This window comes from Cherax quadricarinatus, chromosome 76, assembly GCF_038502225.1.
Source record: "Cherax quadricarinatus isolate ZL_2023a chromosome 76, ASM3850222v1, whole genome shotgun sequence".
Classification (NCBI taxonomy): Eukaryota; Metazoa; Arthropoda; class Malacostraca; order Decapoda; family Parastacidae; genus Cherax; species Cherax quadricarinatus.
In genome coordinates this window covers 18,858,303-19,060,947 of record NC_091367.1, presented here as the reverse complement: position 1 = coordinate 19,060,947, position 202,645 = coordinate 18,858,303, and the positions used below count along the sequence as shown (strand labels likewise).

General features: G+C 39.8%; 1 protein-coding gene across 4 annotated transcripts; it reads right to left on the bottom strand.

Annotated features, from left to right (window-relative positions):
- Positions 1–49,534: 49,534 nt before the first annotated feature.
- LOC128703684 (zinc finger protein 271-like) lies at positions 49,535–190,266 on the bottom strand. 4 transcript variants are annotated; one of them, XR_011394151.1, is made up of 4 exons: positions 190,135–190,266; positions 172,809–172,921; positions 137,155–137,337; positions 49,535–51,244 (listed from the first exon to the last, which is right to left on the bottom strand). XR_011394151.1 is itself a non-coding variant. In XM_070101341.1 (3 exons), the coding sequence occupies exon 3, from the start codon at positions 135,565–135,567 to the stop codon at positions 134,035–134,037; it is 1,533 nt and encodes a 510-aa protein (XP_069957442.1). In that variant the 5' UTR covers positions 135,568–137,337; positions 172,809–172,921; positions 190,135–190,266; the 3' UTR covers positions 130,991–134,034. The 4 variants fall into 4 exon arrangements, 1 of the variants encoding a protein (XP_069957442.1); XR_011394149.1 differs by having other exon boundaries at positions 49,536–51,244; positions 133,433–137,337; XR_011394150.1 differs by lacking the exon at positions 172,809–172,921 and having other exon boundaries at positions 49,536–51,244; positions 133,433–137,337; positions 190,135–190,255.
- Between the last annotated feature and the right edge of the window lie 12,379 nt (positions 190,267–202,645).

Here is a 202,645-nt window from a genome sequence, read left to right as displayed (position 1 = left end):
TAACCTCACTATAATTTTGGTAATGTTATATCTCTTAAAAGTGTTACAAGTCATTTAAGAAATATGCATGGATGTGCCAAGTCAACTTCAAGGCTAACAAGTTGGTCTCATCTGCCAGTCATCATGTCTCTCAGTAATAACTGGAGGTTGGATCTGCAGAACCTGCGATGTCTTAAGGGCATGGATGTGTACAAAATCTTTGCTAAAACAACTCGTCTCTTTGGTAAAGTATGTAAGGTTGTTGTTGGTCCTGATGCACTGATGGAAGCATCACCTTTACATCGTGGTGAAGGATTTTTGTACACACAAAGGCACAAAACTGGCTGGCACTCGGTATCCATATATCGATGCTTCGACGGACGGTATCTCTATTTTGATCCAACAACAGCTCCTGCACCTGACTCATTTAACGCCTTTAGGAAACAACACAAGATCTCCTCTAAGAAGGTTACTGAAGTTAAAGCTCGTTTCCAACTTCCAGGTCACAAGACATGTGCCTACCACGCTATAACCTTCCTCAACCATGTCACAATGTCACCTATAAGGGACTCATACCTTCTCACAAGGGATTATAAACTCATGATGGGTCATAACACTGACCAACACGCTGTGAGACAAGTGATCAACCTTTTAACTGAATTTCAAAATGACATTGATTTATCACTGGGTTCCGTTGAGAACTCCAGTCCTTGCTACACTCCCGTTAAGCAGTGATACTGCCCAACTCCTCAACACCGTGCCCTCACATACTGAGCACACAGTGGCAGAAAAGTGAGGCATGACTCCAGGATACAGTGGAAGAGTGAGGTTGAATGCCACAATCATCACAATGACATATTTTATTTTTTGAGGATATTTTTATTTTTTATAATTATTATTTGCAATAAGCAACAAATAAGGAATGAAATTTATAATAGTTATAGTTGAGTCTTGAGCCATCAAGACCATGGCCATGAAAAATGGAATGAAAAAAAAAAAGTAGTGATGATAGTAGATATAATGAGTGTTGGAACACTGTGTGTACTATGTACCACTGTACCATCTTTCATTACTACCATGCACCACTGTACCATCTTTTGCCATAGTACTATGTAATAGTAGTGATAGTAGTAATAGCAGAGATAGTACTAATAGTGATAGCAGTAATAGTAGCGATAGTGGTAATAGAAGTGATAGTGGTAACGATGCGTAAACATCGTCGGGACCGCTAACTTCGCGAGGGCATAATTCCGTAAGTTTTTCATCAAATTTCATACTTTTGGTGTCATTATGATCGGGAAAAGATTCTCTATTATTTCATAAGAAAAAAATCTTTTTTTTTTCTTCTTTTTTTTTTTTAATTTTTGACCCTGAGAACAAGTTTAGGAGAAGGCCTCTCGACCCTGAAAGGGTTAAAGGAATTCAGCCTATTATGTGAATGACTTTTTGTCCGGTTTGTAGTTTACTTTGAAATAAAAAAAAATCTTGCTGTACGATTTGGGTCACCTGACAGAAGCGAAATGAGAAGAGCTGCATAATCTAATTATAGATCAGAAATTTAATAATTCTTCATTCTGGGAACTCTGCTGTTCCTCCACCTTTGGTTTGGGTCTACACTCCTACATCATCATTACGAGAACTCTGCTGTTCTACTACCTTAGTGCTGGTCAACAATCTCATCAGTCCTTATTTTGAGAACTCTGCTTTTCTCATACCACCAGGACTGAGCTACTATTACTACAGCCTCCTTCATGTAGGGAACTCTGCATTTTTCCTTATACATCTGTTGCCGATCTCCAGTTATCTATACCATGCCGGCAGACAACCTCCATTAATTACACTGCTAGCTGTGGATCTTCACTGGCATTGGTACCTTCTGGAGCTGGACTTCACAAGAGTCACGACTACCTGTTACCAGAGTGCTACAACCAGCTTCTCGTTCCACTTCAGTGATTCTGGAGTGCCCTACCAATAACAATGGCAGAATCACAAGACCATTATTCTGATATTTGCACATATTACACTTGCTTCATTTGATCTACAGCGGTACCTCGAGTTACGAACTTAATTCGTTCCAGAAGGCTGGAGTGCTGATACTGAACGAATTTGTTCCCATAAGGAATAATGTAAATTAGGTTAGTCCATTTCAGACCCACAAAAGTACACTTACAAAAGTACTTACATAACTGTTCGAACTGGGAGCTGTTCGAAACTCGAGGTACCGCTGTATTTATTTATTTACTTTTTCTATTATTTGCTTCAGTTAGGACAAGTTCATATTTAACTGTTTTGTATTTTATGAGAGATTTGTTTATATAGTGGACCCTTGTTTTCATAAGCATCAGAATTCATAATTTTTGCAAATTGCAACGTTTTTTTCATCAAAATACTGACTCACGAATCATCTGACTTGCAAGTAGTCATTTGTCCCAGATACGTACGAGTAGCCCAAGCGGCACCACACACCATTCACAGTCAGTGTGCCATTGTTTATCAGTGAGTGAGCACGCTCCCACGCGTTTATTCAATACACATCGTAATATTCCATTCTTTTTAGTGCTTGCAACTTCTAAATAAGCCACCATGGGCCCAAAGAAAGCTAGTGCCAGCCCTTTGCTAAAGAAGGTGACAAACACAATAGAATTAAAGAAAAAGATTGTAGAAAAATACGAAAGGGGTGGTGGTAGTGGTAGAGGGTGGCAGTGGTTGTGATGGTGGTAGAGGGTAGTGGTGATGGCAGTAGAGGGTGGTAGTGGATGCTTTGAGCTCAATTTCAAGGTACTTTTCGTCATGAAACCAATCAAAATCATATCCATTTCTGTAATATACCTTCCATTCTATGAAATGAGACCAAAAAAACGAGAATACAACCATAGAAACCATATGAAAACATACCGCAAAGAGGCGGCTAATGATTGAGAAGTGAACTCCCTTATTTATTATCCGTTTTTTTTTTCATTTTTGGTGTACGTTAAGAAGCATCTTTCTGTCATAAGTAAGTAAGTAATAAATAAGTTTATTCAGGTATACACAAATACAGTTACATAGAATTATCATACATAGCAGCATATGTGTAGAGAACCTACGATAACCCCAAAATGTCAGACAGAGTGACTTATTTCCATTGGGGTCCTTTTACCTTATTATTATAATATAAAGGTTATAATATTTTCTTTTTATACTATAATGAAGATAACATCTTATTATCATACTAAAAAGACTATCTACTACACAAGGGTCATTAAGACTATCTACAATACGAAGGTCATTACTAGGAATAAGGTAAAATTTACACATATGTTAGATAAAAAATAGAAAATCATTCCCCTCCCTTTCTGTAGCTACATTCATCAGACACCTTTTGGCACTCTTCTTGAACTGGTTCATGCTATGACTGGCTTTGACATGTGCGGGCAGTCTGTTCCATTCCTTTATTGCTGTACAATAAAAGGTGTTTGAAGCCTGGCCAATGACTGTGGGTACTACAAGGTTGTGCTCTCTCCCCCCTTTGGTTCCCAACCTTGACAAAATTGACAGCAAGATATTCTGGACACTGTTTGTGAGCAATTTTATAAACATGATTTAGCTTCAGTTGTTTTACTCTGTCTTCAGCATTCAGCATATCCAACTGCTGTAATTCATCCTGGCCTACATGTTCTCTTGGTCCCAGCCCCAGGATGAATCTTACAATTTTGTTCTGGGTGATTTGCAGTCTATCTTTCATTTTTTTGTCAAGGCAGAGTTCCATGAAGAGCAAGCGTAATCCATATGGCATTGTATAAGGGCTAGACATAGGGTCTTGCGAGCCTCAGTAGGTAGACACTGTGCTTGTCTATACAGGAACTTCAGTCTGGCATTCGCTTTCTTTACTACACTGTTCCCTATCAATTCTCCTGACATGCATGGGTCAAAGGGGATTCTCAGATATTTTACTGATGAAACCAAAGTGATGGGCTCCCCATTACACTGGACATTAAAATTATTTACCCTTCTCAGTTTATGTTTCTTGCCAAAGAGAATGACTTCAGTTTTCCTGAGGTGTAATGATAGTTTGTTGTCTACTAACCATTTGCTGCAGGACTCCAGTTTCAGTGTTAAAACATTAGCTATATCTTGTGGGTCTTTACCTGACACTAACAGGGCACTGTCATCTGCATACAGTAGGAGTTTGCACTTGACACTGACAGGCATGTCATTGACATAACATAAGAATAAGGGACCCAGAATACTACCTTGGGGAACTCCACATGTTATTGGCAAGGGTTCTGATTCCATTTTCTTGATTTTGACTATTTGTCTCTTGTTGCTAAGGTAGGACTTAAACCAGTCTACAGAACCATACCCCCGGCCGGGATTGAACCTGCGGTCATAGAGTCTCAAAACTCCAGCCCGTCGCGTTAGCCACTAGACCAGTGAGTCAGTCTACAGAACCTATACCGATAGCTTGAAGTTTCTTACATAATATATTGTGGTTGACAGTATCAAAGGCCTTTTGCAGGTCTAAGGTTACCATACATATGAGGTTCCCCTTTGACATTTCAGTTCTCAGGTAATCCATCAGATTAATTAGGGAGGTGTCGGTTGAGTAGGATCTTCTAAAGCCCGATTGATAGCTATGGAGAATGTTGTTTTCATTAAGGTACTTAACTACTTGAGAGTACACAGCCCTCTCTAGAATTTTAAATATTATACTGAGTATACTAACAGGCCTATAGTTGCTGACATCAGACCTATTTTTCTTGAAGATAGAAGTAACTCTGGCCTCCTTGAACCCCACTGGTATGGTATTAGTGGTGATTGATAGATTTATTATGTGAGCAATAGGGATTGACAGTTCAGAAGCACCATCTTTTAGGAACTTAGATGGGATGTTATCAGGGCCTGTGCTCTTAGTTGGGTTTAACCTGCTTAGTTCTTTTTGAATAAAGTCACGAGATACACTTACTAGTTGACAACTGTTTGGGGTTACCCCTTTATTGGTATAGTATGTTTGAAACTTATCAGAGTCTGTGTTAAAGGTATTTGATGCAGCTGGTAGTTTACTTACTAGTGTTGATACAACAGATGTGTAGTAGGAATTAAAGCAATTTGCCACCTTAGATGTTTCATGGCATACCTCATTATCGATAGTGAGTACTATGTTAGACCTATCTACTGGCTTATGGCTATACCCCAACTGTTTTAGTTGTTGCCAGAGCTTTCTGGGGTTATGCTTATACTCTTCAATTTTTGAACAACAGTGCTTTGCCTTTGCTTCTTTTATAAGTCTCTGTACTCTGTTCCTCACCCTTTGGAATTCATTTAGTGCTGCAATATCCTGTCTGTTTGCTTTAAATCTTTTTAGCAGCTGGTCTCTGAATTTCATATTATCTAATATCTCAGTAGTCATCCAGGGTTCAGTTCTTCATTTAATCCTAACCTCTTTAACTGGTGCAATATTATCAAGGATGGTAGTGAACATAGTTTTGAATTTTTCCCAGGCATCGTTTACGTCTGTGCAACTTCTTATCTCTGTCCAGTCACAATTGTGTAGCCTATTTACCAGTGTTTCTTTACTGTAGTTTCTAGTTGACCTCATTTTTATTGCCCTGTGTAGGCCTATCCTATCCCTAGTGATTTTCCTGGTGTAGTAAATGATGAAATGATCACTAAGACCTGTGGTAATGAAGCCTGACTGACTAATGTTCTCAGCGCGGTTACAAAGTATGTGGTCAATTAGGATGGCTGAGAACTGTGTGATCAAGGTTGGTGTATTAATTAGTTGAGTGTAACTATTTAAACCTAGAATTTGCTTATACCTTTTGCGTAGCCCGTTATTTTGCTGCTGAAAACAGATATTGAAGTCGCCCAGTATTATTGTCTCGCAATTGTTTTCAATTCCGGACAATACTCTGGAAAAGTCTTCTAAGAACTGGTCCTGGGTAGGAGGGTGGTATCTAGTTCCTACTAAGATGGGTTTGGTCTTGGGAAGCAGCACTTCAAACCATAGAATCTCCAGTTTATTGTTATTTAAATCAGGTCTTGGGTTGTAAGCTAAGTCATTTATTTCTAATGAAGGCACATACTCCACCACCCTTTCTGTTCCAATCTAAGCGTTTTATATTGTAACCTTCTATTTTGACCTCGTCGTCAGTCACCGTATCACCCAACCAGGATTCAGAGATGGTTATAACTGCCGCCCTAATTTTGTTAGCTAGAATCCTAATCTCTGCCAATTTAGGAAGAAGTGATCTTGCATTGACATGAATAAAGTGAAGGCCTGTTTTCATAAAACAATTATAATCATCAATATATGGCAATGGGTCATTTGTATTAAAATTAGGTAAATCAATGTCATCATTGCTAAAGGGTAACTGTGCCAAAGTGCATTTGTTACACACAAAATGAATTCTGGCACCATTGCTATAATTGTACATACATCCATCATGCACCCACCCCTTACACATTTTACATAAGGTGCCTTTTCTGTTTTTCATGTGTACTTTAGTACAGTGTATGCACCTGTTTGGTAGTGTTTGAGATAATAATGGCTGTATTGTCTCACATTGACCTATGTATGCATTACATATGGAGTTAAGGTTATCATTCCTAGCTACTAGACCATCATTATCAACGTCATTTATCTGTCTGTTTTGCCTCTGCACAATAGTTTGAGGTCCTGGATTAATTTGGATATCGCCACTTAAGAGCACTACAATAAGAGCTGTGTGCCACTGTTTTTGTTTGGGTATGCGGTGTTGCCATACCTTGTGGCGATAGTGACATTTACTTTTCTGGTAGGATGGCAACTGTTGGGCTTTTACTGTCCAGGGTGCTGTTACTCCATTCTCCTTTTCCAGCCCCCATGACTGATTTCTTTCTTCATGGAATTGAAGAAGAACGATAAATATAATTATGGTAGCCTGTACCCCCCTAATGCCTGCCAATTTCACTCTTCGCTCTTTTACTCATATACAATAATATTTATTTCTCTTACCCAGTCACCTAGTACACCCTAGTATCAGCTTTAGCAATCACCACTGAATTACTAGTAAATTTTCTTCTTCAAAACCCTCTTCACTGCTCACTTTTCCCTTAACTTCACAAACCCTTTTCAGTTAACCCCTTATTGCACACTCCCCTTCCCACCTCACTTCACAGTCCGGCTTCACCAATTAACTTCTAACTCCTTTCCATTCTGGTAGACCAGAAAGGTTTAATCAATGGTTTTATCCTTCCAAAACCCCCTCAATTCCATTTATCGGGGGTTGTGTCATGTTGTTGACTCCTGACCTGGTCTGACTCAGTCATTTTTAAAACACTGAGGGAAGTAAACGCCACCTACAACCTGACTTTCCTTGAGTTTATAGATATATTTATCTCTCACTATACACTGGTCAGCTGAATATAGGTCAGCTACTAAAACATTAATCTTGACTGTATAACTATTCACTTCTTTCCCACGACTGGCACTGAGGGATAACCGTCCAATAACCTTGGAGTTTTGCACTGTTGATTTGACGATGTCTCCTGTGTTTCCCTCTCGTTAGCACTGGTACAGGTGATATGATGGTGGTACAGATATGATGCTACTGTCAACAGATGAATGTCAGTAAAGATGAGAATTTCACTTCGCTAGTTGTACGTCTGGCAGTAGCTGCTGTTTGGATGCCGGTCAGCCATGTTTAAATGCTCAATTCTTTCCCTCGTTTGGCACTGAGGAAAAAAGTCCTACAGACCTGCCATTTCCCTGGAGTTTTGTTGATCAGGTTTTCTGTCATGCTGTCTTCCCGATGAACACTGGTGCAGTTGATATGGAGGTCAGTTATTTCATTGTAGTGGAAAACGTCTCGTGTCTGGTTCACGTCTGGCAGCAGGTATGGTACTTGAATGCCGGTCCCTCTTTTGTCATATTTAGTCCATTTCATTGTCATCACCATCAGTTTTTACTTCACTATAGGTTCCTTGCATGTTGTTGCAGAAGTACTTGCAATTTGGCCATCACTAGAGTTCGGATAGGCCCAGGGGACGGCAAGATATAGGAGCAGCATTGTTGCTGCTTGCTATGGCTGCGGCTACCAGCAGCCAGTCATACATTGTCATACATTGCCCAAGTTTCAATAAGATAGCCCAACAAACAACTAAGAAAAAAATATTTACCAAAAATCATATATGGCAAGCCCAAGCCAGGTAATGGAAATAAGTCGTTTTGTCTGACTTTTTTGGGTTATCCTCGGTTCTCTACACATATACTGCTATGTATGATAATCTATGTAACTGTATTTGTGTACACCTGAATAAACTTACTTATTTACTTACTTATATTCTGTCGACTGAGTACAAGAAACTGCCCATTCACCTATTTCAGCTATCCAATCAAGTGGTAAGAAATTGGCAATTTGGCACATTTCACACAAATTTCAATAATGCCAATTTCAAAATAAGGTCCAGAATAAACAATGCAGACATTCATGGCACTAAAATAACATTTTCTGTGTTTATTAGTCACGGCTCCTGGCCCCTCTTATATTACTCTTGCTTACCATTTGGAATTTTTATTCACACAAAAAATAGAAGATTTATTGTTATGCAGACTACTGCATTATTGTAATAATTGTATAAATAATGTCAACCCATTCTTGACTCCATGTTGGAATTTAGACTGGAGGAGCACAGGTCATTTGTTTACTACTGAACATCGCGAAAGAATCGAACATTTCTGCTACTGTGAACGCAATTTCAAGGTACAGGTCCGCCATCACAAATCCGGCGATCAGGTATTCGGTTCCTTCAGTTATTCAGCACTAATTTTGGCTAGCATAATTTCAAATTTCCAGGGTCGCCACACCAACCTGCTGGTACTGTTTGGTGGCGCTACTTGCTGCATAAATCATTCCAATTTCTTTTTCTCCATTTATTCTTTTAACCTGCTTACTTTTAGCCTTAGCCATGGTTCCAATGAATAAAAGAAATGCTTCTCATTATGTAAAGCACCTACACAGTACATTATCCATTAAAGATAAGGTGGCTTTGAAGCCACTGTCGGTTGCCATGAGCTCAGTCTCATGGCACCCATTTGACCATAAACAGAAATATCAATCTCAATCTCAAAATAATGAATCTTAACTAGTCATAAGTTGGCCTGTGATACTCCAATACTGAAACTATGTATAGTGCCAAAACAAAAGCACTCACATTGCTAAACTCACAACTAGTATTTAGTCACTTAGCCATAATACCAACTTACCTCATAATTTTGTAACATTTTAAACCTAAGATTTAATATAAGTCTGCCCGAAATGCCTAGCCATGCTAGGCGTTCTAGTGGTACACTCTGTAATTATTATTTTACTACATGTAAACCACACAATAACCAAATTCTGTAAACCCAGCATTGTAATACTTATAGAGAATAAACTTCGAATTTGAAATTGAAGCATAACACCGAGCAGTTCGACAGAGTTATGAAGAGGATATGGTAAACAAATACAGTGGAACCCCGCATACCGCACGCATCGCATACCGTACAATCCGCATAACGCTCGCTTTTTTCGCAAAAATTTTGCCTCGCATACCGCCCAAAAACCCGTTCACCGCTCTTCGTCCGAGACGCGTCCAATGTGCGGCCTGAGCCACGCTCACATGTTCCGCTGGTGGCATTGTTTACCAGCCAGCCTCCGCGGTAACATCCAAGCATACAATCGGAACATTTTGTATTATTACAGTGTTTTTGGTGATTTTTTTCTGGAAAATAAGTGACCATGGGCCCCAAGAAAGCTTCTAGTGCCAACCCTACAGCAATAAGGGTGAGAATTACTATAGAGATGAAGAAAAAGATCATTGATAAGTATGAAAGTGGAGTGCGTGTCTCCGAGCTGGCCAGGTTGTATAATAAACCCCAATCAACCATCGCTAATATTGGTGGTACAACTGCTGCTGCTGCTGTACCACCGTCAGCTGCTGCTGCACTGTCAGCTGCTGCTGCACTGTCAGCTGCTGCTGCATTGCCAGCTGCTGCTGCACTGTCAGCTGCTGCTGCTGTTGTACCACCGTCAGTTGCTGCTGCTGCTGTAGTACCGTCTGCTGCTGCTGTAGCATCGTCTGCTGCTACTGTAGCATCGTCTGCTGCTGCTGTAGCATCGTCTGCTGCTGCTGTAGCATCGTCTGTTGCTGCTGTAGCATCGTCTGTTGCTGCTGTACCACCGTCAGCTGCTGCTGCTGCTGTAGCACCATTGTTGGTGTGGCTTATTGAGAATACCAAGAAACAATTAACCCCAGAGGATTTGCCACCCAGGATAACCCAAAAAAGTCAGTGTCATCGAAGACTGTCTAACTTATTTCCATTGGGGTCCTTAATCTTGTCTCCCAGGATGCAACCCACACCAGTCGACTAACACCCAGGTGAACAGGGAAAAATGCCTGGAACTAGTGCTCATATTGGTGAATTTAAAGCCAACAAAGGTTGGTTTGAGAGATTTAAGAATCGTAGTGGCATACACAGTGTGATAAGGCCTGTTCTGGAAGAAAATGCCAAACAGGACCTACAGTACTCAGGAGGAAAAGGCACTCCCAGGACACAGTGTCTCATCAGTCATTGCTGCATCTTCAATAAAGGTAAGTGTCATTTATTCTTCATTTAGTAGAGTAGTACATGCACAATATATATTGTGCATGTACTACTCTACTATTGTGCATGTATCCTTCTCTTTGTGTGTAGGAAAATGTATATTTCATGTGGTAAAAATTTTTTTTTCATACTTTTGGGTGTCTTGCACGGATTAATTTGATTTCCATTATTTCTTAAGGGGAAAATTCATTCGCATAACGAACATTTCGCATAACAATCAGCCCTCTTGCACGGATTAAAGTCGCTATGCGGGGGTCCACTGTACCATTCTCCTATCCCTGTCTTGGTGGCTTATATTAGAGAAAACGGAGTATAGCACAGGGCTAACTATGATATACACTCGTACTGCACCATAAACATGAAACAAAAAAGTTATTTTATCTCTATAGATTATCACACATAGCAGCATATGTGTAGAGAACCTAGGATAACCCCAAAAAAGTCAACGTGGCTTATTTTTAGTACCTGGCTTGGGTTAGCCATATATGATTTTTGGTAAATATTCAATTCCCAGCCAGGGTAGAAACATAAGGCATGTTTCTTTACACCTGTTGTCTATGTTTACCCATCAGTAAATGGGTACCTGGGTGTTAGTCGACTAGTGTGGGTGTTATCCTGGGACACTGACCTATTTTCTTGAAATACTCAGCATAACAAGTGCCTTTCTATACAGTAGTATGTCACTGATGTCAGCTAGGCCTGTATACCTTGTACATGTACGTATAGTAAATTAAGATATTATTATTATTATTATTATTATTATTATATTATTATTATTTTCTCAGTTGTTTGTTGGGTTATCTTATTCAAACTTGGGCAATGTATAATGGAAAGATAATTCTTCATGTACACCAAAAATGAAAGAAATCAGACCATAAATAGCGGAGTTCACTTCTCAGCCATTAGCGGCCGCTTAGCAGTACATTTTTGTATGGTTGTTATGGTTATATTCTCATTTTCTCGGTCTCATTTGATAGAATGAAAGATATATTACAGAAATAGATATGATTTTGATTGCTTTCATGACGAAAAGTACCTTGAAATTGCGCTCAGAGTAGCGAAAATGTGCTATTCTTTAGCGAAGCTCAAGAGTAAACAAATGACGTCACTGTCCAATACCTGTCCGCCTGCCAGTCTAAATTCCAGTACGGAGTCAAGATTGGATTGACATTATTTATACAATTATTACAATAATGCAGTAGTCTGCATAACAGTAAATCTTTTATTTTTCTTTTGTGAATAAAAATTCCAAATGGTAAGCAAGAGTAATATAAGAGGAGCCTGTAGCTGTGACTAATGAACAGAGAAAATGTTATTTTAGTGCCAGGAATGTCTGCATTGTTTATTCTGGATCCTATTTTGAAATTGGCATCTGTTGAAATTTGTGTGAAATCGGCCAAATTGCCAATTTCTGACCACTTTATTGGGTAGTTTAAGTAAGTGAATGGGCAGTTTCTTGTACTCAGTTGACAGACTAGAAGGAAACAAGTTTATTGAGGTATACACAAATACAGTTACATAGATTATCATACATAGCAGTGTATGTAAAGAGAACCTAGGATAACCCCAAAAAGTCAGACAAAGTGACTTATTTCCAGTACCTGGCTTGGGCTTGCCATATATGATTTTTGGTAAACATTTTTTTTTCTCGGTTGTTTGTTGGGCTATCTCATTGAAACTTGGGCAATGTATGATAGTGGTTGTGATGGTGGTAGAGGGTGGTAATGGTTGTGATGGTGGTAGAGGGTGGTAGTGATGGTGGTAGAGGGTGATAGTGATGGTGGTAGAGGGTGGTAGTGGTTGTGATGATGGTAGAGATTCGTAGTGATGGTAGTAGAGGATGGTATGGGGTGGTAATGATAGTGGTGGTAGAGGGTGGTAGTGGTTGTGATGATGGTAGAGGCTGGTAGTGGTGGTAATGATGGCAGTCAAGGGTGGTAGTGATGGTGATAGAGGGTGGCAGTAATGGAGATTTGTGCAATGTGGAGTAGGATGGAAAGATTTGTGGAGGAAAATCACCCTAACAAAGCTGTTGCAAGCCGTGTCGACAACATGTACAATGATAATGTCTAGTCCCATTTTAGGGAAATTTTAAAGAGAAGCAAGAAACACAGCTCTCTGGACAGATATTTAGTGCCACAGATATGCAGTGACACTCAAGCTGGTCCTAGTGGCATTACAAAACGAAGAAGGGAGTAACCCCAGAAAAGAACTTGATACCTGAAGTCTTCATGGAAGGGGATTCCCCTTCCAAACAGAAATTTCTCCATCCTCTCCCCTCCTCCTGTCTTCCATACACTAAAAAGAATCTTCAATAAAGGTGAGTGTCATGTTATTGTTGTTTCTTTATGTCTCATTGTTTTCTGTGTATGTACATCTATATTTCATGTAACAAAAAATATTTTAATACTTTTGGGTGTCTGGAACGGATTAATTGGATTTACATTATTTCTTATGGGGAAAATGGTTTCGCAAATCGTCAGTTTCGCCCTCATTCACACTTTCTGGAATGGATTAATTACGAAAAACAAGAGTCCACTGTATTTAATAAAAATTGTTTATCTTATTTTGTTATAATTTATTTTGCTATGTTTTCTTTTCATAAGGAAGAGGAGGTTCCTTCAGATGCTCTTTGAGGGCCTGAAAGAGCCCTTACACATTCATATCGTAATAGTGATAGTGAAAATAATGGTGATAGTGATAACAGTGGTGTTAGCAGTTTGGTGTGTCAGGTGAATTCTCCTCCACATGGCACAGAAAGCTTTTCTTCCAACTGATGGCCTGGTCCAAAATGTCATGTTATTAGATGATATCATAAGCAAAGGTAGAAATTGAGACGAGGTAGGCCTTTATATATTATGTTTTTAGATGTGAAAAAAGCACATGACTCAGTAAACCATTCGTCTGTTTGGAGGGCTTTGGAGATACATAATGTACCATCGCTTATAAATGAGTATATAATGTCAACTTATATTGATGCATCCACAAATGTGTTAGGAGTGGATGGAAATGTTAACCGAGGAGTAAAACGGGATCCTCTGTCGTGTATTTTGTTTAATATAGTTATTAATGAAACCCTAATAGCTATGGATGAACAGGTTGGATAGCCCTTGTCTGGATGCAATCAGAGGATATCCGCTCTTGCCTTTGCTGATGATGCTTTGCTTGTTGCAGAGTCTGAACACAGCCTTAAAGCCCAACTTCATACTTTTTTTGGGCAAACTTGCAGTGTCCAGGGCTTAGAAATTAATCCACAGAAGTGTACCACTCTGAAGATCAAGACGGTGTCAAAAGCTAAGAAGTGGTATTTGGATACAAGTATCAAAACTGAAGTAAATGGAGTACAAGTGCAAGAATTGCAACCAATGGCTATTTTTAAGTATTTGGGGATGCACTTCTCCTCAACCAGGAGGGGTAAGCCCAATATTCAAAAGCTATGGGAAAAATTGACATCACTGGATGAGGCTCCCCTAAAGCAACAACAACATATGTTTTTGTTGCTTTACGGGCCTTGTTCATACGATGGTGCTAGATGGCATTTGTCAGAATACCTTACGAACATTGGACAAAGTCATCAGACAAATGGTTAACCCCTTAACTGTCCAAATGTAGACCTATGTTCTCTTGCCCAGCACTTTGAATATTTTGAAAAAAAAAAAATCATTTTTTTAAATAGAGAGCATTTTTCTACATGTAATAGGATATAAAAAAATAACCGGGGATCAGTACTTACCGAGATATGAGACTGCGAAGTTGGTGCTGGATGCTCACCTGACGGCAACACGGAGTCCTGCCGATTGCAGAAATGTTGCCGATATACCTTTTTTTCTCGTTTATTTTAATTTGTATATATTTTATGTTCTCATAATTACAATTTGTAGTAGTTCTTGTGATTTCATAGCCAATCTTTGTTCTGACACTAATACAGGTACCATCCGACTTACGACCAAGCTTGGTTCCGACCAACTGGTCGTAAGTCAAAATGGACGTAAGTAGAACCTTTGAAAATTGCCGATATACTGGGTAGGGCATAACGTCAAACCTTTGCTATATAAACTACCTGCATAGTACTGTAAAGTAATGTACAATCATTATTTCATTCTTTTTACCATAATTTACTTCTACTGACATATTTTAATCATTTATGTACTGTATATTATGTATACATTGTAGTTAACTGTATTGTAAATTTTACATCTCATACAGTAACGTATGTTACTGTTATCTTTAAGTATTGTTAACACAGTGGAATGGGAGAATACCACTGGTACTGTCATCCTGGCAGAATGTTCTATAATCTATGACCTAAGTAAAGAGAAACAACTCTGGAACATGTTTAACACATATTCGGCTGGCTGGCTAGCAGGCCGGCCAGCTGGGTGGGTGGTTCGCTATCTGACTGACTGAATTTGGATCTCTCTCTCCGTATCTCTCTTTCTCTCTCTGTATCTCTCCCTCTCTCTGTATCTCTCTCTCTCTCAGGTACACATAATTAAAGTTATCATACATAGTGTAAATTACCTAGGATAACCCCAAAAATCCAGACAAAGTTCTGTACAGTGCTATCCAGTGGATCTGTGCTCTAGTGCCCTAAATTAACTCTTTCAGGGTCGCCAGGCCCTCTCCCAAATTTGTTCTCAGGGTCGCCCAAATTTCAAAAAAAAAATTATTTTTTCTTATGAAAAGATAGAGAATCTTTTCCCGATCATAATGACACCAAAAGTATGAAATTTGATGGAAAACTTATGAAATTATGTTCTCACGAAGTTAGCGGTCTCAATGATGTTTACGCATCGGCGATTTTGCCCACTTTGAGCCCTATTTTCGGCCACTTCCAGTGTACTAGTCGACAAAAATCATAACTATTTCGCTAGAACTCCATTTTTTCTATCGAATGAGTACAAGAAACCACCCATTTACCGATTTCAACTATCCAATGCAGTGGTCAGAATTTAGTAATTTTGCCAATTTCACACAAATTTCAAAAGATGCCAATTTCCAAATAGGGTCCAGAATAAACAAGAAAGACATTCCTGGCACTAAAATAACATTTCCTCTGTTCATTATCATGTCCCCATGCCCCTCTTACATTCTTTTGCTTTCCACTTTGAACTTTTATTCTCACAAAAAATAGAAGATTTACTGTTATGCAGACTACTGCATTAGTGTAGAAATGGTATAAATATTATCAGCGCACTTGTGAAAGAATATTAGACTCACCAGTTCACGCGTATTGGACACGTAGCATGATTTGTTTACTTTTGAACTTCGGCAAAAATCCAAGATTTCTGCTACTTTGAGCTCAATTTCAAGGTATTTTTCATTGTAAAACCAATCAAAATCATCTCAATTTCTGTAATATGTCTTCCATTCTATAAAAAGAGACGAGGAAAACTAGAATAATACAGTGGACCCCCGGTTTACGATATTTTTTCATTCCAGAAGTATGTTCAGGTGCCAGTACTGACCGAATTTGTTCCCATAAGGAATATTGTGAATTAGATTAGTCCATTTCAGACCCCCAAACATACATGTAGAAGAGCACTTGCATAAATACACTTATATAATTGGTCGCATTGGGAGGTGATCGTAAAGCGGGGGTCCACTGTATTATAAATACCATATGAAAATACAGTGCAAAGTCGCTGTTTTAAACCAAAAACACTGTCAAAGTTTTTTTTTTCTCATTACGCACTGTGTGCTGCAGGATTTTTTTATACTGTGCACAGAGACCACACACACCCATTCTTTCATATGTAGGCCTACCAGCTCTCTCACTAGATTTGAGGGCGCTAGAATTTAGGCGTACTAGTACATCAAAAACCCTGGTGCATAAACCGTACTAGTACGTCGGAAACCCTGAAAGAGTTAATAATATTAACCCTTTCAGGGTCCGTCCCGTAGATCTACGGCTTTACGGTGAGTGTCCAAACTGTAGATCTACGCCATGAGCTCAGCTCACTCTGATAAACTGTGAGTGGTACATTTGGGCCTAGATATGAGAGAATACATCTATGTGGTATGTGTGCACCACATAAAACAGATCCTGCAGCACACTGTGTATAATGAGAGAAAAAAACTGAAATCATGATTTTTCGATTAAAACAGCAACTTTGCAGTGTTTTTTCGTATGTTTTTTAAAGTTGTATTTGCGATTTCTTGGTCTCATTTGATAGAATGGAAGACATATTACAGAAATAGAGATGATTTTGATTGGTTTTAGCACTGGAAATGGCTTGAAACTGAGCTCAAAGTAGCAGAAATGTTAAATTTTTGCCGATATTCAAGAGTAAACAAACGACCTCACACGTCTAATACACGCCAGCTGGTGGGTCTAATATACATTCACAAATATGGTGATGATATTTATACAATTATTACAGTATTGCATAACAGTAAATCTTCTATTTTTTGGTGTGAATAAAAATTCATTATGTGAATAAAAAATCAAAATGGAATTTATTTGTAAACCCTCAAAACATAACTAATGAACAGAGGAAATGTTAGTTTAGTGCCAGGAATGCCTACATTGTTTATTCTGGACCCTATTTTGAAATTGGAATATTTTGAACTTTGTGTTAAATTGGCCAAATTAACAATTTCCGATCACTTTATTTTGTAGTTGAAACAGTTGACTTGGCGATTTCTTGTGCTCAATCGATAGAATGGAAGTAATACTAGTGAAATAGCTAAGAATTTGGTTGATTGGAATAATGTAATTGGCCTAAAATGGGAGTCAAAGTCGGCAAAATCGCCGATTCGTAAATATCACTGACACATCAAAATTCGCGAGAGCATAATTTCGTCAATTTTCCACCAAATTTCGTACTTTTTGTTTTATTACCTTCACAAAAAGATTCTCTACGATTTCATAAGAAAAAATAACAATTTTTTTTTTTTGAAAATTCTTGGACACTGGTGCGTGACTCCAGATTTGGGCCTTGGACCCTGAAAGGGTTAATAATTATTATTACGTATTATTACTACAATAATACGTACAGGAAGGCCCCGCTTTACGGCGTTTCACTTTACAGCGTTCCGCTAATATGGACATTTCAAATTATGACCAAAACTCGCTATACGGCTCCCCCCACCTGACTTTCTAATACGGTCACCGTGCCCCACCCTGTTTATTTACATTCTCCAAGAGCTCAGTAAGCACTAAGTCTCTCCATTTTGTCTGGAAACTCCAAAATTTCAAATGTTTTTAAAAGTTATTTCATATTTTATATATACTCTGATAATTATACTTATGTATACCTGTACCTAAATAAACTTACATACTGTGCTGGCATGCAGGTACACATTAAAATTGGTAAGTGTCTTATGTCTCCAGACGTCATATTAGTAATGATAATAATAATCATCGAGTCATTTAAATGTCGTATATTACGTTAATATACACATTTTCATTAATCCATCCATGATATTTTTTTCAAAATTATATAATAAACACGATGCATAACATATAAATAAGATAAATACACCCCACAGTAGAATAAATAAACATAAATGTGAGATGTGGTAGCAGACGACTTGCACAAGTGACGCCATATTAGAAATGATAATAATAATAACAATACTCACCGAGTCTCATTAAATGTCGTATATTACGGTAATATACACAATTTCATTAATCCATCCATGATATTTTTTTCAAAATTATATAATAAACACGATGCATAACATATAAATAAGATAAATACACCCCACAGTAGAATAAATAAACATAAATGTGAGATGTGGTAGCAGACGACTTGCACAAGTGACGCCATATTAGAAATGATAATAATAACAATACTCACCGAGTCTCATTAACCCTTTGAGGGTTTTGGTCGTACTAGTACGTCTTACGCGTAGGGGTTTTTGACGTACTAGTACGCATAAATTCTAGCGGCCTCAAATCTCGCAGGAAAAGGCTGATAAGCCTAGATGTGAGAGAATGGGTCTGTGTGGTGGGTGTGCGCAGTAGGAAAAAAATCTGGGACCCAGTGGTGCATTGTGGGAATGCCATCATAGTACACAATTTCCACCGTGCCCTGCCGTAAGAAGTTCCTCACTCCTCGGCGAATTGGGACACTTTTGTTCCCCAGTGACAGTTCTAATACAGATGGAAGTGACAGTGAAGATGAGTTTCAAGGTTCTGGTGAGGTTTTGACCGAAACTAATGACCATAATATGGGTAATAGTGAGGAAAACCCAGACAACCCACAGCCTTCCACCTCTGGTGCTGGGCCGTCGTTCAGTTGTACCAGAATCAAAGAGGAAACTCCTATTTTCCAAAATCCCAGACTCAGATGTGAGCATTGGTGATGATAATGATAGTGATTATGAACTACAAGCTCTTCAAACTTGTTCCAAGAATGGAGGAGGAGGAGGAGGCAGAGGAGGAGGAGGCAGAGGAGGAGGAGGCAAGAGGAGGAGGAGGCAAGAGGAGGAGGAGGCAGAGGAGGAGGAGGAGGAGGAGGAGGAGGAGGAGGAGGAGGAGGAGGAGGAGGAGGAGGAGGAAGAAGAAGAAGAGGAGGAGGAGGAGGAAGAAGAGGAGGAGGAGGAGGAAGAGGAGGAGGAGGAGGAGGAGGAGGAAGAAGAAGAATACGTAATGATAATAATAATACATAATAATAATACATAATAATAATAATACATAATAATAATAATACATAATAATAATAATACATAATAATAATAATAGGTAATAATAATAATATGTAATAATAAATGTTCACCCATGACAGTAACAAGATAAGGGGAGATAACATCTGATAAGTGCTGACGTTTGATAAGGGTAAATGAGGGTAGAGCTGATGCCAAAAGATGAGATGAACATCGCCCTCCCTTTGTTTTTGCTGGTATACTAACATTTCTGTCTGTCTATTTGCCTGTCTGTCAAGCTCCCTGTATATCCATCTAGCTCTCTGTCTCAGAGAGCCACAAGACTGCGTCATCACTTTTACTCACATCTTCAAGCAGAGTATAGCACTTTGTCTGGGTTTCTTGGGTTATCCTAGGTAATTTATACTATGTATACTTGTATTTATGTGTACCTGTGAGACAGAGATAGACAGACAGATAGAATGAGGGAGAAAGATAATTAGATAGAATGGAGGAGGGAAAGCAGCATCCGACCCCATTGTTTTGACAGGCCGGAGGGGGAAAGAGTAATGAGCCAATATGTCACTTTGACAGCTGCCGACTCCTTGTAATTTACACTATGGACGAGGAGGAGAAGGAGAAGGAGGAAGAGTAGGGGGAAGAGGAAGAAGAGGAGGAGGAGGAAGAGTAGGAGGAAGAGGAATAAGAGGAAGAGGAGGAGGAAGAGGAATAGTAGGAGGAAGATTAGGGGGAAGAGGAGGAAGAGTAGGGGGAAGAGGAGGAAGAGTAGGGGGAAGAGGAGGAAGAGTAGGGGGAAGAGGAGGAAGAGGAAGAAGAGGAGGAGGAGGGTGGAACACTAGTACACTGGTACTGGTACACTAACATTTCTGTCTGTCTATTTGTCTGTCTGTCAAGCTCCCTGTCTATCTGTCTATCCGTCTAGCTCTCTGTCTCAGAGAGCCACAAGACTGTGTCATCACTTTTACTCACATCTTCAAGCAGAGTATAGCACTTTGTCTGGATTTCTTGGGTTATCCTAGGTAATTTATACTATGTATACTTGTATTTATGTGTACCTGTGAGACAGAGATAGACAGACAGATAGAAAGAGAGAGACAGATTGAAAGAGATAGAATGAGGGAGAAAGATAAAACACCATTGTGTATGACACCATGTTTCAGAGTTCCACAAGCTGCAGAACTAATAGGAATATGTTCAGTGACTGTATATTGGTATATATATTATAGAACAATAATAATAAACAATGTTTTGTATTGTTTGTTTTTGTAAACAAGTTTTGTAAACAATATATTGATAATTATGTTTGTGTGCTTATTGTGTTGTATACAACGAGTGTATATATGTACATTGCACCTTACTTTGGTCTCATAGGCCACATAAGTTATGTGAAAAAATAAAATAGTGAAAAAAACAACAAACCTTCAAATACAAGTAAATCAAAGTTTACCGGGTGAGCGGCAGTCGCCGCTGTTGCCATACGCGGCTCATTTTCTGCAAACTTCATGCATCCATATCTCCGTAAGTATTGATGGTAAAATTTTTTTGTTTATCCTATAATGTTTAGAAAAAAAAACTCTATTTTTTCATAAGAAAAAATAATTTTTTTTTTTTTTGAAATTTGGCCGACCCTGAGAACGAGTTTCGGAGAGGGCCTGTCGACCCTCAAAGGGTTAAATGTCGTATATTACGTTAATATACACATTTTCATTAATCCATCCATGATATTTTTTTCAAAATTATATAAACACGATACATAACATAAAAAGATGATAAATACACCCCACAATAGAATAAATAACATAAATATAAGATGTGGGAGCCACATAACTTGTACAAGTGACGGCAAGAATAACATTTTCTCTAATCTAACATAAGAGAAAATGTGTTACTGGGGGAAACTGTAGAAAATTATTCCTCTCGTATGTATGTAAGTAAGTTTATTCAGGTATACACAAACAGTTACATAGATTATCATACATAACAACATACGTGTAGAGAACCTAGGATAACCCAAAAAAGTCAGTGTGACTTATTTCCATTGCCTTCACTCAGAGCTTCATTTCTTCTCAAAATGATGTTACACGAGAATGGGAGTGTTCTTCTTTATTAATTCTACCGTATCAATGTAGAGACAACCTGTACACAATGTAACTTGTACACAAACCAGACGTGTACACTTCGTTTGTTTACAAAACTTACGTTCGCCTGGTTTGTTTACATGACTCTGCGCCTGTCCCCTCTCATGTACTCATTCTTTCTCTCATTTATTTGTTTTATCTCATTTACTTACTCCTGACCCTACATTAAGACTACAAATATTTTAAGGTAAGTAATGAGTGAACTGTATATACATTTTATCGCTCTGGGATGCTTAAATATCATAGAATAGTATGTGTGGGTGGGGTGGCCTGGTATGGTAGCCTGGCTGACTACCATACATACCACACTTGATTTCTTACAATAAATACTACTTGTCTCACCCTAGATTAAGACTATAAATATTTTAAGGTAAGTAATGAGTGCACTATGTGTGTATTGTACTTTTTTATTGTTTTTTGATGCCTGGTTCTATTGCTAACTTAATACATGTTAGTGTAAACTTGTTATCTAGTGTTTGTATGCATTTATAAGTGGAAAAAAAGGGTGTTCCACTTTACGGTGGTTTCCGCTTTACGGCGGTAGCCTGGAACCTAACCTGCCGTATAAGTGGGGCCCTCCTGTATATACTAATATTAATAATAATAATATTATTAAACTAGTAGGTAGTAGGTTGGTAGACAGCAACCACCCAGGGAAGTACTACCGTCCTGCCAGATGACTGTGAAACAAAAACCTGTAAATGTTTTGCATGATGGTAGGATTGCTGGTTTCTTTTTCTGTCTCATAAACACGCTAGATAACAGGGATATCTTGCTACTCCTACTTACACTTTGGTCACACTTCACAGACACGCACATGCATATATATATATACATACATCTAGGTTTTTCTCCTTTTTCTAAATAGCTCTTGTTCTTTTTTATTTCTTCTATTGTCCATGGGGAAGTGGAAAAGAATCTTTCCTCCGTAAGCCATGCGTGTCGTATGAGGCGACTAAAATGCCGGGAGCAATGGGCTAGTAACCCCTTCTCCTGTATACATTTACTAAAAAAGAGAAGAAGAAAAACTTTATAAAACTGGGATGCTTAAATGTGCGTGGATGTAGTGCGGATGACAAGAAACAGATGATTGCTGATGTTATGAATGAAAAGAAGTTGGATGTCCTGGCTCTAAGCGAAACAAAGCTGAAGGGGGTAGGAGAGTTTCAGTGGGGGGAAATAAATGGGATTAAATCTGGAGTATCTGAGAGAGTTAGAGCAAAGGAAGGGGTAGCAGTAATGTTAAATGATCAGTTATGGAAGGAGAAAAGAGAATATGAATGTGTAAATTCAAGAATTATGTGGATTAAAGTAAAGGTTGGATGCGAGAAGTGGGTCATAATAAGCGTGTATGCACCTGGAGAAGAGAGGAATGCAGAGGAGAGAAAGAGATTTTGGGAGATGTTAAGTGAATGTATAGGAGCCTTTGAACCAAGTGAGAGAGTAATTGTGGTAGGGGACCTGAATGCTAAAGTAGGAGAAACTTTTAGAGAGTGTGTGGTAGGTAAGTTTGGGGTGCCAGGTGTAAATGATAATGGGAGCCCTTTGATTGAACTTTGTATAGAAAGGGGTTTAGTTATAGGTAATACATATTTTAAGAAAAAGAGGATAAATAAGTATACAAGATATGATGTAGGGCGAAATGACAGTAGTTTGTTGGATTATGTATTGGTAGATAAAAGACTGCTGAGTAGACTTCAGGATGTACATGTTTATAGAGGGGCCACAGATATATCAGATCACTTTCTAGTTGTAGCTACACTGAGAGTAAAAGGTAGATGGGATACAAGGAGAATAGAAGCATCAGGGAAGAGAGAGGTGAAGGTTTATAAACTAAAAGAGGAGGCAGTTAGGGTAAGATATAAACAGCTATTGGAGGATAGATGGGCAAATGAGAGCATAGGCAATGGGGTTGAAGAGGTATGGGGTAGGATTAAAAATGTAGTGTTAGAGTGTTCAGCAGAAGTTTGTGGTTACAGGAAAGTGGGTGCAGGAGGGAAGAGGAGCGATTGGTGGAATGATGATGTAAAGAGAGTAGTAAGGGAGAAAAAGTTAGCATATGAGAAGTTTTTACAAAGTAGAAGTGATGCAAGGAGGGAAGAGTATATGGAGAAAAAGAGAGAAGTTAAGAGAGTGGTGAAGCAATGTAAAAAGAGAGCAAATGAGAGAGTGGGTGAGATGTTATCAACAAATTTTGTTGAAAATAAGAAAAAGTTTTGGAGTGAGATTAACAAGTTAAGAAAGCCTAGAGAACAAATGGATTTGTCAGTTAAAAATAGGAGAGGAGAGTTATTAAATGGAGAGTTAGAGGTATTGGGAAGATGGAGGGAATATTTTGAGGAATTGTTAAATGTTGATGAAGATAGGGAAGCTGTGATTTCGTGTATAGGGCAAGGAGGAATAACATCTTGTAGGAGTGAGGAAGAGCCAGTTGTGAGTGTGGGGGAAGTTCGTGAGGCAGTAGGTAAAATGAAAGGGGGTAAGGCAGCCGGGATTGATGGGATAAAGATAGAAATGTTAAAAGCAGGTGGGGATATAGTTTTGGAGTGGTTGGTGCAATTATTTAATAAATGTATGGAAGAGGGTAAGGTACCTAGGGATTGGCAGAGAGCATGCATAGTTCCTTTGTATAAAGGCAAGGGGGATAAAAGAGAGTGCAAAAATTATAGGGGGATAAGTCTGTTGAGTGTACCTGGTAAAGTGTATGGTAGAGTTATAATTGAAAGAATTAAGAGTAAGACGGAGAATAGGATAGCAGATGAACAAGGAGGATTTAGGAAAGGTAGGGGGTGTGTGGACCAGGTGTTTACAGTGAAACATATAAGTGAACAGTATTTAGATAAGGCTAAAGAGGTCTTTGTGGCATTTATGGATTTGGAAAAGGCATATGACAGGGTGGATAGGGGGGCAATGTGGCAGATGTTGCAAGTGTATGGTGTAGGAGGTAGGTTACTGAAAGCAGTGAAGAGTTTTTACGAGGATAGTGAGGCTCAAGTTAGAGTATGTAGGAAGGAGGGAAATTTTTTTCCCGGTAAAAGTAGGCCTTAGACAAGGATGTGTGATGTCACCGTGGTTGTTTAATATATTTATAGATGGGGTTGTAAGAGAAGTAAATGCGAGGGTCTTGGCAAGAGGCGTGGAGTTAAAAGATAAAGAATCACACACAAAGTGGGAGTTGTCACAGCTGCTCTTTGCTGATGACACTGTGCTCTTGGGAGATTCTGAAGAGAAGTTGCAGAGATTGGTGGATGAATTTGGTAGGGTGTGCAAAAGAAGAAAATTAAAGGTGAATACAGGAAAGAGTAAGGTTATGAGGATAACAAAAAGATTAGGTGATGAAAGATTGAATATCAGATTGGAGGGAGAGAGTATGGAGGAGGTGAACGTATTCAGATATTTGGGAGTGGACGTGTCAGCGGATGGGTCTATGAAAGATGAGGTGAATCATAGAATTGATGAGGGAAAAAGAGTGAGTGGTGCACTTAGGAGTCTGTGGAGACAAAGAACTTTGTCCTTGGAGGCAAAGAGGGGAATGTATGAGAGTATAGTTTTACCAACGCTCTTATATGGGTGTGAAGCGTGGGTAATGAATGTTGCAGCGAGGAGAAGGCTGGAGGCAGTGGAGATGTCATGTCTGAGGGCAATGTGTGGTGTGAATATAATGCAGAGAATTCGTAGTTTGGAAGTTAGGAGGAGGTGCGGGATTACCAAAACTGTTGTCCAGAGGGCTGAGGAAGGGTTGTTGAGGTGGTTCGGACATGTAGAGAGAATGGAGCGAAACAGAATGACTTCAAGAGTGTATCAGTCTGTAGTGAAAGGAAGGCGGGGTAGGGGGGTAGGGGTCGGCCTAGGAAAGGTTGGAGGGAGGGGGTAAAGGAGGTTTTGTGTGCGAGGGGCTTGGACTTCCAGCAGGCATGCATGAGCGTGTTTGATAGGAGTGAATGGAGACAAATGGTTTTTAATACTTGACGTGCTGTTGGAGTGTGAGCAAAGTAACATTTATGAAGGGATTCAGGGAAACCGGCAGGCCGGACTTGAGTCCTGGAGATGGGAAGTACAGTGCCTGCACTCTGAAGGAGGGGTGTTAATGTTGCAGTTTAAAAACTGTAGTGTAAAGCACCCTTCTGGCAAGACAGTGATGGAGTGAATGATGGTGAAAGTTTTTCTTTTTCGGGCCACCCTGCCTTGGTGGGAATCGGCCAGTGTGATAATAAAAAAATTATTAAACTATAATATAATATAGTGTTTGCTCATTACTTACCTTAAAATATCAGTAGTCTTAATGTAGAGTGAGAGGTGAGTAAACAAGATTAAATGAATAAATGAGAGAGAGAATGAGTGTAGAAGGTTCACGAGTTTTGTAAACAAACTAGTTGTTGTTGTTACCAGCCTGGACACAAATGGTTTTTGTTCACTCTGTCAAGCCAACTGGAAAAATATCTCATATTTGTTAACTGATATGTTACATAGCGTGTTTATTATATAATTTTGAAAAAAAAATCATAGATGGATTAAGCAAAATGTCTATATTAACGTTTTATACACAATGCGCCTCAGAGTGATTATTATTGCGTAATTATTATCATTATTAATATGGCTTCTTCAAGACTAATAACACACTCATAATGATTTTAATGTGTACTTGCATGTCAGCATAGGTGCAAGATGTGGAGTTTAACCCTTTCAGGGTCCAGAGGCCAAATTTCAAAGTGTGCACCAGTGTCCAAGAATTTCCAAAAAATAATTTTGTTATTTTTTCTTGTGAAATGGTAGAGAATCTTTTTTCTGAAGGTGATTGGAAATTGGTAATTTGGCCAATTTAATGAAAAGCTCAAAATATTCCATTTTCAAGATAGGGTCCAAAATAAACAATGCAGGCATTCCTGGCACTAAGCTAACATTTCCTCTGTTCATTAGTTATGTTTTCAGGTTTTACTAAAGAATTCCATTTTGATTTTTTATTCACATAATGAATTTTTATTCAAACCAAAAAATAGAAGATTTACTGTTATGTAATATTGTTATGTAATATGCTAGTGGGTCTAATATACGTTCACCACATTTGTGAACGTATATTAGACCCACCAGCAGGCATGTATTAGACATGTGAGGTCATTTGTTTTCTCTTGAACATCGGCAAAAATTTAACATTTCCGCTACTTTGAGCTCAGTTTCAAGCCATTTCCAGTAATAAAACCAATCAAAATCATCTCTATTTCTGTAATATATCTTCCATTCTATCAAATGAGACCAAGAAATTGCAAATACAGCTATAAAAACATACGAAAAAACACTGCAAAATCAGTTTTAATCGAAAATTACGGTCTCAGTTTTTTTTTCTCTTGTTATGCACTATGTGCTGCAGGATTTGTTTTATATGGTGCACACATACCACATAGATGTATTCTCTCATATCTAGGCCAAAATTTATCGCTCACAGCTTATCAGAGTGAGCTGAGTTCATGGCGTAGATCTACGGTTTGGACCCTCAGCGTAAAGCCGTAGATCTACAGCACGGACCTTCAAAGGGTTAACGTAGTTATGTTCATATTTTATTCATTCTAAAGTGTATATCAGGATTTTATGTTATTTATATTGTTTATTATGTCATATTAGATGAATTGTGATAGATAAATAAGCCGCATAGTGATATTGGCATCATATTAAAAATGTGACAACTCTGCTTCGTGTGTAATACCTGTTGGTTCATGAGCAGCTCTGAGACAGAGAGACAAGCAGAGAGAAAGAGAGAGACACAGGTAGACACAGACACACAGGTAGACAGACAGATGCACACAGGAAGACAGATAGACAGACACACATACTGTGAGGGAAAAGTTCAACAGATAGGAGTAGCGAGCGAGTATATGGTAACGATAGTTTGATTGCCGGCTGCTTGTTAAGGTAGGGTCAGTCTTGCTCCCGCTATCCCCTCCCTCCCCCTTTCTCCCAACCCCGAAAGGTGACGTGTGGGGCTGCGGCCAAACAGTAATCACTCGACTCACAGTTCCCAGCACAACTGTAAGTAAAAGCCTCTGCTCCTATTCTAGTGGATACTGGTTGAAAGCTTCACTTCTGACCAATAAACTTAGTCCTTTCAGTTTTAAGCTCCACATAAGACTTTTCGATAATCACCACCTTTTTTAAGTATCTTGCACTTATCATGGAGAGTGATTTCTTAAGCAGTGGGTAACTTGTCTCTCTTTCCAGCTTGGAATGACAGATCGGGTCACCTGCCAACCAACGAGAAGTGTTGAAGGAGACGGACTGAAACAGCTCATGAGATGTCATTCATAATCTACCTACCTGATTAATTGCACAGGACACTACCCCTCATCTTTGCAGTGGTAAAGAACTTGAGTTCCAGTCATCTGGACTGACTATTCAAGGCTCTAGACTCTGTGAAGAACTAGTCGTTGGGTTGTCACCACCACCTGTGACCCCCCCCCCCCCCACATCATCAGCAACGGCTACAATTTCTACAAGACGGTGTCAACCTCAACCAGACACCCCAGTATAACTGTACATATTAGCATTGAATTCAAATGACATTTTTCCATTTCATTTTTCATTTTTCTGTCAAATAGGATACACATTCATTTTTTCAATGTTTTATCTTTGCATTAATAAATAATAAAGTGTTTATCTTTGTGAATTATTATTTCTTTTTCTATTCATTAATTTTCCTGAGGAGGAGCAAGCCTTGGTAATACTGTCTGAAGTTGTTACAGGGCTGAGTAAGCCTTCACACATACAGACAGACAGATATACAGGCAGACAGATATACAGGCAGACAGATACAGACAGATTTATGTGCAACAGTGAAAACAAATAGAGAGAGTGCAAGAGTAAGATCCTTTCATGCCTTTTTGCCACAATCTCCAGTGCAAAATTGAGACTTCCTCTTAGGAACCATGGTGAAATTTACTGTCAAGTTAGTACAGTTAATACAGTACGTATGATGCTGCTGGTAGGGCAGAGTAACTCAAATTGATGCTGCTTGCATGGCGCATTGCCACTGCGAGTATCGTCAAATATTGTACAGTGGCATGTATCAGTCGGCCCAGCCCAGCTGCCAGATGTACGGTCGTAAGTCGAGTGGATGTATGTCGAGCAGTTCGTAAGTCAGATGGTAGGTGTATTAGGTACTGAAATAGTACTCAAATAGTCACAAACACACTCACAGATGAACATTTTCACCTGTCTTAGTCACATACAACTGTCTAGAAATATGTACAGTGGTCCCTCGATAATCGTCGGGCTCGATAGTCATCCTTTTCGGAAATCTTTACGTTATTTTTGTCCAAACATTGGCTAGCAAATGGTCGGTTGACTCGCTAATCATCGTTCGTCCTGGACGAGTACTCATGGCTCTGAGCCGCCTTGGCCTCCCTTCCCAGTCAGTGTGCCATTGTTTACCAGTGAGCCACGGTCCTTTCACTTGTTCATATGAAATATTTCATAATATTCCATTCATTTTAGTGCTGGCAAGTGCTTAAGCTACCATGGCTCCTGTGGCATGCAAAGAGTATGTAACCTTCATTCGGCACATGTACACACCCTCATTTACAGGCTATCCCCCCCAACCAGGGGACTGAGGGTTGACGATGGGGCCCCGTCGTTCCACCAGTACCCAGGTTCCAGCCAATGAGATGGTTTTGGCAACTGCAGAGGTTATGTGGGTACCACTCTCCTGTCTGCCCTTGTCATTACCATTCTAGATCTGGTTGAAGCACGGTCTGCTCTCTAGTGGCTTCTATTCTGCCTTGCTTACCGTGGAGTGCACTAATACCTACTGCTGTACATAGTGTACATACTTCTGTTCTAAATTGGTGAAGGATAATATAAGTCAAAAGTTTTCTGCTGTGTTCATTTTGCTCCCTTTACACCCAGGATAACAGGCCATTTGGACTCCTGGGTTATAATAGCTCCAAAGAAAGCTCCTAGTGCCAAGCCTTTGGTAAAGAAGGTGAGAAATACAATTGAATTTAAGAAAAACATCATTGAACAATATGAAAGTGGCGTACATGTGGCCGAACTGGCCAGGGTGTATTACCTGGACCTGGAGTTTACCTGGAGAGAGTTTCGGGGGTCAACGCCCCCGCGGCCCGGTCTGTGACCAGGCCTCCTGGTGGATCAGCGCCTGATCAACCAGGCTGTTGCTGCTGGCTGCACGCAAACCAACGTACGAGCCACAGCCCGGCTGATCAGGAACTGACTTTAGGTGCTTGTCCAGTGCCAGCTTGAAGACTGCCAGGGGTCTGTTGGTAATCCCCCTTATGTGTGCTGGGAGGCAGTTGAACAGTCTCGGGCCCCTGACACTTATTGTATGGTCTCTTAACGTGCTAGTGACACCCCTGCTTTTCATTGGGGGGATGGTGCATCGTCTGCCAAGTCTTTTGCTTTCGTAGTGAGTGATTTTCGTGTGCAAGTTCGGTACTAGTCCCTCTAGGATTTTCCAGGTGTATATAATCATGTATCTCTCCCTCCTGCGTTCCAGGGAATACAGGTTTAGAAACCTCAAGCGCTCCCAGTAATTGAGGTGTTTTATCTCCGTTATGCGCGCCGTGAAAGTTCTCTGTACATTTTCTAGGTCGGCAATTTCACCTGCCTTGAAAGGTGCTGTTAGAGTGCAGCAATATTCCAGCCTAGATAGAACAAGTGACCTGAAGAGTGTCATCATGGGCTTGGCCTCCCTAGTTTTGAAGGTTCTCATTATCCATCCTGTCATTTTTCTAGCAGATGCGATTGATACAATGTTATGGTCCTTGAAGGTGAGATCCTCCGACATAATCACTCCCAGGTCTTTGACGTATAACAAACCCCATACAACCATATCTTCCATCGTGGCAAAAAAAAGGAAATCAAGGAAGCTGTTGTTGCTTGGAGAAAATTGTGGCCAGATTGTATCCACAAGAGGGATTTTGAAGGGCTTGTGGCTGACCCTGATGAGCCTATGTCAGTTGTGAAATCTATTGTGGCATTGGGGAGTTCCATGGGGTTGGATGTGAGTTTGGAGGACGTGGAAGAGTTGGTGGAGGACTACAACGAAGAACTAACCACTGAGGAGCTGCAAGAGCTTCAGCAGGAACAGCAACAGATCCCAGCTCAGAATCTTGGTGATTTTTGAAATGTGGGGTAGGATGCAAAGATTTATGGAGAAACATAACCCTGAGAAAGATGTTGCAAGCCATATTGGCAACTTGTACAGTGACAGAGTCTTGGCCCATTTTAGGGAAGTTTTAAAGGGACACCAGAAACAGAGCTCTCTGGACACTTTTTTGCGAGACAGGACTCTCAGTGACTCTCAAGCTGGTCCTAGTGGCATTAAGAAACAGAGAGGAGAAGTGTTGATGGAAGGGGGTTCCCCTTCCAAACAGTAACTAATCCAATCTCTCTCCTCCTCCAGTCTTCCATACACTAAGAAGAATCGCCAATAAAGGTAAGTGTTATGCTGTTAATGTTTCATTCATCATGTCCCATTGTATTGTTTATGTACTACATCTATATTTCATGTAAATTTTGTTTTTGTTTTAATACTTCTGAGTGTCAGAAACGGATTAATTGTATTTACATTATTTCTTATGGGGAAAATTTATTCGAAAATCGTCTATTTCGATGATCGTCACACATCCAGGAACGGATTAACGACGATAAACGAGGGACCACTGTATATACAAAGTATTTATAGGTCCCAGCAATGTTTTAGACAAGTTGGAGTATATATGAAACTCCTTGAAGAATGGTATAAGACAAGTGTCACTCCACTGCTGACAGTGCAGCAGTGGAGTGACACTTCATGATCGTGCACTGCGTTGGCTTTATTTTTTTCACTGTTACACATAAACATATCTGTCTCTGTCTATCTGTCTGTCTAGCTCTGTTTATCTCTGTCTCTGCATATCTGTCTTTCTGTCTGCCTGTGTGTCATGAACCAACAGGTATTACACAATGCAGAATTGTCACGTCTGATTCCTGAACAAGTGAAAATGCATATTATAGTAGACCATTATATTACATGGTTTTATTTGGCATGTTTTGGTTATTGCACTACTGAAAAATTGTGGCACAATTTTACATAACACTTCGTAAAATTAATTTAACACAGTTTGGGTTTGCGGGAGGGGAAAAAATCTGAAGCATCACCCACGGGATACTTTCCCAACTCAGGCCTCTGCCTGGCTGTGGGTTAGACCATTGAGTCAATGGGGGATTGAGTTTAGATCTTTTAATTGCTGTATCTTGTATCTGCCAAGCAATCATGACTGGGGAAAGTTATGGCCTTCTGTAGTTAATTCTTTCACTGGTTTTCCCTTGCTTGAGAGTCAGGTTCAGGAAATTGTTCAGCTGGCAAGGAGAGTACCAGGTGATGGTTTTGAAGATATGAACGAAGATGTGAATGAGCTCTTAGATGATGATGAAGACAGGAGTCCAGAGGAAATGCTGGCAGAGCTTGATGCACAGATACAAGGGAGCCACATAACAGAAGATGAAGAAGAACCTGAAGAAAAACAGTTAACACTGCAGCAGTTATGTGAGCAGTTCCATGTTGCTGCTAAACTAGCAGACTTTTTCACTGAAGAGGACCCTGAGAAATCTAGAAGCAGTGCTTTGAAATGGGGTCTAGACCAGTTGATGATGCCTTACCATCAGCTGTATAATAAACTGCAGGGTAAAAGAGCCCAGAGATCCATTACAGAATTTATGCACACTCCAATACAACCATCGACCTTAGTACCAGAACCTCTACCATCCACTTCTACCAACAACCATCCACTTTACCCCAGTAGGGCCACACCATGCATATCCACTCAATTCACAATCATCCACAAACACCAGCCATGCTTATTACATAAGGCTTATTATGCCTTATATCTACAAGCACAGTATAGCACTTTGTCTGAATGTTTTTAGGATATCCTAGGTAATTTACACTATGTATAATTGTATTTATGTGTACCTGTGAGATAGACACAGAGAAAGAGACAGACGGAGACAGAGACAGGACCCCAATGAAAGTAAGTCATTTTGTCTGACTTTTTTGGGTTATCCTAAGCTCTGTACACATATGCTGCTATATATGATCTATGTAACTGTATTTGTGTATACCTGAATAAACTTACTTACAGAGATAGAGATACAGACAGACAGGGATAGAGAAAACCAAAGTTAATCAGGCACCCAGCCAGTCAGCTGCCAGCCAGCCAGTCAGCTGCTGGCCAGCTAGCCGGCCTGCAAAACATGTATCCCACATTCGAGAATTCTCTTTACTTAAGGCATAGGTTATAGGACATTCTGGCAGGATGACAATACCAGTGGTATCAAAATTGAAAGGATGTTGCACATTCAGTAAGTCAGTCAAGTCATTCAGTAAGTTACTCAGTAAGTCATTCAGTAAGTCAGTCAAGTCACTCATTAAGTCATTCAGTAAGTCAGTCGGTTAGTTCAGTAAGTCAGTCATTCAATAAGTCAGTCAATCAGTCACACATACTCATGTTTACCTCTTTTTCTGTGTACAAACTAACACTTCATTACGGCTACAGGTTATCTCTTGTTTCTTTGTTAATTCTAAGACTTAAGTGCTTATACCTCTTCGTGCCACTTTCAGCAACTGGTATGGCTATTGGATGTCATGATTGCTTGGCAGATACAAGATATAGTAATTAAAATATCATAACACAATTCACAAACACAGCTGCCATGTAGCAGAGAAAGACTGGACACACATGAATTACGAACACTAGGATGGTGGGGTGGTGTCATGGAGTGGCAGGGGATGGCAGGAGGGCTCCCCGGCTGCTCCACAACAAGACTGCTGCTTGACCAAAAGAGAATTTTTTTTTCCTTCCCACAAACTGAACAGTGTTAAATTAACTATACGATGTGTTACATTAAACTGAGCCGCAATTTTTCAATCGTGCAATACCCAAATCGTACCAAATAAACTCATTTATTTATTTATTTATTAATTTGAACATGATACATAGAAGTGCAAGGAAATACAGTGGTTAAGTGTAGCATGCCAAAGCCCCTTGTATGCAGAGCATTATGGGCAGGCTTAAAATTGTGTAAAGTAAAAGGACACAAGTGCAACTAATGTGACATTTTATTGTGGCAACGTTTCGCTCTCCAGGAGCTTTGTCAAGCCGATACAAACAGTATATGGACACAGAGGGTATATAAAGGCTCAGAGTGAGGTGCAATACTAGTGAGGCACCATTTCGATGTTCACTAGTAGTAGTAGTACGTAGTAGTAGTAGTAGAGACAAAAGTTGTAGTTGTAGTAGTAATACAATATGGTAGAGCAATTAATTCGTACATGAGTAAAAGGATATAAAAGCTATTACTTGGGTAACATAAAAATAGGTCCTTAAGGACCTCGCCAACGACCCCAACATTATCGTCACCACCGCCGACGAAGGAGGTGGAGTCGTCATACTCAACACCAGTGACTACAACACTAAAATGATGGACCTTTTGAGTGATCAGTCTACATATGAACCCATCAGCACTCAACAGTGGGAGACACTCACCAAAGATTTTCTATACAAAACCAGACAAATACTCAAACGCACTAGAGAAGGGAAGAAACTTCTGTACTTGTTACCAAGCAACCCTAAACCAGCACACATGTATGGTTTACCCAAGACCCATAAACACAATATTCCTCTCAGACCAATCACGTCAGGTATAGGCAGTGCTCCACGCAAAATAGCCGGAGTTCTTGCCAAACATCTTTCCTGCCTTCTGGGGACCATCAGCCCCGCTCATCTTAAACACTCAGGCGACCTTCTCAACCGCATCTGCAACCTCTCCATCCGTAACAAGAAACTAAGCAGTTTGGACGTGACTTCCTTCTTCACAAAAGTACCTACCACAAAAGCCATCGAGGTTCTACGACGTAAAGTCAATCAGGACTTAATCTTCCTCTACCTCCCAGTGGTTTTGTTGACTTGATTGAACTCTGTGTTAATTTCAACTGTTTTTCTTTCAATAACAAGCTCTACAAACAAACCTACGGCATGGGAATGGGGTCCCCCATCAGTGCCGTCCTAGCCAACTTATACATGGAACACCTAGAGTCCGAACACTTCGCAAACATCATCCCTTTAAGCGTCACTTGGTTACATTACGTGGACGATGTCCTCGTAATAACTCCCAAACATTTTGATGTACGGAATCTTCAGGCAAGGCTCAACGCAGTTGAACAGGCGATCCAGTTTACACTAGAAGAAGAGTCCAATGACAAGCTACCTTTCCTCGACGTCCTCATTCACAAAGTAGACAACAACCTAAGATTTCAAGTTTATTGGAAACCTACCAATAAAAAGGATCTCACACACTTCTATTCCAGTCAAGATACCAAGACCAAAAGAGGCATCATCATCGGGTTTTTCCTAAGAGCGTACCGAATTTGTAGTCCTGAGTTTCTTGACTAGGAATGTACATACATTCACCAAACCTTCACTGAGTTACATTTTCCTTCATTTTTCATCAAAGACTGCAAGAAAAGAGCTCTTCAGATCATTAATTCTCCATGCACCAACACCACTCCCAACAAAGTTATAATTCTTCCCGACAGCCAGGTTGCACTAAATGTTTCTAAAGTACTTTCACAAGCTAACACCAGAGTTGCCATCGCTTCTAGCACTTCAATAAAGGATCTAACCAGGACAAAATCAAAGCACCACGAACCAGTCAATGCAGGGGTTTACACTATACCCTGTGGAGGCTGTGACAAGATTTATGTAGGTGAAACAGCAAGAAACCTCGACACCCGCCTCAATGAACACATTTACGCATGTAGAAACATTAACTTGAACAACGCCTGTGTACAACACCGAAATTCCACCAATCATCTCATGAAATTCAGGGACGCCCAATTAGTTATCAAAGAAACTAATTTCCGCAGACGCAAGTGCCTCGAATCAGCGCTGATCGCTGTTTCGAATACAATTAAACAAAACAACGGCAGCTTCACCATCTCTGAAGTCTTAGCGAGAATCCTCCTGAAAACAGTAAACTCTGCCCTCATATAGTCTCTCCTGTATTACTACACAAAGCACATTACAGAGAGTGAGCAATGAAACAGGCCTTCTCTATCCAGTCTATATTTGTCCAACCTATTTTTATGTTACCCAAGTAATAGCTTTTATATCCTTTTACTCATGTACGAATTAATTGCTCTACCCTATTGTATTACTACTACTACTACAACTTTTGTCTCTACTACTACTACTACCACCACTAGTGAACATCGAAATGGTACCTCACTAGTATTGCACCTCACTCTGAGCCTTTATATACCCACTGTGTCCATATACTGTTTGTATCGGCTTGACAAATCTCCTGGAGAGCGAAACGTTGCCACAATAAAATGTCACATTAGTTGCACTTGTGTCCTTTTACTTTACATATTGTCGGTAATTCTACCAACATTATTACAGATTTAAAATTAACTTAAGATTAACTAAGCAATGATATATTCAGTGGTAAACATTATTGTAAACAAATAACAATTAAGCACAAATGAGTACATATTTCAAAGACAGGTCATATTGTAATTTACTATGTTGCTGTGCATTCAGTAGAATGGAGTATTCTGTTAGGTAATGTAATTAAAAATAACAAAGTTTGGTTGGGTCACAGGTTAAACATTTATGAGATACAATTATTCAGTATTTATTTGGTTGTGGGTGAGCAAGTGATTTTTAAGAAGAGACTTATGAAATCGTAGAGAATCTTTTTGTGAAGGTAATAAAACAAAAAGTACGAAATTTGGTGGAAAATTGACGAAATTATGCTCTCGCGAATTTTGATGTGTCAGCGATATTTACGAATCGGCGATTTTGCCGACTTTGACTCCCCTTTTAGGCCAATTACATTATTCCAATCAACCAAATTCTTAGCTATTTCACTAGTATTACTTCTATTCTATCGATTGAGCACAAGAAATCGCCAAGTCAACTGTTTCAACTACAAAATAAAGTGATCGGAAATTGTTAATTTGGCCAATTTAACACAAAGTTCAAAATATTCCAATTTCAAAATAGGGTCCAGAATAAACAATGTAGGCATTCCTGGCACTAAACTAACATTTCCTCTGTTCATTAGTTATGTTTTGAGGCTTTACAAATAAATTCCATTTTGATTTTTTATTCACATAATGAATTTTTATTCACACCAAAAAATAGAAGATTTACTGTTATGCAATACTGTAATAATTGTATAAATATCATCACCATATTTGTGAATGTATATTAGACCCACCAGCTGACGTGTATTAGATGTGTGAGGTCGTTTGTTTAATCTTGAATATCGGCAAAAATTTAACATTTCCGCTACTTTGAGCTCAGTTTCAAGCCATTTCCAGTGCTAAAACCAATCAAAATCATCTCTATTTCTGTAATATGTCTTCCATTCTATCAAATGAGACCAAGAAATCGCAAATACAACTATAAAAAACATACGAAAAAACACTGCAAAGTTGCTGTTTTAATCGAAAAATCATGATTTCAGTTTTTTTTCTCTCATTATACACAGTGTGCTGCAGGATCTGTTTTATGTGGTGCACACATACCACATAGATGTATTCTCTCATATCTAGGCCCAAATGTACCACTCACAGTTAATCAGAGTGAGCTGAGCTCATGGCGTAGATCTACGGTTTGGACACTCACCGTAAAGCCGTAGATCTACGGGACGGACCCTGAAAGGGTTAAATACTTTCAGATGTTGAAAAAAACGTTTGGACCGTTTAAGGGTTAATATTGACAGGTAGTGAATTCCAGATTTTTGGGCCTTTTATGTGCATTGAGTTTTTGCATAGTGTGAGATGGACACGAGGAACATCAAAGAGTGATCTGTGCCTTGTGTTGTGGTCATGTGTTCTGTTGAGGTTGGTAAGGAGATGTTTGAGAGGAGGGTTTATATCCGAGTTAAGTGTTCTATGTATGAAGTAGGTACAATAATAAGTATGGATGTTTTGTATGGTGAGTAGGTTTAGAGTTTTGAATATTGGTGGGTGGAGTGTGCTGCCTATAGTGGGAATTTGTTATCATTCTGACCGCAGCCTTTTGTTGGGTAATTAATGGTCTGAGATGGTTTATTGTTGTTGAGCCCCATGCACAAATTCCATAGGTGAGATAGGGGTAAATAAGTGAGTGATATAGGGCCAGGAGGGCTGACTGTGGAACATAGTACTGTATCTTCGATAGTATGCCTACGGTCTTGGAAATTTTCTTGGAAATTTGTTGTATATGTGTTTGAAATTTGAGTCTATTATCAAGGTGGATTCCTAAGAATTTTCCCTCTGTGAGCTTCGTGATAGGTGATCCGTTTATCATTATGTTAAGAGGGACATCTGTAGCTCTGTTACCAAACTGAATGAAGTAGGTTTTGTCAATGTTGAGAGTAAGTTTGTTAGTCCTCATACAGGTAGACATTCTCTGTAATTCGGTATTCACAGTATTGGCTAGCATGACTGGGCTCGGGTGAGAGAAGACATATGTAGTGTCATCTGCAAATAGTGTGGGTTTGAGTAGTTGCGATGCATTTGGTAGGTCATTTATGTAAACGAGAAAGAGAAGAGGGCCAAGGACACTTCCCTGAGGGACTCCAACCGTAATTGGCTGTGCGGAAGAGTTTGCTCCATTTGTGTACACATATTGGCTTCTGTTGATGAGTATGACTTTAGGTAGTTGAGGGAGTGCCCTCTTATACCATAGTGCGACAATTTTATGTGGAGCAAGTCGTGGTCAACTGTATCGAAAGCTTTACGTAAATCAGTGAAGATTCCCAGTGGGACTTCTTTTTTCTCTATTGCAGTGTATATTTGTTCTAGCATGTGTATAATAGTATCATTCATATTTTTATTAGGCCTGAACCCAAACTGACAGGGGTTGAGAATGTTGTGGGAGATGAGATAAAAATAGATTCGCTTATGAATTAATTTTTCAAAGATTTTAAAGACAGGGTGTAAGTTGGATATTGGCCTATAGTTATTCAAGTCTGTTTGGTCTCCTCCTTTATGGATCAGGGTGACCCTCGCTATTTTGAGAACTGTAGGGAAGGTAGAGGATTCAATGGATTTGTTAAAGAGTGTTGTAATGATTGGTGATAGCACTTGCGACACTTTTTTGTATATAAAGTGTGGTAAGGTATTTAAATCTGCTGTCTTGTTTTTTAGTGTGTTGATAATAAGGGAGACTTCTGTTGGGTTAGTCGGAGCTAGGAACAGTGTGTTCGGGTAGTTGCCAGTGAGGTAGTCATTGGGTGGGGTATTTGTGCTTGGGATTTTATTGGCAAGGTTTTTTCCTATGGTGGAGAAGAAATCATTGAGTCTGTTTGCTGTTTCAGTTGGTGAGAGTTGGGGTTCATCTGGCTTTGTTAGTTCAAATGACGGTCTATTGTACCTCATTGGGACATTTTTTTTTCAATTGACTTTATATCTGGTATTTTATGAAGGGGTATACCTTGTATAATGCAACATTTGTTATATCAAACCCTAGATAGTATTTTTATTAATTTTTCTGAGATTTTGAGCCCAGCTTAACTTTCAGCCTACATTGTTTTAATGTTGATTACCAGAGAATCGAATTTAATGAATAAATTTTAATTATAAATGGTGAAAGGACATAAGTTGAAATATTTTTATCACCACCAACACCACAGGCAGTTACCAAGCCAGATGGGAAACTACAGTGGACCCCTGGTTCGCGATATTAATCCATTCCTGAGAGCTCATCGTAAACCAAAATTATCGGAAAGCGAATCAATTTTCCCCATAAGAAATAATGGAAACCAAATTAATCCATGCAAGACACCCAAAAGTATGAAAAAAAACTTTTACCACATGAAATATTAAGTTTAATGCAATAGAATAATTACAATAACAACAATAACAATAGAATAATAACAACAGAATAATTGACACTTACCTTTAATGAAGATCTGGTGATGATTGATGGGATGGGAGGAGGGGAGTGTGTTGAACCTATTGTTTAGAGGGGGAATCCCCCTCCATTAGGACTTGAGGTAGCTTTTCCTCCTGAGTAATGTAGGTTCTGCTTGGCAATTTCTTCCAAAACAGGCCTGTTTTGTCACAATTAACCCCACGACTGTCGCAACCCCCAATCCCCAAATATCGCAAAGTTAGCGACCTCGGCGATATTTGCAAATCAGCGATTTCACCCACTTTGAGCCCTATTTTCGGCTAATTCCATTGTTCCAGTCGACCAAACTCATACCTATTTCTTTAGAACTCCATTTTTTTCTATCGACTGAGTACAAGAAACCGCCCATTTACCAATTTCAACTACCCAATAACGTGGTCAGAAATTTGCAATTTGGCCAACTTCACGAAAACTAAAAAATATGACAATTTCAAAATAAGGTCCAGAATGAACAATGCAGACATTCCTGGCTCTAAAATAACATTTCCTTTGTTCATCAGTCATGTCTCCAGGCCCCTCTGATATTACTCTTGCTTTCTATTTTGAATTTTTATTCAAACAAAAAATAGAAGATTTAGTATTATGCAGACTACTGCAATACTGTAATAATTGTATAAATAACATCAACCCATTCATGACTGCATATTAGAATGGCTAGTTGGACATTTATTGGACAATGACATCATTTGTTTACTTTTGAACATCGGCAAAAATCAAACATTTCCCCTACTTTGAGCTCTATTTCCAGGTTCTTTTTATAGTAAAATCAATCAAAATCACCTCTATTTCTATAATATGTTTTCCATTCTATCATATGAGACCAAGAAAACGAGAATACAACCATAAATACTACACGAAAATAGACCACAAAGTCGGCATTTTAATTAAAAAAAGCAGTCGGAGTTTTTTTTTTCTCATTATGCACTGCGTGCTCCAGGATTTTTTTATATGGTGCACACTGACCACACAGACCCATTCTCTCACATGTGGGCCTACCAGCTTTCTCCTTCTTGATTTGAAGCTGCTAGAATTTATGAGAATATACACGTCAAACACGGTACCTCGTAAGACGTATATATACGACCGCGACAGTCAAAGGGTTAAACATTTGTTCAGGTTTCAATCCTTCAGCCTCTATGTACTCCTTGAATTCATGCACATATTTTTCAGCCGCTTTGTGGTCTGAACTGGCAGCCTCACCATGCCTAATCATACAATGTATGCCACTACGATTCTTAAATCTTTCAAACCAACCTTTGCTGGCCTTAAATTCACTCACATCACCACTAGTTGCAGGCAATTTCTTTACCAAATCGTCATGCAACTGCCTAGCCTTTTCACAAATGATCACTTGAAAGATGCTATCTCCTGCTATCTGTTTTTCATTTATCCACACCAACAACAGTCTCTCAATTTTTTCTAACACTTGCGGTCGCTGTTTCGTAATCACAGTTGCACCTTTTGCAAGAACAGCTTCCTTGATTGCCGTTTTCCTGCTCACTTTAGTAGAGATGGTTGATTGGGGTTTACTATACAACCTGACCAGCTCCAATACACGCACTCCACTTTCATACTTTTCAATTATCTCTTTCTTCATTTCAATAGTCATTAGGACCCTTGGTCTCGAAGGGTTGGCACTAGAAGCTTTCTTGGGGCCCATGGTGACTTATTTTGCAGAAAAAAACACCAAAGACAGTGATAATATGGATAATATGGAATGTACCGAATGTATCCTTAGATGCGCACACACTGGCTGGCTTGTAAACACTGGACACGTCTCGTACGAATCGTATCACATACCGGGTTTTGTAACGGAAACCGAGGCAAATTTTTGGCAATATAATGAATCGGTTACCGGATTTATCGGATACCGATAGCATCGCGAACCGGAGGTCCACTGTATCTTTTCTCATAATGTGTCAAGTGATAGTTAACCCTTTCAGGGTCCATCCTGTAGATCTACACCTTTGAAGCCAGGGTTCATGCCATAGATCTATACCAAAATTCTAGCGGCTTCAAATTTAGCGAGAGAAGGCTGGTGGGCCTACATCTAAGAAAATGGGTCTGCATGGTCAGTGTGTGCAGTAAACAAAAAATCGGGGCACCTGCATTGCCTGTGGGAACGCCATCTCAGTACGCTATCATGCCTTGCGGCAAGGAAGCTCTCACTCCCTGGTGAATTGGGACTCTCCTCTTCCCAAATTGTAGTTTTAACAGTGAGAGAAGCGGATCTGAAGAGGAATTCTATGGTTCTGAGCCATATGGTATACTGTACCATATGAAACAATGGTACCTGGAGTTTACCTGGAGAGAGTTCCGGGGGTCAACGCCCCCGCGGCCCGGTCTGTGACCAGGCCTCCTGGTGGATCAGAGCCTGATCAACCAGGCTGTGTCTGCCGGCTGCACGCAAACCAACGTACGAGCCACACCCCGGCTGGTCAGGAACCGACTTTAGGTGCTTGTCCAGTGCCAGCTTGAAGACTGCCAGGGGTCTGTTGGTAATCCCCCTTATGTATGCTGGGAGGCAGTTGAACAGTCTCGGGCCCCTGACACTTATTATATGGTCTCTTAACGTGCTAGTGACACCCCTGTTTTTCATTGGGGGGATGTTGCATTGTCTGCCAAGTCTTTTGCTTTCATAGTGAGTGATTTTCGTGTGCAAGTTCGGTACTAGTCCCTCTAGGATTTTCCAGGTGTATATAATCATGTATCTCTCCCGCCTGCATTCCAGGGAATACAGGTTTAGGAACCTCAAGCGCTCCCAGTAATTGAGGTGTTTTATCTCCGTTATGCGTGCCGTGAAGGTTTTCTGTACATTTTCTAGGTCAGCAATTTCACCTGCCTTGAAAGGTGCTGTTAGTGTGCAGCAATATTCCAGCCTAGATAGAACAAGTGACCTAAAGAGTGTCATCATGGGCTTGGCATCCCTAGTTTTGAAGGTTCTCATTATCCATCCTGTCATTTTTCTAGCAGATGCGATTGATACAATGTTATGGTCTTTGAAGGTGAGATCTTGCGACATGATCACTCCCAGGACTTTGACGTTGGTGTTTCGCTCTATTTTGTGGCCAGAATTTGTTTTGTACTCTGATGAAGATTTAATTTCCTCGTGTTTACCATATCTGAGTACGTAATTTAAATTTCTCATCGTTGAACTTCATATTGTTTTCTGCAGCCCACTGAAAGATTTGGTTGATGTCCGCCTGGAGCCTTGCAGTGTCTGCAATGGAAGACACTGTCATGCAGATTCGGGTGTCACCTGCAAAGGAAGACACGGTGCTGTGGCTGACATCCTTGTCTATGTCGGATATGAGGATGAGGAACAAGATGGGAGCGAGTACTGTGCCTTGTGGAACAGAGCTTTTCACCGTAGCTGCCTTGGACTTTACTCTGTTGACGACTACTCTCTGTGTTCTGTTAGTGAGGAAATTATAGATCCATCGACCGACTTTTCCTGTTATTCCTTTAGCACGCATTTTGTGAGCTATTATGCCATGGTCACACTTGTCGAAGACTTTTGCAAAGTCTGTATATATTACATCTGCATTCTTTTTGTCTTCTAGTGCATTTAGGACCTTGTCGTAGTGATCCAATAGTTGAGACAGACAGGAGCGACCTGTTCTAAACCCATGTTGCCCTGGGTTGTGTAACTGATGGGTTTCTAGATGGGTGGTGATCTTGCTTCTTAGAACCCTTTCAAAGATTTTTATGATATGGGATGTTAGTGCTATCAGTCTGTAGTTCTTTGCTGTTGCTTTACTGCCCCCTTTGTGGAGTGGGGCTATGTCTGTTGTTTTTAGTAACTGTGGGACGACCCCCATGTCCATGCTCCCTCTCCATAGGATGGAAAAGGCTCATGATATGGGCTTCTTGCAGTTCTTGATGAACACGGAGTTCCATGAGTCTGGCCCTGGGGCAGAGTGCATGGGCATGTCATTTATCGCCTGTTCGAAGTCATTTGGCATCAGGATAACATTGGATAGGCTTGTGTTAACCAAATTTTGTGGCTCTCTCATAAAAAATTCATTTTGATCTTCGACTCTCAGTCTGGTTAGCGGCTTGCTAAAAACTGAGTCATATTGGGACTTGAGTAGCTCACTCATTTCCTTGCTGTCGTCTGTGAAGGACCCATCTTGTTTAAATAGGGGCCCAATACTGGACGTTGTTCTCGACTTTGATTTGGCATAGGAGAAGAAATACTTTGGGTTTCTTTCGATTTCATTTATGGATTTTAGTTCTTCCCGCGATTCCTGACTCCTATAAGATTCCTTTAGCTTAAGTTCGATGCTTGCTATTTCTCTGACAAGTGTCTCCCTACGCATTTCAGATATATTGACCTCTTTTAGCTGCTCTGTTATTCTTTTCCGTCGCCTGTAAAGGGAGCGCCTGTCTCTTTCTATTTTACATCTACTCCTCCTTTTTCTTAGAGGAATAAGCCTTGTGCATACATCGAGTGCCACCAAGTTAATCTGTTCTAGGCATAAGTTGGGGTCTGTGTTGCTTAGTATATCTTCCCAGCTTATATCGGTTAGGACTTGGTTTACTTGGTCCCACTTTATGTTTTTGTTATTGAAGTTGAATTTAGTGAATGCTCCCTCATGACTTGTCTCATTATGTCGGTCTGGGGCTCCACGCATACAGGTCTGAACCTCAATTATGTTGTGATCTGAGTATATTGTTTTTGATATGGAGACATTTCTTATCAGATCATCATTGTTAGTGAAGATGAGGTCTAGTGTATTCTCCAGTCTAGTAGGCTCTATTATTTGCTGGTTTAAATTGAATTTCGTGCAGAGATTTAAAAGCTCGTGTGAGTGTGAGTTTTCATCAGAGCTGCCTCCTGGTGTTATTACTGCAACAATATTATTTGCTATATTCCTCCATTTTAGGTGCCTTAAGTTGAAATCCCCCCAGGAGCAAGATGTTGGGTGCAGGAGCTGGAAGATTTTCCAGACAGTGGTCAATTTTTAACAGCTGTTCCTGGAATTGCTGGGATGTTGCATCCGGAGGCTTGTAGACTACCACAATGACTAGGTTTTGGTTCTCGACCTTTACTGCTAAAACTTCCACTACATCATTTGAGGCATTAAGCAGTTCTGTGCAAACAAGTGACTCTGCAATGTACAGGCCAACCCCCCCCCCCTCCCCCCTTTTGCCTGTTCACTCTGTCACATCTGTATAGGTTGTAACCTGGGATCCATATTTCGTTGTCCAAGTGATCCTTTATGTGGGTCTCAGTGAAAGCCACGAACATTGCCTTTGCCTCTGCAAGCAGTCCACAGATGAAAGGTATTTTGTTGTTTGTTGCTGGCTTTAGACCCTGTATATTTGCAAAGAAGAATGTCATCGGACTGGTGGTATTGTTGGTACTGGGGGGGGGGGATTTTTTTTCCGGCATTAGTATCTGTATCTGTTGGTTTGGAGTGGAGGCCATCGATTGTGGTTCCACTCCAGGAATGACTGGATTTGGTGTACGATTTCTGCCATTTCCTGCCAGTTTTTTTTCCTTTCTGGCACTAAAAAACCTCTCCCTCTTGAGTGGCTGTGGCTAGCCAGGTTTTCCCATGGCCTGGATGGTACAATGGTACCATATGGTACAGGGACCCTAATGGAAATAAGTCACTGTCTGACTTGCCAATGTTACCACCATCCGGTCACTGAGGGTCTACTTCATGCCTCTACATCTTGGAAAGTACTGATCGGAATTTTTTGTTGTTGTTTTATTACCTATAGAAAAATACAGTAGAGCCCCGTTTTACGGTGTTTTGCCTTGTGGTGTTCCGCTAATATGGCGATGTCAAATTATGACCAAAATTTGCTATACAGCAAGTGGTCTTTTAAACAGAGTGCACCCCACCCGGTTTGTATACATTCTTCGTGACAACATCTATTATGTCTGGAAACTTTTCAAAATTTCAAGTGTTATAAGCTATTGCATATTTTATATGTACTCTGATAATTATAATTATGTGTACCTGTACCTAAATATATTTACACACTGTGCTGGTGTGCAGGTACACATTAAAATCGCTAAGTCTCTCTATTCATGACGCCAATACTACGTAATAATAATCACTCTTGGGCATATTAAATGTCTTATTTTACATTAATATAGACATTTTCATTAATCCATCTATGATATTTTCCTCAAAATTATACAAGAAACACGTTACATAGCATATAAACATGATACATACACTCACAGAATAAAAATTGACCTAAATATGAGATTTGTTTACAAAGCAGCTGTGTAGGTAGTGTCGGAAGAATTACGTTTTCTCTAGTCAAATACTGGAGGATAACTCTAGAAAAATATTCCTTTTGTATGCCTTCAATCTATATATAGCAATTCACCACCCTTGTGGGTTTAGCACTTTTTTATTATGATTATAATAATAATATTTTCATTCACTCTAAAAATGGTGTGTTGCATGAGAATGGGAGTGTTGCTGTTTGTTTGTTCTGTACTAACTTGTACACAATGTAAGAGTATTTGCATTGTGAGGCAATTATTATTATAATAAAAAATATTTTGAGGTAAAAGTTTTACAAACTCTTACAAACATACGTGAATGAACTAAAAGTAAACACATATTAATACGCATTTATTTCGCCTGACCAAGTGATCGCCCACTACCTGTTCAGTTCGTGTTTTTACATTGTCTGAACTCTGTATCTCGTTCTCTCTCGGTTATTCTTTCGTTAACTAGTTGGCTCTCATTGACGATGGCGTCTAAGCTTAGCTGTGATAAAAAGAGGAGTCGTAAGCCTCTTGCTTTAAGTGCCAAGTTAGAGGATGATGGTGTGCCATTCTGATTTTATTCAATAAACACCCTGCCACTTACCTCTCATACATTAATATTAATATTTTAAGGCAAGTAATAAGTGTACTCTGTGTGTACCTTACCTTTTATTGTGTTTTTAATGCCTATTTCTGTTGCTAACTTAATACAGTGGACCCCCGCATACCGTTGGCATCACATAACATTAAATCCGCATACCGATACATTTTATCGCTAAGATTTTGCCTCGCATACCGCTAAAAAACCCGCTATTCGTCCGAGACGCGTCTAATGTGCGGCCTGAGCCAGCCTCACATGTTCCGCCGGTGGCATTGTTTACCAGCCAGCCTCCGCGGTAACATCCAAGCATACAATCGGAACATTTCGTATTATTACAGTGTTTTTGGTGATTTTATCTGCAAAATAAGTGACCATGGGCTCCAAGAAAGCTTCTACTGCCAACCCTACAGGAATAAGGGTGAGAATTACTATAGAGACGAAGAAAGAGATCATTGCTAAGTATGAAAGTGGAGTGCGTGTCTCCGAGCTGGCCAGGTTGTATAGTAAACCCCAATCAACCATCGCTACTATTGTATCCAACAAAACGGCAATCAAGGAAGCTGTTCTTGCCAAAGGTTCAACTGTGTTTTCGAAACAGAGATCGCAAGTGATGGAAGATGTTGAGAGACTTTTATTGGAATGGATAAATGAAAAACAGATAGCAGGAGACAGCATCTCTCAAGTGATCATAAGTGAAAAGGCTAGGAAGTTGCATGAGGATTTAATTAAAAAAATGCCTGCAACTAGTGATGATGTGAGTGAATTTAAGGCCAGCAAAGATTGGTTTGAGAGATTTAAGAAGCGTAGTGGCATACATAGTGTGATAAGGCATGGTGAGGCTGCCAGTTCGGACTACAAAGCAGCAGAAAAATATGTGCAGGAATTCAAGGAGTACATAGACAGTGAAGGACTGAAACCTGAACAAGTGTTTAATTGTGATGAAACAGGCCTGTTTTGGAAGAAAATGCCAAGCAGGACCTACATTACTCAGGAGGAAAAGGCACTCCCAGGACATAAGGCTATGAAAGACAGGCTTACTCTGTTGATGTGTTCCATAAAGGCAAAGTGAAGCCTTTATTAGTGTATCACTCAGAAACTCCCAGAGCGTTCAGGCAACAGAATATCCTCAAGGCTAATTTGTGTGTGCTGTGGAGGGCAAACAGTAAGGCAAGAGTCACTAGGGACTTTTTCTATGACTGGTTACACCAAGCATTTACCTCCAATGTGAAAGATTACCTAACTGAAAAGAAATTAGACCTTAAGTGCCTCCTGGTGTTAGACAATGCCCCTGGCCATCCTACAGACGTGGCAGAGCGACTTTATGGGCACATGAGCTTCATTAAGGTGAAGTTTTTGCCTCCTAATACCACTCCTCTCCTGCAGCCCATGGACCAGCAGGTTATTGCAAACTTCAAAAAACTGTACACAAAAGCTCTGTTTGAAAGGTGCTTTGTAGTGACCTCAGAAACTCAATTGACTCTAAGAGAGTTTTGGAGAGATCACTTTAATATCCTCAATTGTGTAAACCTTATAGGTAAGGCTAGGGAGGGAGTGACTAAGAGGACCTTGAACTCTGCTTGGAAGAAACTGTGGCCAGAATGTGTAGACCAAAGGGATTTTGAAGGGTTTGAGGCTAACCATGGGAATCCTATGCCAGTTGAGGAATCCATTGTGGCATTGGGAAAGTCCTTGGGGGTTGGAGGTTAGTGGGGATGATGTGAAAGAGTTGGTGGAGGAGGACAATGAAGAACTAACCACTGATGAGCTGCTAGATCAACTTCAACAGCAAGAGGCCAAACCTGAGGAAACTGGTTCGGAGGAGGGGAGAGAGAAATTGAAGAAGTTGCCTACTTCAAAGATTAAGGAAATGTGTAGAATGTGGCTTAAAGTGCAAACCTTTTTTGATGACAATCACCCTAACACAGCTATTGCAAGCCGTGCTGGTGACTATTACACTGACACTGTTGTGAAACACTTTAGGAAAGTCATAAAGGAACGAGAGGTACAGGCCACTATGGAGAGATATGTTGTGCGACAGAAGTCCAGTGACTCTGAAGCTGGTCCTAGTGGCATTAAAAGAAGAAGGGAAGTAACCCCAGAAAAGGACTTGACACCTCAAGTCTTAATGGAAGGGGATTCCCCTTCTAAACACTAAGACTCTCTCCTCCTCCCATCCCATCAATCATCACCAGATCTTCAATAAAGGTAAGTGTCATGTAACTGTGCATGCCTTTTTCAGTTTGTGTGTATTAAAATTAATATTTCATGTGGTAAAAAACGTTTTTTTCATACTTTGGGGTGTCTTGCACAGATTAATTTGATTTCCATTATTTCTTATGGGGAAAATTCATTCGCATAACGATAATTTCGCATAACAATGAGCTCTCAGGAACGGATTAATATCATTATGGGGGGGTCCACTGTATAAGTTAGTGTAAACTTGTTGTCTGGCATTTATTGCATATTTTGTATGTGCTCTGATAATAATATTTGTGGACTTGTGTGGTAGCCGGGCGGAAGGACATTACGTTTTCTCTGCTCAGCCACCAGAGAGAACGTGTATGAATCTGCATTTGGCCCAGCCACTCCCCCACTCCGCTTTTGTTGACAATTTTCGGCATGAATTATTCATTACTTCTCCCTTCATTTATGATGGTATCTAAAGGTAGTTGTTAGAAATGATTAAATTTAGTGAACAAGGTATGGTGATGCTAATAATATGGCTCTGAGCCACAGTGTATGTAGCCGGTAGGTGTAGCCCAGGCGGGCTACACCTACTGGCTACCTACACTGACTTCCTACAAATAAATACAGTGGAACCTCAAAAATCAAACTTAATCCGTTCCAGGAGCTAGTTCTAAATTCGAAAAGTCTGAAATTTGAAGCAATATTTCCCATAAGAAATAATGGAAATACAATTAATCCGTTCCAGAAACCCAAAAATATTCACACAAAAAATACATTTTATAGAGATTAATTACAGTTTTACATACAACAAATACTATAGTTTTTAATTATGTATTTTAATGCATATAAAATAACATTTTTACTTACCTTTATTGAAGATTGGTGATGGCATCTGGAAGATAGGGAGGAGGAGAGAGGGAATTGGGGTTAGTGTTTGGAAGGAGAATCCTTGTCCATGAGGACTTCAGGTAAAGCCCTCTCTGGGGTTACTTTCCTTCTCTGTCTTTTAATGCCACTAGGACCAGCTTGAGAGTCACTGGACCCCTGTCTCACAAAATAACTGTACACAGTCCTCTGTTTCAGGAGCCTCTTTAACATTTCCCTAAAAATGGGACATGGTTCTGTCACTGAACTTGTTGCAAAGATGGCTTGTTTCAGCTTGCTCAGGGTGGTACTTCTGCACAAACATTTAGACATCATTCCACTTGGCACAAATCTCTTTGAAGAAGGCACGTCATCCACTCCCTATATTAACACCTTTCACAACATCAGCTTCCTTGATTTGTTCTTTCTTTGACAGGATAGAACCAATGGTCGACTTGTTTTTCCCATACATCCTGGCAAGCTCAACAAGTCTCACACCACTCTCATACTTCTGTATTATTTCCTTCTTCACATCTATGGTGTTTCTCACTTTCTTTACCACAGGGGTACCACTAGCAAGTTTCTTTGGGCCCATGGCCGCTTATTTCACAGTCCCACAAGCACTAAACACAACAAAATAATCGTAAAATGCGTGAATGAGAGTGCAGGTTAGAGTTCACTCAAGCATAAACAAAGCTAGATTGCTCACGGCGCCTGCGCGGGGACGCGGACAGAGCGGGCGGCAGACAGGTCCCGTACCCGGCGGTCCGAAAATAGGGGCGCGTTCGATAATAGGACACAGTTTGTCCAAAAAAATGGTCCTATTTTCGAAACGTTCGATATGTGATACGTTCAATTTTTGAGGTTCCACTGTACTATTCACCTCTCTTCCTACATTAAGATTACACATATTTTAAGGTAAATAGTGAGTGTACTGTATGTGTATTTTAACTCTCTGGGCTGTTTTAAATATCACATGTTAAGTATGAGACAGGGAGCCAAGGCTACCTACACCTGACTTCCTACAAAAAAGTACTACTCACCTCTCTCCCTACATTAAGATTACAAATACTCTAAGATAAGTAATGAATGTACTGTGTATGCACTTTACTTTTTGTGTTTTTAATGCCTAGTTCTATTAATAACTTAATACAGTGGACCCCCGCTTAACGATCACCTCCCAATGCGACCAATTATGTAAGTGTATTTATGTAAGTGCGTTTGTACGTGTATGTTTGGGGGTCTGAAATGGACTAATCTACTTCACAATATCTCTTATGGGAACAAATTCAGTCAGTACTGGCACCTGAACATACTTCTGGAATGAAAAAATATCATTAACCGGGGGTCCACTGTATAAGTTAGTGTAAACTTGTTGTCTGGCATTTATATGCATTTATAAATGGAAAAAATGGCATTTTGCTTTCCGGCGATAGCCTGAAACCTAACCCGCCATATAAGTGGGACCCTACTGTATTATTTTTAATTCTATAAGAACTTTTTTTTTTTTCAAAATTTTCGGACCCTGGCTGTCACTCTTGTGATTTGGCCTCTGGACCCTGAAAGGGTTAATATGTATTTGTACTGAGTGTGTTGTATAGTTATATACTTTAGTAAGTACAGATGTGTGGATGATTTGTAAGAGTAAATTAAAACTTCAATGTTGGGTATGTCTGTGTGTTGTCTGGAACCTAAATGAATAATCTTTCTATTGGTAGATTTTTTTTTGCTGACAACTTAAATTCCTTTGATGAAAATCCATCACCAGCATCAAGGCACCTCCCTTGAAAGGAGTGAAAGAACAATATGACAAAAATTCTTAAATCCAAGAAAACTACATTTTGTGAGTAGCAAAGATACTCAAATTTCTATGGCCCATATGCATCTTTCTTCATCTGAGAGTTTGGCTACATTTGGCAAGGCTTACTTTGGGTTTTCCAGGTGACAATGGTGGAATTCTTCTGCAGTTTTCTTGTTTGTTGCCACAAGGCAAAAGAAATTTAACTCTTTTTGCTTTCAGCATGGTTGGCATGCGTTATATTACACTTGTTCGGTTAACACCTGTAAAGAAGAAACAAAGACACTTTATTAATTAAATTGTGTGTTTTATAATTTATCTCAGAGGCTTGTACATTGTACATTATCTGTTCTTTCTAAGACATAAGAATGTTGAGGTTTGTTGAGTTGTCACTGGACCACATCAGATAATATCAGAGCTAGGAGACAAGCACTAGCAAATAAGTTTTTATTTTTGGGTCACTCATCCTGGGAAGGTAATAGTCAATGTATCAAAATACCAATAATATTATAATTTTATTACATAATCACAATCGTACGGAAAAATACATGAACAGAAGAATATCAAATGCAAAATGTTACAGACTAATAATACAATATCAAATTTGTGAGGCCATGATTACAATTCTCACCTAAGCTTCACCTTGTCACCTATTATATACAAATACAAGTGCTAAACCTTGTATAGAACCTTGTCAGCAGCTCTCACTTGAGCTTCAACTAGTACAAGAAGTCTGACAACTGCTGTCACTTAAGTTGCTGCTGGTATCAGTAACTGTGACAATGGTTGCTTCTAGTATCTGCAACCATAAAATCATTTTACTGGTGTCAGCAAATGTAGCAGAAGCAACAGTAGCTGCTCCTGTTGTCAACAACTGTGAAAATGATTGACCATGGTACAGGTGGGGATTGAACTCATGGCAAGTGGTTTATGTGATGGAATGGAGTTTTACAACTCACTGTGAGTTCAATCCCCACTTATACCATGGTTTGTTTGCAATCATGTCATTACAATTTTGTGCATCATGACAATGACTGTTCCTGCTTTTAGTGACCATGACAGTGGCTGCTCCTAGTATCAGTAACAATAACACTGGTTTCTTCTGGTATCAGCAACCTTGGCAGCAACTTTACCTGGTATCAGCAACCATGACAACAGCTGTACACGGTGTCAGCAAACATGACAACAGCTGTACACAGTGTCAGCAACCATGAAAACAGCTGTACCTAGTGTCAGTAACCATGAAAACAGCTGTACCTAGTGTCAGCAACCATGACAACAGCTGTACCTAGTGTCAATAACCATGAAAACAGCTGTACCTAGTGTTAGCAACCATGAAAACAGCTGTACCTAGTGTCAGCAACCATGACAACAGCTGTACCTAGTGTCAGCAACCATGAAAACAGCTGTACCTAGTGTCAGCAACCATGACAACAGCTGTACCTAGTGTCAGCAACCATGAAAACAGCTGTACCTAGTGTCAGCAACCATGACAACAGCTGTACCTAGTGTCAGCAACCATGAAAACAGCTGTACCCAAACTCCATTTACTGCAAAAATTCTTGACAACTGCCATTTTGGTTACACAAATAATTTCTTCTTGATATAAAGAGCATGATCATCTACATCAAATCAATCTACAAATGTTTTTTTCCAAAGAGAACATTAAACACCATCTACAGCAACACTTATTGTAGAAATATTTACTACTGTAAACACTCAAATATGTCCCAGTGACCAGCCCTAACACACAGTACTGGTCGGCCATCACTAATCCGGCATCATCGGGACCTGTAGTGTGCTGGATTAGTAAGTTTGTCGGATTACAGAGTAGTTAGGTTAGAATATGCTTAATTAACCTATCAATAGAGACTCTTTCTGCTACATCTTTCTCATTTTCATCGCTGCTTTCTCCTTTACTGGCTTGCTGCTCTGGATTAACAACCATCTGCACAATTTCCGAGTCAGTATAATGATGAAATTTGAAATTATGCTAGCCAAAATTAGTGCTGGATTACTGATGGAACCGGATAACTGATTGCTGGATTAGTGATGGCCAACCTGTATTATTTTATTTATTTTGAAGCGCTAAAATCATAGTCAAAAAAATTTGAAAATGGGAGATAATCAGATTTTTCTGAGGAAGGAGAGGAAGCTGAGATTCCTTGAGTTCGTTCCCCTTCAAGGAACACAAACCTTAAGTCTGCTTAAGGGTTATACAGTAAATTTACCGTACTGTATTACAGTAATAAATATTGTCCCAATAAAAGCTTGTTTTAAATATTTTTCATAAATGAGTTTTTAGTTTCCCAAGAGTTACTGAATGAATTACCAACCAATTTTTTTTATATTTCCTTAGTGTAATAAATCACTTTGACTACATTTCTACAAATATATACATGTACAGTGGTACCTCGAGTTTCGAACAGCTCCCAACTTGAACAATTACGTAAGTGTATTTTTGTAAGTGCTTTTGTAAGTGTATTTTTGGGGGTCTGAAATGGACTAATCTAATTTACATAATTCCTTATGGGAACAAATTTGTTCGGTATCGGCACTCAAACAGCCTTCTGGAATAAATTATGTTTGTAACTCGAGGTACCACTGTACTTCATGTGTACTTCCTCTCACTTCAGGAAAATACTGGATTTAAAGAATAATTCACATTTAATGATGGTCCATCATGTATGCATCAGTGTCTGATGGAAGAAATTCAATCATAAGTACAAATAAGGATAAGAATTTGTATGTTAGCTGCTTAATAAGTTAACGATCAACTAGATATTTGTACTAAACTCACTTAACGTTAAGACGACGATGAGGACAATGACGACAACACACACACATACACATATGTTCAGGTTACAACACTACACATGAAAGTAGTACATAATCTAGTCTATTTCAGCTTATTACACTATGTAAACTAGTACTGCATTTTCTGCTTATAACACCACTCTAGTATATTTAGCATATATCACAATATAATCTGGTTCAATCACCTTATAACACTAAACCATTATATTTAGTGCCTCAATGCTGGTGAGGAGTTCTTGATCCAAGTAGGTGAACCTCTCCCCACTTTCCATGGATTGAACCTGATTGTCTTCCATTCCCTAAGTACTGTATGATGATAATGATAACTATAAAGTATAGTCTAGAATATTCAATTTATGACTCTTTGTTGGTTTAGAAAGACACATAAGCAAACACTATGACATATTTATTAGAAAACGTTTCGGTCCTGGGACCCTGATCAAGGTCCCAGGACCGAAACGTTTTCTAATAAATATGTCATAGTGCTTGCTTACGTGTCTTTCTAAACCAACTTGTCGGTATTTATTACCAAGGTTTATACCATGACCCTTTGTAATCCATTTCACTCAGCCAAACAATGAAAACACTGCATAAACACAAGAAAACATAGTAAAAGAAGTCTAGAGTAGTTATTATTGACAAGTACTTAGCCCATAGAGACCAGTTTCAAGGAGAATGGGAAGCAATCAGGTAGGATCCAAGGAAAGGGGAGAACATATCCAGTTGCTTAGATCAATAAATAGCCCCTCACCTGCATCAAGGGATATCTCCCTTGAGGGGTCCTGTACACCTCAGCTGCATCAAGGGATATCACCCTTGAGGGGTCCTGTACACCTCAGCTGCATCAAGGGATATCTCCCTTGAGGGGTCCTGTACACCTCAGCTTGAGGGGTCCTGTACACCTCAGCTTGAGGGGTCCTGTACACCTCAGCTTGAGGGGTCCTGTACACCTCAGCTTGAGGGGTCCTGTACACCTCAGCTTGAGGGGTCCTGTACACCTCAGCTTGAGGGGTCCTGTACACCTCAGCTTGAGGGGTCCTGTACACTAGGCTCAGTCAATACTAACACATTTCATTGACAAACACAAACTACAGTACACACAACATATTAAAATATGTATCATGGGGAAATGCTAAACCCAGAGGTCTTACAGAGGAGGGAAATAAGAGGCAATCAACCTAGATCCAAGGAAGAAGTTAGTTCTTGCTCCTTGGATCAAGAGCCCTTCACTAGCATCAAGGCAGATCTTTCCCTTGAGGGACAAAATAGTCTACAAGTCACTAAGTCCAGTCAAAACCCTCAATATATTTACATTTGTGTACATTATATTCATATGATTATAAATGTCATTTATATAACAGACCATATAATAAATACTGAACATTCTGCTAAGTTTTACAATTTTTGACTAAATATTTGGCTTATGGCAGTGGCTTGCTCTGTAGTGGTAAGGTTATCACAAGTGGCTTGTAAGATCCCTCCAAAGTTTTCATGGTCGTGATCATGTCATTTAAAAATTTGTCATATTCAATGAACTTGGAATGTTCTCTCTAGAGCACAGAAGAGAGATATTCGATAATATAAACACAGAGGATATTTGAGATCTTAGTCTTAAATCTACACACTATCATTACAATGTATTTGAAAGAAGATATGGAAAGATACACAAATAACCCGTTCCAGTCACGGTATTGTGCCTTTTTTTGTTATTTAAGATATGGAAAGAAGTGTAAAATAGAGCCAATGAAAAGCAGGGGTACCACGGGCACAATAACAACAGTCTCAACATCTGCGATCCAAGACTATTCAACTTGCTACCAGCAGATACTGGAAACACTATTAGAACACAAGTTTAAGATTTCAAGAAAAGAGTGAGTCACCCATCCCCTCTGCTATGTGCCAGATCAACTAGGCTATGATTAGACAGGTGAGTCAGCAGACTGCCAACAGCAACAGCCTGTTAAATTGGCAATCAACAAAGAAGCGTGGCCCAAGTCTGGACTGCGAGAGTATAAAATTTCTCAAAACCAATCACAGGCAGTGTAGCCATGGGGGAGGCTAAAGGGATCAAAGCCTCCAGATATATATGCTATTTTCTTGTTTTTCAATTAATGTATAATTTTCACTATTATAATGACCAGTGACCACAAAAGTATAATAGATTAAGAAATTTTTCATACATACTGAAAATCATGTATTTTTAAAAACAAATTCTTTGATTTTTTCAGCATCTTGTGATTTGCAAGCCTAGTGTGTGGCCATGTAGGAATTATAGGGTCAAGTGATATGGGCGGGAGTTGTGGGTGGTATGGGTGAAATTGCTTGGGTGTGCAGAGAGGGCATGTGGCCATGGGGGGGGGGGGGAAGTTAAATGAGCAGTTGATGGGGGCAGTTGTGTGTGGCCATGGTATGGTATTAATGTGCATGAATGTAGCATGAGGTATGGTATTAATGCGTATGAAAATAGCATGAGGTATGGTGTGATATGTTGCATAAGTGTCTCAATTCTTCAACATGAGGTATGGTATTAATGTGTTTGAACATAGTATGAGGTATGGTATTAATGTGTATTAGACATGTATAAACATAGTATGATGTATGATATTAGACGTGCATGAACATAGTATGAGGTATGGTATAAGATGTGTATGAATGTAGCACGAGGAATGGTACTGGATGTGTATGAACGTAGCACTGAGCTTCACTGCCAGACTAACCTTCACCCACCATGACCAATGCCAACACATATTTTTCACAAACCTCTGTCCATTTTTGATAGCCCCTTTGCCCATACATTTCAGCCCTCACCCACCTTCACCCATCCTCTCACCCTGAGGTTCACTGAGGTGGAGAGGCAAGACTGCACTACCTGCCAAATTTTCCCCTGTAGGCATTCCACCATGTAAGATAATTTTTACCATGCATACTCTGAAAATATACCACAATTTTGCAAAACATGTTAACAGAAAAATGTGTTAACAGATCATGTGTTAACTGGAGGTCTACTGTATTACAATCGTGGTAAGTGCTAATCCCACCTGGAATGGATTTTTTTAGTTAGTTACTTAATTCTAAATTAGTTTTTCAAGTCATTTTTTAGTTCATGAGTAGCTTCGTCAGGTTTGTTTATGAAGTATGGTACAAAAATTATATATTTCATTTTAATTATTTTGGAATGCAAGTAAAAAATTAGTAAACATAATAGTAAAAAATTTTTCATTTACCCGTATGGGAAAAGAAGCATCGTCAGGAATGTAATACAAACATTATAAAATAGAATGAGCCCTTTAAGTGTAAATCCTACTTGTAAACAACTAGCATCTGAAAGACAGACATGTATGACAATGAATTATCCTCTTATACCATCCTGTGTTAACTCAACCCTCTGAGGGTCCGTCCCGTACTTCTACACATTCAGCTCAGCTCACTCCGATAAGCTGTGAGTGGTAAATTTGGGCCTAGATATGAGAGAATGCATCTGTGGTAAGTGTGCACCACATGAAACAAATCCTGCAGCATACAATGCATAATGAGAAAAAAAAAAACGAGACCGTGTTTTTGAATTAACCCTTAACCCTTAAATGGTCCAAACGTATATATAAGTTTTTTCAACATCTGAAAGTATGTAAAAAAAATGTAGATTTTTTTTTGTTTTACATGTGAAAACGTGTAAAAAAAACTTATATCTACATTTTTTTTTGTTATATTTGAAAATATGTAAAAAAAAGTAGATCTACTTTTGTAGCACTATGAATTTGAACGTCTATCTGTTTCGACCGTTTAAGGGTTAAATGGTCCAAACAAATCGACGTTCAAATTCGTATTGCTACAAAAGTAGATCTATTTTTTTTAACATATTTTCATATGTAACAAAAAAAAATGTAGATAAAAGTTTTTTTACACGTTTTCAAATGTAAAACAAAAAAGAAGATCTACATTTTTTTACATACTTTCAGATGTTGAAAAAACGTATATATACGTTTGGACCATTTAAGGGTTAAACGGTCCAAACGTATATATACGATCACTCGCATAGCGCCCCAAATATTTTGAGGAGAAAAAGAAATTTTTTCTTTTAACCCCTTGACTGTTGCAACCCCCAATCCTGAGGTGTCTCCTGGTGTTGCAAAATTTAAAAAAAAAAAAAATTTTTTTCTCATGAAATGATAGAGAATCTTTTCCCGATTGTAATGACACCAAAAAAACAAAATTTGATGGGAAACTGACAGAATTACGCTCTCGCGAAGTTAGCGACCTTGGCGATATTTACAAATCGGCGATTTCACCCACTTTGAGCCCTATTTTTGCCTAATTCCATTGTTCCAGTCGACTAAACTCATAGCTGTTTCTTTAGAACTCCGTTTTATCTATCGATTGAGTACAAGAAACTGCCCATTTACCAATTTCAACTACCCAATAATGTGGTCAGAAATTTGCAATTTGGCCAATTTCATGAAAATTAAAAAATATGACAATTTCAAAATAAGGTCCAGAATGAACAATGCAGACATTCCTGGCTCTAAAATAACATTTTCTTTGTTTATCAGTCATGTCTCCAGGACCCTCTGATATTACTCTTGCTTTTTATTTTTAATTTTTATTCAAACAAAAAATAGAAGATTTACTATTATGCAGACTACTCCAATACTGTAATAATTGTATAAATAACATCAACCCATTCATGACTGCATATTAGAATGGCTAGTTGGACATTTATTGGACAATGATGTCATTTGTTTATTTTTGAACATCGGCAAAAATCAAACATTTCCCCTACTTTGAGCTCCATTTCCAGGTTCTTTTTATAGTAAAATCAATCAAAATCATCTCTTTTTCCATTCTATCAAATGAGACCAAGAAAACGAGAATACAACCATAAATACAGTGGACCCCCGCATAGCGGACGCCTTGCATAGCGGACAATCCGCATAGCGGACGCTTTGTTCGCTAAAATTTTGCCCCGCATAGTGGACAAAAACCCGCTCAGCGGCCTTCGTCCGAGACGCGTCCAATGTGCGCCCTCAGCCAGCCTCACATGTGCCGCCCGTGCCATTGTTTACCAGCCAGCCTCCGCGGTAACATTCAAGCATACACTCGGAATATTTCGTATTATTACAGTGTTTTCGGTGCTGTTTCTGGAAAATAAGTGACCATGGGCCCCAAGAAAGCTTCTAGTGCCAACCGTACACCTCAAAGGGTAAGAATACCCATTGAAATGAAGAAAGAGATCATTGATAAGTATGAAAGTGGAGTACGTATCACCGACCTGGTCAGGTTGTACAAGAAACCAAAATCAACCATCTCTTCTATTGTGGGCAAGAAAACGGCATTTATACCATTTATTTCCTTCCTTATTGTGACAATGTTGAATGAATGACAAAGAAAACGTATATATACGTTTGGGGCGCTACGCTCGTGAATGTATATATACGTAGGGACCGTTTAAGGGTTAAAACCCCAACTTTGCAGAGTATTTTCATATGTTTTTTAGTTGTATTCACGGTTTCTTGGTCTTATTTGATAGAATGGAAAATATCTTACAGGAACAGAGATGATTTTGCTTGGTTTTAGTACGGAAAATAGCTTGAAACTGAGCTCAACATAGCAGAAATGTTCGAATTTTTGCCGATGTTCCAGAATAAACAAATGATGACAATACACCTCAGCTGGTGGGTCTAATATACATTCACAAGTGCACTGATATTATTTATGCAATTATTACAATTTTGCATAACAGTAAATCTTCTATTCTTTGGTGTGACTAAAAATTCATTATGTGAATAAAAAATCAAAGTGGAATTCACCTATAAAGCCTGGAAATGTAACTAACGAACAGAGGAAATTTTATTTTAGTGTCAGGAATGTCTGCATTGTTTATTCTAGACCCTATTTTGAAATTGGAATATTTTGAACTTTGTTTGAAATTTGTCAAATTACCAATTTCCAATCACTTTATTGGGTAGTTGAAAAAGTTGACTGGGTGATATCTTGTGCTCAATCGATAATAGTACATTAGTAATACAGTGGACCCCCCACTTTACGATCAGCTCCCAATGCAACCAATTATGTAAGTGTATTTATGTAAGTGCGTTTGTACGTGTATGTTTGGGGGTCTGAAATGGACTAATCTAATTCACAATATTCCTTATGGGAACAAATTAGTTCAGTAATGGCAACTGAACATACTTCTGGAATGAAATAATATCGTAAGGCAGGGGTCCACTGTACTAGTGAAATAGCTAAGAATTTGGTCGACTGGAATAATGCAATTGGCCTTTAATGGGAGTCAAAGTGTGTAAATATAAATCAATGACACAGCAAAATTCGCGAGAGCATAATTTCGTCAATTTTCCATCAAATTTTGTACTTTTTGTTTTGTTACCTTCAGAAAAAGATTCTCTACCATTTCATTAGAAAAAATAACAATTTTTTTTTTTAAATTCTTGGACCCTGTGGACATATATATGGGGTAAATGGATGGACATATAGATGGGATAAGTGAAAGGAAGCCAAGAGAGTGAATATGAAAAGAAGAGGGACATAATAGAGGGGTGGTGATCAAAAAACTTCTACTGACATTTGTTACCATCATGTATGTAGAAGAATAATGGTGATCAGAGTAGACAAAATAACAGAGATAAGAGTCATCACGTCAATCTTGCAAAGATGGGACATTTACCACTAGATATAGGCTCTCAACTGGGGAAAAACAGTGTGCCAAGGCATAAATGTAATCCATAATTATGAACTGAATCAAATTTAGAAAGAGAGCCTGCAGAATATAGCTGGTCACCATAATCCAATTTCAATAAGATTAGAGTAGAATGAAGATAAAGAAGAGTATGTCTGTCAGTCCCCCAAGAAAGATGGGCAAGAGGTTTATGGAGGTTCAGGACATCCATCAATCAAACAAAAGGCTGAGAAACTTGACTTAAGCTTGCTCAAGAATCCAGGAACCATACAGGTATAATGCAGTATTAGGGACAACAGGACAGCTTGTAAAAGTAATCTGATGAATTTTAATAAAAATTTAAACCCATGAGTAGTGCCCCTGTGGAAAACATAGTTGAAAGCATTCTGGAGAGAGACTGCTACAAGGTAATAGTCAGCACCTCCATAAGCTATAGGAAAATCATCAACAAAGTGACAACCACAAATTAGATGGGAAGACAGAGGCAAGGTCACTGATAGCAAAAAATGGAGCGGTGCTAAGAACACAACCCTGAGGGACAACTTCAGCCTGAACAAAGTCAGGGTAAAATGTATGTGTATAATTAAACTGGACACAGAAATATCACCCAGAGAAGAAATTCTTAAGAAAAAGTGGCAGATTGCCTTGAACATCTAAGGAATGAGCTTGGACCAAGATGTTATAATGCCAGGTAGTGTCATACTCTTTTTCAAGATAAAAAAAAAAAAAACTGCAATAACCCAATATTTACTACGAAAGGCATTACAAACATAGTGGATAGGCCCTTATGAATGCCAAATTGCAGCACCAGATACCACACAAAATGTTTATTTACCAGATATTCTAACAACCTGTAAACTGTACTAATAAGAGTAATGGGTCGACAGTAAGAGCCATCATGGCCCGAAGCACCTGGTTTATGAAAGGGCAGTACAATGGCAGTTTTCCATGGACGAGAAAGAAACCCTTGTGACCAAACAAAATTATAAATACAGTAGGGCCCCACTTATATGGCAGGTTAAGTTCCAGGCTATTGCCAGAAAGAGATCATCGCCGGAAAGCAGAATGCCATTTGTTTCCACTTATAAATGTCAGATAATAAGTTTACACTAACATATATTAACCCTTTCAGGGTCCGTCCCGTAGATCTACGGCTTTACGGTGAGTGTCCAAACCGTAGATCTACGCCATGAGCTCAGCTCACTCTGATAAACTGTGAGTGGTGCATTTGGGCCTAGATATGAGAGAATACATCTATGTGGTATGTGTGCACCACATAAAACAGATCCTGCAGCACACTGTGTATAATGAGAGAAAAAAAATGAAATCATGATTTTTCAATTAAAACAGCAACTTTGCAGTGTTTTTTCGTATGTTTTTTATAGTTGTATTTGCGATTTCTTGGTCTCATTTGATAGAATGGAAGACATATTACAGAAATAGAGATGATTTTGATTGGTTTTAGCACTGGAAATGGCTTGAAACTGAGCTCAAAGTAGCGGAAATGTTAAATTTTTGCCGATATTCAAGAGTAAACAAACGACCTCACACGTCTAATACACATCAGCTGGTGGGTCTAATATACATTCACAAATATGGTGATGATATTTATACAATTATTACAGTATTGAATAACAGTAAATCTTCTATTTTTTGGTGTGAATAAAAATTCATTATGTGAATAAAAAATCAAAATGGAATTTATTTGTAAAGCCTCAAAACATAACTAATGAACAGAGGAAATGTTAGTTTAGTGCCAGGAATGCCTACATTGTTTATTCTGGACCCTATTTTGAAATTGGAATATTTTGAACTTTGTGTTAAATTGGCCAAATTAACAATTTCCGATCACTTTATTTTGTAGTTGAAACAGTTGACTTGGCGATTTCTTGTGCTCAATCGATAGAATAGAAGTAATACTAGTGAAATAGCTAAGAATTTGGTTGATTGGAATAATGTAATTGGCCTAAAATGGGAGTCAAAGTCGGCAAAATCGCCGATTCGTAAATATCGCTGACACATCAAAATTCGCGAGAGCATAATTTCGTCAATTTTCCACCAAATTTCGTACTTTTTGTTTTATTACCTTCACAAAAAGATTCTCTACGATTTCATAAGAAAAAATAACAAATTTTTTTTTTTAAAATTCTTGGACACTGGTGCGTGACTCCAGATTTGGGCCTTGGACCCTGAAAGGGTTAAGTTAGCAACAGAACAAGGGATTAAAAGACAAAAAAAAGTAAAACACACACACATTACACTCATTACTTACCTCAAAATATTTGTAGTTTTAATGTAGGGCGAGAAGTCAGTAGGGTTTATTGTAAGAAGTTAGGTGTGGTAGGTATGGTAGCCAGCCAGGCTACCCCACCCCACCCACACATAATATACTTCAACATTTAAAGAGCCCTAGAGTGATAAAATGCATATAGTGCACACTCATTACTTACCTTAAAATATTTGTAGTCTTAATGGTTTTAATATAGGGTGCAAGGTGAATACAAGTCTCCCTCAACATTCTCATTTTCCACTTTCGCGGGCTTCGAACATCTGTGAATTCCCAGCCGCCAAATCATATTTAAAATATGTCATTACATATGTTAGGAATTGTGGTGGTGGCAGAGTTTGTTTGGAAATAGGACAAGATAGTCCTTCAATATGACACTAATATCAACTCTACGGCTTATTTATCTATCACAGTTCATTTAATATGACATAATAAACAATATTAATAACATAGAAACATGACATATACACTCTAGAATGAATAAAGTATGTAATTAAGTATGTTAGGAATTGTGGCAGTGGCAGTTTGTTTGGAGATAGGACAAGATAGTCCTTAAATAATAATATGGCCCACTTCTCTTTCTCATTTACATCAATGACCTACCAAATGCATCTAATCTCCTTAAACCCATTTTATTTGCAGATGACACAACTAATGTCTTTTCTCACCCAAACCCAACCATACTAACAGACACAGTAATTGTTGAACTGCTAACAATATCTACTTGGATGATTACCAACAAACTTACTCAATATAGACAAAATCTACTTCATGCTTTTTGGAAACCGAGCTTCAAATGTACAGCTAAACATATTGACAAATGGTTCACCTATATCGAGACAAACAGAGGACAAATTTCTAGGTTTCCACCCTGACTGAAGTCTCAAATTTCAGACACACATACAGCAAATTTCCAAGTCTCCAAAGCAGTAGGTATCCTTTCAAAAATACTGTACTATTAACCCTAATCAGCTCTTCTAGCTTTGTACCACTCTCTCATTTACCCTTACCTCACCTATGGTATTTGTGCATGGGGCTCAACCACAGCAAATCACCTTAAGCCTTTAACCCTTTCAGGGTCCGTCCCATAGATCTACGGCTTCATGTTGAGTGTCCAAACCGTAGATCTATGCCAAAATTCTAGCGCCGTCAAATTTAGCACAAAAATGCTCATAGGCCTACATGTGAGAGAACGGGTGTGCGTGGTGGGTGTGCGCCATAAACAAAAAATCTAGGCGCCCGCATAGCATTGTGGGAACGCCAGCTCAGTTACCCTTGTTCACCATGCCTCGTCGCAAGGCAGCTCTCACTCCAAGGAAAATTGGGACTCTCCTGTCCCTATCTGATAGTTCTGACAGTGATGGAAGTGGAAATGAAGATGAATTCTTTGGCTTTGATCAGTTAGTGACTGAAAGGAATGACCAGGATATCGATAATAGTGCAGAAAACCCTGACGATCCTCAACCTTCTACCTCTGGTGTGGGCACTCGTCAGTCACGGTCGGTTGTACCTCAGTGCAAGAGAAAACTATTATTTTCGCGTAGCCAGGCCTCTGACTTCAGTAATGATGATGATAGTGACGTGGATTGTGATTTTATTGCTCTTGACGATCATTCGAGTAGTGATAGTGAGGAATCATATTCACCAGTGAAGCGTCGGTATGTACGCCGCTGCGGGTAGTGTACCCAATGCCGTGCCCAGGGGATGGAGTACATCCCGGCGTACATCCCGTGGCCCTACACCAGGTATAGATAGTGATAGTGCGGATGATGTGGCTACACTTGGCATGCATAGACCACAGGCATCAGTAGATGGTGGTAGTGGTGATGGTAGTGCCACGGCCATGCGTGACTCACCAGCCCAGGCTGGGACCCACGCTGCTGACTCCGCAGTTCAAGGACAAAGCGGAGCATCAGCCACCAGCCCACCACAACCACAACTACCTGCACAACCAGCCTATGATGTCCAGTATCCACCAGCAAACAGTATCTGGGATTGGCAGCAAAATCCCAACTTAGATGACTCTCAAAGTGGAATTCTACCAACTTGTCCCCCCGGAAACACTGCAAATGAACTGGAAATCTTTGTACTATTCTTTGACCAGCCACTGATGGAAACTATTGTCAGGGAAAGTAATAAGTATTTTGAGTACACCATGGCAAATACGATCATATCACCACAGTCAAGACTACACCGGTGGAAAGAGACGACTGTTGCAGAAATGTATTTGCTTTTTGCAGCAATAATGCTTATGCCTCATGTCTATAAGCATAATATAAAAGCATACTGGTATACAGATCAGCTAATTTCTACCCCGGTCTTCAGTGAAATCATCCCAGTGAACAGGTTTATCTTACTGTTACGTATGTTGCACTTCTCTGACAAAACCAGGCCTGACAGAAGTGACAGGTTATATAAGATTAGAAATGTTTTTATGTTTCTCAAACAAAAGTTCAGCATGTACTTTTACCCATTGAAGAATCTTGCAATTGACGAGTCTTTGATTTTGTTCAAAGGTAGGCTGTCATTCAAGCAGTATATACCGAGCAAGAGGAAACGCTTTGGTATAAAACTGTTTGTACTCTGTGACTGTGACAGTGGCCTGGTATTGGATATTGTTGTATACACGGGAAGTAAAACATTGAAAGATACAAAGATGTTATTGGGTATCTCAGGTGACGTAGTGAGAAGCATGATGGCACCTTATCTTGGTAAGGGGCATACATTATATACCGATAACTGGTACACAAGCCCATTACTTGGTGATTTCTTGCGAGTGCACAAGACAGATGTGTGTGGCACAGTGCATTCTAATCGTAAACATATGCCCAGGCTCAACGCACGTGCTCGTGGTGATGACGTGCAGGTGTTTACTGCCAATGACATCATGGCATTACAGTGGCATGACAAACGAGACGTCACATTGTTGACAACCATTCACCGTAATGAAATGCAAGACAGTGGCAAAGTTGATCGAGTGACTAATGAACGCATTCAAAAACCAGTGACAGTGATTGATCATACACAAAACATGAGCTTGGTTGACAAATGTGACATGCAGATTGGCTTTGTTGATTGTGTTCGTAAAAGTTACAAGTGGTACATGAAACTTATCTTCCATCTCATGGACATTTCAATGCTCAATGCATATAATATATACCAAATGAAGACTGGCAACAGACCACCGTATGGTGAATTTTGTTTGTCTGTTGTCAGACAACTCATAATGAAGTACCAGGTAACAACACCTGCTATACAACAAGGTCCTCCAACTCCTCAGGATATACCCAAGCATTTGAGGAGGGAAGGTGATCATTTCATAATACAGCTTCCTTCAACACAGAAGAAATTTGCTCAGAAGAGATGCATCATCTGTGCACAAACAAAACGACAGCAACAAAGACGGTTTATGTGTGAGGAATGTAAGGTGCCTCTGTGCATGGTGCCTTGTTTCAAGGAGTTCCACAAGCTCCAGCAGTTCTAAAACCATGTCCAGTGATTGTAAATATGTAAATATATGATAGAACATTAGTATTATACAAGATTTGTGCATGTTTATTGTAATAAACAACAGTGGTAAACAATAATATGATAACTTTAATGCGGTTATTGTGTTCAATACAGTGAGTTTATATATATACATTATATACAGTATTGGTCTCTCAGGCCCCAAATGTTAGTAGGAAAAGAAAAAAATTAGAAAAGAAAAGAAAAAACTACAAAAAACGGTAAACAAAGTAATGTGCGTATGTGGAAATCGACGCTGTTGCCACCACCACGTCATTTGGGATCAACTTCTCAGCACTGTATCTCGGTAAGTACTGATCAGAATTTTTTTTTTTCTTATTACCTTCATAAAAATATACTCTTTAATTCTGTAAGAAAAAATAATTTTTCTGTTTTTTTTTTCAAAATTTCTTGGACACTGGAGCACCACTTCAGATTTTGGCCTTGGACCCTGAAGGGGTTAACCCCTTGACTGTCGCAACCCCCAATCCTGAGGTGTCTCCTGGTGTCGCAAAATTTCAAAAAAAAAAAAAAAAAAAAAATTATTTTTTCTCATGAAATGATAGAGAATCTTTTCCCTATTGTAATGACACCAAAAAAACGAAATTTGATGGAAAACTGACGAAATTATGCTCTCACGAAGTTAGCAACCTCGGCGATATTTACAAATCAGCGATTTCGCCCACTTTGAGCCCTATTTTCGGCTAATTCCACTGTTCCAGTCGACCAAACTCATAGCTATTTCTTTAGAACTTCATTTTTTTCTATCGACTGAGTACAAGAAACCGCCCATTTACTGATTTCAACTACTCAATAATGTGGTCAGAAATTTGCAATTTGGCCAATTTCACGAAAATTAAAAAATATGACAATTTCCAAATAAGGTCCAGAATGAACAATGCAGACATTCCTGGCTCTAAAATAACATTTTATTTGTTCATCAGTCATGTCTCCAGGCCCCTCTGATATTACTCTTGCTTTCTATTTTGAATTTTTATTCAAACAAACAATAGAAGACTTACTATTATGCAGACTACTGCAATACTGTAATAATTGTATAAATAACATCAACCCATTCATGACTGCATATTAGAATGGCTAGTTGGACATTTATTGGACAATGACATCATTTGTTTACTTTTGAACATTGGCAAAAATCAAACATTTCTCCTACTTTGAGCTCTATTTCCAGGTTCTTTTTATAGTAAAATCAATCAAAATCACCTCTATTTCTATAATATGTTTTCCATTCTCTATGAAATGAGACCAAGAAAACGAGAATACAACCATAAATACTATACGAAAATAGACCACAAAGTCGGCATTTTAATTAAAAAAAGTGGTCGGATTTTTTTTTTTCTCATTATGCACTGCGTGCTCCAGGATTTTTTTTATATGGTGCACACTGACCACACAGACCCATTCTCTCACATGTGGGCCTACCAGCTTTCTCCTGCTTGATTAGAAGCCGCTAGAATTTATGAGTACATATACGTCAAACACGGTACCTCGTAAGATGTATATATACGGCCGCGACAGTCAAAGGGTTAATAAGCTGCAGTGCAACTGATTACTAACTCCTGCATTAGACAACACACTCCACCTCTTTTTAAGAGTCTTAACTTGCTAAATATACAAAGCATCCACACTTATTACTGTGCCTACTCATACACAGAACACTAAACTCTTATGTAAACCCTCCTCTCAAACTCCTACTTGATAACTATAACAGAACACACAACCATAATACGAGACACAGATCATTCTTTGATATCCCCAGTGTTCATCTCTGCCTATGCAGAAATGCTATGCACGTAAAAGGCCCGAAGATCTGGAATTCACCGCCAGAACAAACTAAAGGACCCCTGTCTGCAAATCAGTTTAAGGTCCCAATAACAAAACACCTCGTCACCCAAAATTAACCAGACAAACCGCACCTAACCACTACCAGTTTCTCAAAAGCTACTCATATTGTGCTGATGAATGCTCAACTACTTACTACTTCCAAATTACGATGTCTGTTCTTTCATTGTTTTAAATAGTAGTAGATTGTAATACAGTACATCATAATATAAATTGTTCCATTGTAATACCAAATTTCATTGTTTAAAATAGTACTAAATTGTAATACATCATATTGTAAATTGTTTTAAACTGTTACATTGTAATACTGTAATCTTTATTAACTAAATCAATAGTGTAATAAGTCTCTACTAGACTTATCAAAACCATGTAGCATCACTTGATATAATATTTAATTCTCCTGTACTCACTCTAACTTATCTAATGATGAGTTAGTTAATCTTTAAGATTGCCCAAAATGCTCAGCATACAGAGGAGCCTTTGGCATGTACACCCAACTATTATATTTCCTCTGTACAACCATGTAATTTGTCAAAAAATCTAAATCTAAATATGACACTAATATCAATTCTACGACCTATTTATCTATCACAATTCATCTAATATGACCTAATAAACAATATCAATAACATAGAAACATGACATATACTCTAGAATGAATAAAGTACGTCATTAAGTATGTCACGAGTGTTGTGTTGGTGTTGTTGGGTATAAGAGCCACTGAGACATAAGGCGTACATTGTGGTGGTGGAGGCGGTAGAGACTAGAGATGGCGGTACTGTCAGTCGCTCTATACAGCTCCAACAACGATGGAGGAATTAGGTTCGTCCTGTCCTTTTTCTATCGATTAATTGCCTAACTTACTTGCTACACTGTTAATACTACACTTTACTGCTGGCTGGCACTATAGCTTTTATCAACTCATGCTGCTTTAGTATCATACATATCGTGAAATCACTGAAGAAGGCACATTCTCTCCTCTCTTCCTCCTCCACTTTGGTACTCTGCTATGAGTTCTTTCTTGAATTCTATAGCCTTTCTCACCTTCTTTACCAAAGGGCTGGCACTAGTACAACATTTTACAATGTTTTCATGTGCTTTATGATTGTTCATGGTTCAATAGGTTAAGGAAGCAGTGTTGTTAGGCTAAGTAAATGCTATTATTATATTTCCCTACAATATACAGTGGACCCCCGCTTAACGATCACCTCCAAATGCGACCAATTATGTAAGTGTATTTATGTAAGTGCGTTTGTACGTGTATGTTTGGGGGTCTGAAATGGACTAATCTACTTCACAATATTCCTTATGGGAAAAAATTTGGTCAGTACTGGCACCTGAACATACTACTGGAATGAAAAAAGTTCGTTAACCGGGGGTCCACTGTATTTGGGCACCAAACACTCGCGATTTTTCAACATATGCGAGGTTTTTGATTCCCTAACCCTCGCAAATGTGGTGGGAGACCTGTAGTAGGGTAGGTAGGTATCGAATAGTTTGGTAGTATTATAACCCCATCTGGCCACCCCACCTACACATTATATACTAAGCATTTAACCCTTTCAGGGTTTCCGACGTACTAGTACGGCTTATGCGCGAATGTCCATGACGTACTAGTACGCATAAATTCTAGCGCCTTCAAATCTCGCGGGAAAAGGCTGGTAGGCCTAGGTGTGAGAGAATGCGTGTGTGTGGTTGGTGTGCGTGGTAGAAAAAAAATCTGGGACCCAGTGGCGCATTGTGGGAATGCCATGTTAGTAGACCTTTTCACCATGCCTCGCGGTAAGAAGCTCCTCACTCCTTGGGACACTTTTGTTCCCCAGTGACAGTTTTAATACAGATGGAAGTCCCAGTGAAGATGAGTTTCAAGGTTTTGGTGAGGTTTTGACTGAAACTAATGACCATAATATCGGTAATGGTGAGGAAAACCCAGACGACCCTCAGCCTTCCACCTCTGCTGCTGGGCCGTCTTGTTCACGTTCAGTTGTACCAGAATCAAAGAGGAAACCCCTATTTTCCCAAATCCCGGACTCAGATGTGAGCATTGGAGATGATAGTGATAGTGATTATGAACTACAAGCTCTTGAAACCAGTTCCAATAGTGAAAGTGAAGTGGAATATTCTCCAGTGAAGCGTCAGTATATACAACGATATATGCGCTCTGGTAGGGTGCCATATGCTATTCCAAGGGGAAGGAGTACATCTAGGAGTACATCCCGTGGCTGTACAACAGGAACAGACAGTGAAAATGACGATGATAGTGTTGCAATTGGGATGGAAAATGTGCATAGTGGTGGTAGTGGTGGTGCCGGCTGTGAGGCACCAGCAGTGGGCCATGCTGCCACCCACGCCGCTGCCTCAGCTGATCTACAACAAAGCCCACCCACCCACCACACCACCCTCCACAACCACCTGTCATTGTCCAGTACCCACCAGCAGACTGCACCTGGGATTGGCAGGAAGCTGTCAATTTTGTTCCAAATCCCCACCAGTTTGATGAAAGCCAAAGTGGAATATGGCCATGTTGTACACTAGGGAACAATGCCACTGAACTGGAATGTTTCGAGTTATTCTTTGACGAACCCCTGATGGAAATTATTGTCAGGGAAAGCAACAGATACTACAAGTACACCATCGCAAACACAATACTTTCACCAAGCTTATGGCTACACAGGTGGCTGAGATGTATCTTTTCTTTGCCACAATAATGCTTATGCCACATGTGTATAAGCACAAAGTGAAATCATACTGATCAACAGACCACCTGATTGCAACCCCAGGTTTCAGTGATATAATGGGAGTGAATCGATTTGTGCTACTATTACGTATGCTTCACTTCTCAGACAAAACCAGGCCTGACAGAAACGACAGGTTATATAAGATTAGGAATGTGTTTGTGCATCTGAAAGAGAAATTCAATATGTATTTTTATCCCTTCAAGAAGCTTGTAATTGATGAGTCTTCAATTCTATTCAAAGGAAGACTCTCTTTCAAGCAGTACATACCAAGGAAGAGGAAACGCTTTGGTATAAAGTTGTTTGTGCTTTGTGATTGTTACAGTGGTCTTGTATTGGATATTACTGTGTACACTGGAACCATACCTTGATAAGGGGCATATATTATATACAGATAACTGGTACACAAGCCCCCTCACTCAATGATTTTTTGCGAGTGAACATGACAGATGTGTGTGGCACGGTGCGTGCAAATCGTAAACATATGCCCAGGTTTGACACTGGCACTCATAGAGGTGAGGTGCAGGCGTTTGCTGCCAATGACATCATGGCATTTTGGTGGCATGACAAACGAGATGTCACACTGATGTCATCAGTTCACCCTAATGAAATGGCAGACACTGGCAGGCAGCATAGAGAGAGCAATGAACCCATTCTAAAACCTGAAGCTGTGATCGATTACACCCTTAATATGCGCTCAGTGGACAAATGTGACATGTAGATTGGGTTTGCTGATTGTGTTCGCAAGAGTTATAAGTGGTACATAAAACTCTTTTTTCATCTTCTGGACATTTCCATGCTCAATGCTTATAATATGTATAAGATGAGGACCAGAAACAGACCATAATATGCCGAATTTTGTTTGTCTATCATCAGACAAATAGTATTCAAGTACCAAGGAACAACACCTGCAATAGACCGCCCACTAAATTATCAACAACTACCTTCTCGTCTGAAGCATGGTGATCACTTCCTGGTAAAACTGCCTGCTACTGCTTTCAAGAAAAAGGCTCAGAAGAGGTGTTACGTCTGTGCACATACAAAAAAAAATGCCCACAACAACGCAGAGACACTCGTTTTATGTGTGAGGAGTGTAAAACACCACTGTGCATGACACCATGTTTCAAAGAGTTCCACAGGCTGCAGAACTTCTAGAAACATTCCCTGTGACTGTATATGTGTATATAAAATATAGAAAAATAGTAATAAACAACATTTTATATCGTTTGTGTGTGTAAACGACAATTATAAACAATATAAGGACAACAGTGTTTGTGGAGTTATTGTGTAGTAAATAAAGAGAAAAAACTATAAAATAGTGCTAATATTGGTCTCACAGGCCATAAAAGTTACTTGGAAAAAAAAAAATAAAAAATAATAGAAAATAGTACATAAAAAAACAAAAACAAATAATACCGGGTGACGGCAGTCGGCAATGATACCATATATCGGGCATTTTGTGTAAATTTCACGCCTCCATATCTCAGTAAGTATTGATGGTAAAAATTTTTTGTTTAGCCTATAATGTTTAGAAAAAAAAAAACTATCTTTTCATAAGAAAAAATTTTTTTTTTTTTTTTTAAATTTGGCAGACCCTGAGAACAAGTCTCTGAGAGGGCCTGTGGACCCTGAAAGGGTTAAAGTGCCCTTGAGTGATAAAATGTATATACAGTACACTCATTACTTACTTTAAAATACAGTGGACCCTCGTCTAACGAACGCATCGCATAACGTTAAATTCGCCTAACGATACATTTTAACGCTAACATTTTGCCTCGGCTAACGCTAAAAAACTCGCCTAACGATATTCGTTCTCAGGTACCAATTAATATCGTTAGGTGAGGGTCCACTGTATTTGCAGTCTTAATGTAGGGCAAGAGGTGAGTAAACGAGATTAAATGAATAAACGAACGAGAGAGAGAGAGAAAGAGAGAGAGAGAGAGAGTACATGAGAGAGAGAGAGAGAGAGAGAGAGAGAGAGAGAGTACATGAGAGAGAGAGAGAGAGAGAGAGAGAGAGTACATGAGAGAGAGAGAGAGTGTACATGAGAGAGAGTACATGAGAGAGAGTACATGAGAGAGAGTACATGAGAGAGAGTACATGAGAGAGAGTACATGAGAGAGAGTACATGAGAGAGAGTACATGAGAGAGAGTACATGAGAGAGAGTACATGAGAGAGAGTACATGAGAGAGAGTACATGAGAGAGAGTACATGAGAGAGAGTACATGAGAGAGAGTACATGAGAGAGAGTACATGAGAGTACATGAGAGAGAGTACATGAGAGAGAGTACATGAGAGAGAGTACATGAGAGAGAGTACATGAGAGAGAGTACATGAGAGAGAGTACATGAGAGAGAGTACATGAGAGAGAGTACATGAGAGAGAGTACATGAGAGAGAGTACATGAGAGAGAGTACATGAGAGAGAGTACATGAGAGAGAGTACATGAGAGAGAGTACATGAGAGAGAGTACATGAGAGAGGAAAGCGCGAGTTATGTAAACAATCCAGCCAGACGCATATGGTTTTAGTTCACTCCCACAAGCCGTCTAGATAAACATCTCAATGTTAATTTATTCTACTGTGGGTATATTTAACATGTCTACGTATATGTTATGTAGCATGTTTATTATATAATTCTAATAAAAATCATAGATTGATTAAGCAAAATGTCTATACAATGGAACCCCAGCTTACGAAAGCCCCACCCTGCAAACTTTTCAGAATACGAACCGTCGTTTAGTCAACTTTTTGCTTCTGGATATAAACGAAATTTCAGGATGCGTACTTCCCCCTCAAGGGGGGTTCCTTAAATAAAAATAATAAATAAAATATTTATTTCCTTGCAAAGGTTACAGTGTGTGTTTACATATCATAATATGATTGGTTCAAAGAAATTCACCATCATGCCAAGGTATTTTGTGCAGACTTAACCGAATACTTATAGACTACTTAATTAAGTCTAGACAGATGAAAAGTGGTAGTGGTTATAAATGTTTTGCTGATGGTGGTGCCAACTACTGGCAGCCTTTTGAAGTTTCTCCTTACTGTTATTATTATTATTATTATTATTATTATTATTATTATTATTATTATTTCTATTACATTGTATTTTAATAATAAAAATAATAATAATATTGTTATAATAATTTAGTTCCCTAAATTAAGCCTGAATACCTTCCATCCCCTCCCCCCCACAAGCACTTCTCCATTATAATAATAATAATAATGATAATACGTATAATAATATAATACAATAATAATAATAATATTATAATAATATAATAATACATACAATAATACAATGGACCCTCGGCTAACGCCAAATTCGGCTAATACCTCACTCTGGTGTAAAAAAATTGGCTCGGCTAACACCAAAAAACTCAGTTAAGAGCTTTTGTCCCGAACGTGTCAGCACGTCGCCCTGAGTGGGCCCAGCCACTCATTCCATGTACCAGCCAGTGTGCCATTGTTTACAAAGTCAGTGAGGACGATTCTGTGCGTACATGCAATATATTTTGTATTCCATTGTTTTTGGTTCTTGTAACTGCTAAATAAGCCACCATGGGCCCCAAGAATGCTTCTAGTGCCAGCCCTACAGTAAAGAATATGAGAAACACGCATAATTTAAGAAAAAGTTTGTAGAAAAAATGAAAGTGGTGGTGGTAGAGGGTGGCAGTGGTTGTGATGGTGGTAGAGGGTTGTAGTGGTGGTGATAGAGGGATGTACTGGTGGTGGTGGTAGAGGGTGGTAGTGGTTGTGATGGTGGTATGGTATGATAAGGCATGGTGAGGCTGCCTGTTCTGACAAAAAAGGGGCTGAAAAATATGTGAAAACTTTAAGGGGTACATAGAGGCTGAAAAATTAAAACCCCAACAAGTGTTCAATTGTGACAAAACAGGCCTGTTTAGGAAGAAAATGCCAAACAGGACCTACATTACTCAGGAGGAAAAGGCACTCCCAGGACACAAGCCAGAAAAGGACTTGTTACCTGAAGTCTTTACGGAAGGGGATTCCCCTTCCAAACAATAGAACACCTTCATCCTCTGTCCTCCTCCTGTCTCATCACTCATCAAGTCCACAGTAAAGGTAAGTGTGATGTTATTATTTTTTTATTCTTCATGTATCATTGTTTTCTGTGTAGGGAAATGTATATTTCATGTAAAAAATTATTTTGTTAAATATTTTTGGGTGTCTGGAACGGACTAATTGGCTTTCCATTATTTCTTATGGGGAAAATTAATTCGGTTAAAGGCTAAATCGTTTAAAGGCTAGCTCTCTGGAACGGATTAAAGGCATTAGCCAAGAGTCCACCGTATAATAATATATTATAATAATAATAATAATAATAATAATAAATAGCTTCGAAAGGCCATCACTATTTGGCAGTGAATACCACAACAATGCGGGAGCAATTATGGCTGCCTTCACTTGTCACATAATGACATACTATTTTATTCATTCTAGAGTATATATCAGGTTTCTATATTATTTTTATTGTTTATTATGTCATATTAGATGAATTGTGATAGATATGTAAGCCACAGAGTTGATATTAGGGTTATTCTGTCATGCCTCCTGAGAGCAGGAATTCAGCTGGAATGAATTAATTGCATTTCAGTTAATTTAACCCCTTGACTGTCGCAACCCCAAATTCTGAGGTGTCTCCTGGTGTTGCAAAAATTTAAAAAAAAAATAATTTTTCCTTATGAAATAATCTTTTCCAATGGTAATGACACCAAAAGTATGAAATTTGATGGAAAACTTACGGAATTACGTTCTCGCGAAGTTAGCGACCTCAGCGATATTAATGAATCGGCGATTCCCCCCACTTTGAGCCCTATTTTCGGCTAATTCCGTTGTTCCAGTCGACCAACCTCATAACTATTTCTTTAGAACTTCATTTGTTCTATCGATTGAGTACAAGAAACCGCCCATTTACTGATTTCAACTACCCAATAAAGTGGTCAGAAATTTGCAATGTGGCCAATTTCACACAAATTAAAAAATATGCCAATTTCAAAATAGGGTACAGAATGAACAATGCAGACATTCCTGGCTCTAAAATAACATTTTCTTTGTTCATCAGTCACGTTTCAGGCTCCTCTGATATTACTCTTGCTTTCTATTTTGAAATTTTATTCACACAAAAAATAGAAGATTTACTGTTATGCAGATCACTGCAATATTGTAATAATTGTATAAATAATGTCAACCCATTCATGACTGCATATTAGAATGTCTAGTTGGACATTTATTGGACAATGACATCATTTGTTTACTTTTGAACATTGGCAAAAATCAAACATTTCCCCTACTTTGAGCTCCATTTCAAGGTTCTTTTCATAGTAAAACCAATCAAAATCACCTCTATTTCTATAATATGTTTCCCATTCTATCAAATGAGACCAAGAAAACGAGAATACAACCATAAATACTATACGAAAATAGACCACAAAGTCGGCATTTTAATTAAAAAAAATGGTCAGTTTTTTTTCTCTCATTATGCACTGCTTGCTGCAGGATTTTTTTTATATGGTGCACACTGACCACACAGACCCATTCTCTCACATGTGGGCCTACCAGCTTTCTCCTGCTTGATTTGAAGCCGCTAAAATTTATGAGTATATATACGTCAAACACGGTGGCTCGTAAGACGTATATATACGACCGAAACAGTCAAAGGGTTAATCCTTTCAGGGTCTGTGCCGTAGATCTATGGCTATACACTGAGGGTCCAAACCGTAGATCTACGCCATGAGCTCAGCTCACTCTGATAAGCTGTGAGCAGTAAATTTGGGCCTAGGTATGAGAGAATACATCTATGTGGTATGTATGTGTCACATAAAACAAATCCTGCAACATACAGTGCATAATGAGAGAAAAAAATGAGACCATAATTTTCAATTAAAACAGCGACTTTGCAATGTTTTTTCGTATGTTTTTTATAGTTGTATTTGCGATTTCTTTATCTCATTTGATAGAATGAAAGATATATTACAGAAATAGAGATGATTTTGATTGGTTTTAGTAATGGAAATCACTTGAAACTGAGCTCAAAGAAGCAGAAATGTTCAATTTTTGCCATTGTTCAAGAGTAAACATCTAATACACATCTAATACATGCGCTTGCATATTTCGAATCTTACCTTACTAATAGGTATCAGTATGTCACCATTAACCCTTTCAGGGTCCAAGGCCCAAATCTGGAGTCACGCGCACCAGTGTCCAAGAATTTTCAAAAAAAAAACTTGTTATTTTTTCTTATGAAATCGTAGAGAATATTTTTGTGAAGGTAATAAAACAAAAAGTACGAAATTTGGTGGAAAATTGACGAAATTATGCTCTCGCGAATTTTGATGTGTCAGCGATATTTACGAATCGGCGATTTTGCCGACTTTGACTCCCATTTTAGGCCAATTACATTATTCCAATCAACCAAATTCTTAGCTATTTCACTAGTATTACTTCTATTCTATCGATTGAGCACAAGAAATCGCCAAGTCAACTGTTTCAACTACAAAATAAAGTGATCGGAAATTGTTAATTTGGCCAATTTAACACAAAGTTCAAAATATTCCAATTTCAAAATAGGGTCCAGAATAAACAATGTAGGTATTCCTGGCACTAAACTAACATTTCCTCTGTTCATTAGTTATGTTTTGAGGCTTTACAAATAAATTCCATTTTTATTTTTTATTCACATAATGAATTTTTATTCACACCAAAAAATAGAAGATTTACTGTTATGCAATACTGTAATAACTGTATAAATATCATCACCATATTTGTGAATGTATATTAGACCCACCAGCTGACGTGTATTAGACGTGTGAGGTCGTTTGTTTACTCTTGAATATCGGCAAAAATTTAACATTTCCGCTACTTTGAGCTCAGTTTCAAGCCATTTCCAGTGCTAAAACCAATCAAAATCATCTCTATTTCTGTAATATGTCTTCCATTCTATCAAATGAGACCAAGAAATCGCAAATACAACTATAAAAAACATACGAAAAAACACTGCAAAGTTGCTGTTTTAATCGAAAAATCATGATTTCATTTTTTTTCTCTCATTATACAGTGTGCTGCAGGATCTGTTTTATGTGGTGCACACATACCACATAGATGTATTCTCTCATATCTAGGCCCAAATGTACCACTCACAGTTTATCAGAGTGAGCTGAGCTCATGGCGTAGATCTACGGTTTGGACCCTGAACATAAAGCCGTAGATCTACGGGACGGACCCTGAAAGGGTTAAAGACACAGCATCAACAACACAGCCACTTGATACTGGAGTTCTGCAGGGAAGTGTCCTTGGTCCCCTGCTCTTCCTCATATACATCAATGATCTTCCAAACATACCTCAACGCCTGAACCCCATTCTCTTTGCTGACGACACGACTTATGTCATCTCTCACCCTAATCTTGCCACCCTCAACACCATTGTTAACGAGGAGCTGATCAAAATATCGACTTGGATGACAGCCAATAAACTTACGCTTAACACTGACAAAACCTACTACATTATGTTTGGTAGCAGAGCAGGAGATGCGCAAATTAACATTAAGATCGACAACACTCTAATTGCCAGGCATAATGAGGGCAAATTCCTAGGCCTATACCTCGACAACAACCTGAACTTCAGCACCCATATCCAACACATAACCAAAAAAGTATCCAAAACGGTTGGGATCCTCTCCAAGACACGATACTACGTGCCGCAAACTGCCCTTCTCACACTATACCATTCACTTATATATCCATACCTCACCTATGCTATCTGTGCTTGGGGTTCAACTGCAGCAACACACCTAAAGCCAATAATAACCCAACAAAAAGCCGCAGTAAGAATAATCACTAAATCCCATCCCTGGCAACACACCCCCCCACTCTTCATAGATCTAAACTTACTCCCTGTTCAGTACATCCACACTTACTACTGTGCAATCTACATCTACAGGACCTTAAATTCCAATATTAACCTTGACCTAAAACGCTTTCTTGATAGTTGCGACAGAACCCACAGGCACAACACCAGACACAAACATCTCTATGACATTCCCCGTGTCCGACTAAACCTTTACAAAAATTCAATGTATGTCAAAGGCCCTAAAATCTGGAACACCCTACCTGAAAATTCTAAAACTGCAGACACATTCATCACCTTCAAAACTACCATCAGAAAACATCTTATCTCCCTGATACACCCTGTCAACTAATTACACAAATACCACCTGGTGGTTAACACTTACACTCACTCACCCATTTGACCATAAACAGAAATATCAATCTCAATCTCAAAATAATGAATCTTAACTTGTCATAAGTTGGCCTGTGATACTCCAATACTGAAACTATGTATAGTGCCAAAACAAAAGCATTCACATAAGAACATAAGAACGAAGGAACACTGCAGAAGGCCTACTGGCCCATGCGAGGCAGGTCCAAGTCTCCTACCGGCTTAAGCCAATGCACCCAACCTAGTCAGGTCAGGTCACATTGACTTAAGGGAGGAACACGGCAACCGACCTGTTAGCACAAGCTATCAGGTCTAACTCACACCCACCCACATCTACTCATGTATTTATCCAACCTATTTTTAAAGCTACACAACGTTCTGGCCTCTATAACGGTACTTGGGAGTTTGTTCCACTCATCCACAACTCTATTACCAAACCAGTACTTTCCTATATCCTTCCTGAATCTGAATTTTTCCAACTTAAAACCATTGCTGCGAGTCCTGTCTAGGCTAGATATTTTCAGCACACTATTTACATCCCCTTCATTTATTCCTGTCTTCCATTTATACACCTCAATCATATCCCCCCTAATTCTACGTCTTTCTAGAGAGTGCAGTTTCAGGGCCCTTAGTCTATCCTCATAGGGAAGGTTTCTGATACATGGGATCATCTTTGTCATCCTCCTTTGTACATTTTCCAGAGAATTTATATCCATTCTGTAATACGGTGACCAAAACTGTGCAGCATAATCTAAATGAGGCCTAACCAAGGATGTATAGAGTTGAAGAACAACCTGAGGACTCCTATTATTTATGCTTCTTGATATGAAGCCAAGGATTCTATTAGCTTTATTGCGAACACTTATGCACTGTTGTCTTGGTTTCAGATTACTGCTAACCAGAACTCCTAAATCTTTTTCGCAATCCGTAATATTAAGATCTACATTATTTAGTTTATATGTGGCATGGTTATTGTCCTGTCCAACATTTAGAACTTTGCATTTGTCTATATTAAACTGCATCTGCCACTTCTCCGACCACTGCATCAGTCTATTCAAATCTTCCTGGAGTGCTCGAATGTCCTCGTCAGAATGAATTCGACGGCCTATTTTGGTGTCATCTGCAAACTTGCCGATGTCGCTCTTTATGCCCTCATCTATGTCGTTTATGTAGATTGTGAACAGCAGGGGGCCCAACACTGACCCCTGTGGAACACCGCTCGTGACGCTTCCCCACTCTGATTTCTCCCCATTTATGCAAACTCTCTGCTGCCTATTTGTCAACCATGCCTCTATCCAGGAAAAAATTTCTCCTCCTATTCCATGTGCTTTAATTTTCCTCAATAGTCTCTGATGTGGGACCCTGTCAAAAGCCTTACTGAAGTCCATATACACAATATCATATTCATTACCATGATCTACCTCCTCAAATACCTTAGTGAAAAAAGTTAATAAATTCGTAAGGCAGGAACGCCCCTTTGTAAAACCATGCTGAGATTCGTTGATTAATTTATGCTTTTCAAGATGGCTACGAACTGCCTCTGCAATTATTGATTCCATAAATTTTCCCACTATGGAGGTTAGGCTTATTGGTCTATAGTTTGAAGCTAAGGACCTCTCACCTGTTTTGAAAATAGGTATCACATTTGCCATTTTCCACTTATCTGGCACCATGCCAGTTTGTAGTGATATGTTGAAAAGATTAGCCAAAGGTGTGCTAAGCTCCTCTTTACATTCCTTTAGTATTTAGTCACTTAGCCATAATACCAACTTACGTCATAATTTTGTAATATTTTAAACTTAAGATTTAATTTAAGTCTGCCCGAAATGCCTAGCTATGCTAGGTGTTCTAGTGGTACACTCTGTAATTATTATTTCACTACATGTAAACCACACAATAACCAAATTCTGTAAACTCAGCATTGTAATCCTTATAGAGAATAAACTTTGAATTTGAATTTGAATTTGAGCTGGTGGGTCTAATATACGTTCACAAATGTGGTGATATTATTTATACAATTATTACAGTATTACATGACAGTAAATCTTCTATTTTTTGGTTTGAATAAAAATTCATTATGTGAATAAAAAATATAAATGGAATTCATTGAAAAATTTGAAAATGTAACTAATGAACAGAGGAAATGTAAGTTTAGTGCCAAGAATGTCTGCATTGTTTATTTTGGACCTTAGTTTGAAATTAGAATATTTTGAACTTTGCATTAAATTGGACAAATTACTAATTTCCGATCACTTTATTTTGTAGTTGAAACAGTTGACTTGGCGATTTCTTGTGCTCAAATGATAGAATAGAATTAATACTAGTGAAATAGCTAAGAATTTGGTCGACTGGAATAATGTAATTGGCCTAAAATGGAAGTCAAAGTCGGCAAAATCGCCGATGCATAAATATCGCTGACACATCAAAATTTGCGAGAGCATAATTTCGTCAATTTTCCATCAAATTTCGTACTTTTTGTTTTATTACCTTCAGAAAAAGATTCTCTAGCATTTCATAAGAAAAAATAACAAAATTATTTTTTGAAAATTCTTGGACCCTGGTGCGCACTTTGAAATTTGGCCTATGGACCCTGAAAGGGTTAAATGAGGAAAATTGACCCTACATACGAACAAATCAGAATATGAACAAATCCAGAGAATGGATTAGATTCTAAAGCCGAGGTTCCACTGTATGAACATTTTATACAACATTTAATGCTCTTTATTATTGTGTGTTATTATTATCATTATTAATATGGCATCTTCAAGACTAATAACACACTCAAGTGATTTTAATGTGTACATGCACACCAGCACAGTGTGTAAGTTTACTTGGGTACAGGTACACATAAGTATAATTATCAGAGTATATATAAAATATGAAATAACTTTAATCCTTAAACTGTCCAAACATAGATCTACATTCACTTGCCCAGCGCTCCAAATACACCTACTATCCGACTTACGACCGAGTTTGGTTCCGAGAAACCTGTCGTAAGTCGAAATGGATGTAAGTCGAACTTTACTACTGAATATCAATATCAAACTCTTGTAATAACTTTATTTTATTGTTTTATTTTGGTATTTCATGTTTTACTTTACTTTTTATGTTGTTAGTACTGTATTTTATACTGTAAGGTTTAGAATAAACACTGTGTACAATACAAATAGTTGTTTATTTCCCAGAAATTTGGCAAAAAAAAAAAGGTCGTACGTCGAGTGGTCGTAAGTCGAGCAGGTCGTAAGTTGGATGGTAGGTGTACAGTGGAACCCCGGTTCGCGAAGTCACCAGTGTTATGGGGCTATAGGACCCAACATGTATTTATAAGTAACAGTTACTATAATAATACCTAATTATATTGAATTGATGGGGACTTTGCTCTAAATGTCAGAAGGACTGATCAACCTTATGACTGAGAGGCAGCTGGGTCAAACCTATTTTTCTCAATATAATAGGTTATACTATAGACACATAAACACACAATTTAAATAAGTAGTTTATAAAGTTGTATTTCTTTTTGTAAAAGTAAAATTAAGAGGTGGTAGAATTGTGGTAACTGGAGAATTGTGCTTGGCAACAGTCTTTTGTTTTGGTGGGAGGAGCTTAGGTAGGCTTCTCTCTCTCCCCCTCTCACTGACTCTCTCTCTCTGTGGCTGACCTTCAACCTGGCAGGATCTCTGGGTCCTTCTCCTATCTTTTGGGGCATCATGTGTGCTCCAGGGGTGAGTTTTTATAATTTAAGTTTTGGCCACCATACCCAGGGTGACTAAAGTGTGTCAAAACACTGGTTAGCCCAGAGTTATGTCAGGAAGAGTGAAGGACAAGAGTTGTTGCAACACACCATGTGGAGCACAGGCATGGAGTGTGTAGATTTTGTTTTGAAAATGGAGGCTGTGATTGTATATTCTGTACATATCTATTGAGGATACAGTTATATTTTTATAGTAGTAGTTTACATAACCTGTGAAGAGGGCTGGTGAAAGGGTATCAGAGACACTCAAGATGATCAGCCATGATGTAAGTATTACCCCTAGACAAATAAGGCCATTAAGTAAAAGCTACCCCACACTAGAACATGTAGTGAGAACCTTACTATCAAAGTAATAAGGGACAAACCAACGTAACATGGGAGCTTGACCGGGAGAGTTATTTGACTGCTAAAATAACTCAAAACATTCTTTGAACTATATGTGCTGGTATGGGGTAATAACAGTTGCATGTTTCTGGTAGAAGATTTACCAAGGTGGTGTCAGTGGAAGTGTTGTTTTCATATATTAGTTTACAGGTTGTTTTTCTCCTAAGGTAGGAGAAAGGTTGAGTAACACATTTTTTGTTGTGGTTATGGTAAGTGCTATGTGCATAGCTTACATTCAATTTGTGTTATTTTATGTGCCTGTGGGAAAACTTTGTCCACTGATACTGTAAGAGGGAAGCAAGTGTTTAAAGATAAAACTATGTCAGAAGATGAGTCTTCAGATTTTTTAGGCTTCAGGGAAGAAGGTAATAATTCATCAGTAAACATGCCTGGTAACAGTGAACATGAGGGATCACCTACTCCAGGTGATATGGAAATGGAGAGAATGAGACTTAAATTAGCAGTACTAGAGGCTGAAATGAAATTAATGAAAGCTAAGGAGGAAGAACGTCAAAGATTAGGAGGTTCTGAACAAGAGCCTGAGCAGTACTTTAACATAACTAAAGCTGCAAATTTTGTCCCTAAGTTTACAGAGAGTGACCCAGATAGATATTTTTCTTTTTTTGAGAAGACTGCTTTGGAGCAAGGATGGCCCAAACAGAAGTGGGCTACCCTAGTTCGCACACAACTTGTGGGTAAAGGATTCCAGAGAGTAGAGACTCTGGAGGGGCAAGATTTTTCTGATTATGATAAGATTAAAGAGGAAGTATTGCTTGCATACCAAATGATACCTGAGAAATATAGACAAAAGTTCAGGAATCAAAAATTTCAGGATGGGCAGACCTTAACTGAGTTTGGGAATGAGAAACTGTTCCTTTTTAAGAAATGGGTTTGTTCTAAAGGAGTTAATAAAGACTATAACAAATTAGTAGATCTAATGGTTCATGAGGAATTGTACAATACAATCCCTGTTGACCTCAGAGAATATTTGGAGGACAAAAACCCAGATAATCTTTCAGAAGCACTGGATCTAGGTGACCGATTCCTGGCTCGCAGGGAATTGGTAAGTAAAAACAGTCATGCTGCTTCTGAAAATTTCCCCACTCATTCTAAACCTTATTCCAAGTCTTATGGTCATAAAGGTAAGTGGGACAAGAATTTTCAGGGACAAATGAAGGCTGAGGTGCCCTCTAAAATAGAAGGAAAAGGTAAGTCAGCTGGAGTTCAAAGTTTACCTAGACAATCATATAATTTTTCAGGTCCTCGAGTAAACAGTACCAGTCCTACACCAAATGGTAAAAATACCTTTAAGAGTTATGCCTGTTACTACTGTAACAAAACTGGACACACACAAAAGTTTTGTTGGTCAAGGCGGCGAGATCAGGAAAGGGAGGAACCACCCCAGAGGACTCTAACTGCAGAGATACATCCAGTTGCCTGCATTAGGTCTTCAAGGCAAGGTGAGGAGGAACCTTTGGATCTAGACCCCAGGATGTGTATATTTTCTAGTAGGTCCACAGTTGGTTTGCAAAAGAATGTAGGCAGAGTTGAGAACATATTGTCCTTGAGAGATGGATGTAGCACCTACTCTTTGCTACGTGCTGGAGTGCTACCAGTGTCTAAGGATACCTATACTGGGGTAGATATATTGTTGAAGGGTATTACGGGTTCAACCATAAGGACACCTGTACACAAATTATGGGTAGAATCTGCATACCAAGTTGGCTATCTCCCTGTAGGTACCTCAGATGAAATTCCCTTCAAAGGGGTCGACCTCTTATTAGGGAATAATGTTATGGGTCTGTTAGACAGTGAGGAACAACTAGGTTGGGGGAAACCAAATCCCAAATGTTGGGAGGAAATGGCTAGGAAAACCCTGCCAGACCTTCTCCCTGATGCTACCAACAGTCTTCATGATATTTCTCATGAGGATGGTGAGGGCTTAAGTTTGGTAACTCTGCTTTCTGATGTTGAACTGCAGTCAACTGAAGAAAAGGATGTTCCAGCCAGAGCTGAGCATGATTGGAGAATGGATCAGTTAAATAGTGTGAGAGAGGCTGCACCTGCTAGGGTGCAATTAATTTCTGTGCAGGAAAATGTCGCTGTTGCTGAGGAAGAGATTTTACAGTTAAATAAGTGTTTTCATTTCAGGGAGGAAACTCTTATAAAGAATTCACCTCTGTTTGCAGTATCGATGGAAGGAGAACAAGGGCTTTGTCCCCAGGTGGTGATGTCCAAGGTTTCCAGGCATTTCTTCTGGTCTCAGCTGTGGGAGACTGTCAGAGAGCATATTGAGACCTATCATGCCTTTCAAATTATAGGGAAACCTAGTCGAAGTATTAAACCTGTTCCCCTTCAGCCGATTTCAGCACCAGGTGAACCCTTCAGCAAGCTGGTAGTGGATGTCGTTGGCCCACTCCCAAGGACCAGAATGGGAAATAATTATTTACTAACAATAATTTGCTCCACTACCAGGTACCTGGAAGCAGTCCCTCTGCATAAGATAACTGCTCATGTAGTCTTAAGGGTTTTGATGAAGTTCTTTTTTCATGTTAGTTTTCTTCAAGCAGCACAAACAGATCAAGGATCTAACTTTACCTCAAAGTCTTTTAGAAATGTTTTGAAGGGACTAAAAGTAGAGCCTCAGTGTTCAACTGTGTATCACTCTCCATCTCAAGGGGAAATAGAGAAATTACATCAAACCTTCAAGACAATGATGCAAGCCTATGGTATAGACAATACTAACAACTGGGATGAGAGGATCCCTTTCTTTGTATTTGCTGAGTGGGGAAGCACTCTGGAATCTCTGAGCTATTGGCTTGGGGAGGATGGTGATGCTCCCCCCTCGGAGCTTTTTCTCAGTTTCAGATACTGTTTGGCTCGTATGAGGTGGATGGTACCAGTGAACGTGCTCATCAACCAGACCAGGATGATGATGTGGGACCATAATGTGGACCATGATACTCTGGAGGCTGGAGAGGAAGTGCTGATACTGGAGCCAATTCATGTGAAAATCTGTATGGCAAGTTGCTGTGAGCTGAACATGTTGTGGGGGAAGTTCCCAGGGGTTAGATATAAAACCCACACCCCTGAGCAGAAAAAGAATGAGTATAGTGTACACAGCAACTGGTTAAAGGGTTTGAAGTTCTGTCAAAAATTCAGAGAGACCAATGTTTTAATGGAATGTAAAGGGCTGCAAAACAATAATCTGTATGAAATACCAAAAGCGTATTTAAGAAATAACATGTGTGTAAAAGATTTTGGGAAATGCATGCTTGGGTTTAATGAGAAAAATGTTGGAGAGTTGGCTCAGCCACCTTGGAACTTTATAAAAGTTTGGGATGTCAGTAATGGGGAAAAATTGAAACTCCATGAGGAAATTGTTAAGGAAACTGAGCCAATTCAACAATTTTTGTGTGGGAAAAATCTGTATGAAAAATTGGAGATGGAGGAAGAAGTGAAATTCTTCCAACGCCAGTTTGTAGTGCTTAGTGAGAGTCAGTGGGCATTCCCATGCTTCATGGTTCCCAAATTAGATGGCACCCTGGGCATAAACACTGACTACCACAAAGTACATTTAACAACTAAGGTTTACAGGGTTAGAAAGATTGATACTTATGCACTAAAAGATGCAAACATTTTAAAGAAGCTAAAACATGGAAGATGTGATTTCCATGGTCTGTGTTCCAGTACCATTTTAATGTGTGTAATGCAAATTGTGTTCATTGTGTGCTTAAAATTTGTGTGTGAGATGGAACGTGATGGTATCTGTGTAAACTTAATGTATCCAACCTGGGTGCAAAGAGATGTCTTTGGTGTTGTTGTTGCACTGCGAGAGGTTGCAGAACTGTTACTATCAATGAGCAACCTTCTAAATTTAAATGTCAACATTTTACCACAGGAAAGAATTTTCATTTTGGGGCTGGCTATTCAGCATTTGTACATGTCTCAGGATCTCTTCATCCTGTTCCTGTGTATAGTGACTAAAATCAGACTCTTAGAATGGGCTTTGTTCCTACAGCCTTTTAATTTGAAAGTTAAATATATAAAAGGCTCAGAGAATGTGGTTGCTGATGCTCTCTCTAGATGTTTCATGTAGATGCATGGTGCGTACCTTGTACATAGTGTTTGTCTTGTGCTGACCTTGTTGTTTTTGCAGTGGTGAACTCTTAGCGAGCCTGAGTACTCTCTACCAGCCATCTGACTGTGAAGGGGTCGAGTCAGAGCCAAAAGTGTGACGAGGGTCAGGGTGTAAGTAAATGTGAGTTGAGGCAGTGGTTGACAACCTTCGGTAACATGAGACGTTCAGGAAGGTATGTGATGTTGTGTCTTGGTGTGCTCTATATACAAAACGGCCCGACAGTTTGCCTTTGTGGTCCCCTGGACCCCTCCATATTCTATGTCAGCCTCCTCTTCATAAGTTTGGAGGATCTGTGTGGAGTGGGACCTCGGAAGATGGGCTTGAGTGCCTGACCATGTTAAGGATCGTGAGTGTTGACTGGAAGTCTCACTGTTTGGTTCGGCCACCAAGTGAGAGACACCTTGACATGTTTTGTGAAGTTTCCTGCCTGGTGTACACCTGACTGCTCTGGGTTTGGCTCTACTCTCGTCTCCTGATCAGGAAGATGCCACCCTGGAGTACCAGTTGCTTGCTGGATTACCGTAGCAGAGGCACAGGCCTGTTGGTGCAGGCTTTCACAGTGGGCATTGTGTGCAATTTTTGCATTGTAATGTGTATTGTTTAAAAGCCACTAAAATTGTAAATAGTTACACCCTTGAGTATATGGGTATGGTTAAAATGCTTTTATAAAAAATTCTGCAATCTGTTGTAAATAACAGTAAAGTGAGGAGTAGTTATGGTGCTAGGAAATATGTAGCATTTCTAGTAGTCTTGTTTACCGCCTTCAGACTTAAGCAATATACTTTTTACTAGCCGTATCCTGAGGGACACGGCTAGCTTTTGTGAGACTTCGTCTGGAGGTGGGGGTGTTATGGGGCTATAGGACCCAACATGTATTTATAAGTAACAGTTACTATAATAATACCTAATTATATTGAATTGATGGGGACTTTGCTCTAAATGTCAGAAGGACTGATCAACCTTATGACTGAGAGGCAGCTGGGTCAAACCTATTTTTCTCAATATAATAGGTTATACTATAGACACATAAACACACAATTTAAATAAGTAGTTTATAAAGTTGTATTTCTTTTTGTAAAAGTAAAATTAAGAGGTGGTAGAATTGTGGTAACTGGAGAATTGTGCTTGGCAACAGTCTTTTGTTTTGGTGGGAGGAGCTTAGGTAGGCTTCTCTCTCTCCCCCTCTCACTGACTCTCTCTCTCTGTGGCTGACTTTCAACCTGGCAGGATCTCTGGGTCCTTCTCCTATCTTTTGGGGCATCATGTGTGCTCCAGGGGTGAGTTTTTATAATTTAAGTTTTGGCCACCATACCCAGGGTGACTAAAGTGTGTCAAAACACTGGTTAGCCCAGAGTTATGTCAGGAAGAGTGAAGGACAAGAGTTGTTGCAACACACCATGTGGAGCACAGGCATGGAGTGTGTAGATTTTGTTTTGAAAATGGAGGCTGTGATTGTATATTCTGTACATATCTATTGAGGATACAGTTATATTTTTATAGTAGTAGTTTACATAACCTGTGAAGAGGGCTGGTGAAAGGGTATCAGAGACACTCAAGATGATCAGCCATGATGTAAGTATTACCCCTAGACAAATAAGGCCATTAAGTAAAAGCTACCCCACACTAGAACATGTAGTGAGAACCTTACTATCAAAGTAATAAGGGACAAACCAACGTAACAACCAGTAACCGATAAATCTGGTATCCAAAGTGTTATATCGCCAAAAAATTGCCCCGGTTCCCGTAACAAAACCTGGTACGCGATACAATTCGTACGAGACATGTCCACATGTGGCCTGAACTGCCCCGTGTGTGCCAGTGTTTACAAACCAGCCAGTGTGCCCGCATCTGTTAGTGGTGTGGATAAATGAAAAACAGATAGATGGAGACAGCATCTCTCAAGCGATCATTTGTGAAAAGGCTAGGCAGTTGCATGAGGATTTAATTAGAAAAATGCCTGCAACTAGTGGTGATGTGAGTGAATTTAAGGCCAGCAAAGGTTGGTTTGAAAGATTTAAGAATTGTAGTGGCATACATAGTGTGATTAGGCGACAGAAGTCCAGTGACTCTCAAGCTGGTTCTAGTGGCATGGAGGGGGATTCCCCTTCTAAACATTAAAAACTCTCCCCTCCTATCATCCCATCAATCATCACCAGATCTTCATTAAAGGTAAGTGTCAATTATTCTATTGTGTTTATTCTATTTTTATTATTGCTATTGTAATTATTCTATTGCATTAAACTTAATATTTCATGTGGTAAAATTTTTTTTTTCATACTTTTGGGTGTCTTGCACAGATTAATTTGATTTCCATTATTTCTTATGGGGAAAATTGATTCGCTTTCCAATAATTTTGCTTTACGATGAGCTCTCAGGAACAGATTAATGACGTGAACCGGGGGTCTACTGTATTTTGAAAAAAAAAAAAAAAGTTTTTTTTTTTAAATCAAGAGGGCATTATTCTACATGTTATAAGATAAAAAAAAATTAGGATCAGTACTTTCCGAGATATTAGCCCGCGAAGATGGTGCTGGATGCTCACCTGACAGCAACATCGAGTCCTGCCACTTGCAGAAGTTTTGCCGATATACATTTTTTCTTGTTTTAATTTTAATTTATATAATTTTTATGTTCTGATAATTACAATTTATAGTAGTTCTTGTGATTTCATAGCCAATCTTTGTTTTGACACTAATAATAGGTACTGAAATAGTCCTCAAATAGTCACAAACACACATAATGGCGAACATTTTCACCTGCCTTGGTCATTTACTATTGTCTAGAAATATATACAAAGTATTTATAGGTCTCAGCAATGTTTTAGACATCCTGGAGTATACAGTGGACCCCCGGTTAACAATTTTAATCCGTGCAAGAGGGTTAATCGTTATGCGAAATAATCGTTATGCGAATGAATTTTCCCCATAAGAAATAATGGAAATAAAATTAATCCGTGCAAGACGCCCAAAAGTATGAAAAAAAATTTTTTTTACCACATGAAATGTTAATTTTAATACACACAAACTGAAAAAGGCATGCACAATTAAATGACACTTACTTTTATTGAAGATCTGGTGATGATTGATGGGATGGGAGGAGGGGAGAGCATTATCTTCTTACTGTTTAGAAGGGGAATCCCCTTCCATTAGGACTTGAGGTAGTAAGTCCTTTTCTGGGGTTACTTCCCTTCTTTTTTTAATGCCACTAGGGCCAGCTTCAGAGCCACTGGACTTCTTTCGCACAAGATATCTGTCCATAGTGGCCTGTACCTCTCGTTCCTTTATGACTTGCCTAAAGTGTTTCACAACATTGTCAGTGTAATAATCACCAGCACGGCTTGCAATAGCTGTGTGAGGGTGATTTTCATCCATGAAGGTTTGCACTTCAAGCCACTTAGCACAGATTTCCTTTATCTTTGTAGTAGGCAACTTCTTCAATTTCTCTCTCCCCTCCTCTGAACCAGTTTCCTCAGGTCTGGCCTCTTGCTCTTGAAGTTGATCTATCAGCTCATCAGTGGTTAGTTCTTCATTGTCCTCCTCCACCAACTCTTCCACATCCTCCCCACTAACCTCCAACCCCAAGGACTTTCCCAATGCCACAATGGATTCCTCAACTGGCACAGGATTCTCAGGGTTAGCCTCAAACCCTTCAAAATCCCTTTTGTCTACACATTCTGGCCACAGTTTCTTCCAAGCAGAGTTCAAGGTCCTCTTAGTCACTTCCTCCCAAGCCTTACCTATAAGGTTTACACAATTGAGGATATTAAAGTGATCTCTCCAAAACTCTCTTAGAGTCAGTTGAGTTTCTGAGGTCATTACAAAGCACCTTTCAAACAGAGCTTTTGTGTACAGTTTCTTGAAGTTGGAAATAACCTGCTGGTCCATGGGCTGCAGGAGAGGAGTGGTATTAGGAGGCAAAAACTTCACCTTAATGAAGCTCATGTCCCCATAAAGTCGCTCTGCCACGTCTGTAGGATGACCAGGGGCATTGTCTAACACCAGGAGGCACTTAAGGTCTAATTTCTTTTCAGTTAGGTAATTTTTCACATTGGGGGCAAATGCATGGTGTAACCAGTTATAGAAAAATTCCCTAGTGACCCATGCCTTACTGTTTGCCCTCCACAGCACACACAAATTATCCTTGAGGACATTCTTTTGCCTGAACTCTCTGGGAGTTTCAGAGTGATACACTAATAAAGGCTTCACTTTGCAATCACCAGTAGCATTGGCACACATCAACAAAGTAAGCCTGTCTTTCATAGGCTTATGTCCTGGGAGTGCCTTTTCCTCCTGAGTAATGTAGGTCCTGCTTGGCATTTTCTTCCAGAACAGGCCTGTTTCATCACAATTAAACACTTGTTCAGGTTTCAGTCCTTCAGTTTCTATGTACTCCTTGAATTCCTGCACATATTTTTCAGCCGCTTTGTGGTCCGAACTGGCAGCCTCACCATGCCTTATCACACTATGGATGCCACTACGCTTCTTAAATCTCTCAAACCAACCTTTGCTGGCCTTAAATTCACTCACATCATCACTAGTTGCAGGCATTTTTTTAATTAAATCCTCATGCAACTTCCTAGCCTTTTCACATATGATCGCTTGAGAGATGCTATCTCCTGCTAGCTGTTTTTCATTTATCCACACCAATAAGAGTCTCTCAACATCTTCCATCACTTGCGATCTTTGTTTCGAAAACACAGTTGAACCTTTGGCAAGAACAGCTTCCTTGATTGTCTTTCTGGTGCCCACAATAGTAGCGATGGTTGATTGGGGTTTCTTGTACAGCTTGACTAGGTCGGCTATACGCACTCCACTTTCATACTTATCAATTATCTCTTTCTTCATTTCTATAGTAATTCTTACCCTTTGAGGTGTAGGGTTGGCACTAGAAGCTTTCTTGGGGCCCATGGTCACTTATTTTCCAGAAACAGCACCGAAAATACTGTAATAATACGAAATATTCCGAGTGTATGCTTGGATGTTACCGCGGAGGCTGGCTGGTAAACAATGGGACGGCCGGCACATGTGAGGCTGGCTGAGGGCACATTGGACGCGTCTCGGACGAAAATCGGTAAGCGGGTTTTTAATCGGTATGCGCGGCAAAAATTTTGCGATAAAAGTAATCGGTATGCGGAAAAATCGCTATGTGATGCCATCGTTATGCGGGGGTCCACTGTATATGAAACTCCTTGAAGCATGGTGTTAAGACGAGTGTCATTAAACTGCTGACAGTGCAGCAGTGGAGTGACACTTGAACATGCACAGCTCCAGCAAACCCTGGCTTTATTTGTTTTCACTGTTACACACAAACATGTCTGTCTGTCTATCTATCTGTCTGTCTATCTGTGTAGCTCTGCTTATCTGTCTTTCTGTCTGTGTGTGTCTTTCTCTCCATCTGCTTGTCTCTCTGTCTCAGAGAGAGGTTCGTAAGCGATTACACATGATACAGTCGTCACATCTGATTCCTGATCCAGTGAAAATGTGTATTACTTGCCAGTCATGCTTATTATGCCTTATATCTACAAGCACTGTATAGCACTACCTGGAATTTTTGGGTTATCCTAGGTAATTTACACTATAATAACTGTACTTATGTGTACCTGTGAGAGAGAGAGATGGACAGAGATATAGACAGATAGACATACAGATACAGACAGAGAGACAGCCAAAGTCAGTCAGTAAGTCAGTCAGCAAGCAAGCCAGCCAGCCAGCCAGCCAGCTGGCCGAATATGTATTGCACATGTTCCAGAATCATTTCTCTTTACTTAGGGCATAGGTTATAGGACATTCTGGTAGGATGACACTACCAGTGGTAACAAAAATGAAAGGATATGGCACAAATGTTGTACATGGGTTATTATTGAGGTTTTTGATATTTCCTCAACCACTTGTGGCCACATCCATCTCAAAGCCACTACACTCGGTGTCAACATCACTTTCCTTGTAAAAGTGGAGTGTTAATATGACATGACATCAGTGAACCCTGGTGTTTGCCATGCTGTTTGCTCAGCTGGCGCTCAGTTGAACTGGTGCTCCCACAAGATACTAAGTGGTCCCAGATTTTTTTTAATACTGCACACACCGAGTGTTAAGACCCATTCTATACTGACAAGGCATCTCAGGCCATTTGTGCCAAATTTGGAGGCAGGAAAAATAAAATGTTGATCTACGTTAGGAGCGCTAGCGGTACTAACGAACATCTACATTTGGACACTTTAAGAGTTAAAACACTTGAAATTCTGGAAAGTTTCCAAATACAAAGGAGAGACGCGGTGCTCACGGAGAATGTAAACAAACCAGGTGGCGTGCACCGACAAGGAGCTGTATAGAGAGTTTTGGTCATAATTTGAAATTACCATATTAGCAGAATGCCGTAAAGCAGGGCCCTACTGTACTAAGAACACAATGAGGGCCACTGGATGCAAATGATGAAGCAGACAGATGAGAACACCACCAGGCCCAGCTGCATAAAAAGGGACATTATGCTAAAAGTAAAATCTAAAGGTGTTAACTCTAATAGTTTTGGAGGAAAGAAACAAGGGACACGGATGGAGTCCCTGACATATATAAAGTTATGTCAAATTTCCTTGGCAAATTCAGTACTGTCTGCCATGCTGATGCCAGCAATGGTAAGAATAGGAGCCAGGTCTGGACAGTACCTGCCACTCAATTTCTGCACTTTTTTCCAAAATGCTCTAGAAACTCAATCCTGCCAACATGTGTGTTGTACTTTGTAAATTACACACTGAGTAACCATCCTCACTCATTTAAAAGCAAGGAACTACTTTGTGGTTCTATTGTAATGACAGTAATGCCACACAGCCCGTTTCAAGCGACTGAACGAGCACAAGCAGGAGTCCACAAGGGGAAACATTTCTACAGATATTTACCCAAGGATTAGAGGACTGTATTTGAGGCTGCAGTTAAAACAGAGGATGTAAATAATTGTAACAGCTCATAAGGGGAAGACAAAGAAGGAAGACCTTCATTAAAAAGGTCTGATATGAGTAAAAGGCCCAGGGTCAGGATAATAAAAGAAAATAAATACAGCCTCTCCTCACTTAGCGACGTACTTGTTTACCGATGCCTCGGACGTACGACAGGCTCTCTGACCAGTATTTATACCTATATAATGAATTTTAAAGCTGATTTCCTCTATTCCGTTATTTCAATATACAGTACACTACTGTATGAATATTTAAAAATATAACAGAAATGTTATAAATGGTGCAAAGGTGACATTAAAACAATATAAAAAATGGTTGACACAAACCCACTACCATTATAGTATGCTCCTCACTTAACGACGAATTCGTTTACTGACGTGGTCTCAGGAAAGGAACTCCATCATTAAGTGAGGAAAGGCTGTACAGAAACCAACTCAAGACTCAGAACAACCCAGGTGAGGGAAGTACAGTGGACCCCCGCATAGCGACCTTAATCCGTGCAAGAAGGCTGATTGTTATGCGAAATGTTCGGTATGCGAATGAATTTTCCCCATAAGAAATAATGGAAATCAAATTAATCCGTGCAAGACACCCAAAAGTATGAAAAAAAAAATTTTACCACATGAAATATACATTTTCCTACACACAAAGAGAAGGATACATGCACAATAGTAGAGTAGTACATGCACAATATATATTGTGCATGTACTACTCTACTAAATGAAGAATAAATGACACTTACCTTTATTGAAGATGCAGCAATGACTGATGAGACACTGTGTCCTGGGAGTGCCTTTTCCTCCTGAGTACTGTAGGTCCTGTTTGGCATTTTCTTCCAGAACAGGCCTTATCACACTGTGTATGCCACTACGATTCTTAAATCTCTCAAACCAACCTTTGCTGGCTTTAAATTCACTAATATGAGCACTAGTTCCAGGCATTTTTCCCTGTTCACCTGGGTGTTAGTCGACTTGTGTGGGTTGCATCCTGGGAGACAAGATTAAGGACCCCAATGGAAATAAGTTAGACAGTCTTCGATGACACTGACTTTTTTGGGTTATCCTGGGTGGCAAATCCTCTGGGGTTAATTGTTTCTTGGTATTCTCAATAAGCCACACCAACAACGGTGCTACAGCAGCAGCAGCAGCTGACGGTGGTACAGCAGCAACAGACGATGCTACAGCAGCAACAGACGATGCTACAGCAGCAGCAGACGATGCTACAGCAGCAACAGACGATGCTACAGCAGCAGCAGACGATGCTACAGCAGCAGCAGACGATGCTACAGCAGCAGCAGACGATGCTACAGCAGCAGCAGACGATGCTACAGCAGCAGCAGACGATGCTACAGCAGCAGCAGATGATGCTACAGCAGCAGCAGCAGCTGACAGTGCAGCAGCAGCTGACAGTGCAGCAGCAGCTGACAGTGCAGCAGCAGCTGACAGTGCAGCAGCAGCTGACGGTGGTACAGCAGCAGCTGTACCACCAATAGTAGCGATGGTTGATTGGGGTTTATTATACAACCTGGCCAGCTCGGAGACACGCACTCCACTTTCATACTTATCAATGATCTTTTTCTTCATCTCTATAGTAATTCTCACCCTTATTGCTGTAGGGTTGGCACTAGAAGCTTTCTTGGGGCCCATGGTCACTTATTTTCCAGAAAAAATCACCAAAAACACTGTAATAATACGAAATGTTCCGATTGTATGCTTGGATGTTACCGCGGAGGCTGGCTGGTAAACAATGCCACCGGCGGAACATGTGAGCGTGGCTCAGGCCGTACATTGGACGCATCTCGGACGAAGGGCGGTGAGCGGGTTTTTGGGCGGTATGCGAGGCAAAATTTTTGCGAAAAAAGCGAGCGGTATGCGGATTGTACGGTATGCGATGCGTACGGTATGCGATGCGTGCGGTATGCGGGGGTCCACTGTACTGCTACAGCATCGCTTACTTCCAGTCAAGAGGACAAATCCCTCACCTCTCACTGCCCCCACAACTCTCAAATTTGGCACAATTGGCCTGAGATGCCTGTCAGTACAGAATGGGTCTTAACACTCAGTGTCCGCAGTATTAAAAAAAATCTGGGACCACTTAGTGGGAGCATCAGTTCAATTGAGTGCCAGCTAGAACAAACATCAGGGATTCAATGATGTCATGTCATATTAACACTCCCCTTTTAAGAGGAAAGTGGTGTTGAGTGGCACTGAAATGGATGTGGCCACAAGTGGTTAAGGAAATATAAAAAACCTTGATAATAACCCATGTACAATATTTGTGCAACATCTTTTCAGTTTTGATACCATTGGTATTGTCATACTGCCAGAATGTCCTATATTATTATTATTATAATCAAAAAGAAGCGCTAAGCCACAAGGGCTATACAGCGCTGCAGGGTAGGGAAGGAAGCAAGGGTACTGGGCGGCAGAAGGGAAGAGGGATGATCAGTAGGTTACAGAAAACAGCGGGGCAGGGGATAGTACGGGGGTAGAGGGTAGCAAGAGATTGAGGTAGAAAGGGCTGAAGGTATCAGAATTTGTGAAGTAAGTCAGTTGTTGTCAAAAAGTCAATGAGAGAGTCCGAATGAAAGGTGGGTCCATCAGCGAGAAGGGAAGGTAAAGAGAGAGCAGCGGAGCAAAGACGACGATGGAGGTAAATTCTGCATGCTCGTTGATAAAGTGGGCAGTCCAACAGAATGTGGCTGACTGATAATGGAGCTTGGCAATTCTCACAGAGAGGAGCAAGGCCCCTCTCCATGAGATATCCATGAGTAAGACAAGTACTATTGCCAATGCGAAGACGGGAGAGAGTAGTCTCCCAACCTCGACACTGGTGATAAGAAGACGGCCAGTAACCTATACTGTACTCGGTTTAATAGATTGAAGTTTGTTACCGAGCATAGTAGACCAACGTTGTTGCCAACGGGTGTGAAGGTGGGAAGATATTGCAGCAAAATACAGTAGTCCATAAATGGAATACCTCTACATGTATATGAAACTAGTAGGTCATGTACTGCTGACCGTGCAGCAGTGTCTGCCTGTTCATTGCCCTGTACGTCAACATGACCAGGGACCCAACAAAAAAAATATCTTTATGCTTGGTAAAGATGCGGCGTAGCCAAAGTTGGATACGGAGGACTAAGGGGTGAGGTGTATCAAATTTCTGTATAGCCTGTAAAGCGCTAAGGGAGTCTGAGACAACTACAAATGATGACACAGGCATAGATGCAATACAGATAAGTGCTGCAAGGATGGCATACAATTCAGCAGAAAAATACTAGCCGAAGATAGTAAATGCCCTCGTACGACGCTGTCCGGAAACACTGCTGCAAATCCTACAGCGTCAGAAGACTTAGAGCCATCTGTGTACACAGCAATGGCATGAGAATGAGAGTGCAAGTGGTCAAGAAAAAGAAAGCGGGAAGCGACCATAGACAGTTGGGCTTTCGAGCAAGGCAGAGAGAAAGAACAGACTCGAACAGCTGGAACTTCCCAGGGGGGTAGGGAAAAGTGAGATGCTACATGAACATAAAAAGGTGGTAATTGAAGAGAAGACAAGAGCGAATGAAGGCGAAGAGAGAAGGGACGGAGTAAACAGGGGCGGCGAACAAATAAAGAATGTCTACTAATATCAGTGACCATTCTATAAATGGAAGGATTGCGGAGATCATGAGAGAGTACATAGTAGCGAAGGCAATGGGCATCACGGCGATCGGATAAGGATGGAACGTTCACTTCTGCATAGAGGCTCTCAACAGGGGAAGAGCGAAAAGCACCAAGGCATAAACGTAATCCTTGGTGATGAATGGGGTTAAGGCTAGAGAGAGTAGCAGGAGATGCCGCTGAATAGATCTGGTCACCATAATCAACTTTTGATATAATGAGGGTGGAATGTAGGCAAAGGAGGGTTCGACGATCAGCTCCCCATGAAACATGAGCAAGGGTTTTAAGAAGGTTCAGCCGGCTGTGACAAGTTGCCTTCAGAGAGGTAATGTGAGGTTTCCAGGATAACCTACGGTCAAAGAGGAGGCCCAGAAACTTGACTATCACGTTCAGGGATACGGGAGCCATAGAGGTACAAAGGATGATCGGAGATGACAGAGCGTCTAGTGAAAGTAATTTGGTGGGTTTTAGTGCTGGAAAATTTAAACCCATGTGTGGTGGCCCAATCGGAAACACGGTCGACTGCATGATGGAGAGAAACTGTAATAAGGTGACAGTCAGCGCCTGCACAGGCAATAGCGAAGTCATCAACATAAAGTGATGACCAAATATTTGATGGAAGACTAGAGGCCAAATCATTAATAGCAAGGAGAAAAAGTGTTGTGCTCAGAACACATCCCTGGGAGACACCTTCAGCTTGGATAAAGTCCGGGGAGAGCACATTATTAACCCGAACACGGAAATGTCCATCAGTTAAAAAGTTCTTAAGGAAGGATGGTAGATTGCCTCGGAGGCTTAAGGAGTGGGCTTGGGCCAAAATATTATACCTCCAAGTTGTGTCATATGCCTTCTCAAGGTCAAAAAACATGGCAGTAACTGAGTGGTTATTCGCAAAGGCATTACGAACATACATATCCAAGCGCAGTAAGGGGTCTATGGTAGAACGTCCCTTACAAAAGCCATATTGACTAGTGGAGAGACTGTTATGTGTCTCTAAATACCACACTAAACGTCTATTTACCAGGCATTCCATCACTTTGCAAACTGCACTGGTAAGAGCAATGGGACGATAGTGGGAGGCTTCATGTCCCGTAGTGCCTGGTTTGCGGAAAGGGAGAACAATGGCAGATTTCCACAGCTGTGGAAGAACTCCTTGTGACCAAATAAGATTGAAAAGGCGTAATAGGACTGCAAGGGCTGACTGATGTAAATGTTGTAGCATACGAACATGAATGTCGTCGGGCCCAGCTGCCAATGATCGGCAAGCTGAGAGAGTTGCCTCCAGTTCTTGAAGTGTAAAAGGCACATTATACTGTTCTTCTCTGAGAGAAGAAAAGTCCAAGGGTGCTAACTCTCTGGCAGACTTTGAGGAAAGAAACGAGGGGCATAGATGGAGCCCCTGAGAAATACGGACCAGATGATTGCCAATTTCAATGGCAACATCTAGTGGGTTTGCTATATCAACACCGGTAACCCGCAGAACAGGAGCCAGGTCAGGAGAATATTTACCACTCACTTTTCGTACTTTTTTCCAGACTGCACTCATAGAGGAAGCAGAGGTGATGGTGGAGACATAATCTCGCCAGCAAGTGAGTTTAGCGTCACGGATGACACGGCGAGCAATCGCACGCTTCTGCTTAAAATCAAGAAGTCTCTCCGTGGTTCTATTGTACCGGTACGTGCCCCATGCAGCATGTTTCAAACGTACTGCACGAGAACAAACAGGAGACCACCAAGGCACGCATTTCTTAGAATGCCTGCCCGAAGTTTGGGGTATAGAATGAGAAGCTGCGGTTAAAACGGAGGACGAGAAGAGGTGTAAAAGCTCATCAATGGAGGACGAAGAAGGAACCTCACTAAAAACAGTTAGTTGTGAGCAAAGGTTCCAATTTGCCTGATCAAATTGTCAGCGTGGAATACGAAGAGGTGGTGAATATGAAGGGGAAGTAAGAATGATTGGGAAATGATCGCTGTCATGTAAATCCGGGAGAACAGACCAGGTGAAGTCTAATGCGGCGGAGGAAGAGCAGACTGAGAGATCGATGCAAGAGAGAGTGTGAGTCCGAGGATCAAAATGGGTGTGAGTACCTGTATTTAAAACAAGGAGGGGGTGGGTGGCAAGAAAAGCCTCTAACTGAATGCCACGGGACTCACAGTGAGACCCCCCCCCCCCCCCCCCGAGGAAATGATGGGCATTAAAATCGCCAAGAAACAGAATCGGTGGTGGTAATAACGAAACAAGAAAGGCAATATCCGGAATAGATAATGCCCGAGAAGGAGAGAGATATAAAGAACAGAGCGTATACCACCTATGCAAGTGGATACGGGCTGCTGTGTAATGCAGCGAAGTACGAACAAATAGCTGATGGTACGGAATATCAGTGCGTAGAAGAAGGGCACTTTCATTAAAGGTCCCATCAGGAAAAGGATCTGAAGAATACAATAAATTATAGCCTGAGATGGGAGAGATAACAGCAGAGTGTAATTTTGGTTCCTGTAAGCAAACACCAACAGGGGAAAACTGGGAGAGTAACATCTGAAGCTCACCCCAATTACCCCTGAGGCTGCGTATATTCCACTGTAAATAGGCCCTGATTGGCAATGACAAAGATACTTGAAATCCACAGGTAAGGGCTCCTACGGACTAGAGGGGTTAGAAAAGTCCACATGCGGAGGCAGCGGAAAACGTTCAAGCAGCGAAGGAACGGTTCGCTGTGAAGAAAGGAGTTGCGCAGATGGAGGAGAGGAGAGAGAAGGAACAGAGGGTGGATCAGTGTCCATTGATGGTTTGGTCTCTGCAATACATTCAGAGATTGCTTCAAGTGTTTCGGAATTCAGAGACGTCGTATGGGAGACAATATTGGAGATGGTAGTGGGAGGATGAGTAAAGATTGGAACTGCAATGGACTGTACCAAGGAAGGGGGCGGCGAAAGGGTGGAGGGAACTGGAGAAGCGTGGAAGGGGACAGAAGAGGCAGAAACCTGGGAGGTGGCAGAAGAGGAAGAAACTTGGGAGGGAACCGGGAGGTAGGTATAGTACGAGGAGGAGGGTGAACCTCTACACTTGTAACAGAGCCAGTGAGAGGGGAAGAACCCGGTACAGAGACAGGGAAGGTAAAATGAGGAGGTGGAAGAAGGGAAGGAGGAGTTAAAGGACCTTTTTTCGACTTCTGAGAAGTAGAGGGACGACTGGGAGGAGGTGTCGTACGAGGTCTCGTCGATACTGAGGCTTGTGAGGGAGAACACGAAGAAGCGAGAACAGACTAAGGCGTTGAAGTAGGGACGTCTGAGCCTAGGACAGCAAAAGAATTAGATACAGGAGTGACTATGGGAGAGGTAACCACAGAGGAGGTTGCAGAAGATGGGACCCCAGAAGTGGGGGGACGTTTTGAAACACGGGAATAAGAAACACGAGGTAGTCTCCCTTGGAGGCGGAGATGAGAAACTGCCATGGCATAAGGGAGACCTTCTGCCTCTTTGAGGTAACGGATTTCCCGCTCATTTAAGTAGACTTGGCAATGGCGAGAGTACAAAGGGTGAGCCTCATGACAATTAAGGCAAGAGGGAGGTCGATTGCAAGACGTATTAGAATGGTCATCGGCACCACAGACTGGGCATTCGGCTATGGATCTGCAATATTTCGCTGGATGGCCAAATCGCCAGCAATTTCTACACTGTTGTGGTGTAGGGATCACCTTTCGAACTTGTAACCAATGTCCTGCTACATAAACTGAGGATGGGAGTTCATGGCTGTCAAAAATTAAACGAGCCACGTTGCTAGGGTATTGTCTCTGCCCGCGGGCAGGAAGAACATAAGTGTCTACCTTGAGGATTGGGAGATCTTGGAGTTCCAGCTGTTCAACAATGTCATTGCCACATATCTGGAAGTTTTGTTGAACTATGGTATGGGGCAGAATGACGGTACCACTACAAGAATTGAGGGAATGATGTTTTTCAATAGTGACAGGAACAGTATCTATATGGGAAAGAAGAGAAAGGTCATGAGCTTGGGTAGCATTCTGTACCGTGATGATGCACGTACCGCTCTTAAGAGCATGAAAAGAAATATCTTTACCAACATGGCGTAGGAGTGCCTTGCCAATACTGTGGTCGGAAAGATAGGCGGTAGAGGAAGTTGGTCGTAAAGTGAAGAATTTAGTCCATTGTGCAGTCTGAAACTGAGCGTGGAAAGGGAGTGCAGGATGTGTCGATCTTTTCTGAGAAGAACGAGAAGGTGGTAACAGCAGGTAACTGTCGTTGGCGTTTAGGCGTGGGACCAGAGTTGGTCCGACGTGGAATGGGCCGGCGATTCAAAAATTGCCGCACCATAGAGGGAGAGGCCGGAAGCATAGTCAAAGAAGAGCGGAAGTCAGATAAATCAAAGGAGTCAGTCGAGACCTCAGTACCTGAAGCAGGTGAGGAAACAGCACCGGCAAGAGGTACAGAGGCATGAAGAATGTCCGAAGAGTGGTCCAAAGACGAGGCGGGGTCAGAACAGGGTGCGGTATCAAGAAGGGGCCCGGGGGTACCAGGTTCATGGATTGGGTTCTCCATGGTTAGGTTACTTCTTTCTTTTTGTTTTTAAGAAAAAAGAAAGAAAAAAAATAAAAATAAAAAAAGAATAAAAAAAGGGGGGACCGGGGAGGGATAGTTCCTAGGAGGAATGAAAGGGCCAGAAATCTCCCTCCGCGCCAAAGTGGACCTCAGCACCGCAAGTAGCATAGATGCAGCATGGAACCCGTGCCATACCCTACCCATCATGCCAGTAAACCAGCAATCCAGGATAGCAACCTCACATCTGCTGAGCTACCTCGGTGGACAAAAGAGAGGGCGGCCGGATATCCGCCACAAAGCATACCTCCTTTAGCCACCACCCCCGGAATCCGAAAGGTGGCTTCCAGAGATACACCCGTCGCCCGAAAGACACCCAAAGCCACTCTCCGGGATACCGGAGAGGGATCGGGACATCCCCAGGCGATCCAGATTCCACGGCAAACTACGCCACCGCCAAGAACCTCAACGGAATGGGATGGACCCCAGTACCCTTTCCCCTACCTAGGAACTAGCGCGCCTGTGGGAAAAATCCCAAAGGCCAAAAAGAGGAAGGGCAAAAGGGAGGGGTGGGGAGGGGGAGGAGGAAAGGGAAAAGGGGAGGATGGGGAGGATGGGATAGGGAAAGGGGGGACTGGGGGGTAATTAGGTTCGGTCTGAGGAAGGAGACCGACAGGTCTAATTCCTCAGACCAAGAGCCTCTTCACCACGCCAAGGAGCCCCCCTTGAAGAGGAGAATGTCCTATAACCTATGCCCTAAGTAAGGAGAAACAATTCTGGAACATGTGTATTGCATGTCTGGAAGGCTGGCTGGCTGATCGGCTGTCTCTATCTGTCTGTATCTATCTCTGTTTATCTCTGTCCCTATCTCACAGGTACAAATAATACAGCTATTGTACATAGTGTAAATTACCTAGGATAACCCCAAAAAATCCAGATAAAGTGCTATACTGTGCTTGTAGATATAAGGCATAATAGAATGATTGGAAAGTAATACGCATTTTCATTTGATCTGGAATCAGACGTGATGACTATGCATTGTGTGTAGTACCTGTTGGTTCATGAGCGGCTCTCTCTTTGAGACAGAGAGAGAGACAAGCAGACAGAAAGACATGTAAGTAGAGACAGAGCTAGACAGATAAACGACAGAAAGCCAAACAGATAGACAGACATGTTTATGTGTAACAATGAAAACAAACAAACAAACAGGCAAGGCAGTGCAAGATCATCAAGTGTCACTCTACCGCTGCACTGTCAGGAGTGGAGCTGCACTGTCAGGAGTGGAGTGACTCTCGTCTTACACCATGCTTCAAGGAGTTTCATGTATACTCCACCATATCTAAAACATTGCTGGGACCTATAAATATTTTTTTATATACAGTGGACCCCCGGTTAACGATATTTTTTCACTCCAGAAGTATGTTCAGGTGCCAGTACTGACCGAATTTTTTCCCTTAAGAAATATTGTGAAGTAGATTAGTCCATTTCAGACCCCCAAACATACACGTGCAAACGCACTTACATAAATACACTTACATAATTGGTCGCATTCGGAGGTAATCGTTATGCGGGGGTCCACTGTATTTCTAGACAATACTGTGTGACCAAGGCAGGTGAAAATGCTCACCTGTCAGTGTGTTGGTGATTATCTGAGTCTATCTGAAGCCTGGTCTCAGCTAGAGCCGCAGAGGTGTTGACCCACGAAACTCTCTCCAGGTAAACTATTTCGGTACTATTAGTGTCAGCATGACTCACGAAATCGTAATGACTAACGCGACGGTCTGGAGTTTTATGACTCTGTGATCACGGGTTCTAACCCCACCCATGGTGTGATTAGTGTCAGAACAAAGGTTGGCTATAAAATCACAAGAGCTACTACAAATTGTAATTTTTTTTTTTCAACAAGTCGGCCATCTCCCACCTAGGCAGGGTGACCCAAAAAGAAAGAAAAATCCCCCCCCCCAAAAAAATACTTTCATTATCATTCAACACTTTCATCTCACTCATACATAATCACTGTTATTGCAGAGGTGCCCAGATACAACAGTTGCGAAGCATATATAAAGATACAACATAAAAAGTAACCTGAATATAATAAACTGTACCCTATTGAATATAATATCAGAGGTCCAACTATATATATACTGGGCTATTACACATCCCTCCAAACTGTCAATATCCCAAACCCGTCCTTTAACCCTTAAATGGTCCAAAGAGATCGACGTTCAAATTCGTAGTGCCACAAAAGTAGATCTACTTTTTTTTACATATTTTCAAATATAACAAAAAAAATGTAGATATAAGTTTTTTTACACGTTTTCAAATGTAAAACAAAAAAGATCATCTATATTTTTTTACATACTTTCAGATGTTGAAAAAACATATACATACGTTTGGACCGTTTAAGGGTTAAAGTGCAGGCATTGTACTTCCCATTTCCAGAATTCAAGTCTGGCTATATAAAAATAACCGGTTTCCCTGAACCCCTTCACTAAATATTACCCTGCTCACATTTCAACAGCTCGTCAGGCCTCAAAAACCATTCGTCTCCATTCACTCCTATCTAACACGCTCATGCACGCTTGCTGGAAGTCTAAGCCCCTCGCCCACAAAATCTCCTTTATCCCCTCCCACCAACCTTTTCAAGGATGATCCTTACCCTGCCTTCCTTCCCCTACAGATTTATGCACTCTCCATGTCATTCTACTTTGATCCATTCTCTCTAAATGACCAAACCACCTCAACAACTCCTCTTCAACCCTCTGATTAATACTTTTATTAACTCCACACCTCCTAATTTCCACACTCTGAATTTTCTGCATAATATTTACACCACACATTGCCCTTAGACAGGACATCTCCACTGCCTCCAACTGCCTCCTTGCTGCTGCATTCACAGCCCAAGCTTCACACCCATATAAGAGTGTTGGTACTACTATACTTTCATACATTCCCTTCTTTGCCTTCATAGATAATGTTTGTCTCCACATATACCTCAACGCACCACTCACCTTTTTTCCCTCATCAATTCAATGATTAACCTCATCCTTCATAAATCCATCCGCTGATACGTCAACTCCCAAGAATCTGAAAACATTCACTTCTTCCATACTACTCCTCCTCAATTTGATATCCAATTTTTCTTTATCTAAATCATTTGATACCCTTTTCACCTTACTCTTTTCTATGTTCACTTTCAACTTTCTACCTTTACACACACTCCCAAACTCGTTCACTAACCTTTGCAATTTTTCTTTAGAATCTCCAATAAGCACAGTATCATCAGCAAAAAGAAACTGTGTCAATTCCCATTTTGTATCTGATTCCCCATAATTTAATCCCACCCCTCTCCCGAACACCCTAGTATTTACTTCTTTTACAATCCCATCTATAAATATATTAAACAACCATGGTGACATTACACATCCCTGTCTAAGACCTACTTTTACCGGGAAGTAGTCTCCCTCTCTTCTACACACCCTAACCTGAGCCTCACTATCCTCATAAAAACTCTTTACAGCATTTAGTAACTTACCACCTATTCCATATACAGTGGACCCCCGCATAACGGACGCCTTGCATAGCGGACAATCCGCATAGCGGACGCTTTGATCGCTAAAATTTTGCCCCGCATAGTGGACAAAAACCCGCTCAGCGGCCTTCGTCCGAGACGCGTCCAATGTGCGGCCTGAGCCACGCTCACATGTTCCGCGGGTGGCATTGTTTACCAGCCAGCCTCCGCGGTAACATCCAAGCATACAATCGGAACATTTTGTATTATTACAGTGTTTTTGGTGATTTTTTTCTGGAAAATAAGTGACCATGGGCCCCAAGAAAGCTTCTAGTGCCAACCCAAGGACCCCAATGGAAATAAGTCACTCTGTCTGACTTTTTTGGGTTATCCTAGGTTCCCTACACATATGCTGCTATGTATGATAATTCTATGTAACTGTATTTGTGTATACCTGAATAAACTTACTTACTTACTTACTTACTTACCCTACAGCAATAAGGGTGAGAATTACTATGGAGATGAAGAAAAAGATCATTGATAAGTATGAAAGTGGAGTGCGTGTCTCCGAGCTGGCCAGGTTGTATAATAAACCCCAATCAACCATCGCTACTATTGGTGGTACAGCTGCTGCTGCTGCTGTATCACCGTCAGCTGCTGCTGCACTGTCAGCTGCTGCTGCTGTACCACCGTCAGCTGCTCCTGCTGCTGTAGTACCGTCTGCTGCTGCTGTAGCATCATCTGCTGCTGCTGTAGCATCGTCTGCTGCTGCTGTAGCATCGTCTGTTGCTGCTGTAGCATCGTCTGTTGCTGCTGTACCACCGTCAGCTGCTGCTGCTGCTGTAGCATCGTCTGCTGCTGCTGCTGCTGTAGCATCGTCTGCTGCTGCTGCTGCTGTAGCATCGTCTGCTGCTGCTGTAACATCGTCAGTTGCTGCTGTAGCATCGTCTGCTGCTGCTGTAGCATCGTCTGTTGCTGCTGTAGCATCGTCTGCTGCTGCTGTAACATCGTCAGTTGCTGCTGTAGCATCGTCTGCTGCTGCTGTAGCATCGTCTGTTGCTGCTGTAGCATCGTCTGCTGCTGCTGCTGCTGTAGCATCGTCTGCTGCTGCTGTAACATCGTCAGTTGCTGCTGTAGCATCGTCTGCTGCTGCTGTAACATCGTCTGTTGCTGCTGTAGCATCGTCTGCTGCTGCTGCTGCTGTAGCATCGTCTGCTGCTGCTGTAACATCGTCAGCTGCTGCTGCTGCTGCTGTAGCACCGTTGTTGGTGTGGCTTATTGAGAATACCAAGAAACAATTAACCCCAGAGGATTTGCCACCCAGGATAGCCCAAAAAAGTCAGTGTCATCGAAGACTGTCTAACTTATTTCCATTGGGGTCCTTAATCTTGTCTCCCAGGATGCAACCCACACCAGTCGACTAACACCCAGGTGAACAGGGAAAATGCCTGGAACTAGTGCTCATATTGGTGAATTTAGAGCCAGCAAAGGTTGGTTTGAGAGATTTAAGAATCGTAGTGACATACACAGTGTGATAAGGCCTGTTCTGGAAGAAAATACCAAACAGGACCTACAGTACTCAGGAGTAAAAGGCACTCCCAGGACACAGTGTCTCATCAGTCATTGCTGCATCTTCAATAAAGGTAAGTGTCATTTATTCTTCATTTAGTAGAGTAGTACATGCACAATATATATTGTGCATGTACTACTCTACTATTGTGCCTGTATCCTTCTCTTTGTGTGTAGGAAAATGTATATTTCATGTGGTAAAATTTTTTTTTTCAAACTTTTGGGTGTCTTGCACGGATTAATTTGATTTCCATTATTTCTTATGGGGAAAATTCATTCACATAGCGAACATTTCGCATAACAGCCAGCCCTCTTGCACGGATTAAGGTCGCTAGGCGGGGGTCCACTGTACTTGCAACATCTACCACATTGCTCCTCTATCCACTCAATCATATGGCTTTTCTAAACCCATAAATTCAATAAAAACTTCCCTACCTTCATCTAAATACTGTTCACATATATGCTTCAATGTAAACACTTGATCTACACATCCCCTACCCACTCTAAAACCTCCTTGCTCATCCGCAATTCTACATTCTGTCTTACCTCTAATTCTTTCAATAATAACCCTACCGTACACTTTCCTGGTATATTCAGTAAACTTTTTTTATTATTATTATTATTAACACACTGGCTGATTCCCACCAAGGCAGGGTGGCCTGAAAAAGAAAAACTTTCACCATCATTCACTCCATCAATGTCTTGCCAGAAGGGTGCTTTACACTACAGTTTTTAAACTGCAACATTAACACCCCTCCTTCAGAGTGCAGGCACTGTACTTCCCATCTTCAGGACTCAAGTCCGGCCTGCCGGTTTTCCTGAATCCCTTCATAAATGTTACTTTGCTCACACTCCAACAGCACGTCAAGTATTAAAAACCATTTGTCTCCATTCACTCCTATCAAACACACTCACGCATGCCTGCTGGAAGTCAAAGCCCCTCGCACACAAAACCTCCTTTACCCCCCCCCTCCAACCTTTCCTAGGCCAACCCCTACCCCGCCTTCCTTCCACTACAGACTGATACACTCTTGAAGTCATTCTGTTTTGCTCCATTCTCTCTATATGTCCGAACCACCTCAACAACCCTTCCTCAGCCCTCTAGACAACAGTTTTGGCAATCCCGCACCTCCTCCTAACTTCCAAACTACGAATTCTCTACATTATATTCACACCATACATTGCCCTCAGACATGACATCTCCACTGCCTCCAGTCTTCTCCTCATTCAACATTCATCACCCATGCTTCACACCCATACAGGAGCATTGGTAAAACTATACTCTCATACATTCCCCTTTTTGCTTACAAGGACAAAGTTCTTTGTCTCCACAGACTTCTAAGTGCACCGCTCACCCTTTTCCCCTCATCAATTCTATGATTCGCCTCATCTTTCATAGACCCATCCGCTGACACATCCACTCCCAAATATCTGAATACATTCACCTCCTCCATACTCTCTCCCTCCACTTCACTTTCAATTTCCTTCTTTTACATACCCTACCAAATTCATCCACCAACCTCTGCAACTTCTCTTCAGAAGCAACTGTGACAACTCCCACTTTATGTGTGATTCTTTATCTTTTAACTCCACACCTCTTGCCAAGACCCTCGAATTTACTTCTCTTACAACCCCATCTATAAATATATTAAACAACCACGGTGACATCACACATCCTTGTCTTAGGCCTACTTTTACTGGGAAATAATCTCCCTCTTTCCTACATACTCTAACTTGAGCCTCACTATCCTCGTAAAAACTCTTCACTGCTTTCAGTAACCTACCTCCTACACCATACATCTGCAACATCTGCCACATTGCCCCCCTATCCACCCTGTCATTTGCCTTTTACAAATCCATAAATGCCACAAAAACCTCTTTAGCCTTATCTAAATACTGTTCACTTATATGTTTCACTGTAAACACCTGGTCCACACACCCCCTACCTTTCCTAAAGCCTCCTTGTCCATCTGCTATCCTATTCTCTGTCTTACTCTTAATTCTTTCAATAATAATTCTACCATACACTTTACCAGGTATACTCAACAGACTTATCCCCCTATAATTTTTCCACTCTCTTTTGTCCCCTTTGCCTTTATACAAAGGAACTAAGCATGCTCTCTGCCAATCCCAAGGTACCTTACCCTCTTCCATATATTTATTAAATAATAGCACCAACCACTCCAAAACTATATCCTCACCTGCTTTTAACATTTCTATCTTTATCCCATCAATCCCAGCTGCCTTACCCCCTTTCATTTTACCTACTGCCTCATGAACCTCCCCCACACTCACAACTGGCTCTTCCTCACTCCTACAAGATGTTATTCCTCCTTGCCCTATACACGAAATCACAGCTTCCCTATCTTCATCAACATTTAACAATTCTTCAAAATATCCATTTGTTCTCTAGGCTTCCTTAACTTGTTAATCTCACTCCAAAACTTTTTCTTATTTTCAACAAAATTTGTTGATAACATCTCACCCACTCTCTTAACCTCTCTCTTTTTCTCCAAATATTCTTCCCTCCTTGCATCACTTCTACTTTGTAAAAAATTCTCATATGCTAACTTTTTCTCCCTTACTACTCTCTTTACATCATCATTCCGCCAATCGCTCCTCTTCCCTCCCGCACCCACTTTCCTGTAACCACAAACTTCTGCTGAACACTCTAACACTACATTTTTAAACCTACCCCATACCTCTTCGACCCCATTGCCTATGCTCTCATTAGCCCATCTATCCTCCAATAGTTGTTTATATCTTACCCTAACTGCCTCCTCTTTAATTTTTAAAATCTCTTTTGTCCCCCTTCCCTTTATATAAAGGGACTATACATGCTCTCTGCCAATCTCTAGGTACCTTCCCCTCTTTCATACATTTATTAAACAAAAATACCAACTACTCCAACACTATATCCCCCCCCCCCCTGCTTTTAACATTTCTGTCATGATCCCATCAGTTCCAGCTGCTTTACCCCCGTTCATTCTACGTAATGCCTCACGCACCTCCCCCACACCCACATCCTGTTCTTCTTCACTTCTAAAAGATGGTATACCTCCCTGTCCAGTGTATGAAATTACCACCTCCCTTTCTTCGTTGACATTTAAAAGTTCCTCAAAATATTCTTGCCATCTACCCAAAACCTCCATCTCCCCATCTACTAACTCCCCTACTCTGTTTTTAACTGACAAATCCATTTGTTCCCTAGGCTTTCTTAACTTGTTAAACTCACTCCAAATTTTTTTCTTATTTTCATTAAAATTTCTTGACAGTGCCTCTCCCACTCTATCATCTACTTTCCTTTTGCACTCTCTCACCACTCTCTTCACCTTTCTTTTACTCTCCATATACTCTACTCTTCTTATAACACTTCTGCTTTGTAAATACCTCTCATAAGCTAGCTTTTTCTCTTTTATCACAACCTTTACTTCATCATTCCACCAATCACTCCTCTTTCCTCCTGCCCCCACCCTCCTATAACCACAAACTTTTGCCCCACATTTTAATACTGCATTTTTAAAACTATTCCAACCCTCTGCACCCCCCCCCCCACTGCTCATATTTGCACCAGTCCACCTTTCTGCCAATAGCTGCTTATATCTCACCCGAACTTCCTCCTCCTTTAGTTCATACACTTTCACCTTCCTCTTACTTGTTGCTATTTTCCTCTTTTCCCATCTACTTCTTACTCTAACTGTAGCTACAACTAAATAATGATCCGATATGTCAGTTGCCCCTCTATAAACGTGTACATCCTGGAGCCTACCCATCAACCTTTTATCCACTAATACATAATCTAACAAACTACTTTCATTACATGCTATATCATACCTTGTATATTTATTTATCCTCTTCTTCATAAAATATATATTACTTATTACTAAACCTCTTTCTACACATACGTACACATATGTGCATTATATATAAGTTCCATTCATTTTTTAACTTTGATAATACAAATGAAAAGAAGCATAGGGTATATAAATAGTGATGGTGATATCTACCAGACAGCTGCAGAATATGCAAGTCATTTATCACAAAATAAAAGTTCTTTCAACCAAAATGATGCACAGTATACAGTGGACCCCCGCTTAACGATCACCTCCAAATGCGACCAATTATGTAAGTGTATTTATGTAAGTGCGTTTGTACGTGTATGTTTGGGGGTCTGAAATGGACTAATCTACTTCACAATATTCCTTATGGGAAAAAATTCGGTCAGTACTGGCACCTGAACATACTACTGGAATGAAAAAAGTTCGTTAACCGGGGGTCCACTGTATATACAAGGTACTGTATTCACATTATATTTAGTTTCTTATCATTATACAGTGGACTCCCGAGTTTCGTGATTAATCCGTTCCAGAAAGCCTTCCGAAAGTCAAAATTCACGAAACTCAAAACCATTTTCCCCGTAAGAAATAATGGAAATAAAATTAATCCGTTCCAGACACCCAAAAATATTAAAATAAATTTTTTTTTTTTTCAAATTAACCCTTAAACGGTCCAAACGTATATATACGTTCACTCGTGTAGCGCCCCAAATTTTTTGAGGAAAAAAAAAATCTTTTCTTTTAAAAGGAAAAAAGAGCATATGGTACCCAGGTATCCCCAATTATTTTAATATGGCACACAGTGAGTGCACACACCCATTCTCTCATGTCTAGGCGACTCAGGTTTATTGTGGCAATGTTGAATGAATGACAAAGAAAACATATATATACGTTTGGGGCGCTACGCGCGTGAACATATATATACGTTTGGACCGTTTAAGGATTAAATAAAGATTTATATACGGAAATCAATGAGAAATCAAGTACATGCATATAAAAAATAATAATAACATACACTTACCTTTACTGAAGACTTGGGTGGATGGAAGACGGGAGGAGGGGATAGGAGGAAGGTGTACACTATTGTTTGGAAGGAGAATCTCCTTCCATTAGGACTTTAGGTAGCAAGTCCTTATCTGGGGTTACTTCCCTTCTTCTTTTAATGCCACAGGGAACAACTTGAGAGTCACTGGACCCCTGTCGCACAAAATATCTGTCCAGAGGTGTCTTTTTCTGGCGTTTCTTTAAGATTTTCCTGAAGTGGGACACAACACTGTCATTGTACATGTTGCAGATATGGCTTGTTTCAGCTTGGTCAGGGTGATACTTTTCAACAAAACTTTGCAACTCATTCCACTTGGCACAAATCTCCTTAATCTTTGAAGAGGGCACCTCATTCACTCCCTCTTCCTAATCCTCTGAAGCAAGTTCCTCGGCTGTGGTCTGATGCTTTTCCAGTTGAAGCTCTTGCAGTTCGTCAGTGGTTAGCTCTTCCCTGTGGTCCTCCACCAACTCTTCCACATCCCCGTCACTCACCTCCAACCCCCATGGACTTGCCCAATGCCACAACAACTTCCACAACAGGCAGAGGGTCGGCAGGGACAGGGTCTGCCTCAAACCCTTCAAAATCCCTCTGGATCGTGTTCCTCACTTTATTTACCAAAGGGCTTGCACTAGCTTTCCTTGGGTCCATGATGACTTATTTAGCAGTTGCAAGCACAAAAAACAATGGATTATTATGAAATATATTGTATGAACCCGGGGGGTGATGGTCACGTGTTGGCAAACAATGGCACATTGAGCATGAATGGTGTGGGAGACTGGCTTGGTGTGTGCGGTGACGGGCGGACGGGTACCGGACGGTCGCCGAAACACGAGTCTAATCACGAAACTCGAGGACAAATTTTGCCAAAAAAACTCGCCAAAGGTCGAATTTCACGAAAGTCGAGGGTCCACTGTACCTTGATTAAGCAAACAGAAGGAAACAAAGGATATATAAAAAATGGAGTCCCTCTAAATTTGTAAATAAACACTATCTCCAGTGGCCTCATATTTTAACCCATAAACGGTCCAAACGTATATATACGTTTTTACCGCTAGTGCCCCAAACGTATATATTCGTTTTAGTTTTCCTGTCTTCAAATTTGGTACAATTGGCCTGAAATGCCTTGTAAGCATAGAATGGGTTCTAACACTCAGTGTGCGTGGTATTAAAAAATCTGGGACCACTTAGTACCTTGTGGGAGCACCAGTTCAAATGAGCACCAGATAGAGCAAACAGCACAGCAAACACCTGGGATTCACTGATGTCATGTAGTATATTAACACTCCCATTTTAAGAGGAAAGTGATTTTGACCCTGAGTTTAGTGGCTTTGAGGTGGATGTGGCCACAAGTGGTCGAGGAAATATAAAAAAAAAAAAATAAAAAATAACCCATGTGCAATATCTGTGCAACACCCTTTCAGAATGTCTTATAACCTATGCCCTAAGTAAAGAGAAACAATTCTGGCTGGCTGGCTGCCTGGCTGGCTGATTGACTGGCTGATTGGCTGGTCAGCTGCGTGGCAGCCAGCTGTGTGGCTGGCCGGCTGCTGGCAGCCTGGCTCTATCTCCGTTTGTCTGTCTGTATCTATGCCTATCTCTGTCTGTCTCTCTGTCTATCTGTCTCTGTCTATCCCTGTCTCTATCTCTTTATATCTGTCTGTCTATCTGTCTCACAGGTACACATAAATACAAGTACACATAGTGTAAATTACCTAGGATAACCCAAAAAATCCAGACCAAGTGCTATACTCTGCTTGAAGATATGAGTAAACGTGATGACGACGCAGTCTTGTGGCTCTCTCTGAGACAGAGAGCTAGACGGATAGACAGAAAGACAGGGAGCTTGACAGACAGACAAATAGACAGACATGTTTGTGTACCAGCGAAAACAAAGCAGGCCCTAATCTTTTCTTATCAAGTCTTATCACTGCATCCTCGTGAATGCTCATCAAAAGTCAGCTCTTATCAAGTGTTATCTCATCTTATCACGTCACTGTCAGGGGTGGACTTTGTTTTTCATGCTTCAAGGGAACTTATTATTTTATTATTATTACGTATTCTTCATCTCCTCCTCCTCACTATTATTATATACTTCCACATATCCAAAACATTGCTGGGACCTATAAATACTTTTTATATATTCCAAGACAATAGTAAATGACCAAGGCAGGTGAAAATGTCCACCTGTCAGTGTGTTTGTGACAATGTGAGTACAATTTCAGTACCTAATACTAGTGTCAGATCAAAGATTGGTTATGAAATGACAAGAACTACTATAAATTGTAAGTATCAGAACATAAAAATTATATAAAATAATATGAAAAATGGAAAAAAAGATATATCGGCAACACTTCTGCAAGCGGCAGCGCTCCATGTTGCCGCCAGGTGATTGCCAAGTGCCAACTTTGCAGCCTCATATGTTGATAAGTACTGACCCTAAAAACAATTTTTTTCTTATAACCCTTAGAAAAATGTGCTCTTTTTTTTCAATAAAAACAAAAAAAAAAATTTTATTTTTCAAAATATTCGGGGCACTGGGGTAGTGAACGTATATATACATTTGGTACGTTTATGGGTTAACACTGATGATGCAAAGGATATGAAAATACTGCATGTATTGACTGGTAGGCAGCAATTCAATTCAATTCAATTCCAAGTTTATTCTCTATAAAGATTACAATGTTGAATTTACAGAATTTGGTTGTTGTGTGGTTTACATATGGTTAAATAATGATTACAGAGTGTACCACTAGAACGCCTAGCATGGCTAGGCATTTCGGGCAGACAGTTTAATTCTTTATTTTAAAATATTACAAATTATGAGGTAAGTTGGTATTATGGCTAAGTGACTAAATACTAGTTTGTGAGTTTAGCAATGTGAATGCTTTTGTTTTGGCACAGTACATAGTTTCAGTATTGGAGTATCATAGGATTCATTATTTTAAGATTGAGATTAATATTTCTGTTTATGGTCAAGTGACTAATTAGCTCACATTTGATAGTTTTCTTGTGACTCCCATGGTGATAAACAATTTATGTAGTGGCATACACTGTGAATGCTCTATGAACTTCACACACAAGAATTTATCATGATAGTGCCTTCACTTTACAGCATCAAAATAGAAAGAATGGGAGCAGAGATGGGTGTATACTTGCCTGCCAACTTTTGTACTTTTTTGCAAGACTGTGTACATGGAGTTAGTAGCACTTCCAGTGAACACATAAGCATGCTAGCACATCTGTTTAGCTTCCCATATAGTGTGACACAAATGCACTTTTTATTTTTCTAGTTAGAAAATGGTCTATGGCGTGGTTGTAATGGCATCAGCCCCATGTACCTCCAAATAAAATGCACAAGCACATTTGGAAGATCAGGAGACAAATTTCTTAAAAAATTTACCCGAGGTGTGGGAGATGGCAAATGTAACTACAGAGAGTATCAAAATGATGAAGAGATGCAATAGTTTGTCTGCAGAGGCATTGAGAGGAAAAATCAGTAAAAAAAGGATGGTGTGCACTGAGTGCCTAATTCACACTTGAATTGCTAACAAGATTGATGAGGAGGGCTGTGTAAGAATGAGATATGATAAAAAGAGGGAAATGATCATCATCATATAGATACATTATTTCTGTTAGGTAAAATTCTATGCCTACCCTATGCCCATATAGGAAGAGCAAATAAGAGATATATATACATAAGAGGTACAGGTTCAAAATCTAGATGTGCAAGAGCACATTTAGAAAACCAGAAAATTAAAATTGCTTTCAGTGTTCAAATTTACATGTTTCCAGCCTCCTAAGCATCGCTTTAGTCATCATATATTCGAAACCAAAGAACTCATCATCAGTTCTATAATACTCTTTGTTGCAGTTGTCACTTGTGAATAAAACTCATTTAATTCACATCAGAGTGAGGCCTTTGCATCTGAGCAACACAATAAACAAGGTGTACTATATACAGTGTTCCCACAATACACTGCAGGAGCCCTGATTTCTCGTATACAGTGGGCCCCCACCTTATGAACGCATCGCTTTACGTTAAATCCACCATATGAAGCATTTCAACGCAAAAATTTTGCCTCGCCTCACGATAAAAAACTCGCCTTACATGATTCATCCAGGACGTGTCCCACGTGTGGCCTCAGTGCCAGTGTTTACAAGCCAGCCAGTGCAGTTGCATCTATGCATACGTTCGGTACATTTCACATTATCCCAGTGTTTTTAGTGCTTGTAACTGCAAAATAAGTCACCATGGACCCAAAGAAAGCTTCTAGTGCCATCCGTGTGGTAAAAAGAGCGAGAATTAGTATGGAATTGAAAAAAGAGATTAAGGAAATGTGTGCAAAGTGGATTGAGCTGCAAACCTTTACGGATGAAAATCACCCTGACACAGCTACTGCAAGCCATGTTGGTAACCTGTACAATGTCAATGTTATGGCCCATTTTAGGAAAGTCTTAAAGGAATGGGAGGTACAGAGCTCTATGGACAGATTTGTTGTGCGACAGAGGTCCAGTGACTCTAAAGCTGGTCCTAATGGCATTAAAAGAAGGGAAGTAACCACGGAAAAGGACTTGCTACATCAAGTCCTAATGGAAGGGAATTCCCCTTCTAAACAATAACAACTTCCATACTCTCCCCTCCTTCCATCCCATCAATCATCATCAGATCTTCAATAAAGGTAAGTATCATGTATTCTATTCTTAGTAGAGTAGTAATTGTGCATGTCTTATTCAGCTAGAATTTAGGTATAGATATTTGTAAGGGTAGTAGGTTGGTAGACAGCAACCACCCAGGGAAGTACTACCGTCCTGCCAGATGACTGTGAAACAGAAACCTGTAACTGTTTTGCATGATGGTAGGATTGCTGGTTTCTTTTTCTGTCTCATAAACATGCTAGATAACAGGGATATCTTGCTACTCCTACTTACACTTTGGTCACACTTCACAGACACGCACATGCATATATATATACATACATCTAGGTTTTTCTCCTTTTTCTAAATAGCTCTTGTTCTTCTTTATTTCTTCTATTGTCCATGGGGAAGTGGAAAAGAATCTTTCCTCCGTAAGCCATGCGTGTCGTATGAGGCGACTAAAATGCCAGGAGCAATGGGCAAGTAACCCCTTCTCCTGTAGACATTTACTAAAAAAGAGAAGAAGAAAAACTTTGTAAAACTGGGATGCTTGAATGTGCGTGGATGTAGTGAAGATGACAAGAAACAGATGATTGCTGATGTTATGAATGAAAAGAAGTTGGATGTCCTAGCCCTAAGCGAAACAAAGCTGAAGGTTTTGTGTGCGAGGGGCTTGGACTTCCAGCAGGCATGCGTGAGCGTGTTCGATAGGAGTGAATGGAGACAAATGGTTTTTAATACTTGACGTGCTGTTGGAGTGTGAGCAAAGTAACATTTATGAAGGGGTTCAGGGAAACCGGCAGGCCGGACTCGAGTCCTGGAGATGGGAAGTACAGTGCCTGCACTCTGAAGGAGGGGTGTTGATGTTGCAGTTTAAAAACTGTAGTGTAAAGCACCCTTCTGGCAAGACAGCGATGGAGTGAATGATGGTGAAAGTTTTTCTTTTTCGGGCCACCCTGCCTTGGTGGGAATCGGCCAGTGTGATAATAAAAAAAAAAAAAAATTTGTAAGGGACCCTGACATCAGTAACATAGCTGTATGTGATGGCCACTGGAAAGGGAGAAGGGTGAGAAAAGGCTACCCAGTCTCCACAAGTCACACAATATGACCCTCTCCAGAGAATATGATGCAACTTAACCCTTTCAGGGTTTCGGCCGTACTGGTACGGCTTATGCACCAGGGTTTTTGACCTACTAGTACGCCTAAATTCTAGCACCCTCAAATCTAGTGAGAGAAAGCTGGTAGGCCTACATATGAAAGAATGGGTCTATGTGGTCAGTGTGCGTGGCATAAAAAAAATCCTGCAGCACACAGTATGTAATAAGAAAAAAAAAACTTTGACCTTGTTTTTGGATTAAAACAGCGACTTTGCACTGTATTTTCGTATGGTATTTATTGTTCTATTCTAGTTTTCCTGGTCTCATTTTATAGAATGGAAGACATATTATTGAAACTGAGATGATTTTGACTGGTTTTACAAAGAAAACTACCTTGAAATTGCGCTCAAAGTAGCAGAATTGTTCGATTTTTACCAAAGTTCAAAAGCAAACAAATTATGCTATGCGTCCAATACACGTCAACTGGCGAGTTTAATACTCTTTCACAAGTGCGCTGATAATATTTATACCATTTCTACACCAATGCGGTAGTCTGCATAACAGTAAATCTTCTATTTTTTGTGAGAATAAAAATTCAAAGTGGAAAGCAAAAGAATGTAAGAGGGGCGTGGGGACGTGACTAATGAACAGAGGAAATGTTATTTTACTGCCAGGAATGTCTTTCTTGTTTATTCTGGACCATATTCGGAAATTGGCATCTTTTGAAATTTGTGTGAAATTGGCAAAATTGCTAAATTCTGACCACTGTATTGGATAGTTGAAATCAGTAAATGGGTGGTTTCTTGTACTCTTCGATAGAAAAAATGGAGTTCTAGCGAAATAGTTATGATTTTTGTCGACTAATAGAATGGAATTGGCCAAAATCTCCGATGTGTAAACATCGTCGAGACCGCTAACTTCACGAGAGCATAATTCCGTAAGTTTTCAATCAAATTTCATACTTTTGGTGTCATTATGATCAGGAAAAGATTCTCTATCTTTTCATAAGAAAATTTTTTTTTTTTTGAAATTTGGCCGACCCTGAAAGGGTTAAAATTGCCTAATAAAAGGAGTGGCAGAAGTAAAACTGAAATCAAAGATTGCATATCTGCTTAAAACAAGAAGTGCTAAGGAAGAGATACAAAGATCAGGCCATGTACCATTCTTACAAACAGAAATGGGCTGCAATATGGAGTACAAATGAAAATTTGTAATAATGTTGGTAGAATTATCGACAATATATAAAGTAAAAGGGCACAAGTGCAACTAATGTGACATTTTATTGTGGCAACGTATCGCTCTCCAGGAGCTTTGTCAAGCCATTACAAACAGTACATGGACACAGAGGGTATATATAGGCTCAGAGTGAGGTGCAATACTAGTGGTGTAGCAGCAGCAGCAGCAGCAGCAGCAGCAGCAGCAGCAGCAGCAGCAGCAGCAGCAGCAGCAGCAGCAGCAGCAGCAGCAGCAGCAGCAGCAGCAGCAGCAGCAGCAGCAGCAGCAGCAGCAGCAGCAGCAGCAGCAGCAGCAGCAGCAGCAGCAGCAGCAGCAGCAGCAGCAGCAGCAGCAGCAGCAGCAGCAGCAGCAGCAGCAGCAGCAGCAGCAGCAGCAGCAGCAGCAGCAGCAGCAGCAGCAGCAGCAGCAGCAGCAGCAGCAGCAGCAGCAGCAGCAGCAGCAGCAGCAGCAGCAGCAGCAGCAGCAGCAGCAGCAGCAGCAGCAGCAGCAGCAGCAGCAGCAGCAGCAGCAGCAGCAGCAGCAGCAGCAGCAGCAGCAGCAGCAGCAGCAGCAGCAGCAGCAGCAGCAGCAGCAGCAGCAGCAGCAGCAGCAGCAGCAGCAGCAGCAGCAGCAGCAGCAGCAGCAGCAGCAGCAGCAGCAGCAGCAGCAGCAGCAGCAGCAGCAGCAGCAGCAGCAGCAGCAGCAGCAGCAGCAGCAGCAGCAGCAGCAGCAGCAGCAGCAGCAGCAGCAGCAGCAGCAGCAGCAGCAGCAGCAGCAGCAGCAGCAGCAGCAGCAGCAGCAGCAGCAGCAGCAGCAGCAGCAGCAGCAGCAGTACAATATGTACAAGTAAATTGCTTTACCATATTGTATTACTACTACTACTACAACTTATGTTACTACTACTACTACCACTAGTATTGCACCTCACTCTGAGCCTATATACATACCTTCTGTGTCCATGTACTGTCTGTAACGGCTTGATAAAGCTCCTGGAGAGCGAAACAATGCCACAATAAAATGTCACATTAGTTGCACTTGTGTCCTTTTACTTTACAAATGGAAATCTGGGAATGCAAGACATCACTATGCACAAAGAGTGCATAGTGATATCTTGTAAGATTCATTAGAAAGAGGGCATAAATAATTTTAACCCCTTGACTGTCGCAACCCCAAATTCTGAAGTGTCTCTTGGTGTTGCAAAATATTTGAAAAAAAATAAAAAAAAAATTTCTTAGGAAATGATGAGAGAATCATTTCCCAATGATAATGACACCAAAAGTACAAAATTTGATGGAAAACTTATGGAATTACGCTCTCACGAAGTTAGCAACCTCGGCGACATTTACACATCGGTGATTTCACCCACTTTGAGCCCTATTTTAGGCCCATTTCATTGTTCCAGTCCACCAAACTCATAGCTATTTCTTTAGAAATCCATTTGTTCTATCGACTGAGTACAAGAAACTGCCCATTTACCAATTTCAACTACCCAATAAAGTGGTCAGAAATTGGCAATTTGGCCAATTTCATGCAAATTAAAAAATATGTCAGTTTCAAAATTGGGTCTAGAATGAACAATGTAGACATTCCTGGCACTAAAATAACATTTCCTCTGTTGATCAGTCACGTCTCCAGGCCCCTGTTATAAAACTCTTGCCTTCTATTTTGAATTTTTATTCACACAAAAAATTGAAGATTTAATGTTATGCCGACTACTGCATTATTGTAATAATTGTATAAATAACATCAACCCATTCATGACTGCATATTAGAATGGCTAGTTGGACGTTTATTGGACAATAACATTATTTATTTACTCTTGAACATCGGCAATAATCGAACATTTCTGCCACTTTGAGCTCCATTGTACAAGAAAACAAGAACACAACCATAAATACCATACAAAAATACACCTCAAAGTCGGTGTTTTAATCCAAAAATGCGGTCAATTTCTTTTTTTTCATTATGCACTGTGTACTGCAGGATTTTTTTTATACTGCGCACACTGACCACACAGACCCATTCTCTCACATGTGGGCCTACCAGCTTTCTCCTGCCTGATTTAAAGCCGCTAGAATTTTTGAGTATACAGTGGACCCCCGCATAGCGACTTTAATCTGTGCAAGAGGGCTCATTGTTATGCGAAATGATCGGTATGCGAATGAATTTTCCCCATAAGAAATAATGGAAATCAAATTAATCCGTGCAAGACACCCAAAAGTATGAACAAAAAATTTTTACCACATGAAATATACATTTTCCTACACACAAAGAGAAGGATACATGCACAATAGTAGAGTAGTACATGCACAATATATATTGTGCATGTACTACTCTACTAAATGAAGAATAAATGACACTTACCTTTATTGAAGATGCAGCAATGACTGATGAGACACTGTGTCCTGGGAGTGCCTTTTCCTCCTGAGTACTGTAGGTCCTGTTTGGCATTTTCTTCCAGAACAGGCCTTATCACACTGTGTATGCCACTACGATTCTTAAATCTCTCAAACCAACCTTTGCTGGCTTTAAATTCATCAATATGAGCACTAGTTCCAGGCATTTGTCCCTGTTCACCTGGGTGTTAGTCGACTGGTGTGGGTTGCATCCTGGGAGACAAGATTAAGGACCCCAATGGAAATAAGTTAGACAGTCTTCAATGACACTGACTGTTTTGGGTTATCCTGGGTGGCAAATCCTCTGGGGTTAATTGTTTCTTGGTATTCTCAATAAGCCACACCAACAACGGTGCTACAGCAGCAGCAGCAGCAGCTGACAGTGCTACAGCAGCAGCAGACGATGCTACAGCAGCAGCAGACGATGCTACAGCAGCAGCAGCAGCAGCTGACAGTGCTACAGCAGCAGCAGACGATGCTACAGCAGCAGCAGACGATGCTACAGCAGCAGCAGAAGATGCTACAGCAGCAGCAGCAGCTGTACCACCAATAGTAGCGATGGTTGATTGGGGTTTATTATACAACCTGGCCAGCTCGGAGACACGCACTCCACTTTCATACTTATCAATGATCTTTTTCTTCATCTCTATAGTAATTCTCACCCTTATTGCTGTAGGGTTGGCACTAGAAGCTTTCTTGGGGCCCATGGTCACTTATTTTGCAGATAAAATCACCAAAAACACTGTAATAATACGAAATGTTCCGATTGTATGCTTGGATGTTACCGCGGAGGCTGGCTGGTAAACAATGCCACCGGCAGCACATGTGAGGCTGGCTAAGGGCGCACATTGGACGCGTCTCGGATGAAGAGCAGTGAGCGGGTTTTTAAGCGGTATGCGAGGCAAAATTTTTGCGATAAAAGTGAGCGGTATGCGGATTGAACGTTATGTGATGTGTACGGTATGCGGGGGTCCACTGTATATACGTCACACACATTGGCTCGTAAGACATACATATACGACCAAAACAGTCAAAGGGTTAACCCTTTCAGGGTTTCCGATGTACAGTATGGCTTACGCACCAGGGTTATTGACGTACTAGAACGCCTAAATTCTAGCGCCTTCAAATCTAGTTAGAGAAAGCTGATAGGCCTACATATGAAAGAATGGGTCTATGTGGTCAGTGTGCACAGTATAAAAAATCCTGCAGCACAGAGTGCATAATGAGAGAAAAAACTTTGACCGTGTTTTTGGTTTAAAACAGCGAATTTGCAGTGTATTTTCGTATGGTATTTATGATTGTATTCTGGTTTTCCTGGTCTCATTTTATAGAATGGAAGACATATTACAGAAATTGAGCTAAAATTAGCAGAAATGTTAAATTTTTACCAAATTTCCAAAGTAAACAAATCATGCCAAGCGTCCAATACACGTTAACTGGCAAGTCTAACATTCTTTCACAAGTGCACTGATATTATTTATACCATTTCTACACCATTTCTACACTAATGCAGTAGTCTGCATAACAGTAAATCTTCTATGTTTTGTAAGAATAAAAATTCAAAGTGGAAAGCAAAAGACGTAAGAGGGGCCTGGGGACATGACTAATGAACAGAGAAAATGTTGTAATAAAGTTGGTAGAATTACAGCAGGGCCCCGCTTTACGGCGTTTCGCTTTACGGCTTTCCGCTAATAAGGACATTTCAAATTATGACCAAAACTCGCTATACGGCTCCCCCCACCTGTCTTTCTAATACGGTCACAGCTGCCCACCACAAATATATATGAGATGTTTACCAAACGGTTTGTAGAAGTGTCGGAAGAATTACGTTTTCTCTAGCCCGTCACCTGTTACTAGGGATAACTGTAGAAAAATATTCCTTTCGTATGCCTTCACTTTATAGCTATAATTCTGTACTAACTTGTACACAGTGTAAGAGTATTTGTTTCGTGATTTAATTATTATAATAATAATAAAAATATTATAAGGTAAAAGTTTCACAAACTCTTACAAATGTACATGAATGAACTAAAACTGTACACGTATTAATACCGTCTATTTCGCCTGATCGAGTGATCGTCCACAACCTGTTCAGTTTGTTTGTTTACGCTGTCTGAGCTCGGTGTATCATTAAATGTTGTATATTACGTTAATATACACATTTTCATTAATCCATCCGTGATATTTTTTTCAAAATTATATAATAAACACGATACATAACATAAATACATAACAACATATGTGTAGAGAACCTAGGATAACCCAAAAAAGTCAGAGTGACTTACTTCCATTGCCTTCACTCAGAGCATCATTTCTTCTCAAAATGATGTTACATGAGAATGGGAGTGTTCTTCTTTATTTATTCTACCGTATCAATGTAGAGACAACCTGTACACAATGTAACTTGTACACAAACCAGACGTGTACACTGTTTACAAAACTTACCTTCGCCTGGTTTGTTTACATAACTCTGCGCCTGTCCTCTCTCATGCACTCATTCTTTCTCTCTGGTATGGTAGCCTGGCTGACTACCATACATACCACACTTGATTTTTTACAATAAATACTACTCATCTCACCCTATATTTTAAGGTAAGTAATGAGTGAACTGTATATACATTTTATCGCTCTGGGATGCTTAAATATCATAGAATAGTATGTGTGGGTGGGGTGGCCTGGTATGGTAGCCTGGCTGACTACCATACATACCACACTTGATTTCTTACAATAAATACTACTTGTCTCACCCTAGATTAAGACTATAAATATTTTAAGGTAAGTAATGAGTGCACTATGTGTGTATTGTACTTTTTTATTGGTTTTTTGATGCCTGGTTCTATTGCTAACATAATATATGTTAGTGTAAACTTGTTATCTAGTGTTTGAATGCATTTGTAAGTGGAAAAAAAGGATGTTCCACTTTACGGTGGTTTCCACTTTACGGCGGTAGCCTGGAACCTAACCCGCCGTATAAGTGGGGCCCTCCTGTACCGACAATATGCACCTCACTCTGAGCCTATATATACCCTCTGTGTCCATGTACTGTTTGTAACGGCTTGATAAAGCTCCTGGAGAGCGAAATGTTGCCATAATAAAATGTCACATTAGTTGCACTTGTGTCCTTTTACTTTACAGAGAAAATGTTATTTTAGTGCTAGGAATGTCTGTCTTGCTTATTCTGGACACTATTTGAAAATTGGCATCTTTTGAAATTTGTGTGAAATTGGCAAAGTTGCCAATTTCTGACTACTTTATTGGATAGTTGAAATCGGTAAATGGGTGGTTTCTCGTACTCATTCAATAGAGAAAATGGAGTTCTAGCAAAAGAGATATGATTTTTGTCGACTAGTACACTGAAATTGACCAAAAATAGGGCTAAAAGTGGGCGAAATCGCCAATGCATAAACATCGTCAAGACCGCTAACTTCACGAGCATAATTCCGTAAGTTTTCCACCAAATTACATACTTTTGGTGTCATTATGATCGGAAAAAGATTCTCTATCATTTCATAAGAATTTTTTTTTTTCCGAAAAATTTTCGACCCTGAGAACGAGTTTAGGAGAGGGCCTCTCGACCCTGAAAGGGTTAAAAGAACATAACCAGAGAATGGAAAACAAACTTTATCACATAATTTAAGTTTTTGAAGACAACAGCAAACTAACATTTAGAGTTCAGCATGATTTCCCCTATATCCCCTGATATGTCACTGCAAAAAAAATATATATACGTATATATTATTACTTACTACTAATGCAACAGCGGAAGTTAGCAAGGTGTAGTTATAAAAAGGTGTGGCTGATAAAAGTCAAACATGAAGTGGTAAAAGTATACAGTATTAGTGATAAGGGATGTGTGTGTGGTGGTGGTGATGTTTCATGTGTCTGGAGTTGCAAACAGGAGAAATCTCCCATCTAATGAGGCCAAATGAAGAGGGAGGGATGGGAGGCTGGAGTAATTAGTCAGTCTCAGAAGGGAAGAAAAAGGTTCAATTCCTCTGATCACGAGGCCCTTTACCATGGCAAAGAACCCCCTTGAAAGGGAAATACAGGGAAAAAATTAAAGAAAATCAAATCAAATCTGAAAACAAAGTTTGTATAACTATTTCTAAGTTCACTTTACAATCTTCTAAGAAAAAAAATCTATTTTTAATTTCTTAATAAAATACTGCCCTCACTGGTTCCTCAACTGTGCACAGTTTAAGGGTTAGGAATAAAGGATACCTTCATAGAAGATAGTGAAAAACTACAAAACGTAAAGAACAACACAATATTTAATAGTGATAAATTACAGTGACCCTTCATTTTTGTCGATCTCTGTTATTGCCAATTTCTTTTTCGGCCGACTTTTTTCCATCAATTTTTTGGTTCCGTTCTCATCAGTTACCTCCATTTTCATCAATCGTATAGAACTTGTCCAGTGCCCAGTGTGCAGACAAAGCCACCTCACACACGCATTCTTAGCCAGTGTAGCATTGCTTCTTGGCGAGTGAACATATCCTGCTAGGTCATACAAAACATTTCGTAATAATCCATTGTTTTCGACACTTGTTTATTGTGTGAGACTGCTAAATAAGCCATCTTGGGCCCGAAGAAAGTTTCTAGTGCCAGTGCTTTGGTAAAGAATGTGAGAAACATGATATAATTCAAGAAAAAGTTTGTAGAAAAATATGAAAGTGGTGGTGGTAGAAGGTGCTAGTGGTGGGGTAGAGGGTAGTAGTGGTTGTGATGGTGGTAGAGGGTACCTTCTCCAGTGATTCAGCGATTCTACTAACTCCTCCCATGTTGTTGGAGTTATACAGGACTACAGAAAACATTGCCACTTCAGCTGCAGCCTTTATCAACATTACGTACGGCTTATGCTCATAGTGGCCCTTACATACTCAACAACAACAACAACAACAGAACACCTGTTGTTACATACATAATGACTTATTTTATTCATTCTAGAGCAAATGTCATGTTTCTATGTTATTAATATTGTTTATTATGTCATATTAGTTGAATTGTGATATATAAGCCATAGAGTTGATATTAGTGTCATTTCTCCAACAATAAACTCGCCTCTCTCTTCCCTCCACCCAGTCTGCCATACACCAACAAGTCTTTTCAATAAAGGTAAGTGTGATGTTAAATTTTCAATTATACATTTTATTAGTGCTTCATATTTATTGGTCATTCTTTTCTGCATGTAAATCTATATTTAAGCTAGGGAAGTGGTTAGGGAAGTGACCCCTGATAAGGACTTGGTACCTAGAGTCTTTATGGAGGAGGACTCCCCTTCCAAACAATAACCTCTCTTCCCTCTCCCCTCCTCCCTGTCTTCCATCCATCAACAACAGCCTTCAATAAAGGTAAGTGTCATGTGTAATGTTCATTCTTTTGTGCATGTAAATCTATCTTTAAAGTAAAAAAAAATTTTTGTTGATACTTCAGGGTGCCTGGAACAGATTAATTCCATTTACATTATTTCTTATGGGAAAAATGGTCTTGGTTTTGGCCGATAGCTCTGGAATGGATTAACCCTTTGACTGTTTACGTCGTGTATATACGTTTTACGCGCCACTGTTTCTGACGTATTAATACACGTAAATTCTAGCGGCTTCAAATCAAGCAGGAGAAAGCTGGTAGGCCCACATGTGAGAGAATGGGTCTGTGTGGTCAGTGTGCACCACATAAAAAAAATCCTGCAGTATGCAGTGCATGAGAAAAAAAAAACTCTGACCGCTTTTTGGAATAAAACACTGAATTTGAGGTGTACTTTCGTATAGTATTTATCGTTGTATTCTCGTTTTCATGGTCTCAGGTGATAAAATGGAAAACATATTACAGAAATAGAGATGATTTTCATTACTTTCACAATGAAAATGACCTTGAAATTGAGCTCAAAATAGCGGAAATGTTCAATTTTTACCATTGTTCAGCAATAAGCAAATCACGCCACACGTCCAATACACGTCAACTCGGGAATCTAATATTCTTTCACTAGTGCACTGATATTATTTATACCATTTATACAATAATACAGTAGTCTGCATAACAGCAAATTTTGTATTTTTTTGTATGAATAAAAAATCAAAATAGAAAGCAATAGTAATATAAGAGGGGCCTAGAGACGTGACTAATGAACAGAGGATATGTTATTTTAGTGCCAAGAATGTCTACATTGTTTATTCTGGACCCCATTTTGAAATTGGCATCTTTTTTTAATTTGCATGAAATTGGCCAAATTGCCAATTTCTGACCACTTTACTGGGTAGTTCAAATCATTAAGTGGGTGATTTCTTGTACTCAACTGATAGAAAAAAATGGAGTTCTAAAGAAATACACAGTTATGAGTTTGGTCAACTGGAACAACGGAATTGGCCAAAAACAGGGCTCAAAGTCGGTGAAATTGCCGATGCGTATGTCGCCGAGACCGCTAACTTCGCGGGAGCGTAATTCCATGAGTTTTCGACCAAATTTCGTACTTTTGGTGTCATTACCATCATAAGAAAAAAAAATTTTTTCCAAAACTTTTGCGACATAGAATGACAGTTTCAGAAAGGGGCTTGCGACAGTCAAAGGGTTAAACATGAAAACTGAGGGTCCACTGTATAACTTCCCAGTAAAAGTAGGTCTTAGACAGGGATGTGTAATGTCACCATGGTTGTTTAACATATTTATAGATGGGGTTGTAAAAGAAGTAAATGCTAGGGTGTTGGGGAGAGGGGTGGGATTAAATTATGGAGAATCAAATACAAAATGGGAGTTGACAGTTACATTTTGCTGATGATACAGTGCTTTTGGGGGATTCTGAAGAAAAGTTGCAAAGGTTAGTGGACGAGTTTGGGAGGGTGTGTAAAAGTAGAAAGTTGAAAGTGAATATAGATAAGAGTAAGGTGATGAGGATATCAAACAATTTAGATAAAGAAAAATTGGATATCACATTGAAGGGAGGGAGTATAGAAGAAGTGAATGTTTTCAGATATTTGGGAGTTGACGTGTCAGCAGATGGGTTTATAGAGAATGAGGTAAACCACAGAATTATTGAAGAAAAAAAGGTGAGTGGTGCATTGAGGTATCTGTGGAGACAAAGAACATTATCCATGGAGGCAGTGGCATGCAGAGGTCTGGTGATGCCTGGGGCCAACTCCTGGGCTGTATGCCCCAAAGACTAAAGTATAAGGCCTAGTACTGAGAAATATTATGAGAAAGGGAGATATTTTGAATTTGTAAACAGAGATGAAACATGAAATAAACACTTCATTCGATTTAAATATAAATGAACCAAATTTATTAAGTTCTTTTCCCTAAATGATACCTCCTGTCAGAAAACAGTTGAACTACACTTTTTACATCAGCTGTGAGAATTTTTTTTCAATGCTTATTAAAGCCAGGTTGGTCAGTCACTCCTGTGACATTCAAGACCTCAAATATAATTTTATTAATTTCAGTTTTGAAAATGACCTTTCACAACTTGCGACTGAAAATGCGATTGTAAGCAGTAATCTGTACGAAACACACGGTGTCGGAAAGACATCCCTCCCATACTGCAGTAAAGACTCCAGAGCATCTTTAGAATCAGGAGGAATTCTATTTCCTCCAGCTCAAAGGAGCATCACAAAATCAATAATTTCGTCAAATAACTGAATGGCTGCCACATCATTATCATAATTTGCAAAGTCTGAACATTCCTCTTTTAATTTCTCTCTTTCTTGTTCATCTTCAATTAAGAGGCACCATTTTCTCTGGACAGAAAGGGTACACCATGTTAAAGGAATAAAGGGCTAACCACTGCCTCTGTAGCGCAGTGAGCCTCCAAAAACTGATTTATCACCGCTAAAATTTTAAAATCACTATCTTATGTCCCTCTCTAATTGGATGCCCTCCCCCCCATTTGGATGCCCTCCCCCCCATTTGGATGCCCTCCACCCCCATTTGGATGCCCGGGGCCACTGCCCTATCGGTCCCTCCCCTCTGCATGCCACTGCATGGAGGCAAAAAAGGGAATGTATGAAAGTATAGTGGTACCAACACTCTAATATGGGTGTGAAGCATGGGTTGTAAATGCTGCAGTGAGGAGGCGACCGGAGGCAGTGGAGATGTTGTGTCTAAGGGCAATGTGTGGTGTAAATATTATGCAGAGAATTAACCCTTTCAGGGTCCGTCCCGTAGATCAACGGCTTTACGTTCAGGGTCCAAACCGTAGATCTACGTCATGAGCTCAGCTCACTCTGATAAACTGTGAGTGGTAAATTTGGGCCTAGATATGAGAGAATACATCTATGTGGTATGTGTGCACCACATAAAACAAATCCTGCAGCACACTGTGTATAATGAGAGAAAAAAACTGAGACCATGATTTTCGATTAACCCTTTGACTGTCGAAGGGCCCAATCCTGAAGTTGCTCCTGGTGTCGCAAAATATTCGAAAAAAAGAAAATTATTTTTTCTTATGAAATGATAGAGAATCTTTTCCCGATTGTAAAGACACCAAAAAAACGAAATTTGATGGAAAACTGACAGAATTACGCTCTCGCGAAGTTAGCGACTTCGGCGATATTTAAAAATCGGCAATTTCGCCCACTTTGAGCCCTATTTTCGGCTAATTCCGTTATTCCAGTCAACCAAACTCATAACTATTTCTTCAGAACTCTATTTTTTCTATCGATTGAGCACAAGAAACTGCCCATTTACCGATTTCAACTACCCAATAACATGGTCAGAAATTTGCAATTTGGCCAATTTCACGAAAATTAAAAAATACGACAATTTCAAAATAAGGTCCAGAATGAACAATGCAGACATTCCTGGCTCTAAAATAAGATTTTCTTTGTTCATCAGTCATGTCTCCAGGTCCCTGTGATATTACTCTTGCTTTTTATTTTGAAATTTTATTCAAACAAAAAATAGAAGATTTACTGTTATGCAGAGTACTGCAATACTGTAATAATTGTAAAAATTACATCAACCCATTCATGACTGCGTATTAGAATGGCTATTTGGACATTTATTGGACAATGACATCATTTGTTTACTTTTGAACATCGGCAAAAATCAAACATTTCCTGTACTTTGTGCTCAATTTCCAGGTTCTTTTTATAGTAAAATTAATCAAAATCACCTCCATTTCTATAATATAGTTTCCATTCTATCAAATGAGACCATGAAAACGAGAATACAACCACAAATACTATACGAAAATAGACCACAAAGTCGGCATTTTAATTAAAAAAAACGGTCGGAGTTTTTTTTTTCTCATTATGCACTGCGTGCTCCAGGATTTTTTTTATGTGGTGCACACTGACCACACAGACCCATTCTCTCACATGTGGGCCTACTAGCTTTCTCCTGCCTGATTTGAAGCCGCTAGAATTTATGAGTATATATACGTCAAACACGGTACCTCACAAACGTATATATACGGCCGCGACAGTCAAAGGGTTAAAACAGCGACTTTGCAGTGTTTTTTCGTATGTTTTTTATAGTTGTATTTGTGATTTCTTGGTCTCATTTGATAGAATGGAAGACATATTACAGAAATAGAGATGATTTTGATTGGTGTTAGCACTGGAAATGGCTTGAAATTGAGCTCAAAGTGGCGGAAATGTTAAATTTTTGCCGATGTTCAAGAGTAAACAAACGACCTCACACGTCTAATACACGCCAGCTGGTGGGTCTAATATACATTCACAAATGTGGTGATGATATTTATACAATTATTACAATATTGCATAACAGTAAATCTTCTATTTTTTGGTGTGAATAAATTGGAACATTTTGAACTTTGTGTTAAATTGGCCAAATTACCAATTTCCGGTCACTTTATTTTGTAGTTGAAACAGTTGACTTGGCGATTTCTTGTGCTCAATCGATAGAATAGAAGTAATACTAGTGAAATAGCTGAGAATTTGGTCGACTGGAATAATGTAATTGGCCTAAAATGGGAGTCAAAGTCGGCAAAATCGCCGATTTGTAAATATCGCTGACACATCAAAATTCACGAGAGCATAATTTCGTCAATTTTCCATCAAATTTCGTACTTTTTGTTTTATTACATTCACAAAAAGATTCTCTACCATTTCATAAGAAAAAATAACAATTTTTTTTTTTTGAAAATTCTTGGACACTGGGGCACCACTTCAGATTTTGGCCTTGGACCCTGAAAGGGTTAATAGTGTGGAAATTGGGACAAGATGTGGAGTTACTAAAAGTATTAGTCAGAGGGCTGAAGAGGGGCTGTTAAGGTGGTTTGGTCATTTAGAGAGAATGGAACAAAGTAGAATGACTTGGAGAGCATATAAATATGTTGGGGAAGGAAGGTGAGGTAGGGGTCATCCCCGAAAAGGTTGGAGGGAGGAGGTAAAGGAGGATTCGTGGACTTTCAGCAAGTGTGCATGAGCATGTGAGATTGGAGTGAATTGAGACGAATGGTTTTTGAGACCTGACAAGCTGTTGGAGTGTGAGCAGGATAATATTTTGTGAAGGGATTTATGGAAACTGGTTAGCCGGACTCGAGTCCTGGAAATGGGAAGTACATTGCCTGCACTTTAACCCCTAAACGGTCCAAACGTATATATACGTCCACTCGCGTAGCGCCCCAAATTTTTTGAGAAAAAAATTGTTTTTTTAATAGGAAAAACGAGCATGTGGTACCCAGGCATCCCCAATTACTTTAATATGGCGCACAGTGAGTGCGCACACCCATTCTCTCATGTCTAGGCGACTCAGGCTTATCATGGCAATGATGAATGAATGACAAAGAAAACGTATATATACGCTTGGGGCGCTATGCACGAGAACGTATATATACGTTTGGACTGTTTAGGGGTTAAAGGAGGGGTTTAGAATATTGGCAGTTTGGAGAGATGTCGTATTTGAGCGCCTCTGCAAAGACAGTGATTATGAATGAGTAACAGCTAAGTGTTGAATGGTGATCAAAGATTTTTTTCTTTCTTTTTGGGTCACCCTGCTTCAGTGGGAAATGGCCAGTGTCAAAAAAAAATTATAACTCTTTTGAAACAGTTCACTATCTCTTGCAAGTGCCTGATTAGCTCTGTGGGCCTACAGGGAGCTAGAATCAACAGCCTGGTTGAACAGGTGGTCAACAAGGAAGCCTAGCTTAGGCTGGATTGAGAGTATAGAATGTTCATAACTGATCACAAGTGAAGTTTTTCTCATTTCATTAATGCAGGATGCAACATGCAATCAGATTTCCATAGACGAAATGGTTCTGTCAGTGAGAGAATATGAGAAAACAAAGTCATACACAACCAAGAAAATGACAGCTTGGTTTATAAGAACTTTAAAAACAAGAGATACTACAACAAAGATAGTATGCTGACAGCTCTATTCAAAGTGAGCTATCCAAGCTAGAAAAAAATTATATACTTTATGGTCTGCACTGAGATCATTACACATCAAGTATATTGGAAGTGCCTTGTGGTACTGTACTTTCTAGAAGAGACAGTTAGACACAATTTATTGTCTATTCATGAAAATACTTTAATGCTAGGTCACTAAACTACTATAAGAACTTGCTGGAGTGAAAAATATGAGAGGAGATGTACAATAAGCCCAATGAGTACTTACCAATTAATTCCTCTGAATAATTTGCATATGTCGTCCCTGGTGCTTCTGTCCTTCAGTGTTGTTAGAATCAATTCTGTTAAACTCTCCTCGTAGCTCAGTGCAATGCAAGAATGCTATAGTACATTTAGAGAAAACTGTGTCAGTATCTCAAGCTCATAACTTTTGAACCTTCTACCTGCTGATATAAAATATTACTGGAACAAAAGCATACATCTTCAACAGATATGTGAGCAAGTTCCTGGATTAGTAAGGTTTCCATGGAAAAACAGGCCTGCAGGCCACATGTAAAATAAAAGTGTGTAACTAATCATGTGGTTACCTGGAAAGTCCTACGACTCATGCTGAACTGGGAGACTAGAATAAGTCCCAGAACTGGTCACACAATAGAAAGGAATAATTATGAACAAGCTTGTTATTTTACAATTCCCAAAGTAACTTAAAATACACTACTAAAATATATGAATAAACTTGATTTACCGAACAATTCTTATATGCTCAAGATTCAGGTGAAAATTAGAGACAATGTACTAATGATTCATTTCTTCACTAGAGCCAGAGATTAACATACAACTTATTAGATCAGGAAAATGTGGGACATCTTTCTAACGTTCATGAACTCTTGAGTGTTTTATAAGAGATGATCGTTCGGAAAATTCTTTTACACACACTAAACACTGATATATTTTCTCTCGAGTATGAATATTCATGTGTTTTATTAGATTAGCATTAAGGGAAAAGTTCTTGAGACACACTGAACACTGGTATGGTTTCTCTCCTGTATGAACTCTCATATGCCTTACTAGACTTGACTTTTCTCCAAAGCTTTTTATACACTCTGGACACTGATAAGGCTTCTCACCTGTATGGATTTTCAGATGCATTATTAAATGTGATTTTTGGGCAAATTTCTTTTGGCACACTGAACACTGATGTGGTTTCTCTCCTGTATGACTTCTCATATGTATTACTAGACTAGACTTCTCAGCAAAGTTTTTCAGACACACTGAACAGTGATATGGTTTCTGTCCTGTATGAGCTCTCATGTGTTTTACTAGATTTGAGTTGTGTGAAAATCCTTTTAAACATTCTGAACACTGGTATGGTTTATCACCTGTATGAACTCTCATATGGCTTACCAAAGCATTGTTATCTTTAAAATCCTTTACACATACTGAACATTTATATGGTTTAACTGCTGTATGAACTGTCATATGTCTTATCAGAGTTGAATTTTTCTTAAAACTTTTTAGACACTCAGAACACTGAAAAGGTTTTTCTAATGTATGAACTTTCATGTGCATTAATAAATGAGATTTCTGATTGAAGTCTTTTAGACACTCAGAACAATGGAATGGCTTCTCTCCAGTATGTAGTCTCATGTGTTGTGATAGAGTTGAATTTTGTGAAAAGGTTTTAAGACATACAGAGCATTCATATGGTTTTTCTCCTGTATGAACTCTCATATGTATTACTAAAGCTGATTTATCTGAAAATTCTTTTTGACACTCTGAACACTGAAATGGCTTCTCTCCCGTATGAATACGCATATGTTGTAAGAGATTCGATTTATATGAAAAATCTTTTAAACATTCTGAACACTTGTATGGTTTCTCTCCTGTATGAACTCTCATATGTTGAGACAGACTTGAACTCTGTGTAAACTCTTTTGTACAAACTGAACATTTATATGGTTTCTCTCCTGTATGAATTTTCATATGTTTTACCAGAACTGAATTATCAGAAAAATCTTTCTGACACACTGAACAATGATATGGCTTCTCTCCTGTATGAATTCTCATGTGCTTCACTAGATTTGAACTTCTTGAAAAGTCTTTTAGACACATTGAACATTGAAATGGTCTTTCTCCTGTATGAATACGCATGTGATTTACAAGATCTGAACTTCGTATAAAATCTTTTGGGCACACTGAACAATGAAAAGATCTGACTCCTGTATGAGCTCTCAGGTGTCTTATCAGAGATGATTTCTGAATAAAGTCTTTTGGACACATTGAACACTGAAATGGTCTTTCTCCTGTATGAACCCTCATGTGATTTACAAGTTCCGAATTTCGAAAAAACTCCTTTGAGCACACTGAACACTTATGAGCTTTCTCTCTTGAATGAACACTCATCGTTTCACCTGTTTGGAATTTTATAATATTTTTTAAGGGAAATATTTTAAACACTGAATCTGGATATATGTTTCCCTCTGCATAAATTTCCTCTTGTTTTACTAAAAATGATTTTTCAAAAAGTTATTTTGATACAGAACTATTACATACAGTACTTTCTTACCCTATGATTTCCCATAATTTATATCACAAGAAAGCAATCATTTAAATTATTATTTCTAAATATTTAATGTGTTAATGTTGCAGTTTTATAAACTGTAGTGTAAAACACCCTTCTGGCAAGACAGTGATGGAGTGAATGATGGTGAAAGTTTTTCTTTTTCGGGCCACCCTGCCTTGGTGGAAATCGGCCAGTGTGTTAATAATAAAAAAAATAATAATTTTTCCTTTTCTACAGTATTAACTCTCAAATGTTTTAATGGATGAAATTATTTTCTACCCTCTACTTCAACAGGTAAACACTGATACAGTTTCTCTTTGATATCAACTCTGTTTTTTTTTTTTTCAATTTGACCCACTAAAATTTATTTAGATTTAAAAATTTAGAATAGTTTCTCCCCTTCATGAGCTCTCACGTGCATTACTAGCAGAAACTTAGTTAAAGCTTTTAATACACAATGACAATTGCCGAGGGTCCTCTTTCTTTTCATAACTGTTTTATCGTGTGAACAAGTAACTTTGTTCTTAAACTTTTACTGGAACATATATGAAATATTAACAACAATGATCATTGTACTTTACATGAGAGCAATAAATACAGCATTTACAGTGTATATTTTACTCCTAATCTTAATATAATAAGATACATTGGAATGTGGTGTTGGTGAGAAAGTACTTTCAATACAGACACTATTTTCTCCTACAGGAAGGCTTATGTGATGCACTCAACTTTTACATAAATAATTAGACCAAAAATACTCAAATAGCATCAATGATGGACACTAAACCATATCCTTAACTGAAATAAATATACTGTTAAAAATTATACTGAGTTTGGCACTAAAAAGAAATTACCATGGCAGTAAGAGCACTAAAAATGTTCATTTATATAATTTATTTGCTTAAGTATTTATTTCTGACATGTACTGTACTGATATTCAATTTGCACAGTCAAGAAATTTAACGAAATAACTGACTTAACTTTTATTGTTCATATTATTTCTGCTTTGATTACAGTAAATAAGAGAGGTAAGCTTCATCAGTTTAAAAGGGAATACTCATTTAAAACTAAGAGTTTTTAATAAGAATGACACAACTTTAGATCTAGAAACAGACATGAAAGACAATTTTTTTTATATTACTATATATAAAAAAATTGTGAGAAACCAGGTCAACACTGTATCTTACTTTCACTGCACATCTTACTACCTCAGTGTTGACGTCAGACTGGGACGGGTTTTTCAAAATATACCAATGGCATTTATTACTTGTAACACACACTATGGTCATTAATACTCAAGTCTTTATACTACTGAATAATATTTTCATGCAAATTTCCCTTAATATCAATGTGAACATTATTCCATTCGTAGATCCATGAAGTGCTTAAAATTATTTGCTATAATACAAAATAAGTGTGCAAATTACAATATATATACTGCAGGTAAGTGCTGCAATTTTGCAGTGACTTCAGGATGAAGTAATTCTGACACAGGTGCTTCATGACACTGCTGGCACTTTATTTCTGCATTATTTCTGCCACTTCCAGGAGCTTCATGGTACTTGCTGCTGCCACTGTCAGAATTTTTTTTTTCCTACTATAAACATTAGCTGCAAGAAACAAAGAAGTAAAAATTACTTGAGCTTAGATAATGTGATACAGGGTATATATATATATATATATATATATATATATATTTTTTATTATCACACTGGCCGATTCCCACCAAGGCAGGGTGGCCCGAAAAAGAAACACTTTCACCATCATTCACTCCATCACTGTCTTGCCAGAAGGGTGCTTTACACTACAGTTTTTAAACTGCAACATTAACACCCCTCCTTCAGAGTGCAGGCACTGTACTTCCCATCTCCAGGACTCAAGTCTGGCCTGCCGGTTTCCCTGAACCCCTTCATAAATGTTTCTTTGCTCACACTCCAACAGCACATCAAGTATTAAAAACCATTTGTCTCCATTCACTCCTATCATACACGCTCACGCATGCCTGCTGGAAGTCCAAGCCCCTCGCACACAAAACCTCCTTTACCCCCTCCCTCCAACCTTTCCTAGGCCGACCCCTACCCCGCCTTCCTTCCACTACAGACTGATACACTCTTGAAGTTATTCTGTTTCGCTCCATTCTCTCCACATGTCCGAACCACCTCAACAACCCTTCCTCAGCCCTCTGGACAACAGTTTTGGTAATCCCGCACCTCCTCCTAACTTCCAAACTACGAATTCTCTGCATTATATTCACACCACACATTGCCCTCAGACATGACATCTCCACTGCCTCCAGCCTTCTCCTCGCTGCAACATTTATCACCCATGCTTCACACCCATATAAGAGCGTTGGTAAAACTATACTCTCATACATTCCCCTCTTTGCCTCCAAGGACAAAGTTCTTTGTCTCCACAGACTCCTAAGTGCACCACTCACCCTTTTCCCCTCATCAATTCTATGATTCACCTCATCTTTCATAGACCCATCTGCTGACACGTCCACTCCCAAATATCTGAATACATTCACCTCCTCCATACTCTCTCCCTCCAATCTGATATCCAATCTTTCATCACCTAATCTTTTTGTTATCCTCATAACCTTACTCTTTCCTGTATTCACTTTTAATTTTCTTTTTTTGCACACCCTACCAAATTCATCCACCAATCTCAGCAACTTCTCTTCAGAATCTCCCAAGAGCAGTGTCATCAGCAAAGAGCAACTGTGACAACTCCCACTTTATGTGTGATTCTTTATCTTTTAACTCCACGCCTCTTGCCAAGACCATCGCATTTATTTCTCTTACAACCCCATCTATAAATATATTAAACAACCACGGTGACATCACACATCCTTGTCTAAGGCCTACTTTTACTAGGAAATAATTTCCCTCTTTCCTACATACTCTAACTTGAGCCTCACTATCCTCGTAAAAACTCTTCACTGCTTTCAGTAACCTACCTCCTACACCATACATCTGCAACATCTGCCACATTGCCCCCCTATCCACCCTGTCATACGCCTTTTCCAAATCCATAAATGCCACAAAGACCTCTTTAGCCTTATCTAAATACTGTTCACTTATATGTTTCACTGTAAACACCTGGTCCACACACCCCCTGCCTTTCCTAAAGCCTCCTTGTTCATCTGCTATCCTATTCTCCGTCTTACTCTTAATTCTTTCAATAATAACTCTACCATACACTTTACCAGGTATACTCAACAGACTTATCCCCCTATAATTTTTGCACTCTCTTTTGTCCCCTTTGCCTTTATACAAAGGAACTATGCATGCTCTCTGCCAATCCCTAGGTACCTTACCCTATTCCATACATTTGTTAAATAATTGCACCAACCACTCCAAAACGTCTACAATAAAAATACCCAGATTTTGAACATGTGTCTCAGTTTTTATCATGTCGTTACTGTATACCCTTCTTGTACAACTTGTCAGACACTGCAACATCATGGAATCTTGGTTCAGAGAATATCAATATGACCTTCTTCATGGCTACTACAACTACTACTACAACTTACCCATCCCTTTGGGTATGACCTACTTCCACTGGGGAATCCTGCCTACCAGTGACTATGCCCTCATCTGCTACCTGCCCCACTCCACCTAAGATTAGTACGTATACAAGTGCCAGCCTCCTTGCCTCTGCTCCAGAATCTTCATGACTACGGTGCTCTTCACACCAACTCCAAGGCTGAGGGACTGATTATCTCATCTTTGTATACAGTTCTACTGTCCTCAAATTATGTCCTAGAATATGTATTGATGAAGCCACTGGATGGCGAAACGTCTACAATAAAGATACCCAGATGTTGCACACGCATCTCGGTTCTCATCTTGTCGGTATTGTATATCATTCTTTTACAATATCAAAGATGGTTGACACAAACCCACCACAATTATAGTATGCTCCACACTTAGCAACGAATTTGCTACTGATGTGGTCTTGGCAACGGAACTCTGTCATTAAGTGAGGAAAGGCTGTATAATGCAGAGAATCTGAAGTTTAGAAATTAGGAGGAGGTGGGGGGTTACTAAAACTATTATCCAGAGGCCTGAGGAGGGATTATTGAGGTGATTCAGACATTTAGAGAGGATGGAATGAAATGGAATGACATGGAGAGCATATCTGTAGTGGAAGAGGGGTAGGAGTGGGCCTAGGAAAGGTTGGAGGGAGGGGTAAAGGATGTTTTGTATGCGAGGGGCTTGGAATTCTAGCAAGTATGTGTGACTGTGTTAGATAGGAGTGAGTAGAGACGAATGGTTTTTTTATGGCTTGACGTCCTGTTGGAGTGTGAGCAAAGTAACATTTATGAAGGGATTCAGGGAAAACCGGCAGGCAAAACTTGAGTCCTTGAGGTGGAATTACAGTGCCTGTGCTCTGAAGGAGGGGTGTTGATGTTGCAGTTTTTTAACGGTAGTGTAGGCGTACCTCTGGCAAGGTGGGTCACAACCACTAGCACCATCACACCCACCCTCTACCACAATCACTACCAGCCTCTACCACCATCACAACCACTACCACTCTACCACAATCACTACCATCACCACCACTACCACCATCACTACCACCCTCTACCACCATCACAACCACTACCACCCTCTACCACCATCACAACCACTACCACCCTCTACCACCATCACTACCACCCTCTACCACTATCACTACCACCACCACTCTTGTATACTTTGCTACAATTTCTTTCTTAAATTCCATTGTGTTTTTCTCACTTCATTTACCAAAGGAATTTTACTAGGAACTTTCTTTGGAGCCATGGTTACTTATTTCACAGTTGCACTTAATAAATAACCATCAAAAACAATGGAATACAGTGGACCCCCGCTTAACGATCACCTCCCAATGCGACCAATTATGTAAGTGTATTTATGTAAGTGCGTTTGTACATGTATGTTTGGGGGTCTGAAATGGACTAATCTACTTCACAATATTCCTTTTGGGAACAAATTCGGTCAGTACTGGCACCTGAACATACTTCTGGAATGAAAAAATATCGTTAACCGGGGGTCCACTGTATAGTGAAATGTTTGGATGAATGGGCAAAAGCTTCCTCACTCACCCAGAGACAAAGCCAGACTGAAGCGCGAGCGGTTGGCAGCGGTGGGTTGATGAGTCCCATACAACCGATAAGCAAAATAACAGCCGATAACTGGAAGCCGAAAAGCCGACCGATAACCAAGTTGGCTGATAAGCGGAATGGCCGATAACCGTGGGTCCACTGTATATATGATATAGCATGCAATGAAAGTAGTTTCTCAGATTATGTATTGGTGGATAAATGGTTGATGAGTAGGCTTCAGGATGTGCATGTTTATAGAGGGGCAACAGATATATCAGATCATTATTTAGCTGTAGCTACAGTTATAGTAAGAGGTAAATGGAGCAAAAAGAAAATGGCAACAACAATTAACCCCTTGACTGTCGCAACCCCCAATCCTGAGGTGTCTCCTGGTGTCGCAAAATTTCCCCCCCCAAAAAAAAATTATTTTTTCTTATGATAGAGAACCTTTTCCCGATTGTAATGACACCAAGAAAACAAAATTTGATGGAAAACTGATGAAATTACACTCTCGCAAAGTTAGCGACCTAAGCAATATTTACAAATCGACAATTTCGCCTACTTTGAGCCCTATTTTTGGCCAATTCCATTGTTCCAGTCAGCCAAACTCATAGCTATTTCTTTAGAACTCCATTTTTTATATCAATTGAGTACAAGAAACTGCCCATTTACCGATTTCAACTACCCAATAACGTGGTCAGAAATTTGCAATTTGGCCAATTTCACAAAAATTAAAAAATATGACAATTTCAAAATAAGGTCCAGAATGAACAATGCAGACATTCCTGGCTCTAAAATAACATTTTCTTTGTTCATCAGTCATGTCTCCAGGCCCCTCTGATATTACTCTTGCTTTCTATTTTGAATTTTTATTCAAACAAAAAATAGAAGATTTACTGTTATGCAGACTACTGCAATACTGTAATAATTGTACAAATAATATCAACCCATTCATGACTGCATATTAGAATGGCTACTTGGACATTTATTGGACAATGACATCATTTGTATACTTTTGAACATCAGCAAAAATCAAACATTTCCCCTACTTTGAGCTCCATTTCCAGGTTCTTTTTATAGTAAAATCAACCAAAATCACCTTTATTTCTAAAATATGTTTTCCATTCTATCAAGTGAGACCAAGAAAACGAGAATACAACCATAAATACTATACAAAAATAGACCACAAATTCAGTATTTTAAATAAAAAAAACTGAGTTTTTTTTTTCTCATTATGCACTGCGTGCTCCAGGATTTCTTTTATACAGTGCACACTGACCATGCAGACCCATTCTCTCACATGTGGGCCTACCAGCTTTCTCCTGCTTGATTTGAAGCCGCTAGAATTTATGAGTACATGTATATATATGTCAAACATGGTACCTCGTAAGACGGATATATACGACCAAAACAGTCAAAGGGTTAAGAAAGCCTAGGAACGAATGGATTTGACAGCTAAAAACAGAATAGGGGAGTTGCCTGATATCACAGCTTAACAGCAGAGAAAGGCGAGTGTGAGGGAAAAGTTCAACAGACAGGAGTAGCGAGCGATTATATGGTAACAATAGTTTGATTGCCGGCTGCTTGTTAAGGTAGGGTCAGTCTCGCTCCCGCTATCCCCTCCCCCCCCTTTTTCCCAACCCCGAAAGGTGACGTGTGGGGGTCCGGCCAAACAGTAATCACTTGACTCGCAGCACAACTGTAAGTAAAAGCCTCTGCTCCTATTCTAGTGGATATTGGTGGAAAGCTTCACTTTTGACCAATAATAAACTTAGTCCTTTCAGTTTTAAGCTCCACGTAAGACTTTTCGATAATCACCACCTTTTTTAAGTATCTTGCACTTATCATGGGGAGTGATTTCTTAAGCAGTGGGTAACCTGTCTCTCTTTCCAGATTGGAATGACAGATCGGGTCACCTGCCAACCAACAAGAAGTGTTGAAGGAGACGGACTGAAACAGCCCATGAGACGTCATTCATAATCTACCTACCTGATTATTTACAGTCAACCGCAGACGACTACCCCTAATTTTCGCAGTGGAAAAGAACCTGCGTTCCTGTCATCTGGACTGACTATTCAAGGCTATAGACTCTGTGAAGAACTAGTCGTTGGGTTATCACCAACACCTGTGACCCCCCATCCCATCATCATCAACGGTTACAATTTCTACAAGACGGTATGAACATCAACCAGACACCCCAGTTTACTTGTACATATTAGTGTTGAATTCAAATGGCAATTTTTCATTTCATTTTTCATTTTTCTTTCAAGTAGGATACACCTTCATTTTTTAATGTTTTATCTTTGCATTACTAAATAATAAAGTGTTTATCTTTGTGAATTATTATTTCTTTTTCTATTCATTAATTTTCCTGAGGAGGAGCCAGCCTTGGTAATACTGTCTGAAGTTGTTACAGGGCTGAGTAAGCCTTCACAGTGAGAAACTTTTTTATCCAAATGTGCATGCACAGCTGCATGTGTAATATGAACAAGATGTAAGTAGCAAGATAAACCTGTTATTTAAAGTGTTTATGAGACAAAGAAAACACATCAGCAATCCTGCCTGTTGCACTTGGGGCAATAGGAAAGCCTGTTAAGCCCTTCAAGGAACAGGAAAACATTATTTTTATTATTTTTTTTATCACACTGGCCGATTCCCACCAAGGCAGGATGGCCCGAAAAAGAAAAACTTTCACCATCATTCACTCCATCACTGTCTTGCCAGAAGGGTGCTTTACACTACAGTTTTTAAACATTAACACCCCTCCTTCAGAGTGCAGGCACTGTACTTCCCATCTCCAGGACTCAAGTCCGGCCTGCCGGTTTCCCTGAACCCCTTCATAAATGTTACTTTGCTCACGCTCCAACAGCACGTCAAGTATAAAAAACCATTCGTCTCCATTCACTCCTATCAAACACGCTCACGCATGCCTGCTGGAAGTCCAAGCCCCTCGCACACAAAACCTCCTTTAACCCCTCCCTCCAACCTTTCCTAGGCCGACCCCTACCCCGCCTTCCTTCCACTACAGACTGATACACTCTTGAAGCCACTCTGTTTCGCTCCATTCTCTCTACATGTTCGAACCACCTCAACAACCCTTCCTCAGCCCTCTGGACAACAGTTTTGGTAATCCCGCACCTCCTCCTAACTTCCAAACTACGAATTCTCTGCATTATATTCACACCACACATTGCCCTCAGACATGACATCTCCACTGCATCCAGCCTTCTCCTCGCTGCAACATTCATCACCCACGCTTCATACCCATATAAGAGCGTTGGTAAAACTATACTCTCGTACATTCCCCTCTTTGCCTCCAAGGACAAAGTTCTTTGTCTCCACAGACTCCTAAGTGCACCACTCACCCTTTTCCCCTCATCAATTCTATGATTCACCTCATCTTTCATAGACCCATCCGCTGACACGTCCACTCCCAAATATCTGAATACATTCACCTCCTCCATACTCTCTCCCTCCAATCTGATATCCAATCTTTCATCACCTAATATTTTTGTTATCCTCATAACCTTACTCTTTCCTGTATTCACTTTTAATTTTCTTCTTTTGCACACCCTACCAAATTCAGGAAAACATCCTGCTCAAAGTCAAATTCATTCAAGGGTTCAACTGGAAATAATTTCTAAGGTTCTTTCTGATATTTATTAAGTTGCTTAAACCACAGAAGGGTTTTATTCTATTTCTTTAAAAGGCAACAATATAAAATATAACATTCATAAGATATTTACACTGAGATACGTACTGACACAAACATTACAGCCTTTTTCTGGAATACATCTCAATGAGCATAGTTTGAACACGTTCAAATTCACTAATACTACGTTTCTCAGAACATAGCATATCCACTGCTCTCATCCAACTTACAATGGTCTCCACCAAAACGCTTAACCCTTTGACTGTCGCAACCCCATATCCTGAAGTGTCTCCTAGTGTTGTAAAATTTTTGGAAAAAAAAAATATTATTTTTTCTTATGAAATGACAGAGAATCTTTTCCCGTGGTAATGACACCAAAAGTATGGAATTACGCTCCCGCGAAGTGAGCAATCTTGGCGATATATATGCATCGGCGATTTCGCCAAATTTGAGCCCTATTTTCGGCTAATTCCATTATTTCAGTCGACCAAACTCATAGTAATGTCTTTAGAACTCCATTTTTTCTATCAACTGAGTACAAGAAACCGCCCATTCCCGATTCCAACTACCCAATAAAGTGGTCAGAAATTGGCAATTTGGCCAATTTCATGCAAATTAAAAAAGATGCCAATTTCAAAATAGGGTCCAGAATAAACAATGCAGACATTCTTGGCACTAAAATAACATGTCCTCTGTTCATTAATCACGTCTCCAGGCCCCTCTTATATTACTCTTGCTTTCTATTTTGATCTGTTCCACAGGGCACAGTGCTCGCTCCCATCTTGTTCCTCATCCTCATATCCGACATAGACAAGGATGTCAGCCACAGCACCGTGTCTTCCTTTGCAGATGACACCCGAATCTGCGTGACAGTGTCTTCCATTGCAGACACTGCAAGGCTCCAGGTGGACATCAACCAAATCTTTCAGTGGGCTGCAGAAAACAATATGAAGTTCAACGATGAGAAATTTCAATTACTCAGATATGGTAAACATGAGGAAATTAAATCTTCATCAGAGTACAAAACAAATTCTGGCCACAAAATAGAGCGAAACACCAACGTCAAAGACCTGGGAGTGATCATGTCGGAGGATCTCACCTTCAAGGACCATAACATTGTATCAATCGCATCTGCTAGAAAAATGACAGGATGGATAATGAGAACCTTCAAAACTAGGGAGGCCAAGCCCATGATGACACTCTTCAGGTCACTTGTTCTATCTAGGCTGGAATATTGCTGCACACTAACAGCACCTTTCAAGGCAGGTGAAATTGCCGACCTAGAAAATGTACAGAGAACTTTCACGGCGCGCATAACGGAGATAAAACACCTCAATTACTGGGAGCGCTTGAGGTTCCTAAACCTGTATTCCCTGGAATGCAGGAGGGAGAGATACATGATTATATACACCTGGAAAATCCTAGAGGGACTAGTACCGAACTTGCACACGAAAATCACTCACTACGAAAGCAAAAGACTTGGCAGACGATGCACCATCCCCCCAATGAAAAGCAGGGGTGTCACTAGCACGTTAAGAGACCATATAATAAGTGTCAGGGGCCCGAGACTGTTCAACTGCCTCCCAGCACACATAAGAGGGATTACCAACAGACCCCTGGCAGTCTTCAAGCTGGCACTGGACAAGCACCTAAAGTCAGTTCCTGATCAGCCGGGCTGTGGCTCGTACGTTGGTTTGCATGCAGCCAGCAGCAACAGCCTGGTTGATCAGGCTCTGATCCACCAGGAGGCCTGGTCACAGACCGGGCCGCGGGGGCGTTGACCCCCGGAACTCTCTCCAGGTAAACTCCAGGTAAACACAAAAATAGAAGATTTACTGCTATGCAGACTACTGTACATGTATTATTGTAAAAATGGTATAAATAATATCAATATATTAGACTCCCAAGTTGACGTGCATTGGACGTGTGGTGTCATTTGCTTACTCTTGAACATTGGTAAAAATCGAACATTTCCGCTACTTTGAGCTCAATTTCAAGGTCCTTTTCATTGTGAAACTAGTCAAAATCATCACTATTTCTGTAATATGTGTTCCATTCTATGAATGAGACCAAGAAAACCAGAATACAACCATAAATACTATATGAAAATACACCTCAAAGTCAGCATTTTAATCCAAAAACACAGTAGGAGTTTTTTTTTTTCTCATTATGCACTGCATGCTGCAGGATTTTTTTTTATACAGTGCACACTGACCACATAGACCCATTCTCTCACATGTGGGTCTACCAGCTTTATCCTGCTTGATTTGAAGCCGCTAGAATTATTGAGTATGTGTACATCCAAAACACTGACTCGTAAGACGTATATATAAGGCCGAAACAGTCAAAGGGTTTATACACATAAAGATAGTCTCCACACTCAATACACATATCGGCAATGTCAACATGAAATGAGTTTGTTGATGCAACTGACTGCGAGGGGTAACTCCTTGAACTCTTCACACTAAAGACACTTGAATGCTTCTTGAAGATATAGTGACAATCAAGAGTGCCTTAATACAGCCATCTGCAAGGTTAGCTCCAGTAAGCAAGGTATCTCTCTCCAAAGGTGATTTTGAACTGTGTTGTCTGAGACACCAGCTGATGACTGACTGAGGTCAACCCCTACAGCCCCAACATTAGGTGTGATGACGGTGACTCACAGGGGTATGGCAGATACTGGCAGGTAAACCAGTGAGCTGATAATTAACCATACATTTTCCATTGTGGAAAGCCAACCACAATCTTCAAACTTAAAATGTAAATGTTGTATCCCACCTAAGACATGGGCAAATCAAATACAGGAGGGCCCCGCTTTACGGCGTTTCACTTTACGGAGTTCCGCTAATACGGTCATTTCAAATTATGACCAAAACTCGCTATACGGCTCCCCCCACCTGACTTTCTAATACGGTCACCGCGCCCCACCCTGTCTGTTTACATTCTTCGTGAGCTCAGTAAGCACTAAGTCTCTCCATTTTGTCTGGAAACTCCAAAATTTCAAATGTTTTTAAAAGTTATTTCATATTTTATATATACTCTGATAATTATACTTATGTATACCTGTACTTAAATAAACTTACATACTGTGCTGGCATGCAGGTACACATTAAAATCAGTAAGAGTGTCTTATGTCTCCAGACGTCATATTAGTAATGATGAAAATAATCATCGAGTCTCATTTAAATGTCGTATATTACGTTAAATACACATTTTCATTAATCCATCTATGATATTTTTTCAAAAATATATAATAAACACGATACATAACATAAAAAGATGATAAACACACCCCACAATAGAATAAATAAACATAAATATGAGATGTGGTAGCAGACGACTTGCACAAGTGACGCCATATTAGAAATGATAATAATAATAATAATCACCGAGTCTCATTAAATGTTGTATATTACGTTAATATACACATTTTCATTAATCCATCCATGATATTTTTTTCAAAATTATATAATAAACACGATACATAACATAAAAAGATGATAAATACACCCCAAAATAGAATAAATAAACATAAATATGAGATGTGGTAGCCAGATAACTTGTACAAGTGACGCCAAGAATAACATTTTCTCTAATCTAACATAAGAGAAAATGTGTTACTGGGGGTAACTGTAGAAAATCATTCCTTTCGTATGTATGTAAGTAAGTTTATTCAGGTATACACAAATACAGTTACACAGATTATCATACATAGCAACATATGTGTAGAGAACCTAGGATAACCCAAAAAAGTCAGAGTGACTTATTTCCATTGCCTTCACTCAGAGCATCATTTCTTCTCAAAATGATGTTACATGAGAATGGGAGTGTTCTTCTTTATTTATTCTACCGTATCAATGTAGAGACAACCTGTACACAATGTAACTTGTACACAAACCAGACGTGTACACTTTGTTTAAAAAACTTACCTTCGCCTGGTTTGTTTACATAACTCTGTGCCTGTACTCTCTCATGCACTCATTCTTTCTCTCTCTCATTTATTCATTTTATCTCATTTACTTACTCCTGACCCTACATTAAGACTACAAATATTTTAAGGTAAGTAATGAGTGAACTGTATATACATTTTATCGCTCTGAGATGCTTAAATGTAATAGAATATTATGTGTAGGTGGGTTGGCCTGGTATGGTAGCCCGGCTGACTACCATACATACCACACTTGATTTTTTACAATAAATACTACTCATCTCACCCTATATTTTAAGGTAAGTAACGAGTGAACTGTATATACATTTTATCGCTCTGGGATGCTTAAATATCATAAAATTGTATGTGTGGGTGGGGTGGCCTGGTATGGTAGCCTGGCTGACTACCATACATACCACACTTGATTTCTTACAATAAATACTACTTGTCTCACCCTAGATTAAGACTATAAATATTTTAAGGTAAGTAATGAGTGCACTATGTGTGTATTGTACTTTTTTATTGTTTTTTGATGCCTGGTTCTATTGCTAACTTAATATATGTTAGTGTAAACTTGTTATCTAGTGTTTGTATGCATCTGTAAGTGGAAAAAAAGGGTGTTCCACTTTACGGTGGTTTCCGCTTTACGGCGGTAGCCTGGAACCTAACCAGCCGTATAAGTGGGGCCCTACTGTAATAGTATAAAGTAAGATATTTTCATTTTAGCTAACAATGGAAATATCTCCAATATACAATTATGATAAAATAAACACAGAATATTAAAGATACAGAATATTAAATAAACAGATGAGTTCAGGGTCTGCAACACTGCCATTATGGAAAAACATTAACAGCTTTTTGTTTCACACTCACTTGGCAGGACAGCAGTATTTTCCTAGGTGACTGCTGGGGTGTTAAGGTGGTTTGGATATTCAGAAATCATGGAGAAAAATAGGATGACTAGGAGGGTATATAAATCTGGGGAGGAGGGAAGAAGGGGTAGGGGGTCATCCTAAGAATAGTTGAAGAAAGAGGGGTACAGAAAATTTTGAGTGCTAGGGATTAGACCAACAGGCTGGTGTGAGCATGTTTGATACTAGTAAAGGCAAGTGGTTTTTATTTGACATGCTGGTGGAGTGAGGCAAGGTAACATTAATGAAGAGATTCAGGGAAAATCAGTTATTGGAGGTGGGAAGTACAGTGCGTGCACTCTGAAGGTGCGGAAGGGATGTTGCAGTTTGAACTATGATGTTGGTGCTCTTCTGGCAAGACAGTGATTGAATGAGTCGGGTCACCCTACCTCAGTGGGAGACAGCTGGAGTATTACTGCTGTTATCACTTCCTAAATTAATCAATGACTTTATAAATATTCAACAAATGTTTCACTACATTTTGAAGTCCCTGGTGACAGGTTTTGTGGCAATTAATACAAGTATTTTGTATTTTCACCTACCAATTCAAAGATTCATCTTAACTGTGATATCATCACACTTTTGGCAGGACAGCAACTGGGTGATGGTGAATGTGTGTCTTTTTTCGGGGCTGTCCTACTTGGTGGGAGACAGCTGGTATATTAACCCGTAAATGGTCCAAACGTATATATACGTTTTTTCAACTTTTGAAAGTATGTAAAAAAAAGTAGATCTTCTTTTTGTTTTTCTACATTTGAAAATATGTAAAAAAAATTTAGATCTACTTTTGTAGCACTACACATGTGAATGTAGATCTGCTTGGACCGTTTACAGGTTAAAAATAAAAACTGTATTCCCAGCTCTACAAAACTTCTAGCCACTATCTCTTCATTTGGTAATAGCTATTTTATTATGCAAATACACATTGAGATCCATCAAATGATACTTTTAAGTTTATTTCAATGCCAAGCAATTCATTTGTTTTGCATCTATTTGCAGAGATGCCTCTTGTACTGCAAGTCTGACAACTTGATGCATTTCATTTTCACTCCTGTAATAGAAGATTTAAACTGTGAATCTAAGCTGCTTCCATTTATCACAATGTCCATCATGTCTATTCTAATGATCTTGCAGAACAATGCACTGTCATGACTCCTGGCAAGTCTTTCACAACCACTCACAGTGCTGAAATGACCCATACAAATTTAGTGCTTTAAGATAATCTACATTGATTCCACTCTTTCGCTCCATAATTTCTATATACAACTCATTCACACTTGCTGCTCTGCCGCATTTTAACTTCACTGACTGCAGTCTACATTACATTTGCACTCAAGAGTCTAAATGCTGTACATTAACCTCCATTCTGGAGTGCTTGCAAGATTTTCATATTCTCTCATTAGCTACAAGTCCCATTCTACATCTGTTTTGAGGGCAAAAGTGGTGGTGCTTTGACTGACTTAAAATGCAATAGAACTTTCTACTTAATCATATCTTGTAACGTAAGATACCAACATAATTACCAACCTGCTACTATGTCTAATTTATTTCATATTACAGAAATCAGAATGACAGCAAAGTAAATTAGTCATGTTCCACAACCGTCATAATTCACTTTATTTCATTGCTCAGGAATCACACATTAAGACAAAATCAGAAATGTTCCTATCAGATATACTGAGATGCTGGGTTACTGTACTGCAATTATTACATTCACAAGAGTGAAGCACTCAACCCATAGTGGTCATAACAGTGCCTGGGGGAAAGGGAGGCCCCCAGGTTTGATCCAAAGATGGGGAGGGAGGTTAGGCCCAATTCCTTGGATTAAGAACTGACTTAATGGCATCAACGAACCTCCCTCCAGGGTAACTATACTGTAAGCACCCTGTATAGAGACATAAGGTGAAGCCTCAGTCCACTAACCATCCCCTACATCAGATATTGGCGATCTTTTTTTGGGGGGGCGGGCATTACTCCAAAACAAATTTGTGTACAAAGAAATTACCCACTAGACTTGAAAGTCCACAGAATCTGGACAACACAAGGAGCATTCAAATTCAAAATAGTTTATTGAATCCATCTGTATGGAGAATCTAGTCATACAAGCTGCACTTCAATTGACTGTGAGAAGAGAGAATTATTGAGAGTGAGATGTGGCACTGGGCCAAAAGTTACATGATGATGGTGTTGATAATGAGAGAATTGCAGTTGTTGTGCCAGTTCCCTAGTCAATGCTGACACTTGCAGTGTTACCAGCCACTGGAATCCTTACCCATTTTACATTACTGCCAACTAAAGAAATGGTTCCTACAAATTAGATTATTAATTTTATTAAGAAACTAAAATTTTTTTGAAAAAATGAAACTTTCAAAATTTGCATCACTTATTAAATAATAAATTTCTGTGCAATTTTAATTGTGTTTATTGAGCCTTCAATACCCTGAGATTTTCATTTTTACCCCATTTGGGGTAATTTACCCCAGTTCCCACGCCTAGGCCCTGCACTGTATATACAGTAGGGCCCCACTTATACGGCGGGTTAGGTTCCAGGCTACCGCCGTAAAGCGGAAATCGCCATAAAGTGGAACACCCTTTTTTTCCACTTATAAATGCATACAAACACTAGATAACAAGTTTACACTAACATATATTAAGTTAGCAATAGAACCAGGCATCAAAAAACAATAAAAAGGTACAATACACACATAGTGCACTCATTACTTACCTTAAAATATTTATAGTCTTAATCTAGGGTGAGACAAGTAGTATTTATTGTAAGAAATCAAGTGTGGTATGTATTGTAATAGCCTCACCAGGCCACCCCACCCACACATACTATTCTATGATATTTAAGCATCCCAGAGCGATAAAATGTATATACAGTTCACTCATTACTTACCTTAAAATATTTGTAGTCTTAATGTAGGGTCAGGAGTAAGTAAATGAGATAAAACGAATAAATGAGAGAGAGAAAGAATGAATACATGAGAGGGGGCAGGCGCAGTTATGTAAACAAACCAGGGGAAGGTAAGTTTTGTAAACAAACGAAGTGTACACGTCTGGTTTGTGTACAAGTTACATTGTGTACAGGTTGTCTCTACATTGATACGGTAGAATTAATAAAGAAGAACACTCCCATTCTCATGTAACATCATTTTGAGAAGAAATGAAGCTCTGAGTGAAGGCAATGGAAATAAGTCACACTGACTTTTTTGGGTTATCCTAGGTTCTCTACACGTATGTTGTTATGTATGATAATCTATGTAACTGTATTTGTGTATACCTGAATAAACTTACTTACATACATACGAAAGGAATAATTTTCTACAGTTACCCCCAGTAACACATTTACTCTTATGTTAGATTAGAGAAAATGTTATTCTTGGCGTCACTTGTACAAGTTATGTGGCTCCCACATCTTATATTTATGTTTATTTATTCTATTGTGGGGTGTATTTATCATCTTTTTATGTTATGTATCGTGTTTATTATATAATTTTGAAAAAAATATCATGGATGGATTAATGAAAATGTGTATATTACCGTAATATACGACATTTAATGAGACTCCGTGACTATTGTTATTATGGCGTCACTTGTGGAAGTCGTCTGCTACCAGAGATCACATTTATGTTTATTTATTCTACTGTGGGGTGTATTTATCTTATTTATATGTTATGTATAGTGTTTATTATATAATTTTGAAAAAAATATCATGGCTGGATTAATGAAAATGTGTATATTACCGTAATATACGACATTTAATGAGACTCAGTATTGTTATTATCACCACTTGTGCAAGTCGTCTGCTCACATCTCACATTTGTTTATTTATTCTACTGTGGGGTGTATTTATCTTATTTATATGTTATGCATCGTGTTTATTATATAATTTTGAAAAAAATATCATGGATGGATTAATGAAAATGTGTATATTAACGTAATATACGACATTTAAATGACTCGATGTATGTAAGTTTATTTAGGTACAGGTATACATAAGTATAATTATCAGAGTATATATAAAATATGAAATAACTTTTAAAAACATTTGAAATTTTGGAGTTTCCAGACAAAATGGAGAGACTTAGTGCTTACTGAGCTCATGGAGAATGTAAACAAACAGGGTGGGGCACGGTGACCGTATTAGAAAGTCAGGTGGGGGGAGCCGTATAGTGAGTTTTGGTCATAATTTGAAATGTCCGTATTAGCGGAACGCCGTAAAGCGGAACGCCGTAAAGCGGGGCCCTCCTGTATATATATAAATATATACAGTGGACCCCCGCATAACGATATTATTTCAATCCAGAAGTCTGTTTGGGTGCCGTTATAGACCGAATTTGTTCCCATAAGAAATATTGTGAATTAGATTAGTCCATTTCAGACCCCTAAGAATACACCTACAAAAGCACTTACAAAAATAAACTTACATAATTGGTCGAGTTGGGAGCTGATCATTATCCGGGGGTCCACTGTGTATATATATATATATATATATATATATATATATATATATATATATATATATAGGTAGTAGGTTGGTAGACAGCAACCACCCAGGGAAGTACTACCGTCCTGCCAGATGACTGTGAAACAAAAACCTGTAACTGTTTTGCATGATGGTAGGATTGCTGGTTTCTTTTTCTGTCTCATAAACACGCTAAGATAACAGGGATATCTTGCTACTCCTACTTACACTTTGGTCACACTTCACAGACACGCACATGCATATATATATATACATACATCTAGGTTTTTCTCCTTTTTCTAAATAGCTCTTGTTCTTTTTTATTTCTTCTATTGTCCATGGGGAAGTGGAAAAGAATCTTTCCTCCGTAAGCCATGCGTGTCGTATGAGGCGACTAAAATGCCGGGAGCAATGGGCTAGTAACCCCTTCTCCTGTATACAATTACTAAAAAAGAGAAGAAGAAAAACTTTATAAAACTGGGTTGCTTAAATGTGCGTGGATGTAGTGCGGATGACAAGAAACAGATGATTGCTGATGTTATGAATGAAAAGAAGTTGGATGTCCTGGCCCTAAGCGAAACAAAGCTGAAGGGGGTAGGAGAGTTTCAGTGGGGGGAAATAAATGGGATTAAATCTGGAGTATCTGAGAGAGTTAGAGCAAAGGAAGGGGTAGCAGTAATGTTAAATGATCAGTTATGGAAGGAGAAAAGAGAATATGAATGTGTAAATTCAAGAATTATGTGGATTAAAGTCAAGGTTGGATGCGAGAAGTGGGTCATAATAAGCGTGTATGCACCTGGAGAAGAGAGGAATGCAGAGGAGAGAGAGAGATTTTGGGAGATGTTAAGTGAATGTATAGGAGCCTTTGAACCAAGTGAGAGAGTAATTGTGGTAGGGGACTTGAATGCTAAAGTAGGAGAAACTTTTAGAGAGGGTGTGGTAGGTAAGTTTGGGGTGCCAGGTGTAAATGATAATGGGAGCCCTTTGATTGAACTTTGTATAGAAAGGGGTTTAGTTATAGGTAATACATATTTTAAGAAAAAGAGGATAAATAAGTATACACGATATGATGTAGGGCGAAATGACAGTAGTTTGTTGGATTATGTATTGGTAGATAAAAGACTGTTGAGTAGACTTCAGGATGTACATGTTTATAGAGGGGCCACAGATATATCAGATCACTTTCTAGTTGTAGCTACACTGAGAGTAAAAGGTAGATGGGATACAAGGAGAATAGAAGCATCAGGGAAGAGAGAGGTGAAGGTTTATAAACTAAAAGAGGAGGCAGTTAGGGTAAGATATAAACAGCTATTGGAGGATAGATGGGCTAATGAGAGCATAGGCAATGGGGTCGAAGAGGTATGGGGTAGGTTTAAAAATGTAGTGTTAGAGTGTTCAGCAGAAGTTTGTGGTTACAGGAAAGTGGGTGCAGGAGGGAAGAGGAGCGATTGGTGGAATGATGATGTAAAGAGAGTAGTAAGGGAGAAAAAGTTAGCATATGAGAAGTTTTTACAAAGTAGAAGTGATGCAAGGAGGGAAGAGTATATGGAGAAAAAGAGAGAAGTTAAGAGAGTGGTGAAGCAATGTAAAAAGAGAGCAAATGAGAGAGTGGGTGAGATGTTATCAACAAATTTTGTTGAAAATAAGAAAAAGTTTTGGAGTGAGATTAACAAGTTAAGAAAGCCTAGAGAACAAATGGATTTGTCAGTTAAAAATAGGAGAGGAGAGTTATTAAATGGAGAGTTAGAGGTATTGGGAAGATGGAAGGAATATTTTGAGGAATTGTTAAATGTTGATGAAGATAGGGAAGCTGTGATTTCGTGTATAGGGCAAGGAGGAATAACATCTTGTAGGAGTGAGGAAGAGCCAGTTGTGAGTGTGGGGGTAGTTCGTGAGGCAGTAGGCAAAATGAAAGGGGGTAAGGCAGCCGGGATTGATGGGATAAAGATAGAAATGTTAAAAGCAGGTGGGGATATAGTTTTGGAGTGGTTGGTGCAATTATTTAATAAATGTATGGAAGAGGGTAAGGTACCTAGGGATTGGCAGAGAGCATGCATAGTTCCTTTGTATAAAGGCAAAGGGGATAAAAGAGAGTGCAAAAATTATAGGGGGATAAGTCTGTTGAGTGTACCTGGTAAAGTGTATGGTAGAGTTATAATTGAAAGAATTAAGAGTAAGACGGAGAATAGGATAGCAGATGAACAAGGAGGCTTTAGGAAAGGTAGGGGGTGTGTGGACCAGGTGTTTACAGTGAAACATATAAGTGAACAGTATTTAGATAAGGCTAAAGAGGTCTTTGTGGCATTTATGGATTTGGAAAAGGCATATGACAGGGTGGATAGGGGGGCAATGTGGCAGATGTTGCAAGTGTATGGTGTAGGAGGTAGGTTACTGAAAGCAGTGAAGAGTTTTTACGAGGATAGTGAGGCTCAAGTTAGAGTATGTAGGAAAGAAGGAAATTTTTTCCCAGTAAAAGTAGGCCTTAGACAAGGATGTGTGATGTCACCGTGGTTGTTTAATATATTTATAGATGGGGTTGTAAGAGAAGTAAATGCGAGGGTCTTGGCAAGAGGCGTGGAGTTAAAAGATAAAGAATCACACACAAAGTGGGAGTTGTCACAGCTGCTCTTTGCTGATGACACTGTGCTCTTGGGAGATTCTGAAGAGAAGTTGCAGAGATTGGTGGATGAATTTGGTAGGGTGTGCAAAAGAAGAAAATTAAAGGTGAATACAGGAAAGAGTAAGGTTATGAGGATAACAAAAAGATTAGGTGATGAAAGATTGAATATCAGATTGGAGGGAGAGAGTATGGAGGAGGTGAATGTATTCAGATATTTGGGAGTGGACGTGTCAGCGGATGGGTCTATGAAAGATGAGGTGAATCATAGAATTGATGAGGGAAAAAGAGTGAGTGGTGCACTTAGGAGTCTGTGGAGACAAAGAACTTTGTCCTTGGAGGCAAAGAGGGGAATGTATGAGAGTATAGTTTTACCAACGCTCTTATATGGGTGTGAAGCGTGGGTGATGAATGTTGCAGCGAGGAGAAGGCTGGAGGCAGTGGAGATGTCATGTCTGAGGGCAATGTGTGGTGTGAATATAATGCAGAGAATTCGTAGTTTGGAAGTTAGGAGGAGGTGCGGGATTACCAAAACTGTTGTCCAGAGGGCTGAGGAAGGGTTGTTGAGGTGGTTCGGACATGTAGAGAGAATGGAGCGAAACAGAATGACTTCAAGAGTGTATCAGTCTGTAGTGGAAGGAAGGCGGGGTAGGGGTCGGCCTAGGAAGGGTTGGAGGGAGGGGGTAAAGGAGGTTTTGTGTGCGAGGGGCTTGGACTTCCAGCAGGCATGCGTGAGCGTGTTTGATAGGAGTGAATGGAGACAAATGGTTTTTAATACTTGACGTGCTGTTGGAGTGTGAGCAAAGTAACATTTATGAAGGGATTCAGGGAAACCGGCAGGCCGGACTTGAGTCCTGGAGATGGGAAGTACAGTGCCTGCACTCTGAAGGAGGGGTGTTAATGTTGCAGTTTAAAAACTGTAGTGTAAAGCACCCTTCTGGCAAGACAGTGATGGAGTGAATGATGGTGAAAGTTTTTCTTTTTCGGGCCACCCTGCCTTGGTGGGAATCGGCCGGTGTGATAATAATAAAAAAAATCTAGGTTTTTCTCCTTTTTCTAAATAGTTCTTGTTCTTCTTTATTTCTTCTATTGTCCATGGGGAAGTGGAAAAGAATCTTTCCTCCGTAAGCCATGCGTGTCGTATGAGGCGACTAAAATGCCGGGAGCAATGGGCTAGTAACCCCTTCTCCTGTAGACACTTACTAAAAAAAGAGAAGAAGAAAAACTTTATAAAACTGGGATGCTTAAATGTGCGTGGATGTAGTGCGGATGACAAGAAACAGATGATTGCTGATGTTATGAATGAAAAGAAGTTGGATGTCCTGGCCCTAAGCGAAAGAAAGCTGAAGGGGGTAGGAGAGTTTCAGTGGGGGGAAATAAATGGGATTAAATCTGGAGTATCTGAGAGAGTTAGAGCAAAGGAAGGGGTAGCAGTAATGTTAAATGATCAGTTATGGAAGGAGAAAAGAGAATATGAATGTGTAAATTCAAGAATTATGTGGATTAAAGTAAAGGTTGGATGCGAGAAGTGGGTCATAATAAGCGTGTATGCACCTGGAGAAGAGAGGAATGCAGAGGAGAGAGAGAGATTTTGGGAGATGTTAAGTGAATGTATAGGAGCCTTTGAACCAAGTGAGAGAGTAATTGTGGTAGGGGACCTGAATGCTAAAGTAGGAGAAACTTTTAGAGAGGGTGTGGTAGGTAAGTTTGGGGTGCTAGGTGTAAATGATAATGGGAGCCCTTTGATTGAACTTTGTATAGAAAGGGGTTTAGTTATAGGTAATACATATTTTAAGAAAAAGAGGATAAATAAGTATACAAGATATGATGTAGGGCGAAATGACAGTAGTTTGTTGGATTATGTATTGGTAGATAAAAGACTGTTGAGTAGACTTCAGGATGTACATGCTTATAGAGGGGCCACAGATATATCAGATCACTTTCTAGTTGTAGCTACACTGAGAGTAAAAGGTAGATGAGATACAAGGAGAATAGAAGCAACAGGGAAGAGAGAGGTGAAGGTTTATAAACTAAAAGAGGAGGCAGTTAGGGTAAGATATAAACAGCTATTGGAGGATAGATGGGCTAATGAGAGCATAGGCAATGGGGTCGAAGAGGTATGGGGTAGGTTTAAAAATGTAGTGTTAGAGTGCTCAGCAGAAGTTTGTGGTTACAGGAAAGTGGGTGCGGGAGGGAAGAGGAGCGATTGGTGGAATGATGATGTAAAGAGAGTAGTAAGGGAGAAAAAGTTAGCATATGAGAAGTTTTTACAAAGTAGAAGTGATGCAAGGAGGGAAGAGTATATGGAGAAAAAGAGAGAGGTTAAGAGAGTGGTGAAGCAATGTAAAAAGAGAGCAAATGAGAGAGTGGGTGAGATGTTATCAACAAATTTTGTTGAAAATAAGAAAAAGTTTTGGAGTGAGATTAACAAGTTAAGAAAGCCTAGAGAACAAATGGATTTGTCAGTTAAAAATAGGAGAGGAGAGTTATTAAATGGAGAGTTAGAGGTATTGGGAAGATGGAGGGAATATTTTGAGGAATTGTTAAATGTTGATGAAGATAGGGAAGCTGTGATTTCGTGTATAGGGCAAGGAGGAATAACATCTTGTAGGAGTGAGGAAGAGCCAGTTGTGAGTGTGGGGGAAGTTCGTGAGGCAGTAGGTAAAATGAAAGGGGGTAAGGCAGCCGGGATTGATGGGATAAAGATAGAAATGTTAAAAGCAGGTGGGGATATAGTTTTGGAGTGGTTGGTGCAATTATTTAATAACTGTATGGAAGAGGGTAAGGTACCTAGGGATTGGCAGAGAGCATGCATAGTTCCTTTGTATAAAGGCAAAGGGGATAAAAGAGAGTGCAAAAATTATAGGGGGATAAGTCTGCTGAGTATACCTGGTAAAGTGTATGGTAGAGTTATTATTGAAAGAATTAAGAGTAAGACGGAGAATAGGATAGCAGATGAACAAGGAGGCTTTAGGAAAGGTAGGGGGTGTGTGGACCAGGTGTTTACAGTGAAACATATAAGTGAACAGTATTTAGATAAGGCTAAAGAGGTCTTTGTGGCATTTATGGATTTGGAAAAGGCATATGACAGGGTGGATAGGGGGGCAATGTGGCAGATGTTGCAAGTGTATGGTGTAGGAGGTAGGTTACTGAAAGCAGTGAAGAGTTTTTACGAGGATAGTGAGGCTCAAGTTAGAGTATGTAGGAAAGAGGGAAATTATTTCCCAGTAAAAGTAGGCCTTAGACAAGGATGTGTGATGTCACCGTGGTTGTTTAATATATTTATAGATGGGGTTGTAAGAGAAGTAAATGCGAGGGTCTTGACAAGAGGCGTGGAGTTAAAAGATAAAGAATCACACACAAAGTGGGAGTTGTCACAGCTGCTCTTTGCTGATGACACTGTGCTCTTGGGAGATTCTGAAGAGAAGTAGCAGAGATTGGTGGATGAATTTGGTAGGGTGTGCAAAAGAAGAAAATTAAAGGTGAATACAGGAAAGAGTAAGGTTATGAGGATAACAAAAAGATTAGGTGATGAAAGATTGAATATTAGATTGGAGGGAGAGAGTATGGAGGAGGTGAATGTATTCAGATATTTGGGAGTGGACGTGTCAGCGGATGGGTCTATGAAAGATGAGGTGAATCATAGAATTGATGAGGGAAAAAGAGTGAGTGGTGCACTTAGGAGTCTGTGGAGACAAAGAACTTTGTCCTTGGAGGCAAAGAGGGGAATGTATGAGAGTATAGTTTTACCAACGCTCTTATATGGGTGTGAAGCAGGGGTGATGAATGTTGCAGCGAGGAGAAGGCTGGAGGCAGTGGAGATGTCATGTCTGAGGGCAATGTGTGGTGTGAATATAATGCAGAGAATTCGTAGTTTGGAAGTTAGGAGGAGGTGCGGGATTACCAAAACTGTTGTCCAGAGGGCTGAGGAAGGGTTGTTGAGGTGGTTCGGACATGTAGAGAGAATGGAGCGAAACAGAATGACTTCAAGAGTGTATCAGTCTGTAGTGGAAGGAAGGCGGGGTAGGGGTCGGCCTAGGAAAGGTTGGAGAGAGGGGGTAAAGGAGGTTTTGTGTGCGAGGGGCTTGGACTTCCAGCAGGTATGCATGAGCGTGTTTGATAGGAGTGAATGGAGACAAATGGTTTTTAATACTTGACGTGCTGTTGGAGTTTGTAATACTTGACGTGCTGTTGGAGTGTGAGCAAAGTAACATTTATGAAGGGGTTCAGGGAAACCGGCAGGCCGGACTTGAGTCCTGGAGATGGGAAGTACAGTGGTTGCACTCTGAAGGAGGGGTGTTAATGTTGCAGTTTAAAAACTGTAGTGTAGAGCACCCTTCTGGCAAGACAGTGATGGAGTGAATGATGGTGAAAGTTTTTCTTTTTCGGGCCACCCTGCCTTGGTGGGAATCGGCCAGTGTGATAATAAAATATAATAAAATATGTATATATATATATACATTTATATATATATATATATATACATTTATATATATATATATATACATTATATATATACATATATATATTATATATATATATTATATATATATATATATATGGGAGCAAGGGGCTAGTAACCCCTTCTCCTGTATATATTACTAAATGTAAAAGGAGAAACTTTCGTTTATCCTTTTGGGCCACCCTGCCTCGGTGGGATACGGCCGGTGTGTTGAAAGAAAGAAGATATATATATATATATATATATATATATATATATATATATATATATATATATATATATATATAAAGTGAATACAGGAAAGAGTAAGGTTATGAGGATAACAAAAAGATTAGGTGATGAAAGATTGGATATCAGATTGGAGGGAGAGAGTATGGAGGAGGTGAATGTATTCAGATATTTGGGAGTGGACGTGTCAGCAGATGGGGCTATGAAAAATGAGGTGAATCATAGAATTGATGAGGGGAAAAGGGTGAGTGGTGAACTTAGGAGTCTGTGGAGACAAAGAACTTTGTCCTTGGAGGCAAAGAGGGGAATGTATGAGAGTATAGTTTTACCAATGCTCTTACATGGGTGGGAAGCATGGGTGATGAATGTTGCAGCGAGGAGAAGGCTGGAGGCAGTGGAGATGTCATGTCTGAGGGCAATGTGTGGTGTGAATATAATGCAGAGAATTCGTAGTTTGGAAGTTAGGAGGAGGTGCGGGATTACCAAAACTGTTGTCCAGAGGGCTGATGAAGGGTTGTTGAGGTGGTTCAAACATGTAGAGAGAATGGAGCAAAACAGAGTGACTTCAAGTGTATATCAGTCTGTAGTGGAAGGAAGGCGGGGTAGGGGTCGGCCTAGGAAAGGTTGGAGGGAGGGGGTAAAGGAGGTTTTGTGTGCGAGGGCCTTGGACTTCCAGCAGGCATGCATGAGCGTGTTTGATAGGAGTGAATGGAGACAAATGGTTTTTAATACTTGACGTGCTGTTGGAGTATGAGCAAAGTAACATTTATGAAGGGGTTCAGGGAAACCGGCAGGCCGGACTTGAGTCCTGGAGATGGGAAGTACTGTACAGTGCCTGCACTCTGAAGGAGGGGTGTTAATGTTGCAGTTTAAAAACTGTAGTGTAAAGCACCCTTATGGCAAGAGAGTGATGGAACATAAGAACATAAGAAAGGAGGAACACTGCAGGAGGCCTGTTGGCCCATACTAGGCAGGTCCTTTACAATTCATCCCACTAACAAAACATTTGCCCAACCCAATTTTCAATGCTACCCAAGAAATAAGCTCTGATGTGAAAGTCCCACTCAAATTCAACCCCTCCCACTCATGTACTTATCCAACCTAAATTTGAAACTACCCAAAGTCCTAGCCTCAATAACCCAACTAGGTAGACTGTTCCACTCATCAACTACCCTATTTCCAAACCAATACTTTCCTATGTCCTTTCTAAATCTAAACTTATCTAATTTAAATCCATTACTGCGGGTTCTCTCTTGGAGAGACATCCTCAAGACCTTATTAATATCCCCTTTATTAATACCTATCTTCCACTTATACACTTCGATCAGGTCTCCCCTCATTCTTCGTCTAACAAGTGAATGTAACTTAAGAGTCTTCAATCTTTCTTCATAAGGAAGATTTCTAATGCTATGTATTAATTTAGTCATCCTACGCTGAATGTTTTCTAATGAATTTATGTCCATTCTGTAATATGGAGACCAGAACTGAGCTGCATAATCTAGGTGAGGCCTTACTAATGATGTATAAAGCTGCAGTATGACCTCTGGACTTCTGTTGCTTACACTTCTTGATATAAATCCAAGTAATCTATTTGCCTTATTACGTACGCTTAGGCATTGCTGTCATGGTTTAAGGTTGCTGCTCACCATAACCCCCAAGTCCTTTTCGCAATCTGTATGGCTAAGTTCTACATCATTTAACTTATAAGTTATAGGGTTATAGGCACTCCCAAGCTTCAGAACCTTGCATTTATCTACATTGAACTGCATCTGCCACTTTTCTGACCAAGAATAGAGTTTGTTTAAATCCTCCTGAAGTTCCATAACGGCTACGTTTGAATCAATTATCCTACCTATCTTTGTGTCATCAGCGAATTTGCTCATATCACTATTAATTCCCTCATCAAGATCATTGATATACGTATATTATAAACAACAACGGGCCCAAGACTGATCCCTGTGGAACGCCACTTGTTACAGATCCCCACTCGGATTTAACCCCATTTATGGACACTCTCTGCTTCCTGTCAGTGAGCCATGACTCGATCCACGAGAGCACTTTTCCCCCAATACCATGAGCTGCCACTTTCTTTAACAGTCTATGGTGCGGAACTCTATCAAAAGCCTTACTAAAATCTAAGTAAATAATATCAAATTCTTTATTGTGGTCAACAGCCTCAAAAGCTTTACTGAAGAAAGTTAATAAATTAGTTAGACAAGACTGGCCTCTTGTGAATAAATGCTGAGTATCATTAATTAAGCTATGCTTATCGAGATGGCTTCTTATAATCTCAGCTATAATTGACTCTAGTAATTTGCCTACAATTGAGGTCAGGCTTATTGGGCGGTAATTTGACGGTAACGACTTGTCCCCTGTTTTAAAAATAGGAATTACATTAGCCATCTTCCACATATCAGACACTACACCTGTTTGAAGAGATAAATTAAAAATATTAGTTAATGGTTCACAGAGTTCCATTTTGCATTCCTTAAGAACCCTTGAAAAAACCTCATCAGGACCCGGTGACTTATTTTGCTTCAGTCTGTCTATCTGCTTCACAACCATTTCACTAGTGACTGTGATGTTACATAATTTATCTTCTTCTAGCCCACTATAAAAATTAATTACTGGAATATTGTTAGTGTCTTCCTGTGTAAAAACTGAGAGAAAATAATTATTTAAAATCGAGCACATTTCATTCTCTTTGTCAGTAAGGAGTCCATAGTTATTTTTAAGGGGACCTATCTTATCTCTAACTTTTGTTCTATAGACCTGGAAAAAACTTTTTGGGTTAGTTTTAGAATCCCTAGCAACTTTAATTTCATAGTCCCTTTTAGCTTTTCTTATCCCCTTTTTAATGTCCCTCTTAATGTCAATATACTGATTCATAAGATGACCCTCACCTCTTTTGATACGCCTATAAATTCCTTTCTTATGCCCTAGTAGATATTTGAGCCCATTATTCATCCATTTTGGGTCATTTCTATTTGATCTAATTTCTTTATATGGGATAAACGTTCTTTGAGCAGCATGTATAGTGTTCAGAAAACTGTCATATTGATAGCTCTCTTCGTTACCCCAGTCAACAGATGATAAGTGTTCTCTAAGCCCATCGTAATCTGCTAAGCGAAAATCTGGGACTGTTACTGAGTTATCGCTACTATCGTACTTCCATTCAATGCTAAATGTAATTGATTTGTGGTCGCTAGCACCCAGTTCCTCTGAAATTTCTAAATTATTAACAAGGGATTCATTGTTTGCCATAACTAAGTCAAGCAGGTTATTTCCCCTTGTAGGTTCTGTCACAAACTGCTTCAAAAAACAATCCTGAACTACTTCTAAGAAGTTGTATGATTCTAAATTCCCAGTCAAGAAATTCCAATCAATATGACTAAAGTTAAAGTCTCCTAGAATTACTACATTATCGTGCCTTGTGGCCTTAACAATTTCCTCCCATAGTAGTCTCCCTTGGTCCCTATCTAAGTTTGGGGGACGGTATATCACTCCTAAAATCAGTTTTTCATGCCCCTCTGAAAATTCTATCCAAACAGACTCTGTATGTGTTACTTCAGACTTAATACCCGTTTTTATGCAACAGTTCAAGCGATCTTGGACATACAATGCCACCCCACCCCCCTTCCCGATACTTCTATCTACTTGGAACAATTTAAAACCCTGAATATGACATTCCGCAGGCATGTCCCGACTTTTTGAATTAAACCACGTCTCAGTTAAGGCAAATACATCAATGTTACCTGCACTAGCAACTGATCTCAACTCGTCCATCTTATTCCTAGCACTACGGCAATTAGCATAATAAACATTGAAAGACTCTCCTTTCTCTTTACCCTTCCTGCTCATTTCTGTTTTTCTACTAAACCTATTACTGTCCTTATCACCCAAAGTCACTGGCTTTTCAATATCTACCTCGTTCTGCTTATTACTAGTTCCCCTAGAACTCGTAATATTACTACACTGGGACTTCACTGTTTTCCTGCCAAAACCCATACCACTAACTATTCCTAGTTTAAAGTCCTAACAGCTCCCTCCACTGCAGTTGCCAGTGCTACCACCCCAGACCTAGATAAGTGAACCCCATCCCTGGCATACATGTCATTTCTGCCATAGAAGAGGTCCCAGTTGTCAACGAATGTTACCGCATTTTCCTTACAGTATTTCCAGCAATTGACACCAATTGCCCTGGACAACCATTCATTTCCAACTCCTCTCCTTGGCAAAATACCACATATGACAGGGTTCCCACCCTTACTCCTAATTATTTCTATTGCTGACCTATACCTGCTAATCAGGTCTTCACTCCTACATCTGCCAACATCGTTGCCTCCAGCACTGAGACAGATAATAGGATTTCTCCCATTACCTCTCATGATGTCATCCAGACAGCTAACAATATCCTCCATCCCAGCCCCAGGAAAGCAAACTCTGTGTCTCCTACTCCTGTCCTTCAAGCAGAACGCCCTATCCATATACCTAACTTGGCTATCCCCAACAACAACAACATTCTTACCTTCCTTGATGTCGTTCGTCGTGACGTTCCCAGTAGTTGACTCACATTCGTCGGGTAGCACTGAGAATGTATTAGATGTTTCCACAACAGTTTCCACGGCAGTCTCTTTCTTCTTCATCATTTCTACCTTACCATTCGTCTTCTTGATCGTCAACTTCGTTCCCTGCTGTCCAGCCACTGACCATTTTCCTGAGGACTCAAAACAGGAGGACTACTACGAATCTTCTTGTTTTCCTCGGTCAGTCGCCGAATCTCCATCTTCGCCATCCTCAATTCTTCCTTAAGCTGATGATAAAGCTGCTCGATGGAGGGCATCTTGCTTCAATTTGTAGAGAGCGCGCAAACAGGTCTTCACAGAGCTAAGTACACGTCACCACTGTGCAAAAGCCAACTCAATCAGGAGCGACTGCGCAGCACGTCCGCACGGCCCAATAGCGATGCGAACACAGTTGTGTTATCCTGGCTGATAACAGACACAGTTATCTTGTGTTATCCTGGCTGATAATAGACACAGTTGTGTTATCCTGGATAACAGACACAGTTATCTTGTGTTATCCTGGCTGAAACAGACACGGTTATCTTGTGTTATCCTGGCTGATAATAGACAGCTATCTTGTGTTATCCTAGCTGATAATAGACACAGTTATCTTGTGTTATCCTGGCTGATAATAGGCACAGTTGTGTTATCCTGGCTGATAATAGACAGTTATCTTGGGTTATCCTGGCTAATAATAGACACAGTTTTGTTATCCTGGATGATAATAGACACAGTTATCTTGTGTTATCCTGGATGATAATAGATGCAGTTATCTTGTGTTATCCTGGATGATAATAGACACAGTTATCTTGTGTTATCCTGGCTGATAACAGACACAGTTATCTTGTGTTATCCTGGCTGATAATAGACACAGTTGTGTTATCCTGGCTGATAACAGACACAGTTATCTTGTGTTATCCTGGATGATAATAGACACAGTTGTGTTATCCTGGCTGATAACAGACACAGTTATCTTGTGTTATCCTGGCTGATAATACACAGTTGTGTTATCCTGGCTGATAATAGATACAGTTATCTTGTGTTATCCTGGATGATAATCGAGTTGTTATCCTGGATGATAATAGACACAGTTGTGTTATCCTGGATGATAAGACACAACTGTATTATCCTGGCTGATAACAGACACAGTTATCTTGTGTTATCCTGGCTGATAATAGACACAGTTGTGTTATCCTGGCTGATAATAGACACAGTTATCTTGTGTTATCCTGGATGATAATAGACACAGTTGTGTTATCCTGGATGATAATAGACACAGTTGTGTTATCCTGGATGATAATAGACACAGTTGTGTTATCCTGGCTGATAATAGACACAGTTATCTTGTGTTATCCTGGCTGATAATAGACACAGTTGTGTTATCCTGGCTGATAATACACAGTTGTGTTATCCTGGTTGATAATAGATAGTTATCTTGTGTTATCCTGGATGATAATAGACAGTTGTGTTATCCTGGATGATAATAGGAGTGAACGATGGTGAAAGTTTTTCTTTTTCGGGCCACCCTGCCTTGGTGGGAATCGGCCAGTGTGATAATAAAAAAAAATAAGATTAGGCGATGAAAGATTGGATATCAAATTGGAGGGAGAGAGTATGGAGGAGGTGAATGTATTCAGATATTTGGGAGTAGACGTGTCAGCAGATGGGTCTATGAAAGATGAGGTGAATCATAGAACTGATGAGGGGAAAAGGATGAGCGGTGCACTTAGGAGTCTGTGGAGACAAAGAACTTTGTCCTTGGAGGCAAAGAGGGGAATGTATGAGAGTATAGTTTTCATAATGGTCTTATATGGGTGTGAAGCATGGGTGATGAATGTTGCAGCGAGGAGAAGGCTGGAGGCAGTGATGTCATGTCTGAGGGCAATGTGTGGTGTGAATATAATGCAGAGAATTCGTAGTTTGGAAGTTAGGAGGAGGAAGGGTTGTTGAGGTGGTTCGGACATGTAGAGATAATGGAGCGAAACAGAGTGACTTCAAGAGTGTATCAGTCTGTAGTAGGAAGGAAGGCGGGGTAGGGGTTGGCCTAGGAAAGGTTGGAGGGAGTAAAGGAGGTTTTGTGTGCGAGGGGCTTGGACTTCCAACGGGCATGCGTGAGCGTGTTTGATAGGAGTGAATGGAGACAAATGGTTTTTAATACTTGACGTGATGTTGGAGTGTGAGCAAAGTAACATTTATGAAGGGATTCAGGGAAACCAGCAGGCCGGACTTGAGTCCTGGAGATGGGAAGTACAGTGCCTGCACTCTGAAGGAGGGGTGTTAACCCTTTGACTGTTTTTGACGTATAAATACGTCTCACGAGCCAATGTTTCTGATGTATATATACTCAATAATTCTAGCGGCTTCAAATCAAGCGGGAGAAAGCTGGTAGGCCCACATGTGAGAGAATGGGTCTGTGTGGTCAGTGTGCACCACATAAAAAAAATCCTGCAGCACACATTGCGTAATGAGAAAAAAAAAATTCTGATCGTTTTTTTGGAATAAAACGCCGACTTTGAGGTGTATTTTCGTATAGTATTTATCATTGTATTCGTGTTTTCATGGTCTTAGGTGATAAAATGGAAAACATATTACAGAAATAGAGATGATTTTCATTACTTCGACGATGAAAACGACCTTGAAACTGAGCTCAAATTAGCGGAAATGTTCGATTTTTACCAATGTTCAGGAGTAAACAAATCACACCACACGTTCAATACACGTCAACTGGGGAGTCTATTATTCTTTCACTAGTGCACTGATATTATTTATACCATTTTTACAATAATGCAGTAGTCTGCATAACAGTAAATTTTGTATTTTTTTGTATGAATTAAAAATCAAAATAGAAAGCAATAATAATATAAGAGGGGCCTAGAGATGTGACTAATGAACAGAGGATATGCTATTTTAGTGCTAAGAATGTCTACCTTGTTTATTCTGGACCCTATTTTGAAATTGGCATCTTTTTTAATTTGAGTGAAATTGGCCAAATTGCCAATTTCTGACCACTATATTGGGTAGTTCAAATTGGTAAATGGGCAGTTTCTTGTACTCAGCTGATAGATATAATGGAGTTCTAAAGAAATAGCTATGAGTTTGGTCAACTGGAACAACGAAATTGGCTGAAAACAGGGCTCAAAGTCGGCGAAATCGCTGATACACATACGTCGCCGATTCCGCTAACTTCTCGGGAGCGTAATTCCGTGAGTTTTCGACCAAATTTCGAACTTTTGGTGTCATTTCCATCGGGAAAAGATTCTCTATCATTTCATAAGAAAAAATTATTTTTTTTTTCGAATATTTGGCGACATAGAATGACAGTTTCAGAAAGGGGCCTGAAACAGTCAAAGGGTTAATGTTGCAGTTCAAAAACTGTAGTGTAAAGCACCCTTCTGGCAAGACAGTGATGGAGTGAATGATGGTGACAGTTATTCTTTTTCGGGCCACCCTGCCTTGGTGGGAATCGGCCAGTGTGTTAATAATAAAAAAAAATTATATATATATATATATATATATATATCTTTTTCTGTCTCATAAACACGCTAAGATAACAGGGATATCTTGCTACTCCTACTAACACTTTGGTCACACTTCACAGACACGCACATGCATATATATATATACATACATCTAGGTTTTTCTCCTTTTTCTAAATAGCTCTTGTTCTTTTTTATTTCTTCTATTGTCCATGGGGAAGTGGAAAAGAATCTTTCCTCCGTAAGCCATGCGTGTCGTATGAGGCGACTAAAATGCCGGGAGCAATGGGCTAGTAACCCCTTCTCCTGTATACAATTACTAAAAAAGAGAAGAAGAAAAACTTTATAAAACTGGGTTGCTTAAATGTGCGTGGATGTAGTGCGGATGACAAGAAACAGATGATTGCTGATGTTATGAATGAAAAGAAGTTGGATGTCCTGGCCCTAAGCGAAACAAAGCTGAAGGGGGTAGGAGAGTTTCAGTGGGGGGAAATAAATGGGATTAAATCTGGAGTATCTGAGAGAGTTAGAGCAAAGGAAGGGGTAGCAGTAATGTTAAATGATCAGTTATGGAAGGAGAAAAGAGAATATGAATGTGTAAATTCAAGAATTATGTGGATTAAAGTAAAGGTTGGATGCGAGAAGTGGGTCATAATAAGCGTGTATGCACCTGGAGAAGAGAGGAATGCAGAGGAGAGAGAGAGATTTTGGGAGATGTTAAGTGAATGTATAGGAGCCTTTGAACCAAGTGAGAGAGTAATTGTGGTAGGGGACTTGAATGCTAAAGTAGGAGAAACTTTTAGAGAGGGTGTGGTAGGTAAGTTTGGGGTGCCAGGTGTAAATGATAATGGGAGCCCTTTGATTGAACTTTGTATAGAAAGGGGTTTAGTTATAGGTAATACATATTTTAAGAAAAAGAGGATAAATAAGTATACACGATATGATGTAGGGCGAAATGACAGTAGTTTGTTGGATTATGTATTGGTAGATAAAAGACTGTTGAGTAGACTTCAGGATGTACATGTTTATAGAGGGGCCACAGATATATCAGATCACTTTCTAGTTGTAGCTACACTGAGAGTAAAAGGTAGATGGGATACAAGGAGAATAGAAGCATCAGGGAAGAGAGAGGTGAAGGTTTATAAACTAAAAGAGGAGGCAGTTAGGGTAAGATATAAACAGCTATTGGAGGATAGATGGGCTAATGAGAGCATAGGCAATGGGGTCGAAGAGGTATGGGGTAGGTTTAAAAATGTAGTGTTAGAGTGTTCAGCAGAAGTTTGTGGTTACAGGAAAGTGGGTGCAGGAGGGAAGAGGAGCGATTGGTGGAATGATGATGTAAAGAGAGTAGTAAGGGAGAAAAAGTTAGCATATGAGAAGTTTTTACAAAGTAGAAGTGATGCAAGGAGGGAAGAGTATATGGAGAAAAAGAGAGAGGTTAAGAGAGTGGTGAAGCAATGTAAAAAGAGAGCAAATGAGAGAGTGGGTGAGATGTTATCAACAAATTTTGTTGAAAATAAGAAAAAGTTTTGGAGTGAGATTAACAAGTTAAGAAAGCCTAGAGAACAAATGGATTTGTCAGTTAAAAATAGGAGAGGAGAGTTATTAAATGGAGAGTTAGAGGTATTGGGAAGATGGAAGGAATATTTTGAGGAATTGTTAAATGTTGATGAAGATAGGGAAGCTGTGATTTCGTGTATAGGGCAAGGAGGAATAACATCTTGTAGGAGTGAGGAAGAGCCAGTTGTGAGTGTGGGGGAAGTTCGTGAGGCAGTAGGTAAAATGAAAGGGGGTAAGGCAGCCGGGATTGATGGGATAAAGATAGAAATGTTAAAAGCAGGTGGGGATATAGTTTTGGAGTGGTTGGTGCAATTGTTTAATAAATGTATGGAAGAGGGTAAGGTACCTAGGGATTGGCAGAGAGCATGCATAGTTCCTTTGTATAAAGGCAAAGGGGATAAAAGAGAGTGCAAAAATTATAGGGGGATAAGTCTGTTGAGTGTACCTGGTAAAGTGTATGGTAGAGTTATAATTGAAAGAATTAAGAGTAAGACGGAGAATAGGATAGCAGATGAACAAGGAGGCTTTAGGAAAGGTAGGGGGTGTGTGGACCAGGTGTTTACAGTGAAACATATAAGTGAACAGTATTTAGATAAGGCTAAAGAGGTCTTTGTGGCATTTATGGATTTGGAAAAGGCGTATGACAGGGTGGATAGGGGGGCAATGTGGCAGATGTTGCAAGTGTATGGTGTAGGAGGTAGGTTACTGAAAGCAGTGAAGAGTTTTTACGAGGATAGTGAGGCTCAAGTTAGAGTATGTAGGAAAGAGGGAAATTTTTTCCCAGTAAAAGTAGGACTTAGACAAGGATGTGTGATGTCACCGTGGTTGTTTAATATATTTATAGATGGGGTTGTAAGAGAAGTAAATGCGAGGGTCTTGGCAAGAGGCGTGGAGTTAAAAGATAAAGAATCACACACAAAGTGGGAGTTGTCACAGCTGCTCTTTGCTGATGACACTGTGCTCTTGGGAGATTCTGAAGAGAAGTTGCAGAGATTGGTGGATGAATTTGGTAGGGTGTGCAAAAGAAGAAAATTAAAGGTGAATACAGGAAAGAGTAAGGTTATGAGGATAACAAAAAGATTAGGTGATGAAAGATTGAATATCAGATTGGAGGGAGAGAGTATGGAGGAGGTGAACGTATTCAGATATTTGGGAGTGGACTTGTCAGCGGATGGGTCTATGAAAGATGAGGTGAATCATAGAATTGATGAGGGAAAAAGAGTGAGTGGTGCACTTAGGAGTCTGTGGAGACAAAGAACTTTGTCCTTGGAGGCAAAGAGGGGAATGTATGAGAGTATAGTTTTACCAACGCTCTTATATGGGTGTGAAGCGTGGGTGATGAATGTTGCAGCGAGGAGAAGGCTGGAGGCAGTGGAGATGTCATGTCTGAGGGCAATGTGTGGTGTGAATATAATGCAGAGAATTCGTAGTTTGGAAGTTAGGAGGAGGTGCGGGATTACCAAAACTGTTGTCCAGAGGGCTGAGGAAGGGTTGTTGAGGTGGTTCGGACATGTAGAGAGAATGGAGCGAAACAGAATGACTTCAAGAGTGTATCAGTCTGTAGTGGAAGGAAGGCGGGGTAGGGGTCGGCCTAGGAAGGGTTGGAGGGAGGGGGTAAAGGAGGTTTTGTGTGCGAGGGGCTTGGACTTCCAGCAGGCATGCTTGAGCGTGTTTGATAGGAGTGAATGGAGACAAATGGTTTTTAATACTTGACGTGCTGTTGGAGTGTGAGCAAAGTAACATTTATGAAGGGATTCAGGGAAACCGGCAGGCCGGACTTGAGTCCTGGAGATGGGAAGTACAGTGCCTGCACTCTGAAGGAGGGGTGTTAATGTTGCAGTTTAAAAACTGTAGTGTAAAGCACCCTTCTGGCAAGACAGTGATGGAGTGAATGATGGTGAAAGTTTTTCTTTTTCGGGCCACCCTGCCTTGGTGGGAATCGGCCGGTGTGATAATAAATAAAAAAATATATATACATATATATATATATATATATATATATACATATATATATATATATATATATATATATATATATATAAAATCATGAATTTATTTAATATTGAAAATATTAAATGTGAATGAGTAATAATAAATAGTAAAAATATAGATAAACACTTACTGATGTAGTCTGTAATTCTGCAAGTAGATTAACAGTAGAATTCAACTGGTAAGAGTGTGACTCTACCAAACATTCAGTGTCACTCACCAAGTGATCTGTGTCTTAGAGCTGATCTGAGGAAAAAAATCACATACTATTTGTATATCCTTAAATGATACCAAAACACCACGCTTAATATATACAAGCAATATGAGTTTATACCACTACACATTTAACACAAACTGGAATGATAAAGTTAACTTATTATCTGTGCATTTCTTTGCAACACCATTGTACGGTTTGTTTGTGATCATGTCATTACAATTTCGTGAGCCAACACCATTTATGTCATAATGTAAATTAGGAATGATAAAAAAAAAGAGCCTGTATGAAGGAATGGCCTACACCAATGAACAGCTTGTACAAAATACAGCCTCTCCTCACTTAACAACAGAGTTCCGCTCCTAAGACCATGTCGTTAAACAAATTCATCGCTAAGTGAGGAGCATATTATAATACAGTGGACCCCCGCATAACGATCACCTCCGAATGCGACCAATTATGTAAGTGTATTTATGTAAGTGCGTTTGTGCGTGTATGTTTGGGGGTCTGAAATGGACTAATCTACTTCACAATATTCCTTATGGGAACAAATTCGGTCAGTACTGGCACCTGAACATACTTCTGGAGTGAAAAAATATCGTTAACCGGAGGTCCACTGTAGTAGTGAGTTTGTGTCAACCACCGTTGATATTGTTTTAATGTCACCTTTGCACCATTTATAACATTTCTGGTATATTTTTAAATGTTTATACAGTAGTGTACTGTATACTGAAATAAACAGAAGAGAGGAAATCAGCACTTAACATACATTATTTAGGAATGAATACTAGTCAGAGAGCCCATCATAAGTCCATGACGTCAGTAAACGAGTACGTCACTAAGTGAGGAGAGGCTGTAAATCCTGAACTAAAAATGACACGCATTAAAAACATGCATAAAAATGGCCCAGGTCATTCCATGTCAAGTGGTCTGATTTTAGAAAAGTGCCCCACCTCACCATCATGGATTTTGATGAAAATTGGTGTGCTGAATCTTACATGTCTCAAATTAAGTTTGGTAAAGTTTCAGATCTGTCAATGTTTCTGAGACAAAACCTTATATTTGACACCATTGCTGCAACCATGTACCCTATGAAATTTCAGCAATTTTGAACCAAAATAATTTCTCACTCTTTCTACCAAAATTTGGAATTCATTACCAGTAAATACTAAAGTAACCAGGTCTGAACACCAATTTCAGGCTCTTCTCAAAAAAAAAAACCTACTCTCCCTAAACTAAATACAGTGGTCCCTCAATAATCGTCGGAAATAGTCCTGTTATTTCGTCTAAACATTGGCTTGCAAATGGTCCGATAACTCGCTAATAGTCCTTTGTCCGGGACGTGTACTCACGTTCTGAGCTGCCTCGGCCTCTCTTCCCAGCCAGTGTGCCACTGTTTACCAGTGAGCGACGGTCCCCTCACTTGCTCCAACGAAATATTTCATAATATTCCACTGATTTTAGTGCTTGAAAGTGCTAAATAAGCTACCATGTCTCCAAAGAAAGCTCCTAGTGCCAAGCCTTTGGTAAAGAAGGTGAGAAATATGATTGACTTTAAGAAAAACATCATTGAACAATATGATAGTGGCATACGTGTGGGCAAACTGGCCAGGATGTATAACAAATCCCGTACAACCATATCTTCAATCATAGCCAAGAAAAAGGAAATCAAGGACGCTGCTGTTGCAAAGGGGGTAAATATGCTGACAAAAATGAGATCACCAGTACTCGAAGATGCTGAGAAGTTATTATTGGTGTGGATAAACGAGAAACAATTAGCAGGAGATAGTCTTATGACGTCGCTTATTTGTGAAAAGGCTAGGCAGTTGCATGACGATTTGGTAAAGAAATTGCCTGCAACTCGTGGTGATGTGAGTGAATTTAAGGCCAGCAAAGGCTGGTTTGAGAGATTTAAGAAGCGTACTGGCATACACAGTGTGGTAAGGCATGGTGAGGCTGCCAGTTCTGACAACAAAGCGGCTGAAAAATATGTGCATGAATTCAAGGAGTACATAAACAGTGAAGGACTGAAACCTGAACAAGTGTTCAATTGTGATGAAACAGGCCTCTTTTGGAAGAAAATGCCGAAGAGGACCTACATTACTCAGGAAGAAAAGGCACTGCCAGGACACAAGCCTATAAAAAACAGGCTGACGCTTATGTTCTGTGCTAATGCTAGTGGGGATTTCAAAGTGAAGCCGTTACTAGTGTACCATTCTGAAAATCCCAGAGTGTTCAAGAAAAACAATGTTATGAAAAGTAAATTGTGTGTGTTTTGGAGATCTAATAGTAAGGCATGGGTCACAAGGGACATTTTCGTCGAGTGGTTCAATGAAGTGTTTGGCCCTAGTGTGAAGAATTACCTCCTGGAAAAGAAATTGGATCTCAAGTGCCTCCTAGTAATGGACAATGCACCTGCTCATCCTCCAAACTTGGATGACCTAATTCTGAAGGAGTTTGGGTTCATCACAGTAAAGTTCTTGCCCCCGAATACCACTCCTCTCCTCCAGCCCATGGACCAGCAAGTCATTTCAAACTTTAAATAACTCTACACCAAAGCAATGTTTGAAAGGTGCTTGAATGTGACCTCAGACACTCACTTGACCCTACGAGATTTTTGGAAAGAACACTTCAGTATTCTCCATTGCGTAAGCCTTATAGGTAAGGCTTGGGAGGGAGTGACTACCAGGACTTTGAACTTTGCTTGGAGAAAATTGTGGCCAGATTGTGTCCACAAGAGGGATTTTGAAAGGTTTGAGGCAGCCCATGATGAGCCTATGTCAGTTAAGTCTATTGTCACACTGGGGAGTTCCATGGGGTTGGATGTGAGTTTGGAGGATGTGGAAGAGTTGGTGGAGGACCACAATGAAGAGCTAACCACTGAGGAGCTGCAAGAGCTTCAACAGGAAGAACAACAGATCACAGCTCAGAATCTTGCTGCAGAGGAGGAGGAAGAGAGATGGAAGAAGGTGCCTTCTTCAGAAATTAAGGAGATTTTTAAAATGTGGGGTAGGATGGAAAGATTTATGGAGAAACATCACCCAGAGAAGGATGTTGCAAGCCATATCGGCAACTTGTACAGTGACGGAGTCTTGGCCCATTTTAGGGAAGTTTTAAAGGGACGCCAGCAACAGAGCGAAGCAGAGAAGAGAAGTAACCCCAGAAAAGCAATTGGTACCCGAGGTGTTGATGGAAGGGGATTCCCCTTTCAAACAGTAAATAATCCAATCTCTCTCCTTCTCCAGTCTTCCATACACAAAGAAAAATCGCCAATAAAGGTGTTATTCTGTTAATGTTTAATTCATCATGTGCCACTGTATTGTTTATGTACTACATCTATATTTCATGTAAAAAAAATTTTTGTTTAGACCCCTTGACTGTCGCAAGCCCCAATCCTGAAGTGTCTCCTGGTGTCGCAAAATTTCAAAAAAAAAAAAAAAAAAAAAAAAAAAAAAAAATTCTTATGAAATGATAGAGAATCTTTTCCCGGTTGTAATGACACCAAAAACACGAAATTTGATGGAAAACTGACGGAATTACGCTCTTGCAAAGTTAGCGACCTCGGCGATATTTACAAATCGGCGATATCGCCCACTTTGAGCCCTATTTTCGACTAATTCCATTGTTCCAGTCGACCAAACTCATAGCTATTTCTTTAGAACTCCATTTTTTCTATCAATTGAATACAAGAAACTGCCCATTTACTGATTTCAACTACCCAATAACATGGTCAGAAATTTGCAATTTGGCCAGTTTCATAAAAATTAAAAAATATGACAATTTCAAAATAAGGTCCAGAATGAACAATGCAGACATTCCTGGCTCTAAAATAACATTTTCTTTGTTCATCAGTCACGTCTCCAAGCCCCTTTGATATTACTCTTGCTTTCTATTTTGAATTTTTATTCAAACAAAAAATAGAAGATTTACTGTTATGCAGACTACTGCAATACTGTAATAATTGTATAAATAACATCAACCCATTCATGACTGCATATTAGAATGACTAGTTGGACATTTATTGGACAATGACATCATTTATTTACTTTTGAACATCGGCAAAAATCAAACATTTCCCCTAATTTGAGCTCCATTTCCAGGTTCTTTTTATAGCAAAATCAATCAAAATCACCTCTATTTCTATAATATGTTCTCCATTCTATCAAATGAGGCCAAGAAAATGAGAATACAACCATAAATATTATACGAAAATAGACCACAAAGTCGGCATTTTAATTAAAAAAACGGTAGTAGTTTTTTTTTCTCATTATGCACTGCATGCTCCAGGATTTTTTTTATATGGTGCACACTGGCCACACAGACCCATTCTCTCACATGTGACCCTACCAGCTTTCTCCTGCCTGATTTGAAGCCGCTAGAATTTATGAGTATATATACGTCAAACACGGTACCTCTTAAGACGTATATATACGACCGCTACAGTCAAAGGTTTAATACTTCTGGGTGTCAGGAACGGATTAATTGCATTTACATTATTTCTTATGGGGAAAATTGATTCGAAAGTCGTCCATTTCGATAATAGTCCCACTTCCAGGAACGGATTAAGGACGATAATTGAGGGACCACTGTACTCAATACTTAACAATATTTAACTCTATCAAAAAATTATCCAAATCTTAACCCTTTCAGGGTTTCCAACGTACTAGTATGGCTTACGCGCCAGGGTTTTTGACGTACTAGTACACATAAATTCTAGCGCCCTCAACTCTAGCAAGAGAAAGCTGGTAGTCCTACATATGAAAGAATGGGTCTATGTGGTCAGTGTGCGCAGTATAAAAAAAATCCTGCAGCACACAGTGCGTAATGAGAAAAAAAAAATTTGACCGTGGTTTTGGCTTACAACAGCGACTTTGCACTGTATTTTCGTATGGTATTTATGGTTGTATTCTAGTTTTCCTGGTCTTATTTTATAGAATGGAAGACATTACAGAAATTGAGATGATTTTGATTGATTTCACAATGAAAAGTACCTTGAAATTGAGCTCAAAGTAGCAGAAATGTTCGATTTTTGCCAAAGTTCAAAAGTAAACAAATCATGCCACGCATCCAATACACGTCAACTGGTGAGTCTAATATTCTTTCACAAGTGCGCTGATATTATTTATACCATTTCTACACTAATACAGTAGTCTGCATAACAGTAAATCTATTTTTTGTGAGAATAAAAATTCAAAGTGAAAAGCAAAAGAAATGTAAGAGGGGCCTGAGGATGTGACTAATGAACAGAGGAAATGCTATTTTAGTGCCAGGAATGTCTTTCTTGTTTATTCTGGACCCTATTTGGAAATTGGCATCTTTTGAAATTTGTGTGAAATTGGCAAAATTGCTAATTTCTGAAATCGGTAAATGGGTCTTTTCTTGTACTCATTCAATAGAAAAAATGGAGTTCTAGCAAAATAGTTATGATTTTTGTCGACTAGTACACTGGAATTGGCCAAAAATGGGGCTCAAAGTGGGCAAAATCGCCGATGCGTAAACATCGTCGAGACCACTAACTTCGCGAGAGCATAATTCCATAAGTTTTCCATCAAATTTCATAATTTTGGTGTCATTATGATTGGGAAAAGATTCTCTATCTTTTCATAAGAAATTTTTTTTTTTCCGAAAAATTTTTGACCCTGAGAACAAGTTTCGGAGAGGGCCTCTCAACCCTGAAAGGTTTAAAACTTCGTATCTAGATGCCCAATGTTCATACATTATTAATCCTACTTTGTAGTATAAATACCTACCCAAAACAATACTGTCTTACACCCAATTGTAGCATTATCATACTGTAAACTACGTTCAACAACTCACAATGATACATTCCCATAATTTAATTTCAATATCCATTACTGAAACTACTGTAATTAGAGTAAAACTTCTGTCTGCTATAAACAAAGAAGATGTATAACTCAAACAAACAATGATCAATTTCTTTAGTATTAAGTAGTATGTAAGCCATTAAATTAAGTCTGCCCATAATGCCTAAGCATGATAGTGGCTCTCTTTGCACTGTACCCCATAATTGTATGTACGTAATTTCATAATCTTGATGTCTTTTTTGTTTTGTTTTGTTGTCTTACACAATATTTTATGCTTAATCCAATGAAACTAATATGGATTTACATTTTTTTATATTCATATGCTGACAGAGTCTCAAAGTTGGGCAAAAATACAAAAACTAATTCAAAAAACAAAAACGTGAAAGTTTAGCTTCTCTGGCTTGCATAATAATAAAGATATAAGGGTGAAAGTTTGATTACTATTTTGTGACATAACCCTGTTTACAAATACATAGTTTCAACTTGGGAGAATGTTTCATTTCTTAAATTTAACTCCTTGACCCCTTGACTGTCGCAACCCCAAATCCTGAGGTGTCTCCTGGTGTTGCAAAATTTCCCCCCTTCCCCCCACCCAAAAAAAAAAAAATTCCTGTGATAGAGAATCTTTTCCTGATTGTAATGACACCAAAAGAACAAAATTTGATGGAAAACTGACAGAATTGTGCTCTCGCGAAGTTAGCAACCTCAGCGATATTTACGAATTGGTGATTTCGCCCATTTTGATCCCTATTTTCAGCTAATTCCATTGTTCCAGTCGACCAAATTCATTGCTATTTCTTTAGAACTCCATTTTTTCTATTGAGTACAAGAAACTGCCCATTTACCAATTTCAACTACCCAACAACGTGGTCAGAAATTTGCAATTTGGCCAATTTCATGAAAATTAAAAAATATGACAATTTCAAAATAGGGTCCAGAATGAACAATGCAGATATTCCTGGCTCTAAAATAACATTTTCTTTGTTCATCAGTCATGTCTCCAGGCCCCTCTGATATTACTCTTATTTTCTGTTTTGAATTTTTATTCAAACAAAAAATAGAAGATTTACTGTTATGCAGACTACTGCAATATTGTAATACATGTAATTGTATAAATAATGTCAACCCATTCATGACTGCATATTAGAATGGCTACTTGGACATTTATTGGAAAATGACATCATTTGTATAACATACGTATAACAAAAAAAGACGTAGATCAAAGTTTTTTTACACGTTTTCAAATGTAAAAAAAAAAAAAAAAAAAATCTACTTTTTTTACATACTTTCAAATGTTGAAAAAACGTAGATCTACGTTAGGACAGTTTAAGGGTTAACATAGACATTGTCATTAACCCATCTATTACATTTTTTTTCAAAATTATATAAGGAACACGCTACATAACATATAAACATATTATGCTTATGTACTACGGAGGTGTGGTAGCCAGGCGGAGGGAAAACATTACGTCACTCCCCTTAATACATAATATACTTTTGTTTACAATTCTCGGCATGAATTATTCATTACATGTACTTCTCCCTTTGTTCATGATGGCATCTAAAGGTAGTTGTTATAAAAAATTAAACTCAGTGAACATGGTATGTCGATGGTAATAATATGGCTCTGGGCCACATTAAATATCATGTAGCTATGTAGGTAAGTGTAGGTATCTAGCTCAGGTGGACTACATACCTACATTATTATTATTATAACTGATACTTATGTGTACCTGTACCTAAGTAAAATTACACACTGTGCTGGCATGCAGGTACACATTAAGATCACTAAGAGTGTCTTATTAGTCTTGAAGATGCCATATTAATAATGAAAATAACACAATAATAATCACTAAGGAGCATTAAATATCGTATAAAATGTTAATATAGACATTTAGCTTAATCCATCTAGATACACCCCACAGTAGAATAAATTAACATAAACATGAGATGTGGTAGCCAGGTGACTTGTAGGACCTGTGGTAGCCAGGCAACTTGTAGGACTTGTGGTAGCCAGGCAACTTGTAGGACTTGTGGTAGCCAGGCAACTTGTAGGACTTGTAGTGGTCAGGCAACTTGTAGGGCTTGTGGTAGCCAGGCAACTTGTAGGACCTGTAGTGATCAGGAAACTTGTAGGACTTGTAGTGATCAGGAAACTTGTAGGACTTGTAGTGATCAGGAAACTTGTAGGACTTGTGGTAGCCAGGCAACTTGTAGTCTAACATCAGAGACAATGTGTACACTGTAATATTACTGGGGGTAACTAGAAAATTATTCCTTTTGTATGCCTTCACTCAGGGTGTCAATTACATGAGAATGGGAGTGTTTCTCTTTATTTATTCTACTGTATCAACGTGTAGACAACTTGTACACAATGTAAAGTGACTAAAACCAGACGCATTCGTCTGGATTGTTTACATTATGTGTGGGTGGGGTGGTGAGGGCTGCTTTTCCTGGCTACCCATACTTCCTAACCTGACTGTATACAAATAAAACTCACCTCTCACCCTACATTAAGACTACAAATATTTTAAGGTAATTAATGAGTGTACTAATGACTGTATTTTATCGCTCTAGGGAGCTTAATGTCATATTAGGTAGAAGTGCCAGTGACCAGGCATAATGCCATACCTCCTACACAACTTTCTACAAATAAATACTTTTCACCTATCACCCTATATTAAGACCATTAAGACTACAAATATTTTAAGGGAAATAATGTGTGTACTGCATATTCATTTTATCGCTCTAGGGAGCATTAAGCATCGTAGTACAGTATGTGTGGGTGGGGTGGCCAGGAGGGCTACCACACCTGACTTCTTAGTAAATATTACTCAACTTTTACCCTACATTAAGACTACATATATTTGCCGGGAGCAATGGGCTAGTAACCCCTTCTCCTGTATACAATTACTAAAAAAGAGAAGAAGAAAAACTTTATAAAACTGGGTTGCTTAAATGTGCGTGGATGTAGTGCGGATGACAAGAAACAGATGATTGCTGATGTTATGAATGAAAAGAAGTTGGATGTCCTGGCCCTAAGCGAAACAAAGCTGAAGGGGGTAGGAGAGTTTCAGTGGGGGGAAATAAATGGGATTAAATCTGGAGTATCTGAGAGAGTTAGAGCAAAGGAAGGGGTAGCAGTAATGTTAAATGATCAGTTATGGAAGGAGAAAAGAGAATATGAATGTGTAAATTCAAGAATTATGTGGATTAAAGTAAAGGTTGGATGCGAGAAGTGGGTCATAATAAGCGTGTATGCACCTGGAGAAGAGAGGAATGCAGAGGAGAGAGAGAGATTTTGGGAGATGTTAAGTGAATGTATAGGAGCCTTTGAACCAAGTGAGAGAGTAATTGTGGTAGGGGACTTGAATGCTAAAGTAGGAGAAACTTTTAGAGAGGGTGTGGTAGGTAAGTTTGGGGTGCCAGGTGTAAATGATAATGGGAGCCCTTTGATTGAACTTTGTATAGAAAGGGGTTTAGTTATAGGTAATACATATTTTAAGAAAAAGAGGATAAATAAGTATACACGATATGATGTAGGGCGAAATGACAGTAGTTTGTTGGATTATGTATTGGTAGATAAAAGACTGTTGAGTAGACTTCAGGATGTACATGTTTATAGAGGGGCCACAGATATATCAGATCACTTTCTAGTTGTAGCTACACTGAGAGTAAAAGGTAGATGGGATACAAGGAGAATAGAAGCATCAGGGAAGAGAGAGGTGAAGGTTTATAAACTAAAAGAGGAGGCAGTTAGGGTAAGATATAAACAGCTATTGGAGGATAGATGGGCTAATGAGAGCATAGGCAATGGGGTCGAAGAGGTATGGGGTAGGTTTAAAAATGTAGTGTTAGAGTGTTCAGCAGAAGTTTGTGGTTACAGGAAAGTGGGTGCAGGAGGGAAGAGGAGCGATTGGTGGAATGATGATGTAAAGAGAGTAGTAAGGGAGAAAAAGTTAGCATATGAGAAGTTTTTACAAAGTAGAAGTGATGCAAGGAGGGAAGAGTATATGGAGAAAAAGAGAGAGGTTAAGAGAGTGGTGAAGCAATGTAAAAAGAGAGCAAATGAGAGAGTGGGTGAGATGTTATCAACAAATTTTGTTGAAAATAAGAAAAAGTTTTGGAGTGAGATTAACAAGTTAAGAAAGCCTAGAGAACAAATTGATTTGTCAGTTAAAAATAGGAGAGGAGAGTTATTAAATGGAGAGTTAGAGGTATTGGGAAGATGGAAGGAATATTTTGAGGAATTGTTAAATGTTGATGAAGATAGGGAAGCTGTGATTTCGTGTATAGGGCAAGGAGGAATAACATCTTGTAGGAGTGAGGAAGAGCCAGTTGTGAGTGTGGGGGAAGTTCGTGAGGCAGTAGGTAAAATGAAAGGGGGTAAGGCAGCCGGGATTGATGGGATAAAGATAGAAATGTTAAAAGCAGGTGGGGATATAGTTTTGGAGTGGTTGGTGCAATTATTTAATAAATGTATGGAAGAGGGTAAGGTACCTAGGGATTGGCAGAGAGCATGCATAGTTCCTTTGTATAAAGGCAAAGGGGATAAAAGAGAGTGCAAAAATTATAGGGGGATAAGTCTGTTGAGTGTACCTGGTAAAGTGTATGGTAGAGTTATAATTGAAAGAATTAAGAGTAAGACGGAGAATAGGATAGCAGATGAACAAGGAGGCTTTAGGAAAGGTAGGGGGTGTGTGGACCAGGTGTTTACAGTGAAACATATAAGTGAACAGTATTTAGATAAGGCTAAAGAGGTCTTTGTGGCATTTATGGATTTGGAAAAGGCGTATGACAGGGTGGATAGGGGGGCAATGTGGCAGATGTTGCAAGTGTATGGTGTAGGAGGTAGGTTACTGAAAGCAGTGAAGAGTTTTTACGAGGATAGTGAGGCTCAAGTTAGAGTATGTAGGAAGGAGGGAAATTTTTTCCCAGTAAAAGTAGGCCTTAGACAAGGATGTGTGATGTCACCGTGGTTGTTTAATATATTTATAGATGGGGTTGTAAGAGAAGTAAATGCGAGGGTCTTGGCAAGAGGCGTGGAGTTAAAAGATAAAGAATCACACACAAAGTGGGAGTTGTCACAGCTGCTCTTTGCTGATGACACTGTGCTCTTGGGAGATTCTGAAGAGAAGTTGCAGAGATTGGTGGATGAATTTGGTAGGGTGTGCAAAAGAAGAAAATTAAAGGTGAATACAGGAAAGAGTAAGGTTATGAGGATAACAAAAAGATTAGGTGATGAAAGATTGAATATCAGATTGGAGGGAGAGAGTATGGAGGAGGTGAACGTATTCAGATATTTGGGAGTGGACGTGTCAGCGGATGGGTCTATGAAAGATGAGGTGAATCATAGAATTGATGAGGGAAAAAGAGTGAGTGGTGCACTTAGGAGTCTGTGGAGACAAAGAACTTTGTCCTTGGAGGCAAAGAGGGGAATGTATGAGAGTATAGTTTTACCAACGCTCTTATATGGGTGTGAAGCGTGGGTGATGAATGTTGCAGCGAGGAGAAGGCTGGAGGCAGTGGAGATGTCATGTCTGAGGGCAATGTGTGGTGTGAATATAATGCAGAGAATTCGTAGTTTGGAAGTTAGGAGGAGGTGCGGGATTACCAAAACTGTTGTCCAGAGGGCTGAGGAAGGGTTGTTGAGGTGGTTCGGACATGTAGAGAGAATGGAGCGAAACAGAATAACTTCAAGAGTGTATCAGTCTGTAGTGGAAGGAAGGCGGGGTAGGGGTCGGCCTAGGAAGGGTTGGAGGGAGGGGGTAAAGGAGGTTTTGTGTGCGAGGGGCTTGGACTTCCAGCAGGCATGCGTGAGCGTGTTTGATAGGAGTGAATGGAGACAAATGGTTTTTAATACTTGACGTGCTGTTGGAGTGTGAGCAAAGTAACATTTATGAAGGGATTCAGGGAAACCGGCAGGCCGGACTTGAGTCCTGGAGATGGGAAGTACAGTGCCTGCACTCTGAAGGAGGGGTGTTAATGTTGCAGTTTAAAAACTGTAGTGTAAAGCACCCTTCTGGCAAGACAGTGATGGAGTGAATGATGGTGAAAGTTTTTCTTTTTCGGGCCACCCTGCCTTGGTGGGAATCGGCCGGTGTGATAATAATAAAAAAAAAAAAAAAAATATTTTGAGGTAAATAATGAGTGTACTGTGTATGTATTTTACTTTTTAATGCCTAGTTCTACTGCTAACTTAATATATGTTAGCGTAAATTTGTTATCTGGCATTTATATGCATTTATAAATGGCAAAAATGGAGTTCTGCTTTCCGGCGAAGCCTGCTTTCCGGCAGTAGCCTGGAACCTAACCTGCCGAATAAGTGGGGCCCTACTGTATTATAATTATTATCATTAGTAGGATTATTATTATTATTATTATTATTATTATTATTATTATTATTATTATTATTAATTTAGGGAACTGGAGCATAGAACCAATTCTCTAGATCAAGAGCCCCTCACCAGCATCAAGGAACCTTAACACTGGTAAGGGGCTCTTGATCTAGGGAATTGGATCTGTGCTCCATTTCCCTAAATTAGTAATAATAATAATAATAATAATAATAATAATAATAATAATAATAATAATAATAATAATAATAATAATAATGAGGAGCTTCAGAACCCTGCCACTACGTGGCGCAGTGAATGCCAAAACATCCACTGAGCAGTGGAAGAATTTCTCTCATGCTTTGCTTGCATTTTGTAGTTATTTTCCAAAATTTCTTTTTTCTAATCATGGGTCCTAAGAAAGTAAATGCAAAGAACAGTGCTGAGAGGAAAAAGGGTATGATGTCCATGGAATTAAAGCATGAAAACATAGATAAGCACAAGCGAGGTGTGAGGTGTGTAGGTTGTGGGTTGAGGGGGAAGCTCACTCGTAACTTGGATTTTGGCTCGTAACTCAGAGCAAAAAATCGACCAAGAGACGGCTCATATCTCAAAAACTCGTATGTTGGGGCACTCATAAGTCGAGGCTGGACTGTATGCAAATATTCCAAAATCCGAACAAATTCAAAAACCAGTCCCAAGCATTTTGGATAAAGGATTATCAACTGAATTCCACAACAAATAACTGTTTTACCCATGCAACAGATAAGATGATTATTTATGTTACCTAAAAGGACACATGTGCAACTAGTATGACATTTTATTGCTAAAATGTTTTGCTCTAGGAGAGCAAAACATTGCAGCAATAAAATAGTTCATTAGTTGCATGTGTCCTTTTACCCAACATATTGTCAGTAATTCTACCATTATTACAACATGGTTATTTATAATACAGAAGGTTAACAGACTTCTGTCCTTGGAATATGTACATAACGACAATATTATTATTATTATTATTATTATTATTATTATTATTATTATTTTAATCATGTGGAAGTGCTAAACCTAAGGAGGAGGGAGGGAGGGAGGAGGGGAGGGATCATTCAGTGCATCGGAAATTAAAGGCAATCAGGTTTTATCCAATGGACAAAAGTTCCAATTCTGTGGATCAATAGACCATCACAAGCATCAAGAAACATCTCTTGAATTATTAAACTTAGAGACCAACACAGAAGCTGTAAACCTTTAAGGGCTATTCAATGCCTGGGAAATAAGAGAGATGATGGGAAATCAGGCTTGGTCCAAAGTAGGTAAAGGCAGCTCTACATTCTTGAATCAAGAGCCCTTCACCAGATTCAAGGAACCTCCCTGTGCAGTCTTCCACAAACAACAAGATAAAATATGTTCGGATTTTTAACCCAGAGCTCGGGATAACCCAAGAAAGGCAGTGTGTCATAGGGGACTGTCTGTCTTACTTTCATTGTGGTTCTTAACTCTAGTCCCATAGGATGCAACCCACATCAGTCATCTAACACCCAGGAACCTATTTACTGCTAGGTGAAGAATGACAGCAGGTGAAAGGTCACTAACCCAGGTACCTACTTACTACTAGATGAACAGTGACAGCAGGTACTGCACCTACTTACTGCTAGGTGAATTGTGACAACAGGTACCTACTTACTGCTAGGTGAACAGTGACTGCAGGTACCTGCTTACTGCTAGGAGATGTGATAGCAGGTACCCACTTACTGGTAGGTGAACAGTGACAGCAGGTACCTACTTACTGCTAGACAAACAGTGACAACAGGTACCTACTTACTGATAGGAAAACAGTGACAGCAGGTGCCTACTTACTGATAGGAGAACAGTGACAGTGGGTACCTACTTACTGCTAGGTGAACAGTGACAGAAGGTACCTACTTACTGCTAGATGAAGTGTTAGCAGGTACCTACTTACTGCTAGGCATGCTAGGCGAACAATGACAGCAGGTACCTACTTACTGCTAGGTGAAAAGTGACAGAAGGTACCTAATAACTGCTAAGTGATCAGTGTCAGCAGGTACCTATGTACTGCTAGGTGAACAGTGACATCAGGTACCTACTTACTGCTAGGTGAACAGTGACAGCTGGTACCTAATTACTGCTCGAACAGTAACAGCAGGTACCTACTTAATGCTAGGTGAACAGTGACAGCAGATACCTACTTACTGATAGGTAAACAGTAACACCAGGTAGCTACTTACTTCTAGGTGAACAGTGACAGCAAGTACCTACTTACTGCTAGGTAAACAGTAACAGCAGGTACCTACTTCCAATTGAAGTGATATCAGGTACCTACTTACTGCTAGAACAGTAACAGCAGGTACATACTTACTGCTAGGTGAACAGTGACAGCATGTACCTACTTACTGCTAGGTGAACAGTGACAGCATGTACCTACTTACTGCTAGGTAAACAGTAACAGAAGGTACCTACTTACTGCTAGGTAAACAGTAACAGTAGGTAGCTACTTCTAGGTGAACAGTGACAGCAAGTACCTACTTACTGCTAGGTAAACAGTAACAGCAGGTACCTACTTACTGCTAGTTGAAGTGACATCAGGTACCTACTACTGATAGAACAGTAACAGCAGGTACCTACTTACTGATAGTTGAAGTGACAACAGGTACCTACTTACTGCTAGGTAAACAGTGACAACAGGTACCTACTTACTGCTAGGTAAACAGTAACAGCAGGTACCTACTTTTAGTTGAAGTGGCATCAGGTACCTACTTACTGCTAGGTGAAGTGACAGTAGGTACCTACTTACTGCTAGGTGAAGTGACAACAGGTACCTACTTACTGCTAGGTGAACAGTGACAGCAGGTACCTACTTACTGGTAGGTGAAGCGACATCAGGTACCTACTTACTGCTAGGTGAACAGTGACAGCAGGAACCTACTTACTGCTAGGTAAACAGTGACAGCAGGTACCTACTTACTGCTAGGTGAACAGTGACAGCAGGCACCTACTTACTGCTAGGTGAACAGTGACAGCAGGTACCTACTTACTGCTAGGTAAACAGTGACAGCAGGTACCTACTTACTGCTAGGTAAACAGTGACAGCAGGTACCGACTTACTGCTAGGTGAACAGTGACAGCATGTACCTACTTACTGCTAGATAAACAGTGACAGCAGGCACCTACTTACTGCTAGGTAAACAGTGACAGCAGGTACCTGCTTACTGCTAGGTAAACAGTGACAGCAAGTACCTGCTTACTGCTAGGTAAACAGTGACAGCAGGTACCTACTTACTGCTAGGTAAAGTGACATCAGGTACCTACTTACTGCTAGGTAAACAGTGACAGGTACCTACTTACTGCTAGGTAAACAGTGACAGCAGGTACCTACTTACTGCTAGGTAAACAGTGACATCAGGTACCTACCTACTGCTAGGTAAAGTGACAGGTACCTACTTACTGCTAGGTAAACAGTGACAGCAGGTACCTACTCACTGCTAGGTAAAGTGACAGCAGGTACCTACTTACTTCTAGGTAAACAGTGACAGCAGGTACCTACTTACTGCTAGGTAAACAGTGACAGCAGGTACCTACTTACTGCTAGGTAAACAGTGACAGCAGGTACCTACTTACTGCTAGGTAAAGTGACATCAGGTACCTACTTACTTCTAGGTAAACAGTGACAGCAGGTACCTTCTTACTGCTAGGTAAACAGTGACAGCAGGTACCTACTTACTGCTAGGTAAACAGTGACAGCAGGTACCTACTTACTGCTAGGTAAACAGTGACAGCAGGTACCTACTTACCGCTAGGTAAACAGTGACAGCAGGTACCTACTTACTTCTAGGTAAACAGTGACAGCAGGTACCTTCTTACTGCTAGGTAAACAGTGACAGTAGGTACCTACTTACCGCTAGGTAAACAGTGACAGCAGGTACCTACTTACTGCTAGGTAAACAGTGACATCAGGTACCTACTTACTGCTAGGTAAACAGTGACATCAGGTACCTACTTACTGCTAGGTAAACAGTAACAGCAGGTACCTACTTACTGCTAGGTAAACAGTGACATCAGGTACCTACTTACTGCTAGGTAAACAGTGACATCAGGTACCTACTTACTGCTAGGTAAACAGTGACATCAGGTACCTACTTACTGCTAGGTAAACAGTGACATCAGGTACCTACTTACTGCTAGGTAAACAGTGACATCAGGTACCTACTTACTGCTAGGTAAACAGTAACAGCAGGTACCTACTTACTGCTAGGTAAACAGTGACATCAGGTACCTACTTACTGCTAGGTAAACAATGACATCAGGTACCTACTTACTGCTAGGTAAACAGTGACATCAGGTACCTACTTACTGCTAGGTAAACAGTGACATCAGGTACCTACTTACTGCTAGGTAAACAGTGACATCAGGTACCTACTTACTGCTAGGTAAACAGTGACATCAGGTACCTACTTACTGCTAGGTAAACAGTGACATCAGGTGTAAGAAAACATGCTAAACACTTCCACTCGTGCCGGGGATTGAACCACGGACACTCAGTGTGTGAGAGGCGAAAACTTTGCCAACCTCAAAAAAAAAAGCTTCCCACATCAGGTGTGATCCGAGGTAGGAGATACCAGCTGAACAATCTTGGATCAAGAGCCCTTCACCGGCCCGGTGGCCTGGTGGCTAAAGCTCCCGCTTCACACACGGAGGGCCCGGGTTCGATTCCCGGCGGGTGGAAACATTTCGACACGTTTCCTTACACCTGTTGTCCTGTTCACCTAGCAGCAAATAGGTACCTGGGTGTTAGTCGACTGGTGTGGGTCGCATCCTGGGGGACAAGATTAAGGACCCCAATGGAAATAAGTTAGACAGTCCTCGATGACGCACTGACTTTCTTGGGTTATCCTGGGTGGCTAACCCTCCGGGGTTAAAAATCCGAACGAAATCTTATCTTATCTTATCTTATCAAGGAACCGTCCTTCAGTCTTCCACTAACAACCTCGTCAATACCTTCACACATCTCTACTTCCCTGGAGTCTTTCATAATATTTCTCTTAACAGTTGTGTTCTGGGGTTCCTACTCACCTCCTGTGTCGCATTTTTCACGCCATATTATCAAAAATAATCCTCATATAATAGAAATAACTGTGTGCGGTATCGCTGGTAACTCTTGACAGGTTTGTTGTTGTTGATGTTTGTGAACCAAGATGGCCGCCGCGATGACATGTGACGCTCACCTTGCGTCAGCTGTATAGCCTTTGTGGCTTTGCGCTTCTTGTTTGATTATAATAATAATAATCACCTTGCGTCACATGCAGACAGTATAATAACCTATGTGACATGTCAAGATATCTTATTAATGAAAATAAGATACCAGATATACTAAGCAAATTTCCTAAATTTGCTTGTAACAGATAAGTGAACTATAGATATGTAGATATAAATCCATATGTATTCCTGTTAACCCTTTGGGGCCTAGTTCCTAGGCCTTTTGTGTATCCATATGCTCTCGCGCTACCGTCCACAGGATGGATATGGGGTGCACAATAAACTAGCCACTTCGGTGGCAAAATCTAAAAAAAATCTAGCTTCTTTGGGTTGGGGGGTGGAAGGTATTTAGGCTTAATTCAGGGAACTGGAGCACAGATTCAATTCCCTAGATCAAGAGCCCCTCACCAGCGTCAAGGAACCTTCCTTGAGGGGAGTTAACGAAGAGCTGGTAAAGATGTTCACCTGGATGACAACACTCACACTCAGTGTGGGTAAGACATTCTACACACTCACACTCAGTGTGGGTAAGACATTCTACACGCTCACACTCACGGTAGGTAAGACATTCTACACGCTCACACTCACGGTAGGTAAGACATTCTACACGCTCACACTCACGGTAGATAAGACATTCTACACGCTCACACTCACGGTAGGTAAGACATTCTACACGCTCACACTCACGGTAGGTAAGACATTCTACACGCTCACACTCACGGTAGGTAAGACATTCTACACGCTCACACTCACGGTAGATAAGACATTCTACACGCTCACACTCACGGTAGGTAAGACATTCTACACGCTCACACTCACGGTAGGTAAGACATTCTACACGCTCACACTCACGGTAGATAAGACATTCTACACGCTCACACTCACGGTAGGTAAGACATTCTACACGCTCACACTCACGGTAGGTAAGACATTCTACACGCTCACACTCACGGTAGATAAGACATTCTACACGCTCACACTCACGGTAGGTAAGACATTCTACACGCTCACACTCACGGTAGGTAAGACATTCTACACGCTCACACTCACGGTAGGTAAGACATTCTACACGCTCACACTCACGGTAGGTAAGACATTCTACACGCTCACACTCACGGTAGGTAAGACATTCTACACACTCACACTCACGGTAGGTAAGACATTCTACACGCTCACACTCACGGTAGGTAAGACATTCTACACACACACTCACGGTAGGTAAGACATTCTACACACTCACACTCACGGTAGGTAAGACATTCTACACACTCACACTCACGGTAGGTAAGACATTCTACACACTCACACTCACGGTAGGTAAGACATTCTACACACTCACACTCACGGTAGGTAAGACATTCTACACACTCACACTCACGGTAGGTAAGACATTCTACACACTGATACTCACGGTAGGTAAGACATTCTACACACACTCACGGTAGGTAAGACATTCTACACACACTCACGGAAGGTAAGACATTCTACACACACTGTAGGTAAGACATTCTACACACTCACGGCAGGTAAGACATTCTACACACACTGTAGGTAAGACATTCTACACACTCACACTCACGGTAGGTAAGACTTTCTACACACACTGTAGGTAAGACATTCTACACACTCACACTCACGGCAGGTAAGACATTCTACACACTCACACTCACGGTAGGTAAGACATTCTACACACTCATGCTCACGGTAGGTAAAACATTCTACACACTCATGCTCACGGTAGGTAAGACATTCTACACACTCATGCTCACGGTAGGTAAGACATTCTACACACTCATGCTCACGGTAGGTAAAACATTCTACACACTCATGCTCACGGTAGGTAAGACATTCTACACACTCACACTCACGGTAGGTAAGACTTTCTACACACACTGTAGGTAAGACATTCTACACACACTCACGGTAGGTAAGACATTCTACACACTCACACTCACGGTAGTTAAGACATTCTACTCACACTCACGGTAGGTAAGACTTTCTACACACACTGTAGGTAAGACATTCTACACACACTCACGGTAGGTAAGACATTCTACACACTCATGCTCACGGTAGGTAAAACATTCTACACACACTCACGGTAGGTAAGACATTCTACACACACTCACGGTAGGTAAGACATTCTACACACACTCACGGTAGGTAAGACATTCTACACACACTCACGGTAGGTAAGACATTCTACACACACTCACGGTACCTGGAGTTTACCTGGAGAGAGTTCCGGGGGTCAACGCCCCCGCGGCCAGGTCTGTGACCAGGCCTCCTGGTGGATCAGAGCCTGATCAACCAGGCTGTTACTGCTGGCTGCACGCAAACCAACGTACGAGCCACAGCCCGGCTGGTCAGGTACCGACTTTAGGTGCTTGTCCAGTGCCAGACATTCTACACACTCACACTCGGTAGGTAAGACATTCTACACACTCCCACTCATGGTAGGTAAGACATTCTACACACTCCCACTCATGGTAGGTAAGACATTCTACACACTCACACTCACTGTAGGTAAGACATTCTACACACTTGCACTCACTGTAGGTAAGACATTCTACACACTTGCACTCACGGTATATAAGACATTCTACACACACTCACGGTATATAAGACATTCTACACACTTGCACTCACGGTATATAAGACATTCTACACACACTCACGGTATATAAGACATTCTACACACTTGCACTCACGGTATATAAGACATTCTACACAAATCTGAGAACAAAGTTAAACGTATTCCACTAAGCATAAAGATAAATAATAAACTTAAAGACAAGGTAAGGTGAAATTTCTTGGTAATCTACACACTTTGAAAGCCAAAGAAAATTTCATTATTTAGTCCGTACATTCAGAATATTTAAAAAAACAGTAGGCACACTCAAACATAATACGAGTTGAACCTCTACTATTGCTATGCACATTGTACTACTCAATAATGAAACTATTACTCAGTTATGGCGTATTTGGATAAGGATCATTCACGACTAATCACCTAAAAAGTCATAATCGTCCATTCACGTCCTAGACACTCCTCCACTATTTAAAAACACAAATACACTCAGTATTCAGAATTTTTACTCCTTTTATAAAACTCTTGTGTGTATCACTTCATAAATTTTGTTAAAATACCTTCCAAATTTAATGTAATTAGCCTTCCTGTCCAGGCATTATATGCTACACTCTTTGTTTCTACTGTCTCCTCACCATCATTATAGTCACCATCATTATCCTCGCTATTATTATCATTACTATCATTATCCTACAAGTATTATCATTGTCATTTTCCTATCATTATCTTCACTTACATTATCACTATTATCATCTCTCTCCAGGTAAACTCCAGGTAAACTCTATCAGTATTATCACTATCATTATCCTCACTATTATTATTCTTACTTTCAGCCTCACTATCACTATATTCTCTGTTATCCTCACTATTTTTATCCTTACTATTAGCCTCACTATCATTATCCTCTATTATCATCCTCACTATCATTATCCTAACTATCAATATTCTCAACATCATTCTCACTATCGTAATCCACATTATTATTATCATTATTCTCACTATCATTATTCTCACTCACATTATTCTAAGTACCATTATCCTCACTAGCATCCTCACTATTATATCATTATCCTCACTATCATTATTATCGTGACTATATTAACTACTCCCTCACTTAACAGATGTCTTCGGTACAGTAATCACTATTCGTATTTATTAGTAATTATATTAAATTATACTTATAATATTCATTATAATACAATAATCACACCTACCATAATTTAATTCCATCGTCACTACATTTACAACTTTCACTCTCTTGAGTGAAATCAGTTGTTTCTTCTTTGAAAATCGTTGGTGAGTTAAGTTCCTTCAGTGATTTGTAAAGCATTTTGTTTACCACCACAATGGAAGTCCTGACTCATAACGTTATCGACGCTCTCTGGGAGAACAAGCTCCAAGTCCTTGGTTCTGGAACATACGGAGAAGTTGCCTTGGTGAATTGGCTGGGGAAGCCAGCCGCTCTTAAGCGAGCAAAATCTCTTCAATGTAAGGGGAGTTTTGACAGGGAAGCTGCCGTTCTTTGGGAATTAAATGGCAAAGGAGGCGCCCCTCTGGTCTACGGCATCGCTCAAAATCCTCCTGTCATGCTTTTGTCTTACAAAGGCCAGCAGCGTCTCGAGGATGTTTTACAACAGTCTAGCCCTGACCTCGTTAATGTCGGACTACAGATTGGATACAAATTAGCTGAGATCCATGAGGCAGGCTATGTTCATAATGATTTGAAAAACGATAACATCATGGTCGAAGGTCCACTTAAAAACCCTAAAATAAGTATAATAGATTTTGGGCTGGCATGTCCCATCGGAGATATTATGCACCTTAATGGTAAACCAAGTGAATTTCCTTGGTACGCTCCAGAAGTCTTTCAACACCAGCCTAGTACATTCTCATCCGATGTGTTCACTTACGGACGTGTGATGCAGAAGATCCTACATGCTGCGTCTGTAAACTTGAATCTACAGAAGCTGCATGCACAATATCCAGTACTGGCAAAGATGCTTATGTCAACCACGGATCTCGACCCCATCCGCCGTCCCAGTCTTCCTGACCTACTTCGTCACTTGCATGAGTATGTTAAATTTATCTCACGTAACCAACCGATCCCACGTACTAACCTCATCCCAGCCTTGGCTCAACGTCCTGAAAAGCGTCAGCGCAGTAGGACTACAGATCCTACTCAACATAACCTCATCTTCAAACGCAGGCGTTACAACCCCAATAAGCAACATGATGGAGTAAACAATGAATGGAAGAGGCCTGCATACCGTCACCGTTGTCACGCATACAATCAAACAAACAGACCACCACATATGCCCTCAGACCGTCAGTGGGTTCCCCAAAATTATCACAATCACAAAGCTCCACACCAACACACTTACTACAATCGAAGATAACAAAGGCCCGGCCCAAAGATGGCATTCTTCCGTAAATACTGAATCAATTTTTGAAAAAAATACATGGCCAAAACATAATGTGTGGATTAAGAGGCCCGCCAATGTATTTCATAAAGTGTTGCGAAAATTATTATTGTATTAGTGTGAGAAGACCTGAGATTGCATGGGGATAGAACGACTGAATGTGGAGTTGAAAGACAAGTTGAATGATAATGAGAAGTGAATATGTGTAAGAGAGGGTATTGAAGATACTGTGAAGATGAATGACCAAGATTCTGTAGTGTAGATTATTACTGTAAACTTATACAAAATAGAATAGTGAAGATGAATGTTTCTGTTAATTTAAGAGAAAATGCACAGTGACAGTATTTTATTAAATCATAAAAACTAAATTCAAAAAATAAATAGCTTTAGATATTTTAATTATTTTGAATTTATCAGAAAAAACAAAAAGGCAGAATACCGTGACTGGAACAATACACAAATAATCCGGACATAGGAGAGAGGAGCCTATAAAGACGTTTCGGTCCGACTTGGACCATTTACAAAGTCTCATTGTGAATGATCCAAGTCGGACAGAAACGTCATCTTAAGCTCCTCTCTTCTATGTGTGGGTTATTTGTGTATGAATATATCAGCATAAAAACAACATATAACGCTGAAACATAATTTGCATCTATACTTAGCAACCTTACATATCCTTGTTAAAATTAGCGTAATATTTACCTTGATCCAAAAATCCTTTACAAACCAACTTTATCCGATTTGAATCCATTATTTCGAGTTCTTTCTTGGAGGAACATCCTCAGAACCCCACTTACATCTCCCTTCTTTAGTCCCATCTTCCACTTACACACTTCCTGGAGTTTACCTGGAGAGAGTTCCGGGGGTCAACGTCCCCGCGGCCCGGTCTGTGACCAGGCCTCCTGGTGGATCAGAGCCTGATCAACCAGGCTGTTACTGCTGGCTGCACGCAAACCAACGTACGAGCCACAGCCCGGCTGGTTAGGAACCGACTTTAGGTGCTTGTCCAGTGCCAGCTTGAAGACTGCCAGGGGTCTGTTGGTAATCCCCCTTATGTATGCTGGGAGGCAGTTGAACAGTCTCGGGCCCCTGACACTTATTGTATGGTCTCTTAACGTGCTAATGACACCCCTGCTTTTCATTGGGGGATGTTCCATCGTCTGCCGAGTCTTTTGCTTTCGTAGTGAGTGATTTTCGTGTGCAAGTTCGGTACTAGTCCCTCTACGATTTTCCAGGTGTATATAATCATGTATCTCTCCCGCCTGCATTCCAGCGAATACAGGTTTAGGAACCTCAAGCGCTCCCAGTAATTGAGGTGCTTTATCTCCGTTATGCACGCCGTGAAGGTTCTCTGTACATTTTCTAGGTCAGCAATTTCACCTGCCTTGAAAGGTGCTGTTAGTGTGCAGCAATATTCCAGCCTAGATAGAACGAGTGACCTGAAGAGTGTCAACATGGGCTTGGCCTCCCTAGTTTTGAAGGTTCTCATTATCCATCCTGTCATTTTTCTAGCAGATGCGATTGATACAATGTTATGGTCCTTGAAGGTGAGATCCTCCGACATGATCACTCCCAGGTCTTTGACGTTGGTGTTTCGCTCTATTTTGTGGCCAGAATTTGTTTTGTACTCTGATGAAGATTTAATTTCCTCGTGTTTACCATATCTGAGTAATTGAAATTTCTTATCGTTGAACTTCATATTGTTTTCTGCAGCCCACTGAAAGATTTGGTTGATGTCCGCCTGGAGCCTTGCAGTGTCTGCAATGAAGGACACTGTCATGCAGATTCGGGTGTCATCTGCAAAGGAAGACACGGTGCTGTGGCTGACATCCTTGTCTATGTCGGATTTGAGGATGAGGAACAAGATGGGAGCGAGTACTGTGCCTTGTGGAACAGAGCTTTACACCGTAGCTGCCTCGGACTTTACTCTGTTGACGACTACTCTCTGTGTTCTGTTAGTGAGGAAATTATAGATCCATCGACCGACTTTTCCTGTTATTCCTTTAGCACGCATTTTGTGCGCTATTACGCCATGGTCACACTTGTCGAAGGCTTTTGCAAAGTCTGTATATATTACATCTGCATTCTTTTTGTCTTCTAGTGCATCTAGGACCTTGTCATAGTGATCCAATAGTTGAGACAGACAGGAGCGACCTGTTCTAAACCCATGTTGCCCTGGGTTGTGTAACTGATGGGTTTCTAGATGGGTGGTGATCTTGCTTCTTAGGACCCTTTCAAAGATTTTTATGATATGGGATGTTAGTGCTATCGGTCTGTAGTTCTTTGCTGTTGCTTTACTGCCCCCTTTGTGGAGTGGGGCTATGTCTGTTGTTTTTAGTAACTGTGGGACGACCCCCGTGTCCATGCTCCCTCTCCATAGGATGGAAAAGGCTCGTGATAGGGGCTTCTTGCAGTTCTTGATGAACACGGAGTTCCATGAGTCTGGCCCTGGGGCAGAGTGCATGGGCATGTCATTTATCGCCTGTTCGAAGTCATTTGGCGTCAGGATAACTTCGGATATCTCTCATTTCTCGTCCTACAAGAAAATGTAATTCAGGATTTTTTTTTTCGTAAGGAATATTCCTTATGTAATGGATTAATTTTGTCATTCTTCGTTGAATGTTCTCTAAAGAATTTATATCCATTCTGTAGTATGGGGACCAGAACTGAGTTGCATAATGTGAGGCCTTACTAGTGATGTGTAGAGCTGTAGTATAGCCTCAGGACTTCTGTTGCTTATACTTCTTGATATGATTAATGGTTCTGAAAACAGACAGCTTGAAGAATTGAGACACTAATGCAACATATGGGAATCTTTATTAAAGAAACGTTTCGTCACACAATGGCTTCATCAGTCCAGTACAAGGCAGGAAGGCATAAGGAGAGGAGAAGTTGAGGTAATCTATTATGATAAGCCGAGGGTGGAGACAATAGCTATATAAACTCAACATAAATGCTGGTAAGCATTATTCTCATCTGATAAGGCCACTTAACACAATTGTTCTTTGCTGTTAGTTTTATTTTAGCTCTGTGATTTATTGCAAATAACCCTAATGTATTTCTTCAGGCGTGTCTCTTAACCATAAGAAAGAAGGAACACTGCAACAGGCCTACTGACCCACGCGGAGCAGGTCCATGTCCCACCCCGGATTATCCCAATCACCCACCCAGTCTGGTCATCCCCACTCAAGGATGGAGCACTAGCAAAGCTAGTCAGGTCCAACTCACACCCACCCACACCCACTTATGTATTTTTCTAACCTATTTTTAAAACTACACAACGTTTTAGCCTGAATAACTGCACTCGGGAGCTTGTTCCACTCATCCACAACTATATTACCAAACCAGTGCTTTCCTATATCCTTCCTGAATCTGAATTTTTCCAACTTGAAACCATTGCTGCGAGTCCTGTCTTGGCTGGAAATTTTCAGCACACTATTTACATCCCCTTTATTTATTCCTGTTTTCCATTTAAGCACCTCGATCATATCCCCCCTAATTCTACGCCTTTCGAGAGAGTGCAGATTCAGGGCCCTCAGTCTATCCTCATAGGGAAGATTTCTGATACATGGGATCATCTTTGTCGTCCTCCTTTGTACGTTTTCCAGAGCATTTATATCCATTCTGTAATACGGTGACCAGAACTGAGCAGCATAGTCTAAATGAGGCCTAATAAAGGATATATAGAGTTGAAGAACAACCTGAGGACTTCTATTATTTATACTTCTAGATATGAAGCCAAGAATTCTGTTAGCCTTATTGCGAACACCAATGCACTGTTGTCTTGGTTTTAGATTACTGCTAACCAGAACTCCCAAATCCTTTTCGCAATCGGTAGTATTAAGATCTACATTATTTAGTTGATATGTGGCATGGTTATTTAACTGTCCAACATTTAGAACTTTGCATTTGTCAATATTAAACTGCATCTGCCACTTCTCCGGCCATTGCGCCAGTCTATTCAAATCATCCTGGAGTGCTCTAATGTCCTCATTAGAATGAATTGGACGGCCTATTTTGGTGTCATCAGCAAATTTGCTTATGTCGCTATTTATTCCCTCATCTATGTCATTTATGTAAATTGTGAACAACAACGGGCCCAACATTGACCCCTGAGGAACACCGCTTGTGACGTGCCCCCATTCTGATTTCTCCCCATTTATGCAAACTCTCTGCTGTCTATTTGTCAGCCATGCCTCTACCCAGGGAAAAATTTCTCCTCCTATTCCGTGTGCCCTAAGTTTCCTCAATAGCCTCTGGTGTGGAACTCTATCGAAAGCCTTACTGAAGTCCATATGCACAATATCATTTTCATTACCATGATCTACCTCCTCAAACACCTTAGTGAAAAAAGTTAGTAAATTCGTAAGACAGGAACGCCCCTTTGTAAAACCGTGTTGAGAATCATTAATCAATCTGTGCCTGTCAAGATGGCTACGAATTGCTTCGGTAATTATTGATGCCATAAATTTTCCCACTATGGAGGTAAGGCTTATTGGTCTATAGTTCGAAGCCAAGGACCTGTCACCTACCTTGTAAATAGGTATTACATTTGCCATTTTCCACTTATCAGACACTATGACAGTTTGTAGTGATATGTTAAAAAGATTAGCCAAAGGTATGCTAAGTTCCTCTTTACATTCCTTTAAAACCCTTGCAAACAGTTCATCAGGGCCTGGGGATTTGTTAGGTTTTAGTTTCTCTATTTGTCTGAGGACTATGTCGCTAGTTACCGCTATCGTACATAGTTTATTATCATCCTGTTCTACGTAATCTATTATTTCAGGAATATCGCTAGCATTTTCCTGGGTGAAAACTGAGAGGAAGTAGTTATTTAGTATTTCACACATATCCTTATCACTGTCAGTGATCTGACCAGAGTTACTCTTAAGTGGGCCAATCTTGTCCCTAATCTTACTTCTGTATACCTGAAAGAACCCTTTTGGGTTAGTCTTTGAATCCCTTGCGACCTTAGCCTTATAATCCCTTTTTGCTTTTCTTATTCCTTTTTTTATTTCTCTCTTTAATTGAATACATTGATTTCTTAACTGCCCATCCCCTCTTTTGATACGCCTATATATGCCTCTCTTTTGACCAATGAGATGTTTTAATCTATTGTTCATCCATTTGGGATCATTTTTGTTAGATCTAATTTCCCTACTCGGAACAAAAGTTGTCTGGGCAGCTAGAACTATGCTCTGAAAAACGTCATATTGGCAACCAAGATCACCTACCTGACCCATAGTTAGGACATCCCAATTTAGCCCACCCAGGTAATTTTTCAGTCCCATGAAGTCGGCCAAGCGAAAATCTGGGACAGAGATTTGATTGCAGTTATCTGGGTAATTCCATGATATATTGAAACTAAGTGATTTGTGATCACTTTCCCCAAGCTCATCATTAACCTCAAGATTATTAATTAGTGAATCTTTGTTGGCATGAACTAAGTCAAGCAGATTGTTTCCTCTAGTTGGTTCTGTCACAAACTGTTCTAAAAAGCAATCCTGAACCGTATCAAGAAAGTCACTAGACTCAAGATTTCCTGTCATATTGTTTCAATCAATTTGTCTAAAGTTAAAATCTCCCATTATCACAACATTTTCATATCTAGATGTCTTATGAATTTTCGTCCCTATCAAGGTTTGGGGGCCTATAAATCACACCCAAAATTAATTTGTCATGTCCCTCGAGAAACTGTAGCCAAACCGATTCTGTGTTCGATGTTTCTAATCTTATATCATGTCTAAGACAACAATTTAAATTTTCTCTGACATACATCGCCACACCACCACCCTTCCTGTTGACCCTATCAGTGTGGAATAGTTTATAACCCTGTATGTTGCATTCAGAAGGCATTTCTCTATCTTTCAGGTTGAACCAGGTCTCTGTTATACCAATAATATCTATATTACCTACACTTGCAAGTAATTTTAGCTCATCTATCTTATTTCTTAGACTCCTACTGTTTGTATAGTAAACCTTTAGGGAGCTAGTCACTCGTTGCCCTCTACTATCTCTCTTTGTTTGTTGATCAATTGATTTGCCATTACTTGCAACTTTATTTTGAATATTGTCTTTTTAACATATCCCTGAGGTATCCCGGTAATAATTGCTGTTTTTAACCCTAATGCTGCAGCCTGATTGTTTCCCACAAACATAAGAACATAAGAACATAAGAACGAAGGAACACTCCAGCAGGCCTACTGGCCCATGCGAGGCAGGTCCAAGTCTCCTACCGGCTTAAGCCAATGCACCCAACCTAGTCAGGTCAGGTCACATTGACTTAAGGGAGGAACACGGAAACCGACCTGGTAGCACAAGCTATCAGGTCCAACTCACACCCACCCACATCCACTCGTGTATTTATCCAACCTATTTTTAAAGCTACACAACGTTCTGGCCTCTATAACTGTACTTGGGAGTTTGTTCCACTCATCCACAACTCTATTACCAAACCAGTACTTTCCTATATCCTTCCTGAATCTGAATTTTTCCAACTTAAAGCCATTGCTGCGAATCCTGTCTAGGCTAGATATTTTCAGCACACTATTTACTTCCCCTTTATTTATTCCTGTCTTCCATTTATACACCTCAATCATATCCCCCCTAATTCTACGTCTTTCTAGAGAGTGCAGATTCAGGGTCCTTAGTCTATCCTCATAGGGAAGGTTTCTGATACATGGGATCAACTTTGTCATCCTCCTTTGTACATTTTCCAGAGCATTTATATCCATTCTGTAATACGATGACCAAAACTGTGCAGCATAATCTAAATGAGGCCTAACCAAGTATGTATAGAGTTGAAGAACAACCTGAGGACTCCTATTATTTATGCTTCTTGATATGAAGCCAAGGATTCTATTAGCTTTATTGCGAACACTTATGCACTGTTGTCTTGGTTTCAGATTACTGCTAACCAGAACTCCTAAATCTTTTTCGCAATCCGTAATATTAAGATCTACATTATTTAGTTTATATGTGGCATGGTTATTGTACTGTCCAACATTTAGAACTTTGTATTTGTCTATATTAAACTGCATCTGCCACTTCTCCGACCACTGCATCAGTCTATTCAAATCTTCATGGAGTGCTCTAATGTCCTCGTCAGAATGAATTCGACGGCCTATTTTGGTGTCATCGGCAAACTTGCTGATGTCGCTCTTTATGCCCTCATCTATGTCGTTTATGTAGATTGTGAACAGCAGGGGGCCCAACACTGACCCTGTGGAACACCGCTCGTGACGCTTCCCCACTCTGATTTCTCCCCATTTATGCGAACTCTCTGCTGCCTATTTGTCAACCATGCCTCTATCCAGGA

Coding starts and splice junctions, on each gene's coding strand:
- LOC128703684 (XM_070101341.1), bottom strand. CDS start 135,567: ATGAGTGTTCATTCAAGAGAGAAAGCTCATAAGTGTTCAGTGTGCTCA.